The sequence below is a fragment of the Myripristis murdjan genome, chromosome 7 (assembly GCF_902150065.1).
Source record: "Myripristis murdjan chromosome 7, fMyrMur1.1, whole genome shotgun sequence".
In the NCBI taxonomy this organism is placed as follows: domain Eukaryota; kingdom Metazoa; phylum Chordata; class Actinopteri; order Holocentriformes; family Holocentridae; genus Myripristis; species Myripristis murdjan.
In genome coordinates this window covers 7,149,452-7,437,809 of record NC_043986.1, presented here as the reverse complement: position 1 = coordinate 7,437,809, position 288,358 = coordinate 7,149,452, and the positions used below count along the sequence as shown (strand labels likewise).

The 288,358-nt window shown below is 42.4% G+C and overlaps 4 protein-coding genes, 1 long non-coding RNA gene and 5 other non-coding genes across 10 annotated transcripts in view; 6 read left to right on the top strand and 4 right to left on the bottom strand.

The window, feature by feature from the left end:
- The window catches only part of sema3h (sema domain, immunoglobulin domain (Ig), short basic domain, secreted, (semaphorin) 3H), an 83,738-nt gene extending 806 nt beyond the window's left edge, over positions 1-82,932 (bottom strand). Inside the window, exons 1-17 of the mRNA XM_030056204.1 lie at positions 82,650-82,932; positions 51,931-52,085; positions 46,833-46,895; positions 45,461-45,580; positions 41,938-42,031; positions 41,380-41,499; positions 38,961-39,106; positions 36,476-36,590; positions 17,756-17,825; positions 10,403-10,547; positions 9,728-9,817; positions 8,968-9,097; positions 8,386-8,474; positions 6,524-6,565; positions 5,475-5,629; positions 2,384-2,445; positions 1,011-1,153 (exon numbers count right to left, since the gene is read on the bottom strand). Coding sequence (XP_029912064.1) covers positions 1,011-1,153; positions 2,384-2,445; positions 5,475-5,629; positions 6,524-6,565; positions 8,386-8,474; positions 8,968-9,097; positions 9,728-9,817; positions 10,403-10,547; positions 17,756-17,825; positions 36,476-36,590; positions 38,961-39,106; positions 41,380-41,499; positions 41,938-42,031; positions 45,461-45,580; positions 46,833-46,895; positions 51,931-52,085; positions 82,650-82,749 — 1,839 coding nt within the window. The 5' untranslated portion in view covers positions 82,750-82,932. The remainder of the gene's footprint in view (positions 1-1,010; positions 1,154-2,383; positions 2,446-5,474; positions 5,630-6,523; positions 6,566-8,385; positions 8,475-8,967; positions 9,098-9,727; positions 9,818-10,402; positions 10,548-17,755; positions 17,826-36,475; positions 36,591-38,960; positions 39,107-41,379; positions 41,500-41,937; positions 42,032-45,460; positions 45,581-46,832; positions 46,896-51,930; positions 52,086-82,649) is intronic.
- Positions 33,271-33,343, top strand: trnar-ccu (transfer RNA arginine (anticodon CCU)). The gene has a single exon. It is a non-coding gene; the product is annotated as a tRNA-Arg (tRNA).
- Positions 34,224-34,296, top strand: trnar-ccu (transfer RNA arginine (anticodon CCU)). The gene has a single exon. It is a non-coding gene; the product is annotated as a tRNA-Arg (tRNA).
- On the top strand, positions 34,307-34,378 carry trnat-cgu (transfer RNA threonine (anticodon CGU)). Its single transcript has one exon. It is a non-coding gene; the product is annotated as a tRNA-Thr (tRNA).
- trnar-ccu (transfer RNA arginine (anticodon CCU)) lies at positions 35,017-35,089 on the top strand. The gene has a single exon. It is a non-coding gene; the product is annotated as a tRNA-Arg (tRNA).
- On the top strand, positions 35,783-35,855 carry trnar-ccu (transfer RNA arginine (anticodon CCU)). Its single transcript has one exon. It is a non-coding gene; the product is annotated as a tRNA-Arg (tRNA).
- Positions 82,933-98,904: 15,972 nt separating the features above from the next.
- Positions 98,905-116,606, bottom strand: rhoab (ras homolog gene family, member Ab). The gene is made up of 5 exons (XM_030056383.1): positions 116,484-116,606; positions 106,748-106,905; positions 104,431-104,551; positions 102,584-102,714; positions 98,905-101,884 (listed from the first exon to the last, which is right to left on the bottom strand). The coding sequence occupies exons 2-5, from the start codon at positions 106,901-106,903 to the stop codon at positions 101,711-101,713; spliced, it is 582 nt and encodes a 193-aa protein (XP_029912243.1). The 5' UTR covers positions 106,904-106,905; positions 116,484-116,606; the 3' UTR covers positions 98,905-101,710.
- Positions 116,607-120,084: 3,478 nt separating this feature from the next.
- Positions 120,085-135,311, bottom strand: tmem115 (transmembrane protein 115). The gene is made up of 4 exons (XM_030056382.1): positions 134,696-135,311; positions 133,741-134,395; positions 130,325-130,689; positions 120,085-125,630 (listed from the first exon to the last, which is right to left on the bottom strand). Exons 2-4 carry the CDS (start codon positions 134,230-134,232, stop codon positions 125,312-125,314), a joined length of 1,176 nt encoding a protein of 391 aa, XP_029912242.1. The 5' UTR covers positions 134,233-134,395; positions 134,696-135,311; the 3' UTR covers positions 120,085-125,311.
- Positions 135,312-141,677: 6,366 nt separating this feature from the next.
- On the bottom strand, positions 141,678-226,365 carry LOC115362280 (helicase ARIP4-like). Its single transcript, XM_030056138.1, is given in 23 exon segments — positions 141,678-144,655; positions 144,657-145,420; positions 146,198-146,293; positions 146,539-146,628; positions 146,964-147,163; positions 147,527-147,723; positions 147,995-148,170; positions 149,565-149,770; positions 150,588-150,687; positions 151,805-151,929; positions 152,514-152,632; positions 153,597-153,815; positions 154,417-154,594; positions 155,217-155,355; positions 155,944-156,147; positions 156,390-156,586; positions 158,590-158,723; positions 159,286-159,468; positions 160,080-160,303; positions 166,077-166,244; positions 166,689-166,822; positions 169,499-169,742; positions 226,239-226,365. Coding segments are annotated over 23 exon segments (4,587 nt in total). The 5' UTR covers positions 226,351-226,365; the 3' UTR covers positions 141,678-144,277.
- Positions 226,366-274,872: 48,507 nt separating this feature from the next.
- Positions 274,873-281,961, top strand: LOC115362290 (uncharacterized). Its single transcript, XR_003928486.1, has 2 exons — positions 274,873-274,961; positions 281,625-281,961. It is a non-coding gene; the product is annotated as an uncharacterized LOC115362290 (long non-coding RNA).
- Positions 281,962-288,358: the final 6,397 nt, after the last annotated feature.

The following is a 288,358-nucleotide window of genomic DNA, read 5'->3' as shown; positions in this document are numbered from 1 at the left end:
ACCATGAATCACTGCACCGATGACACAGGTCTCATGAAAATGTCATAAAAGAAGCATTATGTCTTCAAATGTAAATAATAATGTGGCCTGTGCACAAAAAAAATGAAAGAAACACACTTTCCTGCTGTGAATATAGGAGCAAACAGAGACCTATCTTCAAATCTAAACTATTTAATACAATAAAATAGATTCTACAGAGAGTGAGTGACTAAAACAGGCCTATTCAATTGGCGGCCCGCGGGCCACATGCGGCCCAGAAGCAATTCCCGAGTGGCCCAGCTCGTGGTTCAACCAAAAAAGCAGAGAAAAACATTCGCGAGAATGAACTCGAAATCCCTGCAGTAGTTCAGAAAGTGAAGGCAACACTCCACGTTGCCTAGCAACACACAACCAACTCACACTGCAGCGCCTTGTTTTGAAAGTTACTGATGCTAGCGGCTCAAAAGTATGTCTTTTTCAACCCTTAAACGAAAAATTGACGATGAAAACCGCCGTTTTAAATGTCTGGAAAATGTCTGGCCCAGCTTAAGGTCTCGGTTAAAAATCTGGCCCAACTGAATTTGTAATTGAATAGCCCTGGACTAAAACATAACGGGCCCTGTGATGGACCAGCGACCTGTCCTGGGTGTTTCCCTGTCTTCCGCTCAACGAGTGCAACCCCCAGCAACCCTTATGAGGATCAGCGGTTGGGAAAATGAATGAATGAATGAATGAAAGAATAAAACACAATGGAAACTTTAACCAAACCTAAAAACTGTTAGCGGCCCGTTTCATGTGGCCGACAAAAGGAAATGGTTGGTCCAATTATGTCCTTTTGTCACATCGTCTGCATGTCAAAGGAAACTGCACATGTGTCTCTGTTTGCTGAAAATATGTGGAATGTGGAATGGAAAACACATTTGTAATTAGCTTGTATTTACTTCATGAACATCACCCTAATCAAAGCTGCAGCATCCGGTTCGCTTATAGTCTTCTTATAGTCGTGTGTGTGTGTGTGTGTGTGTGTGTACCTGGTGCAGTTCGGGGCTGTTCTCTCCGGCCTGTTTGTACCAGGTCACCGCGGCGTGTCTGGAGCGGGGCAGGCACTCCAGGTAGGTGCTGTTGCCCTCGGCGACCATCATCACCCTCTGCTCGGCCTCCACCTGCAGCCCGGCTTCAGCAGACAGAGAGACAAGCAACATGCATCACAGGGCTCATTTCACTGGTTATATCAATAATTCAATTATATTTAACCTTGGTTTTTTTTTTTTTTTTTTGTGCTCATCACTGTCTCTTTCATCTTTGCCTCTTTTTCTCTGCATGTTTTTCATTTTCTCTCCCTCTATCTGTCTCCATCACACGGGCTGTTGCATTTTGTGGAATATTAAACTCAGTACAGTTAAATCCTGTGGTTTAATGGTTCCCAGTTTACCCTGAAGGTAAACGGGCAGATAATTTCCTTTCATTTACTTTTACTTACTAACCGACCTACTTATTTTCACTATAAAGGTATTTGTTTGGGTGTTTTTTTTCTCTTATTCTTCTTTTTATATATACATGCTCCTTTTATTTTATTTTTTTTTGTATGCATGATGTTTATATGCCATAATGATGATGTTGCTGATGATGACTATTATCATAATTGTCATTCTTTCCCCTTTTACACTTATTTTAAAAAACACACTGGAACAATTTGAGAAACTTTTGCTTACAATGTGGAAAAAAGAGTTTTGAATAAAAAGAGGTAATAATAAAAAAGTATATTGATAATTTGGATGGTTTCAGCGATCGGACTCCCCACTCCCTCCATCTGCACTCGTACCAAGGTTATAAACCTCATCTACATGTCGACTAAGAGAGCCGAGCCTTTTTTTTTTTCTCATGCTCTCATTTGCAATGCATATATCTTGATTTTTTCCCCCCACCTTATTTTCACGCTGAATATAAATTTGTGTTTTCATATCATAATCATTTTACATTTTTTTTTTTTTTCTTCACCTCAGCGTGTTTTGCTGCTGAAAAAAGCCACATTTTGCATTGCCTGCATACACGCTGTCATTCATATATTTTACATTTATTTGATATCTCACGGGAATGGGCCCCAAATTGGCATGCGCCCGTATATGTGCGCCATGGAAAATGACACCGTCTACATATTCAAGGGTGTAGACGTCATCTACAGGCCAAAGTGTGTCAAGGGTAAAGACTCCATCTACATTCAAGGGCAAGGATCTGATCTGTATTTGTGCCTAAGGCGATGCATACGTGTAGATAATGAAAATAATATGAACTGTAGCTAAAATATCACGGTCCGTCGCCTGCCAAAGTGATGGAATCTGTCATTTGAAACCAAGCTAGAGTGAATTATGAATGAAGGCGTGTGCAGAGTGAATTAGCTCCTCACCTCCCTGCCGGACGCACTGAGTCAGAGGATCCTCGTCCTCGCCCAGGTGGCGAGCGTTCCTCCTGCAGCGACAAAAACAAAAACTCAGTTACGAAGCAGCAGCTACCTGAGCTCAACTTGTAGAGGCGTTTGCCGGGCCTGCAGTATTTTCTCTGTCGAAGCGTCTGTGTGGATGTTCAAGAAGATAACTGGGAGCTGGGAAATAGCTGATATTTAATAAGAAAGGGGAATTTTTTTTCTTCCTATTTTCGCTCAAAAGTAGGAAGTTTCCCCTTCCGCAGTTGACTTGAACAAACCATCCATCATACACAGCTCCTTCTACAGAGAACATAGATGAATGGTTATGGACAGTAAGGGATTTAGCATAGGCTCCTTCAAGTTCAAGTTCAAGTTTATTACAAGCCTGATATGACTGTTTACAGTCTCCAGGGGCTTTACATGCCCACAAGTTTACCACAAACAGAATGACTAAATCCTCAGGCAAGAAAAAAAAAAAAAAAACTCCCCAAAAAACCCAGAAGCTGTAACAGGGAAAAACTGAAGAAATCTTGAGATGGACACAGCGAGCAAATTACAAACAACACAGTCTCAATGCAAAAGAAAACACACCAACTGAAGCAGCAGTTCATCTCACAGTAATATGTGTAATGAATACAAATTTCTCAACAACACATTACGTGGTGGTGTCACAAAATGGGGAAAAACTACATTTGGCACCATGTAAACAATGCCAGGGCAAAGTCAATTAGGAACCTCAGTCATATTGGACACATGAATTACTGATAATATAAAGAATGGCAAAGTCTGCATGAAGATCAGTCAATCAACCCTAACCCTAACCCCATCCACTCCGAGGTGAGTCCAGTGTTCGTTTCTCATTTCTAACATCAACTATGACCTTTCCCTAACCTCAACCAAGTAGCTTTTAATGCCTCAGCCTTATCAAGGGAGAGTTGAATCGAGGGCAGCTGGACTTGTTTGTAGATTCCTGAAGACGTTTCACTTCTCCTTACTTCTGGGAAGGGATGACGAGACAGTGTTGTATTTTGAACAAGCCAACGACCTGGAGAGCGTCCCACACAGATAAAACACCTGGGACTTTCCGTCAGTGTGTCAGAACTGAGGAAGCTTCTTGGATGGGAAGCAGGGCTGGGTATTGTTAAGAACCTCGCGATTCGATTTGATTTCGATTCTTTGGGTAACAATTCGATTCGATTTCGATTCGATTCGATATTGATTTAAACACTTCGATATCGATTCTGTAATAAGTCGAAATGCACAAATAATTTTTGCTGCTGACTTTAACTTGGAGTGACACACCCCAAGCTGAAATAAAACATCTGCCAGTGAGTTTATTAAAAGATAGATGTTTTTTATGGCGCCGACACTGGAAAGCAGTAGCCTGTATTTAAATATAAGTTGGTTGTAAATTAAAAAAATAAATAAATAAATATATCAGCTGTGTTGGTGAGTCGCTGTCACGGCATCTGTTAGATTAAAAATGACTGAGAAGTTGGCAGAAGTATAACTATCAGTCCATGAAAAAAAAAATTTTCCAGCGGATATTCTAGTTACAACATGATTGAGCTAGCAGAACAGTTTTTTGTTGCTATGTGAGGTATTTATTTAGTTTTGGGAAATCACGATGTCTAGAAAACATGATGCTGCTGCTACTTGCTTTCATGTTGTTGTTGTGTTCAGTGCGGCTTCCGTCCGTACAACGCGAATCACACGGAGGTGTTGCTCACCGCGCCCCCTACTGGTTTTGGAATTGAATCAATTCAGAGGCTTTTGTGAAGCGGTATTGAATTGTGAAAAAAGATATTGCAATGCATTGATGAATCGATATTTTTACCCACCCCTAATGGGAAGTGAAACATCTTCAAGAATCCACAAACAAAGTCCAGCTGCCCTCAATTCAACTCTAGAATAGAATAAAATAGAATAGAAGATACTTTATTCATCCCACAGGGGAAATTCATGGATTTACACGGATCACCAACGACTGAGAACCTCCGCACACGTCTGACCACGCCTTGTTCGTTTCCGCTTATCCTGCTCCTTTGACCCTTTGAGAGGCACATCATTTTTTTCAGAATTGACTTTGCATTTGCATTGATTCACGTTGATTTAGCTTTAAAACCACAGTGGAATTAGGCTCACCGCAGAAGCATTGCAAGTACTTTTTAGAGCTGAATGAAGTTTGCCTCCTATCCTCCATATCCTCCTTAGTGAAAGGTTTAACAGTCGATCAACAGCATCATAGCGGAGTAAAAATAAATAGGAAGTAAATGTCAAAAATCGGATTTGTGTGCGGCTAATGGGGCGTTTTGAGACCATCGGTTCAGGCGCTTGCAGCAAACCGGCAACATGGGAGTTTCATTACTGCTCGCTGCCGTTTTTTACGAGGGTGGTTTCTGGTCGCCGCATTTACGAGAGGAAACAGGAAAACTGCTCATTTGTCCGGTCACCGCTATTCCCTGGCCGGCTCTCCTCCGTGTTTGTTCCTGTTTGTTCTTCTCGTTGCGACACACGATGTCAAATAAATGTGGAGAGTGACATGCGGAGCGAAAAAAAAAACACTTGAAGTTTGCGCCGCGCGGTCAGACCGCACCGCGTTTTTATCAGGGATGCACCGACTCCAACGATGACAGCATGAAACTTTAAGCGCTGCTCGATACCAAGGACCAGGCTGATCCTTTAATCATTTATGGGTCATTGGGCAAAATAACTCATATTAAATCCTTCTGTTTCCGCTTTTTCCGATTTGAGAAATACAAATCTGTGTGCCAAAAATGGAGAAAATCAAGAGTTTGCTTTTATTTCTGAAATGTCACTCAAGTTTTTTTGGTATCAGATACAAGTCTTGGTTAAAATCTCCAATACGGACACACAGTTTCACTGGTATTGTTGCAATCCTAATGTTTCATATGTAATGCGATATGCAGTACGACCAGCAAATGTGGGTTTAATTGGATTTGACAAGATAGATTCCATATGTTGTGTTTCGTATCCAAGTTGTGCTGATATGCTGGAAGGAAAAATCCAATTGGAGTTGCCTGGATAAACCCAGTTGAAGGCGATGTGTTACCTGCGAGCGATGGGCATGTAGGGGCTGCAGGCGTGGCCGTCCCAGGTGCAGTACGGGTCTCTGGCCAGGCAGCACTCGGCGCAGGCCTGGCCGTACAGCTCGCACTGGTACAGGGCCAGCTGGGATACTCCCTCCCTGGAGCCCACAAACAGCCACTGCAGGGGCAAAGCCGGGGGGGGAGGAGGAGGAGGAAGAAAAACACAGAGTGAAAGAGAGAGATTGGGGAAGACAGAGGGGAGGAGCAGGGCGAAGAGAGATGGGAGATGGAGGAGAAGGAGTGAAGTTAAAAGAAGGGAAAACAGAGGTGGACAGTCAGTCAGGGAGGGAAGAGGAGGAAGAGGAGGAGGAGGAGGAGGAGGAGGCAGGGATTGAGGATCGTGATGGGGGGGAGTGATGAAGGAGGGAGGGTGAAAGAAAGGGCCAAAGTAAAGGAGGAGGAGGAAGAGAGCGAGGGAGGCAAGAGGGCATCCAGTTTATTCCAGCAATAAAAACAGGCAGAGATGCAGAGATGTTCACAATCCACCGCAAACCCAGGACTGTCTTCACTCTCTGAGTCACACATCCAACTCATGGCTTAACAATGTGACTGTGTGTGTGTGTGTGTGTGTGTGTGTGTGTGTGTGTGTGTGTGCGTGCGTGCGTGTGTGTGTGGGTGAGCGAGCTCCTTTCCTTTTTATTCATGAGAGACTGTCAGTTTTCACGGTGCTAGGTGTATTTCTGAGGTGTGTGTGCATGCACGTGTGTGTATCTGTGAGTGCACGTGTGTGTGTGTGTGTGTGTGTGTGTGTGTGTGGCATCTCTTCATTATCTCTCGGAGCCAGGGTAACCATAGCAACTGGTGATAAAGCTGTCCTTGGAGATACAAGGTGGAGAGATGAGTGCTAAGTGTGATGTGTGTGTGTCTACATTAAGTGCATGTCTGTGTGTGTGTGTCAGTGTGTGTCAGTGTGTGTGTGTGTGTGTGTGTCTGTGTTTGAGTGCGAGTAGATGTCTATAGGGGACTTGGAAAGTTTTAAAGCGAGTTTTTCCCTCTTGCTCTCGTCTCTTACCTTTTTCTTTGAGAGTGTCATGGCTGTCACCGGTGATTTGTGCTGCGAGGAAAAGAGAAGAAGAAAAACTGAGAAACACATCAAGTTTGAATTCAGACAGCTGGGAGAGGAGCCTGTCTCACTCAATTACACAGAGAGATTAGAGATTTAGGAGGATGAGAGAGAGAGAGAGAGAGAGAGGGAGAGAGAGAGAGACGAGAGCTGAAGGAGCCCAAGAAACATGTTGGATTCATTCAATTTGGAATAAAAAGAACTCCAGTGTGTTTTCAACAGATTCGCGTGAAAAATCTCTGGGTGCGGCCGCGTACCACAACCGGGAGGAAAATATGTTTTTAATGGATGTGGATCTGCAGCACTGAGCCGCTCAAACAGGCGAGACGATGCACAGACTCTCTCTGAAATGTGTCCTCGCCACCAAGCAGCTCCATTTCACACAAAAACACCAACACTTTTCAACGCAAAGAAATAAAAAAAATAAATAAATAAAAAATCATCATTTTGAGGTGTGACGGTGTGAATAGGGAGCTTGATCTTCGCGTTTTGAACGTGCACGTCCGGTGGAATCGAATTGTGCTGAACTAAGAAGAAGACTGTGGCTGCAGGAAACATGCCAGAATTCACACTGAGGTTGCAATTTGCACGCACGACGTGATCACTGAATAGCTCAATGGTTAGGACACATCCTAACTATGCATGCACCCCTGGTAGTGGACAAGTATTCACCAACTGCAGATGCATGTAAAGTACAAAAAACCCCTCCACTATACAGTGGTGGAAAAAAGTTTTCGGACACCCTTAAAATTTTACACAATCTCAAATATTATCATGAAATATTTGTGGAAAAATCTTTTTTGTGTTTCAAAAGGTGTGGCTGCATTAGACAGATACAAACAAATACAAATTATATTTTTTTGTTTATTGTTTACAAGAAAAACTGGACTCATCTGACCACAGAATCTTCTTCCAGTTCCTGGCTGTCCAGTTCTTGTGTGCCTCTGTCTCTCATTGATCAGGGGCTTCTTGATAGCCTTGTAGGACCTTAAGCCATGATCTAAAAGTCGGCCACGTGCAGTGCGGGTGGAACACTGGACACCAGTTTGGTTTGACCACTGCTGCTGAAGCTCCTGTGATGTCATTCGGCGGTTTTGCCTGCACATGCGGATCAGGATGCGGTCATTTCTTGCTGAAGAAACCCTTGGACGCCCAGATCTCAGTTTGTCTTCCAAGCTGTTGGTTCGTCTGTATTTCTGCAGAGTGGATCCAACTGCTGAAGGACTGCATCTGCACTTCCAGGCTATCTGGCGGCAGCTGTACCCTTCCTGGCTGAGAATCTTTATCTTCAGGCGTGTTTCCTGCGTCAGGTTCCTTGTTTTAGCCATTTTTGTGTCTGAAGAACTTTCAGATGTGCTGGCTTTATATAGACACCAAGCTTGGCAACAAAAATTGTGTCTTTTAATAAAAAGAACGACCTTCATCACTGGTACCAAAATGACCCAATACTCAAAATTTCTTATGTATTTTTATGGAACCAATCAATTTGAAGTTTTTAATGGCTTTTTTAGGATTTGTTTAGTATTTTGGCTGTGACTGTACTAAAAGAAATTGCACTTGAAGACCTAAGAGTGATTCTTAATGCAATATTTCACAAATGCATGGGGTGTCCGAAAACTTTTTTCCACCACTGTACACACTGTAGGACTTGCTTATTCTTGAGTAATCCGCAAGCTCTATGCATTTTAAGGCGAGCTCGCATTTTGTTTTTTACGTGGAATAAACCAAAATAGTTGGCAGAAATCCCCTGCATGGAAAAATGGACCTTGCGCGCGGCAAACAATCACAGTTTGTGCTCTTCTCTGCTGTACCTGGAAGACCTGCAGCTGCTCCAGGGTGACCTCCTGGCTCTGCCCGTGCTCTCTGGGCAGATGGATGGACTTCAGCACCAAACCTGAGTCTGAGAGAGATTAAAACACGGGTTAGCTTTAGACACACCTGGAGAAAAATTCCTCACTTTCCAAACTTTCTGACTCGTGTTCAATTAATTATCCACTCTTCTTGAGAAACCCAGTGTTACTCACAAGTAGTCCACTGGAGACAGGTAATACGTTGACATTGATTTATTTGAAGACAAAAAAAAAAAAAAACCCGGGTCCAATACCAGTATAATGCAGTCCAAAGCTGTACGCGCTCACTGCTACACAAGTACATGGTCAAAAACTTGGCAAATTGCTATAAAAGCCCAATTAACTGTCGTAAAGCAACAACAAAATATACTTCACTGCATTTAGCATTAAAACACAAATAAATCTTAAAATAACCATAAACTGTCCATATACTATTATTTAACTGTTGCATGAACTTAAATATAGCCAGGACATATTGCACAAACCACATATCCTAAAAACACTTTATCAAATATTATTTTGTGTGTTAGTGGCTCTCTGTACCTGTGCCGATGAACAGGACGTCGTAGGTGCCGTCCACGGCCTCCACCCTGTCCACCAGCAGCTTGCTGAACTTGTAGTGGACGCCCACTCTGACCAGGAGGGGGCGCTCTCCCAGCGGCAGCACGTTCTCCTAAAACAGTGTAAACCTTCAGTGTTTTGGATGATGCAATAATGCAACCGCAATATACTAAATGCAAAAAATATTGGAGCAAACAGTATCAGAACATTTAGCAACAGGGACAAATAAATTTTATCAATATTGGATTATCAGCCAATCATGTTGCTCTCTGCCAGTATGATGGAGCTTCTTCCCTGATCACATCTTCTTTTATTCATTCATTAAAGACTTTTTTTGTGAATTACTTCATTGTCAGAGATTTTTTCCAATCTGACGAGAGTAAAATTCTGGGTGAAACTGAATACTTGTAATTTAGTTTAAGACACAGAGTACAAAAAATACTGGCAGCAACAGGTTCATTATTAAAAAAAAATAACAGTACTGGCCTTTAAACTCAACTGGTCAAACATTAATAGACCAGTTAAGGTCAGTTCATGGTCTGCCGATGACCTTTAGTTTCATGCAAATACTTTATATTCATATTTTAGCACATATTTTTGATATATTTTTTTACTTTTCATAAAAAGTCACATCAGCACCTGGGTTGAAAAGTGTTCGCTCATTTGATCAAACAATCCCACCTAAAGATTCGGCTCAAAAATTGTGTCTAATTTAACCCGAAACGTGTTTGATGAACCGAACCTGGAGCAGCGGGTGGGTCCTGCTGAAGAAAATGACGTCGTCGGGATACTCTCTGGTCGAACTGTAGCTCCCATACGTACTGCTGGGACACTGAGAGAGAGAGAGAGAGAGAGAGAGAGAGAGAGAGGGAGAGCATGAATATGAATGAATGAGGATGTTATTTATTCACTCAGTTTGAGGTAATAAACTTATTATATAAATTAAGAATGGTAGGTGCAATAGAAACTATGGTGGGCATTATAGGAATGAAGGACTATTAAAATATAAATTATAGAAAAAAATAGAGTGTTTTGTTGGCGTATATCATAAATTAATGCGTTTCAGCCAGTGTGTTTCTTTTCTTTTCTTTTCTTTTCTTTACTGTGGGCTGATCATAGTCAACCACCTCTTGATTTAAAATGTTTTAATCCGCAAACTGGCACGCCAAATGTTGCAAAATGATTGACAGCAGGTCATTAACACACATCAGTATTGTTTTTAAAGGGCAGCAACTAAGTGAAGTCCTTAGTTAAGAAAATTAGAAAACTTTTAAACACCGGAGCCTCATGAATTTATAATTATTGAACAGTGAACGCTACAAAGTCACTGCACAGTCATTTCACGGCGCGGTGAGTTATCAAATGATAAATCGTGAAGGTAATTAATAATCAAATAATAAATAGCTGCCAAACTCACTGTTCCTGGGCGTGGGTAGGGCACCTTGCCCGTAAACTCCGCCCACTTATACTGCGGCCCCTCCTTATGCAGGAAGTTCCCCTTGAAGGCCCGGACCACATCCTCCATCCGGTACACACACACCGCCGAGCCGTTCAGGATATCGCTGAGGGAAGAGCGAGACACGAAATCATCTTCAAACCCAGCGCTGCTCGAGCCGGGGAACCAAACATCAGCCGAGAAGAATCACAGTTTTCTTTGAGCGGCAAATTGAATAAGAAAGTTTGGTACATGTTTAAGTAAAGCTGTGAGTCATTGTGGGCGGCGTGTGTGTGTGTGTGTGTGTGTGTGTGCCAGCCCAAAATCAAGCCGGGATGAATGCTCCATTGACTCTGCATCAATATGCTCCCACAAATTCATCCCTTCCACTGTAGTTACAGTCAAAGCTAAAACCTCTGGCAGTCAGAATGTGTGTGTGTGTGTGTGTGTGCGTGTGTGTGTGAAAGACGTCAACACCCCTTTGCAGGCTCAAACACAGAGATCGCCTGCAAAGAAAAAGCTTGTACGATGCAAAAATCTCTAACTTGACTTATTTCGTCTCATATTCATCATGAAATTCTTGTTTTTCCTTCAAACAAAGTAAAAAAAAAAAAAAAAAAACCTGCCAGCGGGCCGAGAGAATGCCACTGGTTTCCGACACTAATTCACTTTAAGGGTGTGAGAAGGTTTTTAAGTTCTGCTTTGACAACATGGACGAAAACCAACACTCGCATGTACGGCCAGTTTTCCCTTACTGTGATAAAAAAAAAAAAGTGTTATATTGGAGTAAAGTGGCACAAATTATCGGCATTTCATGTGTGATTTTAGTCGGCAAGAAGAGAAAATACGTTTGTTTTGTTTGGCGAGTCATTAGCTAACAACTTAAACTAGTCATCTGTTTAATGAAGGTGACAGTCATTACAAAACAGAACCCTACGAAACAATAGTTTGGGAGAATTTCAGTATATACAAACACATCAACTTATATATTTCACTGATAACCTCAACTAATTATCTATTGTTTATTTTGCAGTGCAGTAACCATGTCCTTTTCTAATTTTCTGAAGTCATGTTACAGCGAAATGTCTCTTTTATTGCCTCTTGCTGTGATCAGTTTACCTCCTTTTTTATTTTTTTTATTCTTTAATTGTAATTTTAATCTCTTATTTTTACAAGAGCCCTTTGTTGCAAATTAGCACACACTACACACACGATGATACTTACACTGAAAGGTGGTTTATGTACATTGTATGAGTCCCTATCAAATAAACCATAAATAAAACAAATATATAAAAATTCTTCAGTCATATAAATATAGAGTGTGTTGAGGCATTGCTTCAGTCTTTTTGCTATGAATAAGCGAAAATAACTGAATGTTTTACGAAGGCTAATTAATTATGCCTTGTGAAGCTTCGTCTTGACAGCACACACACACACACACACACACACACACACACACACACACACACACACACACACACACAGGCTCTGCATCTGTGTGATGGTAATCTGATGAATGGATGAGGTTGTATTTTGTTGTATGTCCGTCACAACATAAACATAAACAGTATTTGCATCAGCGCCGTGTTGGATCTACATCCACGCGGCCTGCAGAGCGTTTTAAAGCCGCGCCTCCACGTTACACCTCATCGATACGAGCTCAGATCTCCGACACGTGAGCCGTCTGGGCTCCTGACTCAGAGACATAACACACTCTCGCAAATGAGTGCGGTGTCGCCGTTATGAATTCATTTTCGAATCTGAACAAATGAGACGTGACGCGGAAAATGACCAACTTTCCAGTCAGTGTCTGAATGAATAAACTGGAAACAAACCGGTGACTCATTTGCTGAAACGGTGGATTTCTCCACATTTCACAACAAATCGGATCACAACACGCGTCGCCCGCGCAAATTAAATGAGCAAACAAGTGAATAACTCGGTGCCACCCTCGGGTTAATGGGTGTCATTTTGAAAAACGACAAAGCGCACACAGATCGTTCCCTGAGGATTTTGCGCCGTGTGGGAGAACAAATGGAACGAGGCCCATCCCTGGCGACCCACAGCAGAGTCTTGATTTCATCCCGGCGTGCAAAAGCTGGTGTGTCTGCAATGTGGAGTGTGTGCCAGGGAAACTTCGATCCAGCAGGAATGAATGACCTGCGTGCCGTGTGCCAGCTCTGCGGCTGGGACCACACCCTGGATGATGCCTCGGGTTTCTGTCCGCTGCCCCGCTGCAGATTCCAGGCTCTCTCCAAAAACCCGGAGACGGGCCGGCTCCCCCGCTCCGCCGCGCCAACTGTTGTCATTCCTGTGCTGCTACCGTACGGGCCTGGCACCCCGCGCCGAAACTGGGTTATTCTCAGAGCATGTGCTGCCGTCAGAGACTTGAGAGAAAATAAGCAACTGCCTGCTTCTCTCTTTGTTACTCACTCACTCATTCTTTCTGGCTTTTTGCTGTATTTTTTTTCCTGTTTTTTTTTTTTTTTTTTTTTTTTTGGTATGTGCCTGTGTCTGTTTTTCAGTATTTCCAAGCAACTGAAGTGTCTGTCTGTCTGAGTGTGTGGTTGTCTTTCTGTTTCATGTGTCTGACTGTCTTTTTGAGCGCCTATTTTTGTATGAACGTCTGTTTCTCTCTTTCTCTCTCTCTCTCTGCCTTCGAGGCTTTCTTGTATTTTGCATTAAATACTTGTTTTTGTTGTTGCTCTTTCGTTTCATGTGAAAAATAGATCTCAGTCTCAGGGAGAATATCTGAATAAATAAACAGATGCAAGACAAATGCCGTGTCCACACAAAAGGAGGGACACATCGGGCACGCTTCTTCAAGTTGTAGCTGGAAAGTGTGTCACTTAACGATTCATTGTTCTGCTGCTCACGTTCATTCATTTATTTTTCTTGCTCTTGTTTTTAACTCCAGACACCACCTTAGGACTTAATCAATGTTTGATTTTTGTCTTCGCAGTCCTGTATCGAGTCCTGGAGCACTAAAACTAAAACCGTGCCTCTGGGCTGTCTCACCAGAGCAAAGTTTTGTCCCCGAGCTCTTTGAAACTCTCACAATGCAAAAACTCAAAATCTTACTCAAACTCAAAGTCTTATTTCTAGTCAAAATATCTCATTACACTTAAAATAAGACATGATCACCTCAGAAATAACTTGTTTTTAGACAATTTTCACTTGTTTCCAGTGAATTTCACTTGTTCCACTGGCAAATTTTGCCAATGAAACAAGCAAATTTTCACTTGTTGTCTAAAAACAAGTTACTTCTGAGGTGATCATGTCTTATCATAAGTGCAATGAGATATTTTGACTAGAAATAAGACACTTTGACTTGAAATAAGACAAATATTCTTGGTAAGATTTTGAGTTTTTGCAGTGGCAGGAAACTCTTCAGATAATGCAAACGGCAGCACAGACTGAAAACGCTGGGGAAAGTCGTCTAACGTGTCCTTCGAATAAGTCTACGCCTCGCATTTTCAGATCGTTTTCCAAAAAGCCGACTTAAACCGACTCAAGACTTGCGCACATTGCAGGGCGTGTTTGAAAACTCCTGTTGTCGGGTGCAAAAATGGGGCTCGGTGTGGGCGGAAGGCCAAAATCGAAGGGAAAAAAAAACATGCATTTTCAAATTCACCCGTCTTACTGTGAACTCGACAACACCCCTGAACAATTGAATTATGCGAACGCCATGCTCGCTTTACTTTACAGTGAACACATGATATGAAATAGAGAAGCCCTGTTTGAATCTGCGAGGCTTCAGTAAAGTGAATTTGCTCTTGAAAGCCTCTTCTTGGGGGGCTTTTCCCGGCTTGGGCGCGTTGCCGACACAGTTCATACTGCTCTCGCTCCTCGGCAGGTTACATGTGCAGTAAATCTGTTCTCTGAGCCGAATGCAGATGAAAAGAAACTGCATAAGAGCCTATAATAAAATATGTGTTTATAGCACCGAGGGTATATATGATGGTTTAACCGCTATTTTACAGAGCTATACTGCTATAGTGTCTCTATCCTGAAAGAGCGGCTTTGTGGCTCCGAGTGAAGAGTTATCTGATGAACTGCTGGAATTTATATCCCCAACACACACACACAGACACACACACACACACAGGCACACACACACGTACCCCTAAACACCCAGTTAGCCTCATGAAATGGTATGAACCCAGCTGTATTTCCATAAATCACCATGCTGAGGCCGGGTGTCACTGTGTGCTGGGAAAATATGATTCCACAGCTCAACCCTTTGCCTTTCCCCTAGTTCACACACACACACACACACACACACACACACACACACACACGCAGGTATATCAACGATACAGCTGGTAACGCGCCAAAAAGACAGACACAACATTAAAAACATCTATAAATCTGCATGTGTGCAGCACAATAGAGCCTCGCTGGTGCTGGCGGCTCATGTAAGCTCTATTTTCTAACGTGGATGAATTTATCTCATGACTCACGATGACAGAAGACTTTGCGGTCATGTGTGAGTCCCGCAACTTGGAAAGGAGACAAACAAGGCAAAAAATAATGCAGCATTTATACTGTCAGGATGATACATTCACGCTCCGCTGCATGTCTGGTTTGTGGTCGTGTGTATTCTGGCAGAGGCTTGAGCTCATATGAGATAATGGGGAACAAACTCCGCCGCGCTGTGTTCGGGAGGAGGAGGAGGAGGAGGAGGGGGAGGGGGGTGTGACTGTGGATATTTCTTATTCATATTTAACACAGAAAGCCTATGGCACCCGGACAATGCCGCGCCACACAGTGCAGCACAATGCAATATGACTTCAAGATGGTGCGCGATCTCATCATCATGTGTGTGTGCAGATGGTCTGCGGCCGTGTGTGTTTTCACCGCAGTGTAACACAGAAGAACACGGTGCTGCACGCACACACTGCAAAAAAGATTATTTGTCTTATTTCAAGTAAAAATGTCTTATTTCTAGTCAAAATATCTCATTACACTTAAAATAAGACATGATCAGCTCAGAAATAACTTGTTTTTAGACAATTTTCACTTGTTTCAAGTGAAAATTAACTTGAAACAAGTTAAAATTTGCTTGAAACAAGAAATAAATTCTGCCAATGGAACAAGCAAATTTTTACTAGTGACACAAGTGAACAAGTGAAAATTTGCTTGTTCCATTGGCAGAATTTGTTTCTTGTTTCAAGTAAATTTTCACTTGAAACAAGTGAAAATTGTCTAAAAACAAGTTATTTCTGAGGTGATCATGTCTTATTTTAAGTGTAATGAGATATTTTGACTAGAAATAAGACATTTTTACTTGAAATAAGACAAATAATCTTGGTAAGATTTGGACTTTTTGCAGTGCACTGACACACGTCACAATAAAGCTCATTACAGGGGCAAAAAACAGTGCTTTTTAAAAATAAATCCCTCATCTGAGCCGTGACAAAGAGCTGAATCAAGAGCGTCATGATTCATTCATGGCATCGATGCATTGATTATAAACTCGATTTGACGTCACCGATAGGCTAAAAGAAATGAATTCGAATAAAATTGCAACTTTTTTGGGTCAATTTTTGTTTTCACGTCATTTTTGTTTCTTTAATGGACACGAAATTCAGGCTCAAAGTTCATTTTTCAACTCGAACTTTGGTTTAAAACTCAAATTAAACTGAAATGTTCAAACAAGGGAGAAATAAAAAGTTCTTGAACTGAATCCTGCATCAAGTAGAAAATATGGCAAAAAAAAAAAAATGAACACTTCTAAATTAATTTTTTGTATGTAAATGAAGCCAAAAGAGCGTTTTTGATCACGCGTCACCTAAACTGGTGATCTGGTCTTTCTGCTTCTTCACGCTTGCTTATTCTCAACAAATCACATTCATTAAAAAAAAAAACAAAACAAAACAAACAAAAAAACAGATACACAGAGTTCAGGGGTTTATTAAGTCAGCGCTTCTTGTCTCGGCCAATCTGCTTCCAGGATTTTTCCAGATTTTTCCAGACAAATCAAACGTGACCCTCCAGGCCCTGACCGAGGCAAACACACACTTGATTATCGGATTCTTCTACTTTAATCTGATCTCCTCTCTCATCCCCTCGATTCCCCTCTCACCTCCATCCTTAAACAAAGAGAGCTCTTTACTCCCCCGTCGCAGAAAATGAGCATAATATGAAATATCTACAGGGAGTTGATAGGGTTATTGATCAATGCCAGCGCCTCAGCCATGACTTCACCAAGAGTAAACTGTGTGTGTGTTGTGGAACAAGAGCTCCACACCCACTGGAAAATTAAAACAATCCAACATATACAAACACACACACACACACACACACATACTTGCACCGCTCGGTGATGGAGAGCCGTGCTCTGAGCGACCGCATCGCGTCACGTTTCATCCCGTCGGCGGCCGAAAACGCCTAAATGTCGGGCCAAAAAAAGCGAACCACAAAGCGGTTGTTGTTGTTGTTCTGGTCTTTTTAGCGCGGTGATGAATGTCGTCTCCACTTTGCTCGCTCACTCATCTCCGTCGTGAGAGTCTGACTTTGTTGTTGAGTCTAAGAGGAGATCTGCTCCACTTAAGTTGTTGCAGCGCCCGCTCGCCACCAGCAGAGGGCAATAAAGGTACTAGTTTATTGAATGCCCCTTTAAAACATGATGACTCCTCCAGTTTCGTTCCTCTAGCTTGAAAGCTGCACTGCATTGTGTGGAGAGCAGCTGATGCTCTCCTCCATTTGCTCTATTTCCCATTGAAACAGGCTGGTGGGCGGGGCTTACGAGTGCAAATCAATGGGAGAGGCCGTTTGTTTTGATTTGAGGTGTGTGACTGTGCAAAAATGTGATATTTTGTTGGTTCAGCATGACATCACCATTTTAGACAGGGGATCTCAACTGTTATTATTATTATTATAACGTCTCAGGGCCCAGAGGGAAAAAAAAAAAATTGGCAAATCTGTTCTTTCATTTGCTGACAGTAATATCATTTTTTTCCCCTTCAAATCAATTATAATAATTACACTATTTTTTTTGTAACAATAAAAAATAAAATAAAAGTCCTTGAAATAAAAATGATAATAAAAAATAAATAATAAACTGTTTTCTTTAACAGTAAACTTCAATAAAATATTTGGCATTTATTATTAAATGTCTGAATATTCTGGTTAATAAGTTTGAAAAAAAAAAAAAAAAAAAAATCAAAGTAAAACACTGGAAAACACCCGGAGGCATTTACCTTCCAGGAGAGCACAAATCATAATTTAGCTCCTTTTAAATTAAAATCCTTTTAAATTAAAATCCAAAAACATGAACAAACAAACCAACAAAATGTCATGCTGTGTTTCGTGCTGCGTTTAGGGTCCTACCTGGAGGTGGTGAACAGGCCATATATGAGAGGGTTTTTCTTGTCTTTGCCGTGGAGGATGAAGATGTCCTCTGGATGGAGTGAACGAGGAGGAGGAGGAGGAGGGGAAAGGAGAGAGAGAGATAAAATAAAATGTTAATAAAAGTAAAAAATCATAACACAGAATTGGAATTATTTTAAAGGAGAACTTGAAATCGCTGTTGTCTAAGTTTGTGTACTTTACGTGTGTGTGTGTGTACCAGTGTGCACAGAGGTGAGTGTGTTGGTGTTTTCAGAGAGGTGTTTAGTATTCAGTGTGTGTGCAAGCAGGCATGCCAGTGTGTGTGTGTGTGTGTGTGTGTGTGTGTGTGCGTCTGGCTGTGTGACTAATAGCGTTGCCCGGGCTGGCAGCATGGCTGACTGGCTCCTCCTAATGAATCTGCAGCCATTAATAAGCAGCCGCAGCGGGAGAGCCGGGCCTGAGTCGGCCACAGGAGAGCGCCACCTGCTGGCACACGCGCAGCGCCGCGCCCGCCCGTTCACGCCTCATCTCAAACGCGACACACCGCAGCATTTCCCAGCTTTCATGCCTGCGGTGTTGCTCTAGCTACCGGCCCCTCCCGCGTCACCAAACCAGGAGGAGAGACGGCGGCCGCGTCCGTCCATCTGTCCGCGCTCAGGCGGACACCGCTGCTCTGCTTTTGATGAAACATCGAGTCATGGTGCATCTTCGCTTTCTCGTCTTGGAAAACATCAAACTGACTGGCTTAAATAAAAACTCAAAGCTGCAGTGACCCCTTTGAACATTAAAAAAAGGTTTATTATCTCACAAGCTCCTTCTGTTCTTTGATTTATTAAAAAAGTGCTGACAGTAATAGCAGTTTTTTCTTTTGAATTGAAATGCAAGTAGGTCAAAAACTGTGATAAACGCCATTAGAAAATCAATTCGAATAATTAAAATCACTAGTTTAGCACAAAGACTTTCTCTGTGATAAGTGTAGGTCCAATAATACACAAAATAAATATTACTTTACTCGCACGGTTAAAAACGGTTTGCCTCCTCCAAGTGTCAGATAAGCCTCTAATTATATGACCTCTGCCTAGCGGACAGCAGCAGTGCTCCCCCTAGTGGTGGCAGGTTTACCAAAACAAACAAATATTATCAAAAAAAAATTCTGGTTACAGAAATGTTGAGCTCAAAGGTGAAATTTGACTCACTGCTTGTCTGGTTTGGTAAAAGTTGGAGAAAAAAAAAGATGCATATTCAGCCTTTGAAAAATTAAAAGGGCGCTATAATTAAAGGTCAGGTTTTTCTTTTTCTTTTTTCTTTTTTTTTTTTTTAACTCAAACAATCTCAGAAGCCACTGGTGCTGTTTTGATGTGGAGCGATGTAGCATTGGCTTCCTAATGGGTTCACTGTAATTAAACTGGAAAAACAATAAAATAAAATGGACGCACATTCCTCCGTGATGTCTGTGACTTTTAATATCAGCAGTGTTTTGGCGACAGAGCCTTCGTCAGGGTGGGGCGTCACTGTAATTAAATACCAACATTTAACTTTTGAAAGTCCAGTAGAGACAAACTCTCCACACTCACCGGGTTTCCTGATTGGCCTGCAAGTAAAGGTCAAAATTTTAAACTCAGATGGAAAACCTGCTGCTCTGATTTCAATGGAAAATCAAGTATTAATGTGTTTTGATGCTTAAAAAAAGAAAACAAATTGATTAGCCGCTTTAATTAAAGGTCACACCCGCGAGCTTTGAAAGGCCAAAGCAGGTAGAGCGCCGCTCTTATTTTGATAAAACATGCAGGTACGATGCACTTGAGCGCCGTGCTGCGGTGTTGCAAACATTGTTCGGCATAATTAAAGGTCAGATTTCAGATTTTGAAAGGCGAGAGCCGGCGAGTCTGATTTGAATGAAAAGTGAGGGGAAGAGGCAGGCTGCTGCTGATTGGCCCAGCCGGTGCTGACATCACTCATGTTTCATCGGCAGACACGGCGAGGACAGTTTGTGTTTTCAACCGCAATAAATCACATTTTCAACACTTTTTGCGCCTGTCTTTCACACTTTGCTCTTGTTATTTTATCATTTATTTACTTTATTATTTTTTCTTAATTTTATGTAACACAAACCTGGAGTGGGTTTTCACTGTTTATTTAAGTCTGAGTGAATCATTTATTTATTCTAGATTTCACAGGAAAGATAAGACTTTCCTTTTCTTTCATCCTCTTTGTTTCCTCTGCTCTTGTTCTTTTCTTTTCTTTCCTTTCCTTCATTTCCTTTCCCTCCTCTTAGTTTCCTCTGCTCTTCTTGTTTTCTTTCATTTCTTTTCCTTTCCTTCCCTTCCCTCTCCTTTCCTACTCATTGTTTCCTCTCCTCTTCTTGACTCCTTTCATTGCCTCTGTTTTCTCTCCTTGTCTTGTTTCCATTCCTTTCATTTCTTTTTTCCTTTCCTCCCCTCTCCTTCTTTCCTCTTTGTCTCCCCTCATCTTCTTGTTTCCTGTCCTTTTCTTTCCCTTCCTTTCCTTTTCTCTTCATTGTTTCCTCCTCCTCTTGATTCCTTTCCTTTCCTTTCCTTTTATTTCCTTTCCTACTCATTGTTTCATCTCCTCTTCTTGATTCCTTTCCTTGCTTCTGTTTTCTCTCCTTGTCTTGTTTCCTTTCCCTCCTCTTAGTTTCCTCTGCTCTTCTTGTTTTCTTTCATTTCTTTTCCTTTCCTTCGCTTTCCTTTCCTACGCATTGTTTCCTCTCCTCTTCTTGATTCCTTTCCTTTCGTTGCCTCTGTTTTCTCTCCTTGTCTTGTTTCCATTCCTTTCATTTCTTTTTTCCTTTCTTCCCCTCTCCTTCTTTCCTTTGTCTCCCCTCATCTTTTTGTTTCCTGTCCTGTCCTTTTCTTTCCCTTCCTTTCCTTTTCTCCTCATTTTTTCTTCTCCTCCTCTTGATTCCTTTCCTTTCCTTTCCTTCATTTCCTTTCCATCCTCTTAGTTTCCTCTGCTCTTCTTGTTTTCTTTTGTTTCTTTTCCTTTCCTTTCCTTTCCTTTCTTTTCCTTTCCTTTCCTACGCATTGTTTCCTCTTCTCTTCTTGATTCATTTCCTTGCTTCTGTTTTCTCTCCTTGTCTTGTTTCCATTCCATTCCTTTCATTTCTTGTTTCCTTTCCTCCTCTCTCCTTCTTTCCTCTTTGTCTCTCCTCATCTTCTTGTTTCCTGTCCTGTCCTTTCCCCTCCTTTCCTTTTCTCTTCATTGTTTCCTCCTCCTCTTGATTCCTTTCATTCCTTTCCTTTCCTTCTCTCCTTTCCCTTCCCTCTCCTCTGTTTTCTCTCCTGCCCTCCTAATTTCATCTCCTCCTTTCTTTTCCTTTCCTTTCCCTTCCCTCTCTCCTCTCCTTTGTCTCCTCTCCTCCTCTCCTTGTCTCCTCTCCTGTCTCCTCTCTCCCGCTGAGGCAGAGATGTTTTTGTCGTGATGGAGACACTGAAGCGTATCTGTGTTCCCACATTCCTGTCGTTCCTGCTGCTTCAGGTGGCCCCCGAGGAACCAGAGCCCTGCAGGAAGTCTAATCTCATCTCATCACACACACACACACACACACACACACACACACACACACACACAGAAACAGGAACGTACATACGCTTGAAAGCACGTAGGGCCACACACACGTGAATGCACACATATTGTGCAAGCAGATACACACACACACACACACTCTTTCTCTCTCTTCTCTCTCTCTCTTACACACACACACACACACACACACACACACACACTGCCGCATTGTAATTTATCCAATCAGCAGGCCCCGGCGCCCAGAGCAGAGAGGAGTATGGGTATTCTGCAGCCCACAGCGCTCCCTCCCTCCATCCCTCCACCCCTTCTTTAATATATCACTCCTTCATTATTAAATTTTCTTTCTCTGTCGCTTTGTTTTTTTTCCTCCCTCCTTCCTCTCTGCTTCTAAATTACGGCGCAGATGTCTCAGTCACCTTGTTACCTCTCCCGTTCGCCGCTCAGATCATCTCGAAAAACGCCGGCTTCCTCCATCCCCGCGTTCATATATTACTCCTTTATCGCCCCTCCGTCGTCTTTTCTCTCCTCCTCTGCTTTGAGTCACACTCCTCGCCTTTCAACTCTCCCGAACGCCGTTCACTCCCTCTTTGACTCACCTCACACATCACGTCCCTTCATCATCCCTCTGTCTCCCTCTCTCTCTCCTCCTCTACTTGTCTTTGCACATCATTTTTATGGGGTTTCTGCTTTATTGCCCGGCGTGATGTACACACTGTTTGCTGGACCCTTTCATCCCGAAGCACCTCTAATTTTTTTTTTTTTTTTTTTAGATAAAAGGATGAGTCAGAGTCAAAAGCAGGCCAGCGGACGATTTACACTCACAAGCAAAGTGAGTTCACTTTTATTGCCACGCGGTCGGGCCAGAGCAGCAGATGAAAGACAGGCCTCCTTTAAGCCCGGTACCAAAATGCTGCGTGGGTGTTCGGACTGTAATCAGATCGATAAAAAAAAAAAAAAAAAAAAAAAAAAAAAAAAAACTCATAAACTGTATAAAAGTTGAGCTGCAATGGAGATCAGATCAGCCAAACAACTTCTAACGGCACCAAAAAGGACCGTACCAGTTCCTCCACATTTTTTGAACATACATGGGAGTGAATTGGATCGGCAGTGTGTGTCCAATCCTCAGATAGAAAAAAAAAAAAAACGTCATTCGTAGTCATGGATGAATAACAAATAGGACTGGCAAATATCAATATCCCACTGATGTTGTCTGGGATTTCAGATATTGTAATATCATGATATGGCATGATATGGATGTCTTTTCTTAGATTTAAAGGCTGCATTACAGTAAATAAATGCAATTTGCTGAATTTATTAGACTGTTCTGGCTGTTTTAGTATTTATCCAACTTGGTCATCATATCAATAATAAACAATATCGATACTGAGGTATTCAGATGGTCAAAGATATCATGATATTTGATTTTGCCCATATTATCCAGCCCTGTAAAGTTTTTTAATGTGTGTGTGTGTGTGTATGATTAAGTGTTTGGGGGAAGGCGCTCAACTAAAGCGACATTAAGTTTAATAGTGAAGTCAAAGAGTTAATTGGGAGTTAATTGGGAATTAGAATATCATACAAAATAAAGTGCACATATCAATGAATACCAGATTTTTTTTTTTTTTTTTTTTTTTTTTTTTTTTTTTTAAATTAGGCCCGGTGCTGTATTTCAGCAAAAAATCAGAAAAAGCAAAAAGTGTTTTTTTTTTTTTTTTTTTACTGGCAGAAAACAGTCAACACAAACCTCCACAAGCCAAATCCACCCCTCTTGGTGCCCGACACGTAACACAGTTAAACTTCGTGTAGGAAGCTGCTGGAACATCTTTTTTTTTTTTTTTTTTTTTGTCTTTTCCAGACTCTGGTGATGAAGAGACCTCGGTGATTTAAAGCGCCGGCTCAGCAAAATATTTCCTCTTATCACAACGGGACAAGTTTAAATCACGCCCGGTTTAACGCTCATCTAACACCTTCCCACTTCTTTGTCTCTCCACTCCTCCTCTGTTTGTTGATGGGCTTGTTTTTTGGGGGGGGTTTTTTTGTTTTGTTTCTGCAGCCGATAACCTGAGCAACATTCACGACGGCCGCCTGCTTAGTCAGCGAAACTAAGTGAACAAGTGAGTCGAGGCAAAAGTTTGGTCATTTTTCACTTTTGAAATGCGGTTCAGACGTGAGGAAGAGGAACGAGGCACATTCAGCCCTGATAATTTGTGCTTGTTAAACTTTTTAATCTCCCTGAACTGCAGATAAACCTCTCCTCTGTCACTCTCTTCATCTTTTCTTTCCTTTACACCACTTTTGTGTCTTCTCTTTCTATCAGACAGTCAGCCACTATCTAATACTCACAGTAAATCCCCTCTTTGCGGTCTTTTCTTTGTCTCTCTCTCTCTCTCTCTCTTTATGCATCTTCTCTCTTTATCTGTTTATCAGACACTCAATCCTCCATCATCCCCTCCTCTCAAATCCACCTGGATTTCCCAGGATCCCTCTGGGTGTCTCTTCTTCTCTTTGTTCCTCACTTTCTCCCTCCCTCTCTCCCGCTATCTCGCCATCCTTCCATCCATCCATCTATCCATCCATCTGTCTGTCTGGCCTATTTTCTCTCTGGAGGATTGTGCTTGTGTCTTCTTCTCTAAACAAAAGAGGCTGTTTCCCCCCGGAGGGGAGATAGCCTTGTCTGGCCCGCAGACCTGCAGCCTCAGCCCCTATCCTCCTCCTCCTCCTCCTCCTCCTCCTCTTTCTCCTCCTCCTCTTCATTGTCTAGCCAAAGCCCCTCAGGCAAATGCCCCTATCCTCTTCATTTTCCCTCTTTCCATTTTCTTAAGTCCCTCTCTTCGCTGCTGTGAATGCCAACATCCTCCTCCTCCTCCTCCTTGTCACCTTCCTGGCCACATTCTCCTGTCTCTTCTCTCTCTCCATCAACCCCTCCACCCCCTCCTCCACCTCTTTTCCTCCATCTCCCTCCTTGTCTGGCCTGCTCGCCTCTGGCTATGATGCCTATAATAACAACAGCGCTGCCTCCATCTCGTCTGGTCTCCTAAACGCCCTCGGCTGTTCCCTCTGCGGCGCCGTCCTCCTCTCCTGCGTGCCACATTTTCATCCTCCAGCTGCTGACATGATCCACATTTTAATCGTTCGTTCAAATTGCATTACGAACTGAGACATCCGTCAATCGGAAATAGAAAATGCACATTCTTCCAGGAGGATGGCATGAAAGTTAAGCACATAATGACTTGCTATTAAAGAGTCATATGGAAACTTTTTATTATGTAATAGCTGAGTTTATTTAAGGATAGAATAACCTGTTGTTTTTTGTTTTTTAACTGAAAATAAAATGTTCAAACAGGAATATTTCCCCCAAGTTGGTTATGTACAGTATGAGCTTCACACAAAATACAGAGTCTGGCCTCGGTTCAAACTGGGGCGACAGCAGCTGACCGGCCATTTGTCTGTCATTAGCTAACCCGTCCAATCAGATAAACGAGCCATGTGACGCGGGACGGGAGCTTCAAAGTGAAACAAACACCGGCAACTGCAGCGGTGAGAGCAGGCGAGCATGTGAGAGCAGGCGAGCATGTAGTGTTACAGCTGGTTTTGCCCGTCGGTGCACAATCGACGTTTTTGAGAGGGAAGTCCAGGCTGTGCTGCAATTCAAACTTCTTAAAGAGCGGCCGTTTTTGTTTCGGTTTTCAGATTCGATGCATCGTCACTTCTCGCTGTCGCCATGTCACCCAAATTATGTTTTTTTTTTTGCAAGTTAAACAAAAGGGATCTGGTGTGCGAGGTCAGATATGCAGCATTTTGGAAGAAACTTCTCTGTTTGATTATAAAAAGTCTGCAGGCGACATTTGTTTAGTAAAGGAATACCTCAAGTAGATTTGTCTAGTAAAAATGTGACTTGTGCTACCTACTACACTGCAAAAACGCAAGATCTTACCAAGATTATTTGTCTTATTTCAAGTCAAAAAATGTCTTATTTCTAGTCAAAATATCTCATTACACTTAAAATAAGACATGATCACCTCAGAAGTAAATTGTTTTTAGACAATTTTCACTTGTTTCAAGTGAAAATTTGCTTGAAACAAGTGAAAATTTGCTTGTTTCATTGGCAAAATTTGCCAGTGGAAAAAAATGAAAATTCACTTGAAATAAGTGAAAATTAGCTAGAAACAAGAAACAAATTTTGCCAATGAAACAGGCTAATTTTCACTTGTTTCCAGCAAATTTTCACTTGAAACAAGTGAAAATTGTCTAAAAACAAGTTACTTCTGAGGTGATCATGTCTTATTTTAAGTGTAATGAGATATTTTGACTAGTAAAACGACATTTTTGACTTGAAATAAGACAAATAATCTTGGTAAGATTTTGAGTTTTTGCAGTGTAGGCCTTTAAACACACCACAGTCTGCTTCGGATTTCGCTGCCGGTCGTTTTGCACAAACGGTCGAACATCTCATCGCGGAATGACAATCTCTATTTCCACTTTTCCATTTTCAGCTCCTGTCCACCTCCTCATGAAGCCCTGCATCTGCTCCTTATCTGTCTGTCTGCCCCCCTCCCTCATCCACCTCAGTGTCCTTTTTCCCTTCGCTCCCTCTCTCCCTCCCGCTCTTCATCCTTCACACCCTTTTAGCTCCACTCCATCACACTCATCCTCTCCGCGGCCTTCGCTGGAGAATGCAATCTGCTCCGGCTACAGTAAATCCTGGCAAACATCCGCCCTGCTCTCCCGCCTCACTTTTCCGCACTCTGATTTTTTTGGATCTCTGCACTAATTAAGCGAACTGACTCGTCTCCACTGTGAAACTGTGACTTCGTTATTTGTGTCGGCTGCAGGCCACCGTAGCCGATCCCACAAAGATCACAGATTAGTTAATAATCCTCTAAGTACCACCCGCAGTCTGTCCCTGTGCCTGCTAAAATATCCCCTTCATTTCTCATGTCTGTCCTCCCAAGCCTCCCAAAACAGGCGCTCTTCTTCTGGTCAATAATTTTCCCGTCTTCTCCTCTTTCTCTATCTCCCCCTCCCCGGCCCCAGTGCCCCCCCGCCCTTCATACCACATTTATTTCCTCCTCCCGCAGCCCCGATCCTCTCTATAATCTTCCCACCCCTCCTTCTTCACCATGTGTGGGCAACACCGCTCTGTGAGCAGCTCATCCGTGTTTTCTCTCCCGTCTTCGTCGTCTGTTCTCTGACCACGGCCCCTGACGCTGCCTTCAGCTCGACACCGGGAGCTGGGAATTTCCAGATTTCCTCATTTCTGAAATGCAACAACTTTAACGTTCACGGTGTCAACAATGCAGGAAAAATGGGTGACGACGAGAGGAGGCGAGGGAAACCAAAAGTGTAGATTCTTACTATAAACAACAGAAAGCTGTGTGTTTTCTGTAGCTTTTAAACTGAAATCAGAGGAACTGGAGCTCGGAAATGAAACCTGAAGATCCAACTTCTAATCCCGAGTTGGATGACCGTCCAGCAGGGCCGGATCCGAGGGCCACGGGGCCCCCGGGGCACGAAGTTCTTGTGGGACCCCCTCCACCATGTTCAACAGGCTCTGTTTATTTGTCCCTAACTCAAAAAACATCCTAAAATCACCCAAATCAGTTTATTCCTCTGTTCCCTCTCCCTCAACTGAAAACTGAAAATGGCGCAAACTTTGATTGACTCTTTTTGGCCAAAATGGAAGTCAGAATTTTGGACTTTCCGCCGTGAAAAATGGATAACAAGCAGACGGAGAAACGCTGCACTTTCCTCCGGGGAAATACCAAAAGTGCGTGCAGCGGTATTATTTATAATGCTGATTCAATTATGAAAGAAAGATGATTTGTTTTCCGTTGTTTTTACATGAGGAGCTTCCAGCTTGTAATTCAAACTGACTGCGAGGAGCGGCCGGCGTTTCTTTCTCAAGTTGGAGCTCGTTTTTTTTTACGAATGAACGCAGCATTTATCTTTCCTCGTCTCGTCCTCCCGTCCTGTCACCTCCGTCTCTCCACGTCCCTCCTAACCCCTGCAGCCGGAGACTCCTCTTCGTCTTCATCCTCCTCCTCGTCAGCTGACCAGCGCATTCTCTTTTCCCGTTCCTCCATCCATCATGTCCAACCTAAATCCCCACTGTTAAAAATCTACCTTCCACTTTCCATCTCTTCTTCCACCTTTACACTCCTCCTCCATCTTCCTTCACCTCCACTTTCTCCTCACCTTTTCCCATCCCATAACCCACAAAGTCCATCCCAGTATTTTCACAAAGACTCCACAGTTGCATCAAAAGTGAGCGACAGATTCCCCTCGAGCGGCTCCCGCTCTCACTTGAAGGGGGAAAATGTTTTTGTCAGCAGGGTAATTACGCAGCGAGTCGAACGGGATTGAGTTTGTCAGATAAATACGATGCGGTTGCACAGTTCGGTTTCATTGCAAAACGGTTCAGAAGTGGCTTTGGGGGCCCCCCTGAAACGTCAGTAAGACGTCCGGGCACCACAGAACATAAATCCTGCTGTCGCTCCCATGAGCTCCTAACCGCTGTGGTCGTATCTCTGTTGTTTTTTTTGAAGTATGAGATTTCCAAAGGCATTTTCTTTGTCTGGGTCTCTGATACTGGAGAACAACAAACAGCTCGCCCACTCCCAATCAATTCTGTTTTTTTTTTTTGTTTTTTTTTTCCTTTAAGTTCTGGCATTTCTAAAGTTTGGGTAAAATATGTTTGGCATTTAGATGGAAACATAATGCTTGTTAGTGAGTTTTTTTTTTCCTCTCTCTGTCTCTCTTTTGATCTTTCCGTCTCACCATCCCTCCGTCCTCCTCTCAGACTGCTGGGCTACAACTTTCTACATTTGATTTATTATAACTTTCTCTGTTTTTTTTTTTACACTTTTGATTTTTAATGATTTCATTTTTAGCTCCAGTTTTTCTGCATTTTGCAGCTTTTTTCTCAGTGTTTCATACATTATTTGATTTTCATCCCAGCGTATTCATTTTATCACATATAAAGTGCATTGCATAACATATTATTGTGCCAAATGAGCTTTGTAAATCAAATTTGATGAGATCCTCCCCGCCCAGTTTTTCTATCTTCTTGATTCTTGCCCTCATCCCTCCCTCTCTTCCTTCACTGTTCTTTCACTTTCTCTTCTGTTTTCTCTCTGTCTGATCCTTCTTCCACCAAGTCCTCGTCTACATGGATTTCTGAAATTCTCTGAAAATTCATCTTTATGTCTGTTTCAACAAGAAAATCTGTCAACACCAGAGCATTCTCCAAAAAAACAAATGAGACAAATGAGAATCCTATGAAAAAAGCCTGATGGTGGAGAGACAACTGCTGTTTTTAAAAAAAATCTGGGGAGTGACCAAAAAATGCTGCTTTTGTGTGCATGAGAAGCCAAAATGTAAAGATTAAGTTACCTTTTCAAAATATCTGTGGCCGTGTTAACGTGATCTGTCCGTCTCTATCCCTCCTCCTCGAGCCTCCATCTTCCTCTCCTTCTACCTGCTGCATTCATTTTACTATTCAAGTAATGGCTCACTTTTTTCAACTAAGCAAGCTGTTACTTTACATTATCATTTATCTTGATTCTTTTGTTGGCGTAAAAACAAATAAAAATGAATTCCCTGACTGTTGTTTTCACATGTAATCCGCAGAGATCTACAGTGGATTCAGCAGCGAATATTAAACTCTCCTGTATAGGCCATTTTTGACCATTTCATGATCAATATTTGTCCTCCTGCTTCTCTTTTGTGATTGGTCGCTTGTGCTCAAACTGATGCTGACGAGCGCTGCGTTGAGAGTTCGTCTTCGGACTCCGCGGCGACCGTCTGCATTAAACGCAACCAGCGAATGCAGCGCTCCACGTTTTAAAAACAGCGAGATGCGACGCGAGGTAAAAACACGTCCGTCTGGCATGTTTACCTTTGGAAATAATTTTAAAAACAGGCATGTTGGCACTGTGGTGTTTCACCGTGTAACACTAAAGCCAGGCTGCAGCGGCCTGGGGTTCAAATCCAACCCTGACCCCTCACTCTACCCTGTCTGTCCCGTCTCTCTCCTCTGTGACTGTCTAATAAAACACAAATACCCAAAAATAATCTAAAAAAACAACACATTGCAAGTCTGACACGTTGAGTGTGTGCACAGCCCCTCAAATCACACATATCTCAGTAGATAAGGGCTTTAATGGCAGTAACACTGTAATGAAACAAGTGGCAACTAAAAGTAACATCTGCTCATCCCTCATGTTGTTCCTGTGAGCTGTAAAAGTATTTATTTCCCTCTCCCTTTCTGCAGAACTGCTTTTTTAGCTTCAGCTGTTACACACACACACACACACACACACACACACACTCAGACATGATCTCCCTCGCTCCCCTCCGTCCTTTCCTGTTTGTCCCTCTGTCTCCATCGCCGCCTCCCTGCCCGCATCACAAGCGGGTGATCCAACGACAAGGATGTGGGTGCTGCCTGTCTCACAACGGGAACACAACCACACACACACACACACACGCACACATGCACACACACACATACTCATTGCAATCAGATGACAGAAAAGCCTGTAAACTCTGCAGGACCTCAGTGTCTCCGGTGTCATGACACTCAGTCCGACCGCAGAGCCGTCTGACTCCACATCCCAAACCTCATAGCATGACTCTCCCTCCGCCGCCGGTGAGGACGACAACAACAACAACAACAACAACAACTGCTGCGGGGACAGAAAATAGCAGCGAGTCCTTCCCCCCTTCTTTTTCGAGTTGTCTCAGTTTGTCCTCTGAGACCCCGACTGTCCTCACCGGCTAAAAACCAGCAGGACGGTAATGAAGCCCTGTTTGTTTGAATCATCGAGGTTTCATGAGGCTCGATTCATATTTCAGCCCGACAAGAAAAGAACAACAGCGGCAGCCGGGCGCAGCAACAATGAGATTCACGACATTTGGACGGGAGTTGGAAAAGGCAATTAAATCTGCGAGCCCAGACTGCACAGCCTCAACAACAATAACAACTGCACCGGGAATTCAAAGCGGTCCTGCCCGATGACTCACGCCTCTGCCGGCTGCTAGAACACACAGAGCCACTGTCAGACCGCGAGCCAACTGTGAGGACACGCCGAAAACTTTCAGACGAGGCAGCGAGTCGGGAAAGCTTGAAAAGAAGCAGAAGTGAGCCGATCAGAACGATGTAAGGCCCGAGAACTAGACCAGCCAGAGCCGCAGTTTGTACAAAAAAAGCTGCAGGGGAAAAGGTCGATGTTTTGTGAGGTCAGAGATGGAACAAGTATTCACACTGAAGTACTTTTACTCAAGTAACAGCAACAACACGGTGAAAAAATACACAAGTCCTGCATTCAGAATCTCATTTAAGTTAAATTACAGAATCAAAATACACTTAAAGTAGCAAAAGTAATGCAGGATCAAGTTACTGGACTATAATTACTGATGCATTAATGTGTTCATCGCTTTAATGTTGTAGCTGGTAAAGGTGGAGCTCATTTTAGTTACTTTATGTACTGCTGGGTAGCTTAACCTGTAAAAATATATCAGAATTTATTAGTTGATTTATAATTTGTTTGGTAACACTTTACAATAAGAGTACAACAATTAACGTTAGTTAATGTTAGTTAATGCCGTAATGGTTAATTAACTGTTAGTTAATGATTATTATGGCATTTACTAATGTTAATAATATCTACAATAACCCTTAAATAACATATAAATTAATACCTTAGCATGAACAGCATTAGTACATGATTCTTAGACACATTAGTTAACGGTTAGTTAACTGTTACTTAATGTTTATTACCTGTTACTTAATGTTTATTACGGCATTAACTAACGTTAATTGTTGTACTCTTATTGTAAAGTGTTACCATTTGTTTTAATAATTTAACCTGCAAAGTAACTAGTAATTGAAGCTGTCACAAAAAACATAGCGGAATAAAAAGTACAATATTTTAATGGTGGAGTACCACTCCAAAATACTCAAGTAAAGTACAAATACCTCAAAATTGTACTTCAGCACAGTACTTGAATAAATACAGTTATACTCCACTTCTGCTTAGGGTAATATTTTTCCTTTTTTTGTGACCTGCAAACTTTTTTAAAAATATTAATGTTGCTTCTTTTATTTTTTCTTTCATTATGGTTCTGTCTGGATTTTTTTTTTTTTTTTTTTTTTTTTTTTTTACAGAAAATACATCAAAAAAGTGATAAGGCAGTGGGGAAAAAGCAGCTTCATCGTCTGGATATGAAGAAGGTTTGGGCTCCATTTTTGAAATTAACATTTTTAATTGCAAGTGACTGAGCCATTTCACCTCAGCATCTTCATGAAGTGGTTAACACTAAAAAAAAAAAGTAATTTAAATAAGGTAATAACTTTCTTAATAACTTTGTAATAAAACGAGTTACTTCATAAGTTAAGTCACAAATTTAATCTGAAATTTAATAATGAACTTTACCCAACAAATCCTCCATTACGTAACCATGGAAACAGCTGCAGGAGGGAAACGCATAAATCAAAAAAAATCAAATTTCAGTGGTTTGGCGATCTTCATCTTCATCTAAATTCGGATTGTATATCAGTAACGCTGATTTATGCCAGTCAGCACCGCATTTCAGAGAAGATGCACCCGCGCTATCCACATTAAAGGGACATTTCACCAGTTCGGCCCGGCAGCTGTGAAAAACAGGATTACTTCTGCCACAGGATGACGCAAACTGTCATCTGGTGGCCGAACGAAACCTTGCAGAGCTACAACGCCTTGTTGCAGAAGCAAGTCGATTCACTGATACAACTTTTTTTTCCATCTTGTAATAGATTCCCAGGCTCTCTACCACAGAAAGAAGGGTGTTTATTGATATTTTTATGTCAGGCTGTGACTTTGTTTTATTGGTGCGGATTCATCCCACATGGAAACTGATCCGTCTCACCTGTAAAAACAGCAACAATGTCAAAACTGACGAGAGCTCAGCCCAAATAATGTTGTTTTGGTCTCTGCCAGCAGCTATAGATTACACACAGGCACACACACCCACATAAACACACACACACACACACACACACAGCTTGATACTCTGGCAAGCGTGAAGTATTTTAAGCACTGGGTTTATTTGACATGTTCCTCCGTTTTTCTTTTTTTTTCATGTCAGTTTTTAACTCTGCGCCGCTGTAAATGATGCTTTCAACCTCCAAATGTTTTCTAACACACACACACACACACACACACACCCCTCCAAGACTCTAACTTGTGCCTCCTGTAAACACACAGAGGCAGACCCCCAGGGGTTTATGGGATTTGTAGTGTTTCTGTGCAGCGGAGCGTGGCGTAAACACAACACCGCCGGCATTCTTCACCTGATGGGTTAATCTGCTCAGTGAGGGCGTGTGGTTTTGTTTTGTGTGTGTGTGTGTGTGTGTGTGTGTGTGTGTGTGTGTGGGGCGCTGAAGTGTACAAAGAAATCTGTATGCGCTGTTATCAGATGTGCAAAACGTGGCCACAGGCATGCTGGGTAGAAATGTTTATGCTCCCGACAAGTCAAAACTGTCTTGTGTACACAGACGAGCGGAGGCTGGAGAAGGTGTGTCGATGCTGGAGAGCTGTGTGTGTGTGTGTGTGTGTGTGTGTGCGTGTGAGAGTATGTGTCTATGTGTGTGTTTGCGTATTCAAATATCTGTCTTATGTGTTATGAATGTGTTCTCTAGGCGTCTGAGAGAGAGTGAGTGTGTGATTTGTCGATGTATATGTTGAAACAAACATTAATTTTGCGTATGTTTGACTGCGTGTATGTGTGTGTGTGTATGTGTGTGTGCGCGCGCTGTGAAAGCAGAGCAGGCAGGTTGTTTACTCTTGAGAGTTTTCTGTTTACAGAGACAGCAGAGATAAGGAACGAGTCCTGTCTGTGCAGCGCTCTGCCTCTTTCTCTTTCTCTCTCCTGTCTCTGCCTCTTTCTGTTTTGAGTTTTTTTTTTTAACTCTTCCAGCAGCCTCTGTAGCCCCAGTGGCCTAATGGATAAGGCACTGGCCTCCTAAGCCAGGGATTGTGGGTTTGAATCCCATCTGGGGTGGCTGACTGTCAGCAGAGTGGCGCAGCGGAAGCGTGCTGGGCCCATAACCCAGAGGTCGATGGATCGAAACCATCCTCTGCTAGCAGCCTTTTAAAGACCTCACCTGTTGTTAGTATAAAGGCCCAGACACACCACCACACCGGCATGAAAGATTCTGCTACCGATTCATCATGAAAAACAGCTGGCAACGGTCCAACTAGTACCAACGGTGCAGGACACACCCCAAAAACTAGAGCCACAGGTCCTGACTGACCACCAGCTTGGTGTGTGGATCAGTAGGTACGTACATGTTACCACTGTAAACTCCTTCAAACCATTCGTTGTTTATATTGGTATTTTCATGTATAATCTCTCTGGTGATCAGACAATCTATTGGCTCAAGTTTAAAATTCAGCAGAGCAGGTCAATAATAACCAAAGCGTTCATAATCAGTCATAATCAAATACAAAAATAGTTATTCAAACAAATCAGAAATCTCTACGATTCATTAAGACAGCTGTGTAAAGATAATTAAAGATAAGTCTGAATCACTGAGCAGCTTTGTGAGGATAACAGACAGCACAGGTACGTCTGATTAAATGAAGCTGAATGAAGAAGAAACTTTTTAATTTTTTAAACACTGAGAACTATTAACACATAAATCAAACCATCGAACATCTCAGCACTGAACAGATCTAAATACAAATTCTATGACTGATGATTTGGTTTGCTGACTTTCACAGGAAAGCTCTGGTTCTAAAACTGGACTAACTAGGACACTTGATGATAACAGCACAAAGTTTAAATGCTTTTAAATGGCACTAAACCTGAGGACTTATCTTCATAAACGGGAATATTGTTCAAATATGAACCATCTCCTTCCACAGATCAGTTGTCTGTAGCCCCAGTGTCCTAATGGATAAGGCACTGGCCTCCTGAGCCAGGGATTGTGGGTTCGAGTCCCATGTGGGGTGGCTGACTGACAGCAGAGTGGCGCAGCGGAAGCGTGCTGGGCCCGTAACCCAGAGGTCGATGGATCGAAACCATCCTCTGCTAGCTCTGTTTTAGGGGCCTGACCTGTTGTTAGTATAAGAAGTCAAAAAAACTCGTGGCGACAAAGGACAATTGATGTGTCGTGTCATGGCGCCCATTCAATGTGATCAAATGGCCAGAAACTGCTGACAGGAGGCCTGACTAGTGCCAGTGTTGTGGGACACACTGCAATAACAAGGCCCAGGACAGGCGGCCTTTGGCTTAACAGGCTTTCTCACTGAGACTGCTCTTGCTTAAAATGACTATGGTACACTACATATGTTATCACTGTAAACATCTTCAGACCGTCTGTCCTCACTGGATTCAAATCGGCCGACTCAGTCTTTATAGTTTCCTTTTCTTAATTTATAGTCTCTGGTGATCAGACAATCTATTGGCTCAAGTTTAAATGCCAGTAGAACATGTTAATAAGCAAAACGTTCACTATCAGTCATAATCAAATGCAAAAACAACAACAAACAAATCTGAACTCTCTTGAGGTTCTAGATCTAAATACAACAGATGATTTGATTTGCCATCTAAACCTGGGTTAACTAGGACACTTGATGATGATAACAATAAAATGGCACTGACGACTTTTAAATGGCACTGAAACCGGGGACTTATTTTTATAAAAATGAACGTGAAATCAAGTTTCTATAGCCCCAGTGGCCTAATGGATAAGGCACTGGCCTCCTAAGCCAGGGATTGTGGGTTCAAGTCCCATCTGGGGTGGCTGACTGTCAGCAGAGTGGCGCAGCGGAAGTGTGCTGGGCCCATAACCCAGAGGTCGATGGATCGAAACCATCCTCTGCTAGAAGTGTTTTAAAGACCTGTGATGTTCTGATCAAAACACTGAAACTGTAGCTGAAGACAGTTGAAAACCATCGTGCTGAAACTCTGAGCTGCGTTATGATCCTTAAATAAACTAAACACTTCAGCACTTTGTAACTCTGAATGAACGACTGATTCTTTCCACAGATGTTGTAGATACATCAAATTATATATACAGAAACAGATGCATCAATACACAGGAAAACATTCATTCATTCATTCATCTTCTAAAGCGCTTATCCTCACAAGGGTCGCAGAGGGTTGCTGGAGCCTATCCCAGCGCTACACAGGAAAACATGTGTGTTCAAATAAATTAAAATGTCTCACAGCTCAAGGGGTTCATAACATCATATCTAGTTTTTCTGATAAAAGAGACATTTTTGACAAATTTAGTTTGTGTTTTTGTGACATTTTGGAAGAAATTCAGTTTGATTTTTTTCCCAAAGACTCTGTCTCGTTGTTCAGTCACACATTTTGATAAGCCATATTGATAAGCCTGAGCATCAATATCATGTTATTCCAGTGTGTTGGACTGATGTGCGTCACTGTGTCTGTCTCTTGTTTTTTTAAGCCTCCATGCCACATTCAAACAGAGCCCCAGTGGCCTAATGGATAAGGCACTGGCCTCCTAAGCCAGGGATTGTGGGTTCGAGTCCCATCTGGGGTGGCTGACTGTCAGCAGAGTGGCGCAGAGGAAGCGTGCTGGGCCCATAACCCAGAGGTCGATGGATCGAAACCATCCTCTCCTAGCAGCCTTTTATTCTGAAAGAGTCTCTCTCTAATCACCAGGCAGCAGAGCAGCAGCAGCGGCTTGTTGCAGAAAAAAGCGACAATATATCTGAGAGAACAGGAAGTTAGGACACGAACTCTCACTCTGTCTCACTCAGAAAACACATTCAAAGACACACACACACACACACACACACAGCCAGTCAAAGGAGCAGACTGGCTCCTTCATATAGTGAATAAATCCACAGCAACGAATGTTGAGGCCAGTTGCCGTGGTTACCAAGGCTGAGGCATGAGGAGGAACCCAAGGTGACCGACAGGGCTGTTGATCACCGTGGTAACAGCAGGACCACTCAGACACAGACAGACACACACACACACACACACACACAGAGGCTGAGGTTGAGTCCTTGTAAGTTTTTCTGTCTCTCATCTGAAAACATCTGACGGGTTTTATTTCAACAGGGAGAGAATTTGTGCATTCATGCATATGTGTGGTGTGTGTGTGTGTAATGTGTGGTGTGTGTGTGTGTAATGTGTGTGTGTGTGTGTACTCACGCAGCTGGTCAAAGTGTGTCTGAATGCCATCCGGTCCGGGGACTGAACAAACCATACGAGCCTTCTGGAAAGTGCTCCACTTGTTCACCAGGCTCCTCTGGCCTCCGATGTCATTCTGCACACACACACACACACACACACACAAACACACACACACGGATTGGAGAGATTACCAATAAAATATAATTCCACGTTACAACTATGATAAATCAGCGCCCCCATACACTGAAATATTCATTCGCAGAAATCCTCTAAAATGGAGCAGGCATGTACACGCATGCAAATTCATGTAAGCAGAAATTAAAATGTATTTTTCATTAGAACACATTTTATTTAACTTATCCCTCTTTATACTGTGGTTGAATACTTATTGTAAATCATTTTATTTTGCGCTGCAGTCTTTCCTTGATCGCTGTGTTTGTGCTGACATTCGGCTTCACTCTGTGTCTCTGTGGTCGCGGGGCTTCAACTTAACGTTTGAAATGAAATGAGACATGCAAACACACAAACACACACACACACACACACCGGCATAGTCAGACATACATGTGCATGCATATCCACATAAGAAGGCATCCAAAACATGCAAACACACACACACATTCTCACACACCAGCATAAACAGATACGCACATTGTTGCATAGTTTCATGAGCAAACACACCGACCAGAGACCTTCCACCCTTTTCATGTTCCAGAGCCCCAAGCTGACTTTCAGAAAACCACAGACCCCGACTCAAAGTGGTTTGGCCCTCAACCATTTAAACACAAGAAATCAGATCCAGCATCACAGAGCTTTTTTTCTAAAGATGTTTTTTTTTTTTCTTCTTTTTAAATGATTGTTCCAGCAATGTTCATTTGCTAATCATGTTTATACCAGCAAATTCAGCTGACTTCTTTCAAAGGCATGAGACAAAGACATTGACTGAATTAGAAAAGAAATGGCCTGGAAAAAAAAAAACAAACAGAATTTGCAACTAAATATTTTGAAAAATGACAAAAACACAAAATTTTTGATGATTAAAATGGTTTATTTGAAGGTCAGATGAGTGACGCTGGGCCTGATTTCTTGTGTTTAAATGCTTGTGAACGGCATTTAAACTATTCCTCATTTCACTGTGGACCCCCTGAGAGACCTGCAAGGGCCCCTGGGGGTCCCCGGACCTCACTTACTTACACTGAAAACCACTGCTGCAGACTAGTCGACTACATGCGGATATACAGAGAAATACACACTTAAACACACACACACAGTGAAACACACAAGTACGCAGGCATGGAGCCACGTATCAACAGGTATAACCACACACACACACACACACACACACACACACACACAGGAGATAGGGCGGTGATATCACGGGGACGGTGATAGTGAGGAACATAAACAGTCCCCTACACACACACACACACACACACACACACACACACACACAGTCGCTCGGCCGTGTCCATACGAGCGTCCAATCACACGTAGCCGCTTTTACGTAAACACACACCGCTGCAGGCTCACACACACTCGCCGGCACGTACACACACCTGCGTCTGTGTAAACTGCATGCTGACGTTGGTATCTCTCCTCAAACACACACACACACACACACACACACACACTTCGCCACGTACGCCAGCTCAGGGCCGTTCGAGGAGCCCGACGTGACTTTGAGAACGAGCGGCTCCGTGGACGTTTGAAAATTTATTTATTCAACTTCACTGTCACGCTCCCTTTGTTTTATTCTTTTATTCTGCTCTTTTACATATTTCAGCGATTTAAGCCTTCCTTTGGTTTTACATATTTTACCGTTTCCGTGTCTTCCTATGTTCTATCTCTATCTATGATACAGTGTGTTGATATTTCTCTTTCTATTTTCTTTCCTTTTTTCTATTTCCTTTTATTTGGCTTTATTGTGCAGTCCTTGCACTTGTTTTAAATATCCTTTTTCATTTTATTCTCTTGTTTTTTCACTTTATTTTAAAGCACTTTGAGCTTTGAGCTATTATTATAATAAGAGCTCATTAGCTTATCATTATTATTATTATTATTATTAGAAACCCTGATTTGAGGCGATTTTGCTCTTAGGAGCCTGGTATAAAAATATATTTTGGTCGGTGTTCTGTAGTAAATTTGTTTAAAGGGCATACCTGAACACAGACTGAGGTTTATTCAGAGAGGTGAGATTAAAAAACATGCTGTTAAGATAATCACTCCGCCACTTTTGCGATTGTAAATTAAATTACAGTGAAATTAAGCTATTCCTCATTTTGCTGGGAGGGACCGTGGAAGGCCGCTAGAGGACCCCTGAAGGTCCCAGGACCGCACTTTGGAGACCACTGCACCACAGCAATAATCCGCACTTGTTTATACAGAAATGTGCATTTAAACAGATCCAGCACACTGTGTTTTACAGCAATGCCTGCAAATGCCCCCCCCCCCCCCCCCCCCCCCCACACACACACACACACACACACACACACACATCCTGTACCTTGCACACACGGGCCACTCGGGAGTAGAGCACCTTCCCAGCAGCCCCCTCGGCCTCCTGAGCGCGCTCGGTGAAGAACACGTAGACCTTATCGTCCTCCGGGTTATCAGTCTCAGACAGCGACGCTACCCGCACAAACTGGGCATCTGCAGAGAGAGAGAGAGAGAGAGAGAGAGAGAGAGAGAGAGAGAGAGAGAGAGAGAGAGAGAGAGAGAGAGAGAGAGAGAGCTTAGGACATGAAGCCAAAGTGACACGATCCACGTAGCGTAAAGAGAAAAGAGGGAGGGAAAAAAAGAAGAAGGGGAGAAAGTGTGTTTGTAGGGGGCGCAAGAAATCACCGGAGAGATAGAGCGGGGTGGGGAAAAAAAAAGGGTGAGGGAGGTACAATTGAGTTTACAAAGAGCCGAGAGAGGCAACATGTATCTTGTTTTTATCGGCGGGCGACATCGACGCCGCCCTGATAAAAGCGCCGAGGGGGCGAGCGGGCCGGAGGTGTTTAGAAACGCTCCTGCTGAGCGAGAGGGAGAAGGAGAGGAGCGCTCCGTTTACAAAGCAGCAGCTCAACAGAGAGAGAGAGAGAGAGAGAGAGAGAGAGAGAGAGAGAGAGAGAGAGAGAGAGAGAGAAGGTGACAAATGCAAAGCAAACGTATCGTCCTTTGTGTCAAAGTCATCCGAGAGAAAATTAGGAAATAAAACCAGATGGAGAGTGGAAGTGAGCGGGACAAGGAGTGACAACACAGCTTATGTCATTTGAGAGATTGAATCCAGTTTCTCAGCTGAAACTGAACTCCAAATCCTGGCAGTGTTTGTGAAATTGAGTCATAAAAGGACAAGAGAAAGACTGAGAAACTGAAAGTTGTGGATTTACATTATCCATACTGATTGTCAAGGTGTTATATGTCCATTTTCTGACCATTAAAAAACGTTTATAGGTGTAAACGGGTGTGTAATCTGTTGGAGAAAACAAGAATTATTTACACTGCGTTCCAACAGTTGACATCAAAACTGCAGCTCTGGGAGGCTATTCAGACATCCAGCAAAGAAATTCAACCAGAAACTGTCCACAAACTGACAAGTTCAACGGATGCAAGAATTGTGCAGGTGATATCTAAGAAGGGCTCTCATGTTAACATGTAATTTGGCCTGTTACGATGTTTTTGACTGAAATAGCTTTTGATGTCCGTCAATATGACCTTCTAATGCTGCAAAGTCAACAAATGACCATTTTCAGTTCTTTACAACCTACAAAATGTTTTGAAAATCTGTTGTGCATAATAGCTTGGAACAGTGTATTTTAGGAGTTTTTTATTTTTAAAAAAAATACTGTTATCATGTTGAGTTTTGTTCAATAAAAATCAAATTATACTCTAACTGTTGGTGACTTGAAAATTATACTGACTGTCATTTTCATTGACTATTTAGGAAAATTGGACAAAAATATCATTTGCATAATAAGTTGGAATGCAGTGTAGACTCCACTGACAAATACGTTGGAGGTGAATTTAATATACCATATTTAATACCAGCGAGTTTAGGTGGCCACAAATTCTGCCATTAAATTATGTTCTTATTCCATATTTTTCGTCAGTCGATTGTAAAATGTCCTCGTCTAAATCGTTATCACCTGGTTTTGATTATTGTCGCTTTAATTCATCCAGGCTGATATTGAGACATTAGCTGGTTCAAATTATTTTGTGAATCCTCATCCAGGCTGACTTGGCTCCTCAGACCCGGAGCAGAGCGGATTGATTTGTCACTCTTCACTGTAATTATGTTGGATCGCTTGTTTTGAAATACAAGCGACACGAGCGGAGCGTGGAAGCCTCGCTGTGCGTGCACACGCCCGCCGCTGCAGAGCCACGGCTGGGAGGAAAAAAAAAAAAAAATCACCTTTTTCATTTTAACGGTGGACGAGCGTGAGTTAATAATTCAGAATCAGAATCAGGAATACTTTATTGATCCCTGAGGGGAAATCGGGTCAGTTGCAGTTGTTCAAATTCTCAAGAGAAGAATATATTATAAGCGAGTATAAGCATAGGCTATGTAAGTATAAGCGTAAGTGAAACAATAAGAAAATAGAAAAATATATGCATTAGAAATGTGTAAAAAAAAAAAAAAAAAAAGTATAAGACAGAGAGTATGAAGTATGTAGAGCAGCTTATCTATAAAATAAATAAATACATAAATAAATAAAAATTGCTAGTGAAATGAATCACTGCCAAAAAGCATGAACAGCAATTTTTATTTTTATTAATTTATTTTTTGTTTATTTATTTTTTTATTATGGGTCTGAAAGTGACTCACACCACCTGCTTGAATTATGATAAAAAAAAAAAAAAAAAAAGTGACAGTGTGCGGAAACTAGTGGAGGTCAGGGGTCAGGGGTCAGAGGTCAGCGTGCGACGGTGCAGTTCCTCACCCTGCAGCCAGGTGGAGTCGTACTGCTCGGTGCGGATGACGTGCCGGCTGCCGAGACTCCGGAAGAAGGCGGAGTCTCGGCTCATGAAGTCGGAGGTGATGCCGGCGTACAGCTCTCCATCTAAACACACACACACACACACACCGTTAAAACATCCTTCGACATGGAATATTTTTGTATTAAGTGATCCAAATGTTTTCCTCCGTTAACGCACTCAGTGTCAGCAAATCCCTTGCAGCCTCAAAACAAACGTACTGCTCTCGCTGACAGTGATACCCCGGTGGAAAACATCGAGTCTGTCCAATAAATCAGCACAGAAACAGGCAGAAACAGCTGCTCTGACAGTGTGTCGCACATTACCGCAACCACAAACTGATCGATTTATGGATCGCCTGATTGAGTGCTCAGGTGAGACCGCGGTGCGTGGTTTGACTCGGCGCCAGGTGATCTGCCTCCAGGCCAAAACCCTCGCAGGAACACCGCGGTTCACCCCTGAGATCATTCACGCGCCGTCACTCCTAATTCATTCCAGTCCTGAACGTATGAGTGTAATCTCACCGATGACAGCGGAGGCCGTCTTCTGGAGGGGGTCGTAGGGACATTTCCCCTTCCCGCACTCCGTCTGGCTGTAGGAGAGAGTCTGGTGCTCCGACTGGCGAAGGAAACAGAGGCGGAGGTCATTGAAGACGGACGAGAGAGCAAAATGAAAGGAGCACAGAAAGGAGATGTAAAAGAGCGGGTCGGGATTGAAAGTGTCAATCAGAAAGACAGACGGCGACTCGTTCTTTCATTAATTCATAAAATTCCTTCATTTATTCGCTAAGTCGGCCACTCCAGCAGACAGACAGGCAGCCATTCAGGCCACACACACACACACACACACACACACAGAGAGAGAGAGAGAGAGAGAGAGAGAGAGAGAGGGTGAGGGGCTAATTTGGGGGGTAATCGGGGCTAAGTGGAGGGATTTCAAATGTGTGAAGTCCTGTGTTAAACCAGTCAGCACCGCCGGCTCCTCTAAGCACCACGTCTGAACGTCAGCTCTGATCTCACAGTGATCGCTGCCTTTCATGGGATTACACACACACACACACACTCACACAGAGAGAGAAAGAGAGAGAGAGAAAGGCATGCATAAGTCCAGTCGGAGTCCAGCACGCAAATGCAGGAATGAAGGTTGAAGCATGCACACACAGTCATGCATGTTTCACACACACACACACACACACACCCTGTGTCTGATCATGGCGGCACTGAATTCTCTCATGAGTTTTGCCTTGCTCTCTCTCTCTTGCACACACTCACACACACACACACACATAAGAGACAGGTTGAGAAGAAGCAAGAGAACTAGGACAAAGGAGACTTTATACCCACTAACCCATATGTGACAGAATGATAACCGTGTCTAAATTAGACATTAGAATAGGGAGGGGGGGAAAAAAAAAACGACACCCCACGGTCCATTTGGCTTCTAAAAGCGCACGTTTGACATGAATATACCCTCTAAAATACCCAGCAGCCCCCAGGAGGAAAGTGCCATTAACAGAAACATACAGTGTATAATGTGGACAGATGGCATAGCACAAGCTGCGCTGGATATATGGGAATAGGGGCAGACACCACACACACACACACACACACACGGTATTTCAGCTGCTGATAGGTGTGCATGGGGGCAGGTACAAGGACTCAGGACACACACACACACACTTCAGTGGGTGTATGGCGTAAAGCAGCCATGTGAACGTCTGTGCTGGTTTGATGAATATGGACGGGGACGGTGAATCCTCTAAATTCAGTTATATCTGAATAGACCGTATGAAAATTTAATGACCCGCATTAGGAAACTGCGTCACGGCAGCAGAAATAGGTAGCGTTCTCATTTCACTTCGACAATTACTAATTTCTTTTCCTCCGGCTGAGCTGCTTGGCAAACAAACTTTCCATAAGCGCAGGCCGAGCACGACCGCATCGCTTCACGCCGCTCTCTGTCAAAAGACAAAGCTCACGCGGACGCTTCACCAGACACACGCCGGGGTCAGCTGTTCATTTTTTCAGGTTAATTTATGGCCCGATATTCAGAGTGAACGTCCGGACTGTATATTCAGGCGAACATCACCTCGTGTTGGCCAATTTGAATCTCACTAACCAATTAGACATGATACACAGCTGGAAACAAAAGGTAGATTAGGAGTCTAAAGTACCCTCAGGTTTCGTGGTTTCATGCTAACTCTTCTTATCTATACAATCATGTATATACTTCAGTTCCATCTGTATATTGTCATATTCATTACCATCTGTATATTTCACATCTCATATCTCTTTTTCTTAGGTTAGCCCTTATTGTATATTTTAGGTTTTAGTCTTTATAGTCTTTATTGTATATATTTAGTTAGTCTTTATAGTTTTTATTGTATATATTTAGCCTTTATTCTTTTTTATTTAACTTTATTATATGTTTCTACTGTTGCTGCTGGAACACCAGAATTTCCCTGGTTGGGATCAATAAAGTATATCTATCTATCTATCTATCTATTGGACCTCAAGGTAATAATATGAACTTTTTTTCAAAGCAAAAAATTTACATCTATGTTTCCAAGCAGTAAAAGGTACATATATCTGCCATTTCCTTCCATTGGCATTAATTACGGTCCTGTGTAAAGTGTCTTTTCAGTGAACCAGCATGAAGAGCAGAAGCCAGGCTCTGTTGGACCAAAGTCAGGGGTGTTGGGTCATGGAGGGCCAAGAGGCTGCAGCCCTGCCTTCCAAATCGCATACTTCTACTTTTTTACTTTTAGTATGTACTGCAGCTGCCCTTACAAAGTATGTGGTGTAGTATGCATCCTATTGGGACACACTACATACATCGTCCCTGACCTCCGACCCTCTCGCTCACTTCCGCCGCCGTCCGTAGCAGCAAATTTGAATGTTGTTGTCAAAATGGCGGTGCTGTTTCATACTGCGCTGTCCTCTGTCATATTTCTGATCTTCTGTCTTCCTGTTGCTGCTGCTGTCACTGAGCAAGTTTTGTGCGAAATGTGTGTTTTGTTGTCGTCCGTATGTGGCCGTGGCCTGTACACGCAACTCAGTCAGTGGCTGGTACTCTTGGCATACTGCGTCTGACATACTATGTATTGGGACATACTCATTCCTTTTTTTTTTTTTTTGCATACTAAATAGTATGGTAGTATGGGTATTGGAACGCAGCGCAGGTTTTCATTCCAACCAAGACCTCCACCAGGTGACTTCACTGATCAGAAAGGAGGAACTGATCAGTGAAGTCACCTGGTGGAGGTCTGCAGCCTCTTGGCCCCCCATGGCACATGATTGGACACCCCTAAGTCCCTAAGTGGAAAAAAAAACCTTATGAATGTCATTAATAACGCCTGTGTTTTCCCAGCTATTTGATGCCAAAATGGTTTGGTTCCTCCCTAAATGAAACTTTGTCAGCAAACATGTTCTCCTCTCAGTGCACAAGGCCGCTCTGCTTTCAGTGTTTTTAGTCTGAAGCGATTTAAAACAACGTCGATAGCAGCGTCTGTAACTTTATCATGCACTTTCTGACTGGACCGAGACGTCACAGTTGGGATTGGGCAACACCAGACCACCACTGATTCACTTGAAACTATTTTTTTCTTTTAAAATGAACCAGGCTAGTTAATTTATTTACACAGCCTTTTGTCTCTAACAGGTCTCAAAGGACTTTACCAAACCATCGAGCCAACTCAGAGTTAACTAGTCAGGAATGAGTCAGAAAACAAAGTGATGAGGCAGAGAGAGAGAGAGAGAGAGCGGGAAACAAACAAGATTTACAGCACATGGTGACACACACAAAAGCAGGGGACATGGCAGTGCCTGTCCGTCCTGCACAGGCCTGCCCCGCTGGCAACACCGAAAACCCCAACAACACACACATAAAAACCTCCCGGGAAAACTGTATGAGGAAAACAAAACAATAAAAAAAAAAAAAAAAGCCTTGGGTGAGACAGAGTGTTCATAGTCAGCTAACGGTCCCAGAAACAGGACAGCAGGCATGTGGATGGCCAGTGTGTGTGTGTGTGTGTGTGTGTGGTGTTACCTGCTGGAAGACACTGGTGGCTATGAAAGCACAGCGGGGGTTGAACGCTCCGGTGCCACACACATACAGATGAGTTTGGTTGAAAGGCTGAAGAACCCGCAGGAAGTTTGCGCACTCCAGCTACAGAGACACACACACACACACACACACACACACACACAATCCTTTACTTCAGCCAAAGCAGCAACACTATAATGAAACATGACCCTATTAAAAAGTTTGTACACTGCAAAAACGCAAAATCTTACCAAGATTATTTGTCTTATTTCAAGTCAAAAATGTCTTATTCCTAGTCAAAATATCTCATTACACTTAAAATAAGACATGATCACCTCAGAAGTAAATTGTTTTTAGACAATTTTCACTTGTTTCAAGTGAAAATTAACTTAAAACAAGTGAAAGCAAATTTTCACTCGAAACAAGAGACAGTTGTCTAAAAACAAGTTACTTCTGAGGTGATCATGTCTTTTTTTAAGTGTAATGAGATATTTTGACTAGGAATAAGACATTTTTGACTTGAAATAAGACAAATGATCTTGGTAAGATTTTGTGTTTTTGCAGTGTATATATGTGAACCTGTAGTGTACTGTATGTATTTTCTTTAAAACTTGAAATCTGAGCATCCATTCTGTGTTTGATCCTCTTCTTTACATCCCAAAGATGCAACGATCCTTTAAAAACAATCCTTTGGCTTTCCAATGCACAAGAATATATGCAGTAGGTGTGCAAATATACTTTAATTTATCACTGTCGTGTCATATCTCCAAAATAGTGGGTAAGAAAAGCCTTGTCTTTTCCTTGACCTCTGCACATTTCTAAGTTTCACAAATGCAAAAGGTTTCATAAACACAAGTGCTCCTTCAAACAAACTGAAAGCATGAAAATCACCAAAACTGGACTTGCAGGATCTGCAGGAGCCCCACCGTTCTGCAGCAGCTGTGCAGAATAGCTGCTGCTGTATCAGCCTGCGTCCCTGCTGCATTATTCATGCGTACAGCGGTAGTCATGAATGTAGAAACACTCCATAATGCATCGGCTGCCATATACACCGTGCTCGCTGTTGTTTTGCATCTCCGACCCTGCAGCTATGACGCTTCGGTGTTGCAGGAATTTCTAATCAATTCCTCCCTGGAGGTGGTGGTGGTGGGGGGGGGCATTGAAAAACGAAAGCAAAGCGGCGACAGGCTGACCCTCGCCGACCGATCTATTTGTGTGCACGTCCAGATCTGGATGTGACAGCAAAATGCCCCAGTAAAACAATTACACGCATCCACTGTAACATAATTACTGTGGTACATGTTGTTATGTTTATGCAGTTATGCGAGTGTGTGTGTGTTTGTGTGTCCCTGTGTGTGTGTGTGTGTTCACTCACCTCTGGATCCTTCCCAGCCATGAGACATTCTTGGACACGGTCTGTGCTGGCCGGCCAGTAGAGCTGCAGACACACACACGCACACACACACACACACACACACACACACACACACAGACACACACACAGAAAAAGATATAAAGACAGATATTTAAAACATTCCTCTCTTGCTCACTCTACATTTCCAATAAGAGTCCTTGGCAGGCGCTTTCAGGGGAAAACAAGGCAAGGGCTGACAGAAAAACATGACTAATCTATGACGAGGGAGGGAGAAGAAGAAGAAGAAGAAGAAGAAGAAGAAGAAGAAGAAGAAGAAGAAGAAGAAGAAGAAGAAGAGATTTTAACACCTCTCCTCAGCAGCAGCGGGACGATTACCCCCGAGAGATACAGAGTGAAAACCAACTGGCGGCGAACCAAAACCCCGATGACAGGCCGGGCTGTCATCCGGGTGACGGCGGCTCCGTGACTAATTAATCCACCAGCCAGCCGTGTCCACTGAGTCACTCGCTGCATTTAAATCTGCACAATAACACCACACGACGGCTGCCAAAACCCCGCACAGCACAATAGGTTCAGATTGAGACATTGACAATGATTTCAGAATAATAATGCCACCGTGTGACGCGAGGCGGCGGGGAGCGTTCAAGGGGGGGAAATGCAGAAACAACTCCAAACAGGCAGCCGGAAGAAACACATCAGGAGAAGGTCAGCTTATGCACGATATTATCTCAGTCACGTTCTAATCACTTTTGTTCGTGTGCAAAAAGGCAGCGAAAATGGCTATCATTCCACCGGGTTCACACGCTTTTTTTTTTCCAGCAGTGGTTTTCAGTGACTTTTCCGTGACTTCTCCGTAAATTTTTATCTTAATTTCCATCATCTGCCACTGAAAAGTTGTTTTAACACAGAGCACGCTGTGTTGTGAAAGCCGGCCTGTGTTTCAGATGCTGTTCATAAATCCCAAATGAGTAACAGACTTACACCTACATCTTTTTTTTTTTTTTTTTCATTTTTAAATTCCACACCGAGATGAAACAACACGATCTGCAACTGATTTGACCACAAAAAAAAAAAAAAAATGTGGAAAGTATTTACTTTGCAGAGATAAAATAAGCTGTTTTCAACTTTTCCTCACCAGACCGAGACAAAGCGATGCGTGAGCGTGCACAGCAAAAATCCTAAACTGCAATGCACTGTTGCAACCTCTGTTTTTTTTTTTATTTTTCAAATTGATCAATCTTTTCCAGAGTTGACCATGTTTTATTCAGATTCCCCAAAACCTCCATAACTTTTCCAGGGCCTGGAAAGTGCACCTTCAGGTTTTCCAGGTTCCTCATGACTGTACGAACCCTGACTCGAGTGAAGCCGAGAGAGGGAATGATAGAGAGAGAGAGAGAGAGAGAGAGAGAGAGAGAGAGAGGGCGATGCGGGCTGAGAGCCGGCGTCTGATGGCGGCTACATGACTAATCTCACCAGCATGTCCAGTAATCGTTGCCTGAGTCAGTCATTCCTGCAGAGATAGGATCAATAAGAGACTATTCCTCTTTATCTCTGAATGCCACAGAAGAAGCTGAATTTCCTGATGCAAATCCGTGACCTTGCTGCCATCTGAGAGCTGCAAAACTCTCCAAACAGCTGATTAATACCTGAAGAATTAAACAAATGAAACCTCCAGGTGGAAAGTAGCATATTTTCAAAAAGGTGTGCATTTTCAGACAATATTCACTGAATTAATAAAACAGCAAATGCAGAAACAGAGATGGAAACCGGTCTGGATGTCCAGTAATTGCACCCTGACTCAGTCGCTGCCTCGGATGCCAAAAGGGGAGATGATCAGATTAGATTAGGCGGCACATTTTCCCTTATCTGCAAACGCCACACACTGACACACAGGAACACCGACCACCACTGGAGGATTCTCACACCCGCTTTATGGAAATGTACCAAAGCAGCAGCACCGGGTGTCAGTTTATGTGAGGCCAGCGGAGACACACTGTGTAGTGAACATAAAAGGGCCAGATTTTGAAATAGAGTGGATGTTTGGGAGCAACGGGAAACTAATTAAACAAGAAAAGAAAGTGCATATTGTCTATCTTGCTGTGCTGGGTGTCTTCACTTTGGTGGTGAGCAGATTTCGTCTGTTTGGGCGAACTCAAAGCCAGTGATAAAAGATTCAACCGAGGAATGTAATTGCTTTTTATAGGCCTGACACAATGTTAACCAAAACCCCATTGTCGAAATATTCCCGATCCAGCTCGCTTGTCTATCCGGTGGAGATCTGTGGGGTTTCCATGTAATCATCCCTGTCAGCGTCTGTGATTTACGCCGGCGTTTAAAACGTTTTCTCGGCACATTTCTCCCTTAAAAAACAAAAAAAAAAACTGACGGGATCCGCTGAATTCTGCTGCCGCTTGTCCGACCGCAAGCATCATTGTGATTACGAAAAACTAACACTGCTGTCTTGCGAGCGGCTTTGCCCATTAAATTTATGGCCAGCGTCATTCCAGCTCGCTGCTGAGCCGTAAAAATGTTTTTCCTCTTTGTTCAAGCACGACAACAAAAGCACTAAGACGAGGAGAATCATCACAGCTCCACGTGATCATCGGTGGCGAGCCGTTAGCAATTTGCTTTTTTAAAACCACACCGTTATCCGATTATTGACAAAAAATAGTGAAAATCCTCCACATCCACATCATTAATTATTTTGAAGAGATTGGGAAAACCTCATTGATTTCTCTCACAGACGATCGCATTTTCTATTTTTAATTCTTGAACGCGCTAACAAATGACGACGTGACGTCCGAGGCCCGTGAACGGGATTTTGTCGTGTTTTTATTCGCTGTAACTTTTTAATGGTTTCATTTCAAGTGACTTCCTGACTGATTAGAGGTTTGTCATTAATGAAAAAATCTTCATGAAAAGCTAGAAGTAGAAATGCATGATTGATATATTTCGGCGTGTCATCAAAGTGAAATATTGGTATCGGCCCGAAACATTTTATTTATTTATTTATTTATTTATTATGCCCAATTGCTCGATGCTCCAGTGAGTGTGTACATTTTGAAAAGCATTTTATTTATTTATTTATTTATTTATTATGCCCAATTGCTCGATGCTCCAGTGAGTGTGTACATTTTGAAAAGCATTTTATTTATTTATTTATTTATTTATTATGTCCAATTGCTTGATGCTCCAGTGAGTGTGTACATTTTGAAAAGCATTTTATTTATTTATTTATTTATTTATTTATTTTATTATGTCTGCATCTGCCATTGGGCCTTCACAATAAGAGTAGCCATAATAAAATGTTAATTCCACTGCAGGAGAGACTTGCTGCTCTGTGCAATAAAGTGCATCTATCAGAATTGGCATCTGCAATCGGCCAAAAGAGCTGGAAAGTATCGGCATATGGCAAAAAAATCCAATATTGTGCATCTTTAGCTGCAAGAAAATGCAGAATGGTTGGACGTGGCTGGAATAAAAAAAAAAAAAAAAAGACAAACACACACAAACAGATGTGGATTTCTGGCTGCAGAGTCACAGAAGAAATGACTTGAGGGTTTGATCAAAGACAAAGCGAAGCAGCTCTGAGCCGAGGCGGTTACACGTCTCTGTGTCAAAAACCACTTTTACTGGCCAAGTTTATTTTACTCCTCACTTTTTTTTTTCTTTTCTTTTTTTTTTCACTTGTTTGTTTTACTTGATTCTTCTTCTCTGCGCTGCACGGTCGCCCTCCCTCCCTCCTCCGGCTTCAGCTATTTCCTCTTTCTTTTTTCATTCGCTTAATTTACATCATGTGTTCTGACTTTTGATTTAGTGTAAACCCAAATGAAATGTCTTTTATGTACCAATGTGCCGGGCAAATAAAGTGTGACCGACTGAGCTTGGCACATACAAGGACATAACAGTTCAGCTGGCTCACCCCACTTATATAGGTCACATTGAACTTAACACAATTTAAAACGATATACGAGCGAGTCTGTGGAGGAAAATCCAGAATATAAATTTAGGAAACACGTCTCCTCTCTATATAAGAAGTGCACCGTCTGTGACTGACAACAGGAAGTGACAGACGGATGTCAGTCGATGGAAAACACTAACAGACGCATATAGACGAGAGAATCCTGGGAATGTCACACACGTGTTTTTTTGGGGGGGAAAGAAAGATGTACATTTTTTGAGCTGAAACGGGACAAACATGCTATAAATAAGAATAAATAAGTATACAGTCTGTGTGTGTGTGTGTGTGTGTGTGTGTCTGCTGGCTGGCTGCCTGGCTGAGTGGGTGGCTCGCTTACCGTCTCTTTTGTTTTGTCTGGTTCCTGTCCGTCCGTCTGTCTGTCTGCCTGCCTACCTGTCTGTCTCTCTGTTGGTCTGTGTGGTTGTGTAGGAGGCTGACTGTCTGTCTGTCTGTGTGTGTGTGTGTGTGTGTGTGTGTGTCCGTCAGAGCGACAGTTTGGTTTGATCATGGGATCGTGGGAGTTATTAGAGGCAGCTCAAGCAGCCTGTCTGTGTGTCTGTCTGTCTGTCCGTCTGTCTGCCATGTTCAGGCCAAAGTGCACGACTTTTTCCCCACACTGAAACAGCAAATGAGATCATATATGACACAGAAACAGACTGGGTTTGTCTGTGACGGTGTGTGTTCACGCCTAAAGAAGACGGAAAGGAAGAAAGAGAAAGAAAGAAAGGAAGAAAGAGAGAAAGAATGAAGACACGGGGCCGCATGGGAGCGTCCATAAAGAGACCGAAGGCAGTGAAAGATTCAGAGGAGAGGATGTTAGTCAGCTGGGCTCGACTTCCTTCTTCCTCACATCATCATCAATTAGTCGTGCAAAAGCCCTGACGCATCAATTATCTATCTGCTGCCATCTTTTGTCATATGAGGAACAGTCTATTTTTGTGAGTGTGTGTGTGTGTGTGTGTTAGGGTTTATGTAACAGTTCAATAAACTCGGTTTATTTTATTGTATTTGGAAAAGTAACTTTTTTCATTCATAAATTTGGAATAACTGCAATAAATCCTCTTTCCAAGACAAAAGTGTGTGAATGGGTGTTTTCTATGTGTGTTAGCTCGTGTGTGTGTGTGTGTGTGTGTGTACCTTGCGTGGGTTCTGCGTTATGTCGTCCAGGCTGGTGGACAGCAGGTTGTCCTTCATGGCCACGTACAGCCGCCGGCCATCCTCATCCGGCAGCATGGAGTGCAGGTCTCCAGCCACTAGGGGCAGCGTGAGCAGACGGCCGTTCTGGATCAGGTCTAACAGGAGAAGAAGGGAAAAAAGAAACGAGGGGGTTTCTTAATTTTCCTGATGGATAGAATGAATGAGAAAATCTAAAAATATAATCCAGAGCCTGATGAGTAAAAACAAATGGAGCCAAAAGGAAAGATGAATTAAGGACGAACACGTGTGTGCAAAATTTCCCTGGATAAATTAAAATAAATCAAAAATGATGCATCCCAAAACATTTTCCAATTTAGCAATCCATTACGCAACACCTTGGTTAGAAAAGGAGCACTGCTTTACTTTCCATTAGCGATGTGTTTATGGCGAATAAAAGAAACCAGATGCATGAAACCAGCAACACGCAGCTCTCCCTGCTTTTACTCACAGGAGCCCATGTGTGGGTTGTTTTGTTTTTTTTTTTCTGTTTTTTTGCTTTTTGATAATTCAACAACTGCAAAAGCATGTCGTGTGAGCATTTTTAAAAACCAAAAATGAAACCATAAAGTATCTGGTTACCTTTTGTTTGTTTTTCTGTGATTTTGGGGGTATTTTTGGGGGAAAATGGTTGATTATTATGAAAAAAAAGGCCATTACAACCTCTTACAATCCCATAAACTAAGTTGTTAAGTTAGCTAATGACTTTATATATTTACTTACTTACTTATTTATTTTAATTCATGATATCTTTATGAAATAATACCAGAAAACAATTTAATATACACGGCAAGTTTTTAATGGTATGTATTGTTTTAATGTATCTGACAATCACATCTAATAAAGCCCCTTTGGCTATAAGAGCCGCAGTAAACCACTTTTTTTTTTTAAATATTAACAAAAGGAACAGGTGATCTGTGTTCTTCTGTGAGGCCGACTGTGATTTACATATTGTAAAGGGACAAACATGAGATGAATGACGGATTAGACACCGACACAAACTTTCCCACACCGCTCCATCACACACTGCCCCGGTTCTTTCTTATCACACTGGACACTCGCGTCAAACAAAGACAAACAAGTGTATCAGCTGTAGATGCAAATACAAACACACACACACACACACAAACACACACGCTGTACTTTGCTACATCTCCAGACAGATTGTGTGATAATAACCGGTTATGAAACTGCAGATAACCCGGCGTGCAGATGAAATGTTTTCAAATGATTACACTGTTTCACTCTGTAAACCATGAGAGTTATGGTGCGGGAGATCAGACGATAAGTCACAAAGACAAGAGGAGTCGCACGTTCATCGGCTCGGGGTTCTTCAGCGGACTTGTCGTTAAACATATGAGCGCGGCTCAAACTTTGGATGAACCAGGAAGCCTTCGGCACGGTCCGCACCGGTCCTTCGTTTAGCCCCCGGCTGAGGTCCCGACCCCAGAAATGTCCAACTGATTAACCGTACACACAAATTCACATAAGATCATTTAATCAAAACTAACTATAACTGACAGTTTCTCTCATTATTATCATGATTTATCTCATTTCTCTATGTAAAAGCATTTTTCTCTGTCCAGCTCTTGCTTTTCTCGCGTCCTCAATCTCATTTTTGACCAGCAGAAAATAATTGTGAACAAACTGATGGCTTTTTAAATCCTCAGAGTTTAGCGTTTTGCTGTTGTCGTGCAGAATGACCAGACAGGAAACACAGACAAGAGCTTAGGGGGACTCACTTTGAGAACTCGGACCCGGTACTTTTGGATGGAAAAGGGGCGTTAGATTCGATCGCAAACAGAGTCTAGAGTGACGAATATCAGAGATCTAATGTGTCATCCTGATGAGCCAATGTGCCTGACCAAATCTGATCTCTGTCATGTCCAGATTGAGTCCAGATTGATTTTTGAGATGTGATTTTTGCAGATCGGATCTAAACCACATTCGGAGGTGGTTTGAGATGCGATTCCAATCAGATTTCTACAGACGCGTCTCAGTCCGGACACTTCTGCATCACCTGCAGCACGTCGAGCCACATCACCCACCGCCGTATCTAATTGCTGACGCCGACCTCGTTACCGCAGCAACCGGCGCAGACAGGTCGGTGATGTCTGGACACACGAATCCCATCTGATCACTTGTGGATACTCGCGAGGACGGTCTGTCTGCAAGATCTGATCTGAGAGAGAGAGAAATCTGATTTGCCCGCAGTCTGAACGAGGCCTACGTGCCGGAGCCGCAGTCGAGGTAGAGTCAAATCCAGCCGAGCTCTGATCCGCGATCCTGATCCAGGTCGCTAATGGGACTCAAAGTCATAACCATGAGCTTGTACATGGTTTCCAAAATGTAAAAAAAAAAAATCTGTCAGTGATCTGTCAGTCAATCCACTCTGCTCTGTTTATTTCACCATCCAGCAAATCAATCCACATGTGCTGACTAATAAATGGACTGTTACATCCACAACACAGGCTCCTACAGGCGAAGTTCATTAAACTGCTGCATTTGGGACCAATTAACCCACACGTCAGTGAAATCACCCAAGTTTTATGTTTTTATTTGCTGTAGGAGGGGATAAAGCAGAGTCGACGTTCGATAGCAGCCGAGTGAAACCAGGCGCGAAGCCAGGGGCAAGTCTGAGACTCAAAACTGAGACCAAGCGGCACGTTCTGACCGCGGTGAGACAACGCAAAGCAAGCTCATACCCGGGTGGTTGTTTTCTGATTTTTAGCCACAACTGCCCAAACACCCCGGCTGTGTCTGGAAACACGCGGTAACTCAGTGAAAAAACTGCAGCCGAGTGAAGCAGATGTGTTTGCTTTCAACTTAAACTGCGGGATCGGACCAAGAAAGCAGCGGATGGTCTTGATTTTTTCTTTTTTTTTTTTTTTCAGCACGCCGCCAAATCTGTTATTCATCGATATAATACAGTCGTACACAAAGAAAGAAAAGATGGCGAGGCTTTTAGATTAGCAAAACGTGTTGAGGAGTGGAGACGGAGGGAGGAAAAAATATAAAGAGGCCGATAGAGAAGTGGGACGTTAAGATGTGGGAGATTGATCCGACTGGCTGAGAAAGAAATGAGACGAGACCGTCGAGAAAGAGACCGTGAAGCGATGACAAACGGGATAAAAACGTGGGGAATGGATGGAAGAGATGGGAAAGCAGGAGGAGGAGGAGGAGGAGGAGGAGGGGGAGGAAGATGGCAATAATGGGGGTGAGAGAGAGCATGAAAGCGCCAGATAAATGGGACAGGCGGTGGAGACGGAGAGGAAGAGGATGGGGTGAGATTTAAAGGTGCGTTCACAGTAAACACATGAAGAGCGGTTTACCTCAACTCTGGAGCACTTACTCCTTTAGTTCATTTCACCATTAAAAAAAAAAGAAAGAAAAAAAAAAACATTTGAACATAGGAAGAACCAACAAAAAAAACCGGAGCAGTTTCCTTCTTCAGTGAAGTTTTGCGACGTGGTAAATTTAAAGGAACAGTTTGCCCAAAACAAAAAAGATATTTTCCCACTTTCCCACCCTGACTGCAGTTTATCAGTGCACATGCTGTCGTTTCTGGTGTGATTTGGTTTGATTATGTTTCCACTCTGTTTGCCTCTACAACAACACACTGAGGTTGGACTGGTGTTGTGCTGTGGAGATCAAACTCAGCGGGGATGAAGAGTTTTGTGAGGAACTATTTCCTGACAAATAACATCGACAAACTGTGTCAAAGTATATATAAAGATATATGTATGAACTGTTCTTTTAATGCTTTTTAAGCCAAATTTTAATGAAATTTAAGACATTTTTTTGGACAAAGTGCATTTTTTTTTCTCAAATCAGCACTACAGGTAGGTATAAAGGTGAGTGCTACTCATTTAGTCCAGGTCAGAGGTCAGTTTTGAGTTTTTTTTTTTTTTTTTACAGGACTCAGGGAGTTTCTTGGCTTTCTCTCTGCAGGTATATACATATGCAGGTATATCTGCAGGTATATACATATTACCATATGTATATTTTCACATGTCATTTCTCTTTTTCTAGGTTAGCCCTTATTGTACATTTTTAGTTTTAGCCTTTATAGTCTTTATTGTATATATTTAGCTTTTATTCTATTTTATTTAACTTTATTATATGTTTCTACTGTTGCTGCTGGGAACACCAGAATTTCCCTGGTTGGGATCAATAAAGTATATCTATCTATCTATCTATCTATGACAGCTTAGTGTAAAGCGAGTCTGGTCATTTTCCCAGCAGGTGAAGTGCAGCAGCTCATTATAAAGACAGCATCAGGCTCAGCAGGCCAGCAGCAGAAAGAACACGCCGGAGAAATGGCCTTATCTTGACTGAAAGAATTAGATGAATCAGTGAAAACAAATCAAATGAAGACCGCATAAATTCAATTTTGAGACGGCTTCATGACCTCGGGGGCCTGATATTTATTGGACCGAATATGAGGCATTTATTAAGGGCCTGCAGACGGCCTGCGTGAGCGCCAGCAGTCAGCTGTTGACATCTGAGAGCCAGCAGTTCCTCATGCCTGGAACGCCGCACATAACAAAGTGAACAAATGAGCCCCTTCCATAAATCTGACAAGTTACCAAAACTCGGCGCAGTAAACAAAGCGACGTGTGTGTCCATGTGACTTTAGTTTACAAGTCCTGGTTCGCTTGTGACTGCAGCGTGAACCTAAACAAGCCCGATACAAAAACAAATGCAGCAAAGTAAATTTTTCCACTGTGGTTCGGACCAAAGAAAACCAACTCAACAGGCAGAGAGGGTGAAGCAGCACAGGTGGATGAAGGAACGAGGGAGAGGAGGAAAAACAAGACGACATCAGGGTGCAAATGGGTTTGATGGATGAAGATGGGAGCGGCCGAGTGGGAGAATGGAAAAATGACAAAACACGACATGATGACAGACAGGATAAAAGGGTAGACAGAGGAGGAGGAGGAGGAGGGAGGCAGAGAGGAAAAGGACAAGACCGGAGTGAGAGAAATCATAATGGGAAGACACAGGCAATATAAAAAAAAAAAAAATAAAAAAAAGACTGATGGATGGTGATGAGGATGTACAGGAGGAGAGTGAAAGATCGGGCTGGAGAGGAGACAAGAGCAGCAGAGGGAGGGAATAAAATCATGATGACAGGGTAAAAAATGACGGACGGATGGGTGGATTGAAAAAGAGGAGGAGGAGGGCGAGAAAGGCCGGAAAAAAAAAAAGAGGCAAAGGGCGAGATGAGAGTGAGAGGAAAAATAATGATGTGATGACAGTGATGGGTGGATGGCGAAGATGAAGGGAGAGCCGGTGGAGAGGAGGAGGAGGAGGAAGGCGACGACGACAAAGACAGAAAGTGCACGAGAGAAACGGAGGAGCCAGATTTCTGCAGAGGAGATGGATGAGCAGGAGGAAAAAGAGGAGAGAGAGAAAGAGAGAGAGAGAGAGAGAGAGAGAGGAGGAAGACATGACTCAGTGGAAATGGCGAAATAATGTGAACCAGGCAGAAAAACAGCCGCAGCGGGAGAGGAAAGTTACACACTCCAGCCGACAGGAGAAGCTTGTAATCAGCCTCAGCGGGGAATCCAGTGGAGCCGGTGGGCAGCTTGTTAGAGCCGGACAAACGGCAGCCCGGTCGGCTGATCTGCTTCCCCTCACGCTCACTCCTTTTTTCTCCATTCATCTCCTGTGAGGAGGAGTCGGGACGCATCGCAAAAGAAACCCAGTCGTGACTTTTTGCAGAAAACTTTCACCTTCAACGCAACCAAAGTCAGGAAATGCATGTTCCTCAAACACATCGCAGATAACCAGTGATGGGAGTAACGGCGTTACAAAGTAACGGCGTTACAAAGAAACAGCGTTACTTTTATCAGTAACGAGTAATCAAAGAAATTACTGTTTCCCCCGTTACAACGCCGTTACCGTTACTGTCAATAAAATGCGCCGTTACTAGCCATTATTTACTACTAATAATTATTATTATTTTATTATCCTATTCAAAAAATGTGCGTCTTGTGGAGAAAAAACGGTGTGTCAAGTTTCAAACTGGCCAGACTTTGCAGTTTTTCGTAACTTAGCAACATGCATGGAGAATGACTGAGCACAAATTAGAAGAAGCACATGTGTTCCCCAACGGCAGAGTGGATAGTATCTCTGCCTGCCACACAGAAGACCGGGGGTTCAATTCCCCATCCTGAACAAGCTGACATCACTACTTTAAACTGTAATGAATTACTTTTTCAAAGTAACGTGGCCAACACTGACAATAATAGATGAGATTTGACAGCAGTGTCCACACTGCAACAGCAATGCAAAAATATGTGCATTAATAAGAGGATTTAAGAAAAGAAAAAAGTAATCATAAAAATTACTTTCCCCAGTAATTGAATTACTCTTCTGCAGCAGTAATTGAGTAGTAATCAAAATTACTTTTTTACAGAAGTAATTAGTAATTGTAACTTATTAGTTTTGTGAGTAATTGGTCCCAACACTGCAGATAACTCCCGCTCAGTCTGGGCCGTCGGTGCACATGAAAACATGGAACAACTGCAAAGAATGACATTAAAATAAATAAATAAATAAATAAATTTTTAAAAATGATATGCTAATTAATGGATATAACCACTTGCTGAGGTGGTCCGGGACGCATTTGACCGCATGTCATTTGTCGTGTAAAGGCTAATGCGTCCTGATGTGTCGCCGCCGACAGGGATGTGGTGATGCAGGCGGTAAGAGAACCCGGACACAACTGGTCTGAGATAGAGTTCTCATATTCTGCCCGAACCCGACCCTACCCGACATTTTTGGGTAGGGTCGGGCCTAAAATGTATGTGAATTGGTCGGGTAGGGTAGGGCTTCGGGTTCTGGTTCTGTGTTTTACTGTCGCCGTTGAAGGACGAAATATAAACGACGCAGGCATGAAGCAGAAGGAGAGAGAGAGAGAGAAGAACAGGGAGAACAGTTTAGTGCTAAATTAAACCATTTTGTGCAGAACTACAGTAACTTTACTAACTTAGCATGTTTTATGAACAACTGAACATGTGAAGCTGCCTTTCGCCAACTATTAGGCGACTATCAACAAACATTTTGATGTCGCCGAGAGGCTGAGACGAGGGAATTTGACCTGCTTGACTCAATAAAGCGATGATCCGATGCTGCATTTCAAACCTTTATTGTTAAAAACTGTGAACCAAACATTTAAAATCATTGGCAATGCAGTCAGCAAAATGTGAGCCTCCCCCGCTCACCCCCTCTCTCCAGCTCATTAAAAAAAAAAAAAAAAACCCGCTCTCAAACAGCTGATTTCACTACTGAGGTGAGTCGGTGACTCCCACACCACGTGACATGTGCTCCCCATTCATGAAGTAACTATCAATAATAAACCTGGCACCAACACCAACTAGTCTATTATGTCCATTCTCTTACTGCTACTCGCATTTGTGCCACCGGTGCTGCTAAATAATGGCGAATTTGGTAATCTTTTTTTCCCCTTCTCCTTTCTTTTTTTCTGGCTTTATCGGGCTGTCGGGCCTAAAGTTCGGCTAATTAGTCGGGTAGGGTCGGGCCTCGGACTGGCCAAGTCGGGCCCAGTTAGGGTAGGGTCTTAATTTTCAGGCCCGATGAGAACTCTAGTCTGAGACACTTTCCAGACGCATGATGAAGACGCACGGTGTGAACAGAGGTGTGTGTCGGCTGCCCACCTGTGTTCACATCACCCAGAACACATGTGAAAACCGGATTTAAACAGGGTCATTTTTCCAATTCTGGACTAAAATCAGAGTCAGAGGCGTGTGACCTCTGTCTGACATCAGCTCTCCGTTTCATTCTTTGGATTTTGCCTCCTTTCTAACTGATTTCCGTGGCGGAGACTCGATTTTTCCCTGATCAATCACTAGAAACCGACGTATCCGCCTGGATCTAACATCATTTTAAGTCGACGCTGATGCGTAGCCATGGCAACATACTGGTTTTGTGTGGGTTATGGAGTGGAGCGAAGTAAAAATTACAATGTTGGATGATATTGAGACACATGTCGGTGTATGATGATCTCTCAAATTCAAGTGACCATTTATTTATTCTTTTTTTTTTTTTTAATGATGATCTCCCATTTATTTATTCTTTTTTTTCCCCCATGTCGCATTTATTTATTCTTTTTTTTTTTTTTTTTTTTCCCCTATGTCATGCGTGTTTGTATTTTTTGTTGTGTGTGCTGCCTTTGTTGCGGAACTAATTGCCCCATTGGGGACAAATAAAGATATATATTGATTGATATTGATATATTGATATTGTATCATAAATGTATTCATCAGGGGAGGTATTTTACATCCATTTTCTCGTGTTAGTTCATCTGCTGTCTGGTCTTCGGTCTCTGGCTCAGCTTGATGACGTCAGCATCGTTTGCCCCGCCCCCCACAACGCTGCTGATTGGCTCGTTGGACGTGAGCGACACCAGACCTGCAGAATCGCGTGAAACTTGACTGTCAACTCAGTCAAAATTCACATTTGAAAGGCAAATTTTGACGCTGAAATTGGGAAAAAACAAAACGTGAGATGTATCGTTTCTGTCGGTCCACGCACACAAATGCCGGTCGGGATCAAAAAGCCGCTGTCGGTTCATGTCGGTGTCGGATACGACGAGTTAAATCCTGTGACGGCTCCGCTTCACGCTGCCTCTGTGCTGTGCGGGTTGATTTCCTCTGAGAGCGAAGAAGACAACACGACGCCGGCTGTCTTCTCTCTCCAACCGGCTGGAGTCACTTCTGATGCTGGCAGCTCGTCCTCAGATTACACAAAACGCAAGATGTCACCAAATTCATGGCGAGGAAATATCCCGAAAAATCACTTTGGACACCGCCAAAGTGCCTGATTGTCTCTCTGTTTTGCAGAATTAACAAAATCTTGACTCTGCCGTCTCGTGTTTGCACAGTTTGCACACACACACCCTCCGACACACACACATTACAACAACTCACGCTGCTCCACACACCGCAGCACTGTGTCATTTGTATAAAGCACCTATAAAAAGTATTAATTGAGTTTCTGTGTTTTCAGACGGCGTCGATGCGCTTTCCTCTCGCCGGCGTTTCGGAGAGACATCTGAATTCAATAAAAAAATTTCGACGGCAGGTCCCGTAAGTGGAACGAGTTGCAAACAAAAACAGCTGTCGGTCGCTGTCAGTTCATATTGGTACCAGATATGTGTTACATCCTGAAAATATGCAGACACGAGCAGCTGCCCGGAAAAAAACGACAGCGACTTGGATTCAACGCGAGCGAAGACGACGCCTCGGGAACTGTAATTGAACCCCTCACCCCTGCAGGAGTTTTTTTTTTTTTTTTTTTCCGCTGAACCATCCGGGATTTCACCTGAATGGGAAGAGTGCGTGCGGCCCGGGCAGCATGACTCGGCTTAATTCGGCGCCGGTGGAGCGACTCGGCGTTAATTGGATGTGAAACTGCGTCTGGAGTCTGTTTCCGCCACGAGATCCAGAATCCACTCACATCCTCACTTTCAGCTTCATTACATCAGCATTATGTGACAGAGAAGTGGCACTCTGTGGGGAAGTGAGAGCAGCTCTGTCACCGCACACACACACACACACACACACACACGGATGCAACCAATGAGTCAGCAGCACATGTCCGATATCGAAGCATCATTTAAACTTAGAAACCTCAACCGTCTCCCTATATTTGTCTGCCAGTCTGTCCATCTGTCTGTCTCTCTCTATCTCTCTCTTTCTGTCACTCCTCCCACACACACACACACACACACACACACACACACACACACACACACACACACACACACACACACACACTCATTTTTTTGGAAATGCACCATCCAAATATCTCGCAAATTGAGCCCACAATGATGAATGCCTCTTATTCAGCATAGCAAAAAAAAAAAATCACATTCCTTTCCCCACCACACACACACACACATACACTCACATAAACTCATGCACACACACACACACACACACCCCTGACTCAGTCCTGAAACACCAGCTGCGCCCACCCCACCCTTACACTTGGGACAGTTGCCTTGACGGCAGCAACCGTGCCGACATAATTTGTGTGTGTGGTGTGTGTGTGTGTGTGTGGAGGGGGTGTAACCTCCTAACCACCCTCCCTTGTCACACACACACACACACACACATACGCACACACACTCAGATGCATGACCTCGCCGACACCTCTCATCAGCACCTCGACTCAAAACACCGAGAGCCGTTTGGAATAATTTGAGCGTTTTTCCAAAACATCAAAGCAGTTTAATTAATGAGGGGATTCAAATATCCTTGACACACACACACACACACACCTGCCGAGACTAAAGTTAATATTCCAAGAACCTCGGTCACAGGGTCAAGTGATGCACCTCGCCGTCTGACATTTAAATGGATATTTGGAAGAGACAGAGAGGCTGTTGTTTGTGGTTTCAGTCGCTTCTTAGCACACACACACACACACACACACACACACACACACACACATAATGGATCATACCAACATTAGTGAGAGCTTTGCCGTTCACCACTGCTTTATCTGCCCCGGCTCATTTGAACTCTCACAGACATTCATGCATATTAAGGAATATAATTTCTAACAATAAAATAAAATATATAAAATCTGTTGTTCTATATCTGGACGGTTTAGCTGGTTTACACAAATCCAGCTGGCAGGCTCAGTGTGGTTTCAGACCGCCGCTGGTTTTCTTTTTTTTTTTTCTTTTTTTTTGTCCAGGTGGGACGCAGCGCTGCGAGGACAGACTCCAGCTTTTGTCTCCAGCAGCATTTTTAAAAAAACGGACATCTCAGCTTTGGAGCGAGCGAACAGAACACACAACGTGAGCGCGGTGAGGGCCACTCGCAGCTCGGTACTGATTTGTCAGCCTCTTTTTGTTTTGTTTTGTTTTGTCCGCTCCTTTTTTTGTGTCTGAAACAAGCACACGAGGTCAGCGGGGGTCTGAGGACTCGTGTCTGGAGGACGAACATGAGAGCTGCATCCTGATCAACCCCAAAGAGCTTCAGCTGTGCAACAAAATCATCTCTGTCCGCACTCCTACACACGTCCTTTATCTAATATCACTGCAAAAGTTATAGAAAAGGAAGTAAAATTATTTGGATGGCAGTTTTATTAAGATGGGACATATTTACTGGTGCGCTGACAGCTCACCCGCCAGGAAAAAAAAAAAAAGTTGTTTCTTTACATTTCTGCAAACCAATATGTTGAAATATCACGTTTTCAGGATTTGTGACGTGGTGTACAGCGAGGAAGGGCTTCTGCAGACGGTTTCCAGCTCACATTAGCTCGCTTGCTAATTAATATTTGTGAAAACTACACAAAGCTATCGTTTTTTAACGTTAACCATGACCTTTTCTTTACTATAACCACGTAGTTTTGGTGGCTAACGAAGCTAACAAAGCAAATGAAGCTGGCTACAGTAGTTAGCGGGCTAATGTTAGCGCCATCACTTTGGCTGGAAGTCCAAATGTTAAATAAATGTGCATGTTAACACATATTTAAACGCTGTGTAAAGATGTTATTGGTAACACTTTACAATAAGAGTACAACAGTTAACAATTAGTTAATTAATGGTTACTTAACTGTTAGTTAATGATTATTATGGCATTTACTAATGTTAATAATATCTACAATAACCCTTAAATAACATATAAATTAATACCTTAGCATGAACAGCATTAGTACATGATTCTTAGACACATTAGTTAACGGTTAGTTAACTGTTACTTAATGTTCATTACGGCATTAACTAACGTTAATTGTTGTACTCTTATTGTAAAATGTTACCAATGTCATTTGCTGAAATGGCCTGCTATACATATGCACCATATTTTTATATTTTTATTTATTTATTTATTTTATATTTTGTGTGACTCAAGAGTGTAATGATTCATTGGTAACACTTTACAATAAGAGTACAACAATTAACGTTAGTTAATGCTGTAATGATTAATTAACTGTTAGTTAATGATTATTATGGCATTTACTAATGTTAATAATATCTACAATAACCCTTAAATAACAGATAAATTAATACCTTAGCATGAACAGCATTAGTACATGATTCTTAGACACATTAGTTAACGGTTAGTTAACTGTTACTTAATGTTTATTACCTGTTACTTAATGTTTCTTATGGCATTAACTAACGTTAATTGTTGTACTCTTATTGTAAAGTGTTACCATGTTATTTGCTGAAATGGCCTGCTATACATATGCACCATATTTTTATATTTTTATTTATTTATTTTATATTTTTTGTGACTCAAGAGTGTAAAGATGTTATTGGTAACACTTTACAATAACAGTACAACAATTAACGTTAGTTAATGCCGTAATGGTTAATTAACTGTTAGTTATTGATTATTATGGCATTTACTAATGTTAATAATATCTACAATAACCTTTAAATAACATTTAAATTAATACCTTAGCATGAACAGCATTAGTACATGATTCTTAGACACATTAGTTAACGGTTAGTTAACTGTTACTTAACGTTTATTACCTGTTACTTAATGTTTATTACGGCATTAACTAACGTTAATTGTTGTACTCTTATTGTAAAGTGTTACCATGTTATTTGCTGAAATGACCTGCTATACATATGCACCATATTTTTGGTTCAGAAATGTTGACATTTAAATGTATTTGTTGCTTTGCAGAAACATAAAATGGCAACACTTTCTTCAGGTTTGGCTGAAGGCACAGCGCCGCCACATATATGACACTGATATATGATTATGATATTTACATGCTAATCTTCAGGCTATGAGGCTTGACAGACCTGCTTGACAGACCGCCTTGGTTTACAGCAGCGAGTGCAGCAGCAAACTGCCGTGATATTTCACTGCCAGACACTTTGGGATTAAACATTTTGACCCAGTTCTCCACGGACGGGAAGAAGGCGCCAGATTGGGTGCTAGAAAAAAGTTGCTGGAGGTCTGAAAAGTTGCCAGATCTTTTTTCCAAAACGGCCAAATTGGCGCCGGGTGCTGCCACACCATCTTTCCTGCAGACTGAGTATCAGTTCTTGTCAGCCGCAGAGGGAAACGGTGAAATCCCAGATCTCAGCTTCAGGGCTGCAGATTTTACAACGAATTTAAAATCTACAGGGAAGTTCGCTCAGACCTAATGACCTCCTCACTGTTCAATATTTCTAAAAATCACCACATCCTTCAGCTAGCCTGTAAGTGAAGATGTTGGTACTGATAATAATCTCGTAATTTTATGTGCAAATATCATTTTTTGTCAAATTGGGACCATCTGTAGAAAATAACATCAACAAAACTTCAGTATTTTAATAATCTAGGAAAATAATTTATCATACAAGGAGCTTAATCCAAGAGTTTTCAGTGAAACCTGGGCTCCTTCCACACACACACACACACACACACACACACAAGCCTGCTGAGTGCAGCCATCCCTATCAGGTTCAAGTTGACAGGAGGGTCAACAGGGGCCGTGACCTTTGACCCCAGCCAATTGGCCTCTGACTCCTGTCGCTCTGAATCAAAGAGGCGAAAAGTGAACAAGTAAAAGAGCAGAGAAGCAAAGACGTAATCCTTCCTGCCGACACCACACTGCACACACACACACACACACACACACACACACACACACACACACACACACACACAGATCACACAGTGTTTACATGGGTGTGTATGGCTTCTATACAATATTTGCCTGTGAATGTTTGTCTGTGTGTGGGTGAGTGTGTTTGCTTTTGTGCATTGTTTCTGTGTGTGTGTGTGTGTACAAGACTATTTATGTGTGACCACCTGTCAATGTGTAAGAATGTGTGTGTGTGTGTGTGTGTGTGTGTGTATTGGCTCTTTTTGTAGTCTCTCAGCATTTCTGTCTGTGTTTCAGTGTATGTGCGTGTCCCTTGGTTTCTGTATATAAATATATATATATGTGTGTGTGTGTGTGTGTGTGTGTGTATTAGCAGTAGGTATTTTTGTCCGTGGTGAACATTAGATTAGAGGCTGCTGGTCATGGGAGCTCTGATGGACCTCGATGTGATTAGAGCAAATGTGTGGCGTGTGATACAGCTAAGAACATTCCTCCATCACCACACACACACACACACACACACACACAATGACATATGGGCGTACATACACACAGCTAAACACATGGACTTTGCACTGCTGAGCGTGTAAATCAATGTGAAAATATGTTTTGTTTTCATTCATATTTTGGGCGGACGGTTCCTTTATACCCCGGCCGGTGGTCGGGCGCACTCGAGCCACACTGTAACCATAGCGATGACTGTCACAGCTATGCATAGCTACACTGTAGCCGCACCGTCACCGTAGCAACATAAGTGAGATTCAGCCTCCGACCGGCGGCCGACAAAGAAAAACCCTTTGAGGCCGAGTGTTTGTTTCCGCGGTAACCAAGAAGAAATGCTTTCTGGCACGAGACGCCGCTCGTTAATTTCCCCGCCGCCGTTTGCCTGAAATTGGATTTCCGATGAAGTCTCGGGACTTTTCTGGGCGTTACAGCGAATCAGAGAAGACCCGCAGAGAAAGAGGTCACACTTTATTTAGACTGTAGATTTGTGTAATTGTCTGACCAATCAGAGCGAGTCTCACATGAGCAGCAGGATGAGCACAGCGTGGAGCGTCTCGTTAGATGTTCCTCCCCTCTGAGCAGGTAAACCAGTGATTTACCTCCAAAATGTGTTTGAAAGAACTGGATGGGCTGTGGTCACACCTGCTGCACAGGTGAGACAGACCCTGGGTTCCAATACTCATACTACCATACTATTTAGTATGCAAAAAAAAGAATGAGTATGTCCCTCATCTGACATACATAGTATGTCAGATGCAGTATGCCAAGAGTACCAGGATGTTCTACTACATCCGGTCAGATTTCACAGTATGCATGTCAGCATGCTGCTCTGGCCATTCTGACCCACAATCCTTTGTGCAGCGGACGTTACATCGCACTGACTGAGCTGCACATACAAGCCACGCCCACATATGGATTACAACACACACACATATCGTACAAAACTCGCTCAGTGACAGCAGCAGCGACAGGAAGACAGCAGATCAGAAATATGACAGACGACAGCGCAGTATGAAACAGCACCGCCATTTTGACAACAACATTCAAATTTGCCGCTACGGACGGCGGACGGAAGTGAGCGAGAGGGTCGGAGTTCAGGGACGATGTATGTAGTGTGTCCCAATAGTATGCATACGCATGCATATTTCATACTAAACTACATACTTTGTAAGGGCAGCTGCAGTACATACTAAAAGTAAAAAGTAGAAGTATTTGCGTATAAGCAATTTGGAACGCAGGGACAGTTTGACTGAGACGGTCCCTTTCTGTACTTCCATCAAAGTACAAAAGTTTATTCGCATTTTAAAGTATTGCATTAGAAAACCCTGATGGAAATGGCAAAATTAAAAATAAAAAAATAAACTCCTCTTCCTCCCCTTCCGCTTGAGGTGCAGTTTTTGCCTTTTTTGAAAAGACTGAAGACGCTAAATAGAAAATGGAAACACTTTATCTGAATAACGATGACGTAACGGGGAGCGTAGTGTCACGTAGTCGATGAAAACATGCTTTCATTTGCGTTCACTTTTGTCAAGTTTCCGAAAATGCACTTAAAATAATATTTAATTGAGTTCATTACACATCACTGAACTGTTTCAGAAAGATTTTGAAAAGGATCAAAGTCATGAAATCAGTGGAGGAGGTGTGACCTTTAGTGTTGCAGAATAGAAACCTGACCTCACATCGGCCTGTCAGCTCACTGTTTAACTGAGTAGCAGGTTTGTATCAGGGTTAGGTCGATACAAGGTGATATGAGGTTTATTATTAATATTTGACTGTCCAAATCAAGTGTTACCAACAGGATGAATATCAAAATGGAGACGGTAACAGCCGAGCGCCTCATCAGCCGGCTCGTCAGCGGGGAGACGAGTCGGTTCGCTGCCTCGAGGTGAGACGACACCTTCTGCAGCTTGAAAAGAAGGAAACAGAGACTGAAGCACAAGAAAACCAGAGAGGATGATGAAAATATCAACTCTCTTTCTCTCTCTCCATCCGTCTGTCAGTCTGTGTGGAATTTTCCTGGTGCTTTGACACACACTCATACAGTAGAAACACACACACACACACACACACACACACACACACACACACATTAATTGGTCTTTCCTCCCATACAGCTGCCACAATTATCATTAATCTACCCCATTATTCTCTTACGGTCGAGATCATCATCTGTGTGTGTGTGTGTGTGTGTGTGTGTGTCTTTGTCTGTCTATCTCTGCCGGTCTGTTACTCTGCTCGTGGAGCCCCGGGGAACTTCAGCTGTCTGGTGCAGCGTTCCCAGGGGGAAGACTTAGATGGCTGCGCTGCCCCAAGAAAAGGAGGGGGGTGGGGGGTTGGGTGGTGGGGTGGGGGGGGACGAGGAAACCGGGGCACATTTCCTGTGGAAATGGGGTTATCACTTCACCAATTACTGCTGCAATTAGAGAGAGAGAGGCCTGCAGGAGGCTGGGAACCCAACCTGTGTGCACGCAGACGGGCATAATATGGGCATTATATGGACACACACACACACACACACACACACACACACTCAGAAACTCACTTCTCACACACCGGGCCTACATACATATAAATTCTCTCACTTTCTCACTCTGTTTTTATCTCTCTCTCTCATACACACACACACACACACACACACACACATATTCTCTGTCAAACACGCTGGCAAAATTGCGTCTACACACACAGACACACACTGCGTCTGGACAGCGTCACACACAGACCAGACCCACGTGGACAGCTTGACCTTTGACCTCAGAGTGTGTGTGATTATTCATCATCATCATGACTGCTCAGCCAGAGTCTCACACACACACACACACACACACACACACACACACACACACACTCCCTCTCTCTCTGTGTTTGTATTTTAGTCTCGTTTATTTTTTGATCTGTATTTATTTGGGGACGGTTTTCAGCACCGCCATGAAAACCTGGGAAGAGCTCTGGGCAGCATGAGTTGATGGTAAAATGCCTTGCTCAAGGGTATGCTGACAGTAGCCTTTGAAGGAGTGCATCAATCATTCACTTTTGCCAATCCATTTTTTTCTCTTTCTGTTTTCAAAGTTTCCCGTCCCCGTTGATACACTCAGTAAGACACAAAACCAACAAAATGCCCTCTGCTGGGCTGCGTTTGACCCCTGACCCTTGACCTTTCCAGCATTTCCATCATATCTGTGTCCGCCTGTTGCATGGAGGGCTTAGCTGAATGCATGAAGCACCAACAGGATCAAAATCAAGAAACAAAATGAACAAAAGCAGTGATTTTGGCTGTTAGCTACCACCTGTGTGCAACCACATGACAATCGAACATAACCTTCTTAGGAAAATCACTATTAAACTAGAAAAGTGCAGTTTGTGGGGAAACTGGAAGAGTGACAGTGCTTGGGAGAGAATTTCCTAAAAGTAGTGGTCAAACAAATGATTTTTCCTCAATGACAGTAAGTCCAAGCAGAAAATAAAATATATCATGAGAAAGGTAAGGCTTTGGGCTTTCAAACTGTGTCAAAATTATTTTCCAACTCCCAAAAATGCCTGCCCTAGAGCGAGTTAAAAAAGTGTGTGTTTCTCCTTCTCTCCCCAGATTTTGGGTTCCAGATATAATGGGAGTCTATGGGGGAGAGAGCTGGCACTCCTGTCTCGTTAAGTGTCACCGTTTAAAAAGTTGAAGCTACTTTGCTTTTGTATTTACATTTTTCAAAGCAAAACTAGTTTTCCTACTACTTTACCCAAATGTATGCATGTGGAGTGAAAATTGTGGCCAGGAGAGCAAGTTAAAGACAAAATTTTTAGATGATTTTCCAGGGCTGCTGCACTCTAGCCGTGATGTCACTCACTCTGGCACTCCGAACATTCCGCCATTAGTGTGTATTGCGTCCAGAATTCCGACTTCAGACTGGAATTGCGGAAAAACAGAAAGTCGGAACGGCTTGAAAATCGACACAACGCTTCTTCTCCACAAGACGCATGTTTTTCGTATTTGGTGCGTGGACGCAGGTCAAAAGCTCTGCGCCCTGGAGCCTTCAGAAGTTTTGGCCATTCATTTCGGATGGCCAAAATTTTCCATAAAACTGGAATTTCAAAAATTCCGTATGTCAAATTCCTTATAAAAGTAATTTCCAAACGTCTCCCAATGGGGCCGCACATTTTCTCAATTCATTATGTGGGCCTAAAACGAAAGCTGTAGGAGGAGTTACGTGCCAAAAAAAAAAAAACGGACGGAATAAGAAAGAAAGAAAGAAAGAGTAGGAAGAACATGACACTAATCACTATCCTGCTATACCACCATATTAAACTGTAGCCTCTTCTGGAGGTGTATGTGAAAATGCCGGCGGTTGAATTCCCCATATTCATGTGGTTAGGCTAAAGCGAGCCTAATAGTTTAGCCAGTTTGGAAGCCAGGCGGCTGCTCTGAGTGAAACGGTTGTTCTACATCCTTCAAAACAATTTTTCAGCTCTGTGTCGCCGCTTAAAATCATTTTTGTATCTGCTTAGTTCATTTTGGAGCAGCTCACTCTTGTTGGTGTGAGTTAAAGGACCAGACTCGGTGCAGGTATCACACTCTGAGACCATCACTTTGTGGTCGTACGTTTCTGATGACCAAAACGACATTCAAAAGACAGAGACAGCAAAATGTAAGGTCACAGACTCCATTGTTTATTGTCTCTCATTTCATTTTTTTTTTTTTTTTTTTTTTTTGAGAGGGGGCATTGAATGGAATGAAAGGAAGGGTTCAAAGAAGAATTCATCCAGACTCATCCATCGATGCTACTTATTCATTTTTATTTTTATTTGTTCTTCTCCTTTATTCCTCTTTATTCTTTATGCCGACTTCACATTTTCACAGCACTGAAATTGGACGCTGCAACATTAATTAAAAGTGCGTAAAGAGAGACAGAACAGGTGAGGGAATCTCCTCACCAGGGACCTCAAAGACGCCTCGTCCTCTGCTGTAAAGGGCGATTTCAAAGCGTCCTCAAATCAAACACACTGTGGAAACCAGCGGCCATCTTCCCCAATCAGAGAGGCATTCAGCTGGTTACCATGGAGATAATAGCTTGTGCCGCAGACATCCTCTAATGCTTCGTCTGAGCATAAAAGCCACAGTGTCATTGGATCCTGCCTGTCGGATGTCTGTCTTATAACCTTACAAAAGCCGGTAATCACAATCCCCTCACTGTAAAGAGACAAAGAAAGATGAAACCAGATTTGAAAGAAAAAAAAAAAAAAAAAAAAAAACTTGGAGGGCGCAAACCTCCAGCAGCAGCCCTCCACTTTGCAGAAACACCCAAAGACCTCATTCCTCAGTTAAACAGATAACCTGATAAATTGATCACTGAAGTTAAAGTGATTTCTCAACCCAGCGACGTGCAAAACACAAACTCGGGGTTTGGACTCGAGTCTGTGACTCCATTAGTTTCATAGTTCTGGCGGAAAAGACAATAATGGTTTGATGGCAGGAAGCCCAGATCTGGATCACCACCAAAATCTAATTAATTGTTTCTTGGCCCGAGGCCTGTCTATAGACCGCATTTCAATAAAACCCATTCACAGGTTGTTGTTTTTTTAGATATCCTGCTGACAGGCGAAAATATCCTCTCTGGCAGAGGTAAAGATGCCCCAACTGTGATAATTCTCCTATTTATTCAAAGTGGTATTTAAACCATTTTTTCCATTTCAGAGTCTAAATTAAATTAGGACAGTTTTGCATAACATGCCGTGCGTCAGTCCTGCTCGTGTCATTCAGCCGCTACCGGTCAGACGAGAGAGAGGCTCTGCACAGTCTGCATGAATCCAACAGAGGTGAAGAGGTCACTTTTACTTTGACGCACCTTTCTGTTAGATGACACCCTCCTCTGTCTGAACCAGTCATCTTTTATAAAAGGTCAAGCAACCACCTGTACCAGCCTGGATGACGCCGGAGACACAAAACGCAGTGAAACTCTCTCATCCTCGGAGTAAAACTACCACCTTCCCTCAGAGATCAGTGAGGATTTTCCCAGAGCTACACAGCCAAACTGTTCGTATTAAATTAAAGCCGAAGTCCGTCATTTTTCTGCATGTTGTCAGTCGTGAACCACAGCAAAGACCGGGTCGCCATTTCATACAGGAATATGTTGCTGAAATTCGACAGTAACACAGCGTGGGCTGATGTGAATGAGTTGGTGTGTTTCACTCAGTTTGTCTAAAGATTATTTTCCATGCAGCAGCAGCAGCTAATCTATCTGTATTGATCTGATTTATGCTGTAAAGGTTCTTTTATGCTCCCTTTACGTACTAAAAGAAATACATCCTTCTCAAACGATGTCATCGCCACTCCCCGTGTACTTTTCATCCTTCATGTTGGCGGTTGAGCGATGAAATGTGACGGAGTAAATCCACTAGAAGGCAGCTCAGAGTCAGAGGAGAATTCTTTTCTCTAATATTCTCATTTTAAAAAAAATGTCTTCCTCACGTCTCGTTCACAGATTGGTCTCTCTTGAGCCGTCGGCTGCATGATTTCCGGCGGCGCTGCTGCTCTGTTTGGTCTGTATCCGTACGCTTCATGAAAAGCCGCACAGCTACGGAGAAAATGAACAAAACCACCGTCTGTATCCGGATTTAAAGATGAGCACAAATAACGACTTTACTGGCACTGTCCCGACGAGCCAACAGACACTTTCAGCATTTCTCAGCAGCAGAAGACGGAGAGAGTCTCAAGCCACAACAAAAGTCTCTATAAACACGGATATCATAACCATAAATTATTTCAACAAATTCATAATCTAACCATAAAAAAACAGATTTTGCAGATTTCAGCTTAACTGAGTGTAAAAACCATCACTATACGAGCATTAAGTCTTCCTCACCCATCAGAGTTAATACAGCACTTTAATACTTTTGGTGTCTCATATCAGCCCCATCAGCACGATGACTGGAGATATAACTCGCTGATCGATATTTGTCACCTCCAATTAACTGACATGTAAAAATCCATATTTGTTAACAGTGGAAATTTTGCTGCGTCGGATTCCTTTATCTGTGGTTTTCATATTCTGGCTCAACCACATTTTACCGCACGTGCAGACAAACGTGATGAGTGATATGATTTCAAAGTTTATGATGATAAATTTGATGTTTTGTGTTGAATCACTGAACACTGTGAGTTGCAGGTTTAAAGCCCCGGGCAGAGTGAAAACACCCCCCGCCTCGGACGCCGTGCCTCCTCTCTCCTCTCTCTAACGCGCTGATAAAAATCCTCGGCTATATTTAAGCCGGAACAGGAAGTCTGACTTCCAACCTTCTGCGGCGCTGTCTTGTCTGATCTTCCCACGACTGACAGAACAGGGAGAATCAGATTCTTGTGGTTTCTCCTTGTTTACGCAGTCATGGGAACGTCCCATCAGCGCCGCCGTGGGTTGAAGATCAGATCTTTGGTGTCGGCTCCTGTTTCCTTTAATGCACCGGTTCAGTACTGATACACTCCTGGAGCTTCAGTACGTGGGTTTTCTTTTGCTGTGGCGGTGAAAGGCCACACGGTGGACCGCTGGTTAGAGACACTTCTGTTCAATCAGGGCACACAAAGTTCAGACGCAGCACAGAAAGCATCATGAAGAGTCCTCGAGCGAAGCGATGAGCCGCCTCCTGCCCGGGAGCCTCTCACCACAGGGATCAAAACACACTTTTTACAGATGGCTGTAAAGTGTCTTCTCAGTGTTTTTTTTTTTTCTGTACTGGATTTCACTTATTAACTGCCTTTCTTATTGGCCTTTTCATTTGCTTTCATGTAATTTTATTTGGTTTAATTTACAAGCACTTTCCAGTTTTATTGTGAAGCGCACTACATAAATGAAGTTGTTAGTATCATTATTTATTGGTTTGAACCCAGATTTTCCAGGTGATGAGGATTCTCCCTGCTCACTATGTTGAAATGCTGCTAAACACGGATTTTCTTCAGAATTCAAAAACCAGAACAATTGTGCATGAAGACTTTCAGCCCAACATGCTTTACATCCATCCAGCTCGAAATTCATCATTCTCAAAGATGACAATGCTTGGATTTCATTTTCACTGCCAAAAATACAGATGAGCAGAAATGAATCAGACTTTAACATTATGTGCTTAGTCTAAATGGTCAAAACTCACTTAAATTTTCATTTAAATTGTCCTCAGGTATTTTGATTACTACAGCAATGCACCAATATGTGTAACTTTCATGCAAGCCATCGCTGCGTTGTGCAGATGGCGGACATTTCAGTTCCCAGCCAAACTCCACCTGGTCACTCTGCATTTCCACATTCGATGGCACCGGTCTGCCCTAATCTGCCGTTAATGAGGTAAACCGGTGGTTACCGGTGGCTCTTAACACCGTTGATCCCATCTAACTTCTGGCTCCCAGCTGGCCAGCGAGTCAAGTGTGCCTTTGTGGATTAAATTCCCTCATGGAGCTAAAAGGGAAAGGAATGCTGTGCGAAACCCAGAGGTAGGACTTCTGCACAAAGCTGAGAAAACAACCCCAAGAGCTCCAGATAAGGCTTTCTCAACGGTTTTCAGTCAAGATGATGGAAATATAGACTTAAAAAAAAAACTCATTACCGACATCACAGGCAAGCGCTCATTAAAAGGTGCAAGCCACAAAGTCCAGGTAACACAAATCTAAAAGCTTTTCCAGTGTCCGTTTAATGGTTTTAATGATAGAAAAAATGCTGGGTAAAGATATAAGAGCGACAGAGGAAAGGTGAGAGAGTCGGCTCTAAATCTTTTAAGGCAGGGCGTAATGGAGGAAATCAATACTTTAGGGAAATGGATGAAATGTGAAGCCTGTGCTTTTTGCCTAATTACAGGCTCGATGCTAAAGATAGCCTCTGATATTAGCCGCAGAAACCCCGCGAGGTTAAATTTACAGCGTGTCCACTGTTGTCATGGGGCGTTGTTGCCAAAGCAGGGATGTAATTAGACTCCCTGTCCCTGTCCACCCGAGGAGAAAACCCTAAAACACAGACCACCTTCATCAGTGGTTTTTAATGGATTGTTAAGGCCCTGAAGTTTGGTTGCGGGAGCATTAAATCAGGCCCTAAAAATATTCCTGCGAAATTGATCTCAACCAGCGGAGAAAACGTCTCATTTTAATGAGGCTACTAGGGAAGCTGTGTTATTCTAATTTAATTTACGAAAGTTTCAAGACTCTGCAACTTGAGCCGCGCTGAATATAAAGCGGTGGGCCAACTGGAAAAAGTGTAATAACTGTTTATAGTGCCTGAAATGAGTTTAAATTTTGGCAGATTAGCATACATGCAGCGTGCAAAAATCAGATATTCTTTTGGAAGCGGAGAAAACGTCTGCCCTACATGAGACGTTCCCAGTGTTTTATGTTTTTTTTTTTCGGGGGCAAAAGCAAAAAAAAAAAAAAAAATGCCTTTTGACTTGAACAGTGACAAGCAAGTGGTGCACCGCCACCTTCGGGGACGGCTTCCATTAAAATTAATAATAGAGAATAGCCTGATTCTGTGCCAGATAAGCGTCCCAGTGAAAGGCACATCTCAGCAACATCCCCAGCCCTGAGCCTGGAAAGCTCTGGCCTACATAGCGACAGATCTGAAAGAATAAATGAATAATGAAATATCGCTCGGTTTTTTTTAATATGTCGCTTTGAAGGCTTTATTGGACGGGACACGGAAGGCAGAGGAAAGGTGAGGTCAGGGAAAGAAAAACATCGTGCATGACGAGGAGCCGGGTTTCTCTTCTCGCCCTGCAACCTGAACTGAGCGAGGAGACGCCGACCCCGTCGCCTCACACCACCTCGAAAAATAAAAGCTGCAGGCGGCCACACAAAGCAGATTTTACAAAAAGGATTTCACTCAGAGGGTTCGTTTACTGACTGGTCTGTTTGTGCTGGCGATATTCTCTGCACCTCCAAATATTACAGGCATAAAATAAAAAAAACAAAACGCCGTGAATCCTTTTAAAAGGAGACCAAAGACCTGTGTTTTTCATCTGGCTTTTAATTTGGAGGGACGTAATAGCCTTAGTTTTCAGTTTGATCATTGTTTTCCATATTAACTTTTAACCTTGTGTTTATTTAATTGTATTTTGATTGTATATTAATGACTTTTATTGACATTTTAGAGTTTTTATTGCTGTAAATTTTAGTCTAGCGTAGGTTTTATTGTATTTTTTTGCCTGTGTTGTTTTAATGAAGCACTTTGTTTGTATTGAAGCTGAGATCATTAATTAGACCGAATGTGCTAATGCTGCCTTCACCTCACAGGGAGAGGAAGGTAGAGATTGGAAAGATTCCCTTCAATCAATCAATACGACTCGCATGTGTGTCGAGTCCATATCAAAAGGATATTAATTAAACCATTAATTTAGCAAAATATACCGTTTTATGCCATGCAGAGTTGGTTTGTTGGTTTAAAAGCGGGCGTGAAAAAGTAAAAAGTTGCATTGAGGTTGCATGTAAGCATTACAGTAAATTATTATGCATGAATGCCACGGATTTGTAACGCTAATATCCTATGATAACTTACCAGCTCTTGTCAAATTTCATTGATTTACTGTAGCATCAACCATCGCCTGGGAAAATAAATTCCCATGGGACTTATGGGATTTCTTCCCTGGACTCCTGCACACACACACACACACACACACACACACACACACCACGGCTGTAATCACAGCCTGCCGCCTGGGAATTTTCTTAAATTCAGTGGTTTAAGATTTTGGTCGCTGAAGTTGCTGCATGAAGCCACAACAGCGGAAAAAAAAAAAAAAAAAAAAAAATGCAGAAAATCAAAGGAACCCAAAAGCAAAGTGGGCGAGCGAGAGGAGCTGATCTCATCGTCCTGAATGAGTTCAGGAGGACAAAACCTTTTTTTTTTTTTTTTTTTTTAAACCTCCAGTCCGGTCTTCTCATTTGTAGGATGCGCTCCTTTTTTGGGGGGAACAAGTGTGTGTGTGTCACTCCAAACACCTCCAGATTGGCTTCAGCGTCCCGGGACAGCTCGACTGGTTTTCTCCACAACGTCTCTCTCCATCCCAGAGAAGAAAACTCTGCCATATTTCATTTTTTTTTAGTTTAAGTCCAGTCGCTTTTAACGGCTCCTTATGTCTCTTAAGTTGTGTGTTTCCAGCTGTGGAAGATTATTGTGGGATTTTTTTTTTTTTTTTTTTTTTTTATAGAAACTGCTTATTATATAAAGCATGACAGAAGGATGAAGTGTAATTCAATAAGAGGTAACTTGGTTTTTTTGTATGAAGGGAAATGACAGGTGTTTGATCCAGCCGGCCGCTGATGAGCTAATCTCTATTCTAACCGAGTCGTTTACATGCTAATCCGGGGAAATGACTCATTAGGTTTACACCGCACTTTACACAATCAGCCGCCGTCCCGGGTGGCTCGCGTTTACGGGAACGGTGGGGTTTGGCTCCGGTGCCTCGACCGCAGCTGCTGCAAAACCAACCAGCCAGCCAGCCGCGAGGAGGTCAAAGGTCAGAGCATGTGGACGCACACCGCCCAGACGCCGCTCATAGCAGACGGTCTCTCGTGATTGAATCTAAACGGCGAACATTAAACGTCTCCGGTGTAAGTGACGTGTGTGTGTGTGTGTGTGTGTGTGTGTGTGTGTGTGTGTGTGTGTGTGTGTGTGTGAATAAAACATGAGTCCCGCTGCTCGTCGGGGGAATCAGACCCACCAAAACTTAATAAGCCGACTAAAGCGTCTGAATCATTTATGAAGTGAAGCTGCGGACTGCAAAAGATGCTTCTTCATACTCTAACGCAGCGTTTATGAAGCAGCCACAGCGGCGTTATACTGTAGTGTGTGTGTGAGTGTGTGTGTGTGTGTATGTGTGTGTGTAGCTTCCGTTCGGCTCACACGTTTCAGTCAATGTAATTATTTCATTAGTCCTTTGTGCACAATAACGTACATTTCACCTGGTCGTTGGCGGTGAAATGTCCCCTTTGTGTGTGTGTGTGAATATGTGTGTGTGTGTGTGTGTGTGTGGTACTGAGACCAAATCTGTATCTGCCATCTAGCAAATCACAATCATCAAGAAAATCACACTACCGCTCACTGAATAGCAGGGATAATGGACTCATTAGTGTGTGTGTGTGTGTGTGTGTGTGTATGTGAGTTTATTAGGTGCTGCACTTGGGTCCGCTGCATGTGGGCGATGAAGTTTGAGTGAATGACTGGGATAATTTAGTCATTAGGAAAGAGAGAGAGAGAGTGTGTGAGTGTGTGCATATGTGTGTGTGTGTGTGTGTGTGTGTGTGTGTGTGCGGGGGGAGCGAGGTTTGGAGGTAATCAGGCGTGCTCTTAAGTATTTAAAGCTGTTTTCTGAGACACATGAAGCCGTCTGCTCAGTCAGTCTGATTGCACCTCACCAATCACAGTGAACCTCTCTCTCTCTCTCTCTCTCTCTCTCTCTCTCTCTCTCTCTCTCTCTCTCTCTCTCTCTCTCTCTCTCTCCCTCGGACGCTCAGCTGACAGATTTGAGCGCGGCCTGCCGTGTTTCCTCTGGCGCGAGGCGACAGACTGAGGCTCTGCGGCCAAAGAGCCTGCGGGCCGGGAGGATCTCCATCTGACGACGAGCTGCTTGCTTCCAGTTGGCAGCTCGACTCCGTCCCGCCCGGTTCCCTTTGAGCCGCAGCCCAAACGGCAAAGAAACCTCCACGTTGATCCGTCGTTTACTCTCAGATCCACTGTTTTTTCGTTTTCCTTCAACGAGGTAAAGGTAAAGAGATAATCCCACTTGGTCCCAACACTAATAAACGTTTTTCCAGGATTTTTTTTTAATTAAGTGTCATTTTCTCAATCCAAGTGGGCTGATTTGCCTCATTCTGCCCCGTTTCAACAGATTTATACTGAAACTGCATTGGAAACAAGTGGGATTATCTCATCCCTCGACTCCGAATGGTGTGTTAATGGCGGTGTGAGATTTTTTTTTTGGACAGATTTTATGAGACATGACAAGTTTCATGCCATTATGTGATATGGGCATGGCACCACTTATAGAAACTGACATAATAGTGTGAAAAAATGAGGTCAGAACAAGCAGCTACACTGCAAAAAGTCAAAATCTTACCAAGATTATTTGTCTTATTTCAAGTCAAAATGTCTTATTTCTAGTCAAAATAGTCAAAATATAGTCAAAAATATATCAAATTTTTACTTGTTCACTTGTGTCACAAGTAAAAATGTGCTTGTTCCATTGGCAAAATTTGTTTCTTGTTTCAAGCTAATTTTGAAAATTGTCTAAAAACAAGTTACTTCTGAGGTGATCATGTCTTATTTTAAGTGTAATGAGATATTTTGACTAGAAATAAGACATTTTTACTTGAAATAAGACAAATAATCTTGGTAAGATTTTGACTTTTGCAGTGTAGTAATACATTTACAAGTGAGAAAAACACATTTGCTTTTTAAAAGTATATTTCTGAAATATTGGCTTGATTCTGCCGCTGTAATTTCAGATTGTTTTTCCTTATATGTGCAATTTTTTATCTGTTTATTTACTATTGTTAGTTTTTGAGTTGAACTCCACAGATTGAGGGTCATTCAAAGCCTCAGTACGGTGTCTCGGAAGTGCCAAAATTCCTCAAAGTCAGTTGTAACGAGTGGAGCTTAATTCCTGCTGTAATTATAAGAATCACCAAACCAAAAAAAAAAAAAAAAAAAAAAAAAAAAAAACTGCCCTGTCTAGTTGAGAAAAAAAAATCGCCGTGGTGATGGGAAGGGAAATGACCACAGAATGGAGCTCCCATAGAGGGGTGCACACACACACACACACACACACACACACACTTGCAAACATTGGACACGTCTCTTTTAAGATCTCTGCACACGTCACACGTCTCACCCTTTTTGTTCCAAGACAAGCACGTTTTCCTCTGCAGAATACCAAGTTAGACTGAACACACACACACACACACACACACACACACACACACACACACACACACACACACACACAGCTCCTTGATCACTTTGCTTCGAGATCACACACATTCGGCTCAGTAGAAAACACAACAAAGACAGAACTGGCACAGCTGTTTAATTACACACACACACACACACATACTGTACACAAACACACACACAAGCAGGCCTACACACACAAACTCACAATGAAGCACATGTGGACCCATACACACACACACATACACACACACACACACACACACACATACACACTAAAACACATGCACCTATACTCAAGGACATGCAGGGACACACACACACACACACACACACACACACAATAAGGCATATGTGGATCATGGACATGCTCTCACACACACACATCTAACTAAACACAGTCAGACACACACACACACACACACACACACATCTGGGTACTACAGCAGCTATTAAGATTCAGATTTCATTTGAGTCAAATTCCCACCTGGGAGACTCTCTCTCTCTCTCTCTCTCTCTCTCTCTCTCTCTCTCTCTCTCTCTCTCTCTCTCTCTCCCTCTCTCTCCCTCCCTCTCTCTCTCTCTCTCTCTCTCTCTCTCTTTTCTAGGTCAGGTCCGGATGGCTCCACTCTTATCATTTGTTCTCGTGTGTTTGGCTTATGTAAGAACGTGTAATCAGTCGGTTTTCTTGCCCCACGGTGTCTCGGGTCCGACGTGATTAGAGGGACCAGAGTTTATCTCCGCTGTAACTACAGGGGCCCGGCCGCGCCGAACCGAACCGCCTTTTAATTTGAAGGTGAATCCACAGGAAAAAAAAAAAAAAAAGCCGTGTGGCCAAGCTGCGAGGGCAAAAGATCAAATCGTGAGCGTTTGATCTCCGCCTCCCGCCCTCCATCGCTCGCTCAGGCCTCAGAGCTGCGAACTGGACGTCCCGGGAAAACAAACGACAGCAACATCCTGATACTTGCATGAGGCAAACTCCACCCCTCTGCCACGCCAGGGTGCTCAAAACAAACGGCGAGGAGGATGGGCACACACCGCCGCCGCCACCGCCACAGAGGACACGGCGGAGCTTTTCAACATGACAGGTGTTGATTCAACAACGAAAGAGAGAGAGAGAGAGAGAGAGAGAGAGAGAGAGAGAGCACGAAAACACCTGCAAACAGCGCGAGAGCTCGATGTCGCCGCCGCATTTCACTCTTTCACATCTTTAGCTGCAAAGGAGGCGCATTTCTCATTTTCAGCCAACAGGAGGGATTCCCTTTCTCCTTCTCTTTCTCATTTTCTTTCTTTCTTTTCTTTTTTTTTTTTTTTTTACCCCTTGCCAGCGACTTACTTGCCAACCTCGCCAGTCCAAAGAAGGGAGAGCTTTTCCCAACGGGGGGGAAACGGGGGAGAGTTCATCTCCCAGACGCCTGCGACCGACCCAAGCCTGCACTTCTGTGTTTTTTTGTCGGGTATTTTGTCAAGAAACAGCAGCAGCATTAGCAGTTTTTTATGTGTAACAAATACAAAAGATGGACCGAAATATGGGAGGAAATTGGGGCGAAATCTGGGAGAACAGAGTCTCCTCAAGCTTATTTTATCGCCCTCGCTCGTTTATCTTCCTGCAAAGTTTTCTAAAAGCTCATGAAGGCGTTTCCATGGAATTTGCTGGAGCCGGTCGCCTTCGGGGGCCGAGGCACGAACGATTCGATTATGATGGGGATCTGGATCTTAGATTTCCACCATGAGACCATAATCACTTTGACTTAAATATAAATATGAAACTAACAGCGATGGAGATGGAGACTCGAGTCCAAACCCGATGCGTTCATGTTCGCAGGGTAAACAAATCCATGACGTTAATTTGCAGGAATGATGTGTTTGGGCGTCGCGGCGAGCGGGAGCGTTGCGACAGCGCGGGGCGGAGGTTCATCCTCTGCCGAGCGCCTTCTGCTTCAGACATCAGTCAGTCATTCCTGTCAGCTAACTCAAAAAAAAAAAAAAAATCCATCTCTCTCCAACATGGCCTCCCCATCAGGACTTCTCTCTCTCTCTTTTTGGAAAAACACAAATACCTGACAAATACCTTTAATCCTGCGCTGATGCTGCGAGCCAAATGATGATTTACACCACCGAGAGCAGCCCCATAATGCACCGCACCTTCTGCCAGTAATCATTTTCCAAGAAAAGATGCCTTTTTTTTTTTTTTTTTTTTTTTTTCTCCAAATGATGGAAGTCTCATTTGGGAAGGAAAGTGACAGACGGAGCCGATCTGAACGGCGTCTCCGCTTGACGAGATGACATGCGGAGATGTAAGGAGCACTTTCTCATGTCAAAAACAGACAGCAGGGGCCAAGACAAATTCAATTTAGCTGATTATAGAGAGGGTGGATGTGGGAATGTGTGTGTGTGAGAGAGAGAGAGAAGGAAATAGAGAGAGTTACAGGAAAAGCAGGGAAAACAGAGAAACCGGCAGGTAAAGACATAAAAGTGAAGGTGCAAGTGACATTTTTCATGTTTTAAAACAGAATGAGAGCAAGAAAAGTCAACGAGGGGGGGAAAATGTGCATCGTTTCTTCGATTTGGAAAGAAACAGACAGAAACGAAGCGGAAAGACAGAGGAAAGAGACGGAAGAGCAAGAAGAGAGCGAGGAGAAGTCGCTCCGTCCTCCTCACCTGAGTGTGTGAACTGCAGTCTGGGCTGCGACGCTCTCCACGCCCCCGTCACGCTGCTGCCCAGGTGGGCTAGCAGGACGGCTGCCGCTAGCCAACACATCCTCCTTGTCACACACACACACTCACTCACACACACACTGAGTCACAACACACACACTCAGTCCAAATCTAAGTCCAAGGCGACTCTCTCTCTCTCTCTCTTCCCGGTCCAAGTGCTGCACTGGTAAAAGCACAGTTTCAATCCTGGGTGCAAGTCCAAAGCAGAGAGTGTTGAATCCTCACACACACACACTTAACACATTCAACACACTCACACACACACACTCTCACACACACTCGTAAGTCCAAGTGCTGAATCCTGAGTCCAAATCGCAGCGATGCACAAACTTCTTCTGTCTCTTTTTGTGTCCAAGTTGCACGCTGAGACTTTGTGGATCCAGGTGTGTGCGATCAATCAGTGATCAGAATTCACACACACACACATGCACTTGTCAGTTTATGTGTGTGTGTGTTTGTGTATGTGTGTGTGTGTGTGTCTGTCAGGGGGCTTCAGATGTATTCCAAGAGAAAAGTAAGAGATGTGGCGGCGCCTGACAGCCAAACACACGATGAGCCTCGTCTGCTCTCTCTCTCTCTCTCTCTCTGCATGTGACTGCTGTCTGGCACCCACTCTGCTATGTATCTGCCTCGCTCGCCCTCCCTCTCTCTCTCTCTCTCTCTCTCTCTTTCTCTCTCTTGCTCTCTCTGGCAGCTCCGTTGTGGGAGGCGGAGGGAGCAAGATCCCAAATCATCACGCCCGCCCTATACACACACACACTCACACACACACACACACACACACACACACACACACACACACACACACACACACACACACATGCCTATTCAGTGCTCCAGGAAAGCCTCCTTAAAGTGGAAATCAGACAGTTGCAATTCAGCTTTCATCTTATTTTGCTCTCTCTCTCTCTCTCTCTCTCTCTCTCTCTCAATCCCCCCTTTCTCCATTTTCCCCTCTCTGTTTCTTTCTTTTTCTTTTTCTATCTCTTTCTCTCCCCCTTTTCTCTCTCCATTTCTCCCTCACCCAGTCACTCCCCCTTTTTCTCTCACCCTCACTAACTCATTATTTTCTCCGTTTCTCCACTCTTAACCTAAATGCAATCATTAAATATTGCTCTCTCTCTCTCTCCCTCTCTCTCTCTCTCTCTCTCTCTCTCGCTCTCTCTCTCTCCCTCTCTTCATTAGCTAGCAGCTCATTGTAGTTTGGAAGCGCCGGCTGAATTTTTCACCAGCTCAAGTTCAATCACAGGCTAGCAGGGACGATTTATTCATTCGCTGGGATAAATAATGAATTTAGGTTGCTTGCAAATGAACAAGTGGAATTCTCTCTCCGAGGACTTTTGATTCTTCGGCGGTGAATTATTCATTCCCCACACTTGTTTGCCATTGTATAATTACCGCCTATATGTTTCTTTAATGCGATGCATCGGTTCGTTTAATTGCATCGTTACATATCATGCAGCTCGGTGTTTATATAAACTAATGTGGCTTTTCACTGGTTGAGGGCAAAGCCTGCCGCTGGATCTGGGTCACCTCAGTAGAAATCAGCTGTCCACCACCAGCCAACAGTGTGTGTGTGTGTGTGTGTGTGTGTGTGTGTGTGTGTACAGATTAGGTAATTACAAACAAAGTTGAGAATGCAGTTTAGTTACATGAGAATGTTTTTCCTTAAGATTATTTTGGGGCTTTTCTGCTTTATTTGACAGTGACAGGAAAGGCAGGACAGGGGGGATCAGGACTCAGCCTTGACAAGCGGTACGCGCTCTACCAGGTGAGCCACCGGGACGTCCCATGAGAAAACTGTTTTTAGGAGACAGGGTTGGAAATGAAGCTCTCTGCATCTGAGGATGATGCAAGATAATCTGTAAAAAACGTCTATAGGTTCCACACTTTCTAGCAAACTTGTCCTTTAAAGTAGGTTTACTTTAATGTGGATACCCAACCTGAGTTTGGGCCGGGTTTGGACAAATATTTAGAAATTATGGTGACACTTTACAATAAGAGTACAACAATTAACGTTAGTTTACGTTAGTTAATGCCGTAATGGTTAATTCACTGTTAGTTAATGATTATTATGGCATTTACTAATGTTAATAATATCTACATTAACCCTTAAATAACATATAAATTAATACCTTAGCATGAACAGCATTAGTACATGATTCTTAGACACATTAGTTAACGGTTAGTTAACTGTTACTTAATGTTTATTACGGCATTAACTAATGTTAATTGTTGTACTCTTATTGTAAAGTGTACCGAAATTATGTTCGGGTTCAAGTCCAGTTCGGTCACTTCGGCGTTATTTCAATGAAAAATGTTTTAGGCAACTTCCAGTTCAGTACTGGAGTTTACATGACGACACTGAAGGCAACACGTAGGCTACTTCAGGCGGTAAATGTCAGACAAAAATATGTGGTCTGATCCGCACTCTACCATAAGAGTCAGTATTTATCAATTTCATTTTTGCAGTAGTTCTAATAATCAATCTCAGACGGCATACATGCACTCATTTCAAACAACATTGTGTTTTGCATGAAAAATAGTTGGAAATACAGAAAAATAAAGAAATTCCTCTGTTACAGCACATTCAGTTTCTCATCACAAACTTTAAATGTATTGTTGAATGCTGATGGCAGACATTTTTGCATGACCACTACTAGTAAATAGACCCACTGCCTCTTTATGGGTGATATTAGGCAAGTCCTATGGTGAAGTCACACACAACCTACACACACAGCCTTAATGACTCTGGGCCTATAAAAAAAACCCTCTTTGATGGGCCAGGAGGAGTCAGCAACCAGCCGTGCATAAATGTGGGTGCATCATATGCGAGCAGTCAGCTGTTTGCACATGCGGTGCTCAGTCATCCTCTGGTCGGTCACACCGTGTTCTCTGCGGAGCTTCTGCTGGACTGAGAAACTTTTCATGACTCAGCCTCTTTGACGAACGAGAGCCGGTAAAACAGAATAATTTGCACCGTGACCCGCTCTCACCCGGCCGGGACGGTTAATTCATTAGGAGCCACAACATCCAAACGAGCTTACGTAACAAGCCTGTGATCTCTGATCTGCTGCAGCCGCCGTCCACTTGTTCCTCTGTGTCTTTAGATGAGCATAAATGCAACAGTTAAAGATGAATTATTTATTTTTAAGACGTGATTATGGGTCTTTCTTCACTGGAGTGTTAAATTTAGAACAAATTTGCATCATGCATTTCATTATCCTGCTCTCCATTGCTATTAATCCGCAGTAAAAGCTGTCAAAGTCATATGAAGATATGGTCTTTTATGAAAAAAAAAACAAGCATAACTTAATTTCTTCAACTCTGTAATGACAGGGTTTGTCAATGCAAATGCACGTTGCTTTGTTCAAACCCACTGAACTTTATTTTAAAATCTACCAGAGAGCCCAAGGTCCCCAAAGATACCAAATTGTGGCATCTAACCTGTGATTTGTGCTGAATTACAGGCAAATTTGGTAATAAAATTATATGCAAGACATATTTTCTATCTGATATAATGCTACAGCCACAAAACAATGGATCTTGGATTTAAATATTTCACTCAGTATAAGTGAAGTGAAGCATCAATGAAGCTGCAACCAGGATTTATTTGTTACAGAATTTATGTGACATTGTCTTAAACTTTTAAGGAAATGTCGTACATGAGGGGAAGGGAATTGAGGGGAAATCAGAGTTTAAGAGGTTGAGGCTTTTCTGAAAATAAAATGTTTTGTTGACAGGTCTGTTGGTGGCTCTTTTGTCTTTTAACGATCGTGGACTGGAGGTTATAATTCATGCTGCTTTACATCTGCGTCACCGGTTCAGGAGGAGAGGTGGAGGCAGCGATAAGGTCCTTCATTAATTCATCCATTAATCATAAGTTCTTCATAAGCAGTTAACCAGGGACCATAATATTGGGATTCATTAGTGTGGTTTCCTCTCAGTGATGAATGGCAAGACGGAGCCTTCCTCCACAAAGAGGGACAAAAACTACTCAAACCATTTGCAGCTTCAAAATTCAAAAATATTTCAAAACTATAATTAAATGCACAAAGATGGTCGCAATACTGTCTCATGTCACATAATATTTCCTTAAATATGAAATATGAAGACAGTGAGGCAAGTGGACAGTAGGGAAGTGACGGAGGACTTTCTCCTTTGATCCGAGGCTTTGCTCTCCCCTCCTTTCCAGTTTTTTCATATCCGGCGACAGAGGTCATCTCAGCTGTAGTTCACACAAAGTTTATCACACCGTTAGTGCTCTGTGCTCCTGTGAACTGAGGTCAAACAGTCAGTCTAACTGTCAGGTGCAGCTCACACACTCCCCAGGTGTGTTTGGTGGCTGCAGGAATCCCTCACGGCTGGGACTGTGCTGCCATCTCCTGGTCACTCGTGCAGAGTGGCCTTTTCTCACAGTGACTTAGCCCAAAAAATTAATGGCCTACACCTGATTTAGGAAAAATCCCAGAGAAACTTGGAGAAAGGAAGAGACAGAGATTTATTTTAGTGAGGAGGAAGTTAACCCCATCGTTTGGTAGGTTAGGCTTTCTGTTAAAAGGTGCAAATGAAAAAGGGCAGTGAAATCAATATTATACTACATTATATATCTTTTAAGATCGCTATTTTAAGTAATGAACGTTTCTTTGGAATAAATAATTTTCAAGCCATAGGTCTACTTTAAAGGTAGTTGTTATGTATGTATTTGCTTGCCATGGTAAGCAAATACATACAATTTTAATACTTTAATTCATCCTTCATCTATTCATACTTCATTCATACTTCATCTATTTGATTTTAATGGGGGGAAATGTGCGTCCCATCAGTTGTAATCTTTCTTCTTTTTTTTTTTTCTTTTTTTTTTAATATAAACCAATAAATAAAACAGCAATAATAGATAAATAGGAAACTCAGCTTGGCAATGTCAACAAAGTTAGCAATAATAAGGGAAAAATAGATGACGAGAAAGAAAGGAAAGAGGAAAAGAAAGAAAAGAAAAACAAAAAAGGAAACAGAAAAGAACATAACAGAGAAAGAGGGAGAGGTGTGTGTTATATTAATATAATAAAACATTTTTCTTTAAGGTAGATCTTGTTTATTTATGCATGTTGTCTCTAATTGTGTATGTTAATTTTTCTGCATCTACAATTTGTTCCATTGTTGCGATGTATACGATAATAATAAAACTTCAGCATGCACACTTGCCCAGATACTGAACAGCGCTGGTGTCCTGGGACAAAACAAACAAACAAAAAACTTGTGTCATGATTCGTCCCCTTTTTTAAACAGAGCTTTGTCTTCATTTATAACGTGTTCAAAAAGTTCCCTGACACAGAAATGGAAAATGTCATCAAAGAGGAGTTTGGTTTTTTTTTATGCTGAAAATTCTTTATCAAACTGTGCATGTTGTAATGACAGCTCTTTTCCTGTAGAGGGCAGTGTGAACAAAGACATGGAGCCCAGTTACAGAAGATATAAACAAGTACTGCACGTTTCAAAGTAAACTGGAAAACTGGACACAATGGATGTAGTATGTAAGTATGTATACAGTATTAATCAAAAATAATCAAAAATCTATCTATATGTCTATATCCCTGTCCATCTAATCCAACTCAGAGCTTTCTAATACATTTCTCAAGTTTTCATAACAATTTGTCTTGGGACCGTACACTTGTTTTGGCACATAGAAAAAAAAATATTGGCTCAGAGCTAGATAAACAAACAAACAAAACACTACTTTGGATTCCAGTTTCTCCTGAATTAATTTTTGGATCCAGTTTTACTCTCCATGTGACCCACTTTCAGCTTCACATCACACAGACCCACACCACACCGAGGATGAGAGCAGCTCGGCTCCTTTACAGGCTGAGGTTTATTCATTATGTCCTAATGGGCCACTTTATGTCAGATTTAATACACTCTAGTACACAAATACTGGCCTCCGCAGCACATAGCATATTCCCTCAGATTAAGAGATTAATTCCCAAATGAGATATGGATCATCCATCATTTGAAAAGATGACAACATGACCACAGCAATACAAGTAAAGCACATTATGGCACCGTTTTTTCACTTAATAATTAGCCGAAGCTATTGATTTTTTGGAGGAAATTAAAGAAATATCCCCCAAACGACAATATTATTATAATAGTTCAAGTATTTCTATAAAAATTAATAGTGTCTGTAGTTCTGAACAGTGACTTTATGATGGGCTTATTGTGTTTTAATGCGCTCCCTAAGGCGTGGTTATTATATTATCATAACATTCCTATAGAGTATCGTCTTTTTATGCTGTGATTTTTGTATTGTGCCCTGTGAAGATTAATTATCGGATTACTAATGGATCTCCTTCACATGTTTAGCATTATTATTATTATTATTATTAGCATTATTATTATTAGCATTTTGAAAGACAGACCAAATTATTTCAGATTTTTTTCCATAGACTTTTTTTGTTGTCTTATTATTATTTTTTTTTTTTTAAAGCAACATAGATATTTTCCCCCCTCTAACGCCGCTGTAGGTGCGCAAGATATTTTCATCTTTTTTGCCAAACTTTTTTTTTTTTTTTTCATCAGTTCCTTTGAAGTGATATTAAACAGATGTGATGTACTGGTGTGAGCCTGTTGTGAGTCAAGGTATTCGGGAGGGAGGGAGTGGATTTATATGCCATGCGCGCACCCGTCACGATGTGGATGGTGGAAACCCGGGGGTGCGGGGGCGCGCGACTGACGGATGCGCGCCCCCGAGAGCGAAAGGCGAGCCTGCACTTTGTAGACGCACAGAAAATGAGAAAATGTTGCAACAACTGTGAAACATCAGCACAGAGGTGGAGCGACATCAGTTAGGCCGATAAGTTAAATTACAGGGAGTCTGGAGGGGAAATAAGACGAGGAAACCAGAGGAGTGTGTCATCAAGGAAGACTCAACTCCTGTCTAGTGTGAGTGTGTGTGTGTGTGAGAGAGAGAGAGAGAGAGAGAGAGAGAGAGAGAGAGAGAGAGAGAGAGAGAGAGAGAGAGAGAGAGAGAGAGAGAGAGAGAGATTGCAGGGCGTGGTGTTTCGGTGCAGGACCAAAAATAAAACTTTGGGAAACAACAGAAAAGGTGGGTGTCTGGATGACTCACAATCATGGGGCAATCCCTGTCACGGCGTTTAGGAAAAGTCATAACACACACACACACACACACACACACACACACACACACACACACACACACACACACACACACACACACACACACACCTCGGACTGAGAGAGAGCAGCAGACACAAAACCCTACCAGTCCAAAGTCATCACCGAAGATCGTCTATTGAGTAGATGACTCACTCCATAGTTTAACAAAAACATAAAATACAATAAATTAAAATACAATAAACAAAAAAAACAAAAAAAAAAAAACAGGATTGGTAAAAACACTGTTCGTCAAAAGAAATCCTCATCTCAAAACGAAGAGGAAGATAATGAAGAAGATAATGATGGTGAAGAAGTATTCTAAAGGAGCAGTTCACCACAAAAACTCTGCCATGATCTACTCACCTTCATGGCGTTCAGGTTCATACGACCACTAAATATAGAGTTAGTCATCTCAGCTAGCAGTCATATGTCAGAAAGTTTATGGGGTCTTGTATTTCAGAGTAAAAGAGGAATTAAATGACCATCACATTTTTTTATAAACAGCTCCAGAAACATAACCAAAGTTTGTTTTTTAGCTGAATAATTTCACTGGAAGTCTGAAAACCTTTACCCCACATCGCAGCCCTGCAAGCTGCAGCTCTGCTAGAAGACGAGGCTGCACTTCCTACTGGCTGGCAGCTCGTTTGCAGCATCAGGCCCATTTCCTCGTTTCAGCGGCAAAACTACACAAGAGGAAGTCACACTGCAGTCTGTTGAGAATAATGCCACATAAACATAAACCACACAGGCTGTTTGGCTAAATTTGGTCATCATTTAATGCCCCTTTGAAACTCAAAGGAACCAGACCCTGTTTACGTCAGCTGTTCTCTCAGACGCGACAACATTTTATGGCTCTAATAAGAGGCTCTGAGTGCCACCAGGGAATTCAAATACTTTTATTTATCTTTAAAGTTAGCACTGACTTTTTTGCTTTTGAATATTCCTCTGTAATGCATGTCTGAATTTCTAAAGTGTATTCTGATGGGTTCAGATCGCACATTTTGTGGCTTTAATACAAAAGGACAACACAACACATGCAACGTGGTTGTTGCCAAAGTCAGTAATGCATTAAAAACATGTATTATAATCTCACATACAGAAACATGGCAGCCAACCGGCTGTGTGTTTGCTGGGTCTTATGCACAGTCGTGTTTCAAGTGACATGCAGTGAGTGGGCTAGGTAGATAAGGACATATATTTTCATTTTTGGGGGGGATACAGTATTTATGCAACAAATAAATAAAATATTGTACCTCCCAAGGTTCCATTATTGCCAGTACATGAAAACCATTTCTTTTCAATCTATGTTTATTTATGTATTTGTTTTGTCCATTCATTTTGTCCATTCTTGTCTTTTTTTTTTTTTTTTTTTTTTTTTTTTTGCTTGTGTTAAATTTTTGTGCACCCGGAAACCTGCGCAGAGTGAGACCTCTCTCTCCTCTCCCCATCTCTCTCTCTCTCTCTCCGTTCCACTGCAGATAATGGATTCTTGTGTAACCCGCCCCCCGCGCTCAGATCCCGCTCTCCCATTGGACGGCTCCCCGCTCTCCTCCTCACCTGATTGGCCGGCCGCCGCGGGCGATGAGCTCATATTGGTTAAAAATAGTTGGGCTCGAGAGGCTCTAAAAATAGACCGGTATATAAAGCCGGCAGCTCGAGCTGAGCCGCGCGCTACTCTCCCTCCAGCAGCGGCGGCGCTCGCGGAGGAGCTGAGAGAGAGAGAGAGAGAGAGAGAGAGAGAGAGAGAGAGAGAGAGAGAGAGAGAGAGAGAGAGAGAGACTGCAAACAACACCTTATACATTGTAACTACATACATGTAATTATTAGTTATTTTGTTTGTTTGTTTGTTTGTTTTCAGGATATTAATATGTGCCGATTTCTTATATGTCCTCTATGTGTTTATGTCCTATTTGTCATAGCAATAAAGCACTTTTGAATTTGAATTTGAGAGAGAGAATGGGAATGAAGTGGTGTGTGTGTGTGTGTGTGTGTGTGTGTGTGTGTGTGTGTGTGTGTGTGTGTGTGTGTGTGTTTCTCCCTTTTCACCTCAGCATGTGTGTTGGCTGCCCTCTCTCTTAGTTTCTCAGTGTTCTCTCTTTCTCACTCTGTGTGTGTGTGTGTGTGTGCATGTGTGTGTGTGTGAGATTTTTCCAGCCCCTGTGTATCCATCATCATCATCACCATCATCATCATCTTCATCCCTCCAGTTGCCTCGTGTTCAATGTTGCAGCAGAGAGAGGGAGAGAGAGAGAGAGAGAGAGGCGAGGGCTGTGTGCGGTTTGCACGACGCTCGGCCGTCAAACTTCAGGGTGGAGGAGGCAGTGACGAACTTCCTTCCTTCCTCTCTCTCTCTCTCTCTCTCTCTCTCTCTCTCCCTCCCTCCATTAGTCATCGCCCTCAGCGGCCCATTAAAGGTGCGATGTGCAGCGTTTCTACACATCCCTGTATCCGTGCGTGTAATTAAAGGTGATAACTGGCTGCCGTTCTGAAATGAGACGGCGGTCAGGCCGGTCGCTCTGCTGGTTCTGTTCTGCCGCGTTTATGAGACAATCTAAAGGAGATAGCAGAGGTTCAGCCGGTCAAACTGTCGGGGGAAACATGACACCGTGTAGATTTGCAGGCTGACGATGAACACAAATGTGAGTTGACACAGAAGCTGATGTGTTGTCTGGGAGTGAGTGATAAGTATATTTACTGTGCCCTGTTTTGTCCGTATTCAGCCCAGTTGTCAGGGGAAAACGTTGGTATTTTATTCCTGCAAACCAAGGCTACATTAATGTGTTCAAGTCTAAAGCGAAGGAAAACACTGTTACAAGGTAAGTGGAGTGAGTCGCTGCCTCAAGTGGAGGAGTTGTGGGCATCTCAGGGTCTTGTTCGAGAGTGAGGGGGGAAAGGAGCGGGAGATCGACGGGCTGATCGGGGCGGTGGCAGCAGGGCGGTGGTCGCTGAACCAGACCATTGTAATGAAGAAGGAGATGAGCCAGAGGGCGAGGCTCTCCATGTACCGGTCGATCTTTGCTCCAATCCTCACCTGTGGTCCTGAACTCTGGACTGAAAGAACGAGGTCGCAGATTCAAGCGGCGGAAATGTGTTTCCTCCGCAGGGTGGCCGGACGCACCCTGAGGGAGAGGCTGAGGAGCTCGGAGGAGAGCCGGGACGCCTCCTGGTCGCTTCGCGGTGGAGGTGTACCAGACACGTCCACCTGGGAGGAGACCCCGAGGCAGACCCAGGACTCACTGAGGGGGACTGTGTCTCCCGGCTGGTCTGGGAACACCTCGGGAGCCCCAGGAGGAGCTGGTGGATGTGGCCTCCTCAGCCTGCTGCCACCGCGACCCGGTTCTAGATAACCGGCTGAAAGTGGATGGATGGATGGATGGATGGATGGAGTGGTGGAGGGAACAATCAACAGGATCTACATCTGCAGACTGGGGTTTGAATCCTGAGTCAAACAAGAAGCGTTTGATTTATCCGACATGAGCTGCGGAACGTTTGGTAACATAAACCGTGACCTTACCCTAACCGTAACCATGACGACAAACCTGAGGAAATGAGTAAATGTTGATATGCAACATACACTTGCAGAGACGAAAAACGGCACCATTTTATTCTTTTATTCACCTTATTACAACATCGTGTGAATTTTTTCCTGTACATCTTTAGCTCATATTAACTTATATATCTGTCTAATTTTTAATAGCTAATAATTCCCTCTTCATGCTTTCATCTCTTCTCTCCCCTTGTTTCATCTCACTTTTTTCAGAGAGTTTCACCTTTTAGGTCTATTGTTATTATCAGTTTAAGCTAATAAACTGATAATAACAGTTCAGTTAGGCAGTTACTTCCTGTACATACAAAAATACAGTTAAGCATTTCTTTTCGCTCCACCTCCTGCCTTCGTTTCCTCGCCGGCTCCACAATCCACATATTCATGATGGATCTGAGCTATCTGACCGAGCCTGCATTAAATTTGATTTGATTAGATTTCCGTCGGTATTTCACTCTTTACACTATTTGCTGTTGAAAACATCAGCTTAGTTTGAGCTGGTAAAAAAGCGTCCGCGTCTTGTTTTGTGCCGTATAGCGATCCAGCAGATTTCCGTCCAGATCGATCTCAATTGGTTGCAAATTACAGCGCGGAGGCTCGTCTGTTTGGTGATGATTTATTGAGGCTGAAATTCTGGATGTACCACCTTTAGGGAGTTATGTAAAGAGCTCTGCGTCTCCTCTTCTTTTTTTATTACTTTTTGCGGGGAGTCATTTTGACTCATAGCAACGCGAGCTGATTTCTTGCTCCCCCCCCTGCACCCACCCACTCCTCCGCCTCTTGTAATTCATCACTGCAGGACGTCCCACACGGGTTTACAAGAGCCTCTGAAGGATGCTCTGGGCTGCAGCGGGCCCTCTCCGAGCTGAGCAGAGACCGGACTCAGCCCTGCGATCGGCACCGAGGGAAGATGGAAGGCGGGCTGTGCGGAAGACAAAACCTCGCTCCCGTTCAGATTTTTATTTGGACTGCGGCGGCACATCGTCCTCCTGCTGCTGCTGGCTGTTCATTTTTCCAGCCTCTCAGCGCAAAAAGATGCTCTCCACTGTTTCCACTGTATAATAACCGGCCTCAGTGCCATTTCACATGGGGATTCATAAGTGCATTAACTCACCGACACACAAATTTGCTATAATTTCATCTGGCGTGTTCAGATTTGGTGCTCCACCTGTAACAATTAACATAAAAAAATTAAGATTTAGCATAGTGACAGCAGTTTTTGTTTGCATTTATCACCTTTATGCTTGTATTTTGAAGATGAAAGGTACTTTTAATTTGAAAATAACTTCAATCAGGAACACAAACGCCAGTCAAGTTTTACCAGTTTGCGTTCCTCTCTTGCTTGTCCTCCATGTTCAAGTCAGAATGAAACCGCCTCCTTGATTTGATGGACTTCCTGTTGAAACAGGAAGCTGAGGGCGTGTCTCACCACTGAAAGTCATGGGGAAATCAGCTCAGTTCTGTTCAAAACCGTCACATTTTTACCGGTTTAAATTTTTGTCCTTCGTCTATCGGTTCAGCAAGACATCATCGGTGAAAGTGCACTGCTTTCCGGGACGTAGAAACCAAGGGAAATTTATTTAAGAATACCAAAAAAAGAGCATTTATTGTTAAATGAATATTCTAGTATGGAGAATTAGCAGACAAGCTGAAAAAGACATTGTTGATTCCATTGTGTGGATACCAATTTCAGTGATTTCATTGTGTAAAAATCAAAAAATAAATAAATGAAAGTCAGTGAATTCACTGGCCTTTATTGTTTGATGAAAATTCTGGCATGGAAAATCAGCAGGTAAGTTGAAGAAGATGCTTTTCTGCACCAAGTAAAACAGGTAGGATCGACTTATTACTATGGAAACACTGAAAAACTGACTTAAGCACTGAAATCCAGTTCAGTACAAATCCGGTTCAGTTCAAGTTTGGATCGCAGACAAAAAAACGTGACACGATGCAGCCGAGAAAACAGCAAACGTGTCGAACGGGAGAGGAAAGCGCTTTCTGTGTCGACTTTTCAGCTCCTCTGCATGAGAGCGTTTATTCATAGAGTTTAGTGCTGGGTACTCAGCTGCTGCCCGCTCTCCACACACACTCACAGCTTCTTGATGTCACTCCACAACATCCAGCATCGTCCCACACACACACACACACACACACACACACACACACTGCAGCGGCCTCACCTCGGCCTCCCACACACTCCGCCCCCGAGAAACGCCGCCGGCGCTCCTCATGCTGGCATGCTGCAGCTTTCTGCTCTCCACCAGCAGCCCAGCAGCCCATAAGCCTGCACTGTGCATGAAAAAGTTGCAGAAAAAGACCATTTCCACTGGATAAAGTCAGATTTTATGTTTAATTCTGACAAAATGAGAAATACTGATATTAAAGTAGAGCTGGTTAGCAGGCAGCCGGTCAGCCTCTGTCCGGCCTCATGATGTAAAGTCGTTGGTAATGCGCCGGCAGACGACAGCAGCGTGATTTAAACGCCGTCCTCTGTCCTGGTACATGTTGCACCCTGCGTGCTGCGAGCGCCTGTCAGCTGTCGGTGTGTTTTAGCGCCGGCGTCACCGAGACAAACGGCCGCAAAGCCGTTGCACACGGCGACGAGAGGCGATTCCGATAACGTCCCGTGATTTGTGTCGCGTTCACAGAGCCACATGCCAGCAGCTTCAAGTTAAAACACACGATTTATCTGACGAGGAGCTGCAGAGAACACACGGCAGAGATTTATCTGCGAGATGCTTTTGTTAATAAGATGAATCGCTGGCAGCCGCGGACGCAGGGATCCATCACCTCACCGCAGCGCTGCCGTTTCACAAGACAAGATGAAATGTTAATAAATTTTGGGCTTAAAATTTGACAGTAATGATAAAAAATCTCCAAACTGGATGGTGTTCATGTGGTGTTCGCTGACCAGGCTGTGTGTGGGACTCTCCTGTGATCAATACTGTTGATTTCTCTGCCCTGCTGAGCCGTGGCACCAGAGGCCGCGGCTGCAGCCGGGGGGGGTCGCCTGATGGACTGTTTGTGTTCGTCGCTATCTGCTGCCATCGACTCACTGCTGTGTATTAACCTAAGCTAAACTAAAATTAAACTAAACTTAAATTAAACTAGACTAAACGTAACTATCACTCATAACATCACTAAACGCAACAGAACCACACTAAACTAATTAAACGTAACTAAATTTAACTAAACACAAAACTAAACAAAAAATGTAACTGAACTAAACTAATCTAATCTTAACTAAACTAAGATAAGCTAAACCAAACTAAACTAAACTTAACGAAGCTAAGCTAAGCTAAGCTAAGCTCAGCAAAACTAAAGTAAATGTAACTGAACTAAAACTAAACTGAATGAAGCTAAACTAAATAAATGTAACTACACTAAATGAATCTAAATGTAACTGAATTTAACTAAACATAACTGATCAAAACGAAATATAACCAAAGTAGCAAATGAAATGTAACTAAACTAAGCTAAGCTATGCTAAAGTCAACTAAACTAAGCCACAAATTAAACTAAACTGAACTAAACTACATTAAACTAAACTCCAACTAAAATCTCCAGGCAGACCAGGGTAAATGCAGGAATCTTGAAGTTAATTTTAATACCTTTTTAAGACATTTTCAAGACCTTCTCAATATTTTTTAATACCTCACCGCCACTTCAAGCTGTAACCATTTACATCAGTGATATTTTTAACTTAACAGTTTTAGTTTGTGATAAAGACTAAAGACCAGCCTTCTCTTACGTTTTCGTGGGGCTTCATGTAACATTTCGGTGCGTTCGTAATATGCACTGGGAGCGCCAGAGCGTACTTTGTGCTTCTGAATTTCCACCGGCCCGCCCGCTCGCTCTGGCGCTCGCAGAGACAATTTACGAACACACCCACAATAACCTAGTTTTTTATGTACCTGTTCATCTTTGTTTTTTAATAAAAATGAATAAATTCACACACTTTTATGATGTTTTTGGGACTCAAACTCTTGGACAGCTAATTCAGAAAAAATACTTTCAAAATTTAAGACTTTAGAAAGTTGTGATAAGACTTTTTAATAATTTTTAAGGGTCTTAATTTTCCCAAAATTGATTTATCACCTTTTAATACTTTTCAAGACCCCACGGATACCCTGCAGACGTGTTGGCAGCTCGGGCTGACCTCTCCTCCTTCACTCCCCCCCAGCTCGCTCCTCAGCTCCTCAGCTCCGGCCTCGGCTCCCAGGTGGTGCACCGTGTCACCTCAGCAGCTCCTCCCTCTCTTCAGGTGTCGTGGTGTCTGTCTGTCTGTCTGTCTGTCTGTCTGTCTGTCTGTCTGTCTGGCAGGCGGGCGGTGTCTGTCTCCTGCCTCCTGTCTCCAGTGCAGGATCCTCTTCCCATGTGTTGCTGTATTCTCATCAGGAGGCTCAGGAGCAGGAGGAAGCTGCAGGTTGAGCAGCATGAAGCCAGCCCTCCACCAGCCGACCAGGAGGGCCTCCTTCATCACAGATCGATGGGTAGAGCAGGTTTCAGACCAGCAGCGCAACTCTTACTGTCCTATCAGAGCTGCTGGTTATTTTACTTTTCTGGTTCTGAACTCGTCATTCAGTCTGGTCGGTGGTTTTCCACCTTGACACGGTTGTAGGGTGTAAACTGGGCCAAAGAGAAATAGATTAATTTAACCAACTTGTGTGATTTTCTGGAGGTTAAAACAGGATTTGTAAAAATGGCCGTTCCAGTGATCCTAGGTCCATCATAATAAGACTGTATTGATTTTTTTCAATCTTCATACCTAAAAATGCTGGACTGCTCAGGACAGCATCCTCTCTAATGGGGGTTACCTGGTCAAGAGAGTATTTTGGGGGTCCTCGACATGAAACTAATTGATAAACGAACCATTTCCACTCTACAGCAGCAAATGATGTGCTGTACTCCCTTTAAATACCTAAAATCATCTCATATTCTGCTTTCTTACATAAATAAAATCAAATTTTTCCTCTAAACTCAAAGTTTTCCACAGCAGAGATTTTCAAACGCTTTCATGTTTCAGATCTTCGGTTTCATTTGAAGTGACGCTGCTGATATGAAAACATAATGTGGTTTAAGAATTTAATTGTCTAGATGTCACTGACAGATTGAGAGTGGCGCGATTACAGCATTCATCATTTGTGCTTTGTGTTGTAACATTTTCTAATGAATTAAATTACAGTGAAAAGCTATTTCTCGTCTGGCCCGGCCCTCCCCCGGGGTCCCCAAGCTGCACTTTGAAGACGACGCTTACACAGCCAATGATTTGTTACTTAAACTTTTCATTTTATGTGTTCATTGACTGCGTTTTATGTGCAGTCGGTCCCCGAGGAAGTATTACGAGCTGCGGATGCTGTGAAACTAAGACAGTTCAGACAAAACCACCACAGATCATTACTGCGCTCATAATTCATGTGTATTGATTGAAGCAGGAGATCTTCCTGTCCCCCCGGACCACAATGAATAGGAGCTGGGTGTTATAGAAAGTAATTTATTACACAAACCAAAGCTAGTTTACAAATACAGTTTCCAGTCCTGTGCGTGTGTATATTCTAGTATGAACAAACCCACATTTCATATTTACAGACTTTGCATACAGCTTGGTTTTCCTGTTCCTTTGTTTACAAACATTTATCTCATTGTTTCAGCAACCAAAAATTAGGATTTAAAAATACAATAAAAACTAGAAATAAAAATGATTTGTACATAATGAGGAGGCTTAAGTTTCTTCTTGCGTCTTTTCAGCCCAGTTTGTGTGTTCAAAACAAACAAACAGAAAAAGAACAGTCAGCACACGTGGCCCAAGCAAAGTTCTAGACAGGCAGCCGAGAGGCCAGCCTTTCTCCTGACTGCCTAATAACAGCATTTGGCAGGGATGATTGACGGGTGGTGACGACCAATTATACATCATCTGAAAAAAATTTAAAAAAGGTAAAGCATACCAAAAAAAAAAAAACTAAAGCAACAACAAATAAGCAGTCCCCCAGTCTTCCACCTCCTATTTTAAATACTGATAGACAACATATTTATGACTTTTTAAAAGAGGGAAATAAAAGTATAAAAACAACAACACAAAACTAGGTTTCTGGAACAGTCTCCTCCCAGAAGACTAGGAAGAAGAACAGGAGGGTACAATGACGTCAAAGGAACCTGAATTTTTTGGGGGGTAGAAACGCAGCACGGTGGGGAAACAACATTTCTGCGTGTGGGCCACAGAGGCAGTGAAATCTACCGAACCCAGCAATGAAGATTTCCCCAACATCCGGCTGGTTCTGATTTCTCATCCTGCTCGTCAGTGCGATGTGGAAATACCAGCACTGCATGTGTTGTGTTGTACCTCTAAACCTGCCTGGCCCCCCCCAGTGCTGACAAACTGGAGCACTTACATGCACAGCACTCTGGGTAAAAGCTCGTGCCATGGTTAAGGTGTATTTCTAAGCTTAACTGTTTACGCAGACGGCAGGTACCAAATGAAAAACGTCTCAATCTTCTAGATAATTTTATATGCGAGGTATCTTATCTGGGTTTCTCCAACTTGGGATTAAGAACTGGTTCTGGTCATTATGCACAGAATCACAAAGCTGTCATTGTTTTCCCCAAATCAGGAGATTACTGGTGTGCATGTAAACACAATCGTCTCCTCTCCTTGTTCTTCGTCCTGGTCTGAAGCCAGGGGAAGGTGAGCACCAGCAGTCAGGTATGTGGAACTGGAAGGGATGGGAGCCAAGCCATTGGCGCAGTTTGGCCAGGTTGTACTATGCAGGGCAGGAAGCTACCGTTGTCACCCCAGTGGTCGATGGATTCCATAATTCACCAGCCACTTTCACCCATTCAGTCATTTTTTTTTTTTTTTTATTAGCTGACAGGCAGTGGCTGGTTCTTCCCAAAAAAACAACAACAAATGGGTCACACTTATAATTCACCAGGTATGATGTGGCTTGTATTAATGTTGCTGCCACTCCTTTAGAGCCAACCAGTAAATATATTACATTACCCTGCGCAACACTGCCATGATGAGATGCCAATTACCTAACAGAAGCCAATTTATTACCACTGAAGGGTGGTGCTGGATCCAACATGGCCGTCACTGACAACTGTGATGTCCAAACATGTTTTAATTGACTAGGAGGGGAGTTTTAGGGGGGAGGAGTCTATTTTTTCCCATGCTAGACACAGCTCAGCCCTTAGTTGGTGTACAGACCAGCTGCTGGCAGACAGTACAGCAGTACTGAAAATTTATACTGGGGTCGATTCCCTTTCAATTCAAAATGTTCGCTCCAACTGAGTTCATTTGCTAATAACAGAACATTCAAACTCAGTTATTAGGTGCTCAGGAAGGTGCATCTCAATTAAGAGGCAGGACAAATATTTCTCAATATTTGCTTTGGAAAGAAAATCCTCTTCCTGTAAGGAGCTGAAAGTGAATCGTCTCTAACCCTGTTTATAGCACAGATCTGAGGGAAGTGTGCTTGATAAATACAAATTATTGATCTGTGTACTGTTCAACTAGCCTGCCAAGATAATACTAGCATACCACAAGTACTCAAAATTGTGCAAAACCATGTTCAAATCTCAAGTTTTTGCCGTGGTTTGGTGTATACAGTCTTCTTGTGGCTTTTAGCAGCAGCAAACGTGTGCTGTGCTGCTGTTTTCGTTCCCTCCCTCCACCCCCTCAACAGTCCCCCCGTCGCCCCGCCCACCCTGTCCCTGATAACCTGGGGACTGACTGTCCAATGGTGGCTGTTTGCAGTGGTAGTCAGTGGTAGTAGTGGTGTTGCTCTCTGCTGACCCCCATCCGTTTGTCAAGTCATCCAGGGCAGGAAACTAACTTTGTGAACATCCCACAATTCACCAGCATCTTTTCGGTTTTACCAGTCAGCTAAATTTTAAGAATACACTAGGATCTCCAAATGATCGTTGTCTAAGTGGCTGGTTGAGAAGACAACATGGACCAGCGTTCTGCTGGTATTAATTTCCCACCTTGATGGTAAACCACAGGCAAACTGTCCAATGGTTTACATCGGTGCTCACACACTGTGCTCCCTCCTCCCCAAAACCAACCAACCACCTATCCATCCTTCCATCCACCCCTCCCTCTGTCCCTCCCCAACCCCAGTCCCAGGGTAAATGGAGTCCAACAAACTGCCATTTTACAGCGGTAGTCATTTACTGCACTCTTTTCTTCCCCTCCCTCCCTCTCCCATCTATGTCATCCCTCCGTCCCACCCGAGCCCCTGGTAGAGCAACCCAGGGTGAAAACAGTCCAATGATGTCGGTCATTTTACAGCAGTACACATTTACTGCCCTTCTTGCCGCGGCGGGCCTGCAGTGCTGCCCTAGTGGCCATCTCGAACACCTCCCGCACGCCGTCCTTTGTCTTGGCGGAGCACTCCATGTAGCCGAATGCCGCGATCCGATTGGCCATGTCCCGGCCTTCCTCTGGTTTCACCGGCTCCTGTTGGATGGAAAGAAAAAACAAACATGAAAAGCTGGTTAAGGACTAGGCTCAACACACACCTGGGATTTTTCCTTTTTTTTTTTAAATATTGAGAACAAATGCTCGGTATTAAAATGGTGATTCACAGTGTAGGCTATGATCTTTAAATCACTTCAGTCGTTAGTCATGAAGGGCAGATGTAGATGAGGGGGAGGAGACAGACTGGAGAGGAATTTTTAAGCCTGAAGACATGAACTCTGCATAAGTGGGTGGTGGCAGGCAGGTGGTCTTAATATTTTTTGCACGTCTCTGTTTGAGACACAGACTGATGCACTTAATTTTAGTCATTTCAGGTTCACACTACTGAGATACAAGCAAATCAGCGCTTCTATACAATCCAGATGGACACACAAAAAGCACTTGTGCTGGACAGTTTTGGTGACATGTCATCCCACAAGGTCAGAGATTTTTGCTGTCTGGTGAAGTTGAAACAAATCCCAATCCAGGCTGTATGACTTTAGCCAAGCAGGACAGACTTGTCTCTGCTCTTTGCTGGATTTGACCTTCTCTGATATCCATACAAGTTAAAAAAAAAAAACATGAAGGGAGCAGCAGTAAAATACTTTAAGCGTTAATAGCTTTCAACAACAAAAAAAAAAAAACAAAGGCGAATCTCTGTCAAAACAGTCATTTGGCCGAGGTTTGAGGAAAACGTACCTGCTTCATCTTGGCCAGCTCTCGGCGTGTGTGTTCATCATTTCGCAGATCTTTTTTGTTGCCCACCAGGATGATGGGAACGTTGGGACAGAAGTGTTTGACCTCCGGGGTCCACTTCTCTGGAATGTTCTCTGTGAAGGAAGGGGAAGAGATTAGAGGTTAGACTGATCCAACACACAAATCCTGCTAAAACGAGATAAAACAACTCACTTTTTTTTTTTTTTCATATTTTAATACAACTGAAGACTTAATTTATGGACAGAATAAGTTTCTTGAACTTAGGACCCATTCAGAACCAATGGTAAGATTAAAAAAATTACAAGGATGTCAATTTGAAACAATGTTATTTCATTCCTGAAGTTGGTTTAATGATAGTAATGAGAATTAAATTGTTATTTTTGGGGGTCATGCTGCAGTTAGAATGAGGAAGGCTGTGAGAGGCTGACCAGGTAATTGAATTTCAATTTTTCCTGTTGCAGAGAGGCACTACAGCTAAATAAAGACAAGGGAAACGCTGATAATAATATACTGAGTGTTTTTGTGTGTGATGTATTTTCCTGTCATGACACTCAACCTGCCTCTACAAATAATCTGAGGGCTTATGTCCGGTGATAGTGCCGTGGTTAAGCTCCTTTGTGCCCCTCTCTGCACTCCTGCTGTAAGTCTGATAAAAAACACATGCTAAGGGGATGACATAGTCTTCTTAAAAATACCTAAATAAGCCTAAGAACCTGTAGCAAACACTGATGCAATGCTCCGCCACTAAATAAGACTCTTGTCCTTGCTGCCAGTTGAAAACCACAGAAACTCGACAATGCGCCGCTCGCACAAAGCTATTTGATGACACAGCAACAACTATGCTTATCTTTAAATTAGTCAGCTCAGGCGACGCCACTTCTTTAGACTAACATTTACAGAGACGTTTCAAACGTGTCAGTTGGTGTAAAGATAAATTTTCTCCTGAACGTGAAAAACGCATTTCAGTATTCAGCATTATTATGTGTTCAGAATTTCATGGTCAGCAATAAAATGTTATCAGTGCAACGACATCTACACACACATGCAAATATTTTTTCGGCTACAAGCTGGGAATGTGATGTCTAAACAATTACCACTAATTAGTGGCCTGATTTTTACGATTTCACTTTAATGTCTTGTTTCATGGACTGTACTATATTGTCTCTACTTGTCTTTGTTTCAGTTGCTGTTTTTATTCTTTGATGCACTTGACTGGTGCGTAGTCATTTTGCCTTCTTATTCTATCTTATTGTTTGACTCTGTGTGCAAGATTTTTAAGATACACAAGTTCACTGATTTATTTTATCATATTAAACAGAATGGACATGAAGCAGTACAAAGACAAACTTTTGTATGGTCATAGCACAACATATTTATTTTAACCCTGTTTTAAGTGTGCATTTTATCCTGATTTAAGCTTTTTTGATTCCTGTCAGGCTTTTTAATTATCTATGCAGCTTTTATTCATTATTAATTCTTTCTCATAAGTGCTGTTTATAATTACTACGTGTTAGCAGGGGGAAGCGCATGACTTGCTGTTCTATAGTGTAAATGCATACCATTGCATAATAAAGGATTGGTCCTAATGTGTGTGCAAATGTATGCATTTCCTCTACAAACGACAGAGGTGTCACAACAGGATGAACATCCAATGTAATAGAAATAAGTTGTGCCAAGAAAGATGGGTGGAGTGAGTATGTGTGACTAAGTGTGTCCATGTGTATGAGACAGAAAAAAGTGTTTTTTATGTCACAGAACATCAAGTTAGTGCCCATGTGTATTGTGTGTGTGTGTGTGTGTGTGTGTGTGTGTGTGTGTTTTGTGCTCACCCAAGCTGTCAGGGCTGTCTATGGAGAAACACATGAGGATGACGTCAGTGTCTGGATAGGAGAGAGGTCTCAGCCTGTCATAGTCCTCCTGACCCGCAGTATCCCAGAGAGCCAGCTCCACCTGACACACACACACACACACACACAGAGAAAGAGATAGAGCGAGCGAGCGAGAGAGAGAGAGAGGAAACAGAAGGGGGAACAAGACGGGAAGAGGGGCGGTGTAGAGAGAAAAGAGAACAAGATAAGAGGAGGACACAAAGAGAAGTTAATCCACAACGTTCATCCTGTTCAACACAACTTTCACCTCAAAACCAGCTCACTGAGAACTGATGAATGAGGTTTGTACGGCAAACTTATCTGGGACCACACCAGACTGCCGGCTGACAAGAACAGATGTAAGATCAGATGAACTGTGTGGACCCTGAGGGCAAACTGGGCCATTATAACCACAAAAAATAGGGAAGTGCATTGAAGTGTAAAGAGTTAAAAAAAAAAAAAAAAAGTAATACATCCTATGAATAAAAGCAAATTCATTTTGCACAATGCTGGTAGATGTTTAAGATTTTGGCCTTGTGTCTATGTCTTTGGTTTGACTTGGTTTGAGCAGGTAATTTGATATTAATGCACTGTCAGAAATTAAGGCTTTTAAGTATTTTCAGACTAAAAGCAAGCCAATTTCTATTTGGATGGAAATCTATTCATCTATCAACTGTAACACTGTTCATTGTTGCTGAAGAATTTGCAATACAATATCTGTCCTCTAAGTTCCTCCACAAATCACTGCAGTGAACTAACAAATTCTCCCAACCCATTTACTGAAATTTAATTTAAATTGCTTAAAACATTTGATGTCTCTCCATGTCTTAAAATGAAAATAAAAGCATGAAAATAAATATGCAGAATCACTGAGACTGAAAAATAATGTAGTTTCAGGAATCATATTGGATGTTTTTTGCTCTTTTGTTCTCACATCCAATCCAATAAACACAATATTAAATCCTACTTTCATTGGCAAAATATGATAAAGAACATTATTCCTATCTGGAACCATTTTTGAAATCTGAAAGCAATCCATATTTTTTAAACAAAATCATGGAAAAATACAGAAAAATAAAATACAGAACCTTTGAAAATGGTAGGATACTGGTGATTCACATTTTGCATATATCTGCTCATTTCTGGAGGGTTTCCATCCAGCAAACTTACTGCTTTCATTTGCATATCAAGTACATAAAGTGACAGCGGCATATATAAATCTCTCTCTAATAGAGCCGCATTACTAAATAGGGAAAGGAAACCAGATCAAGACATTTGAAAAGTGTGACAGCCGATATGAAGTAGCCCGATTCCTCGTCGGCAGCGGAGTGGGTTAGAGAGCAGCCAGCCAATAAAAACGCGACGTCCCAGATTCCCATTAACCCATAATGAGGTCAGGGCATGTGGGTTTATGGCAGATGAGTTGGGGTGGGCACTGCAGTCTTCCAGCGCTGCAAACACACAATAAACCAACTTGGAGGTCACATGGAGGAGGCTGACTTGAAAAGGAGCCTTTAGGCTTCTTGCTTGGCTAAGAGGTGTCTGGTCTCTGATGAGAACATGCCTGAGGTCTAATTCTAACCGCATAGTCTGGATAGCATTTGTTTGTATATTTCTGAGCCATAAACAACGTAATAAATGTGCCCAAAACATTACAATGCCAAATTTCTGACTAGTTCTCTGGTTAGTAAAGCAACTGATAGTGTATTACTGTGTCTGCAACTAATTTAACTCGACAGAACCTATGTATTGTGTAGGACCAGGGATTTCCAGATTTGCTCTGCAATGGACTGCTGCCTTGCTGAAGAAAAAGTGAAAAGAAACAGTACATTTTTATCAAATCTAACTGTGAACCACTTAATGGTAGAACTAATGTGTTCCTCATGATTATGTGTCTGGAAAAAAAAGGACAATTTTAGCCCCAAAGCCTGCACGAAAACCACCACTGGGACTAAACGAGGGAGGGATGTGGAAGCACGACTGACGTTAAGCGGGTAGAGGCTATGATTTACAGCATTTTAGCAGACATACTGCAAAAAGACAACAGGATGGTGTAATTAAAAAAAGCACAAATGTGTGTAATTTTTAAAAAAAATTTAATAATGAAAAGCTACTTGTTTTCTAGGCTATACAAGTAAAGGTAGTGTAGAAGTTTTACTGTCACTGATGCGCATTTATTGGTATTTTACGGCTTTGAATGCGACTCGGCCAACGGATTATTGGATTCACTTTTAAGAAGAAAGACTGATCATATCATGCACCATTAAGGTTTACTAACCTGTTTGCCATCCACCTCTATATCTGCCACGTAGTTCTCGAATACGGTGGGGACGTAGACTTCAGGGAACTGGTCCTTGCTGAAGACGATGAGCAGGCAGGTCTTCCCACAAGCTCCATCCCCCACTATCACCAGCTTCTTACGGATGGCTGCCATCCCTGTTCAGGAGGAGGAGGGGGGACATGGTTACTATCAGAAAGCCACAAGGAAACAAAGACGTAACGGAGAAAGAGCAGGAAAAGTGGAACAGCACGGCCATCAGGACAGAGCATGACTCTCCAACGTCATCTGCAGCATGGTTAATGGCTGAAATGAATGGGTAATTTAATTTGTGTGTAAATAAATCAGTTTTTACCAGGACATAAGCGAGTAATTTTTGCAATAAAAGATGTTCTTTCGAAAAATAGCAAATGCTTGCGGGCATCACTACTTGCAGGCTTATTCCATAATTTAACAACTAGCCTGAAACCAGATTCCCACTCATATCTAAAATTCCCTGACTATTCCACGCCTAAAATGACACATTTCTGTGACATATCAATGTAATATGGCATTTTTTTCCTTTGACCAAAATTTTTACAAATAAAAGTGAACGCTTTTCAAGTTGAGTTTTATTTCAGTGTGTTTTACCCCATAGGGGAAGTGAACATAAAGTGAACACAACTGAAATAAATATTTTGTGAATAAATTGTTACTAATTCTTTATATTGAGGCTACACACTATTCCACAACTCGTCCCAAGAACTTTCATAAAATTTCCAGACCTTACTTGTGTGGAATATAGCAATTAAAAATCATCTGGTGTCAATGTATACAAACAGGTATTTCTTGGGGATTTTGTGAGCGGACAGGGCCGATAACCACCACTGTAAAGGAAAGTATGCGTAAATGGAAACTCTAAACATCCTTTAGCTACAGGTTCCTGTCCTGCCTGTACACAGCACCATATAGACGTCGTTGAGCCTCAGGGTATCTATGTGTGACCCATCAGGAAGTGAAATTTATGTTCCAGTAATGTGTATGGCTGTAAAAGGCCAAACCGATGTGCGAGTGTGGGTGTGAAAGAGATTGCCCAACTGAAATAGGGGAAGTAACTTCAGACAGTGCTAGTATGGGAATGAATGGTCTGGTTACACTGGCTGGGAGTAGCCTAGATCAATATCACTCCATATTGGGAAATGATCCAAATAGAAAGGCACACACACAAAAAGTGGAAAAACTGAGGTGTCAGAAAACTGGATATGATGTGTTTGTTTCTGGTGACATAATCTAATAATGAGGAAGTTGTTTGGGGTTGAAGGCGAGTGTGTCACTGTAAAAATGAAGTGGGCTTCTCCAGTCAAGGACATGTCATTGAAAATAGACCCACTACATCTCCAGGAGTCATAACAGGAAGTTGCTGCATCCCTGGGCCACCGCCGCCTCCACACCTGCTAAAGATTGAGCGTGGGCAATTTTCTCATGCCCAGGAAAATAATTCAGAGAATAAAACATGCACAGTTGCTAGTCTTGGTAGCGCTGATGCAGAGACAACTTTTACAGAGACGCAGTGCATCCTGACACACTGTTCAAGGACAAGAGGACCCCATACAGAGAATCTAATAAGCCGCATCCCTGCTACAAGCCTCTCCCTGATCCAAGAAGGCACAGCACCGACCAGTGTCAAACACCTCCACCTCACTTTCTTCATCACAACCAGCTGCTGGAGGTGTGGTGCAGTGCTCACCCCCTACCTGCCTCCTGTCTCCTCTGAATCCAGAGCCTGAGCTGCAGTTTTGGTCTGCAGCAGCACTTCTGTGCTTAAAAGATGACATTAACTAGGAGTGGGAATCACCAGAGGCCCCACGATACGATATTATCACGACATGTGATAATTGTATAATAGTATACGAGTACTATGATAACATGTAGTGCAATATACTGCAATTACCTTTTTTCAAATGCAAATTATGTTCAAGGAAAATCTTTGTCAACATCTAATGAGAACGTTTTTTCCTTTCAGTTTATCTCACTTCAATCATTTTTATGTGGAAAAATGGGGTTGTCAAGCAGATAGACTGACCAACGCTGCCGTAAATGCTGCTTTGATTCTTGCCGATACAATATCGATACTTGGCATCTGTGTATCGATATAATATTGCTGCACAAAATATCGGCGTGCTATGCTGTATTTAATTCTCTTGCTCCACTCCTAGCATTAGCCCTGCTCAGATAATTTGTTGAATTCCCTGTGTAATAAGGGGCTTGATCAGCACTGGGACTATCTCAAACCATACATCAATATGTGTGCTCCAGGGTTGGAAATGAAATATTTTGTGAAGGGATTTTTTTTTGTCCCCTTGTGCTAATATTCAGGGGCATTAGGGTGGTTTTTAGGGGTTACTTTAAGGCTATATGTACTTCAGCATAGCAGAATGGCAAATAAACACTAAATTTGAGCCACTAAAATTTGCTTTAACTTCTTTTTCGTTGCTTGAAACTCACAAGAGTCCTTATAGGAGAAGGTGGTGCCATTTCCTCCACTCTACAGTCACATCCAGTCCATCTTCCACCCCTTGAGATTTAACAATATTGGCTGTTTTATATTTTGTTGACGCAGTGGTTTGTATGGAGTTGGCGTTTTTTGTTTTTTTTTGGACCGCTGGCTGCATCATGCCAATATTTTCTTCTGCCTCAGGCTATGTGCTTGTTGAGTTACTGATCAAAAACTGCTCCATTTTTGGCCCAGAATGTACAGGAACAAAACCCTGGTAAGGACTCCCACAAATCACCTCCAATGGCCCTCGGGGGACAGCAGTCACATTCATATGTGCATATATGACAACTCAGTTCATAAAATGTGAACAGGATGAGAATCAGAAATCAGCCGTCTGAATTACTGGTGGCATTTTGTGCCTCCTCATTTTTAATTTATAGGAATTTTATGAACATTCAAGGGCATCTCTGAACCAAGCCCCCATCAATATCTGATCCTAGCTTGTGCCAGCGATACTGTGAAGGGTTCTGGGGGAATAAGCATCATACAAATGGTGAATTAATGCACTAAAAAGGAGGATTGCAGGGCAGTGTCTTGTCAAAAGAGATACAACCATTCTCTCCTTGGCTTAAAGAAAAAGGCAAGACAAAAAACAGGGTCAGTGGTAGCCTAGAGGTTATAGAAGTGGGTGTATAGTCACTGGTTTGAATCCCCTGACCAGCAGGGAAAGTGAATAAACTAAGACTGTGCCTTCCTTCAAGAAATGCCACCGAGGAGCTTAAGTGAGCTATTTAACACCTACTTGCTCTAGCAGAACCAAAGGTATAGTTGTTTCCAAGTTATTCAAAAGATGTTGGGTAGTGGAGCATGACTTCCTAGAACTAAGCATGTGAACCTTTTCATTGCAGTACAATGCATAACAACACTCAGGCAAATACTTAGCAGGGATGTAATCAAGACAAAACACAGGATATGATGCAGTTTGTTTTTTTTAGAAAATGGACAACAGGAAAATTTCCATTAGCAATGCAGAGCAGTGTTGTGTCTCAAAGCCTGAATTCTTTAAAAGATAAGTCTAGACAAAGCAGGATAATGTACAGTCGTGGTCACACTGCACATACATTAATGTGAATTTAATGCTGGTGAAACTGCAATTAGTGAGCGGGGTGACCGTGCAGCAGCCCATAATTCACCACCACGCCTTTTGGACCAAGCCAGCTGAGCTGGGTTTGACTCGTGTTGATTCACTACTCCTGGCCGGCCAAGTGGCTGCAGTGACTGGTGTATCCAAAATGTATAGAAGTCAATGACACAACGGACAAAGACACCACAGAAACACAGCTGCAATAACAGCAGAGCAGTGACCACAACTGCCTTTGTGTTGAACAGCAGGAATTAACACTTCTTCTATTTCTTAAATCAGTCAGTAAAGGCAGAATATGCTCTCATGCCATAATTTTATTTGTTTATTGAGTTGAGTATCTTCCCCAAGGATATTTTGGCAGACATGGCTGCACAGAGAATTTAAATTTGCACAAATGCTTTGTAGCTTTGTACCCCAGTCACCACAGATGTTTACCATCAGTGTCAAGTTTATCTTTGGGAGGGGCACCTCTGTCTGGGCATGAGCTTTAATACAGAATCCGACCCATATATATGTCCTAATTGTCAGAGCTTATCAGCCAGGCAGATTTAGGTCCACTACATATGTGTTTTGCAAGAATTCTACATCTCACCAATAGACAGGGTGGGAAATTACCAACCAGCCCCATGCTACTAAATCTCTGGCTGTGGCTGATAAGTTTGCCTCCTCTACCAGACATGTTGGCAGATAGCCAGCCCAGATTTCAAAAAGTCATACTCTAAAAATTTAATAGGCCTGTCAAACAGTGGTAGTGGTGTACTCTGAGATGCACCAGCAACTGTGGCCTGCAGACAAAAATGCAGTTTGATTGGTGTCCAAACAGCCTTTTGGAGCAAACTGATTGAAGTGTGGCGATGGGGAGGGATTCCTTTCACAAGCTAAGCTGATGACAACAGAACGACAAAGTGTGTGCACGTGGCGGCTGCTCTCCTCTCCGCTGATGCATTATAATCCTGGTAGATAAGAAGGAGCAGGCTGCATGTGCAAATCTCCACCCCACCTGCATGTCAACCAACACTAAGTGATGAAATTAACAGAGACAGACAAACAGTGGATAAGAAGAGAGAGATGGGGGAAAACCCTGCAGGATCAAATTAACAGAGATAGTGTGTGTGTGTGAGAGAGAGAGAGAGAACTTGTGACACACACTATGGATGAAATTAACAGAGATGGAGAGTGGGGGACGGCCTTTCTGTCAATTTGGTGATTGGATGCTTTATTCAGCACAATACACACAACATAATGTCAATGTAAGGATGAAAGGACAGCCTGAAACTTGGCAGTGAGCGCTGGGGAGGGACGGCAAACCAGCACCTTGTTTGAGGGAGAAAGGACAATTACGGTGACAGCGTTGCTAATCTCTCCGTCAAATGTCTTTCCCAACAGGAATGTTTGATTTATGCTCCGGGCATCAACCAAACAAGCACTGATTGCATTTCTTTTACAAAATTGACACTTATTAAATCTGCAATTCTCCTTTAACTGCCCCTCTAACCAGATGTAGTAGATAACTAAACAAGCCTCATGTTTAGACAGTTTTAAAAACAAAAACAGCATGCTTGGTTTGTTCTATCTTTCAGGTGATCTCTTCTATTTTCTGTGCATCTTTTTCCTACATTATACATCAAGCAAACCTTTACTAGCTGTTTATTTGACATTATACTCTTGGACAGCCGATATTCTGACACTAGACCTGGCAAATCTTACATGTTCATATTGGTCTACCTGAAAACACCAGAAATTAGGGTTGGGTATTGTTCACATTTGAACCCATAATGGTAACCAAAGGTGCCTTTTGTCAAAAAAAATATTAATTCAGTTGGAAAAAAAGTCTAAATCTCTCAATGTCAACATTGATATTTATTTAGAATAATTTTGCTGTAACATGCCACACAAAATAAAATCCATGCCTCCCTGCCTCTCCCCTCCAAACCCACCCCTACAACCTCCAGCCTATATTTATTTGAATTCACAACCTGCACTCAAAGTACCAAAATCTGGCACTTATTGACATAACATAAACCGGTGCACAAGCCTACCAGAAATGTGGAGGTTTCACCAGCTACTAGACTTTAAGACACTGTTTTCTCAAATTAGGTGCAAATGTGCCAAGTGAAATGCAGTATGTATTTCCCTTGTATGACATAGGCTTAAGTGAACTGTTTAACATTTACACTGTGCGTTGGGTGAATTTTCAGCATCCTATTCTGTTCTCATACAAACCCCACCACACTGCAACATTTGCATACAAGCTTGTTTCTCTAGAAGCCAGGAAATACCCCACACGGTCGTCAGGGAGGAAAATTAACACTTGCCTAATGACAGTTAACGCCGGCTGATGACTGATCAATACTCCAATTCTGACAGCGACTTGGCAGGTGGTTGTGAAATCATCTGGCGGGTCTTTTGTATTCAAAAATGTATTTCACTTGCTGATGAAATTTTGAATCCATCCATCACCGTGGTAGGCACTGAAATATTTACTTTCCCACCCGGTGCAACACATACATCAGCCTGCAGACTGAACTACATGATGATGAATGTGTTTCTAATGGAGAAGAATTCAGAGAAACAGGATTATTTGTTACGTTTAGTGTCTGCGTGCTATGAATTTAACCCGCACAATCCCATGCAAACAGCACTGGTACAGAATTTTAAGCTTACTGCTACTGTTGTAGACATTACGAGACATGCTGCCTCCATGGAAAAATGTCTGTGCTAGCATAAATGTTGTACACCAGGCCTGTTCAAAACGTTTTATGTTCTGGGCCCCCAAGTTGGCTAATTAAGCGCTGGACACTCACTTTAAATTATTTTGCCCTCAGGACGCTGATATGAAAAGCTATATTGCTTTGTGTTAAGTATGGACTTGTCTAGGTGTGATAAGTACCAAATAAATTCAAAGTGGTGAGATTAACATACAACACTTATATATATTTTTGTGTTGTAGCGATGTCTACTGAATTGATCCTTTGAAAACCAAGCAAATTCATCTGATCTCTTTCATAACCATGTGAAAAAGGTAATGAGCAAACTAGCAAAAAAAAAAAAAACTAGGGGGAAAAAATCACAAGAAAATTACCAGAACATCAGCTAAACAAACACCACGAGAGAGAAAAAAAAATTGAAAATTGGCAAAAATAAACAAATAATACAAAATGTACAGGAAAACTCTTTATGATTATTAAAATGACATATTTAAACATCAGATCAGTGATCCTGAATCAAAGTCAGATTTCTCTGTGTTCAAATGAGGCTGTGTTCAGGCACCTTTCATAGTCATGTAAAGTGAAATCACACTACTGTTCATTTTGCTGAGGACCCCCTGGAAGACCGTCAAGGACCCCTGGGGGTTCCTGGACCCCACTTTGAACACCCCAGCTGTAGACAACAGGTAAAATGAAGCTCTAAAGTGGCCCTGCACAGTTCAATGGATAACAATGTGTGCATTCAAGATAACCCGAGACACCTTGAATTAGTGAGTCGGACGGATTGATCATTTAGGTGAGCGAAGCCCTGAATCCATTGACCTGAGCCACACTGCGGCAAAATCCATTAACATCACCAATGAAATCAACGGCGTCAGCCTCAACTTCCAAACCCTTATAAACAGATCCTGGTTATCAGTAAGAGTATGCACAATCATTCAGTGGCACACGCTTGTTTCAGAAGAGAGTCCTTAAAAACAAACAAACAAACAAAAGACTAAACTAGCTCGGATAAAACATGTATGACATCACAAGGAGACCGCCAACGTGAGTGACTACTGTGCAGGAGAACAGTGCTGTGCCCTTTTAATAGACTGCTGCTCAAACAACCTGCCTGGGCTCAAAAGAAATAAGACAACAGAGGGCTTCTGGGATGCACATAAATTAAAATATCATAGTGGTGACTGGAAGGTGCTCTGTGATGATGGGAGTCTTTAAAAATGTTCAAGGTCAAGTAGAACAAGACCAGATTAATAAAAGGCATTTAAATTATTGGGTTTAATGACTCTTGAGCTCTGTGTCTTGACAAGAGACAATAAGCAGCTCTTTCGCGCAACCCCAGAAAGAAAAGCTCGGCATGGGTTAGGAAAATACTTTACATGCAGGGTGGGAATTACCACCAACCACCAGACAAACGCTGGTAAATCTTCAATAAGGCTGGGGGGATTATCTACACTATCAGCCTCTTTGGGAAGCAACCCAACTAGCATGTGGAAAAGGGTTAGATCGAAACGTCGATTTGCAGATACTGGCCATTTAATGAGAACCAGTTATTGACCAGCCAATTTTGTCCTCCCAAAAACCAGCATGATGGAGGAGGTGAGATTACGCTTCTACTAAACAGCTTCAGGAGTGGAAGTCTGTAAAACCTGCAATGAAACCTGCCTCACCCCTGCCTCAAGGAGCTGCAAATGGAGTTACAGAGTCCCATGACACACCAAATGCCGTCTCAGGCTTTTCTGGCGTGTAAAGCATTCTGGAAAAACACCAAATGCATGTGTTTTTTTTTTTGTTGTTTTTTTTTTGGCATTACAATAGTAAAATGGAAATATCATCTGCTTGTAACTTCAATTCAGGAATATTAGCATTTCAGTCAAGCCCTGATTTATGAGTTACATTACATAGGGGTGAACGATACACCATGATCGTTATCTAGATATGAACAATATTAACATCTCAAAATGCAACAATTAGCCTAAGTCAATGATCTGGTGGTCTGCTCTGATCAATAAAATACTTTGAAGTAACTGCATTTTCTACATCCATTCGGTATTGTTATGAAATTTTTTTTTTCTTTTTTGGGGAGAATTTTCACTGCGGTTACACATAAAATACTGTGGAATCATTGTGTCGAAGCAAAGGGTGCAGAAAATTTTTTTATTTTAATTTTTTCATATATAGATTTTAATACAGCCTAAGACAGTGACTGGTCTGTTCTGATCAATAAAATACTTTGTGAAGTAACTGCATTTTCTTTGTGCAACTGGTATTGTTATACTGTTTTTCATAAAGAATGCCTAATTTTTGCTGTAGCTACACTTAAAATTTCAAGTAAGTGTGAACCCATAGTCATAGCATCGTACCACTATCAAGATATTTGGCATAAATGCTCAAGTATGAAATTCGGTCCCTAATATTACAGAGCAAGGTGAAACGTTACAACTGGCTGGTGCATTTTGTGATTTACCAGTCACTGTGGCTGGTGGACTTTAAATTAAAATTCAAAAATAAAGTTCAGTGTGCAGCTTGTGAAGAGCTGCCACTGTTTGGTCCAACAGTGTTTTTAACCAGCAAGCCACTGGGTGGGTCACCAGAAAGATGGCGTCATCACAGAGGCAACAGATGGCTAGTGTGTCCGCAGTGAAAGAATGGGTGGGTGGCCCCGCTCCAAACTACACAGCCAGCTACACTGACACATAATGTACATCTGATTTTTTTCTTCTTTTTCATTTTTGGTCATCAACCTCTCACACAACACAGCAAACAACTTAAAAAAAAAATCCCCCCTCCACTAGCCAGAGACTGTGTGGTGTCTTTTGTCGTCCTCAAACCTATCCAAATTCAGCCAAATTGCCACTTTTGGAGCTGAAAAGCCACAGCCCGGTGTGTGTTCATTTGGCATGATCATTATCCACTCGGTTATCCACACAGTAACACACACCATTAGCTGCTATTCGGCATCATAAAGTAAAGCTGGTCAGCCGAGGCAAGTCAGGAAAAGAGCCTCATTGTTTGACTACGGCTGGTAACGCCAATCTAGGCCAATCTTTGCGGTTTACTTTAAGTGTATTACTCAACTTTTTTAATTGATTAACAACCTATAAAGGCGCTTAAAGGGGTGATTCATCCAGGGAATGCACACAGGAGCCCGTATAGTCACGACACGGCAGTTATCTTGCCAAACTAAAGTGTGTAGCAAGTGCGGAAGCGGCGTTGAAATTGAGGTCGGTTAGGAAAAAAGCTAACTTAGCAATGCTAGCTAACCGCGCTAGCTTTTTTAGCTCGGCGAGGATGGCCGCTTAGCGCTGTGTGGACAACTTTAAAATGACTCCCGTTCGGCTTTAAACTAAACCAGGGTGTGTGCGGTAACGTGGAATGGCTAATGAGTATTTCAAAAAAGTAGTTTACCTGCAGTTTGTGTGGCTAGCGGTCGTTTTTTGTCTTCCCGGAGCTGAGTTGCTGTTGCCGATCGGTCGGGTCGCGGCTCCCTCCCGTCTCAATCCGATACAATGAATTATTTCACGGGAGCGCGCCGGCTGGGCTCGTAGCAGGGGGGGAGGGGTGACGTGGACGAGCCTGGGCCACACCTGCGCGGGCACGTCGCCGTAGCCGAGTTGAGTTTCTTTGGGCTGTATGGAAATCTGAATTACACTGCAGCTGAACGTCGAGTCATAAACACCGACTATATTTAGACGTGGCATTTTACTGTATCGCCACAAGGCCTTTTCTTTTATTTTTTTAATTTAAACTTTAACCCTCCTGTTATGTTTGGGGTCAATTTGACCCCATTCAGTTTTTAACGTCTCTAAATACATACTTAACATCATTTTTTTTGCTTCATATTTTATGACTTTTCCTAATTTAGTGGATACTACCGGGTAAGCATGAAATTCACATGATGATATGTTTTCAGTGTCCTGTACACACTTTGTACGCATCGGTGGTGTTTGGGGTCAATTTGACCCCAGGCTGTTTTAGCTGTATAAAACACCGTTTTACACAATTTTTTTTTGGTTGTTTTGGATGAAAATGAGGTCACTATAACATGCAATGTGATAATCTTCAAAAAACTTCCCTCTGCTTTAGGGCCCTAACCTAACATAACCATACCTGAAGTAGTACGGGAACCACTGACATGGGTGGATATGGGGGGAGATATTGGGGAGGGGAAAACATAATACCTACAAGAACTTCGATATTTCCCGCGCTGTGAGGGTGGGAAATATGGTTCCCACAAGGACATTGATAGTTCCCACTACATGGGGGAGGAGCAAACATATAAAAGCTTGCACAGCAGCCTTCCAAATCATTTCTCTTGTTGCGCTGTGTACTCTCACTTTATGCTCTCTCTCAGTTGAATATGAACGCAAAGCAAAGGTTTTCTGCCACTGAGGTTTTGTCAAAGCTCTTTGACAGTGAAAGTGACACAGAGGAGAATGTGTCTGAGACAGAGGATCATGTTGAGGAGGACCCTGGTTATGAGGCATCCTCTGATGAGAATGAAACCCACAGTTCTGACCCTCCTGTTGTCTCTCAACCACCAGCAGACACGTTACCTTCCAAAAATGGAGAGGTATCATGGTCCCTCTCCCCACATGAACAACAGGGTAGACTCAGTACTGCTAATGTCATCAAAATGGTTCCAGGCTCCAGCAGATAAGCTGTCAGCCATGTCCAAGACATAAAATCAGCATTTGAGCTCTTTGTAACACCATCAGGTGGGGATATACTTGTCATGACAAACTTAGAGGGGAGGTGTGTGTATGGGGACAGCTGGAAAGACTTGGATGTGACCCATTTGCAGGCCTACATTGGGTTACTCACTCAGAAGTTGTGTTTCTTTTTCCTGGGGTCAAATTGACCCCGAACATAAGACATGTTACTATCCTTGATAATAGAAATTGATTTTCTTTCCAAATGTTATAAATAACAAAAATCTGTTCTTAGAAATAATAGATAGCCATTAAAACACCAAAAAGATATTTCTTTCCAATTTTAGGTCAATCAGTGAGATTTTATGGTGATTTGCATATTTTTCCATAGTCGCGTAATAGGAATACTGGATGTATAAGTGGGGGTGGGGGGGAGTTATGTTTTATTTAAAGGACTATTTAGGTAGTCAACAAAGAAACATAAAGTACCTGACACATAAACTTTGGTAACAATTTTGATTATAATAATTTTGTTGAGGTTTAAACTGCTGGGGTCAAATTGACCCCAAACATAAGGGATGTTAGTAAAATTTGAACATAACAGGAGGGTTAAGGTTAAAGTGTACTAACGTCTTATAGGAGCCCGCAAAGATGCAATTTAACCCGGAAAGCCCTGCACTAGTTATAGTTATAATTAATAAAAGTCTGTTTCTGTAACCCTCCAATTATCTGAGGGGTCACTTTGACGCCATTCAGTCCTTAACATACCCGATTAACATTTCATAATGACTTCCTAATTTAATGGGGGTGAACATGAAATTAACAATGTATTTTCAATGTGCTGTACACATTTTGTGCGCAGTGTTTCTTTGGGGTCCATTTGATTTGACTCCAGGCTGTTTGAACTGTATAAAACATACAAGAAATAACATTTTACACACATTTGTTTTGGATGACACTGAGGAACTAGAACATGCTATTTATAATCTTCAAAAAACTCACCAAACATAACCTTACCTGTGGTATAGTTATAGTTCATGACAATTTGGGAGGGAAAAACACAATTCCCACATGAACTTTGATGTATAATGGGGTGAACAAAGTTTTATTTAAATACCTATTTAAGCAGTCAACAAGAAACATAAAGTACCTGACACATAAACTTGGGTAACATTTTTTGATTAAAATCATTTTGTGGAGGTCAAGTTGATCCTAATTGAGCAAGAAAGAAAAAGTCAGTACATTTGAAGGAATAGGAGGGTTAAACCACGGACTGGCATTCAAATTGAGTCACTGGCCTCTTTATGGTGTGCTTCCCTCATTTAACTTAAGTACTGCTGGTGTGTTTTCATAAGCCTGGGACTCAGGGGAACACCTCATTTACTACAAGTGAGTCCCTGGCTGAAATGGAGAGCAGCTGATAAAATGTAGAGTTGCTGTTTGGGAACCTCCCCTTGCTCCTGTAGAAAATAAATGCTGTAATTATATGTTTCTTATAGATAAATAACTTTAATCCACTTGTATTATTCCTGTGGTGTGAGTTAACTGCGCCCATTAGAGCTTTGCCGGCAGACACTGGTGTTTTTCTCCTTTTATTTTCCTATGATGAACCATTTGTCTGTGCATATTGCCCCATCTGGCGGTCAGTTTAGGTATTACACCAACAGCGTCACCTCTCAAGTTAAAGGCCCAGTTTCAAGAAAATTAATGAGGTAAAAGGTGACCTGAGAGACTGAAAAAGAGTAGAAATACCTCTCCTGTTGTAAAAAGATTTTCAAAACAATAATAGATTGAATAATAGAATAATTAGGAGTTTTGTTTCTTGGCATATCTCTTAGAAAAATATCAGAATCAGAAATCCTTCACTCCCCAAGGTGGAAATTGGGTCAGTTGCAGTTGCTTAAATTCTGAAGGGAAGAATTAAATTATGAGAAACAGAAAAAGAAATAAAAAAAAATATAAAAAAAATATGTGCCTGAGAAATTTGTAAAAAAAAAAAAAAAAAAAAAAAAAAAAAAGTATAAATATATGCATTAATCCTACTTGAGCATTAATTGTAGTTGTAAAACAAGTATGTGCATTATGTCTAAGTATGTGTATTCATCCTAGAAAATATTACAACACATAAATAAGATTTTTTTTTTTTTTTTAAGTATACCTATATACACCATATACATGCAGGGATATTGCACTGTTGAATTGTCACCCTTAAACATAAACTTGTACCAAATATTACACCAAAAATTTACTTTACACATTTACTGACCTACTAGTCATACGGCATGTCAAATCTGACCTCAAAGACTCAGGTCAACATAGGTCTGAGAGAATCAGCAATGATTCAAAGACTCGGTCACTTTCATACAATCATTTTTTATTTCATAGAGATAAAGAAATATATCTGAAAACTAAAACAGAAGAGTCTGTGCAACAGCCACAGTACAGAGAGAAAAAGACTCATTAGTGTGAACAAGATTTGTTGGTGCAAAAGGAGGGAAAGAGGAGAAATAGTAGTGAAAACTATTTTTAAAAAAAATGAATTGCCACGTTTGCCAACAGGAAGAACAGAGCAGTTATCATCTGTTACCCATCATTCATCATCAAGCCAGGAAACCAACTCTCTGCACAGCCGGTGCTTCTCCTACACAGTCTATTAACCAGACGGGTTTTTTAAGGTAAACTTTTACCTTCAAAGTGGATGCTCACTTGCACATCTAGCGACTAACTAACAATCAAATCAGCAGGAAAAACAAAAAAACAAACGGTGAAACCACTAGCACGTTGGCTCCCTGCCCTGCGGTGAATCCTAAATAATGACCAGTTATTGGCTCACAGGTAAACACAGGTATGAATTGCGTATGCAGATTTGACTGATCTGAGCTTATCCACTGACTAAAACAGTTTGGCCCCTGTAGCTTTAGGCCACTGCAGTATTATAATAATTATAACTGTTGCCCCCCCCCAACAGCATTGCACTGACATCATTCATTATCCGTGCCTGCAGCTTTTCTAGTTTGTCCACATGAACATGAACAATACATTGGCATTAATTCAAAATAAATACAGTGAGGTTTTTTTTTTTTTGTAAAGAGTGCATTTCTTTCTTTTCTTTGACAGACAGGAGACAGCAAGGAGAGCCGAGCGAGGACAGCCGTGATGGAGGGCAGACGCAGAGAGACAGACAGGCCGGGCTGTAAATCTGAAACCTCACACCGCCTACTACGATGTTCCTGTGCATTTCTACCGATCAAATTCCACAACTTCACCCAGACAGACGAAATGTCCAAGAACAATATTTGTATGTCTATGTCACAGCTCTGTTTTTTTTTTTGTTTGTTTGTTTGTTTTTTTTGCCGCACAGCTGACCTAAATGCACAATGCAAGCCGACTTGGGCCAGCAGCCAAGCTTGACATTAAACAGCTCAAATTTCAATGGAAATCAAGTGAAATGTCATGCTGTTCCCGTGCTATTGCAACAGCATGGCACGTAAAAACATTCAACTTGCATGATGCACCACACAGCTGCTATTACATTGCTGTTGCAGAGCATTATTTACATGCACATACACACAGACAGGTTTTGCTACGTCCTATTTCTAAAATGAACTCGTTCATTGTAGTACGCAGTTTGAGATTTCAGATATCTGACTACACGCCAGCTGTCTGGGCTTACAAGGTGGATTTTACAAGAACTTTTTTTGTTTTTTGTTTTTTTTAACTGCGCAGAATAGTTTGAAACCCATTCCAGAGATCCAGAACGGGCCCACTCATCCACATAAGACCTCTGCTTGCCCAACAACAGCACAAAGAAATGAGCGGAGTGAAGAAGGAGCGCGAGGACAGGTTAGGACACACACAGCAGACACCGTTTCATTAATATGGCTATCATTTCCCATATCTGACACACTTTCCACAAGGTGAAAACAGTCTCAGTGTTCACACTCAACAGCTACAAATCTCAGTTGCACCTCGAGACAAGAACGATGGAGACATTTTTCCTCTGTTATAGTGACTTTTCCCCAGGGAGCACGAGCTGCCGGATTAAATTATTACAGAGAATGGGATGGAAACTGAAGAGGATGACGTGTAGATTGAAAATAAGCCGTTTTGTGTTTGAATGTCAACTCGGGAGGCGTCATCGTGTTTGAATCTCACAGGCAGGATGCGTGTATTTCTAAAAGCATATTCGGTGATGGCTTACGAGGCCGGGACAATGTGCAGGATCATGTTCCTGCTTTTACACATCACATAGCACAATCTGTGCCCAATATTTGCCAGAGAGCAATAAACCCAGCGCTGACTGGATATGACAAGCATCTCCTCTTTGCTTTTCCACCGAGTGCTGGACTATGAAATCTGTCAGGCCGGTGGAGGAGCGCTCAGTGTGTAAAACTCCAGACATTTGGACTGAGCCTGTTTCCACATTTTCTCAGAAAAAAAAAAAAAAAAAAAAAAACTGCAGATCAAGAATCAATGTTGAACATTTACTGGCACCTCTATCCATTTTTTTCCATTTGAAAGGGTTAAAGGGGTTCTACTAAAAGATTGTCACTGCCTTTAATCATCAAATAGCCACATTATCATCTGCAGGGAGCTGATAGAGTGGTCAATAACCACCAGTGACTCAACAAATTCTTTACCAGATGCAGAGATTTCTGGCTTTTTAACACAGTTTCCAGTCTGTTCTCTGTTTTGGAACAAAAATTACATGCCTATTGGAATTTGCAGACACTCCCACCCCGAAAGTAAAAAAAAAAATCTGTTCAAGCTGTTTAGACCTGACTGGTTAAATAAAAATATAAATAAAATTCAACAGCATTATCATTATTACAGTATTCTGTATTATGATACACTACCTCATTTCAGGTAAGACATTTCTGCTGGAAATCTGCTCTTATTACTGTGAGTCTATTAATTAACAGGTAAGAGATAAAGGGCGATAAAGGTCACAAATTACTTGAATAACCCTTAAAATTCTGGATTATGATTTGAAGAATTTTGTTTTAAAGCGTACAGTGGGGGAGATTATTCTTCACGGTAAGAGATAATCTCATTATGCAAAATCACAAAGGATGCACACTTGTGTCAAATGTGTAGTTAATATACACTGCGGCTGATAAAACTGATTTCCACGCTTATCCAAACGTTTTGTTCAGTTCCCAAGCTTTTCAAAACAACAGACAAGATCAAATTCATTTTCCAAGCATCTCCAGACTTGCACAGGGACTCTGTTACTGTTTATGTAATGAAAAATCATGGTCAGAGCAGATCAAAGCAGAAACCGCAGCGTTTTTGAGCCTCTTGAGATGCTTTGTGAATTCAAGGCCGTGTCTGCCCGCACAGTCACAACAGCTCGTGTTCAAATGGCAACTAGTTTAACCAGGCTGCCTTTTTCCAGACAGATTCTCACAGCGGGAGGGGGATTTAAAGGGATGATGAAACAGGGCGACATGCCTCCTTCAAACGTCAAATTATGCGTTTTAGCCCGCTTGTTCAACAAGTGTAACCAAAGTGAATTTGTTCAAAATGTTAATATTTGGAGAAGCTTGCTGAAGTTGTATCCGTCTTCCATCTTTAATCAGCTTATTTGGCGGCAGTTATAAGTGAAATAATCTTGTTAGTTCGCTCCCCCACTGTGATTACAACACCAGAAATGGCTTTCGACAAACAATGAACGGTTGGAAATAAGAATTCAGCGATTTTACATGACAGACTGCCAAACCTCGATGGGTGAAGCAGTGACTTTCTGCTCGGCACAGAATTAACAGAAAATCAAAAGTAAAAACTATTTGCATCTCCAAAACCCTCCTTATTAAACACGACCCGATCACCCCTCGGTTACAACTACGATTTCTCAAATGGAACAAAAGACGCTGCAAGTGCAAAGCATTCGACTGGGAAGCCTGAACCAATTGATTTATGATACTTCAAAAGGCATCGTCTCTGTAGAATGATTTCTCCTCAGGCTGCAGTCGGCGTGTGAAATGCGCCAACACTCGCCAGGTTACATCGAACCCACCTGATCTGCACCTCATCTATTCAACTGCATTTCTGATCTTTTGATCCTGCAAATACCTAGATGGAGACTGTGTATGTCCAACATTATTTTCTATTCTTCACCATAGAGTGAGCAGCCAACAGCTTGCACTGGTGTTTGGGGCTCTCTGCTATTATTTTTCAGTACAAACATTCACATAATTTAATAGCTATTTCTGCTTCTCACATTAGTCCATTTCCTGTTAGGGGGAAGTGAACAAGCAAGCAGGATAAGGCTGCAGCATTAGCCTTGGGATTCATCTCCGAAATACCCTTCTTAAAACAAAAAAAAAGTCAGCACTTATGAAACAAGAAAAGAAAAAAACCCACCATCACCACCACTATCATCAACATCATCATCATCATCATCCCCCATAGATCTGTGAGAGTGTAACACAGGAACACAGTCCTAATGGAAACGTTAGTGCACTCAACACTTATACCAACACCCAGAGAGTTGTTTTTCTCTGTTCAGTGATGGAGACAGAGCAGGAGAAAAAAGAAAGTAGAACATCTTGTTCTTGACAACCATGTTCTCCACTGAACAATAATGTGGAGATAAAAAAAAAAAAAAAGGAAAAAAAAAAAAATCACCGGGTACAGGAACCATTTCTCTGCCTGGTTTAAGACCGTTCATAACAACAGGCGGCAAGCAAATCTGGTCGAGTACAACCGGAGCCGGTCCAGCATCTTCTTTCCGCCACTTTTGCACTCGGTCAAATCGTCAAGTTGTGTCTCTCAGTCTATTAGATGTGGGAGGCCGGACAGACGGACACCAGCTTCTGTCCTCGAGCCCGGCACTCGGTTCTGTGAGGGCGCTTTCATACTCGCTCAGTTACACACACGGTCACTTATTCAGAACCACTGAGCCAAATGCTAATCTCGCTCGCAGCCTCCCCTCTCTCTGCACCGCGCTTCGCTCTGATTCAGAACCAAACCCCGAGCGCTTCGACGTTGGCCTTTCATTTTTCTGTGAGTTTGGTGGATCGAGAACGCTCGGGACAAGAACTACATGGGAGTCTCTTTCATGGCAGGCAATCAGGAGACGTTTATGGCTGAGCCTGAAAAGATTTACAAAAAGAATATCGTACACCCATTTTGTCATTTATTTAGAGTGAGAGAGAGAGAGAGAGAGAGAGAGACACATGAAGCAGCGGACAGAAATCTGTAAGTTGGTACACTGAGGTTAAGCCCGGACGAGACAGGATTTCTGGTTGACTTTCGGTTGTACATGAGAAGGAGAAGAAGACTGAAGTGTCCGTGATGTCCAACTACACCGAGCTTTTACAACCAAGAAGATTGAACTGAAAGCACTGAGCCCGTTAGAGATAAAACAGTTTCTACCCCTGTGGGCTTCATCATGAGACTGATAGTAAGAGTGTGTGAGTGCACTGCTGTGTATGAACTGGTCGAAGATGTCGTTTGTGTTCGCGTGTGTCCCCGTAAGTGATAACAAGTGTATGCCAATCACTGCCACTGAATATATTAGTATACTAGCCAGTGACACTTAACACACTAGTATGCTTCTGTACACGTGTGTTTTCTGTGTTACGATCGAGACGGCGCGTCCTCGAAGCTGATGATGCTGGACTCGGGGTGCTGCGCTCCTCCCGAGGAGGGCGCTCCGCCGCTCTGCGACACCGAGGACGAGGAGGTGGAGGAAAGGGAGGCGCTTGCGGCCCCTCCCGCTGGCTTCGCCGTGGAGGAGGAGGAGGAGGAGGACGGGTCCCGGCCCCCGGGGAGCAGCGGCTGAGTGTCCGTCCTGACTTCGTCGTCGTCGTCGTCTTCCTCGTCGTCCATGCTGGGCCAGGCCGACTGGTCCTCCACGCGTTTCAGACGCTCGTTCAGCGCCTTGAGGGCCAGTTGTCTGCGAGGGAGAAGGAAGAGGGAGGAGGAGAGAGATGAGATGAGAAAACAAGATGTACTTCATACCAGAGCTCTAACTTAGTGTCCTCAATGTCAACATCTGTGACAGGAAGCTGACATTAACTCAACTGTCATGAAAGAGAAAATCATTACATCCCTGGACAAAAGTGTGGACAAAATGGCACAAAGTGTGGTGGGACTGAACATCTTGATAATTGGCTCTCACACCACAGAGCTGCTGCAGTGGACTGTCCTGCTCCTGAGCTGCTGATGCATATTCAAAATAGAATACATACTGGAATATTCAGAATCATGATATTTATAAGCAATGTAAATACTTTATTCACGACATGCCCTTATTTGGACTATCCATCACATTTGTAATGTTGCACATCTAAATGCAGTCACTGATGTAAAATTCCACAACTTCCTATGACTAAATGGGAGTATTTTTGTGACTGGAAAAAATGTTATTTTTTGCTCAGTGTGATTATTTTATACCTCTGCACAGAAAAATCTTCGAGGGACTAACACTCTAGTTTCCACTATGTTTAGCCTTTCTATGGAGAAAATCAGCTGACAATGACCATCTAACACAAACGGATGTGTGAAACAAGTTTTCTGTAAAACAACCATTTGTAAAATTCCATGGTATTTCTCAGGCTTCCCTGAAATTCCTTGATATAACAGAAAGTCTAGCTGAGTTCCGATCCACAGTGCACTGCGACAGAGCTCCCTACTCCCTGCACAGGTAACGTCGGCTTAGGGAACTTCACTTCACGAATTTACTCCAATCGGAACACCCTGCAACGTCACAGCTGTTTCCGGCCGAGTTTCCAAAACACACCCAGGTGAAATGTCTTGTGAAATGTTATTTCATTCATTCACATTACCGATGTACGGTTGTCATTCCTAAATAACCGTCATGTCTCGTGCACCCCGTTGTTGTCAGCGTAATCAACTTCGCGTAACAAGCAAAAACTTATAAATAAATGTGATTTCATTGCAAGATGTACAGTGTCATTCCTGAAGAGATTCGTATCACATCATTTACAAATTGTGTGTCATATTATATGTTGATCACTGACAGATTATTTCTGTTGATCTTGAGCACCCGGTTGTTGTTGCCATAAACAACGTGAGTTAACCGTTGGTTCGACTCGCCGGCGCGCAATGACTGATGGGTAATATCCGTTGGCAAACTGGGCAAAGTGAGGAGCCGTTGTTCACTTGTTCCCTGCACAGTTCACAGGACCCTTCAAACTGCTCCCTGTGGTTTGGAATCACACTGAACATGGCGGCACACCCTGTGTAGTCCACTGCGCAGGGAACTACAGGGCGATCAGAACGCACCCTCTATTTTCAGTGGGACGCCTGTGAGGCTCTGTTCCCTTCAAGCTGGATGACAGGATTGAAGTGGCCACTTAACAGTGGAAAACATCGACCACTTTGGCCGATGGATGAGAGGTCAGTTTCGTGTTTTTTTTTTTTAAACATCCAGAATAAAAACAACCTTAACAATGTGTATGTGTAAATGCATTCATTGCTTCCAACCAGACTGCAATGAAGGCGTCCAATAAAATTTAATTCCCTGGGATAATAGCTTGTGAGATCGTTTCAATATCTATTCAAGTGTGTGCCTGCATGGAGATTAAGCTCTCTGAGTTTGACAGAAAACCTGAAAACAAACACAAAGGCATAAGCAGGGATGTAATCAGTACCATGACACAAAGCAGAACACAGTGCAGGAAAATTACGACAGAAAATTGGATACTGAGAGCCGCCTGTGTCCTCAAACAACCTTTATGAAAAGCCTCTTAAAGCGCACTCAAAACTTTGATAGTAACCCACGATATGCGCTGGTTTTACAACGTCTATTTTGTTAAGACAAAGCTTCAATTTATCAAATAGCAGATTGCTCATTTTGGAATGAAACCGTTCATTTGCTGATTAGTTTCCAACTTTACAGTTCCCTCCAAATTTCTGACTGAATTACTACTTATCCTTGTGGCACTCTAATTAGAGGGCTTGGGTGTTGTGCATTTTAATGAACACCATGGAGGTTAATTACCCACCGAGAGAAAACAAACCTCCTGATCACATGCCTCCGGGCTAATCAGAATCACAACATTCAGCAGAGCCCTTCGTTTTCAGCCATATTTGATTTGCATCACACTGAAAGTGGGAAATACGAGCCAGAAGAGAGTGAACGCACATCAAAACTGAGGCAAACATCTACTGTTGGATTACCAAAAAAAGAACTTATAGATAAATGAAAGGCTACAGCAACTGCAGTGAGTCATACACACAATACTATTTTAGCTACTGCTTGCACTAAGCTGCTTCATGTTGCTAATGTTATTTGTCTACACCAAACAGGTCAAATTCTCATTAATTGTCTGCAGTGGCTTAATTTTATCTTTATAATTATGCATCATGTTCTTAGTGGCACTTCTTTGAAAGTTAAATCATTTATTAGCTATGTTAGTTATTAAATAGCATTAGGAAGTGTTAATTTGTCCAAAACTGAAGCTGCATTTTCCAGCCTAACACACCATGCTCCACCAGTGTGTGTAACCAACAGGAATGCAACAAGTTATGGCCCATTCCTCAGGGGTTATCAAAAGACATTAAGGGAAATGTAGGCAACTACCAACTGAAACACAAATTAACAAGGTAATATGAGAGAAAGGTGGATGAACCACAAAGTATTATGCATTTCTGGTTTATTTAAGTCACAGTGGAGAGAGAGACAGGAAAGAGAGAGGGGACCACATGCAGCAAAGGGCCTGAGGTCGGATTCAAATCTGGGAGCCTGTGATCAGGACTAAGCCGTGGTACATGGTACGTGCTCTTATCTGGTGAGCCACCGGGGTGCTGCCCTTTGTATGATATTAAGATTAAGACTGAATTCAGAATGAGACAAATCCCAACACATAAGGCTGAACATGTCCAAATGTCAGCATAATTACGTGCATTTGAATTAGGGCTGAATGATGGTTAAAAAAATAATAATTTTACAATACATTTTACAGATATTAAGTTTGTGAGTCATGATTTTAGTTGGAATGATGATTTTTGCATCATATTAATAATTTTTACTTGAACAAACTGTCAGAAGCATAATGGTGTGATTTTTGTTGGGGTCCAGGTCAAACAGCCATGTTCTCTCAGCTTCTTCAGAACTAAGCTTTGTCTTCCTCTTTTCATTGGGAAAATGCGTCTGGTGTGAATAAGCAGCAGGATTCGGTTTCATATTGTTTCTGTCTTCGACAAAGAGAGCTTGAGGATAAAAGATCCTCAACCTGTTACATCACTTTTCTCTGCCCCAGTTCAAAACCCTGTTACTTTTACAGGAATGAAGAAGAATGACCCTGTTTCTGAAATGACAATGCCGGCGTTCTGAATGGAGTTTTAAAGCCCCGGGGGCAGGACACTTACTCAGCCCGAAAAACAATAACACAAACTTTCAAATTGTTTGTCACACCACTTCACTTCAGAGGGCCAGTTTATGCTCTTTCTTGACTGAGTTTCCAGTTAGCATTATAAAACTTTGTTTCTGGGGATTGCATAGCACTTATGAAACACACGGACATCCACAAAGGGTCTCTGTGTCCGTTTAAAACTGTTACAGCCCCTATCCAATTGCAGGATTTGTGTGTGTGTGTGTGTGTGTGTGTGTGTGTGTGGGAGCGAGAGATAGAGTGAAAGATATCTATTTTGTAACCAAATCTGTATGACAGCTTGGCAGTGTGTGAAGACAATGGAAGATGAGGGGAAATATATCCCTGACAACATAAAGGTAGGTGTGTTTGCGTGTGTATTTGAACAGAAGAAGACTGCGGTTGCACTGAGCAGCTCCCAAGTGTGTGTGTGTGTGTGTCTGAATGGGAGGCACTGCGCCTCAAACGCAAACCTCCCTGAGTAAATAAAATGAACTCCTAATTCATCAGTGCATTAGTTCACTACATGGGTGTTGTGTCTGAGGCGTTTGTGTATGTAAATTTATCTTTCCCTTCTGATGCGTGTACTTGCTGCTGGTATCTGGTGTTTCATATTAACATTTATTATCTTTAAATTTGATTATTTTTATACCAGAGAACTTCTACATGTTCAGTGTTTTGTTGAGAATTGTATTCTCGCCTGCGTTCAAAAGCCTCTAAAACAGCATTTGGACCACTGTGTGAGGCTGAAGCTCTCCACTGACATCCAGCCTTATTAAATTCTTCTTGGGTATGTAGGGGGTTCACGTCAATCACAGCTAATCAACAGCAGCAAACTCTAGGATATATTACTTCCATTGAATTAATAAATAATTGAGAGACATCACTGAACAATTACTGGATTTAAAGAAAGAAAAAATTCTACCCTTAATGCGGAGATTGTATTAAACTAGGCATTTTATGAATATAAAGCAGCTGTAGGCCAGAAATCAATCATGGTACCTGAAAACTCTCAGCCTTGCAGATCAAAATTTAAAAAAGCAAAGAAAATAACATCTCATCACAGCTTTTACAGACTGGTTTTATTTAGCTGCAGTCAGGGGAAGAGCCTCTGTCACAATATTGACTGGCTGGTATTTAATTAAAAGGCCACTACAGCCAAATCAATTTATCGGTCTAACTCCAGAATGTGTATTAGTGTATTTGTGTACATGTATATGCATGTGTAAATGTTTTCCTGCATGCTCCTCACCTCCTCCTCTCTGCGTCCTGTGGATCGGTCCCTGGCAGGCTGATGGTGATGGAGGAGGGTGCGCCAACATCGTACCTTTTCACCATCTTCCTGCACACCTTCATCTTCACGAGGGCAGAGTGAACCAGGCCGGCCAGCAGCCCCACGGCCGGCTGCAGAGCCTCGGGGAAGAAGCTGGCGAAGGCGAAGTGGTCCGACATGTCGCCGCGGCCCCGGCTGTGCCGCTGGTAGAAGCGCAGGTAGACCCAGCCGGACAGGGCGCCATAGCTGTAGGCGGCCAGAGGGGCGGCGCTCTCCAGCAGCCCAGACAGACGCAGTAAGGCCAACAGGAGGAGGACCAGAGCCGGCGCCGCTTTTAGTCTCACCTGGGACGGGAGGAGGAGAAATATTTTAGTACCTGCAATCCGAACTGATCCGACTGAAAAAGACCAGAGGCTTCAGCTGCAAGTTCAGGAAACTACCGCTTTGTCCACAGGCCAAGATGGCTGCCAATTCCCACAATTCACCAACCAGTTTCAGTGGTTTATCAGCCACCCAGATTTTAAGAATGTGACTTTAAACAATGGCTGGTTACCTGCCAGGACGGCTGGTGGCAGCAACAGTAAAAATTTACAAACATTTGGCCTTTGTTTAGGTCCTATGCTGCTGAGCTGAGATTAGGGAAAGTACAGAGATGTTACCAGGTTTTCTGTGGATTCAAGACAAAACACAAACAGGAAAAACAATGAGTGGCCTCATGGTAAAAAAAAGACTTCAGTGGTCATAAATTAAAGGCCTGGAAAAGCCAATGTGTCTTTTGATATGAGAAAGTCAGCGCAGGAGAGGACCTACATCACTAAAACAGGGAAGTGAGACCAAGCAGAACAGATGCTGATTGGTTAAGTAAATACACCTGTGCATCACTGGCATGGGATGGGCAATATGGCCAAAAGCTGTTAGCATGGTGATGGCATTTCAAAATAAAACATACAGTACATGACTCCAACCAATGAGTTACTAAAGGCTTCACCTCTGGTTATTTCAAATCATTAACTGTGAACTAGATGCACAGGAAAACAACATTAAAAAATCCCCATAGAGCACTACTGCAAAAAATACATGGCTCTGTGTTGATTTATACTGGCCTACTTTAAAAAGGTGTCCTGCAGGAATTTAATCACTTTTGAACAGTTGACACCGTCCCTTTCACATTTCATCAACCTGGGATAACATCTTTCCCACACTACTGAAAAAGCATTGTAAAATAGTAAACATATATAGGTTTCGAGTGGAAAATGAAGCTGTTTTTCTCCATTCCTACAAGGTTGACTTTGAGGACATGCAGGTTTTCTACAGGCTAATGTGAATGTGGAATGTGTGTGATGGACACATCTGTACAGCAGGGCTCACCAGGCCCACAGCGGCATTTGCCAGCAGAACACGCTGCACTTTTTGAGTTTTGTAGAAAAACATCTGTCCAACCTTGGACGGCTAAAGGGTCCGTTCAACAATGCATCTCAGACGTTGTGCTTTCTGCCTCAGGAATAATTTCTTTATTTCATAATGTCTGTAATTTGTTCAGGCATTTCTTTCTACTCGGGATAACTGCATTATTTTAAACTGGTACACTCGATGTCTTTTGCAGCTGCGGCCATGTTGCTAGGATACAGAGACACTCAAATTGTTTTATGAATGAACGATATGGACAGTGTACGTCAATGTTGTTGTCGTTTTCCTGACTGTGTGTGTGGAAACTGAAATTTAAAATTGTCCTTGTTTCTTTCCACCTTAAAGAACATTCATTGTAGTTTGCAAACATGCTAGCTCTCATTCTCTGGTCCCACCTGTAGCATCCTGTAAAGCAATGCTCTTTTAACAGTTTAACGGTTCAAAATCAAAGGGATAACATGTTTGAACTCAGGATGGTAAATTACCATCAGCCGTTATCCACAGCTTGGCAAAATCAGACTGCAGCTGCTATGTTCATTTCTTCTTCAGGGGCAACTAATTAAAGTCCCCATGAAAAGACTCCACATGACTTCTTCCTCCTGTAAAACAGAATCTCTTTCATGGTGACTGCATGCTCTACCGGGGAGCATAATTCAAAATTTCAACCAACAAAACCTTTACAAATTTTCAAACAATCTCTTGTGTATCTTTTGCCAACTGACATCCAAAGGTTTGCAGTTATGAATGATCCCTCCCTGCTTCACGTCCTGCCCCAACATCTCATTTAAAACAGGAAATACATAAAATTAAGGAAGAGTGTCATTTTGGATCCTATGAAATGGACTCTTACTTTCTGGATTTCATATATTTTCCTGTTGAAACAGGATGTTGGGGCAGGACTTAGCGTAGGGAGGGATCATTCATAAGTGTAAATCAATAAGACATCAGTTTGGGAGAAAACCAATTTTATTTTAAACTATAAGGTGGATGAGAGAGGATGTTTAAAGATTTGTAAAGGTTTTATTGGTTGAAAATTTAATGTACACCCACTAGAGCAAGATTAGCAAGATTAGCAAGTTACTATTTGAGATACTCCATTTAAAGGAAGTAGAAGTCATCTGAGGTCATTTAAGACTTTAGACTTTAACCATCAACTGGAAGATCTTGTCCATTCTGAAAATCTTGTTAGTTGGTAAACTGACTTCAACAATGGGCTCTTTAACTTCCTCGTGAAGGTGGAGTCTTTCTTTAACTATGCTTTCCACTTCAGTCTGTTATTAGGTCCTGTCTCAGTTTACAACAGCCTGCTCCCTGCCTACTGGAGTCTCTCTGCAGGCCTGAAATTACTGCTGGGTAATATGCTTATCTCCTGATTCAGTACTACCATGATAATTGGCTGCTGATTCGATATGTATTGTGATTCTACAAGTATTGCAATTCGATATTATGATTTAAAATGTGGCTCATGGAATCCACAAGAGTCTCAGCTTTCAGGGCAAACCCAATTCATGCAACTTCAACACTGTTTAGGCCCCAGTCTGCAGAAATTCCCCATTTCAAAATAGGCCAAAATAACACATTGGTACTGCATGCAAAGACCTGCATGGTTTGTGCCCTAAACTGCATGGGATTACATTGATGTGGGCATGTGTGCCAAGGGGAGATCCATGGGTGCCCATAGAATCCATTTTCATTAGAGATCTTGAGGTCAGAGGTCAGAGAACCCCTTTGAAAATGCCAGTTTTATCCTTCGCTGAAGTTGGAGCAACATATATTCCCCTTTTTGACAACCTAGCATGACATGCTTAGACCAATGGATTCCCTTGCTCATCTAGTTTCATTTGATACTAATATCTTTACTGTAAATCAATGCAGTAATAAAAAATCTATTTTAAAAAATCATAATTAAAAGAATTTCTATACTTAAGTGAATTGATTTTTTTCCCCACCCCTTCCTGAGATCTCTTCCCTCTCTCTCTCAGCCTCACCTGTGGCACTCTGAGCACTGTGGTGTCCCCCATGGTCTGCTTCAGCGCCACCAGGACCCCTCCCAGGAAGCCGGCGGCTCCGTGGACACGCACAGCGAACAGGAAGTCCAGGTCGAAGGTGGCCACATAGGTGAGGAGGTAGGAGAGGCCAGCCAGGAGGCCTGCGGACACATTAACCACTGCAAAGAAGATGAGGAGCTCGAGAGCGCCCCACAGAGGTTCTAGCAGGCGCCCGCAGGCCATAACCGTGCCCACGTTGGCCGCCACGCCCCACACGTGCTGCTCCACCACCCCCTGGGTCACTAGTGTCCACACCCAGAAGTTAGGGGGAAAGAGGTAGCCCGGGGTCACACCCAGGGCGTATGGAGTGTCGACCGCCCACGACAGCAGGTAGAGCAGGAGGACCACAGCACTGATGGACTTGACCACCACGCTGGTGCTGGCCAGGGCAGCCAGGAAGTGCTGCCGAGCCACCGGCAGGTAGCGGTTCATTGTGGCGTGTCTTTAGGAGGATCTCTGTAGAGCTACAGGGGGTCGCAGCAGGGTGCAGCTTGTTGGGATGTGATCAACAATGTTAAGCAGAGCAGGTGAAACCCGTGACTCCTGGCAGCATCAAAACACACTCTCTTCTGCAGGCCGTCATCTGGACACTGTCCTATCAACAGGTCAGACACAAGCTTTCAGTCAGGGCTTGACCCCTCTGTCCAAACTCTTCAGCAGACGATTTCACAACTTTCACAACGTCACTATCTTTTTGTAATATGGATCCAGCGAGCCAAAAAACCAAGCCACTAGCTTGATTCCTACCATCCAAGTTAGCAAGATAACACAGTGAGCAACAGGAAGATAAGCTGAAAGCAGTGATAACCTTTGATAGGAGGCATTTTAATCAAACAGGCTAGCTTTACGACCTTCAAGTCAATGTAAGCACAGTTTATATCACATATGGAGTTACCTGACAAGTCACCACCGCCTCACCTGGCAGGTGGTGACAGGAGAATACGCAAATCCCCGCTGGGACAAATTCACAAAAAAATTCAGCACAGCCAACTTCTCCAGCGGCTCTCGGGCTGGATTAGCCTGTAAACATGAGCTAGCTGCTGTTAGCTAGCCGACCAGCTGGGAGCCTCCGCCGACAGTTCCGCTGTTTTGTGTCCGCCATTAAAAGATCACGGGAGGTTACGCCTTCGTCTGGTTGTTTCTGGACAGACGAGCAAGACCTGATCGACAAAGCCCGGCCGACAGCACTCCTGTCCGGGTCCTCTGCGCTCCGTCGGCCCCAACTCCGCCGGGCTAGCCCGAGGATTTCCCGTAGCTAGCAACAGGCCTGTGAGACGGTGTTACCGAGGGCTGGAACCCGAAGCACCGCCCGCTCGCACGGAGCCGCCGCCGTCTCTCCAGCTCACCTAAACCCTAAACCTCCGTCGGTTGACTTTTCGGTTCTTCCGCCTTTTAAAAAGCAGCTTAGCGGAGAAACAGCAGCTCCGGGAGGCTCCGCCGCTCTCACTGACACTCAGCAGCAACTGACCTGCGCTGTCTGTGTCTGCCTCCACCGTCATCACCAGGCGGTCACACACACACAGACGCACGCACACACACACACATACACACACAAACACACACACATACACAAAAACGTCAAGTCACGCAACGTTGCCGCAGCGAGGAATGATGGGAAATTGAGTTCTCGATGAGTGACGTGAGGGAGTTACCACAGTATCCAAGCGGAAACTTAAAAATAAAATAAAATAAAATAAAATAAAATAAAATAAAATAAAATAAAATAAAATAAAATAAAATAAAATAAAATAAAATAAAATAACATAACATAACATAACATAACATAACATAACATAACATAACATAAAATAAAATAAAATAAAATAAAAATTGAATTCTACATTATTGGGAAAATATCCAGTTAATATAAAATTAATATCTAGTAATTTTTATTTATTCCTTAAATTCAGAAATTAGGAGTAATTAAATTTATTTTAATTTACCCTGTCTTTTCAATAAAGATTAAAATAATAATTATACAAATAAATAAACAAATAAATAAAATACCCCCGCAGACGCGCACACGGACAGCTGCAGACCAGCCATGCTGTGGACACAGCGCCTGATAACTTTAGTTGTATTAGCTTTTTTTTTTTTTTTTCTGGTTGTCTGCTTTTTTAAATCTTTACTGAAAATAAATTCAAATATAGGCCACATATTTTTCAGACACGTGTTAAACATAATGCTGCATAGAGAAACAAGTGTGAATTTAAAAAAGTAAAAAAAAAAAAAAAAAAAGCTTAAAATAAAAGCATTAAAACAAATTCTTATGAAAACATTAATATAAAATCATTCATGGAATAAGAATACAACACAGCGCTTATTCCTCTTTAAAAAGTTTGACAGTTCTATTATTATTATTATTATTATTATTATTATCATCATCATCATCATCATCAGTAGTATTATTGTTATTAGTAGTACTATTAATATTAGTATTAGTATTACAGTGTTTCTAGGTTTGCCAGTCGATGATGCTCTCCACGCATGCGCAGTAGCTCATCAGTTTGTAAGTTCCTGTTTGATTGACAGTCTTCTCTGTGTGTTTTCAGAAGATTTGGGCCAAAAGACTCTACAGACAGATCAGCTGTCACTTCATTTAGACCCTAATATAATAAAACAGTAATAACAGAAAATACAGATACAGTTAGTTTCTTTATCCTAAATTTCCTTTGGTATTACTATAATATTCATATAGGATATTATATTATTTTATGTCATTTTCCTGCTGTTTTATTGTGATAGGGCAACTTGTAAGTCCTTTTAAAATGAATTATAGCGTCACTACAGTTCACTTTTCTCAAAGTGTTGTGTTTTCTCGACAGAATCCCTCCACAGCAGTGCAGTGAGGACACACAGAGGAGCACAGACACATTTATTTTATTCTAAACATGACATATTTCACAATCACACCGAAACCACACCCAAAAAAAAAAAAAAAAGACAAAACATGTACAAATACTCTGACAAGGAAACATCAAGCGGGCAGCACAGCGTTAGAAAAGCTACTTTATAGGCTGAAAGCTGGAAAAAAAAAAAAAAACATGTTGGCTGCTGATAGATAATGCAGGCAGCCATTCAGAGGAGAGGAAGAAAAAAAAATCAAAAATCAAAATAAACATGGGAAGTTTATTTGTGCCTCGTGGTAACATCTCTGTGCGCCTGATGACTCAGATGAGTGTGTAACACACAGGCGGCTCTGCTTGTCAGGTCTGGAAATTACTCGGCACATTTTTGTGCTGGGTGTCTAATCTGTGAGACACCTGGGCAGGTATCCAACACTGGAGACACAAATGTTTTCTAAAATAAATCTCAGCTGTCTGGTAAAACAGTACAAGTGGCAGGTGGGTGGATGAAATAGTTACCTGGGTCTCTATAAAATACTAGAGACACGTTTAAATCACATTGACGGGGTGAATCCTGGCAAAAGTCCCAATTCCTCATTAATTTCTCTTTTTTAAATCTACACTAATCACAAAGGAGAGGCAGATAAAGAGAAGCAAATGAGTTAAAGAAGGGCTTCGCACACTTTGAGACCAGTGAGATGCAGATTGTTGACTCAATATCACTAAAAATGCACCGGGTGGTTTGTACATTCACTGTGTTTCATGGCATTTAACAGAGTTTTTAACCCAAAAATAGCAGGTGATGGTGTTTAAATGGCACGACAGTACCAAAAAAACCTGTCAGTTCACTGGGTCACACGATCCTTGTGTCCCATTTTACATTTTCCCAGCCAAATCCAAGCTGAACGTGACCTGCGTCTGTGTGCAGGCGCTGCAGGAGACCAACCAGAGATGCAGCGTTTTCCCACTTATTATTCAGACATGAAACGCCTCCTCTGTCCCCTGGGCAGCCTCACATTACCTGGCACAGCGTGGTTACTGTCTACATGGGGGAATACAAATTACACCGACCTCTCTCCTCAGGAATAAAACAGCCAGAACCGGCTGGAGGAAACAGGGTCAGGAGAGTCAAATGTCACCGTGATGCATTTAATGTCTCATCTCTCAGCCACTGTGATGGATAAACAGCCGTCATTTGGAGGCGTTATATTCTCAAAATTGATGGCTTGTGTCAAGTGAATTTTAGTATTTATGAGCCAGAAATCAAACAAATGATGTGGATTTTCTGCCATAAATGAGATTAATAACCACTCATTTGCATTGGGTGTACTGAACTCACATAGTTCCTCTGTGCCCTTTCAGTTTGAGGGTTTCTGCATTTTATTTCTGAACCTGGGCTGCCTAAATAATCATGTGCATATGTTAAATTTCCTGCAAAATGATTTATTTGGTTGAGTATTTTATCAGAAACATCCCTTCATTGTGCTCAGCTACACTTTAAAATTTGGTTAAGCGATGCAGTCTCCACGTTTAGGGAAAAGAAACATGTTTGAAACAGTGAATGACACGTTGAATTATGATTCATCTGACTGAAATTTAATGTTGAATTCTGCTCAATGAGAGAGGAAACACAGGACCACGCCTCGACACACACACACACACGCACGCCCTCCATCCTCTCCCTGTGCAACACATTCACACAATCAAAACAAATTCCTGGTGAAACCGATCGGATTAATTTCGGTGAAATCCAGAACGTACCAGTCATGGGCGGAAATGTGCCAGCCGTTTTTTCACCCACCGGCTTATTTTGTCACCAGCTGCCCTGCGCTCACACTCCACTCAGCCGCACGGGACGTTTCACACAAATATTTACAACTGGCTGGACCTTTCTGAGGTCTGGCATTTTCAAAACTGCTATTGTTTGACCACATTTATCATTTATTATTATTATTATTATTATTTTCCTGGCACCCTCTCTGCTTTGGCAGGTAATTGTCCATCATTTGGAGGTCAAATGCAGTTTTTAAAAATGTAGTTGTTGGGTGAAATAGTGCAGGAGGCTGACACCGTAGCTCCTGGCCTGATTCTCTTTTTTGGGATTCAATTTTGTGCCTACATGTCCAGCAGCATGAACAACAGCTTCCCTATGGAGTACGAGCACACACACACACACACACCTGCTATCACCCTGTCAGTGACCATGCATTTAACTAGGACATGGAAACCAGGACGATGCAGCCCAAACCCAGATTTCTCCCTCCAAGTTAGTTTCCATAAAAACTGACCAGGACACGCCACTGAAGCAGCTGAGACGTACAGTAAAGAGAGGGTAATATTTTTTTTTTTTTTTTTTTTTTTTGGCTTGTGTCATTGCTGTAAAATGGAAACCAGCATCAAAAACCGTCTGTTCACACACCCAAGAGGCGTTCACAGGCTGACACGAGCGTAGGATAAAAACCAAGCAGGTAAATGCAGGAAAAAGAGTTAGATCCTGCACCCTGTCTCCACCTGAGAAGACTATTTATGGTCTCTAAACACCTTTGCAACCAAAATTTAAATGCAATCGAATACGTTACAATAAAGTGTCAGCCTCTAAAATATGAGTGATTTATTTTGTAAGTGGGCACTAAGATTACTGATCTCTTAAGAAAGTATGATCATTTCTTAATTACCTCGATCACAGCATGTTTCAGATGCTGAACGTATGATTTTAACGTTTCACTTGCACTTTGGACTTTGCAGCTTCCTACACACACAAATGAACAGCCAGCAGTTTGGATTCATCATGGATTTCATTGCTCGTGACACATAAAAGCACAGCACAAAGGGGCAAAATACAAATTCAACATCATTTCCAAACATCGTACAGACTCGAGAGATGTGCTTGATTCCAATAGGCACCGCCTCACCTCTTCTTTTTTTTGTTTTCTAAATAAAAGCCGCTGTCTGACAGTTTCACATCTAATCCATGACACACACACAAACGTATCGGTAGCAAAACTTGACGGAAGTAGAAAGACATTAATCAATGCACAGCAGTGTGAGCTCCATGTGATACCCGGCCTTCACAAACAGTTTGTAAAACCGAGGAACAGCAACAACGGAGACGCAACAAAACCTCGTTTGCAGCGATGGAGTGAGCACAGCTTGCATAGCTAAACACAAAATGTCTAAGGTTTCCAAGATTAAAGGAAAAATCCCCTCAGATTGATGATGCATAAATATCAGAGATGTTCAAAGCAGCTGTTTTGTGATAAAAAAATATTGCAGCTTGTTTTTTTTTTTTTGTTTTTTTTGGTTTACACACTTTCCTTTTACAAGCCTCATTTTCTTCATAAAATTTCCCACAATTTCCAGAATGCCTTTGAATTTGCTGCATTTAGCTTTTGGTTACATATGTAGTTCTGATAGTAAGATCATGATCACAAGGTCACATTGGGTCACATCCCATACTCCACACACACAGCCGCATTGCATTCTGGTCTGCTGAGGTGGAGAAACCGGTCTCTGTCTTCTTCTATGGTGGATTTCTCCTGGTATGTCGGAGCAAAAGAAGCCCACGGCTCTTTGATTGACAGGGACCGACACCCAAACGTGACATTTATCGCCGATGTGTGTTAGATTACCGATAAACTTTCTATCAAAATCACTTGCGGTTGTGCTTCAAAGTTGCATCACCACAAGCAGTTTCTTAGCAGTGTTTAAAGTGGGTTGTTCCTTTAATCTCAGCCCTCATGATTTTCCCTACCTGCTTCAGAAGAGGCGTTGGCCTGGATTTGATTTATACGCTGACTGATTGTATAGACATGCAATGTGCAACAGGTTCACGACACAAGATAAATTTGCCCACTTTTGCATAAAAACAAAGGGAAACACACGATAACTTGTTGGTTCTGTTCTGTTCCTTCTTCATGTGGACTGACATTCCAGTCCGTTCTCATGACACTGATGAAATAGAAAAGTCGCTCAGTTTCATGGGAGCAGTGCAAAATTGGTCTAAACTGAAAGCTGAAAAGGACATCAAATGTACTCGGCTGCCTGTGTGTGTGTGAGAGAGAGAGTGTGTGTGTGTGTGTGTGTGTGTGTGTGTGTGAGAGAGAGAGAGAGAGAGAGAGAGAGAGAGAGGGAAGGGGGCAGGTATTGTATTTGCACTACGAGCAAGGCTACTACCATAAAGAAAATGGGAAAAGTACCATTCAGAACATGTTTCTTTTTATTTACAAACTTCAAAAAGAAAAAAAAAAAAAAAAAGGATCTAAAAGTCAACCAATGTCATACACATTATCCATTTGATAAACTACACAAAAACAGGCTTTCACTAGAGCCAGTCCTCAAAGACAGCAGCTTCAATCTTACTCGGCTAAAATGGAATTCAAACAGCCGCTCGGCGTTCCCGACTGAATCGATTCGTATAGATAAATAAATATGTAAATTCAAGTAGAAAGCTGTGAAAGCAACAGAACGGCCGCCGCCGCCACCGCCGCTAAACTGACAACCAAAGAAGTTCAACACAGGAAAGTCGCTGTCGTTTCGTCTGCTTTGCCATCAGAGGGATGAAAAAGATGGACATTTCGGATGATATGGACATGAACCAGGATGAAACAGAAAAGCGCTGGATGACATAAAAAAAAAAAAAAAGTCTTGGCCTCGGCGGTTCGGATCGCCGCGGCGTCTGACCCACGACTTGTGATCGTCATCGTTTGGAGCCTACATGCGCACGATGATCGCTCATTGGCTTGAGACGCTCAGATTCAAGAATATCTAACGTATACAGATACATGTGTGAACATTCTGAATATTTCCATGAAATTTGAACCAACAGAAAAACAGCACAGGGTTCACACACTCACACACACACATTTCGATATCGCGGTTAATATCGCGGTGGAACCCTGGTGTCTTCTTTACCTTTCTAATGAGAAACCGTCTAATAAATGCTGCGTTTATGTTTGTATTTTGGATATTAACTGTGCATAGACATGCACCGATTGGTTGGTCCACATGCAAAGTCAACACAAGCTCACATGCTTTGGGTCAGACGGCAGATCTTCACTTTTTTGTGTTTTTTTTTTTTTTTTTTTTAATCACTGAAGACAAGAAACCGAAGCGCTCCCAACTGTCATAACAACAACAAAAAACAACAACAACAATAATAATAATGACCATAAAAATCTTACAAACAAGAGAAAAGAAAAAAAAAAGAAATAGTACAAAAATAAAAATACAAATGAATAAATATGCACCATCATAAATAAATTAATTTGGTAAATTCAAACATCGTAAAAAGAGGGAAAACAAAAAAAAAAAAACGAGAAAAACAATAATAAGTAAACTAGCGAGTTCAGTATCAAAGTATGAAATATGAATGAACGAATGCGTGGAAGAAAAGAAGAGGAAATGTTTCGTCTTTGCCCTAAGATGTCTGACGATGAGCTTTTTCTGTAATTATTTGGGAACGGATTTTTTTTTCCTTTTTTTTTTTTTCTCCATACAGGTACGAGGTGTGTGTGTGAGGAGGTGTGCAGTGCGCCTACGGGGGAACAGCAGAAAAAAAAAATGTGTTATGGTTGATCTGATCTTGCAATGGAGCTTTTCCATCAGCCGATCAGCCTGCAAACCCAAACTCTGACTTTTCAAACGTGTGTCTGGTTTCCAGTTTCCAGAGTGACTGTGAGGTCGTGCGGAGAAAACGGGACATGGATTTCTTAATTGCGGCTGTGAGGATGTTGTACACAGAGAGAGAGAGAGAGAGAGAGAGAGAGAGAGAGAGAGAGAGAGAGCTTTACTTCTTTTTGAAAATCTCCTGTTAAGCTGCTGACAGGGTTATTTGGTCTCTTAAGACACAATCCTCAGTGATCGAGGTTGTACGATGTGCTTGTGCAGATTTTTTTATTTTTCCTTCTTCTTCTTTTTTTTTTTTTTTTTGGCAAAGCTGCACCTTCTCTCCGAATCGGTTTGGTTTCACAATTGACCTCTTGTCACAAAACGAGATGAGAAGGAGAAAAAAAAAAAAAAATCCAAAATGATCTGTGCTGTCAATCAGAGCGTCAGAGTCACCAAACCGAAGTTACACACCCCAAGTTTTTTTTTGTTTTTTGTTTTTTTTTGTTTCCCAAAAATTCTTGAGAGAGCCTCTTTGAGGACACGACACACAGATAAACAGGAAAAACGTCACGGCGGGAGCAAAAACTCTCAGAGCTGCAAGTTCAGTGGCTCTGGGGGTGTGTGTGTATGTGTGTGTGTGTGTGTGTGTGTGTGTGTGTGTATAGCATGTAGGCTTGTGTGTTTTGCATCATTTTCACTAGGCTACAGTAAGACTGCGGGCGAGATTCAGAGAGCCTCGATGACTGTCCGTCTCTCTTCACCCCTCCTCTCTCACAGTTAACATTCAGAAAGATGGAGGCGAGAAAAAAAAGGCATTTTCTGTTGGTTGTTTTCTCCGCTACAAGGAGGCCGCCTCACCAGAGCACAGTTTTTTTTTTTACTCAGTGTTGCCTGGCTGTTATTAGGCAATGATATCTTTTTTTTTTTTTTTTTTTTTTTTTTTGGAAAACAAAAATGTAATAGAGATTACATAAATATAAAATATCAAAAAAGAAAAAAACAAAACAAAAAACAAATCAGATCTTCCCAAGTCTGATGCCTAAACAGAAGCTGTCCTTTCAAAAAGGCCTGGTTTTAAAAGGCGTTTTAAATAAGCATACATTCTGTTATTAGAGTTTTTTTAAGGTTTCAGTAATTGTCTTTAAACCTTCGCAATGAGTCTCAACCACGTCTCTTTGCATGAATAGTCTTCAGTATTTCAAGATGATCCCATTTTTTTCCATCAGCAAAGAACAAAAACACACAATCCTCCTGTCCTGGCAGTGAATTCATAAGTTCAATAGATATCATTAAAAAAAAAAAAAAAAAAAAAAAAAAAAAAAAGGACCTGTCTCTCTACCATTTGAGAAATATTCAGTAGCAATATTTGACAGTCAACAAACAATACCATTTAAGTTACTGATATTTAACAGGCTTTACTACCAGCTAACTTAATTGTCAAACAGTTGTTGTGTTTTTTTTTAATATCAACTCTAGCCTACCATCAGTTTTTTTTAATTAGCTGGAAAAAAAGCAAAAGATTCTTGACGATTAGCGAAGCTGCAGAGCTAGAATCTCCTAAAGTCGACAGTACAACTAGTGGCCGTCTGTGGTCACGGCAGGTCCACACTCAGCAGTATCAGTCCAGTGATTAGTATTTAAATGCCAGTATCGGACAGAAACTTGGAAGCCCAAAGTCCTTTGATTTTGTTTTCTTCTTTTTTTCTTCTTCTTGGAGTTCAACCTTTTCCCTCAGGCTTCCTCTTCTTTAAAGTGAGATATTCAGCATAAGGATTTGTCGCTCTGTGTCCAGTCCGGGTTCAATGCCCCATGCAGACACTCGTTCTCCAAGGCAGGTGAGCTGAACAGAGGAAACACTTTATATATAGCAGGGGCTCAGCTGTCTCTCTTTTATTAATCCCTATAGGTTTCCCTCACGGCCTTGGCCGCAGACTTTACGAAGCCTGGATCTTGGCCAACAGGATATCATCCTGTTCTGATGACGCCTAAATTGAACTGAACAACCACCGAGCATCATTCAGCCTTCACTGTCCCATCACCTCAATGACATCGTCGTCGTCGTCCGAGCTGCCGGTGCCGCTGATATTCCCGCCGTTCTCGACCAGCACGGAGCCACGGTGGCTCTCGGAGCGGGTGGAGGGGGAGGAGGAGGCGGGGGAGGATGAGGAGGAGCTGGAGACAGCAGTGGGCGGGTAGTGGGAGAGGTAGCTGGCTCCGGCCGGGCCAGGGGTGGCCGCTGAGCCCGGCAGACCCCCAGGGAGCATCGATCCGGCATAGAGGCTGGCCAGCGACTGGCTGTAAGAGAGGGGGAAGCCTGGGGGGAGCATCCCGGCCATGCCAGCCATGCTGGGGCTCAGCATGAACGGCGGCAGGGCGCCTGACACCGAACTGGCGGCTTTTGACCGATACTGAAGATGCTGCAGAGGATGATGAGTTGGCGGCGGTGGTGGTTGTGGTCAGTAAGGAGGAGGAGGATGAGGCTGGGACTGTGCCGGCTCCGCCTAAGCCAAACGGGTCAGGGTACATCAGGCAGGGGTCGCCCAGTTGACCATGGGGAGGCTGGAAATAAGGCGAGCCCGCTCCCATGAAGAGCTGGTGCCCCAGCGACCCGCCAATTGACCCCAACATGGCCGGGCTGAGGCCCAGAGGAGGCAGGCCGTAGCCCCCGGAGAAGGGGAAGGCCTGTGAGGCCAGAGCGGCTGAGGAGTGCTTGCCGGTGGCCGGCTGCTTGTTGGTGCGTTCGTCCATGGATGGGGTGGAGGCTTTGCGCTTGGAGCCTGTTCTCAGGTCCTGGGCGGCAGTGGCGTCCATGCTAGGCTGCACTGTGTTAGCCACGGACACGTCGTGATGGCTCTTAAGCATACTGATGTTTCCACTGGCAAAACTACCGCTGCCGCCGTTGGACTGACCCAGTTTGGTGGGAGCCATGTTGTTCATGTTGACACCAGCACTGGTGATGCTCTCTGGCGCCCTCTCCTGTTGGCCTGTGGCTGGCTTTTGAGCGCCAGCTCCTGCGCCAACGGTGTAGCGCTGCAGCTCGTTGATGATCTCAGGGCTGTCGGGTGAAATGGGGCGGGTCACGCTCTCAGGAGGCACCTGCTGCTTCCTGTCAGGTGACACGCAGCCGTTGCTACCATTGGTTGACAGGTCTTGTGGCTTCTGGGAGTCTGAGAAAAGGAAAGAAGGATTAGAAGTTGGTCTTATAGGAATACTTCACCAAAAAACTACATATTTTGTAACATTTTTAGTTGACAGTGTGCTGACTCAAGTGTCAATATAGCCGATGAAAAAGTAGGACTCCTGGCCAATGAACAAGCCTGAGGCGGTTTTTTAGTTCAGTGAACACGCAGGTCAGCTGTGCACAGCTCCTTGTGCATGAGGCGTTTTCTGGAAATGGTGTATTTAGCAAATTTTTAGCTGAGATTTCTTGACAGTTTGAAAAGGATATTTTCATCTCCTTTTTGCTGTTGTTTGTCAAAGTTGCTGATCAGTTTTTGAAATCCTTTGGCCTCTGTCAGACATGCAATTAAAGACTTTTTTCGTCTGACATTCAAGACAACTAAGGGTGGCTAAATGATACAATAATTTTTGGAGGGTGAAGTATTCCTTTAATCAATGGGCTTTTCAACTGCAAGTGTTACAATTAATGGCAATTTGCCTGTGGACAAGGCTTTCATCTCTGACAGCAGACAAGAGTCCACTGAAGATAAAATTTGACATGGACTGCATTTGCTTTAATTTGCATAATTAACATACCACACATTTTAAAACTGGGATAGCTTCTGAAAGACGAGCTAATCCAACTTCTACTGAGTTCAAATGCAAATGTTTTCTGCCAACATTTTTTTCCTATGCCGAGCAGATATTGTCTTTAAATGACATGTCAGTGCATTTAGGTGTAACTGCCTCTGTGACCAAGGCTCCTCTGTGCTGCACAAGCATACCTTTAGGTGGCGCTGTAGAGCTCTCCTCTCCTGTCTTGGCCTTGTTAGCAGCTCTGATGGCGAAGATGCGTCCATCACACGTCCTGATGTAAGTCCCTGCCAAAGAGAAAGTGAAAAGTAATGATCAATAACCATGAAATCAATTATTTAAACAGCCAAGCAAATAAAAGATTTTTTCCCCTAATCTGATCTAAAAATTCAAGTGTTTGTAATTTAATGTGTGCCATTCAAAAGATGCTTTTAAAGGACAGCTGCTACATCTTGGACATCACTGTAACTTGCACATGTAATGTAAAACACAGAGGCTTATAATATATTTTCATATGAAATTATGCAGCTACCTTTGGTGCCTCTGATAACATGGATGCTCTCTCCGGCGCTGATCCTGGCCTGGACGTCTGTCGAGCTGTTGGTGCCTGGAATCACAATATCTGAAAAAAAAAAAAAAAAAAAGACAAGGATCACATGTTAAAGAGTCATTTTGCACCCAGTTTGAGCTCCTCTCAAGTTTAATGTAGTAACAACACAGAGAGAGAAGGGTATTGGCTTCAACTGAGATTTTGGTTTGCTGACATATATATTGATCGATATTGGCCTTCATATAAAATTCTGACACTGATCAATCAGTGATTCCCACTTGCAACATCAAAAAATATTTCATGGTTGACAAAAACAGCCACTACCAACTTTAACCATATTTTATTTGTTTATAATGGACCAGAATCAAAATGAATGAAATGAAGACATGAGTCTACAGTCTGCCTACCAGTGGTGGTGACTATCTTCTGTACAAACACGCCGGCCTTCTGCAGGTAGTTGACAGGGAAACCCCCGAGGCTGGAGCTTGACGATGTGTTGCTAGGGGCGGAGCCTGAAGACGCCTGGCGGGGCATCATGGGAATCGGAGTTGACTGGACCGGCCGGACGCTGGCCACCGGCTTCTCCTCCACGCGAGGAGGAGGCCGCCTGAGGAGGAAAGCAAGGTTTGAGACCTGATTCATAAGAGTCAGCTGTCATTATTCATTTTTATTTCAGTCAATCAAACCAAGGTGCAGCAATAAGTCAGTCTTGAACTCATACATTATTTAGGCTCATTTGGTGTTCTTATCTGAATTTGTGCCTTTTTTTGGAAGCACAAAGAAATGGTGTTGAATTGATCAGTTTAATTTAATTGCTCTATTCTTTACGTCTCAGGTGTTTTTAACAGTTTTAGATATTGCTAGTATATGTTACTGAGACTGTTTGAATGTGGATAAAAACTATTAACTATTCAAAACTAAAAATCTATATTTTTATTTCATTAGTTAGTTTGTTGCTTGCAGCACACACCAGTTTCTCTGGCTGAAGGCGGGGATGTTGGTGAGGCTCTGGTCGCTGGCGGGGTAGTAGTGGGCGTAGGATGGGCGGGTGTAGGGCACCGACGCCCTCTTCTCCTCCTCGTAGCCCTTCTTGGCCGCTTTCTTCTCCGCGTTGCTCAGCTTCAGCTCCCTGCGGTCCATCAGCAGGGACTCGTGGGGGAACGGTTGCTGGAAAGGAGAAAAAAACGTGAGTCAAGGTTTTGCTGATTTTGCTTTCATGAGCAGAACCGACTGTATTTGTGTGTATGTAGGTGATCATTTAGACTGGGAGATAATTAGTCCTGCAAAAATTCTCACTTGTCCTACTATTTATCACCACTAGGGGGTGAACGTGAACAGTTTTTCCCCAGTTGGCAGCTCATACAGTAAATCCACTATGAGCTGAGTATGACACCCTCTGTCGGAGTGTGTGTGACCTTATCATCCTCTGTACATCTACCTTGGTGATCAGGTGAGGGTAGAGGTTCAGCGCCTTCCTCAGGACGCCCTCCATGCCGTCCTGGGCCTGCAGCTGCACCTGCGAGGGGTCGGGCTCCTCCTCCACGAAGTGAAGCAGAGTCTCCACCTCCCGCCGGGTGAAAGTCAGCACGGGGTTCAGATCATCCACCACCCGGTCTGATGGGAAAGGGGAGGGATGGAGGAGAGGGAGGATTTAAGGGAAAGGGAGAAAGATGAAGAGGAGGGACATGATTGATGATGGAAGGAGGGATGGAGGTAGAAAGAAAGAGAAATGAAAAGGCAGGATAAGTCAAATATTCAAAACCACCACATAAATACCTGACAAAACAATTCAATTTGAAAATGAAGTTTTGTACAAAACCTGATGTTGTCAGTTTTCAAAAGCATTGTGTGTAAAAAAAAAAAAAAAACAGAGTAGACCTGATAAATTTGCAGACGATATCAGCTGATATCAGCTTTAAAAAGCAATACTGGAACCACTCCAGTATTATTTTTACTGCCAATTTTTGGATTATGGTGAAATTAGTAGTTTTTTTCTTAGGACCTTGTCACTTAATACAATTGTTAAATTATAAGTCAATGAATAAAACAACTTTTACAACTACCTTTTTGTTTGTTTAAAAAAAGGCAGGTCTGTCTGAAAACTTGTTGCCTGTTTTGTACCAGCATTTTTACTATGATCCTTACAAAAATGCATATTGGCATTTTACTGGACACTGATACTGGGTATCAGTGTCAGCATCAAAAAAACACCCCAAAAGCATCGCTAATAAAAAATGAATACTTGTCTAATGCTCTGACACCAGACATGATCTGAATAGTTTCAATGCACAAACATCTTCATCCCAGTGTGGCAAACTGCTTTGGAAACATAAGAACAGATAAAAGGCTACACTTGACAAAACACTGACTAAAAAAATGGCTCAGCTGAGTTGCGGCAGCTCTATGAAAACATCCGTGGCCTCAATGTGTCTGTCTCACCAGTCAGAGCTTACAGTGAAACACTTGAGACAGTTTACTCTGTTAGACAAGAGCCTCTTGGCAGGAGAGCTCTGCTTTAACACAAAGCTGATTATTTGGTGGTGGGTCTGTCTGCAGCCCTGCGGGGAACAGGAGTGGATGGATGTTCCCACAGAGAAGCTGTATGGTGTTTTTTAATGCGTCAGATACCAGACTGATTGTCTGACAGACTCTGCAGCTGCAGGTAGTGAGCGGATTTTAAATGTGTGTCTTTGATGTGTTAGCACAGAATTACAAAACATTTTTAAAAGTACACATTGTTTGTATACTTTGTGAATTTTTACAGGTGAAAAAATATGTCTGTTACTGAAGTGGACAGTGGAAAATTTCTTTGTACATATGCATGTCATATAAAAGGCTATGCACTGGTGCTTACAGCAAAGACTGGAGCAGGCTAGTTGTGCTGAGCAAACCTCCATCTACAAGCAAAACACCTTGAGACTGAAAACTACAGCCGTTAGATAAATGTGGTGTCATGATGTTTGATTATCATAACCAGCCGTGCTTCTTCATGCTTTCCTCCAGCTCACCTGACATGCCCTGTTTGGAGATCTGACGGTCGTAGATCTTCTTCTCCAGGGTGAAATCACACACCAGCCGGTAGATGTGACACGGCTTCCTCTGGCCGTAGCGGTAGACGCGGCACACCGCCTGGGCGTCGTGACACGGGTTCCAGGAGGCGTCGAACACCACCACGCGGTTCGCACCGATCAGGTTCACGCCCAGACAGCCAGCCCTGAGGGCCAGAGAGGTGTGACATCAAGTTATGTTTACTTAAAGATGCTAAATGTGACATTTCAATAAATCACTGCCATGTTCATTTTGAGTGTCTGTTGTCACGCTCCTTCAAGGTACTTTCACACATTTTATTACCATAAATTAAACATCCTCTAAGCTGTATTTTAACAGACATTTGTGTGTCAGCAGGTGAATATGGTGGGAAACTTGCTAGATTGCTTTATAACACAAAACAGGAAGAGGGCGCTATTCTTCCAGAACTGAAGCTTTCAGGACCTCAATGACAAACAGTGAAAGATGTGAGAGGCCAGTGAAAAAAAAATCCCACTAAATTATCGGTTCTTATCTTCATATTTCTTATCTGCAACAGAAACGAATGGGAAATGTGTTTTTAATTTTGAAAACACTAGTACTTACCACATCAGGATTAAGATCATTTCCAATTAATTATAATTAAATTATATTTATTTAACAATGATACTGTAAGACCTGAAAACATGTAAAGTACATTGGTACCATATACTTTACAGACAAAAACAATGTAGAGATTGCAGAATTTGTGTATTTGTGTGTGTTTGTGAGACTAACAGCCAGCCCTTTGAACACATGAATGTCAGAATAAAAAATAAATAATAAAGTCAGAGTTTTGATCCACGGGAGATGTACAGTATATTACTTTCATTCCTAATCCGCCTCAGAGCGAGACATCAAAGTGTGAGGATCAGAGCGATGTGGGTCAAGTGTAAATAGGCCTGTACGAGTGTGTGTGTGTGTGTGTGTGTGTGTGAATAGGTGTGGAAGCGTGGATGCATTACCTGGTCGACAGCAGGAAGACCCATGCTGAGGTGTTGGAGGGATCGTTAAACTGGTTGATGAGCCTCTCTCTCTCCGACGCAGTTGTGCTCCCATCCAGTCCTTAAACGCATCACACAATCAGCGTGGTGTTAGACGAGGCATTCGAGGCTTGCGTGGTTATTTTACACATCATTCTAACACACTCCTCTTTCTCCAATCCTTCCTTTAACTCTCTCTCACTTCTGTTTCTCTCTCTCACTTCTGTTTCTCCTGTATATGAGGTGTGATCTAGTGGTTGCAGACGCTGTCCAGCAATCAAAAGATCGCAGGTTCAGTCTTTGCAAGAGCCGGTGTGTCTCCCACAACAGTAACATGTGGGGCTGAAGTGTCATTAAACAAGCTGTTGACCCTCTCTCTGCTGTCAAACTATAAGCACTAAATCAAGGAGAGTGTATTATTGTAGCATATTGTGTTTTTTTCTGTGACACTGTAGGTTTGGTTCAGGTTCCCAACATACTGGATTAATAATAAAGCAGGGATTTATATACAAGGGCAGAAAAATTCCAAATTAAGAGTCTCAGTCCAATATGAAAGTCAGCAATTCAATTAAGTCAAACTTACTCTTTTTTCTTAGCTGATAAAACATAATTTTATAAACTGTACAACATCAAGATATTGGCTGATCAGCCTAAAGTCATAATATAAGTTTTCTCCTTCTTACATGTATAGATGCCATGCTTTTTATATCAAGTGAGAACCATAAACCTCCAAAATACTTGGGCTGTTATCAAGGATCACCAGCAGGTGGCAGTAGTCAATGTAAGTCAATGAGAAGAACGCAGCAATACAAACATCACTGACACATAGGATACAGTTTGTTAATGATTGCTGTGAATTTTCAGCATGTAGGAGACTTACTGAAATCAGGATGTTAGTTAACGAGGTGGGCAGATCAATTAAGGTTTCATGTCAGCCTGCACTGAACATCCAGACTATGCTGATGGTGAATAATAACTCCTGCTGTGCAGTTCATGTCAGCTTCCCAGTGCTTAAAATGTTTTGTCAACCTGTCACTTCCCCTTCAGCTACATCTCCCCTTTGTGACTGAAGTGGATGTAACATGTGAAGCCAAAGAAGGTCAGTCGTGGAAAGAGCAGGTTCCTCAAGATATTTTGGGCACTTAAGTGATTTTGCAAAAACCAAAAACACTGAAAGGCTCCTTCAGAACAGCACTTACTGTAGTAATTGAGGTTGCGGACCCAGTTCTGGCCGGGTCGGTCTTGGCTGGAGGTTTTGGGTGAGGGAGGCACCGGTCTCTTCGCCAGAAACTCCTCAATCACCGTCAGCGTCGACAAACTCTGACTGCAGCACAGAAACAGAAGTGGAGATCAATTCAGCTGCATACGCTAAAACTTACTGAAGCAGAATAAAAAGAAGTGAACAAATAAAACAGAGGTAATAATTTCACTGATTTATGCATAATTATTCCTGTTTTAACAAGTAAGTAATAAAAGCAGCGCTGTGTAAAAAGAGTTGATTAAAGGGACCAGAAACAATAAAACCTGTTTAGTAAGATGTTCAGTGATATCTAGGTGTTGTTTGAGATAGAAGACAGACATATTAGCTGTTTCCTCCACATATGAATACATATGTTGATCTCCTGGGAGCTAAATTAACAATTCCTTTTTTTCAAAGGGTTAAAAAACAAAAGCATGTGAATATCACTGGATGTTTTATAGTGTTGCATAGCTCACCTTTACGTAATCAAATCAATATGACAGCCTGACCCCCCCCCCCCCCCTCTCCACACAATGTATTGCAGTTTTCATATCTTCCTATTTATGTATTTTCTCCTATTTCTGTTTTTCCCTTATGGTAGCATTTTTCATTAAATATAATAACCTGAAGTTACTCATTTTAATGTTTTTGTGTTTTCCAGCGCCTACCTAAAGACAAGCAGCTTGTCGCCCTTCCTGACGCTCTCCTCTATCAGGTGGAACAGCAGAACCATCTTCGCTGAGTTCTCCAGGATGCCGGCCTTGTAGTCACACATGATGTCCTTCGCCTGGCCAAGGGGAGGAGAGAGAGGGTCAGCGCCGATTGTCAATTACAGGACAGAAGCCTCGCTTCATCTCACATTACATTTATATATGAAGCACATTCCTACCATATTTGGAGTGACAGAGCAGGAGTACAAAAGGATAAGGTCAAATTTAAAGATGCTTTTCTCAAGATAAACATATTACACTCTGCAATACAGAGTCCAAGATTTGATACAACCACAAAACGAAGTTCAGTGAGAAAAAAAGCACGGCTCACTAGGTTGTAAATGACATGCGACATGTGACATCAAAAGTCACATTTTTGCATTCCATTAAATTCAACTTCAATACATTTTCCAGTCCCTCATTAAATGCCTAGGTTGCAAATCTTACAAGCGACGAGCAGCAAAGCCATGAAAAGTTTTTTGAAATCCTCATTTAATCAGAAAAAAGTTAACCATTTTCTGCAGCACCCTGCTTCCTTTTCATTCACTTCACCACATTTTTCCATTTAACATTCTAGCTGTTAAGTGGAAAATGTGTTAGCACAGGCAAAAGGTTGCCCTCAGACGATGTGCTCACTAAAATGCAATGCGGCGAAGACCATAGTAATCATTTCTATGGTGAAGCCTTGAACAGCCTACCGCAGGACGTCTTAACAAGCACAGCATGTGGTATTGAGCATGCCCAGAGCTGTCCATCTATATATATATATATATATATATAAATAAAGAGACTGAAAACTCTCAAGTCTTCATAGTCCTCCACTGCTTCTTGACAGAAAGCCCGGGCTGCCAGGTAACGCATGTAATTTCAGTCCATTAAGCAGAATTTTGTCGAGGATTGCTTAGCAACGAAATTAAAGCTGCACTAGGCAACTTTGCACTTAATTAGATTATCAGTTCTAATGCAGCTTTAAGTTACATGAATCTCAAATAAAATCAAAAAGTTCTGTGTTTCATTTTGTACGCAGGACTTTCCACGTACCCATTCGTAGGTGATGACCTGATTGGCTTTCTCCTGCAGCTGGTTGAGACTCAGTCCACCAATGGGGTTTGGATTCTCCAGGGGCTTGGACTTTTGATTGGGTGCCGTGGGACAGCGGGCGGGCCCCGTGGCGGTGATGTCGTCCAGGTCCAAGTCCTGCTCATTGGCCAGGTTTTCCTTCTGTAAGGCCTCGTAGAGCACGTCTGGGTGGTTCCAAATCTGCAGAACGACCGAGGAAATAAACAGCTGAGCCAAGTTCAAACACTTTCTCGGAGTGAAAATCACTTTGTTTGTCGAATACAGCAGCTGCATAGGAGTTTGCCAGGGTGATACTCATGCTGATTAAAATAGTAACTAACATAATAACAGTATAAGGACAGCAGGACCTCACATACCATGTCAAGAAGACAGACAGGAGATATTCTCAACTCTCAGCTCAAGTTTGCAGCTCATTGTGTGTATGCATGAAAAATGCATTCTCTTTTTACTGTGACTGTCTTCATTTCAAAACCTTGCCTGATTTGCACGGCACAAACAAGAGACTCTTTGACAACATCAATTCATGTTGTTTACTTCAATACTTTGGACACCCATTTTTTCTTCATCTCCATTCAGACTCGACCAAATTTCAAAAAATACTACAGAAAATGCTGCAGCCTTACAAACATAACATAATCGCAAATGAGACGACTCAACAGCACATCATATCATTTGTTTACATTGCAGCAAGCCAATGCTATAGCGTAACATGTGAAAATAGGACATGGAGACCATATCTCATTTTGAATCATGCTGTGAGATAAATGCCCGCCCTGCTCACCTTGCAGCAGACGCAGAAAGCCTTCAGCGGGTTGAGGCTCAGCCAGCCGGTGTTTCCCGCCTCCCTGAAGCGGTTCATGAACTCGGTGTAGAGCGCCCTCTGCCGTGGAGACAGACGCACCAGGATCACATGCTCCTCCTTGGAGGGCAGCTGGTCCTTGAGGACATCGTGGCCTCGCCTGGAAGAAACACACGGGACGAACTCGGGTTTGTAAATGTGACATATCACTTTCAACGGGTACCTTGGTTTTTCTCTGTCATTTTGCAGCCCTCCTTCTCAGTGGTCTGGTTTTATAAAAATGGAGACGTAAAATGTCATGAGTGGAGGCAACAGACACAGCAATGAGCCTCCGTTTCTGACACGGGCACACAGAGGTGCTGACCAAGCTCGGCACAAACACTACATGACACAAACCTTTGCACTTTGGTATTACATCTTAGCATGTCTGAGGAAATAAAGTCTGACTTGAAACGTCACATTGTAATGTCGGTAAAACAATATTCACGACGGGAACACTCCAGCCCAAAAGGAAAGTTCTGTTCATTGAAATTCATACGATGGTCCAAACACAGCAGGTTAGAATGAACTTTTGGACTCATGGGTTAGTTTTTTGGCTACGAAACACCTTATGCTGGATTATGCTGCATGACTTGTTAAAGAGAGATCTGAGAGAAATCTATGTCCTTTTTGGAGCTTGACACAGCCAGACCCCATTCATTTTAAGAGTTTGTTTAGAGGGGTGAGCTAACTCGCTGTGTATTTAGCTTGAAGAGTTTTTCAGAGGTGTCTTTGTGTCTCACCTCTGTACAAACCCCTCCAGCAGGCTGTGCAGGACGTGGCTCCTGTACCGCATCAGCTGGACGTCCTGCGGCGTGCTGTCCACACACTGCCCGTTCAGGATGGGACGCTCAAACATGTTACTGAACTCCTGACGCGTACCTGAAATACATACGATGCACAAGTTAGGAGAATGGTTAGGAGAATGACAAAATAGTTAAATCAATAGATAACAGCACATGTTCTTGTTTTTCCCCATTTGTTTGTTATTTAATCAGATAGTCTTATGGAGGTCCAGCTCATTTTTTCCCAAGAGAGAACCGAGAACATTAAACCGACATGCATTATAAACGTTTATTACAAAAACACTAACTAATGTGAGATATCACTGCTTTAAAACCACAGAGGAGAACGAAAAGCCTTTCTGTTCTTTTCCATTTATAAGGTGCACAGCAGCAGAACAGCTTTGCTGAGTGCACAGTTTCATCAGTCATTTAAAATGTCAGCTTTTCAGGAGCTGAAATAACAGCCTTGTCTTGAGACTCACCACCACGCATTTTTGAGTTTGTCCATCTGGTTTTGAAAAGGTTGCATAAGTCAAACGGGATAGTAGAATTTTCTCAACCCACAGACATAAACATAACCCAATGCTTTTCCCCTGTTGTTTTAAAAGGAGACCTGCCAATTTTTTCATTCAAGACAGTGACAGTGGAACTAATCTGAAAATCAAACGCTGATGCTGCCTCGTACCGAGGAAGTCGGGTCGGACGAAGTCCACCATGCACCAGTACTCGATGAGGTTGTTCTGGAGCGGGTAGCCGGTCAGGACGACGCGGCGGCGGGTGCAGATGTTCTTCAGGGCCTGGGACGTGCTGGCGTGGCAGTTCTTGATGCGATGGCCCTCGTCGCAGATCACCACGTCCGGACCAGGCCGGGCCAGCGCCCTCTCGATACCTGCAGCATGACAGCCGAAAAGTTCGAGGTGTTAGCGTCATTTCCCAGTTTCTCCCTCAGTGATCAATAAAATTAATCTATTCTATCTATCTAATCAATTTCATATTTTGTTTGTTTCCATGGAGAAGTCTGGTGCAGTGGTTTTTAAAGTGCCATCTTGGACTTCCAGAAAGTCTTGAAGAAGAATTTGAGAATTTCACTATAATTGAAACTTTAGTCTTCTGTTCCTTCTCCCCTCTAACCTTGGAGCAGTTCCTGCTGCCTGTCCTCCTCGTCCAGGTCGATGACGACGGGTCCCGTTGTCTTTTTGCTCTTCTTCTTCCTCCCGGCCACAAAGTTCTTCTTCAGGGACAGGAGGCGGTACATCTCGTATCCCATCAGCAACACTCCTCCATCCCGCGCCCAGTCCTCCACCACCTTGGCCCTGGTCGCCGTGGTCCTGCAGAGGGAAGGGACGATGTGAAGTAAGATGAAACTTTTCATTTACAACTGATCTACGAATATTTTTTCAATTAATTGGTTAATCATTTTGCCTATCAAATCAAATGTCCAATGATAAATGTAATCACAAGTTACCGGAGCCCAAATAATACCTTTCATTTCAGGTTTTTCATTTTATATTTTATAATGATATGCAATAGTGAGCAAATTTTATCATCTATGAGGCTGTAATCTGTATATTTACTTCATAAACTATTAAAGAGATTACGTCATTATCAAAATCATAATCAACCAACCAGCACTAGATGGAACTGTAAGCTGACAGTATTGACAACCATACTGAACATCCTGAACATGCTACGTGATAAAACAAGCATCAGTATGCCATTATCAAACTAACGGTGACACTTGGGTATAATTTCCATAAACAAATGGGACCATGGTAGAGATGACTGGTAGCCTCTCTCTCACACCGGTGGTACTGTAAGTGCTTTGAGTGTTTCTCAAAGCTATGACCGCATTTCCCATTTAGCTTCCTGCCTCCTGTCATAAAAAAGATCTAAGATTTTTTTTTTTTTAATGTGCATTTATGAGGATGAACGTGTCGGAAGTGTGTCATCCATCATCCCTCAGTGGTTCACTCCTTCCACCATCTGCCAGAAAGCTTCAGCTCCGATTGCACTCAAAGAACAGCACCCACTTCCTGTTCAGTGCCATAAAGCAACCCAGCAGATCTGACCCAGCTAAAAAATGACATGGCGCCGATTTACTAATGTTAAAATGTGATGAGTAACACCTTAAAGTAGACGTGTGAAAAACAAACTAACAAAGAGTGTGTGTGTGAGAGAGGGAAGAGTTGATAGTGTATTTGTGAGGCCAGCTTGTCAGATTGTCTCATACTAAAGAGGAAAAGAAGAAGCAAACAAACCATGATAAACAGCCCCGTCTATAAATTAAGTGAACTGAATTAAAACTGAGCTGCTGTCAAATAACTCCATCCATCAAAACTTCTGTAATCAACTTACCAGCCGTTGTTGGTTATTACAAAACGAGCGGCTTCAGTCACGTCTAAGTATTGTTTTAGTGCTGCTTTGGCAATGTTGTTAATCTTTTAACAGGCGTGCCAATGAGGCGTTTCTCAACAGCACGGAGAGGAGAGACAGAATGAGGTCAGTGTGTCACTTTATGACGAGGCTGCCATATGGAATAAAAACATGCACAGCTTTTTCTCTCTCTCTCTCTCTCTCTTTTCTTGCTCCATTCCTTCCTTCCTCTCCCTAATCCCAGCCGCACACATATGCAACACAGAAAATCTTGCCAAAGACGGATAGACAGCTGTCAAGACAGAGGACGACAGAGGGAGGAGAGGAAGAGACAGATGGGGATAAAGTGCAGCGGCTGGTCAGAAGGTTAGCGCCAGCCTTTTTTTTTTTTTTTTAATAAAGAGATCGAGTAGAAAAATCTCTTTACTGCTAAGAGGGAGGGCTGTGTGTGTGTGTGTGTGTGAATTCATCTTATCTAGCAGATGAAATAAGACATCTCCTTCTACTCAACTATGTCTACAGATTTTGCTGCTCAAGTTAAAATCGAGAATTGTTTGGTCGTATAAACAAACAGCTACAGTGGGTCCTCACTCCTTATTTTGGAGTTTATACCTGGAATATAAACTTTTGTTCAACTTTCACAGCCACTTGTGTGTCAAACCGCTGGTCTATTGACAGCTTTACGTGTGGCGTTCCCAGCTTTCCCAAACTCTATCATGCACGACTGCAAATGAATGATGACAGGAAGTGAATTAACATGGCTTGGCACAGTGTCACTTCCTCTATTTTCACAGTCGCACACAAAACAGATCCTATATTACATCCATCTGTTTCATCTGTTTCTGTCTCGCTGCCCCCCTGTGTTAAGATATCAATCCAAAAATGTAAAAAGCATTGGGGGTGACAGATTTTGACCGTTACAAGTTTGGAAAAAAAGGTTCTTGTCCCCGTCACTCACTTGTGCTCATCGTTGAGGATGTGGACCTTGAAGGTGCGAGGCGTCACCAGGCTGGGGTCGGTGTCTGGAGGTAACGCCTCCGGGGGCGGGACCCACATGTTGAACTCCGACAGCCAGTTCTGTAATGTGTTCACCTGCATGGGAGGGGAGGGAGGGATGGAAAGAAAGAGGAAGGACGTGTAAATATGTGGGTGGAAAACAAAACTACAAAACAAAACTGCACAGACTGGCCCAGACAAATTTTAACGTAACCTTCAGCAACTTGAACCCATTTTTAATTTGTCCCCACTCTTTTGATTTCTACTACCTTAATCATTCATCCATCAACTCATTCATTCATCAAGTAAAAATTCCAAAGATTTGATTTCAGGTTTACTGAGATCCCCAAGTTTGTCTTACTTTTTTCTGCTAAAAATGAAAGAAAACTGTTTTGGTTAGTCTGCTACAGTTCAGTTTCCTATGAGACATCATTATTTATGACAATTAGACTATAAGTGATTAATTGAAGATATAACAGAGCAACTGACGAGGCAAATAATAAGTGGCAGCCCTGCTTGACTCACTCATTCACTTGTTGTTTCATGTATCAGATCGTTGATTATCCATTAATAATTTGTCCGTTCATGTGTTCATTCTCTTTGAGCCTATTAGTCGCCAAATTAAATATTCCTTCATCCTCTTTCTCCAAGAACTTACGGGCACGATGGCGAGCACGGTGTGCGCCTGAGTGTGTCTGAGCAGGACGTCGATGAAGGAGATGACCTGCAGTGTCTTGCCCAGGCCCATGCTGTGGGCCAGGATGCAGCCGAAGCCGCTGCTGCTGCCGAACCGCTCCAGAGACTCCACCAGGTTGTCGTACAGGAAACGGATCCCGCCAATCTGAGAGAGAGGAGATGGGGGAGATGGGCAAGAGATGACGAGAAAGAAAAAGGGAGGAAAGAAACGGGAGAAAGGTGGAAAGAGTGATGCAAAGAAATAAAGTGGGAAACGGCAAAGATGAAAAAGATGACGGCAGGGCGAGAGGAAAAACAGAGTGAAAAGGTCAAAAGCGACAAGGATAAAAGAAAGGGGTGGAAATGAGGATGGAAGAGGAAGGTAAAGCCGAGGAAAAGGTTGAACAGAGAGAGAGAGACAGCACAAAAGAGGAAAGGTGGGTGGTGAAAAAGCAGAGGTGATATATCTCATTATTTTCAGAAATGTGCTCTTACCCAGCAGGCGTTTGATGGAGGACACAAGTTTTCACATGACATTATGAAATGGTAAAAAGAAAACTGGAATAAAAACGGTTTTGTACCAATACTCTATCAGAACATTGTTTTATTTTTTTATCTTGATCATGTTTTCCCAGATACTGAGGTCCTAGTTACTGACATAATGCAGCAAACACTGTCTAAACGTTTATTTCACAGGTTTTCAGCAGCTTGTTGTATCAAAATCCTTCCAGTGTCAAAATGTCTGCGAATCGTTGAGTCTGGTCTGAGCAGCGGTACCTGGTGAGGTTTGACGGCTCGAGCCAGCTGAGGCAGCAGGAAGATGTCGCCTTCCGCGGCCGGATGATTCAAGTTGACCAGAACCCGGCCCTGAGCGTCCGGCTGGTTGAGAGCGTCGTTGACGTGCGCGCCGCTCGGCTCGCTCTGCTCCTCCTCGGCGGTGGACTCGTGGCTGCTGATGTGGACGATGCCTTCGTCGTCGCCCGAGCTCAGATCGATCACATCTGGAGGGAGAAGGGAGGGTCAAAGAGACATATTAGATAAACATTTTGCCTAACCTTTACTTCTTCAGACTTACTTTCCAGAAAAATATGCTTAAATTAACCTGTAATATAGTTTCAATTTTGAGTGTTTGATAGTTTTTCAAAAGGTGGATGTGTTATTTTGGGTTCAAAGTCTTGTTATGCATCTTTTTTCAAATATATGCTTAACATACTATGCCTTTTATGCACTTTAAAATTCTAAAAGTCGACTCGTTTCCATAAAACTTAAATAAAAAGGTTTTCCAGATTTTTTTGGAGCAGTGGTCAGGGAGGAACCTCTGCATCAGAGGCAGACGACATTGAAACACTAAAATCTGAAATTTTCTAAAGGTCTGATGAAAAACTTATGACTGTAATAAAAGGATCTGAACAGCTGAAAAACACTCAGTAGACAAGACAACATGTAAACTTTAATCTCAAGTTAAAATATAGTGATGGTGAAACTAAGAGGCTGTATAAGAAAAGTGCATTCTCAGATGTTATGCTTTTAGTTTATATTATTAGCACTATTGTTGTGGATCATTCACACTGTTTTACTGTTTTTGTTTATTTCTTTTGTAACACACTTTCTTTCTTATCGCTTAAATGGTGCTAGAAAACATTCATCATTCATCATTTATCATTTCATCTCAAATGACCAAAACATAACAAAATACACCTGGTGTTGTGGACAGTAACTACCATGATGTGTTCACCGGCCTTGGCACACGCTCAGCTCACGCCACGTTTGTTCTCTTTCACAGTAAACACTCAACTTTATCGCCGGCGCGGCTCGCCCGACGTCACGCCGCGTGGAGACGTCAGAGCGCCGCAAGAATCCATATCTTAACAAAAGGAGCCGGTGTCACCGGCATCAAGTGATAAAAAAAAAAAAAAAAAAAAAGTTATACAAGCGTGGTTTTGTGAGGGTACGGAGAGAGAGAGAGTGAGAGAGAGAGAGAGAGAGACAGAGAGAGACACAGAGAGAGAGAGAGAGAGAGAGAGAGAGAGAGAGAGAGAGAGAGAGAGAGAGAGAGAGAGAGAGAGAGAGAGAGAGAGAGAGAGAGAGCTTATGTAACTGTAGTGAATGGCTGGTTATACAAGTAGGATTAGAGTGGAGGGGGAGACTGGTTATGCAACCCCAACTAGAAATGTCACTGTGCCACTGTGTGGTGTGTGTGTGTGTGTGTGTGTGTGTGTGTGTGTGTGTGTGTGTGCGCGTGTGTGTCCTGGCTCATAACCAGGATTAGCCAGCTTTATTGCTCCATAGCCCCACTTTGATCTGGCCCACAGACACACACACACACACACACACACACACACACACACTCTCTCTCTCTCTCTCTTTGTCTCTCTTTCCTTTCATCTCTCATCCCTCCATTTGTTTTCTCTACCTCACTTCTTTCTCTCCCGGCTCACTGATCTCCATATTTCACTTTGTTCCACCTCTGTCATACATTCTCTCTTCTGTGTGTGTGTGTGTGTGTGTATGTGTGTGTGTGTGTGTGTGTGTGTGTGTGTGTGTGTGTGTGTGTATGCTGCAGGTGCATCTCTGATTTGCCTCCATCTCCCTCCTCAGTGTAGGAGTATGCGTGTTTCTCCTTGACTGTGTGTGTGTGTTTGTTTATCCTTGACTGATCGAGTGACTGCCTCTGTGTGTGTGTGTGTGTGTGTGTGTGTGTCTGTATGAGTGAGTGTGTGTGTGTGTTTGTGTCAGAGAGAGAGAGAGAGTGAGAGAGAGAGGGAGTGTGTGTGGTTAATAAGGGAACGGTACATGATGTACTCTGTAGAGGTTTTAAATATTCTGATGCCGATGCCAGCTAATCTACCACAACTCCCTCCACTGTTAGACAGCCCCACACACACACACACACACACGCACACACACACACACACACGCACACGCCCACAACTTGACAGAAACTAAAGGGATTTTTATATTTGTTGTTCAGCGGGGCGACTTAATTGGGTCTGAAATCTTCCAAAATGCTTCAGCGTCCGTTCACCCACCAAGGAATTAACTTTTCATCAGTTTGAGAAGAAAAAAAAAAAATCTGCAGGCCCTGATTATCTTCATCACTTTGTCTGTAACTCAGGGCCAAGTTTTTATTTGAAACGGAGCTGACAGTCAGCATCTTGTAAATGTTCTTCACTGTGATAGCAGGAAGCCTGAGAGCGATGGAGAACCAGGGGAAACCACCAGAGTGGAGCAGGAGTGAGCGCACTGTGAAAAATATCAATCTGGGATGAGATAATCCCACTTGTTTCCAGAACTTTCTTGAATTAAGTGTCATTTGCTTGACCCGAGTGGGTTCATCTGCCTTATTCTGCCTTGTTTCGACATAATTATACTTTTTCACAGATAAAATCTTGAAATACACAAAACTGCACTGGAAACGTGGGATTATCTCATCCTACTGGCGGATTTTTTTTTTTTTTTTTTTTTTAAATCTTGTTTTAAGGAAAATTTAAGATTTTACGACTCAGTGAGACTGAATGACTTTGTTAAGATGGGAGATTTTTTGCGGTGTATGTGCATCTAGAAGCTGGGGTCCACTGGAAAAAATATGCACCTGAGCAAGTCTCAAGATTATCTCATCTCTCAAAAACAGCTGCCAAAACATCTGCCAGTGAGATGAGATAATCCCACTTGTTTCCACTGCTGTTTCACCTACATCTTTCTTCCCTGGGAGCAAGAACACGTGTATTAAATTAGTATCAAAATGACACAATCCAAGAAAATTCTCGAAACAAGTTGATTAGCATCGGAAACAAATGGGCTTATCTCATCCTGCTGGCTGATTTTTTTTTTCCTTTAAAGAAAAACAACCTCTCTGAAAACCGTCATGAAGACACCGATGTCAGCTTATGAGTGAAATAAAAAATTTTTGGTGTTTTTCTTCTTCTGTGTTTCCTGGAAATGTAAGCTGATGTGGTCTTTTAATGCGCCGTGCAAATTTCCAGACCCTTGGGCTCGGGGAAAAGCGATTTGAAACGGAGTGTATAATTTAATAAATGCATGGCTGTCATGAGGCTATTAAGGCTGTTTTGCTTCATTTCTGAAAAGTGATATTTTAAAGATGCGAGGCTATACCAGCAAAGTGGTGGAACTGCACGCTACACTGATATCTCCCTTTCTCTCTTTTTTTTTTTTTTTCAGTAACATTCACTCGCTGACTGGCAGAGGTGCCCTTGGGCAAGGTATGTAACCTCAAATTCACAGCTTACAGTAGAAGCCTGTGGTTTTGCTGGGCGGCTCCAAGGTCTCAGCAGCCGCATGAATGTTGAGCAAGGTGGTGCTGAAACTGATCTTTTGTCCTCTCTAAACCTTTACAAGACAAACAAAAAGGTTGAAAAAAATGAGCCTCTAAGCCATCAGCTCTAAAAAGTGAAAGTAAAGATTGGAGCTTGATGCTGGAAATGATCTTCAGTCTCTTCCTCTACATATGTAAAAGGTGAAAATGAAGCAAAATGAAGGTGAAGATTTGTTCCACAGCCAGCTAATGTCTGAGGATGAACGTGTACAGACTTTATTTTCACCGCTCATTCATTCTGTGATCCTTTACTTGTAAAACAGGAAGATCTTGTCTTCCCAATCTCGATTCTGTTTGTTTACTTTAAACAGCACAGCATAGTACTCTAGGATATTTTCTAGGAATTCATTTTCTAAGATTCATTTTTTTTTTTTTTTTTGTTTTTGTTTTTTTGGAATAGACGTCACTTTTTCCGAAATATTCCACATCAAAAGCAGAGCAAACATTTCTCCACGTCGCCTCAGGACTCACATGAGGCTCTTTAAAGCTTCTGAAGGATCGGGAACTAAAAGTGAGCCTTGGCCTGTGATGACAATATACAACCGGATGCCGCACTCATAAATAACCTTTACAGCTTCAGGATCACCACACTGCAAAAAAAAAAAAAAAAAAAAAAAAAAAATCTCTTAACAAGTAATTTAGTCTGACATTCAGTCTTAAAATCTTGTGGAAAAAAAAAGTCTGCCAGTGGGATGAGATACCCCCTCTTGTTTGCTGTGTGGTTTCACTTGTTTCAGGAATTTCACTGCACAAATTAAGTATTAAATTAAATTAAACTATTAAATTAAATTAAATTAAGTATAAATATGATGAAACAAGGCAGAATAAGGCAGAGCAGCCCACTAGGATCAAGAAAAAACACATGATGGAAAAAAAACTGTGGAAACAAACTGATTATCATTGGAGACAAGTGGATTTACCTCATTTTTGATCTTGTTCGAAGAAAAATATAATTTTAAGACTGAACATGAGATGCGATGAATTGTTAAGATGTATTCTGTTTTTTTGCAGTGTATCCCCTTACACGACCCCGCCGCTGTGCTCTGACCCACTGGCCCACTTACGCAACCAAAATGTCAAAGGTCACCTGGGCCCGGAGCCAATAGGCGAGCGGCATCAATCACAACGTCAGGGACTCGTGAACCTGTCCCTCATCGTGAATTTCAGAATAAAGCTCAACTGTCACGGGAACACTGAGCCTAAAAAGGGGCCCGTATCGTTCTTTTTCTTGTTAGTTTTTGAGGCCGTTTGATTTTTTCCCTCTCACTTTCACGCTTTCTCTCGACTGTGCAGTTTAGTATTTCTGTCCTTTTCCTCTCCCTGCGGTGTTTCTATTAAAAACCTGAACCTGAACCGAGCCAAAAGGGCATATTCTATTGGAAGGGAACGCGGGGCCATTTCGAGATGCATGACTAAAGTCCGTGCTGAAGGTCAAAGGGCATCAGGCTGAGGAGTCGAGAGGCTTTCTGCTGCTCTGGAGCGACGATCGGTTCTTTACTCCAAACCTTCCTGTCACAGCAACACGGCCTCATCGGGTCGTAACGTGTTTCAATGAGGCACTTCATCCATTTTCACCCTTCAGATGTTCTTACAAAGGCAAACAAAAACTGCAAGACAAGTGAAACTTGTTTACCGTGTTTTCTCCTTGTTTCAAGGATTAAATTGCAAAACACGGGTAAGCCGGATCGCTGCTCCCGTTTCAAGGTGAAGCCACTTGACGCTGAACAAATCTTGAAAGCAGCGCACAAAAGGAAAAATCTCTCTCTCTGCTTGTAACTGTTTTTCTGCTGTTTTTTTTTTTTTTTTTTCTTAAAGAAAAAATCAACAGAACACCAAGACGGAATAAAAGATTCAACAACTTAAGATGGCCATTGTTTTCTGCACTGTGTGATATCTAATATGTGCTTGTAGTGTTTCTATTGTAATCTATGTTGTGGTCTGGTTCACTCGCACTGCCACAAATAACCAGGTCACGCACTGTACGCTTGAAAATGTGAAGAAATAACTGCAACTAATGATTACTTTCAGCTGATAAATCTATGGATCATTGTTTTGATTAAGAGATCAATAATTTAGTCGAAACAAAACAAAACAAAAAAAAAATATATTAATGTTATAATGATATGAACGGAGCAAATTTGTGCATCTTAGTTAAGCTGAAATCAGCATTTCTACTTAATAAATAATTAGAACAATCTATTATTACAATTATAATCTATTAATCCACTGATGGATTATATCCATTAGTGGATTAATAATCCGTTAATGGATAATCCACATAATCCATTTTCTGTTGATCGACTAATAACTTAATTGACTACCAGTAGTAGAATAAAGGAGTGATTGTACAAATGCAAAGAGTTTATAGCATCTCTACTGTGTGTGTGCGTCTCACCTGTTTTGTGCGTGTGCGTGTGTGTGTGTGTGTCTGTGCGTCTCACCTGTTTTTTGTGTGTGTGCTACAGTTGCGCAGGCGGGCGCTTTAGTCTTGCTGTCGTCCTCGCTGACGCTGCTGGAGTCCAGGCGGATCACTTCCTGTCGGGACGAGGCCACTTCCTGTTGCGAAGCTGTTGACGCCGTTGACGACGACACATGCTGGGCCACGTCCCCTGAAGGAAGAGAGGAAACGAAGAAAGAAAGAAAGAGAGAGATGCGGAGAGAGAAAGGAAAGCAGAGCAAGGAAAACAGGGAAAAAGTTCGGAAAAGTGAGAAACTGTGTTGATTTAACAATATTACGACTTGTAGCATCTATCAATGATAAATAATCAACGTTGCTGCATATTTTCCTTTATGCGGGATTACTTACTTATTAATTACTATTAAATAATAAAATATGAAGTCAGGATCCTGTAGCTGGAAAGCAAAACTTCTCCTAACACTGTAACGTTACAGTTTTAACAGCTTATTTAGGCTTTTCTCGATCCTGACTTCTGTTTCCTTCCGTGCATTTCTTTAATCTTGTGTCACAGCAGCATCTGGGGATTAGGATTAGGAGCCTCGGTTGGGGTGCAGGTGTGTTTGAGTACCGGTTGTGTTTGCGTGTATTTGAGTACCGGTTGTGTATTCAGGCAGCAGCGGTACGGGGAAATCCTGTTTTCTCTGCTGCTCCAGGCGCTGCCTCCTCTCCAGCTCCTCCTGCTGGGCGGCTTTGGTACCTGCCTCCAGCTGGTGCTCCCTCAGTAACTTCCTGCAAATACACAGAAAAAAAAACACCATGAATTACCGAGGATTAGCTGTGTTTTGTCTCTGCTCCCCAATAATCCCCCGCAGAAACAGACAGATCCGACACAACAGTTTATGCAGCACGATTTAGTCGTTTGAGAGAGAAAGAGAGGGAAAATGACAAGGGAAAAAATGGATTAATGATTAATTGTTGTGATTCCTCGATAATTATATTTTTCACCGCAGTCAGATCTCCAAATGTGAACCATTCTGGAGCAAAGGCAGCCAGTTTGTTGTTTTAGCTTGTTGGCTGTGCATTTGTTTGTATGTTTTTTTTTTTTTGTAAACAAGGTAGAAAATGGGTTGTTTCCAATGAGAGTCAACTTTACTCCAGGATTATCTTGAATCAAGTATCACTTTCTCAATACCAGTGGGCTCATCTGCCTTACTCTGCCTTGTTTCGACATATTTATACAGGAGGGATTATCTCATCCCACAGGCAGATTTCTTTCCACTTATTTTAAGAAAAACAAGACTTAACGCTGAAGGCTGCAGGTTGTGGTCCAAAAACAACTAACCGCTGAGTGCAAAATCCTTCAATATAAGTTGCAGCGTGAAAAATCATTGTGATGATACAGGACACTTTCTATAAGCGTTTATAACCGCAATGTACAAATCTGCATGTTGTATTTCTCTGATGGCATCTGATGGTTTGTTTTAACTTGTTCACTCTGTTCCAATCATCTGTTATATTGAAATGCTTAAATCAGAAACGTAACCCAGATGTTTTCACGTTCAAATTATTGCAATTACTGCATTAGATATTATTGTAAAAATCTTGGAAGTGACATGTAAAAGCAATAACGCCCTCGGGCTTTATTGTGGTTTGTTACTGGCGGCCGCAGGAGCGAGGCAGCACGGGCCAAGCGCTCTCTGCCTCCCATATGTTATTGATTAAATATAATCACTGACAGATATCATTAGTAATGCGCTTTGATTCGTTGAAATCAGAGGGGGATCAGAGGATCAGAGAGGGGAGAGGAGGAAGGGAAAGGAGGCGTGGCAGCGAGGAGGTTAAGCTTCGGGATCTTCTGTTGCTCAGCCAACAAGAACCTATGGCCACGTCGATTTTATTACTAATACTGTAGGTGTTAGATGGCTCTGTGTGTGTGTGTGTGTGTGTGTGTTTGAGCGTTAGTTTGCTCTCCACCTCAGTAGTAATATACTCGGGGGATTTTGATAATCCTTTTCATCTCAAGGCTGACTGGCACTGTTTGCCAAGCAATGAGTCAGAATCAACCTCCAGCCCTGTATGTGACAAGTATGTAGCCGCCTGTGTGTGTGTGTGTGTGTGTGTGTGTGTGCGCACACTGAGAGCCTGCATATGGTTTGTTTTTGTACTCAGGAGCTTATAACGTGTGGGTATCCATGTGTGGTATGTATGCGTGTAGGGATTGGGATTTTGTGTTTAAACTTTAAGCATCAGTGGTAAATCCTCTGTCAGCAAAATCATAGCTCCTGGCAGCGAGAAACAAAATAAAGTTATTAAAGACGAAATTCATCCCTTTTCCGCACGCTGCAGCTCCGTGGAGGCGAGCTACAGCAAGGACAAAGGAGCATCTCATGTCTAGCAAAGTGAAAATGTCATCGACTGAGCAGGTAACGCACATAAATAAATACTTTACCGAAGCATTCAAATGTGAAAGTGAAACAGCAACAGATTATGTAAACTCAGTTCTGACTGGTTAATTAAGGTATTCTGTGGTTATTTCTTAATAGGAGTGTGTTGTCAAGATCAAGGTGTGGGTCCTCATGACTGTATCGGTTCAGTTCCAAATGAATACAAAACAGACTTGACTGGCACTGTCAGTCAGGACAGGTGTAACCCAACAAGCCGACAAGCAGAATGTGGAGTCTCCATTAACAAACATTACAGATTTCAGCCGGCAGCAGCAAGACTTTGGGCGGCTGTTTGGCTTAACACAAAAGCTTTTTTCAGAGGTTCAAACTCTAATTGTGAAACTATCAGTTCATTAACATACGAGGAGTTCGAGTCCGAAACTGTACACAAAATTCATTGGTCACTAATTACAAAAAATGCTGATAATCCTATCCTATATTATTATATTTTACAACTATTTCATAAGCCAAAGTGTTCAGGTGATTCGTAACTTTAACGGTACGGAAAAGAGAGATGTGACACCTTCTACCAATATTAAAACCCAGCTTTTATTATTAAAAGCTCCAAATTTCAGACTGACCTTCATCACATCAGTCGACTGAAACGGTATAATGGAGTTTTGTAGCTTTTAGCAATAAACGTTATTTTTTCTGACGTCTTTTTACATTTAAGCTGCACCTCTCATCGTTGTTGCGAGGCACAGATTTTTTTTTTTCCTTTTACTGACCTTACTGTAACCCATAATATGCTTTTACTTTAATGACAACAAAACCTTTAGTCAGAGTAGAAGTCAGCTTTTTCCAAATAGCAGATGAAACTCTTCATATAAGTGTATAAACTGTGAGAAGCGATGGCTGCTGCGTTGCGCCTTTAAATCGTCCTGGTTTACATGGTTGTGTCCTCACGCTGTCTACAGAGTAAACACTTTTAGAATCCAAGTGGGCGCACGCGTCTGAACTCCAGACTATTTTTCAAGTTTATTAATAAACCGATACTAAGTCGGGACACGGAGTCCTGTACCTGATGTTGCGTCTCATGTGGGCCGGTTTGGAGGTCCTCTTCTTGGTGCCTGTCAGGGAGGAGGGAGGGGAGGGGCTTTGGCTGGCCGGCCTGGAGGGGGGTCTGGACGCGGGCTGGGAAGGGGGAGGGTGGGCCGCCGTCTCCCCCGAGGGCGAGGTAGATGGGGGAGGGGTGCACTGCCACCCGGCCGGGTCGCCTCCCTGAGCCTCATTCTCGGAGCTGAAGGAGGCACTGTGAGACTGGTCTGCATGGAGGACAGAGGAGAAAACAAGGAGGACAAATTCTGGTTATTTCAAAGGGCAATAAAAGCTGAAACACGGTTAAACAGTCGTGTTTTGTTTCCAAACTCCAAGGCCGTTTCATCACCATCAAAGGTAACAAAACACAGAAACTCTGCACAGACTTTCTTGTTGCAAAGGCTCAAATGTCTCTCTTGCTTGGAGCAATTCACTTTACCAGGTACAGCAAAAAAAAAAAGACAAACATTGTGTCACACTGTGTCTTTGCTAATGCAGACTCCAGTCATAAGACAGGAAACAGTCAGCCAACATGAGGTCGGAGTGAATCAGCACTTTTTTGGCTGTAAACATAGCTCCTTATCCTGTGTTCAGTTTGCATGTTTTTGGTATGAAGTCCTGCAATCCTCCTCCTCTAAGTGCAGAAACGGATGCCAGCCCAGAGCAAAGAGTTAAATAATGGCTGCTAAATAATGTTAAATAATGCGTTTACCTCTGGCATCCCAGTGCCCTCGGCCCCCTCCCTGTATCTAACTCTCAGCGCTGATCACACCTCTAGCCTGCCACCTTTTAATTACAACAGCAGGTTCCGCGCAAGAAACAAGGGACTAAGCGACAGTGATGAACAGTGATGTCGGCTGAGCAGATACGGGAGAAGAGCAGGTTTACACAGCAGGTTATCCGCTTCATTAGTGCATCACACAATATCCACGAGTGTGTTTTGGGTTGTGTGTGCTGGCGGGCACTGTCCCACATTCAGATGGTGCTGCTGTGAAGCCGGGACACCACACCACAGCACAGTGAAGGCCCATTAAGGTACAGCACAGTGTACCTGTCTGTGTGGTGGAACAAATATATCTATACTCAAAATATGAAAACTGACACATGCCGGGGCGTCCCGGTGACTTGACTGGCAGAGCGTGTGTGATTTAGGCGCAGCAGCTCAGGTTTAGGTCTTTGCAGCATGTCAGCCCCTCTCTGTCCTGTCCCTCCTGTCTCTCTCTGCTGTGACGGTCTGACAAAACACAAACTCTCCCCCGAAAATAATCAAAATGGACACGATTGCTCTGTGACCGTGGGTTATTTCTGATGGCAAGGTTTGAGTTCCTCAGCTCTTGGGCAACAATAAATCCAATATATCTAAATACTGTGAGTGAAAACGTTGAGAATGCCTGTCTATGAACAGGAGGGTAGTGTTAATAGGGCTGGTAGTTGTATTAGTTAGACACTTAACATTGCCAAAAACTGACTTTTAGTTTTATTTAGGCTATGCTGGCTCTCTACTTCAAGACATTTTTCACTTACATTTCATTTACTGAACTCCACTAAATCCACATTGCAAAAATGTTATTTTTGTTCGGGTCTCTGTAGCTCGGCTGTAATATATTTAGCTGCTGTTTATGCACAATAAATTCTCTAATGCACCTTCCATGATAGAGTCAGACGTGGTTGCAGGGAGATTTGTGATTCAACTGCAAAATCTATAGTGGAAAAAATAGGAAAAAATAAAACGACGAAAAAAGCTACAGACTGGTTTATCGTTTCACTACTTGTCTTTTCCCTCTCTGCTGTTTAGCTGTATGATTCTTTAATAAAATACTGTTCTAATCTTCTTTTTTTTTGTTTTGAGTGCTTACATGTTGAGTTAGCCAAATGCATTTCCAAAAATCCAATGTTCCTTTTTTTTTTTTTTTAACAGTTCGGCAGTTAGGCAGTTTCAGACGAACTCCAGTAAACGCATCACGGCTGGACTCGGTCCTGATTGGCTCCCTCACTGAAGAATAACTGAAATCCGTCCAATCGGGTCAGTTGTGCAGCGTTTTGACCTGGAAAGCCTCCAAACTCAGAGGAGCCGGTGTTTTGTCGGCCAATCAGGGTCCAGATCCGCGGCGTGGACGGTCCCGCAGGTGTTCTGTTCGACGCGGGGAGAGGATCGCCGTCCCGAGCCAAAGTTCGACGGAGAACAAAACCATGACAACTGAATTCTTTCTCTTCTCTTGGAGACACACTGAACTAGATCTGGGGCTTATGTAAGAGCTGGATCATAAATGGACAGCTTACGAAACACAGACAGGACACAAACACTGACACACACACACACACATTCCGGAGGACACAAATTCACACATGAATACACAAAAACATGGACAGACACCTACACAAACACACACACATGCAAGCAAGCACGTAGACCCCCCACCCCGCACACTCTCTCTCCCTCTCTCTCTCTCTCTCACACACACACACACACACACACACACACACACACACACGCACAACAACAACAACAACAGGCCAGTAAAGCCAAGGATCTGTCTAGGATGGCTAGATAAACAAGGACACACTGTCAACACACATGCTTGCACACATACGGTTTCAATACATAAACACACACACACACACAAACACATGCACTCACACCCACAGCCACGTCATGTTCGCTGCATGACACCTGGCAAACTGACTTAAAGTCTTCCAAAACATAAGCATACAAGCGTGCGCACACACACACACACACACACACACATTTATTTTACATAATGGTGCATGGAGGCTGGTGATGAGCTCACTGTGAGTTGAAAAACAACTTACATAAAACGCCCCTTCAGCCCATCTAGATGATAAGTAACTTCTTTATCTGCCTGCTAATGACACTGCATTCTCAGCCTGTCTTAGAGTCTGTGTGTGTGTGTGTGTGTGTGTGTGTGTGTGTGTGCGCTTTGCATATGCAGAAGAGGGACAAATTACCATTTCAAGACAATCCATTTGCAATCTGGTGGCATCAAATGAATTGCTGCACCAGCAGAGGGATGGATAAACAAATGGACGAATAAATCTGTCACAACACAAACAAATAAACGACTACGCTGCTTGTTAGGTGAGAACCAGGTGAGACTAAACATCCTGTTCACCGCGCGGCATCCCCATACAGAAACAACCACAACACAGGCTCCAGGAGAGGAGTTCACACAGCACTGCGAATGTAAAATAATCCGAATTTTGAGCGGTAATTTACGAGATCCTTACTTTTTTTCCCGCTTTGTCTCCATCTTTGTTGCCAAGTGCTCGTCACCTGTCAATCAAACAGTGTGGGCGGGCTAAATACCTGGTCCTTTTTCTTCTGTTTATTCCAATCAGACCGGGTAATGTGAAACGCATCACTTCCTGTGCAGCAGGAAAGAGGCCGCGGACCTCGAGTGTTTAAGCAGAGAAAATGGAAAAGCTAAATATAGGTTGGATCACTGCTGTGTTAATCGCCTAGTCGCTGATAGAGAGCAGCAAAACAGGCATTATTTGCAAGGAAAGGTCAGGTTATTACTCAAAATTACGTTAAAGAAGAGTTATATAACAATTCCTGAAATGCATAGCGCCTTATCACCACACACACACACACACACATGCGCGCAAAGTGGGCACTCAAAAGCAGACTGAGGGGGCAGACAGGAAGAGAGAGAGGAGGGGGGATGGGAGAAAGATGAAAGCGAGGTCATCATTCAAAGACAGATATGCACTGTAGAGTGAGAGGGGGTGGAAACACACACACACACACACACACATACACACACACCCCACACGCACACACACTCTCACGCAAGCAAACACACACAGACGTGGATTCTGGGAAGCAAGACTGTTTCTTCCTCTCAGGTCAAAAGGACAGCGTGTCCCAAAATTATTCACCAGAGAGAGAGAGAGAGAGGAAAAAGAGCGAGAGACACTGACGGCGTGCTGTGTGAATAACATTATACTAAAAAATCTATTATGAATTTCCAGTCGTTACAGCATAGCCTGCATTCACATGGCCGCCCCTTCATATCCGCTTACCTTTTCCCCACATAAGTATTTATAAACGGTAATGGTAAGCACCAAAAGGCTGATTAAATATTTATACACAGCACTTAGGAACAACAGCACTTATGAACCGTATTCAAAAAAATGTCTATTAATGTTAAAAATATCCTTATACCACGATGTCACTCTGTGTTTGTTGAGTGTTATAAGCATTTTGGTTTTCAGAGGGGAAACAAGAAAGAGCAGACCGTCCGTTTTAACAGCCACTTTAGCCACTTGTAACGTCTGACCTTTACGTTTTTATTTATTCATTTGTTTGCTCCCAAAAAAAAAAAAGATGAGTACCTCTGAGTGACGGTCAGGAGCTGAGGGAGCAGACAAACTCGAACATCAGGCTTTCCTCAGTGGATCTGAATTTGAATACTCTGGACCGTACACATGTCATGTGTGTAATTACCACACCCTGCGACGCTGACGAGGAGGCGTCTTTGCTTTTCAAGTTTTGACTTTTTATATAAGAGCGCGGGCAACCCAGAATCGGTATGTGTGTCAGCGGTTTATGTAACAGTTGAGGTCTGTCTTTTTTACTAGCCACTTTGGCAGAACGCCAGCTTGTATTCAATCACTTTTTTCTTTTCTTTTCTTTTCTTTTCTTTAAACCGAAAGAAAAAACAAAAACTCCTTCAAGGAACTACCTTAAGGGAATATACTCATAAATACTAACCTGTCTTTTTATTCCAGATTTACCTGGGTATAAAACAGAGCTGTACAGTGAGGAAAACCAAGAAAGAAAGAGATGTTGAGGCATGCAGTAACAGGGATCCCACTCTTTCCATGATTAAATGTTGAATTTTCATGACCTATATAGATGCAGCATGACCTTTTTTCCCCTTGATCAAAATTTTTACATTGATTTGTCACCAGAATATATTTAATTCCTTGATTTTCCCTGTGTAGAATAGATTTCTCAGACTTTTTTCATAGACTTTCATGGATTTTTCAGACTTTTCTTGTACCCTGACTGTATGTTATTAATGAATAGATGCCTTCACACACACACGCAAACAGGCAGCCATACACACACACACTCTGAGGAGAGCCACGCTAAGGTCTGACAAGACAGTGGGGACAGATTATACAACACACACATACACACGCTTTGCAAATGTGTTATATAACTAATGAAAAGCGTCCCATACTCCCTACTGAGGGCCCGGGAAACTGAAAACCACTCTTGAATTGTGCCACACAAATCAAACACACACACACACACACACACACACACTTGTTTCAGGCACAGAGGAAACCATACGTCAACACACACACGGCAGCCTTCCAATCAAAATAGCCACTCTGATAAAAAGGGGAGCTGTTGGCCGTGTGACACAACACACACACACTCACACTCACACACGCACACACACGCGTGCCTTGCAGTCATTATATAATGCAATGTGGATCACAATACAGGGATTAGGGTTAAAATGAATCCCCCCCACAACTTCCCCAAACACCCCCCGTGTCACTCGTCGACCCAGTCCCACCAGCTCGCCGGCGCCTCCTCCCGTCGCCCCTGGCTCAAATTCCTCACATCCATCTCTCATGACCGTCAACAGCGCCGGCAACGCCACCAATCATCACGCCCGTCACTAACGAGCAGGAATGAGCCCACTGGCATTTACATGATATCTCACAGGACGGCGAGGCTCGGCCGGCCTGGGACAGCGTCTGTGTCTCCAGGGACCTACGTTCCCTAAATGGGTTATTTTTTTTTTTTTTCATACACCATTTTCAAACATGACATACTTCACACTTGTTATTTACATGACATGGTACTATCAGATTCTGTGTTTTTGTTAACACGGCCAACCGGAGGGCTTTATTCTATTTGTAATTTGAAGGAACATGGGATTTGTGTTTGCTGCCATTTCTAAAAACGTTGTATTTGAATAAGAGAGTATATCTTTGGAAGCAACTTGACCATAAAACACCATTTCAGATATTATTTACTTAACACATACAATACCTTTACTTAACACATACAATTTGGCATTTTTGTTTAATATAATTATCCTATTTATGTTGAGGGACTATATGACTGAGGGATCATGGCGCAGTTTTTAATTTCTCATTGACCTTCATTCATTCTGTACAGCCTTAATATTAGCCATAAGCAATGTACTTCTAACCTTAACTTTAACCAATAAGCCAAAATGACCACCTAAAATGTAAAAAAAAAAAAAAAAAAAAAAAACAGTATTGCTGTGCTAGGAAATGCTAATTAGCGGCCTATTATACATATGCATCTGCTTCTATGTTAGGCTAAGTTATCTATTAGAAGCTAGTGGACTCGCATAGTAACATTAGCTTTGGCTGCTACATTAGCCTGCTGTCTAGTTAGCAGGCTAGCCAACAGTTTGTTCTGCCTCTCCTACAAGATAAGAGTTAGTGTTTTGTGGTATGAACTAAAGCTAAAGGCAAGACAATTTACTGTGTCACAGTGACCTACATTTGATAACAAATTTCTGTTATCAGAGTGCTCACTTTGAATTTTCACCGAACTGACCGACATCCACACCACAACATAGAAGTTAGCCGTTATTTACAGAAAGCTAATTCACCTTCATTCGTTCGTACTTTAGTGTCGACGTGAGGAAGCGTAGAGGCTACTTTGGTAGTGACTAATGGGTAAATAAATAAACAAATGAAGGCAGTAATGTTACAGTATATTACCTTCAAATTAGGCGGCGTCATTCATTCCTAGCATCTGATTCTTCTCCAGTTAGCATAGGTTTTATTTAGCTCGTGCTCAACTGAAACGCGAACGCCTTCAAGCCCCTGGCCGAGGCTGTTACCATGGCAACATATTCACACAGCTCGAAAGCTAAAAATTTATCTATGTATTTTTTTTTTTTTTTTTTAATTTGTTTAGTTGTTTGTTTGTTTGTTTGTTTGTTTGTTTGTTTGTTTAGCACATGGACAACACTTAGCTTTTGGAAAATCTGTCTCATGCTGCCCTGAAGATATTTCCTCTGAGTTTCTCACCTTCTGCCATCGATGTCAATAGAGTCCATATTCAATAGAGTCCACGTCTTCATTTTCCTCTTTTAATCTGTAATTATGTTAATGTGGCTGGTGTCAAACGATGTAAACTCGGATTCGGAGGCCGCCCCTCCCGGTCAAGGTGTGAGAGTCTGTCTTCTCTCGGCGGCCGGTCGTTGCCAGGCAACCAAATCAAAGTCACACACCGACCCCGGCTTCACAACAGTCACACAGCACAGGTGAGACAAGTGATGAGAGCAAATGACTTAAGACATGAGGATGAATACAAGTGTAACCCAGACGTCCATCTAAGCACGCGCACACACGCACGCACGCACACACACACACACACACACACACACACACAGTGGCTTTGTGAAATGCTGAATCATAAGCAGTCAATACGTGTCACACAGTAGATGAACACTGTGCAGCTTTTTGCCATTTTTCTACACCATTGATTTGTTCTGGTGACCACCCCCGGCTGGGCGTACGACACACACACACACACACACACACTCTCTCACACAGCCGGAATAGAACACCAAGCATGCCTTTAGCCATGCTGTTCCTCTCAAAAACAACACAACATGTACTTGAGAAATATGGAGCTCAGACACTGCAGGGCCATCAACAACCAAACGATGGTGTGTGTGTGTGTGTGTGTGTGTATGTATGTGTGTGTGTGTGTGTGTTAGCGTGCATGTGTGCTTTGGGGAAGGGTTCAGTGGAGAAATGCCTTCTGCAACCACAAGGTTGTATAACCAGATCTACGTATGGTAAGAGTTTATATAACTCCTCTTTACCCTTAAACACTGCTACCACTGGCCTCCAATGGTAGAAACTCTGAGTGTGTGTGTGTGTGTGTGTGTGTGTGTGTGTGTGTGTGTGTGTGTGTGTGTGGCACAAGGGGTGGCATGGCCCTCCAGTGTGCCAATGTGATGAAGAATGAAAGAGCAAAGAGGGGAAAAAGAGAGAAAGTAAAACTAAAGCCTCTGGGCAGAGAGAGAGAATAGAGAGAGAGAGAGAGAGAGAGAGAGAGAGAGAGAGAGAGATTAAGAAAGACAAAAGGACAGTGAGAGACAGTAAACCACTCGCACAAAGAGAGAAACTGAACATCTCGTCCTGATGGCATCAAATCAGCACATATTACATGTTCCTGCGTCCTCAAAACCTCATAATTGCAATTTTTGCCAATTTTCGCATTTTCACCTTAACCGAATCACCGCATGAGAGTTTTGCACGGCTGAGACAATCACAGAAGCTTCGATGTGACGTGAAATCCTTTCCAGCTCTGGTGAATAAACTCAATAAGGCATCCTGGTCAAGCTGAGACCAGCCTCTCTGTGTTGGCGCCTACGGAGTAAAAAAAAAAAAAAGTTTGGAGATACAAGGTTTTCATCCGAAAGTGACAAAGAAGTGGCCAGAAATCATTAAGGGTTTTTTGTTTGTTTGGTTGATTTTTTTTTTTTTTTTTGGTGAGATATCAGTGGTTGCACTTTAGGATAAAAACTGTCTGTCAAACGGATTAGTGCGGATGAAAAAACAGCCTGACCTCCAGCGTGAAACATGAGACGAGATGGTAATCTGTAACGTCATCAAGTAACATTTCCCGGAGCCGCTCCATTAATAATGAACGGCGAGTCGCAACCGAGACTCGCGCCTGAAAACCTGCCGCCTCAAACTGTAAACATCACAAAGTCTCATCAAGCTCGGTCCAATTATTAGAGCAATCCCCCCTCATGATTAAAACAACGAATACACCTTTAAAATATTTCTCATATTTCCTATAGATATTGCCGGCGGTGGAAAGAGTACTACAAACTGATGCGCAAGTATTGTTAGATGTACCATCTGTATATTTCATACACTGCAAAAACGCAAAATCTTACCAAGATTATTTGTCTTATTTCAAGTCAAAAATGTCTTATTTCTAGTCAAAATATCTCATTACGCTTAAAATAAGACATGATCACCTCAGAAGTAACTTGTTTTTAGACAATTTTCACTTTCAAGTGAAAATTCACTTGAAACAAGTGAAAATTTGCTTGTTTCATTGGCAAAATTTGCCAGTGGAAAAAGTGAAAATTCACTTGAAATAAGTGAAAATTAGCTAGAAACAAAAAACAAATTTTGCCAATGAAACAAGCAAATTTTCACTTGTTTCAAGCAAATTTTCACTTGAAACAAGAGACAACTGTCTAAAAACAAGTTACTTCTGAGGTGATCATGTGTTATTTTAAGTGTAATGAGATATTTTGACTAGAAATAAGACATTTTTGACTTGAAATAAGACAAATAATCTTGGTAAGATTTTGAGTTTTTGCAGTGTATTGTTAGATGTATTTATTTTTTGTATTTTTTATTGTATTTTTTACTGTATATAGTCTGTATATAGTGTTTATTGTGTATATATTTTTGCATTTATTCTATTTAAATTTTATTTTATGTTTCCATTGCTGCTGTAACACAAGAATTTCCCAGTTTGGGATTAAGAAAGTGCACCTATCTATCTATCTATCTATCTATAAGTAGAAGTACTGTCACTCTGCTGGTATTTGACTGCAGTAGAAGTCGAAGTAGTTTCACTTGTTTAGTGTAAATCTGTTGAAGCAGTGAAAGGCAGCAGGATCAAGAAAATGACACTTGATTCAAGAAAATTCAAAACAACTTGAATTTTCTCATCCTACCGCCAGATTTTTTTTTTTTTTTTGTATTTTTTTCAAAACTGCTTTAAGGAAAAAAAAAAAAAAGATTTTAACTCTGAATATGAGACTGAACGACTCCTTATGATGGAGATTTTTTTTTTTATTTTTTTTTTATCAGATATCCAACACCAGCATTCATAAATGATAAATCTGGAGAGCTGAGAGGCCGAGCTGAGAGAGAAATCAATACATGTTTCATGCTCACACACACACACGCACGCACACACACACACACACACACACACACAAACACACACACACAGGAAATGTGAGGTCCTTGGCACTTGACCTACATACCAAGTCTAGTGTTGTTACATACCCACATTCAGAGTGGCACACACACACACACACAGAGTTTTGGTGTTACATACCAGACCACTGACACTCTGCTCTGTGACCACTCCTGTTACACAACCTGAACTGAAGCGCCACTGTTTGTGCATTCAGGCGTGTGTGTGTGTGTGTGTGTGTGTGTGTTTGTGTTTCTTGCCACTTTCTAAAGTAAGCCACTTTCTTAACGTCGCTCAGTGACAGTCATTTAATGGTTTTAGCCGCTTTTCGAGTAAAAATCCTAAACATTTGTCGACTGCAGCTTCACTAAGATGTCAAACATGCTCACACCGTCTGCCTTTTCTCCGTTCATATCATTATAAAATTAATAACCTACTTTATTTTTCTTGGTTTTGCCGGTCAAACTAAGGAAGCAGTTTGGAGACATATTTCTTTTGTCCTCTGCTAACTTCCAGTGTGCATTTCTCATCGCTTTGGCAATTCACAGACCAAATGATTAAATCAATAAATTAAAAAAAAAAAAAAGACCAGTAAATTATGTAACTATGAAAATAATCATTAGTTGGACAGCTACACTTCTTCCCCTGCTCCTCCCCTTTTCCCTTTGAGTCACTGGCTGACTCTCTCTCTCTCTCTTTCTCTGTTTCTCTCTCTCGCTCGCCCCTGACCACTGCCTACATAAGCAGATTATAGATTACGCTCGATGTGTGTATTTACTACACGCCTCGGAGAATCCTCGTCACACACATACGCAAAACAAAAACACAGGACAAGCTGTCTTTATCCATCTGGGACGGTGTGGTTGTGTGTGTGTGTGTGTGTGTGTGTGTGTGTGTGTGTGTGTATGAGAGGGGGGAGATTCCAGGAAGTGGACAGGAAATGGAGGGACACAGAATTCACTGTAATGGAGCTCCAAATTGATTTATCTAATCATTTTCAGCCCCAAAAACCAGATGCTGGCCGACCGCCGTGGCTGGATGAGTCATTTCAGAGACGGCGGAGGGTGAATAAATTTTTATTCGCTGCGTATACAGAAGCGCAAAACAGAAATCTGCTCCGTCCTAACGCACAGATCCATGACGGCACGGCTGGCGAGATTTATAGGAGGACGCTGAAATGTGGATGAGTCATGTTTTTGCGCCAAAAAATGACGTCATCCTGATCAATAACGCTATTAACCCATCACTTGTGCATTATTGTCTCTGTGTGTGTGTGTGTGTGTGTGTGTGCGCTATGGGAAATGAAAGGCCTCATTGAAATTGCTTCTTGCAAACTCCTCGCTCCTCGCCATCCCTTTCTGCGCTTCTCATTTTCTCACCTCTCACCTTTCTGTCTCAGCCGTTTCCCCGCGCTCTCATCTCCCGTCTCCTCCTCGCCGCTTTCTCATCTAACCTCTCCCCTGCTTCCTCTCCTCCTCCTCCACCTCCTCCCCCCTTGATCTGCCTCCTTATCTTTCGCCTCTCCGTCTGATACACTTCCTCTCCTCGTCTTCGTTCCTCCTCCTCCTTGTCATCTTCCCCGTCCGACTTTTCTGTGCTCATCACTCCCACATTTTCATCTTGCCAGTTTCCTCTTCCCTCTCTGTCCGCCTCTTTGCAGATGTACCCTTCATTTGTAGCTTCCTGCGCTCTCTCTCTCTCTCACCTTTCTTCCCCGTCCCTCTTCTTTCTCACTTCCCACTCGTCCTCATTCTTCTCCTCATTTCTCCCTGACACCTCCTTCTTCGTCTTCTTCCTCTTCCTCCTGCTCCTCTTCTCACCTGTGGCTAATAACCTTGCTTTCTCCTTCCTCTCGTCTCCCACCTCGCCTCTCTTTCCCCTCTTTCTGTCATCCAGGTAGACGTCTGAGCGTGCTCATTAGGCCACAGAGTCACTCGTGTTACATAATCGCCTTCCACTGAAGTACGATTATAAAACACAGCTCAATGCCTCATGGGCGCTCAAGGCATTAGCTGCATTTACACGGAGCCCTTTCATTCCTCTAATAGGAACAGCAGACCACAGAAAAGTCCCACAAAGAAGAGAAGAGGCAGCAACTACCCAGAACCCACTGCAACAAGTTAACTGCAAAACTACCAACCGTGTCTAAAACACAGTGAGGCCGCTTATTTAGAAATTTTTAGGTTAAGCGACTGTCTCATTCAGGTAAAACACACAGAAAGCCTCCTTTTCCCCCTTACTTTAGACCCGTTTTAGTGAGGAGGGCAGGGGGTTTTGAGGGGGAAATAAAAGCTCAACAGTAGAAGCCAAATAGAAATGGTGAGCATGATCTGAAAGCTGGGCATCTAAAGATTGATTTGAGATGCAGCTCAGCACTCTGTGTCCAGATATTCCCGTCATAAATCTGTATTTTTCATTAGGCGCTTATCTATTTTTTATTTATACCGAGTGTATAATTAGAACATGATGATGGGTGCATGTGGTAGCCATTCCCATGCTCAGTTATGTGTCAGAGCTTGTTGCAGCAAGGGGTTGAAACCATTTGTTGCACAGATTCGGTACAAAATTTAAACAGTTTTTACCGCTCGAGAATAAATAAAAAATGTTCATAATCCCTCCAGAATACCATATTAGGTCACCAAGACCTTGAGGAACACCACAGAAAAAAAATCACGTTTTGATTTGGTGTTGAATTTGGTGTCAAATGTCACTTTTGACATTTGGAGATTTCTGTAAGAATTGTATTTTTCTGGAAAGTTGTTTCAAATGTGCTTTTACCATCTGGACAGGCACCCTGCAGCGGCGATATGCAGATAACACACTGCATGACGTTTTGCATGAGAAATATACTCCATGCAACCACATCAGTCAAAAATAGTTCTAGACTGAAATTAAACACTTTATAATACTAAATTATTAGCATATTACACATTCGACAGTCAATAATGAGTCATTTCAAAGTTAATTTTGGTCACTTTCGTTGGCGGGATTATCTATTCCCTTTCTTTACATGTTCACCCATTGGAGGCAAGTCAAGTTCGGGACATTTACCAGTTTTCCAGAGAATCTGAATCATGTTCCAACAAAATTTGTCAACATTACAATAGGCTATTTGATGATTAAACGGCATTTTGCACGTCAGAAACTAGAAGCATGTAAACACACAACTTATGCATTTTCTTCTTTCAAAATCTGACATGTAAATTTTTGCGTGGGATGTATTGATATGATGATTGAATAATAATGATCTGCTGAGGTGTGTGTGTGGGAGGGGTATAGATCTTATATAGGTCAGACTGATCACTTCCCTTGTGTGCATATGAACCTGATGAAGCGATGAAAAATGCATTTTTTCCATACCTGCCACCATGTAAATAAATGCATTATTTCATAAGTAAGCCTATCCATCAGTACCTTTATATTTGGACACTGTGCAGCTCCTTCCTGTGTGTTTATGGGGAGATGGAGTCTCATAAGCGTATTAATTTCCCCTCCACCTTCCACTCTGAATGTGCACGGATGTCCTATTAAACCTGAGTGAGAATCTTCAGTGGGAATAATTGCATTAAGAGAGAAATATATGGCTCATGTAACCGCAGTAAATGTAGCTGTACGTCTGAGCTTCGCAAATTACAGCCGACTGACACGCGAGTTTGTGCTGAAGCGATCGCAGCTGTCCGAATGAATGACACGACAGAAGATTTACTCTGCAAGCTCCTTTAACACCCTGAAGAACACACTCATATCTACAATTAGAGGAGCATTCGTACAGCAGAAAGCGCTGCACAATATTGGCAAATAAATCCAATATTTCTTTCTCCAAGCAAGCACAGCAACACTGCTATGATTCTGCAAAACATCTGACCAGAGCTCTTTTTTCTGCAAAAGACAAGAAGCAAAAGTGAGATACCACGAGTGTTTACATTGTGCTGAAGGGTTTTCTCATCTCCAACACACAGAAGCATGGCAATATTACTGAGCAAATAGTATTTCCCATGAGAGACGTGTTTGGCTTTTCTTCTATTTGGCCGCACCTCACCACACCCAAAAGGCAAACCTCTACCAAGATTGTCATCACTCTCATCAACTAAATTTCAAGTTAAACTGATTTTTTGGACCCTGGAAGAGCAAACAAACAAGTCTCTGATAGTCTCATAGTTATGGCGAAAAAGCGTTTAATATCAGGAAGCCTAAATCACCTTCAAAATCTGATCAATCCCTGGCCCGAGGCCGATCAGTCTGCCAAACTTAATGGAAATCCATTTAGCAGATTCTGCGACGTCCTGCTGTCTGACAAACAATCTAACACGGCGGAAAAAAACACTAAAATTTCCCCCGCGGGGGATCGACAATCTAATCGAAAAACACAAACAGCACAGACAGTCGGGAAAAAAAAAAAAAAACGGGCAAACCTGATTTTATCTGCTGGTAACGAGCCGTATCCATTTCAACAAGGCGTATTAGTTTATTAGCTTATTAGGATCCTCATTAGCTGTTACCCAGGTAACGCCTATTCCTCCTGGAGTCCGCAGAGAGCAAAACAGACGGAACGATTATTAGAAGACACAAGTTCAACAACAACCCACAAGCTTCACCTAAACAGTAAGAAAATGTTAACAAAAGGTGCAGAAATTAAAAACATGAGCGGTGAATAACCAAGCAGATTATTCTTTTGCACAGTGAATGGGATCGATCGGATCAAATTAGCAGCACAAAGTCTAAAAGGGATCGCTGTTCTTAATTTCCTTAACTAACCTTGAAGATGGTCTCGGTTAAAGATAATGGCTCCATTCAGACATCGTTTTATGGCGTTTTCTTTAAACGGCTGCTAAGATGAAATGTTATTTTACTTTAACATGTTCTTGCTGTGATCACTGGTGGCAGAAAACATCACGAACTGGAACCATCCGAGGTCCTTCCTGTGCAGACGGAGGACAACCAGCACTTTCAGCACGTGGCTATTAAAAGTTACAAGAGCAGAGCGATCCGATCAGAGTAGGACCTCGGTTTTTAACTCCTGTTTGATCGACCCTTGACCTTCACCTGTTACCCTCCACGAGTCGCACATGCCTGCAGCTTCAGGACGGCATCTCTGAGACCGCAAGTGATGTGGACCATGTCCTTTTTCCAGTTTTGATGCATGAACCTAACTTTTCCCTACCCTTAACTAAGTGGTTGTTGATGCTAAAGACCCACATCCTTGGACTGCGGTCCTGAAACTGCAGCCTCTGGTCCTGCAGACACGTGTCAGTAACAGTAACAGTGCAGCACACCGATTTTGTCTTCTTGCTAGAAATCCATCATTTCAACCCAGGATTATTTTACCAAGTTTATCGTTCTATCAGGGCCAGCGAAACACTTCAGTCTGATATGCGGCTTTAGCCATCGACGGCGTGTCACGGACATCAACTCGACAAAATGTTTTTATCGAGTGAGCTCTACAGCAATGTTGTCGAGGAAGACATGAGCTCGCGTACAGCTGCAGCTTGGGCATTGTGTCTCCCTAGTGTCGCTATCAATTAAGCAAAAATGCCCCAAAAAATAATCTTAAAGAAAAGAAAACATATCATTGCTGCCATAGATCTTTAAGTTGCAAGAAAAAAAAGCAGGATATTTTCACTTTTGGTTGGTCCTCAGGGTCCAGACCGTGGAGTTAAAGCCCACCCAGCCCTGCTGCAGTGTATTAGGCTGCTGTAGAAACCTTGGTGCATGAAGACAATACTCAAGAATTATACTTCCCCATTTTAAACTGGGTTTGCCAGCCCTTTAATGCATCAGACGCTGGTGCTGTAAAGCTAAAGCGTCCCATAAATGCATGTCTGGTGGTCAACAGTGGATACAAGTGTGCTGCTTTTCTAAAGGCAGACGTGATTTTATTTGTGCGTGACGGTCACCGGGAGAGCAGATCAAGTGACAGCGTGATAAAAAGTGGGTCGGGCCAGGCCGAGTCGTGCCGGGCCGGGTCAGGTCGGGTCGGGTCGGGACGGGGCGGGGCGGGGCGGTGTGAAGAGGCTGGAGGTGTGAACGGGGTCAGTAGGTTGAGCTGATTTCCTCTCTGTCGCTGCACGTCTTCGTCTCTGTCTCGCACCACCTTAAGAGGCTGCTGCACACAATAAGATGGGCTGCTTTTGTGGTGAGTCCCATTATCCCCCCCCTCCTCACCCACCCACTCCCCCCCTCCACTGGCACACACTCAAACACACACACACACACACACAGCTTCTCCCACAGACAGAAAGTTGCTCTCTAACAGACAGACAGGCCACCGGCGCTGAAGCTGGTCGGACGAGAGGGGACGCTTATGTAACCGCCGCCTCTGGCTGTTACACAACCCGCATGTTCGCAAGAACCTCACGTCCTGTACGCACACACACGCGCACACAAACACACACACACACACACACACACACACGCACCAAACAAGCATGAACAGACCAAGACGCAAACACACGCACGCACAAACTGCGCACACTCGGAGACGGAGAGCACAGAGAAAACACACCTCGAAATTAGACAGACCTTGGAGTGACATCAGCAACATTCACACACGCTTCACACACACACACACACACACACACCTGTTGCTTATGTGTGTCTGTGTGGTTACAAGTTGTTTTTATGTGTGTGTCTCTTTGTGTGCTTCTTCAGGTGCACAGTATCTGCGTGTGTGTGTGTGTCTGTGCCTTTGTGAGTGTAGTTCCTGCTGTGCGTGTGTGTGTGTGTGTGTGTGTGTGTGTGTGCAGATCAGTTTGTACTGTTCTGTTAGTGTCACGACTGTTCTTCCAATTGCTCAGACAGGAAGTGACTGACATGATTTCAGATCAGACAGACAGATCAGACAGACAGATAGAAGACGAAGTAGAAGAAGAAGAAGACTGATAAGAAGTCAGACTGAGTCTCACAGCTCACAGCCAGAGAGACGTGTTGATCAATGGGCTGATCGATACATCAATAAACCATGGCTGATCTCAGGTTAGGATTAAAAAATATAGATCCATTTTTATAGTAGGACCTCCAAACTCCTCAGGCATGAAGGTATTTGGGATAGCTGATATTTCGGATGATTTGAGCATGCATAAAAACGCGCCAAACCTTTTGGGAAATAAAAGAAAACTCTATTTTACGACAAACCGCAAATCACTGACATGTTTCCGAACACCTGTGGTGCAAATAACCTTTGACAAATATGTAGGTCAGCCAGTAAATGAGTCCACAAACATTTAAGGACAACAGCAGCAGCAAAGATATCACTTACTGTGGCTACAACACACACACACACACACGCACACACACACACATTAAGACAAGAGAAACTCAAAGCCAGGTCCCGCCCATGCTGTTTGATTGACAGGTGGCCTCTGGGAGGTGCAGGTGCTTCGCAACTAAGATGGAGACGAAATTAAAAGAAATCTGCTCATGATCAAAAATCATCCCACAGCGGCCGCTTTACCTGAGTTTTGTTTTATTTGACTTTTATTTTCATTTCTACTCTCTTGTTCCTTGATAGATAGATAGATAGATAGATATACTTTATTGATCCCAACCAGGGAAATTCTTGTACGTTTTTATCTGTTCTCCGGCTCTCTTCCTTAACCCCCTGAACCCCAAACCCTCCGGCGGGATAGAAAGACATGTATTTTTTTTAAAAATCGCCAAAATTCAATCGTTTATCATAGCTGGAAGCTTTAAAAACCTATTTTTTCATCGGAATATGAATTTTTCGATGGTTCCTGAATGCAACATGTCCGACTTCCTTTAAGCGGTAGAAAAAAGGACGAAACTAAGCCTAAAAAAGTGATTTTTCATTCGAATCATTTTATTATACATGCTTCATTCAACAGTTCGCCAAAAAAATAGTCGTTTACTCAATCCAGATCATTCAAAAAACAGAAAATTCTGCGGTCTTCAGCGGATCTGAGACATCTTGATTGATACAGGTGAGCCCAACAGTCGCGTGACAAAAATTCACTGAATTTCAGTGTGTAGGCAGCAGTAGCAACATGGAAGGGTGCAAGGCAGTAAAAACACCTAAGTTTATACAGGTTGGAAAAATGTTAATATTTCAGGAAATAAATCATGTGAAGCCCTACTTTTTTTTTTTCCTGGATCAGTGACACTTGTGGGCACCTGAAAAAATGTTCTGTACATTTATTCCAATGTTTCTCGATTTTTGTAAAATAAATTATCAAAAAAAAAATCAGTTTGCCATTTTTATTTTTTTATTATTTATGGCACTATAACACTTTAATACTGTGTGAAAGACATTATTGAATGGCTTCAGGTGATATAGATTTGTTTCCATAGAGGTGCAGCACTTGTAATTGCAGTCAAAAACAAGCTCACAGTGAGCCAAAATGTGAGGGGAGCAGAAAACACCCAAAAACTGCTTGGGGCTCAGAGGGTTAAGAGGCCGTGATTACTTGATGATGTCTCTGTGTCTGACTGTGAAACTGAATTTGTTTTTCTTTTTTTTTTCCTGCTTTCTCTTTATGAACAGCACAGTAGCTGCTGCACGTTCGTTTTCATTCTGACTGAAGATTTTCGGTCAGCTGTCGAGACGGGACGCCATCCAAAAACGCTCCCGTGTTTACATTCGCCGACGCCTTTAATCCCAACAGCTGTGTGACGTGCGCACGAGCGATTAACACACCGCACACACTCTTCTTCTTCTTCCTCGTCTTCTTCTTCTTCTACGGCCACCTTGGAGCACCGGCCCGTTCGGCGAAATCCCTCTGGCACGTGTCTGATCGGCTCCCTGAAGATGGATGCTGTTCGTCTGCTGTTGCTTTTAAATGGAGCGACAGCTTGATAGGAACACATGCTCAACTCCTACTGGAAGCGGCAAAGGGGGAGACGGCGAGCGCACGGCGGCCGGCGTGGCCTTCCTGCCCCCGCCTCCTCAGAGGACCAGGAATCGGCGGATGAGAAAGCTGAGACTTGCATCGAGACGGAGGGCACGTGCACAAAGTCATCACGTTTACTGTTTTCCTTTTAATCGGTTTATGAAAAGGTTTGAACCGCCCATCTGCAACCGACTGAAATTTCAATCGGTTTGGGCACGTTGACTCAGATTATGCTGCTGATTAGCTACTGAGCGGCACGTGCATCAAAAGCAGTGCCTAAATGGAGTCTGACTGTTTGACTGAAACTAAATTCAATTCAATTCAATTCAATTCAATTACGCTTTTTCATCTCTCTGTTCATTGTATCTGCAAAGGCTAACTGGGGATAACAAAGGAAAGTTCAGACGGAGACACGAAACTTGGGTGGAAAAGGCAAAAATCAATGAGAAAACACACACACACACACACACACACATGCATACACACACACACACACACACAAATCAGGAAAAGAAAGAAGGGAAAGGTTTGGTGTCCTACTCAAGACAACAAAGACCGGGTTGCATAACTAGCCTTGAGGAGGACGAAAATCTGAAAACTAATGGAATTCTCAATAATGCTTTGCATGATAACACACAAACACACACACACACACACACACATGCGCGCACACACACAGACACACAGCCACACGCACACCTCTCTTACATAACACGCTTCCCTAGAAGAGTTATTAAAGCTGCTTTATTAGAGCAATGCAGGTGAGTTACGAAACGCTCCCTCTGGGTGCGCATCTACGTGTGTGTGTGTGTGTGTGTGTGTGTGCGTGTGCTTGTGAGAGACAAAAGGAAAAAAGTGAGTGTGTTTGAGACAAAGAGAGACGGGACAACGAGAGAGAAAAACACAGCAAAGAATGAAGAGAGACAAGAGCGAACGAGAGAGGGACGAGGTCGAGAGACATTGTGAGAGAGGCAGAGGGAGAGAGAGAGAGAGAGAGAGAGAGGGAGGGTGAAGTGAGGTACAGCACAGTCTGTTTCTAGGCCAGTGTGTCACCGCCGCTGAAACGCTTACAGATGAGTGGAGGCAGAGAAAAGGAGGAGGAGGATGAAAAGAAGGGGGAGGAGAGAGGGAGGGCGGCTGATGATGAGGAAGAATAAGAGGAGGAGGAAGAAGAGGAGGTGAAGGGAGAAGGCCAGGAGGGGCAGAAGGAGAGGAAAAAGGACAGAGGCACGCGGGGCAGAAGTTTCCATTATCCGTCCGCTCGCCTCGCCGAGGCCGCTTACATAAACGCTCCTCTGGCAGCGGCCGCGGCTCTGCCTGCACTTTTAGCCTCTGAACCACCTCTGACAAGTCACACCTACACAAACACCAAAACACTAGAAACTCCACACCTACACAGCAAAACCACACTGAGCTATACCAACACCATACATCGAGCGTCTTCACATCACACACTGAACCGCTCGCAAGACTCAGACTGGCTTCATTTGTCGAGCGCACAATCAAAACAAACCACTTCATCTCCAATTCAGAGTCCAAATCTTGTTTTTCCTCCAACGAGGTAAAACTCAATCTGCCAGGAGACAGACCGGAGGTGTTGATGACCGTTTTCGGATAGGTGACATCTTGCAAATGAGCTGCTCAAACGCCGAACAAAAGTCGCTTACACACGGCATTCATCCCATAAATAAAAGCAACTGCAAAAACAAAACAAAAAATATTCATAGTGGCACATTAATGAAGAGCTTTGCTTCATTTTAAGAGACCCCTGATTGACCAAAACTGGCTATTACTCATAGGAGAATAAGGCGCTTTCTGCAGTGGACAGGGATTTGTCTCGGTCCACGGGTGCAGAATCACGTTCACAGTTTGCTGCCTGTTACGTTTGAACCTGCATTAAATACAACAGGTAGTTTAAAACAAGCAGTCAGTCAGAGGGAGGACAGATGTATGACCATCACTGCAAAAAAATCACCGTCTTTATCAGTCAATTGGTCTCATCTGCAGCCTTAAATCTTGTTTTTCCTCCGACAAAGTACAAAAACATGCCGGCGGGATGAGATAATCCCATTTGTTTCCGATGCAGTTTCACTTGTTTTGGAACATTTTTCAGCGTAAATCTGCTGAAACGAGGCGGAAGAAGGCGGATCAGCCCACTAGGATCAAGGAAATGACACTTGAGTCAAGAAAATTGTGGAAAAAAAGTTGATCAGCGGTTGATTATTCCACCCGACGGGGGAGATTTTTTTTTACCTTGTTTGAAGAAAAATACGATTTCAAGACTGAATGAATTTTTTGCAGTGTAGGCAGGTTTGTCATAGCAAAAAAAAATAATAATTCTGAGGCTTACAGGTGCTGGATGTAATGGCACATATCTGGTTGCAATGTGTAATAATGTGATTGGAACTGGTTACAAGACTGCTGTAATATTACACTATATAGCATTAAAGAGAGAGAGAGAGAGAGAGAGAGTTTTTTCCCTCTGCAATCACACTGGAGTGCAGCACAGCGAAGGAACAAAAGAAGAACGGAGGGGATGAAAAGTACAGTAAAGGAGGATGAAACAGCTGTAAAACTGACAGGAAGAGAGGAGCGAGAGGGGAGGGATGGAGGAAGGGAAGGGGAGCAGACAAAGTGAAAGGGCTTTGTGCGGCGGCGAGATGGAAAAAAAAAAAAAAAAACAGAAAAGTTAAAAGGAGGAAATTTACACTAAAGGGAACAAAGGAAACGGCTGGAAGATTTGACACGGGGGAGCGAGATGAAAAGGACAATACGTCACGCGACAAAGAGGAACCCGGCGACGCGCGGGGAGGTGGGAATGAAAGCCATGTGGCCGGCGAAGCCTACATCCTGCTTCGACGGCATTATGAAAGCAGCCTCGCCGCACGTGCTGCCGGCGCCGGCTCGAAACCACCGAGCCCGAAACCACCGAGCCCGCCTTCCAAAGCGGGACGGGTTCGTAACCCAGACCCACACTCAACTGAGCGAACGCCACGGGGCTCCTCCTCCCCTCCTGTTAAAATGTCACAGTTATTCTGCGTGCAAAGCTCTCGACAGTAAGCAATTAGTCACTGATGCACTGATTGTACACACTGGAAGACACACACACACACACACACACACCGAGGCGCGCACACTCTGAAAACTACAGGGTAGATGTGAGAGAGAACACGGTGTTCTTTTTACGCTTTATCGCGATTGGGCAGGAAATCCCATATTTGGAGAGATGACAAGGCGTGTAGTGTCACTTTCACACCGAGCCAAATACCCACAGCAGTCGCAGGCAGTAGGAGCATGTAGAGATTCATTATCTTGACAACGGATGCATCTCGAGTGCCTCTTTTTTTTTTTCTCCCAAATTCACAGTGAAACAGCAGCAGAGCGGAGCAGCGAGCACACAACTAAAATCATGTCACGTTCAAGGATAATCGGTGAAATACTCTTAGTTAATTACTGTTATTGTGGACATGCTGTATGATCGCCTTCAGGCTGTCGACTCGGGACGGGGTACATCTTGAGATTCAGCTCTTTACATTTCACTAAAGTCCCTTACACTGCCATTTAGCTCAAAGGTAACCAAGTATTTACAAGAGCAAATAATATGAAAAGTTTTACTTGAAGCTAAACGGACGCCGTATAGATGCTCAAGACGATGGAAGACCGAGGAGCGACGCCGATGAAGGCCAAGAGCCCAAGCGTTTGTCTTCTCCCGTCCTTGAATGTTTCATGAAAGAACACAAAGAGTTTATCCACCTTTTGAGGCTTTTGAGCGACATGAACAGTGTTAATTCATGATGCCCATCGTCGCAAGCAGAGTCAAACTTATGTTATATTAGATACAGAAGAGAAAGAAAGACATTTTGGGTCAAATTGGTGGCGCTTGTAGACTGGATGTCTTTATTTACCCCTTTCCATTTAGCACATCATCACTGATTTGAGTTAAAAATGAGTTTCTTAGTGCCATACTTTGTGGATTTATAAGCAAATGTCAATGAGACCCGGCTAAATAAAGGATAAATAAGGTAAATATATGCACACAAGATTATTTCAGGCATCGTGTCCTCATGTAATCGCACTGTCATCGTTCCTCTGTAAACTGAGACAGCGCTTGTTCCCTCCTCCTCCTCCTCCTCCTCCTCTTCCTCCTCCTCCTCCCTCCCCACACGTTTCCCCCGCTAACCCACTGGTCTGATGAACCATATGTTTTCCCCGCGTCCACATGCTCCGCGGTACAGACCCACACTCCAGGCATGGTCCGATCCCACCCCGATCCACCAATCACGCGCCGGCATTGGTTTAGGTAACCGTAGAAACAGCGAATGGGAGCGGGAGGCTGGGAGGAAAACACGAGAGAGGCTGCCGGGCCGAGGGAGAGCACGAGTGGGAGAGACCGGCCGAGAGATGGAAGCCGGGTGGACAAAAAAAAGAAAAAAAAAAAAGCACACCATGAAAAAAAAGCAAACACAGCAGGGGATGAAACAGCGTGAATAACAAAAAAAAGGACAAAATGATGAGGAGAAAGGTAGAAAGAGAAAAAGAGAGACAAATGAACAGGATAGACGGGTGCATGCATAAACAGGTACTGGATCCAGCGTTACACAACAATGTTAAGTAACTTAACAAGCGACTACCGCGGTGCATTCTAGACTTTTCTGAGACTTCGACTTGTCTCGTGTGACACCCCGGCTGCATTTTCTTTTAAAAAAAAATTTGGCAGACATCCTGTCCTATTTCAGCCCTCTTTCTTTCCATTTTCTCCCCCCTCCATCTCTCGCTTTCCTCCACGCCGGCTCTTTCTGTGTCAAATTGAGGATGCAGCTGTAGGAAAAGCCACAACCACCGTGACCACCGTGCAGCCAGGGAGCAGCTTTCACTGTTAAAACTGATAAACCAATGAGAATCAGCAGCTTTTTTAAAAAAACAAACAAAAAAAAACAGGATCTTGCAACGGCGAAATTCCCTGCAGCTCACAAAGCATCAGCCCACGTCTGAACCTCAGCGCTCCCCCACTTTCTGTCGACCCACATGAGTTCCTCCCCGTCTTTGTGCACCCCTTTCCAAATCCCTTCTCCTGGGGGTCAAAGGTGACCCCGAGGGTCAGGGTGATGATGTCACCTACCTGCAAAGGACTCTGATTCGTCCAGGAGCAGCATGGTTACCGAGTAGAGAAGAGCTGGTGTCTCCTGCGTCCCTTCTCCCTCTCCTCTACCTCTCCCACGTCTCTACCTCTCTCTCTAGATATATTTTTTTTTTGCTTTTTTGTTTGCTTGTTTCTTTAATTCTCACTCTTTCCTCTGTTGCTTTCAAACTCTATGAGCCGAGCTCCTCTTCAGGGTTAAAAAATAAAGCTAGAAAGAGCCTCAAACAATGGGAAAAATGAGAAAACAAGGAGGCAAAAGTGTGCGCCTCTCCCTGTCTTGCTGCGTTTTGTTGCTTTCTGGGTTTTATTCTACTGCCTCAGTAACTGACTGACTCACTGACTGGCTGGCTGGCTGCTGGCTGGCTGGCCGGTGCGCTCCGCTCTAGTCAATAACAATGTGAATGTGAGGCAGAGGCAGGCAGGAGGGTTGGCAGCTGAAAAACTTACATAACCCCTCACGCTGGAGCCGGGGCCCGCCGAGGGGGGACTGCTACAGCCAACAAGGGCCTCCAGATCCAACCCCCGGCGTAAGAAAACCCTCCTTCCATAATCTCACACACACACACACACACACGCTCACTTACCCAAGCGAAGAAATACATGCAAGTATGCAAACAAACACCCACACACAGGCATCCAGAGTCTGTGTGTGTTTGTTGTTCGGCAGAAAAACCACAAAGAACTTACAAAAAAAAAAAAAAAGTAAAGTAAAGTAAAAAAAAGTGTTGTGGAAATGTATTTAACTTCATGCCTTCATGCACACACACATAGACACAGCTAGGCTACACAGGCACAGAAACACACACACTGTTTATATGTCATTTCTTGCACTGCCTGGAGAACTCTAACAGTGAAATGACTTAACACACACACGCACGCACACACACACACACACACACACACAGTAAACACATACATACAAATACAGACACGGAAGGCTTCCAAATCCATGTAAACATACACACACACCCACACACACACACACGCTCGCTGTCTGTTTATGTCACCCATCCACTTGGAGAATGTTAAAAGTGTTTTGTGATGAAATTTGACTTCACACACACACACACACACACACACACACACACACACGCACACAAACACTGCAAAATAATATTGTTTGAATTTAGTTTCACTTCAAATAAGTGGAAAAAAAAATCTGGCAGTGGGATGAGACAGTCTCGCTCGTTTCCAATGCAGGTTCATTTGTTTGTAGTATATTTAAGTACATTTATAGCATAATTAAGAAGAAATATGATGAAAAAAGGCAGAAAAAGGCCCTTTCAGGTCAGGAAAATGACACTTGACTCCAAAACAAAATCTAGAAACAAGTTGATTAGCAATGGAAATAAGTGTGATTATTTCATCCCTTTTTTTTTTTTTTTTTTTTTCTTGTTTCAAGAAAAAAAACTGAATATGAAACATGATGACTTGTTAAGATGACGATTTTTTTTTGCAGTGTATACCTACAGCGTGCAACTATACACACCCAAGCACACACTTTTTATATGCCATTTGTCGCTCTGATAAAACCACTTGCAGAATGCTAAATGCCCTCTGTGAAGAAATTTGAGCCACACACATACACACACACACACACACACACACACATATAGAGAAATACATTAACACACACACACACACAATCTGTTTGTAGGTCATCTGTTGCTCAATAAAAAAAAAAAAATCACTTGAGGAATGCTGAAAGGGCTTTGTACAGGAATTTGACTTCACACACACACACACACACACACACACACGTGTTTATATATATATATATATATATATATATATTTATATATATACACATGTATATAGACAATGGGACTGAAAAACACTTGGCACCAAGTGAAGAGTGTGTGAACGGGGCAACAGTCCAAAGTGGAGGTCGGGACACCCCAGAGGGTCATGAAATAATGTCTGTGGGTCATGAGATGAGTTTTTTGTTTTGTTTTGTTTTTTTGACTAAACAAAATGACTATCATGTTCATTTTCTGTATTTATGTTTAACTTGGTCATCATTCATCAATCTCAAGGCCTCCTCGGCTCACTCAGGAGGTGAAACGCTCTGAGGTCCAGGACTCAGTGTGCAGCGTGAGACAGGAAGTCGGGACTCGCGAGCAGCCAGAAAGTTTGCAGCGGGGTGAAGGAGAGCGGAGGGCAGAGAGCGGCGGCAGAGATGTGGGTCAGCGACATGTGGGCCTCCAAAACACACAGAGGCCGAGTCCAAACACGGCAGCTCCTCGCGGCTCCTCGCGCCTCGAGAAGTCACATGAAACGAGAGAAAATCCCTACGTGACCTGACACCGGTGAGACCCGGAATTTCACAATGGATTTTATGGTGCGTTTACACGGGAATATGAATAAAACATTAACCAAGAGTCACACATTTAAGGAAAGGCACGTGGTGTGGGAGACTTTTTTTTTTTTAAAAAAACATGTTTATGTAAGCAGGTAAGTCCCACTGAGGTTAAAAATCTGTTTTCTTCCTTTTCCTCAGACATGCAACACAGACACAGGAAACTATTTTAGGAACAGTTAAAACCTGCTTTTCTAACTCCTACACCATTTTTACAACACAATTACCCTTAGTGTCTGCCCTCTGGAAGGGTAACAAAATAAAATAAAATAATAAAATAAAACAAAAGAGGCCTCAGTTCTCAGTTTAAAGAACGCTTAACTTTGACACATATCTTTTCTTAACGTGAAAATGAATAAATGAATAATTAAAAGCGATAACACCTTTAAAAAAGCATCACAAACGCATGTTGTTCTGTTAAAAGCGGATGGTGCGCAGTGAAAACTACACACTTTACAAACTTGTCCAGCAGCGAATTTGTGTAATTTGTACGGCTAATTAATCCAATTGACCACAGTTTGTCGCGGAGCTGTTATGAAAACTGCAGGGAGCTCTTAACCCAGGGTTAAATGGCACTTAGAGGCAGGAATGAAAGACACTTTTATTTGCAAAGTTGAAAAAAAAAAAAAAGAAAAAAAAAATCAAAATTCAATAATTAACCATTACTTCAAAGTTGATCTTCAGGCCTGCTGAGCTTTTTATGCGAGTGTGTAGACAAAAGGAAGAGGAGGAAATGAAAAATACAAACTACAAACTGCGAGAGGCGCCGATTATCAACGTTTATGAAATAAAAATGAAAAAAAAAAAAAAAAATCCCTCACGAATTGAACGAGCGAGACTTTTTTTTTTAGGAACAAGGGCAACTCCTGCATCCATTTCATAACACGCCTTATGAAACCTCTGTGCCTCCACTGTGCCTAAGTGCCCCGGCCAGAGCCTTGGCACTGACTCACATATAGGTCAGCATGATAGAAATCCCCCGTCTGCTCACACACACACACATAAACACACACACACACTCACACACACAGAAACACAAACTGATAAGCAGACACACTACTTGACAGACAAAAAAACAGAAGTGACGGTTTGTAAGGCAGACACACACACACAGAACAGGACAGCCGTATCTCTCTCACACACACACCAAAATTTCAGCGACTCACCCATGTCATGTGATTTCTTTTTTTTTTTGGGTCTCCCTACTCGGGTGAGCTCCCCATGCCTCCTCTCTTGCTCTTTTCAGTCTTTCAAACTTACTCCATCTGCCTCCAAAGCTGGTATATGTGCCTCCTCCACACTGCTGACACACTCCCAAACTGTCCCGCCGGCGTGTGTGTGTGTGTGTGTGAGTGTGTGAGCCCTGTCTTGCAGCTTTACTGGCCTACAAAGAGGGACAGAAGGCCATTGGGACAATTACAAAACAATGAGTCGTTGAAAGCTGCCCCGGCCGGCCGCGTGTAGGAGAACCCCCCTGCTGTCTCCCTCCCTCCCTGTCTACCTCCTCCCCCTCCTTCACCGTCCCCACCTCCTCCTCCTCGGTGACCGGCCAACTGACACCCGAGTGTGTGTGATGTCACCAGGCCACGCCCACTCCGGAGAGGCTGCCTTAGGTAACAGGGGTAATGGGGTTCAACCAGGGGAGATGGAGAGAGGAGAAGAAGAAGAAGAGATGGGAGGAAGAGGGGGAGCGAGGAGGAGGAGGAAATGAGGGGAAATGGAGTAGAGGAGCGGAGGAAGAGGAGGATATGGAGATGGGGTGAGAGAGAGGGCAGGGACGGAGAGTTCGGGGTCATGATTGTGAACCGCACAGCAGAAAAATGCAACTTACCTCAACGCCCATTTTCATCATTTTAATCTGAAATATACAATCTAATTAAAATTCATCAATGGTGTCAATGGGCATGCATAAAAGAAATTTTTTTTAAATTATTTTAACAGGTACTGAGGCATTGATATAATTCACTATTGTATATGGATATCCAAATGAAAAGCACAGTTGGTGTTTTTAAAAGGAAACTCTCTTTAACACCTATATTTTTAATCTGGCTTTTATTTTGAAGTAATGTTACAGCCTTTGTTGTGCTGTTTAATCATTGGTTTTCATTTTCATTTTTTATTTTATAGACTTTATTTTAGTGATTTTATTGAGATATTTGTTTTTAACACTTTACAGGTTTTATTGTTGTATTTTTTTAGTCTAAGTATACTTTTTATTGTTTGTTGTATCTATTGTTTTTATTTTATTTATTTTTGTGGTGTTTTAATCTTGCAATGTGAAGCGCTGCATCTGGGCTGCATGGTGCTGTGTGAATAAAGCTGAGTCAAGTTGAATTATAGTGGAATGGTAATTTTTGTGTTACAATTTTCACAGTTTTCACTGAAAAACCTATTGAAATGATGATGATGATGATAATGATGATGATGAGAGTGGTATTTGCTGGGGTTCGCCAAACAAACCTGATTTCTCACAACCAGGGGGATAAAATTTGCCATTCAGGAAATCACTGCAGAAGTATTTAGTCACATTTCACCTCTATCAAAATATATATATATAATATTTAGGGGAGGATACTGTATTTGGCCATAAATGTCGTATATCATGATTTTATGTTTCCACTCATGCAGTTCAGTCATGTTGAAGAAGGGCTGGGCGATAAAAATGAAAACTCACACCAATCTGTATATTAACTAATCAGATTCATGTTCATCCAACTGAACCAAATGGTAATGTAAAGCGATGTGATGTCAAACAAAAGTCTAAAAACTTTAAATAGCATTCTATAAAAATGTTCACACCGACTTTATAAGTAAATATAGGCTTATTCTTAACAGTTAAGACAACAGACAGCATCCCATAATGCCCCGTCATCACCATGCGACTCTACTCAAAGACAATAGACAATGATGATGATGATGACGCTGCATGATCAGTGTTAATACATTCAACTTTGTGTGGTATACAAAGGTAGAAATGACTTATTCTGAGCTTTTTTTTAAACATAACATAAAAGTAAAAAGACATTCTAGCTGCAGATGAAAATGCAATGTGAATATTCTGTGGTCAAAATTACTAATTGCAATTATTAATCCTAAACCGAGGCACAAAATCCTCTGCCATTTGACTCTCTTACATCAACATTTTGGCTATTTTTCAACAAATAAGTGAAATGATATGTTGCCATTTGCCAGTATCCCACACTTTACAAGAATAAGGAAATTAGAGGATGAAAGAGCGGAAAAGAGGAAATGGAGTACAGAGAGAGAAGAGGATGTCACGGAGAAAAAAAAAAAAACAGGAATGCAGTCAGTTATGTATAAAGGGCTGGAGAAATACAGCCTAAAGCATATTACCAACACAAATTTGAATTAAAACCTGCACTTTGGGCGTCTTATATCAACATTCTGGCTTTTTTTTTTTTTTTTTTGGATCGGCTGTGAAATGCCAGCGATGCTGATTACATGCCATAATGTATGTTGTTAATGATTATTGATTGATTATTTGATTAAACGCGACACGATGTTTGTGCAGGCCTGAGCACGGCTGTGCCTGCAGGAAGGAGGACATTATGAAGTGACAGAAAGAAGGGATGAAAAGAGGGAGAGGAGGATGTGGGAGACGGAGACGGAGAGGAAAGAGAAAGACGAGTGGAGATAAATAAAGGAATAAAGTGGTGAAACATCTTTCTGGTCAGCACACTGTAAACACTGCAAATTCACCGTTAACAGCATAATTAACACGCGCATTAAACACATGACGAGGTAAAAGGATGAGTGGGTTTTATTCTGAAGGTCACAAAAAAAAAGCAGGGGTGAAAGAAAGCAGGACGGAGGGAGAAATAAAATAAAAGAAAAGTTAAATTAAGTGAAATTAAAGGAGAAGTTGGGTGGAGAGAATGAAAAAGAAAGATAGAGGACAGAAGAAAATGAAGACAGAAAGGGAGGGGAAGTTGATGAGAGCAGGGCATATCAAAATAAGAGCACGTACTCATACCACTGTATATTTGTTTGTCATACTTTGTTCAAAATGATTTAAAACGACTTGGTGCTACTTGAGGGCTAATGTGGCTCTTTTATCGCTATTTTTTATCCTATCCATATTCACATCATTGTCCTTGTGAGAGTCTAACAAACTTTATAAATCCACCACTTCCATTTCTAGAGGGACATCCAGGGCCAGCTCTGGGCATAGGCAGTATAGGCAGTTGCCTAGGGCGCCATGTGCTGGAGGGACGCTGCTAGCGGCCGGAGGGGCACCAGCAGCGGTTGTTACCGTCGGGGAAAATTTTGTTGCCGTACGGGGTGGGGTGAGATAGTAGCATGAAAGGGCGCAAAGGAGTCATTTCGCCTAGGGTGCCAACATAGGTAGAGCCGGCACTGATACCAACACCAACATTCTAGGAGCTTTCTATTGTTACATGTTAACAACATTCTAAAACCTTTGTGTTGTCAGAATACCAACACCAACATTTTAGAGCGTTTGTATTTTCACCTGTTGAAAGCCTTTGTATTGTCACATATGAAGAATATTGGTCAAACCTTTATGTTGTCACAATACCAACACCAACATTCTAGAACCTTCGTATTGTCAAATGTTAACATTGTAAAACCGTTGTGTTGTTACAATACCAACACCAACATTCTAGAAATTTTGTTTCGTCACATGTTAATAACATTCTAAAACGATTGTGTTGTCACAATACCAACACCAACATTTTAGAAGGCTTGTATTGTCACCTTTTAAAAACCTTTTATATCGTCACGTTTACAACATTCTAGAACCTTTCAATTGTTGCATGTTAACAACATTATAATATTTTGTGTTGTCGGGGGTAGTAGCATGGAAGGGCGCAAGGGAGTAATTTCGCCTAGGGCGCCAACATAGGCAGAGCTGGGACTGGGGACATCAGACCTAATTTCAAGATATATAACAGCAAATTCAGTCATCTATTAGCTTATTAGCTAGGCTACCGTTAGCTAATCGAAACAATAGCAAATATTAAAATTCATGATATTATACTGTTAGCAAACGCAATACAACAGCAAATACTATAATTCATGTTACGATACTGTTAAGTAATGGAAGACATAAAATTCATGATGTGACACAAGTAGCTAACATGAGACAACTGCAAATTATGTTATGACACCGTTAGCTAATGTAAGATGACAGAAAATATTACAAGTCACGATATCACAGCATGAGCTAGCATAAGACAATATCAAATTTTAGCCTATAATTCTTGTTATGATACCGTTAGCTAATGTAAAACGATAGCAACTATTACAATTCATGATACAATACTGTTAGCTAATGTAAGACAATAGAAAATATTAGCCTACAATTCAAGTTATGATACCATTAGTTAATTAGTTAGTTAATTTCATAATTCATCACATCCTATATTGTGTATATGAAGTAATACAGGAAAGGCAAAATCAAAGTAACATTAGCTAAAACCTCTGAGGAGAGATGAAGTTGACGGTTAGCTGTTTGCAAGCTAGTTAAAGTTAGCTGTTTTACTTTTGGGATTTAGCAAAACTTTAAAAACTGAAAGTGTTCATTGATATTTCACATTTAAATAACTATTATACGTTAGTTTGGATGCAGTTGGATGCTAACAAGGTAACAGCTACGCATGGCTAATTTTGTGCTCACTCTTGTTTTGTTTCTGCTTTTATTGATTTAAAACTTTTCTTGCTCTTGCTCTGTTTCTACTGTTTTCAAAATGTTCTTACTGATTTTTAACTTTTCATGTTTTCTCCCTGCTTTATTTCTTGATGTGTTTCTGTGAAGCACTTTGAACTGCTTTGTCTGGCCTGATAGATTTTCATTATTAATCATTTTCTGTTGTTTTAGTTTTGGTGGAGGGTCGATAAAATTGTATTTTGTCAGAATTTGTGAGAGTTGCGACCCGGGTCACGGCAGTATGACACTTTCATTGATTTCCACCCCCGGGCTACTTGAATCACACAGTTTGTGTTTGCTTGTTGAGTTTTATGGAAAGTTTCTGAATAAGAAGAGTGTTTTTCTCTGTGGTATCAAACCAAGAATTGCTAATCGTACTGACTGGTGGAGAGAGAGAGAGAGAGAGAGAGAGAGAGAGAGAGAGAGAGAGAGAGAGAGGAAGGTCAGGAGTTGATAAATTAAAAGTGAAACAGGACAAGAGCAGGAAAGACGGGGAAAAAAAATCAACTAAAAAGGGGAAGGGGCCCGTTTCAAAACAACGCCGTGAACCTGAGGACCCTTTTAAACCCACACTGGTGGCAGGATTATCCTTCACACATCACTTAGGTCTGCACACACACACACACACACACACACACACACACACACACACACACAACAGTGGAGTCTCACATGGCTGCACACACTAACCCACATTTCTACACTGCCGCTGGGGGGAGGGGCAGCCGAGCGAGAAATAGGGAGGTGAGGGGGAGAGGAGGAGGAGGAGGAGGAGACAACCTTGTGAAGCAAAGGACTGCCTAGCAACACACACACACACACACACACACACACACACACACACACACAGAGAGAGAGAGAGAGAGAGAGAGAGAGAGAAAGAGGCATTCACCTTTGCCACACTACCACAGTTCTGGTTTCCAGCCACGCCTCCTGTGAGGAAGGAAAGCTCACATTTCATTGTTTACATAACCTCGATTGACCAATAGAGAGAGAGAGAGAGAGTGAGAGAGAGAAAGAGAGAGGGGGACATGAGGCTCTGTGTATTTTCTCTCTGATAAGTCACAGATATCGAGTTAAAGTGAGAGAGATCCTCAGATTTTGATTCAACTGTAGAGATTCTGGGTTTATACTTGGATTCAATGTTTAACGCCTCTACAGACATGACTAACATCATATTTAGTGACTTTCTCTAATTTAATGGGTAAACATAATATTAACGTGATGATATGTTTTCAATGTCCTGCACACACTTGGTATGCATCTGTGTTTGTCTGGGTTCAGTTTGACCCCAGGCTTTTTTTTTTTTTTTTTTAGTCATACAAAACACATAAGAAATACCAACATGCTACACAGACTTGTTTAGTTGTTTTGGACACTGCAGAACTGTAACATGTCATTTCTAATCCCTGAAAAACTTCCCTCTGCTTTATGGCCGTCACCAAACACAACCACACCTGATAGTTAATGGGTCATTCCGTATAAAATCAACCAATTCATGAAAAATTTACCACTTGACCCCCTGCAGCTGATTTTTTCCCTACATTATCTTTTGCATATTTAATGAAGTTGTGCACATCTTTACATTTGTACTATGAATATTTTCTGAGTTATAGCTCCTCAAAGTTCATACAGCTATGTTTTTTATTCTTGTTGTTTTTCTTCTCACATTTTTGAGCCTCATAACTTCATTCCTGATAGAAAGGAGCCTCATAAAAATTTCAAGGCTGAAAAACACAGCTGAGCTCTGTTCAAAACCACAACCATGTCGGTTTTTCCTTCAATCCCAGGTGTCACAATCCTCAGCCAAAATCTGTTGTTTTTTTTTTCTCAACACAGCCAAAATCGTAACTGAAAATAAAATGAGATTCATGGTGCAGATCTAGTATTGCATTCAAAAAACTGCTTTCAAAAACATTTCTCATTCAAGTGTCAACAAATTACATGACTGAGAGTTGTACCGCATAAAGAAGTGGTTGTTGTACTTTTTTTTTTTTTTTTTTTTTTTGTACTGACTTCTGATTTTTCAAAATATAAGTGTCTGAATAAGAAGGTGGATCAGGTGATACGGAAAACCAGGAATGTAAATCCAGTTAAAATCCCCATGAAATGTCCTCACATGACTTATACCTCTTCTAAAACACCATCCTGCACTAGAGGAAAAAATTTCAATTCCTAAAACTCATAAAACCTTCAAACCTCATCCACCTTATCCCTTCAAATCTAATTATTTCTCTCCCAAACTGATATCCTGCTGGTTTGCACTTGTTAATGATCCCTCCCTACACACTGTCCCACCCAAAACATCCTGTTTCAACAGGAAATGCATCAAATCGAGGAAGTAAAAGTCCATTTTATTGGATCTTTAACTTGTTTCAACTATTTTAGAGCGCCGCTTTCTGAGAGATTTTTCTCACAAAAAAAGGTAAGTAGCAGCTGGAAAATAAAGTGGATAATTTATTGTCATGGCCTTTTTAAAGGAATCTGTAGATTTTTGGACAAAGAATAACTTTTAAAAAGGTTTTTGAAAATGAATATTTGCCCTTGAAAGTTTTTGAATTCAGCCGAGTGTTCAAGTTCATCAACCTCACCACACTAAGGCTTTGCATCCTCAGGATTTGTGTGATTTCCCCACGACTGACAATATCACAGTTTTTAAAAAATGAGGCCTTAATAGTGTCTAAATTTGATTCTTCTAGCAAAGTCCTTGAAAGTTTTTGAAAAGTCCTTGAAATTTTTAAAAAACTGGGTGGGAGGCCTTCTGAGTCAGCATGACACTGCTCTGTGACAGCCACATGACTTTATAGTATCACTTCTTCAAATGTGCCCACGTTAAACTTAGGTCACCGACCACAGCTGGCAGATGAGTCAAAATATATCTGCACGCACACACACACACACACACACACACACACACACACACAGAAAACAGAGGGTGAGCAGGTGTATTCGATGATGAGTTATTCTTGCTCAGGAGCAGTTTGACATCGAGTCACACTGCTACCTGATCTAAATTCTGTTTTGTTCACCCACACACACCACAAACCTCATCTGTTTGTCACACACACACACACACACACACACATGCACAGTCTGAGTGTGTGACCTGGCAGTCTGGTGTGTCAGTATGTAGACCAGCTGGTGTTACTCTTACACCTCCTACACTTCACTCTGTTCAGCCTTTAATCAGGTCATACACACACACACACACACACACACACACACACACGATCAACTGGGAAATGGTATTTCTGCATGCTGTCACTTTACATCACCTCTGCCACTAAACAAACCGGCCTGTGAATCACTGACAGCGCTTATGCACTCGTGTGTCCTGCTTATAATCGATTTTTTTGGGTGTCCCATTTTTTTGCACATGTAAACATCTTATCCTGCTCTCAGAAACCTGGATGGTTTCGAGAAACCCGGTTATGCAAGCTGGAGTTCTCCGAAAGACACCGGGATCCTGCTGCAGGTACGCATCTTATCCCTGTTTCTGAAATCCTAATCCTGGTGGTGGCAGCAGCGACAGCCTGACAGCGTTCAATATTCCCTGTCGCTCTCTTCTCCCATTACTGTCAATAAGGTGGATCAGCCAAATCTGCGACCAGATGTTGGCATATAACAGTGCTGAGCCTGCTATAAGTCAAATTAATTTAAGGTTAGCGGTTACAGAGGAATATCAGATGAACGATTTCAAAGCTCAAAGGTTTGTGCTGTGAAAATCATCATTCCCAATATGATCAAAAGCAGGATAAGCCTCATAACTAATGTACATGCAGTCTCTCATTTTGGATTCGGTATTGACTCAATGGTAGGACCGGGCCTAAAAATAAAATCTTGATTTATGATGTGAATTGATTATGCAGTTTGTCGAAGTGGAATAAAATGAGACCCTCTCCAGCTCTCTAGCAGTCTTTTTACGTGTGCACTTGTACAGACGAGGCGGGGCAGCTTCACTGTAATACCTGTGGCTTGGTAGCACACACCTGGGCCTGGAAGCCGGAAGCATGTGGATGAATCCCGGCTCTTCCGCTGTGGATATGGGGCGCCATATCTTCAGCAACATGAAACACAACTGCATCCGTCATAGCTTTCCACTTTTCTTGTCATACAGGATTCAATGGGAAATTGATTTTGGTTAATGTTGGCTGCTTTTTAGCCGGTGTCTGCTCAACAAGACTCCTCCCACTAAACCTCATGCCTCTGTTTAAGGGCATTTTCACACCTGAAAGTCTGAACCAAGGTCCGAACCAAACTCCGTAATTCTGTTACATTGTAACACATTTGGTCCGGTTGGTTTGGTTTCACACTGCAAATAGAGTAACGGACTTTACAAGACAAACATACAGGGGAAATTTATTCTTCTCATTAGAGGACGCATCAACTCCCCATGCACTTCCGCGGCTCATTTTGCTTTGGTTACGCTGAGTTGTTGGGCTGGCCGGCATCTGACATCAGTATTACTTCCTGTTTACAGAAAATGAATGGAGCTGTTGGAGGGGCGCCACTAGCGGCCGGAGGGGCGCCGGCAGCGGTTGTTTACCGGAGGGATACCCGCAGGATTTTATCGGCGTCATAGGTAGAGTCGTCGGCGACATAGGTAAAGCCGGCACTGGAGCGAGCCATCTTTTTCCCGTTCTAATATTTTTGTCGGTATATTGCTACCAGCAGCATCAAGTTAATGAGCAATACATCAGAGTAACTGCTATTCGCAAGATGAGGCTCCTCATCATGCGAAAACGTTATCGAGAGGAGGAGAAAACGGCATACAGTCCTGCGAGTTATGGCAATGTGTATTCCGGAGAGAAGGTGAGTGTGGGAATATTTTTTAAAAAGATGAGCTGTCAGTAGTGATGTATTAACTTGTCTTTATAGTGCTATACATTTTACCGTGCGACACTTTTCATTCAGCATAATAACGGACACGAGTCGACTAACGTTGCGCCTTGCGTGTCAAAGCAACATTTAACGTTAGCAGCTAAAGTTAGCATGCCGTCAGAGATGCATAACCATGGTAACCAGCTGGTTAGCGTGACGTAACTTCCAAAAACTTCCTGTCATTGATACGAAGGTCCGAACCATACAAACAGTTGTTTTCACACTGCAGAAGGTCCGAACCATGGTTCGTTTGGTCCGGACCGAGACCACCTCTTTTGGTCGGACCAAATTTTGGTCCTTTGGTTCGGACTGTGGTCCGCGGCAGTTTTCACACCTGTAATTTAGGTTCGGATCAAACTGAAAAGTCCGAAAGTCCGGACCAAACGAGACAGGTGTGAAAACGCCCAAAGGCACTGGAATAATTCGGTCTTGCTGCTGCCTTTAGCTGCCACGGCCTTTGAGCAAGCTTTCGTTTTACGCCCACACAATGAATTGGAAAAATGTGCGGCCCAATTGAGAGAAGTGTGCTATTACTTTTATGAGCAATCCGACTTCTGAAATGTTCGCAATTCCGATTTTACGGAAAATTTGGGCCATCCGAAATGAATAGCCAAAACTTCCCAAGGCCCTGGGGTGCAGAGCTTTTGACCTGCGTCCACGCGGCAAATACGAAAAACGTGCGTCTTGTGGAGAAGAAGCGTTGCGTCGATTTTCAAGGCGCTCCGACTTTCCGTTTTTCCGCAATTCCAGTTTGAAGCCGAAATTTGGACGCAATACACACTAATGGCGGAATGTTCGGAGAGCCAGAGTGAGTGACATCACGGCTAGAGTGCAGCAGCCCTGGAAAATCGTCTAAAAATTTTGTCTTATACTTGCTCTCCTGGCCACAATTTTCACTCCACATGCATAAATTCGGGCAAAGTAGTAGGAAAACTAGTTTTGCTTTGAAAAATGTAAATACAAAAGCAAAGTAGCTTCAACTTTTTAAACGGTGACACTTCACGAGGCAGGAGTGCCAGCTCTCTCCCCCATAGACTCCCATTATATCTGGAACCCAAAATCTGGGGAGAGGAGGAGAAACACACACTTTTTTAACTCGCTCTAGGGCAGGGATTTTTGGGAGTTGAAAAATAATTTTTACACAGTCTGAAAGCCCAAAGCCTTGCCTTTCTCATGATACATTTTATTTTCTGCTCGGACTTACTGTCGTTAAGAAAAAAGCATTTGTTTGACCACTACTTTAAGGAGATTCTCTGCCAAGCACCACTGTCACTCTTCCAGTTTGCCCACGCAGTTTCCCCACAAACTGCACTTTTCTAGTTAGTCACATTTTAGCAGATAAACCAGTGGTTAACTTGCAAGACCCGTTTGAGATCACTAAGCGGTGAACATACACCTGCAGCACAGGTGAGACTCATTCTGACTGGCAGAGGCGATCATCCATCACTGAGGTGTCTGAGGAGGAGTTTAGAAAATAACTGAGGTTATAAAATCACAGGAAGGGGGTGGAGCTTCAATTAAACTTCTTTTTGTTGTTGTTTTTTTTTTTACTCAAACATCTCAGACCCGACTGCCGCTGGTCCCATCACGATAGGGAAATGGTGCATCTTGTTGCTGATTGGCCGAACACGTGCTTACATCACTCAAAAGGGGACGGCGTGTTTACTTGTTTCTTCTTGTGTTTTAACTTGAGCAGAGAGTGTACTCTGCACGCTCACACCTCCACACAGCCAAGGGAGCAACAGGCTGATTAACAGACTATTACCCTCCTGCTCTCTGTGCTGTGTCAGTGTGTGTGTGTGTGTGTGTGTGTGTGTGTTGTCTGTTATGAAAGATGTGACTAAATATTACGAAAGCTTCATCTGAGCTGTTGAGAGCAAGCAACATAGAGTACACAGCCCTCAATCTGTTGTCACACACACACAAAAACACACACACACACACACACACAAACACACACATGGTGCACACAGACTCACAGTCACCCACACATTCATGGCCATGGAGTCTCCATAGGCACAAACACTACAAACCCAGAGGCACACAAAGAGAAGGTGCACACACACACCACACACACACACACACACACCTGACCTAGAACAGGCATCCCAGCAGCGCTGTGTTGCTGAAGAGTGTTATTTTATTTTCGGCAGCCAGTCCCTCCTCCCCCAGTCCATTTCTCAACGCCACTTTTTGACTAATGGCCTGGCTTCTTCCATGCACCATTACTGTATGTGACACACACACAGAGCTCCTGGTTTTCCTGGGGTGTGTGTGTGTGTGTGTGTGTGTGCGCATACACACTCGTCCTCTGTGATTTTCTGGGTCTGCTTGTCTCTGTCCCAACAGCTTAGACAGTTTAAAACAACATTTTTCCCTGGGTTGGCAGTGACTTCCACGGGGACGGGAGCCGCCAACTCAGCCAGTAATTTACTCCGACTTGATTTGAGAAAAAGAGAAATATGTGATCAAAAGAAATAATGTAATTTTGACCCCAGCGGATGGCACAACAAAGTGTTATTAGCAGGAGAGTTGGAGCAGTTTTCAGTCACAGAATTGAAATATCTCCGATTTGAATATTTCCCTTCACAAACGGGCGCCGTCACCGTCACACCTGCCTGGTTTAATCTGCTTGAATCGAACTCTGGTGCATTCACAGCCTTGGTGAGATTTATTTGTCCTGAATGTGAAAGCAGCAATCGCCCTCGCTGTTGAGACCCTGTGGAGGAAGCTCTCTCTCTCTCTCTCTTTCTCCCATGAAGCACCTGAGATCCCACCCAGCTATGTGTTTTGGGCTGAAGCAGCTGCTGTAGTGAAGCTCTGCTGTGCTTTTGGACGCCCTAAGAACTTGTCGGTGTTTCACCTGGATGGGATGTGGTTTTGCAGGACGTAGCAGCGCATGCTTCGGCTTCCTGTGTGCACCTTTGCAGATCAAAAATCCTGAATTGCAGTTTGACGAAAATGAGAAGCTGAACTGTGTGGCAAAGTATGAGCTAGTTTTATTTCTAAAGCTTGGAAAATGAGGCAAACTTTTCTCTTTTGGGTCTCGAGCTGAAAAGATTTGAGAACACCTGGACTAAATGATTAGTTGATAGCTCAAAAAGTATTTGATTAACCAACAGTAAAAATACTAATTTACAGCCCTAAAGACAGATAGATAGAAACTATATGGACACAAGTCATGCTGGGACAGAGAAGGGGGCCAAGGCCGAGCCCAGAAACACCAGCTCACAGTGTTATCCCTCCTGCACAGTCGCCACAATGCAGTCAGGCAGGGAACGTTCTCCTGGCGTTCCCCAAACCCAGACTCGTCCATCAGACCGCCACATAGAGAAGCCTGATTGGTCGCTCCACAGAACACGTTTCCGCCGCTTCAGAGTCCGGCGGCGGCGTGCTTTACGCCGCTCCGTCCGCCGCTCGGCGTCATGCTCGGCGATGTGAGGCTGGCGTGCGGCCGCTCAGCCATGAAGCTCCCGGTGCTCAGTTTCTGTGCTGATGTTGATGCCAGAGGAGCAGACAATTGAACGAGTCACCCCGATCCGAGTCCCAAGCGAGTCTCAAGTCATTCCTGTTGTGGGCAAGCAAGTCGAGTCGAGTCACAAGGTTATGTCGAGTCAAGTCGAGTCGAGTAACAAGTTTGTCAAGTCAAGTCAAGTCATAAGTTATGTCAAGTCGAGTGAGCCACAGGCTGTCAGGTCAAGTCGAGTCACAGGTTATTTGATTTCATTTGTCCATTACAACATTACAGGTCTGATCATTTAGATCATTTAGATTTAGATTAGATCTTATTGATTTGGTTAGTTTTATTAAAAAGCATTTTGAGCTGTTACTGAATTACATGCCTGTCTAGTTATGCAACACATTAATACTTGTATTATATTGTGTCATTTGACAACAAATTAATATAGGTATTGATAATTAAAATGGCTGTAAGACTGGCAAAAATGGCTAGGACCACCTTCTGTAGCCCAGAGGAGATATGATGCTCAAACACTCAGTATGTAGTGTTAGAGTATGTTTATAAGTTGTAGAACATAATAAATTATCTTGCAGGAGTAGATGTTTACCAGTAAGTGTGAGTCAAATAATTTAACAATATGTTAAATTATTATTTGTTTTAAAAATGTAAATTACCTATCAAACAGACCTAACAATTCAACTACAAATGAATGAGCCGTAGTATGCATGTGATAACATAGATAAGAAAAAAAAAAAAAAAAAACTATCCAAAGTGATACCTCTTCTTTGAATAGACAATCTATGTCAGTGCGCTGCTGTAGCTGGAAATTTTCTTTGCCTTTTGGACTCGTACGGTGCCGGTGCAGGTGTTGTAATGTTTTTTTCCTGGTGGTGCAGGTGCAGGTGAAACAACTTAATTTTTTTAACCTTGCTGACGCCTGATTATGTCTTATGAAAAGTTGCGATGTGAGAAAGTGATGGAAGACGAGGGCTTGCTGTTACCATGGTGGATATAATTTATACAGTCACAGTGGCTACATCAGCGATCGCGACAGTGGTGAGTGACACAGCTTGTGCTACGCATCCATATAGAATCCCCACACACATGCACACGCACACACATGCACACTGAGCGTTTCTGCGTTGCCGTTTTCCATCAGATTGGAAGTTTTTATAAGCAAACTGGATTACTTTGGAAACTAAAGAACTGCCTGCAGTTTCCATGATTCCAAATAACAGCAGCACGGCTGTGTCTCTGGCTCCCCCACTGATCATCAGAGTGCGTGCGCTGTGCGTACATGCATGCAGTGCCTCTCTGCTACATGCGGAAAAAACTAAAGGGAGTAGGCTGTCTCCAATCAATCAGTCAATGGTCTGAACCTGCACTGCTCTATACTAATATGATATTCATGTGGAAAAAAAAGACAAACTTATGCTACAAGTTGTCCGAGCCAGCCTGTCTCAAGTCGAGTCGAGTCAGGAGTCATTGTCTGCGAGTCAGAGTCAAGTCAAGTCTTTTTACCCTCAAGTCCGAGTCGAGTCGCAAGTCGTCAAATTTGTGACTCGAGTTGACTCGAGTCGAGTCACTATGACTCGAGTCCAATTGTCTGCAGAGGAGGTTTGGAGCTCTGCAGGTACTGAGGCGGCAGAGCGTCGGACACTTTTACGCACTATGAGCCTCAGCGCTCGGCGACCCCGCTCTGTAACTTTACGTGGTGCCACCCCCAGGTGGCCGAGTCGCTGTGGTTCCTAAACGCTTCCACTTTGCAATACAGCGGTCCCTCGTTAATCACGGGAGTTACGTTCTAAAAATAACCCGCAATGGGCAAAATCCATGAAGTAGTCAGCTTTATTTTTTACAATTATTCTAGATGTTTTAAGGCTGTAAAACCCCTCACTACACACTTTATACACTTTTCTCAGACAGGCATTAACATTTTCTCACTTTTCTCTCTTGTTTAAACACTCTCAAAGTTCAAACCTTCGTAGAAAAATAAGTCCAGTAAAAAAAAAAAAAAGCATGCAAAATTGCACTAAAAAAAATCCGCGAAACTGCGAGGCCGCGAAAGGTGAACCACGTTATAGCGAGAGACAACTGTCATCCCACTTCCAGCTGATGGTGGAATATCTAGGAGGGAGGAAACTTCAGCAGTTGGCTTGTTGCAGCGGTGGCTTCCTGTTCCATCACTATTACAGCAGCACGCTGGAACTCAGTGAGCTCTTTAGAACCAGACGTTCTTTCACTGATGTTGGTAAAGGCAGACTGCATGGCTAGCTGCTGGAGTTTAAACACCTGTGGTGATGGGACTGAATCAAACACCTGAATTCAGTGACTAAGAGGTGTGACCCAGTACTTTTGTCCATATAGTGCATCAAAGATTAAGCAAATTCTGTGAAATCATCTGATAGACGTGCAAGCAGCCGGGCGCTGTTTGTTATTAATGTTTTTGACATTTGGTTTATTCTCCCTCTCTCTCTCCTTATTGTTGTGATCAGTGATAAATGAATAATTCCTCTTATAAAAGCACTACAGCCTTGCAGTAGGCCTGCTGTGCTTCCTGATTGTGCTGGATGCATTTATTTTCCTGCTCAGTGGCATTTTGTTATTTATTTTACCAAAGCCACAGAGGCTGATCAAGTTTATTAATTGATTCATTTCCTCCCAGCCGTGTTAAAAGTGTTTTTTTCAGTATTTCCTTTCACCCAGCCTGCGTGATGTGCACTGTTTATCCTGAACATGATGAAGGCTGGTAAATGTTATCTTGACTCTTGATTAAGGAAATTCAGCCGCCCATACTTAAGTACATGCACATTTAATGATTTGTTAATGTTATCCTGGCACATTATTTAGCTCAAAGCTTCATTACCCCTTATATGTATTTCTACTTCAGCAATCATATGTAAATGTGTATATACAACATATACAAATATATACGTGTATATACACAACATTCATCTGTCTTTCTACTTTTGTCTGCAACAACTCCACTGAACAACCTGAAGAAAAATGAAAGTATAAAAGATAAAAATTAACCCTTAGATGCATAAGTGGGTGGGATCCAAGTGGTGGTTGTTGTTGTTGTTTTGCATTAGCTTTGCAATGTAAATATTTCACCTTTTCATATTCTCAGTATTCCTCAAAAATCTTGTTTTTGATACCGTCCCATTCCATTTTTTTTTTTTTTTTTGCTTTTTGTACTTTTTAAGAAAACAGATGGTTTGTATAACAACCCGAAGTTTCCCTAAGTCAGTCAAAAATCACCTGAATGCATTTCCTATGGAATCTTGAGATTTATATCGATATTTTTTCCAAGATCTAAATAAAGCTCAGCAACAAGGATGAACATAATCAGCTTAAATTATTGAAAAATACATTGACTCTAATCACTTCTGCGTCCACGAATTAAACCGGTAAGTCGATCGGCACATTTGGCGGAAAATCAGTTGATTTTGATTTCAATACTCAAGTAATCGTTTTAAGTTTTTCTTTAAGGAAAAATCCATAACGCTGCCTGTTTCCTGCTTCACTGAGATCACTGCCATTGTCTTTTCATAAAATCAATACTTTGGGTTTTTCTGGCTGTTGAAGGACGTAATCTTGAGACATCACTTTGGACTTCTCATGAACTTTTTACATTATTTTTCACACTTTACTTCCTCAATAATGGATCTATTAGTTGAAGAAAAATAACCAGAAGATTAATCAGCTGTGAAAATAATCACAAGTTTCACTCCTACTTCACTTCTCGGTTGGTTGTTCTACACGGCTTCATGCACGCAGGTGCCCTAGTGCCTTGCTCATGGCCTCTCTCTGACCAACATGGGGAATTGAACCCCTAACTCCAGCAGCGTGTGTGAACTTCCACAGATCCCTGCGGCAGAAATTCACTTTTCACATCCTCCCACCACACGGAGGTCAGAGGTCACGCAGCAGCCCGGCTCCTCGGGCCGTTGACCTGCACGGGGTCAGTTTCTGTCTGCCGTTTCCTTCTGTCTCACAGCCTGTCTGTCTGTCTGCCTGTCTCACAGCCTGTCTGTCTGTCTGTCTGTCTCAGCCTGTCTCACAGCCTGTCTGTCTGTCTGTCTGTCTCAGCCTGTCTGTCTGTCTGTCTCAGCCTGTCTGTCTGTCTGTCTGTCTCAGCCTGTCTGTCTGTCTGTCTCAGCCTGTCTGTCTCACAGCCTGTCTGTCTGTCTGCCTGTCTCACAGCCTGTCTGTCTGTCTGCCTGTCTCACAGCCTGTCTGTCTGTCTGTCTCAGCCTGTCTGTCTCACAGCGTGTCTGTCTGTCTGTCTCAGCCTGTCTGTCTGTCTGTCTGTCTCAGCCTGTCTGTCTGTCTGTCTCAGCCTGTCTGTCTGTCTGTCTCAGCCTGTCTGTCTCACAGCCTGTCTGTCTGTCTGCCTGTCTCACAGCCTGTCTGTCTGTCTGTCTGTCTCAGCCTGTCTGTCTCACAGCCTGTCTGCCTGTCCAAACTGTCTCTGCCAGCGTCTCTCTCTCTCTCTCCCCGTCTGTCTCTCTGACTTTGTTATGGAAGCGTCCTGTTGACCTTCCCTGCTGGAGGACCAGTACATTTCCACTGCATCGTTTTGCGTGTGTGCGTGTGTGTGTGTGTGTGTGTGTGTGATCTAAACTAGGGAAAAGGAGAGCAGAGTGGAAAACAGTGACCCTGAAACATAAAACACACACACACACATTTCTAACTGCAGGCATATAAACCTAACCTTTCTGAAAAAACAGTAACTTACATACCCAGTGTGTGTGTGTGTGTGTGTGTGTGTGTGTGTGTGTGTGTGCGATGCCTGACTGATGAACTTCACCTAACAACGCTTTTCTGAAAATAGCTGCAGAGTTGTGGAGAGAAACTGATGGACTGCACCATGTTTATGCCGAGTCGCCTGCAAAGCGCACGTACAACGGTCGATACTGACACACAAACATGCATGCAAAACACACACACACACACACACACTTGCCATAAAGTGCACTGACCCCATTTTAAATAACATTTCATGAGGATGTTAACCATCGAGACCTGACCCTCTTTACATCCAAACATTAATTTCAGTGTTCAGTGTGGATGTGTGTGTGTGTGTGTGTGTGTGTGTGTGTGTGTGTGTGTGTGTGTGTGTGTGTGTGTGTGTGCGTGTGTGTGTGTATGCCTGGCAATTAACCCTTTAACAAAGCAGTTAGTTAAGGACAAAGCAGTGTCAGCAGGAGGAATAAGAGGGAAGGAAGCAGCGAGACAGAGCTATAAAAAGCAGAGATGAAAAAAACAACATATTACTGATATAATGTACAATTTATAAAGTTTCTTATGACTTAGTTCAGTTCTTCTTCTGTTTTTTTGTCCAAATAAAGAAACGGTGTTTATTGTATTTGTATGTAAACGTTCCATAAAACACGTTGAATCGTCTCTGTGTATGAAATGTGCTGTGTAAATAAAGCCGCTTGGACTTTCTGCATGCCCAAACACTCAAACCACACTGCTTCGCACATTTTCATTCATACATTTCCAACTTAACATGTTCTAAAGCTGACACTGTGAGGCTCATTATTGTTCAATTAACCTCCATTCACTTTCTTCTCTTTCTTCTACTTTCCTTTGTCATTTGCCTGCTCCTGAAATGCCTGTTTTTCCCCGCTGGATTCATTAAAGTTTCATCTCGTCTAATTCGCCGTCTATTCCTAAAATGTATTTGGGAACATGTGGGTGTCAAGCCGACATCTGCAGCGCATGGAGAGAGAGAGAGAGAGAGAGAGAGGGGGAGAGAGAGAGAGAGAGAGAACAATAGAGGAAGGGACACGTGAGGACAGAGGAAGACAAAGAATAATGAAGAGAATAGATGAAAGGAGAGAGATAATAGTTTTTATTTATGACGCAATGACACAAAGGCAGAACGTACAGAGTGCTTGACAGGAACGCCTGAGAACAACAATAGTAAAATATATAATGAAGATACCAATCAGGCACAATTAAAAGAAAATAAAACGTAACATGAATGTGATCAAAGAGCTCAGGAGGAGGACAAGAGAGAGGAGAGAAAAGGAGAGGGAAGAGGAAAGAGGCGGAGATGAGTAAAAAGAACATCAGAAAAAAGAGGGGTAAGGGAAAACAGAGTGAGAGAGAGAGAGGCAGAGGGATGGAGGGGGGAACTGTCACGACTCAGGAGTGAAGACGGCGTCCTGGAGACCGCTGCCATGGCAACCGTGGGACAGATGCAGGCGATGGCGGGTGGTGATGATGTCACGGGAGAGGGGGAGAGAGAGGATTCTCAAGAGGATCAACATGTTGGAGGTGATTTTTCACTCCTTCCACCATCTGCCAGAAGCCGCTAGAAACTCTGAACGCTGCAGCTCCGTTTGCCCCGTCGAGCCGACCCGAGCCGACCTGAGCCGAGCGGACCGCTAAAGCACCGTTTTCAGGGAGGGGAATCGAGAACCGGTCCCAGCTGGTTTGATCCGTCGACATCATTTGCATTTAACCTTAACAATTCCCTAATCGATGCCTTGCTTCTGTGTGCCTGGAAAAACTCGGTTTCGCAAGAGGCAGTCGGCGCCGGCGAGGACAGAGAAGTCGAGGCAGTAAAGTAAACATGGCCGCCAATCACATGAGACAAAAGCGGTCGAAAGTGTGGCTTAATTTCTCAAAAGAAATGACGCCGACAGTGCAACATCTGTCGAACTGTGATTTCGTGCGAGGGTGGAAACACGAGCAACACGCCGAAGCATCTGTCGACAGGGCGCGGGAATAAATATCAGGAATCTTTTAGCATATTCTCTTCCCATACACTTATTGTTGTTTAATATTGTTAGTTATCAAAACGGTTTGTTCTAGCCAGTAATTGAAGTGTGCCTATCACTGACTCTCACTGCAGGTGGCGTACATCCTCTTCAGTGTTCAGAGACTCGATAAAATTTGTGCTGTTGACAGTGAAAACCTATATATTCTACTTTTCCCACAAAGAAAAAATTCACAGGAAGGAATCGATAATGGCATTGATATCAAAAAAGTCTTATCAATTCCCATCCCTAACCTTGCTGAAGAAAATCTCAGATGGAGGTTAGAAAAGGAAGGATGCAGTATTCATTTTCACAGCTGGTTTGGGAACTGACTGGACCCTCACATTAAAAAACCTGCTTGTTGAAGCTTTAGGCTTCTCGACAAAATAAAAGCCCTGACTGTCTCGTAAAGTCTGCACCTGGGAGGCGGGGCCACGTGTCTCCGCTTGTCCGTCAGCTACTGCCGTCCAATAAGGAGCAAGATCACAAACAACCTGCTACAAAGCACAAAAGCACATTAGGCTGCAGGTCTGTGGTCCTCACATTTCAATTCTGAAGCTGCCACAAGACATTTACCTTTATTAAAGCAGACTATCCCTTTAAACAGCAGCGGCATGCTCCTGGAAACTTAAAAAAAAGAGTTTTGCATGGACACATGGGAACTGCCAAAAAAATAACACATTTGAAAAGCAGGTATTCTATTTCATTCGATTTTATTTTCACTGATTTTAATCATTTTATTTCTTTTTTTCATCTCTATTTCATCTTTGAGGGTTTTTCTTCCATCTCCCATGTAAAGCACGTGACATTTTAAAAGCTTTATCAATAAAATGTCACTGATCTACTGCTACCTCACTCAAAGCAATTCATTCAGCTGGCGCTATCATTCATTGCAACAGTTATCAAGCATTTTCCTGCCCACATTAACGTCATAAAACATCAAAGCTTCTGAATTCCTTTAGCTTTGCATCAAAGTTCAATTGTTACCCTGAAGAAAACCTTTAGAAAAATACAGTTGTGTCGACTCAGGTCCGCGTGTTAATTTTGTTCATGTAAAAATAAAACCGCGTGTACAACTAGAGACATTACCATAATGCAGGTTAACTTTTTAAAAGCTTGAAAGCTAATCCAGGGCAATTTAGTTATGGTGTAATTAATTAACCAATTATTCGACTAATCCTTTCAATCGATGTTGTAATTGAAGCCCTACAGAGAACCAGCTTTTGATCTGGGCATATCATCCTTTAAATGTGACAAACGTCTTGGATCAGCATCCGGAAGCCCAGGCACAATGTTCATGTTCGTATCCGGAGTTGGAGGCGGACAAGAGGGATTTTGCCGGCAGATTGAAGCGAAGCGGACCAGCATGCTTGGTTTTGTGGTCAGGTGATGCTAATAACTCTACGGGTTGACAGGCAGGTGTAGAAGAAACACCTTTCCTCGAGTTTTTTTTACAGAGTTTGTGCATTGCATTCAGACACAAAGTAATAAACACAAAGCGGACAGACAATGTGCGGCTGTCACATTCATTTCTGCTCTTTCCTTTGTGTTTCGTTTTAATAGATCTTTATTCTCTCACTGATCTTAAAGGCAGGTGGTCAGTCAGCAACAATCACACCTGAGCACGATCCTCTCCAGCTGCTCCTGCCCGGATCTCGGATACCGGATCCCTGCTAGCTGGCTGGCAGTAATATTTAGAGAAAACACATGATCCGTAACAGATTGTCGGATTTGGCGATGACACAATTCGCCCCTAATTAAAGCACCCAAACTGGTGCGCTTCTACACGGCAGTGCAACTGAACATTTTCTGAATTACGCACATCCAAAAAAATGGGACAAGTTGGCGACAACAGATGTTTTCCTTCCCAGTCAATACTGTAACTGCTAATTCAAACACTGAGAAAATATGACAGACTATGCAAAGCAAAATGTCCTAAAACGCTCAGATCATCGTAATCATAAATATAATGGAATTGGAATTGACCAGTAAAATCATGCAATTATTCTCAAACCTCTTTCTTTGAATTCTGCAACACATGAGATGACGTGAAACAAGTTTTAAACAGTTTATGATGTTTTACTCTGCACTTCTATAATCTTTCTCTATAAAAAGAAAGTCGTGGATACAGTTTTTCATCTCAGTCCTGAGTTTGAACAGTGTTAACTGATTTCAGGCCTGTTTTTCCTGAATTAGCTGAGATCTGCTCAACAGCTGAGAAGTCATCTGCCAGTCACTGATGAAACGCAGAATAATTACATTACAAAAAAATAAAGAATCATGGCAAAAAATAAACACAACACTAATTATGACAACAATTACAAGGACAATAATATTTTCCTCCATAAAAATCCTTTTGACATTTCGCTCACCCACATAACGCAATACAGAATAGAAACAAAGCTGTGATTTGCATATAAATAGCATCTGAGAATGTTTTTCCATTGTCAAGAAACAGACACACACACACACACACACACACACACACACACACACACACACAGAATTCAATTGACAAAACCAGACAAACAGCACAATAGCGAGACAGAAAAAGAGAAGTAAATGTAAGGAGATAAGAAAGAGGCTGAGCAAGATAGACAAAGACAGAGCGAGTGACACAGAAAGATTAATGAAGTACTGTGTGTGTGTGTGTGTGTGTGTGTGTGTGTGTGTGTGTGTATGTGTGTGTGTGTGTGTGTGTGAGATTAATTGACTGATTGATTTTCTTTTATTTCCGTGTCATGCACACAAAGTGCACAACCCTCATGGATTTATAAGACACCAAAAGTACAGCTGCAGCAGTCAAACATTTCATTTCATTGCAGAATTACAGGTTATTATAGAGCTTGGCCTTAAACAAGATATTCTGCCTTTTCTCCCAAGTTTGGCAAATAAAGTCTGCCGCAAAATAAAGGTTCCTTTCCTGAAGTGCGACTCAGGTTTTTCATAATCACCCAGCCAAAAGAAAACAGCATAAACTGTGGAGAATTTACTAAAAGGTACATCCCTTAAAACCTCGCAGACAGGATGCTAAATTTCACCTACAGCACCGACAGCAAGCAGAGTCAGTCCTCGTCTGGAGCCTGTCTGTACGGCTGATGGTAATATTCCTGAATTTTGTTTAAATCATACTTCAAGTACGGTTCTACACTGTAGTTATGAGACCATATGTTTGTAATTTTGCTTACCCGATATATCAACAGAAGATTTTTCTTTTCCTAATATCCTGAATATCACAAAGTAGCGTGCTCTGGAACATTAAGGGAAATATTTCAAATGAAATAAGGTTGTCAACTCATTTTCCCAGGGATTTCCATGAGAAATGTCCCAATTTATTTTTAGTGTGTCTGGTCAGTTCATATTTCCACTAACGGCCAAAAATAAAGTAAATTTATGAACTCCCACAGAACGACTGAATTGCTGTTGTGATACAGAGCGTTGCAACTTGGGTGTTCACGGAAACGCCAAAAACAAAAGAGTCATAGTCAGACACAGGGCACACACACATGCATTATGGAATGGTGTGTAAGTATGGGATCCCAAGTTACTACATAGTTAAACTTTGTTCAGTTCAGATCCCAGTGACTGACAGCTTCTTTAAATGTCATGCGCCCGCCCAGCGTTCAGCCAAGATATTTCCACTGATCAGATTATGACAGCACTGCTGAACCAAAATTAAAAACAACCAGGCTTCTCTCCAATTATGTTTTTGTCTGAAATGTACTATTTTTATTTTGTCTTGATTTTAACAAAAATAATGTTCAGCGTGATCTGCAGAGGTTTTTCATGTCCAGCGAATAAGACTGTGTCATCTGCATATAATATTATCCTCGCAATGTCATCCTCAACTTTAACTCCCAAGCTAGAGGCTTTAACTTGAAGAGGTCAATCATTAACATAAATGGAGAACAATGTTGGAGACAAAACATCTCCTGGCATCACACCAAATTGTTGGGTAAACCATCCAGTTATGTATTCATTAACCAGAACACAGGCAACAGCTGCTGGGTAAAGAGACTTAATGGCACAACAAAACTCCCCATTCATCGCAGAATTTAACAACCTACATTATGAAAAGTCCAGATTAACCCAGTCAAATGCCTTCCTGAGTTCAATACAACAAACAAATGCAGACCCATCCTCCTTAATTCTTGCACGTACAATGGAAGTGATTGATAGATATGATCAGTTTATACTCTAGCTTTTCTAAGTCAATTTTGCTTATCGGCAAGCAAACCTGTGCTCCTGAGGTCGTCTACAAGTCTGCAATTTAAAAGTGTGGAATACAATTTAAACACACAACTGATAAGACTCATGCTCTTATAGCTTAGTGGTGGCTTGGGCTTTTTTTTTTTTTTTTTTTTTTTTTGAAGATTTAGGGATAGGTTCAATAACGCTCTTGTACCACTGTGCAGAAATAATGCCACTGTGCCAAAACAAAACTGGGAAAAACTCATCATACATTTAACAACCTCACCAACTTCAAAACTTCACCTTCAACCTGAACTAAATTCATCATTTTCTGGTTGTATCTCCATGGGTGTTTATTTCCCCAGACTTTCCGGAATCCAATCTGCTAATTTCATTCCAGAATGATTGGGGATTATGAGTTTCTGAGTAATCAATATGCAATGAAAGACTTCTATCAAAATTACATTTCATAGCATTTGGTTTCCCTATTCTTAAATTCAATCTTCAGCCCTTATCTCAGGTTTTTGTTTTTACATGTTTTTTTTTTTGTTGTTTGTTTTGTTTTGTTTTTGTTCTCGCTCTGTTCTTAGATTGTCCCAAAAAGTCTGCAAATCTCCATTCCAGTAGGATTTGTTAATATTTTTCTCAAACCTTTATGGTTCTTACGTTTCCTCTTTGCACATTTATTCAATGCTGTGTAGAGAAAGCCATGTAATCTATCACAGCGAGCATCCAAATCCCTTTGGCTATTTTTAATGCATCCCAATTGCTCAATTAAGTCCAGCAATATGGTGTTACATTGGCTTAGAGGACAGACATGAATAAGAGAGTCGCCTTTTGTTTTTTTTGTTTGTTTGTTTGTTTGTTTTTGTTTTGTTTTGTTTTTTTGGAAATATGAACCCTCTTTAACAAAGTAAGGTCTTACCTGGACCTTTAAGACCAGTAAAGAATGGCCAGGTGACTTACATCTACCACCCTGTAAAGAGAAGCCCTTGCCTATTGATGCCTCAATTAACTTGCTTGTGTGTGTGTGTGTGTGTGTGTGTGTGTGTGTGTGTGTGTGTGTGCGTGTGTGATAAAGTTAAGGCTGGCGGAGGGAGGGGGTTTCTTTCATAATATGCTTGTGTAACCTCTCACTGTGTCAGACTGACACCCAAAAACAGACTGGCATGGGTGAATGTCATTCTCTCTCTCTCTAACACGCACACACACACACACACACACACACACACACACACACACACACACACACCATGTCTGAGTGGAGGAAAGAAAGTGACAGAAAATAGACCGAAGAAGAAAAACGCTACTTATCACACTCTTCCTCAAATCTCTCTCTCATTGTCCGGCTTCTCTCCTGTCAGTTAAATAACTCCAAGTCATTTATGCCGTTTATGTAACTGGATGTCTTCAAAATAACACTGAAAAAAGTACATGCATAGGAGAAATGTAACCGTGTTAAATTCATGTTAAAGTCCACCTTAAAACACACTAAGACCATTTTGTTTTTGTTTTTGTTGCTGTATTGTTGTTTAATGCTGTATTTTTTTCACCGCAGCTACAATGTTGTTTATGAAGGAGGAGGTGGGATCATTGATCCAAACAAAATCATTAGCCGTCAGCTTTAAATGTCAACCTCTGAAAGGAAAAGAGCAGGGCTTTTTGTAGAGTCAGCCATGTTGAACATACAGAGAAATCCTGCATAGAAAATGGAGATCTCATGTTTTGCTATGAGCTCCACCTTAGCTGCATCCGCTCTCCATGTGCACCAAGTCAGGTGAGTTTTCCAACAAAAACACAGACCACCACAGCACCACAATGTCCTGATCAACGTTCTGTATACAGTGTAACACAACTATGCATCATGAATGCATTAAAGGAGTACTCCAGTTTTTTGGGCAAAAAAAAAAAAAAAATATATATATATATATATATATATATTTTTCTGACTTACCCAGACTGAGACAAGATGTTCGATACCATTTTCACCTCTACGTCCAGCGGTTTGGTTCACATTGGTAGCGTTTCTAGTTAGCTTAGCATAAAGACTTGAGGTCTATGGGAGTCATTAGCCTAGCCCCGTGTATTTCAACATGATTCATGGTGTAAACAAGACAGCTTTAGAGGATTATATTTCACTTTGACGGAGCTAGGCGAACAACTCCCATACGCTTCAAGTCTTTTTCACCTCTGTACGTCCAGTGCTTATGTTCCTATGGGTATTCCATGTGTAGCAGATCTAGGCTAACAACTCCCATAGTCAGAAAAGTCAGAAAAAGTAAGTAAAATCAACAAAGTTTACTTACATTTTTCTCTCCTAAACCAAGTTTTCTACCTACTTTTGCAGAATCTTTTGGCACACCATGTAAAAAGGGTTGTAGAAGGTAGTTATATTGATCGATGTTTGATCAGGTGTACTGTAGCCGATCCTGGAAACTTAACAAAGCCAGGATCAGGTCCTGAGACTGATCTGTCATGTCACCAATGCCTGTTTTTTTTTTTTTTTTTGTAATCGATGTCAGTGTGTTTAAGGGTGGACTTCTTTAGGTTTATGTAACACAAGACGATATGGAATCAGGCTAACGAGTTGCTTTCTGATTGAGCTGCCCATGCTCTCTCCCTCCCTCCCTCCCTCGCTCTCTCTCTCTTTCGATTTCTCTCTCTCTGTTTTCATTCCAAAAACTGCAAATACTAAAAACCCCAGGCTCTTCTCTCTCCATAATAAAGTCAAAGTCATCCAAACACTGGTGCCATTAAAGTTATCCAACTAAAGTTTAAATTTTACCTCCTACACACTGTGAGAGAGAGAGAGAGAGAAACACACACACGCACGCACGCACACAACTCAGCATCTAACAGAACTAATAGATGATTCATTGGGTTACATAACACATACTGGCAACAGAAGAAATGAGAGGAGCAAAGACGAGGAGAGTTTTGAGGAGTTTGTTTCCTGAGGGAAGACTGAAGGCCAAAGGCTGCTGTGCAGAGCCGCTCTGCTCCCATATGTGTAAAACACACACTGCACGCTTGATCTGTTGTAAATGGCAACATTTTAGAGAAACCCACCCACTTTCTGAAGTTACAATGTCATTCGCCAAGAAGATTAGAAGACAAAGAAATTACAAAATGTGGTTCTTGCTGGAAAACTGAGGTGCACAGGACAGATGGTGTTTTTTTTTTTTTTTTTTGACAAAAGCAAAGATGTCACAAAAGTCATGAGCCATAAATGATTTTACACTTCTCTAAAGATAATGCTCAGATGTTGCCAGACAAAAACAACACGACTGGATTTCTCATGTAGGCCTGAATCTATACCTGCCTGATCTGGTTTGGACGTGTCTAGTTTGGCCATCGCATCCATAACCGCACCCTGTGGAGCGCCAAGGAGACTGCTGGCCGTGTCACTTCATATCCCAACAATAATAATAATAAAAAAAAAAAAAGGATGAGCCAAGTGACTCAAAAATGAGCACCAAGAGCCAAGAAACACAAAGCACAGAAATCAACTGCAACAAAATCTGCAGTCATCTCTTAACAGGCTTAAATATGCTCCAAACCCTGCCGGTTCACATATTTTAAGGTGTGATCACACCTTCGGTTTGTTTTCTCCGGTCTGAACCAAAGTGGAAGCGTTTTCTGTGTTGTATTTTTGCATTTGGTTCGTTTTGGTTCACACTGTCTGATTCGCAGCCCCGCTTCACTTGTAACTAGAGTTTGAATAACCTGCCTGCAGACGCTCTAGCTTCATCTAAGCTGGATGGAGCTGCTGTTTACCTTCTCAGGTGTAAGCGCACATGAGCCAGCAGCTGAATATGTGTGGCTCATACTCAGCACCTTTTTGTGGTTCTGGGGCCGGATTCTCTAAAGGCTCTTACTATTAAATTTCCTCTTAAGTTCCACTTTTTTCTTATATTTGGGTTTAAGAAGAATCTTAAGATATTTTGAATGAAAGAACCCAAACAAAAAATCTTAAGAAAGCTCGCAACTTTATTCTTATGCTTTTTCTTAAGAATAAATGGGATTCTTGAAATAAATTCTGACTATTTTTCTTGAATAGTATCGTAACTTTAAGACAGGTAAAGGTCGTCTTAATTAACAACATGCTGTGTGAAGGTAAGCTATTTTTCAAACATCGTTGATTAATTTAGAGCCAAATTTGATTATATAACATAGATTAATGTAGTAATACTTTAATAATTTTACATTGTATAACTTAACATAGAGATAATCGTTATCTAAACTGTAATTCAGCCTAAAATCTAAACCAGTATTTAGACACATATAGGCTATTGTTTCTGAGTCTATATGAGGACATTTTGTTTAGCCACCAATCACCACTCAAGTGTCAATTATATATAGATTCTATTAACTAATAGGCTAGTAATATCGTCGCTGTCCAATACAAAGTATGTATCTCAATTTTTGAGAAAACACTTTTATAACATCAAATCAAAGTTGAAACGATAATGGATATTGTTTTGTTGTATTTTAGATGGAACTGCTGTGGGTTGCAGCTAGAGAGGGCAATCGCACGCGAGGCCGTTTGTTTACATAAAGGTAGATCGTTGCGAAGTTCGCAAGTGGAAAAAATCAAGAAGTTCGCAAGATAATGTGTAGTTCTTAAGAAAATAATGGGGAATAGCACTTGAGAACATTCTTATGAACTTCAGATTTTTTCCTCTTACGAAACGTCTTAAGATTATTAGTAAGAACTTTTTAGAGAATCCGGCCCCTGGTTTCCAGGCATGAGGGACAGCAAGCTGTCACATGTCAACATCTATCTCCATGCACCGGTAAAACATCAGGCTGCATTCTCCTGGTGTATGGAGCCGGCTTTTCTTTGTATTGCTGCTTCAGATTAAACGCTCACTGTTATTGAGTCACACTGCAGGTTTCTTGTTGGAGGACTCAAGACATTTTCCTGTGTCTCGCTGCACTCGTTTGGTGCCACCTGAGCTCAAGCGGCAGTGCTCTCACCTGGCCAAACCGACTCAACAAACAAAATCAGATTTTTTTTTTTTTTTTTAACATAATAAACTGCTCCGCTCATGTTTGATGTGAAGACACTCTAAATCCCACGTACACTGTTTTGTTTTGTATTGCAATTAAACTCAGGGAGACGTCCACTATATTTACTGTGTCAATCAGGCAAAAACTGCTGTAACTATTTCCTCCTTTTTCACCATTTCAACAGCAGACACCTTTTCCCATTTCACAGATTAAACTGCACACCAAGTACTGATGCATTTCTATGGTGACGCCGGCTTGAAAACCCTTTTCAACTCCAATTACACGACGAAAAGTGTCAACATATGTGCAGGGATGTTAATTCCATCTACTTTGGTAACTTAAAATCGCTCGGGGCTTCAGAAACCGTAGCTCGGACTTACCGGGTCCCCACTCATCTTCATCGTCTCCATCGTTCCCCTCTTCATCGCTGAGGTAGAAGATCTCTGCCTCCCTCTTCCTCCCCTCCCGCTGCTCCTCCTCTTCATCAGACATGCTCTCCTGCAGGCCGATGCTACCTCAGCATGGTCCCACCACACACACCTGCGATACACAAACAAACGCACACACATAGTCAAGGCATGGATGGACATGTAGGTTGTGCATACACTCACACACAAACACACTCACACACATCAGCAGGTTAAAATGAATTCATAAATAAATGGCAACACAAACATACATTTCCATTACCAAACTTCTAACCTCAACCCAACTTTAATGCTAATATTAACCTGAAAAATAGCCTCTGGAGGATTTTCCTCATTTTATATCCTTATGAGGACTTTGGTCTCCATAAATGTAGAAATGCGTTAGCACACACAAAATTTTCAAAAATCACTCAAACAAATAAAAAGAATCGGTGAAAATGGACAGACACACGACCACACCTTGCAGTTTTAACTGATAACAATTATAATAATAGTTTTATCAAGAAAAAAATGCCAAAAAATTGCTGCTTCTTCATTATAACATACATGTTACAAAATATCATTATAAATATTGTTACAAAAGGAGTATTTTGGATTTTTTGGGCCGCTGGTGGGACCAAAGAAAGCAATTTGGCGATATCACGTTGGCTTATTCTAACTTTGCATGACACACTGTCGTTACACTTTATGCAGTAATGATTATTCAGAAAAATAATCAATAGGCAAATCGACCATCACTAGTTGTGACCCTGCTGCCAATATTGTCTGTCTGTGTAGTGACCATGTAGTGTATGTATGTGTGCGTGCATTCACTTTCACTTGTTTACACACTATGTGCATTCACAGTTGTTAGTTGGTGCACGTGCTGAGTTTTCCATGTGCACCGAATATATACAGAATTTTGTGCCGCAGAACAATATAGGGAACAAAAAAAAATCCATATTGAAAATGCAAAATACAACAAAGAGCAAGAATGACGCTGTAAAAAAAAAAAAGAAATAAATTAATTAAAAATCATGGAGATGAAAGACATGGACATGTCAAGGTCTGATGCTCAAAAGAGACTGTACTTAAGTTGAAATAATAAATGTGGGCAGGCAGCTGTGGAAAGTGGAGGTTTTCCAACATCATGTCATATAGGTTGTAAGCTGCACGCTCACACACACACACGACACTTGAACACACACCTTTCGCTGGTGTGTTGCTCACGAGGACGGTTGGTCCAAACAACGCGGAGCGCTGAGACAGAACTCAGTTTAACGGTGAGCGCTTCAAAACAGGAATTCAGCAGGACTGGCACTTCCTGTCTTTGTGTTCGCACTCAGCTCCTGTCTTTTCTGTAAACAAGCCCAAAACCATTTCTTAGACAGAGCTGCACTGTTGTTCAGAAGGGGTATATGTCTGCCCACACACACACACACACAGAGAAGGAAGAGAAGGAGCCCCCCACACACACAGTCCATCCCTCTTAAAGTCAGTAGACATAAACAATAACAGGCAACAGTGTAATTCCACTGTTGGAGAGGAAACAGGAATCCTCTGCTAAAGCTCAACACCTCTGACAAGACAGACGAAAAAAAAAAAGAAATAAAATAAATAAAACAGCTCTTATGGCCAACACACACACATGTAAATTAATTACTGAACCGTCTATAAGACATTCAGGAATATCATCCTTTTTAAATCCTTTTGGGGAGAAACACCAGGGCCAAGAAAGATAGAAAATATACAAGCAGGAATCTCATTGAGTGGATATTTACTGGCGCTGGATACAGAGCAGCAACATGAGAAAAGCCCTGAGAAGCTACAAAGGACAAGTGTGTGATATCCACTGTGATGTACATAAGTGGATTTTGAAATCATAAAAAAGCCTCATCCAATACAGAAACATCAAACTCAAAAGGGGCAGATCACCGTTTTTCTGGAAAACTAATTTCTTTTTTTGTTTGTTTGTTTGTGATGTATTTCTTCTCAGATGGACGCATGGGCTGCCAGCTGTAGACATCAGCGTGTTGCTGCGTGAGCGAGCGAGCGAGGGAGTGAGCGAGCAGGTGATCAAAGTTACACGACTGGTCGGGCAACCAATCATGTGACGCATGCTGGATAGCACTGGTCGGTCGCAAATCTGTACTCTGCAGCTCGTTCCACAGAAATCAAACACACAGCTGAGAGAGACACACTGAAAGGTCTCAAGTTATCAATGCACTTTTTTTTAAAATCAAGCTTTAATGAAGTTTCGAACCCGGGCCTTTCAGGGCACAGGAGCCACCAGGCCCCATCGCCTCCATTTAATTCTGCATTTACTGGAACTGCAAGTCTGAACGCAACCTTTTCAAAACCTGTTGAGGAAATTTCATCTGGAAGAGCGGCTCTGATGCGATGGCAAACACACAAGAGGCTGATGTGAAAATACTCACTCAAAAGTTCATTTTCAGGGACGCCCCGGTGGCTCTCTGTGCAGATACTAATGATAATGTAATAATTATGATATGATACCAGGCCTGGGTTTGAATCCAAATCAGATAGATAGATAGATAGATAGATAGATAGATAGATCTTTATTGTCATTGCACAGTCATATACGGTATAATAATGCAACGAAATTAGGGCTCAGTACTTTCGGTGCAGGGCAGAATAGAAAACATAAATAGAAATAGATACAGAAATAAATAGAAATAGAAAGCATCAGACCCCCCCTTGTTGCATGTCGTCCCCTCTCTCTGCCACAGTGACCAGCAAACAAAAGCAGAAATGCTCAAAAAACAATCCTAAATAATTATAATAATTTTCACTGGTGAATTCCACTTTGAGTGTCCAGAAATAGAAAATCTATGACAAAGTCCATCATTTGCCTTCCTGCACAGGCACCACTGGACAAAAACATCCCCTCAAACCTACAAGGTCACAGCGGCGAGTCCCTGTGCCAAACTGATTAGTCGATTCGTTGAGTGACAGGGAGTTAATTAATGAATCCATTATAATTTTGATGACTGATTAATCGGCTGTCATGCATCGAGCAGAGACGGCAAATATTTGCTGGTTCCAGCTTCACTAAGAGGCTCAGATTGTCTTCCTTTTCTCCATTCGTATCATTACAGAGTGGAATACTTTTCATTTTAGTTGTCCGACTGAGGAGGGAATCAGTTTTGGTTTGGACTAATTGATTAATCAAAAAAATAAATAAATAAATAGATTCATCAACAATGAAGGTAATGATTAGTTGCAGCTCTAAAGCATCATACAAAATTTGAATGGATTCTCTCAGCTGCCACAGGGTTCAAAGATGATTTCAGCAGCAAAACTGATCCAGGGTCTATTTTTCACATCCATCCGGTCTGTGTGAACTTCCGAGGGAGGCTAAAGCAGCCGATTGTTTGATCTGCTGTTTCTCTGGCACACAATAACGTGGTGAAGATTTCCTCCGAGGCTTACAGCGGGTCACATTTGGAAACAAGATGCAAGGAAATGCAAATGAGAGCGAGCAACTTTCCGCGGCCTTTTAAGGCGAGATGAGGTGAGCGAGGGACGGAAAAGCGTGGCAGGCGGATAAAACACGGGGCCTCAGACCGGATGCATCAGAGAGGTGAAGAGCTCTCCAGAGTGTTCGGGATGCTTTTAAAGCGCCGTCTCTCAGCGGCGTTGAAATTACACTCGCATTACTCACATGCTTGTTCTCTGTGCCAGAACAAAACAATCATAAACTCAAACCGCAAACAACAGCGAGGCCCTTCATTAGCTGTGATGCTTTGGTAAAAGCAAAGTTTTGTTCCCGATTATTTTCCAGCACTATAATTTTGTTAAAACAATAATAATCTTTGCACTGCACTTTTTCCACACTTGCAAAGGAGTAATGAGAACAAACAAGATGATTTATTATTAGCACCGTTTCTGTCATCATTAGCAGCTGCATGTGGACTGTAAAAATCAGCTCTCACACCTCCAAAAACACTGGGCAATTAAAAAATACCCACTTTTCCCAATTATCTTTTTGCATTATTGTCCTGAAACAATATTCGCCAGCAGCTCAGTTGCCTTGGTTTTTACCGTGCAGCTCCGAGTCTGGGAGCAAAACCTTCCCTCGACCTGCATCTGCCGCTGTAAACAAGAGCTCTCCGCTGACTCACGTGGTTAAAAATAAAGGTTTTAAATAATACGCACTCCTACTCAGATAAGCCCAGACTTACAGTAAAATCTAGCCAAGCCTTACTCTTGACTGCCTGCCAGTTTACCTTGCATAACGTTACACATCAGATTATACAACAGGTAGCTCCAGCCAAGCTACCCAGTTGGTCCGACAGGCTTTGTGGTCCTGCTTTTACGAGCCCCATAAATCAGGCCGAGCTGTGTTTCACAGACGGCCCGCTGCGCTGAACACCAATAACCAAACAGCTGGTAAAACACTGCTTTTTTTGAGTGTGTGTATGTGTGTGAGGACTTTCCAGACTTTTCATATCAAAGAGCCAATAAATAAATCCACATTAGACCGTGAACCACATTTAATATGATTTAGGATTCTGGCCTGTGGAGCCGAGCATCGAGATTTGATTTTCAACATCGATAACCGAGCCCGAAACTTTAAATATCGAGTGAAGCGGAGAACTGAGCCTGCTGCTGTAAACATGTACAACAGAACGGGCTACAACCATGTGGTCACTGGGAAAAATACCTGACGTAAAATCCTCTTCTTTACTACATTCCCACCAGTTTGAACTCATGTTGTTTGACCCTTTTTATCTGTTGTTTGTCTTAAAACTTCTTTCCGTTTGTGTCTCTGAACTTGTCTTCACTTGTTTTGTAATCACTTTAAAGCACAATAATTATATTAAAAGAATGACATTGTGTGGTGTTCAATTTCTGCAGTAGTAAAGCCATTTCAGAGCGATAGGAGTGTTTTATTTATTTTTTTATTTTTTTTTATGTCAGGAGTCCAGTGCTCCTCCCTCTTTACACTTGCTGTGCATATGGCCCTCCATTGTCACACCCTTTTATGGAGATGGGTGGTGCATTTACTTATGCTAATTAGGAACGGCTGGCACATGCGCAGGACAATGGGACAATCCCACGTTTAACAGAATACTCCAACGATTTGGGCAAAATCCCCCTTTTCCAATTTACCCAGACTGAGACAAGATGTGGGACACCATTTTCACCTCTGTACGTCCAGTGGTTCAGTTCCTATGGGTGTCCAATGGGAGATAGGCTAACGACTCCTATAGACTTCAAGTCTTTATGCTAAGCTAAAACGAAATGCTACCGATAAGAACTGAACCGCTAGACATACAGAGGTGAAAATGGTGTCCAACATCTTGTCTCAGTCTGGGTAAGTTGGAAAATTGGATTTTGCCCATGATTTTTTTGATGTAGACTTTTCTGCAAACTTTTCTTAAGAAGACTTTTAAAAAAAACTATTTGTGGATTAGGTCCAGTTCGTTGTTTTTTTTTTTCAGAGCATCAGACTTTTTTTTCTTTTTTAACCATAGTTACCTTTTTTGACTTATATGGAAATATCAAATGTGCCTTTTCTCAGTTCATTTAACAGAAAATCAGTTCACTTCAGACCTTTATCGTCCCAAGAAGGGAAGCATGATGAAGTTCTTTTTCATCCTACATCCTCATTTTGCTGAAGTCTCCCATTCTTGGACATCTGCCAGAATATTTTGCAACAGCTGCCTTTATACAGCGTCTAGGTGGCGTTACCTGCAGCTAATCACAAATGCTCAGGCACACAAGTTCACGAAAAGAACATTTGGTGAGCTTAGAGGTGACTTCTTATTTTTTCTCTCTCTTATCAGAAAAATAACAGAAAATATAACAGAAATTTAAGAGAACACTGCTGCATGTTTTCCAGTGGCTTGTTAAGATGCAGAGTTTTGGTTTGTAACTTAACGGTTAGTCACCAGATGCCATAATCTTTTGGGAAGTTTACTCTGTACCACTTAAAAGTTGATTCCTTCTATGATTCCTCGTTAGCCGAATGTGTTCATTATCAAGTCAGATCTGGAGGCACAGTCGGCACTATCATGTGTTTTCTCCCGCCTTTTCTCCTGTTTCTGGTTAATTGGGAGGATTAGAATTTATTTCGATTACTTTGTTGTTGGGCAGTTTTGTTTTGTTTTTTTATGATTTTGACTTTGTTTCATCCCGAAGTTGCTGTGAATAAAGCCTCCTCATATCCACAATAAACTGAGTTTTTCCTCTTCGTGTCTCCTCCTTGTTTCCTCTGGACTATTTTAAGGTGGTAACACGACACTGGCCCAGTACCGTATTGGTGCATCAGCAGCAGTACTGACATGTAGGCTGTGCAGGTGAGGAGACATCAGCAGAGTTCAACCTGTGAGCAACATACCCATCCTTACACTGTACATGCTCTTTGAGTGCCAATTTACACGGAGCGAAGTAAAAATACACTTCAATTATCACTCAAGTTCCCCCACTTTACAAACCACGGCTCTATTGATGCCCAGCAGGAGTCGACTCTCTTTTTCCATCTATAGGAGGGTGTAAATTTGGGGCCTGCTCAGCGATGCAGAGGTAAATATAAACTCCAGTCAGCGATCATTACAACCACCTGTAGAAGCAAAAATCAATTGTGTTTTCAAAAAGGCATTCATTTATGCTCTCTGCCCTTTAAAAAGCCCTATCCTCATCATTTCCATCTGTTTAATGGCATTATGATGTGTACTATCAATTTAGATCAGATTAACATCAGTCTAATAAAAAGTTGAGTTACTCTCTGCTGCAGCTCTGGCTCGGCAGGGAAGGACTCGATGTCTTTGTAATCTAAATTTTGCACTTGAAATTAATCCATCCCCAAAATATTCAAAGCACAGATACATGCACATGAGTGGAGATAGGCACAAGAAACCCCACATTTCTATGGCCATTTTCAACTGCAACAACGTCCTGAGGCACCGTTACAGGTTATAAAAAGTATCAGAGGCTGAGAAAATCTGTCGACAATCAGGGATTAAAACAGGATGTGGTTTTAAAAGGGATGCACGAAAATATGGGCATGATATGTGAAATCGGTCAAATCTGCCCTGGTTGTGGCCTTTGTCAGAATCTTCTCCGGGACAGCAACATCCAAGCCTGTTTCACTAGGATGAATCTTACAGTTTTGAGAGAAATTGCTGTATAAAAATGAGTATGGCATGTTTTACATAACCCAAGTTGAAGTAATTTTCTTATTTCGCCCAGAGGAATGTGTAAATTTTCAAAACCGCTCTATTTATGTCTGGATCTGCCAGTAACCACAATAAAATGTTTATTTCACTACAGGAGAGACTTTAGGTTCTCTGCAATTAAGTGCAGAAAAAAAAAGAAAAAAAAAAAACGAGTTGGAAAATATCGGCCTATCTGATATTGACAAACACTCCAATATCATGGATCCCTAGTTTTTAACTGACTTTTACTGTATTCAGCAGGAGCTTGACTGTTAGAAACACTGATCTATGATTACAAAATAATTATACTAAATATAGATCTGATAATAAAATATTAAAGCACAGTTAAAAATGAAATAAAAGAAACTAAAAAATTCACTGCATTTGGGAAAGCTGTGCATTCGGCATGCAGCCAGACGGAGGGGAAACCTAAAGTAAGACTAGAGAAAAGCTCCTCACGCCTGGTTCTCCAGGCACTGGAAAAGGAAACAAGAGGCGGCTCCAGAACTTCATGGGTTCTGGCAAGTCGCAGGTTAAGGAAAGTTCCAGGTTCACCCCTGACAATCGAAAAGGGCCAGTAATCACAGGAAAAGCTCAACAGGGGTGTTAACACTCATCGCAGCCACAGCAACGGGCCACTGTGTACTTGGCTCTTTGGCTATCTGACTGCAGTAGAAGTAGAAGTACTGTTCCTTTGACTCCAGTAGAAGTAGAAGTACTGTTCCTCTGCTGGTATCTGACTGCAGTAGAAGTAGAAGTACTGTTCCTCTGCTGGTATCTGACTGCAGTAGAAGTAGAAGTACTGTTCCTCTGCTGGTATCTGACTGCAGTAGAAGTAGAAGTAGTGCAGTAAAAATGTCCTGCAGTAAAAGTCCAAAGTGTCTCATTTCAAATGTCCTGGCAGGAAAAGTGACTGAGCTCCTTTTTCCAAACAGTAACTGTGTTCGCTGGGATCTTTTCCATGCAGTTAGAAAAGGAGGAGAGAACACGCTGCACACTACATGCTTTTAAAGGGGCATTACACTCAACTGAAGTGAGGACCCTGTAGACTCAACTGCTAAATAATGGAATAAGCACAGGTGGTTGAGTCTACATTGTTCTCATCATCAGGCCAGCCCACTGATGTCATTCCCCATCTTTTCACACTTATTCCACTTATTTTTGCCAACAAAGACTCAACAAAGCAGAAGCAGATACCTCTTCTCATCTGTGCTGGCCCGAGCTTTTATTGTGAAAGGTTCCGCAATCTGTCACTGATCATTTGTTCTCTGTAAAGGATGTGATTTAAAATGTAATGAAGGACAAAACTCGGACTGGAAAAGCACTGACTTCCGAGCGCGACCTCTTCTTGGAGAGATCTCAGGGCCGGAGCTGAGTGCAGATGTGAGCTGGGAGTGTATCAGCTCAGAAAGAAAAAAAAAAAAAAACTATTTGTCAAAAAAGCCAGCTGCATCACACACACCGTGCTGCAGACAGAGTCCATGTCTCATAGATGGTAAATGGTGTTTTTGCACCCTGTGTCTGCCTATTTTCTTCTCCCCGCTCCTCGTTGCTCATCAAAAGTGTAAAATATTTGCTTAATGGGCATCTGCCTGTGAAAATGCTGCTTTCCCTTTGCACCGCACACAGAGACATAAATGACTGTAAAATGAAATCAAATGAACTTAAATGAAACATTACTGACCTGCGTTAAGTGCATACGTGCTGTGCTGCCACTCAAAAGCCAATGAGCGGCGAGCGGCGGAGTAATTACACTAACAAAACGTGACCTCGGAGTGAGCCGTAAATCATTTCATAGCATTTTACAGATTTCATTTTAGCATTTATTATATGAAATCTAAAACCGGAGTCGCGACCTTCTAAAAGCACAAGTAGTTATTTTGCCGCTTGCTATTGTGGGACGGGTACATTGCCATACAATTTACACCGAACCACAGATTGCTTAGTTGAAAGAGAGAACGTGGGCGCCGTGCAGCACGTTGTGAAGAACCCATTTAGTTTAAACAGAACTTTGTGAGGAACTTTAATTTGACCTCCAGTTTTGCTCACCCACAGTCCAAAGTGAGTTACACAAAACTCCTGCAGCCATACAGCAGGTTTGCATCCATATCCTGCATAACTTAAAGAGTCACATCTAGCCAAGATCCATTTGATTCCCTGCCATCTAACTTTTTTTTTTTTTTTTTTTTTTTTTTTTACATAACTTTATATACCAGGGAAAAACCAAACATTTCTGCATGCTGTGCCCGAGGCTGTAATATAACTGTTACATAACATAAATGTTTGCTATTTTGGGCCGCTCTGGATTAGTTTGGCTTGTAGGCGAGACATTTGTTTCTGTGTCATCTTAACTTTACACAGTCTTATCACTCTAAAGTAACGGTGACATTTGCTCTTGCTGCACTTTTTTTTTTTTTATTCCCCTTTTACTTTTTTCTCCTCACCATATTACCACAGGAACATCTAGTCCAAGCCTTTTCATTTCAAAAGGGTTTTTCATTCCAAAATTCATGCCTGGAAAAAATTACTGCAATGTTTGCTCGCAAAACACATCAAATACACAAATGACTCAAAAATAAAATCACATATATTCTGTAATAAAACATCATAAGGTGACTCACAACTTTAATAGCGGCCCATTACATGCTTTCATGCCAGTAATAATTGTGCAAAAGGGATCGAACTGTGCTGGTGCACTGAGGCACAGGGCATGCTCTTTGCAACATCGCCGGCTCAAATCTGAATTCCAATTTCCTGCCCCGGCCCCACAAATGCGCTTCCTAACTATGCGGGGAAGTGCCTTGAAAAGTAATTAAAAATAAATTAATTGTGCCGAAGCCTTTGTTACAAATTGTCGTGAGTGTTAAAGTGTCCTGTTTCGACCCCGCCGCCCCTCCGTGTCTCTCTCGTAACCTCACACACAGCGGGCCAGGGAGGTCTTCCAAGGACATTTTGATTCAGCCAGCAAAGCACTCTGGAGCACAGCATTACTTTGAGACGGGCCGGGCGGCGCGAGAGAGGCAATTTAAATTCAATGTATATGGAAAATGGATTGCTGATGAGGGCGAAAATATAAAAAGAAAGGCGCAGAGAGGCGAGTAAAAATACGAAAAGGGGACGGGGACGGTGTGAAGGAGCATTAAGGAGATGGACAGGACATAAAGCAGGTGGTGGTGGTGGTGGAAGGAGAGAGAGAGAGATAAGAGGCACTGCGGCGACACGAGGTGGGGAGGGCGAGCCACAGAGTGAGGAAGGGGAGGGGTGTGTGTCTGTCTGTCTGTCTCGTGTCCTAAAAACACCCCTCATGTCCAAAGGGGGGAAGGGGTGAAGCAGCCTAAATATCCCCGGTAAAAATAGGGCAACCAGAGAGTCGGCGTGCCAGCATCAGGGCAAAGCTACTGGCCTCCGTTCACCATATACATAATGAAGAGTTTCCTCATAAAACAATATAAAAAAAAATGTAAGGTACATTTTAGTGCAAATACAAAGAAAATTAAGGATAGCGGGGAACTTAAAAGTGCCCAAAATGAGAAATTTCACAGACTGTTCAGACTCAAATGAGAAAAAAAAAAACGTAAAAGCGCAGAATAAACGTGTGATGTTACGGTTGAATTTTCACCGTCGGCCCACTGCGCTCAGAAATGGCGCGCTTATTTTTTTGTCAATCGAGGATAAACCGTGCTCGTTTTTGCAGCTTCAATTTTCAGTGCCTTCACTCACAGGAAGTGACGCGTCAAAACCTAAGAGTCAAAATACAAACCTGCTAAGATTTTTTTTTTCTTCTGCACCCTCTCCACCAAACCAGACACTAAAACAAAATAAAGATCCAACAGTGTTCACTGTGCAACACCGGCCGATGAAATCCTTCAAACTTTTGTAAAGTCAAAGTTTCAGAGTTCTTCACTTTTCAGTATTTTATGAGACGAGCAACAAAAAACGTCACGTAATGATTTTTGAACCTTAAAATGGTTGGATACAAATCTAAAAATTCTTCATATACACAATATCTGCATTTTGGTGATGACTCTGCTGCCTTTATGTGATGTTGAATATTGTAACTCTGCTTTTTTTTTTTACATTTATCCTGATATAAATGCATTTACCTGTAAAACTGAATGGTTGAACAATGGAAATCAAACAATCTGTTAACGTTTATTGCTAATTTGGCAGTACTGACGTCTCCTAATGTTCAAAACCCATGGTCTGGCGTTATGCATTGAATTGTACCATGATATATCATATTATAATGAGGTAATATTTTGGAAATAGTACAGAGTAACAGAGAAAAAGTGAAACCTGGCGAGAGACAAACTTCTTGCTAAACTCGTAACCCTGTAGGAGAGGTCAAATACTTTAGCATGTTTTTGCAAAAATTCAAAATCCTGCTCATCCTCTCTCGGTTATTTCCAACGCACCGCAGCCACTCGCTCTTCTTCATTCACAGCATACTCGGAATCGAATAAATCTCAGCCTCTGCTCCTCGGAGGCCAGATAGGTGAAGTTAAGTGCACGAGGAAGCTCCTGCGCCTGGGTAAAAGCCAAAAGCCGTCAATAAAACAAAACGGCGTCCTGAACGAACTGAACTTGAAAAACTCCCCCTGCCTTCCTGGGGCCAGCCCGGCCCATCTGGCACTTGAAACTCGTTAAAATGAAACGGCGATCCCTGCCAACGCTGTGGGACTGCGGTTTGGTTCCTGTCATGCTAATCAGCGTCGACTTGTTCAGCTGTTTCCAGTTTTTGGTGGCCGCTCTGAACGAAAAGAACACGAGCCGAAAAATGAACGAGCCCGCCAGGTTGATATCCCCCCGGGGGGATTTAAGAAGGAGGTAGAGAAAGGTGTGGGAACAGAGGTGGAATTTGTTCAGAGTTCCCAGTGAGATATCCACCCTTTGACAGAGACGAACGCCGGCGCTGACAAAATAGTTCTTGGCACCAAATCACAGCATATTATGGGTTACTAGCAGAGCTGTGAGTCATCCAGGACCTTTGCTTACACAACAGTAATGTTTTTAAAGATGGAGTCATCTGTGCTTTGGAGCGGCTGATGGATGAATCCCAGGTAGGAACCGTTTTACGATGCAAATACACAGAGCCAATATCGGCTTTTTTTTTTTTTTTTTACTGAACATCAGACATTCATGTGGTCCGGTGCCAGAGTGATGGAGGTTTTTCCCTTCACCACAGCTACATAAGACAAGTCTGTACAACCTGTAATTTTTTTTTTACTTTGTCTCTCCGTGTAATTGCAATAATTCTGTTCTGTATTTTACAGATGCTTTCATTTACAAAGGCGGCGAGTGAGTTTTAGCGGACACTGAAGAGATGATGGGAGTTATTTTTGTGTCCGAGGATGATCAAAATTATTTTCCAGCAGCTTTTCCACCCTGACAAGAACAATTTTAAAAACATATAACATATTAAAACATATTGAATATAGCATACATAAGTATATAATATGATCAGAAATATATAAATTTACCATTTCTTCCCAGCATTTGCTCAGAACTTTTAACTTTGATTTTTGTGTTTTTGGGTGAAAATGTTATAAAACATAGGAGTAAAAGCACTCCTACATATTCAGAGATGTTTAATGAAGCCAGTTTGGAGCTGCTGAAAAATTTGTATTTTTGCAAGCAGCTTCAGACGAGCCTCACTCAATTCACTGCCACTGAATTTGCACCACTCTTGTTCACTGACACAGTGTTTTAACTGTTTTGCATCAGATAAATTTCTTTTAAGAAGTACTCGCGGAACAAAAAACAATAAAACATATTGAATATCAGCACAAAGTCAAAGTTGGCCTTTAAAAACCGACATCATTTGAGCCTTATGTCATGAAATTTTAGCTTTATCCTCTCTTGATCTGAGTAAAGGTCAGAGGTCGGGTACACGAGAGCGTGTCCTCGCAGACGGAGGGGACTGAGCGCGTTGCTCAAGGACACTTCAGCAGGGTAAACATGGGGCTTGAACTGAAGGCTGGGTTAACCCCGAGTGACGGGGGCAGGTAAAGATTTGAGCTTCTGGAGGTGTGAAGGACTTCGTTAACACAGCTGAGGAAGCCACTACCTCACTGCTCGGACCGAGGTTTCCTTCTCTCGGGTGGTGAAGGAGGAGGCAGCAGCGGCGCCAAATCCCGTTGTTTTCAATGGTTTGGGAACAGCGAGGCCGAGCTGAGAGCAGCACGTTGCTTCCACGACGCTTCGATCTGACCTAGGGCTGCACGATGCGGACAAAATTCACCCCTCGACATTTATGCCAAATATCTCGACAGAAGTGTAGCAACGGTGAAAATGAAGCCTTCTCCAAAGCACAGCGTAATGATATCAGATGGATTTAGCAAATGCAGTTACTTCACAAAGGATTTTATTGATCCAAACAGACCAATCACTGTCTTGGGCTGCATTCAAATAAATTTGTGTGTCTGTCCTTTGGACCAGAACCAGAGCTTTATGGCACTTGATGTCGTTGTTCTCTCCTGAATTGATTTTTGTTTGTTGGTGTATAAAAACCTCATATGTACTTTGGATAAATGCATCTGCCAAATGTGAATTGTAATTGTAAATAAAATTAGCTGCGAAATCTGCTTTGACACAATGTTTTGACGACACTTTACATGACATTTGAGCGTTCTTTAGAAAATGCAGTTACTTCACAATATGCTTTTTTGATCAGAGCGGACTGATCACTGTCTTAGGTTAGCCCTAACCCTGAATCGTCCATATCGCTGCATTTGGAGATATTAATATCACACCTGTTCACGTCTAGGTAACGACATGATAGCGACATATCGTTCAGGCCCAGTGTCACTCCATCCTAACCTGACCAATCAGACGTGTCAGGCTCTAACGAGGTGGGACTGACGGACGTTAGCAGCATCTACTGCAGCCTGACCGCTCGGCTGCCAGTTCACAACTCACTGGTTACCTAGCAACCACACGCTGCACCCGCTGCACCCGCCTGTCCGAGCGCAGCGGGACGCTTCGCCGCGTACACTTTCATAATTGCGGCGTGATCATCACCTCGGCGTGCGCTCTGATGGAGGTTGGAGAGTTCAGCTTCCTCTGTGCAGAAATGATCGCTCGCACAAACTTTTGAAATTGCACTTCCTGAGCGCCGGGATGTTTTTTCTGCCGCCTTTACCAACACCAGAGATGACATTTTGAGCGAATCCAGTGGATCTACAGCCTCGCACTCAACGCAGATGGGGCCTCTCGGTGATTTAGGTTGATGAGACGGGCGCGGGTTTTGAATTAAAAGCGTTGCCTTGAGCGACTTTAACGGAGAAAACACACACAGGAGTTATGATTTGGATCCATACGTTCCTCAATAAAAGTGCAGCCAGTTCACACATGCACTCACAGACGCTATATAATTACCTCCTGAAAGCCCATGAGAGAGAGGGAGATGGATGCGAAAAAGTGAGAGAGAGGAAGGGGTGAGTGTCAGCGAGAGAGAGAGAGAGAGAGAGAGAACGAGTCAAGTGCGGCAGAGGAAAAGAGAAAAAAAAAACGAATGATAAAGGAGGGGGGCAGTGAGAAGACAGCTGCTTGCATAAGCTGCCTTACATAAGATCTGGCTAATAGTGCCACTGTTCGGCTTACTAGAAAAAAGTTACACAAGATGTATGCCAAGACACAAGGAGGCTGTGCAAACACACACTCACACACACACACACACACATGCACACACACACAGTATTTATATATAGTGAGTTCTTATCAGGTGCAAAATCCCTTTTTTATCTCAGACTCGCTGTTCTCCCTCTAACTCTCTGTCTCTCTCTCTCTCACACATAAAACCTGAAAATTACACACTTTCTTACTCTGTTAACCCTCCCGCTCCACCCCCCACCCACCCACACACACACACACACACACACACACACACACACACACACACACACACAGTAGCCTCATACCCCCAGAACATACGTCAGCAGCGTTGAACAGTGTGTACCGGGGCCTCATTATAAACCCTGCAGGAGCTCAAGGCAGATCAAAACTAGTGAAAAGAGAGAGGAGAGAGAGAGGGGAAAAAATAGGATCGTAACATGGAACACGGGAAAAAAAAAAAAAAAAAGAAAGAAAAGAAAGTCAGTAGGAAACGCGCGTGAAGGTCAGATCCGCCAGAAACGACAGAAGTGGGCGTTCTTCCAAAAATCATTCGGGTCGATTCAAGTTTTAATTCAGCCGACTCAAAGAGTGGCATTTTTTTTTTTGAAACTGTAAAAGCTGTTTTTTTTTTTTTTTTTTTTTTGTGGATTCAAGGACATTTTACAGAGAAAGAGACAACAAAGAAAGCAAGATGAGGATGGAGGCTTGGTCATGATTACACGACCTGTGGCTTCAGTTTACACTTCAAATCAAAAAGCTGAAGGAGGGGAACAGACGCCGAGCGTGAAGGCGGCTGGAGTCAGCGAGCGCTCTGAAGCCTTACATCAGAGAGCGAAAAAAAAACAAAAAAACAAAAAACCCAAAAACGCCTGACATGCCGACACTCGCCGACTTCCCCGGGCATTTCCATGATTTTTAACAACCAGTCTGGAATTCCTTTCAAGCGCCTTTACATCGGTATAGACAAAACATAAAAGGAAATGTCAAACAACATGTTTAAGAGTAAACAAAACAAAACTTCAGGGGGCAAAAACATGACAAAACACACACATCTATAATTCAGTCCACTGATTAGGAACTGATTCCAAACGGAGATGATTCGAGTCTAATTAGGCTGTAAAACTTCATTTAATTTTTAATTGAACTCCCTGACAGCAGATCCACTTTTGCCTCGTCGCCTTTGAAAACATGTCCAACACGGCTCTTATTGTCTTTCCCCTAAGTAGCTCAAAAATAAATAAATAAATAAATAAATAAAAGTGGCAGCTTGTTTTAAAATGTGGCTGCAAAATCTGTTAAATTAAGTTTATTCGTTTGCCTCATTCCACTGATCACCACAACACTTATTATTGCTTTACAAAATTATCATCTTTCAAAAAAAAATGTATTAAAAAAAAAAATCATACAAAGTCAGACTTGTCAATAGCCAACAGTACATAATGACCACCTATCTAAATGGCGGTTTTAATGAAATAAACATAATAGATTCATGTGGTGGCACCTACCATCACGGCAAGAACATAAATATTCGTCCATAAATAAGAGAAAGGAGCCCAACGCTTCATAAGTCATGATTATACTTGTATAAATCACATTTTTAGCACTAGAACTTTAATTTAGACCCAAATAGTGAGAAGATGTGCTGTGAAAACTTGAAATAAGAACCAAAACACCACAACCTGATAACATTACAGGGGAAAACACAGTGACAACGTTGTGTTTTTGGAAACCTGAGCGCAGAATGAGCTTATTTTATGGAGTTTTGGGCTTCCTTTTTGGAAACGGGGTCACGCTGATTTGGCCTGTGTGAGCTGGCGGCCGACGCTCTGGTGTCACGCAGGTCATTCGCGTAAAGTAATCAACCGGCGTCTACTTTTCAATCTATGGTTCCCAGATTGGATATTGAATAACAGCTTCCTTTTGTTATTGGAAAGGCTTATGGATTTAGATCGACGTCACGCCCAGTCGCTTGTGTAACGAAACTGCATCATGACGGAGCCTGGCATGGGCGGAGGAGAAAAAAACAACAACAACAAAAAAACACACACACACTGACACACAATAAAGTCATGTTGCTTTCATTCTCAGCTAAAATAACGTGCAGTTCAAAGGTGCAGCGGCTTGCAAAAATCCTCTTGTGAGTGTACGGCGTGTCAGTGTGCGCCGTGCGTCTTTGTAGGCTATTAATACGTCGGCACCGGGGCCACAAAGTTGAATTCCTGTGAGTTTACTGTACTTGTCAGGAGGAATCAAAGCGCTACCAGCTGATTCACCGGGGTTGTGCTCAGCCTGTTTGTGTGACGCAAATGAAACAACATGTCAAAGCGTTTATCCAAATGTGCTGCTACTTGTGGCCAAAGCAAGTGATCTGCATAATAATTCTTCTAATTCAGATAAAAATAAAAAAAAACAAAACAAAAGAGAGATCCTTAAAATAACAGCAGCCTGGCGTTTCTAATTTGGATCAAACCCCGCTGAGACGTACGGGACGTGCAGGTTTAGTGTAGTATTTCTAATTCCGGCGTGAACCTTTAAATACCTGCAACACGTACCCGTTCATTCAACCCAGGATTAGCCTGCACTTCACAGAGGGGCCTAAAGGTTATGCATGCTCTCTCTCACACACACACACACACGCAGGTTAGTGACCTAGTTCAAGAAACAATGCTGACCCGCAAACAAACACACACACACACCATTCAGAGGATATTTTTAGGCAGATAAGCCCTCCGGCCAACCCCACCTTGGCACCACATCTAATCCCCACCCACCTCACCTCAGCCTATGGTGTCTGAGCAAAATATTAAAAAGATAAATAAAATAAAAATCTAAATAAAAAAAAAAGTAATTAATTAAAAACAACTTGCTGCATTAAGTATTAGTGAAATAGTAAAAACAGCACACCAAAATTAATAAAATAAATTTAAAAAATAATTATAAAATAAAATAAGAAAAAATAAAATAAAGAAATAAAATTTTAAAAATAAATCAAATTTAATTTAAAAAATAATTTTAAGAAATAGAACTCAATGGTGAAAGTGAAAAATTACTTTCAAAAAAAGAAAAACCGGTTAAATATATGTAAATTGATTAAATCAGTTATTATCAAGTCGATGTATGGTGTTAATGATGTTGTGATGTCTCGGCAGCTTCCTGTGACTCGGTGCTAATGGCTCAGGCGCTCACACTCTAATTCAATACTTTCTCCATGGAGTGTGTGTGTGTGTGTGTGTATGTGTGTGTGTGTGGGTGTGTGTGTGTGTGTGTGTGTGTGTTCAGCGAGTTCAAAGTGAAGAGGCGCTGCTGAGGGGGAGAGACGGGGAAGGAGGGGGAGGGGAGGAGAGGGGGGATCAGAGATCAGAGGGCCAAGGTGATCTCCCATTGGACGCCGCTGGCTCATCTCCAGCCAATCAGCTTGGGCCGGCGGGTTCACCGGGGTCCTTCAGGGTTCAGGCGGGGACACGGAGGGGAAGGGTCTCCTCCACTCACCTAGCAGGACTCGGCTTAACACGCCGGCTCGCGTTTAAAAGACCACAGGAAAACAAGCCAAAGCTCCAATGTGAGGACAGAGGGCTGACACCGAGGACGTGTGAAGAAATGACAAATGAATGAGGGTTTTACAATTTTAAAAAACAAAAATGTGACGGATTTTTTTGTTTGTTTGCTTTGTTTTGTGCCATAAAAACAAAAATGAGCACTTTTCCAATCTAAGTCCTCCCTGTTTGAAAGATACTGAAAGTAATAAAATAATAATAATAATAATAATAATAATAATAGACAATGATTTTCTTTCTGGTATATGGCATTTTGTCCGGATCCAGACTTCATTAATAGCCTCAGTCATTTTAATAGCTGCGTTTTCAAAGGCTTTTAGAGGGCTAAAACTTGGTTCAAGGTTTCCATGTGACCGGGAAAGTACTGTCCATTAACCCTGCATTTTGAATAATGACTGGGAACCTGAAAACTCCAGTGCTTATGTTCCAAACTCTCAGAAAACACTGAAATCATCCGGCAGCTCTGCTTCCTTTTTGATCCGAAAGTAAAAAGTGGAAACAGTCATTTTGCATCGTGGGAGTTCACTTATTTTGCACACTTTTCCCATCTTTGACAAAAATGAGTGAGCACTTATCTGTGGTAGAAAAAATAACTCGATTGAATTTAAAATTTGTGCAATTTCCAACCATTCCACTTTTTTTTTTTTTTGTTCAGGTCCTTGTGACTTGTGCAGGGAACATCACAGAGAGGCAAAACGCTTCTCTGTCAAAACGAGCCTCTCGTCGTCCATCTCTACTCTTCCAATAAAAGCGACACAAAGTTCGATAGAGTTTCCAGCCAACATGCTACCTGGTGTTTCAAGCTGCCCCTCCTTTTGCATCACGTTCAGTTATAACAGGTGTTAGACGGAAGTTAATAACTAATATTGTCCAAATGTGACAAATTTCATGGGAAAAAAGGACAAGGATTTCGGTGATGTTGAGAAATTTGTTTTGTTGTTTACTTTCTTGTTTAAAAGGCATTTCATTCTTTTGTAAAAAAAAAAAAAAAAAAAAAAAAAAAAAAACATCATTAAACAACTGAAGCTGCAAAAATCAAAAGTGAAAATTTGCAATAGCCGTGACCACGTGCATGCATTAATCCACACGTGCATGCTTTCACACACACACACACACACACACACACACACACACACTTCATAAACACTGCAACTCCATGGCAAATTGCAGTTGCGGCTGCACAGCAAGTCCGCTGATACCTCCAAGCGAGGCTCTGTGACCAGCGGCTCATGAATTATGAAAGGGGGCGTGACTAAATGGTGGGTATGTACTTTTTTGCCATAGGCCACTCCTACTGCCACGCCCCCATTTTAGCCAGCTGGCATGAGCACATGTCAGCCTCCTGCAGCGATATGGCCCATGTGTGTCGACTCAGCACAAAGAACGGTGAAGCCCGGCTCATTTTGCACCGAGTGAAAGATGCTCGCTACTCCTCAAGTTAAAAATGAGTGTGGGAGGGCTGAGGTGGCCGCTGGGTTTCACCGGTGTTGGTGCTCGTGGTGATTAAAGAGCTCGTTTGCTCGACAGCGGTTGTGATTGTGATGGTTTGTTCTGTATGGATCAGATTTTGGTGTGCTGTGTGTTAAAAGGCAAATGCTGCTGCAGCTGCTGAGCCACGTTTGTTTAGGTTTTTGCCCACATGCTCTTTCCTCCTGCAGTCTGCTCGAGTATATGTGTGTGTGTGTGTGTGTGTGTGTGTGTGTGTGTGTGTGTGTGTGTGTGTGTGTGTGTGATTGTGCACTGATGCTCTTCACTGCCCCCCACCCCCTCTTCTCTCTCTGTGGGCTCCGTCCCCCGTGAGAGCGACTTTGTTGCATTGCACATAAAATGATCCCAGTCTCTTGCACGCAGACACACCGAGGCACCAAGCTTGTTAATTAAACACCGATATCCGATCAATACTCGGTATCAGAATCGGTATCAGGACTGACAGAGTCGGATCGGCGCGTCCCTGTCTAGCAGTATCAGCTAGGGCTGGGCGAAATGTCTTTGACCAAATACTTTGAGCCGGTTGAGGCAGATGATAAAAAAACAGCTACAACAGTCGGATAAACCCAGAAAACTGCATTTCTGCACAGTGTTGCAGCCTCTGAAGCCAGGAAACGCCACGTCATGGTATCACGATGTCGGAAATCCCAGATGATCCCTGGTTTGACATCACAGAATCGATCGATGAGGTATTGATACGTGGCCCAGCCCTGGAATCAGCTGATCGATACGACAGTCTGTGTGTGTGGAGCCACAGACACACACCTGAGAAAAAGGCCTATACACACTTTGGACCAGAGAGGGTCTAAAGAGCTAAAACTAGGGACCATTACATGAAAACAAACACAAGCACTGTGATCCAAACACACACACACACACACACACACACACAAACATTAACTTTGAATAGAGGCAAGCCAAGATTAAGTTACTGACCGAACAAATGAGCTGCAACCAGAGAAACAACATGGACAGATGCACACACACACACACACACACACACACACACACACACACACACACAGATACAGAGATAAACAAGAGGACAGACGTCTAAAAGGTCTACGTTACCGGTCAACCAATGACTAATGTCAACAATAACAGGTGCATCAAGATAATCAAGCGAGTGTGATTGCGTGCACGCGCACACACACACACACACACACACACACACACACACACACACACACACACATATTATGGGCTTTATGCATGTGGGAGGAGGGGAGAGAGCCTATCTAAGGTTTCTGCTCAACAAATGAGCGACCTCAACAATAACAACTGCTGTAATGTAGACAGGCAAATGTACACAATCACTCTCTCTCTCTCTCACACACACACACACACACACACACACACACACACACACAGTGAATGTGAGATGTCTCCCGGAATCCAGGATATTCAGGTATTCAGTTCCCACAGTAGCAACATAAACACACACATTGAAGAAAGCGAGATGACCTGGGATGCACTGACACACACACACACACTCACACACACACACACCAGACCAGTTATGCAACCTTCAGACAGACAGATCTGCTCCATATCCAATATCCCATGCTTCTAAACAGCCGGTAGGCTAAATGCCAAATACACACAAACACACCTATACCCACATCAACAGACACACACACACAAAAACGCAGGCCCACACATGAAGGCCTAGAGGAACACACACACACACACACACACACCATCTCAGTGAGCTGTAAGGCTAAATCTGACAAATCTAAACAGGCCGGTGTCCATCAATAAAGCAGAAGCTCCTGAGAGAGAGAGAGAGAGAGAGAGAGAGAGAGAGAGAGAGAGAGAGAGAGAGAGAGGTGGGGGGGCGGAAAAATGGGAAGAAAGACAAAGAACAATAGAAAGACAAAGAAAGAGGCAAGGAGACAGAAAAAGATGCAGAAAGAAACAAAGACAAAAAGAGAAAGACAAGAAAGACGAAAAGGACAAGAAAAAATAGACAGTGAAATAAAGACAAAGAAAGAAAAAGAAAGGCAGGAAGTAAGAGAGAAAAGAAAGAAAGAAAGAAAGACAGAAAGAAAGAGTCAGACAGAAACGGGAAGAACGACATACAGAAAGAAAGACAGGCAGAAGGAACGACAGACAGATAGAAAGATGCTGAAAAGAGAAAAAACAAACAGACAGAAAGAAAGAAAGATGAAAGAAACAAACAATAGACAGAAACAAAGAAAAAGAAAGACAAAGACAGAGTACGAAAGACAAAGAAAGTGACAGAAAAACAGAAAAACAAAGAAAGAACAATAGACAGAAAAAGAAAGTAGTAAGAAAGAATTTTTTCTTTCTTACTTCTTTCTTTTTCTGTCTATAGGGTTAGAAACAACAAGAAAAAAATATAGACAGGCAAATAGACATAAAGACTAAGAAAGAAAAAGAAAGACAAAGTAAGACTGTAAGAAAGACAAAAAGGAAAGAAAGAAGGGAAAAAAGAAAGACAGAAAGACAAAAAGAAAGAGAGAGAGAGACATGTTTGTTGAAGTTTTCCATTAAAGGCAAACGGTCATGAGGCAAGAGAGAACCATATGCTCAGCCATTTACCTGGGCAAAACAAGCAGCCCACACACACACACACACACACACACACACACAACATCCCCTGAGGGACTCTCTGTTTAACAGTGATCCGGTGTGTGTGTGTGTGTGTGTGTGTGTGTGTGTGGATGGTGGGGGGTTACAGGGGGATACAGGAGGCTACAGGCGAAGAGAAACATCCAAGAGCAGAGAAGATGAAAAAGGGAGAGAAAAAGGAAAACAAGTGAGTTTGGGCTGCGACAGCTGGCCCTCCCTCCCGTGGCCCTCGTCCTCACAAACGCCTTTTTACATCACGACCCTTAACAACGACGACGCCCGCGGCTCTAATGACACTCTCAATGCGAGGTCGGACGAGAGACGCCGCAGCGCTCGAGAAATCCACGATCAAAGCGGCGGCTGTTGTTGTTTTTGTTCGGGGACGAAACACAGGAAACACACTTGGCCCGACCTCACATGACCTTTTCACCGTCGGGTTTTGCGGTGACAAATAAAGGATCTGTGTCGTTAAAAAAACGCTGGGATATGAACTGTTAGGGATTCCCCATTTGTAATTAAGAACTGACTACTGGCCTCATCCTAAATAACACACTGTTCCAATTAAACAAATTACTTGGTTTGCTTGAAGCACAGTTTCAATTATCTTCCTGTTTACTACAGCTCTGCCATATATCAATATATAACCATATGAGGATTTTGGGCATCATAACGTCAGGATATGTTTTATATTTGCCATATTTTCCTGGTTTTATAGGCTGTGTTAACTCCTCTAGCAGTTCTGTTATTTGCATCTATCAGATTATCTTTCACAGGTGTAGGCATGTCTGTAATGCTCAGCTTTTCTTGTTGTCACAGTAATAGAGGTGTTCATTCACTTCTGTGTTTGGCATTGAGCTCATAGTTAGTGCTGCTGTTGGACTGGACAGCATTTTATTGAGATGTGTTTCTGCTATTTTGTCCCCCTCATTGTATATAAATATGGAGGGACAAAAAATTGGAAACAACTCTCAGTATAATGCAGTCCAGTACAAGACCTCTGCAAACTACAACCTCAATAATAAACACAGAATTAAATTTACACATTCTCCACAATGTCAACACAAACTGAACATTATAAACTTTGTTAAAAAGGTAGAATTTAGCTTTTGCATTGAACTGCATTCGATTGTACAGGTGGTACTGATAAAGTGGACACTGAGTATTCGTATTTTTTCACCCACAAAGCATTCACAAGATTTAACTATGCATGGCAAAGTTTCACAGAGCAGATTTCTGTCTTATTCTGATCTTGTTTTGTTCAACTTTTGGCTTTCTTTGATTAGACTTAAACCATTTATTTTAATTGATTAGTACTAATTAGGGATGCACTGATCTCAGCGCCGATATCAACATTTTACCTGGATCAGGTATCTGTAAAACCAGCCGCTCCGTAAGACCGATCCTTCCCCTTTAAATCTTTGCGACACGGGCTATGACGTACGGAACGTGTGCAACGAGAGTTGATTAAGTTGAGTTGCAAACACAAGCAACATGGAGCGAACGAAAGAGTCTGCGATGTGGAGGCATTTCACCATTAGCACGCCAACTAGCTCGACGGCAGTTTGCAATGTATGTAACATGAATGTTGCCGGGGGTGGTGGTGGCACTGCCAGATATAATACCACAAATTTAATCAAGCAACTCCAGAAACACCACTAACCCTAACCCTAACAACAAACCCTAACCCTAACGACAAACCCTAACCCTAACCTAGGGGTGGGCAATCATGTGCCATGGAGGGCCGAGAGGCTGCAGGTTTTCTTTCCAACCAAAAACTCCACCAGGTGATTTCACTGATTACCTCACCTTCAAGCAGAGGGCAGGGACTAATCAGTGAAATCAGCTGGTGTGGTTTTTGGTTGGAAAGAAAACCTGCAGCCTCTCGGCCCTCCATGGCACATGATTGCCCACCCCTGCCCTAACCCAACCCTAACAACAAACCCTAACCCTAACCCTAAGGAGCACGAGGAATCCCAGCAGCTGAACAGATCAAAGGGAGCCGCCGCTGCTGTTGAGGTTTGTAGCTTCTTAAATCAACAATGATATTGGATCGGTATCTGGTATTGACCGATCTGTAAGGCCCCAGCATTGGTATCGGCATCGGAATTGAAAAAGTCGGATCGGTGCATCCCTAGTACTAGTAATTGCTCGTTCGGCACCCGTCACTCTCCTGGCCGGGCTTGGCTTCCCTCCTCCTGAGATCCGTCATCCATTTTTCTCCTACTTTGGATTTGGATTTAGCTCATTAGTCTGTTTTCTATCAACTATGGGCCTGCAAAGCCCTTTAAAACTGTATTTGTTGAGAACAGCTCTAAATAAACTTGAACCACACATTTTTGGAACATGAACGGGAGCGAACTGGGGTGAGTAAGCCTTGACCTCTAAAAGGTAGGCAATCAAAATATTCTGGGCACATTTACTCATGCTAGGGGTGTAAATCTCAAGTTTCATCTGAATATATTATATCGATTCTTTGGACAGCGATACGATGATGCTGATATCACAAAGTCAGGCACAACGTGATTCTGATTTGATTCCATTCCGTGGCCGACGATCGATATGAGACACTCGGTGACATTACAACGCCGTGTTCACATGCTTGGCGAGGTCCGTCATATTTTTTCTCATACTGGAATTGTTTGCATTTGGCAGGAGATTCATCCGTTGACTTGTCTTTTCTGTGGAATCCAAAATATTTCCACACTGCTGATTTATTTCTAAGAAGGTGGTAAATGTCATTATTGTCTTTTTCTTGGCTGCTGGCTGTGGCTGCTGTTATCTGTCTGGTGCTGGCTCTGTTTGAGCATTTATGAAGGCTCGGACGGGAATTATGACATGCCATGGGAATTTCAAAATAAGATGACACTATTTTCACTTTGTATCGATAGATTGTTACACCCCTAATGCATACTGATATTATCTGAAGGACATAAAATAAATGCTGGCGAGAAGTCAAAATAGCACCGGCATGGTCGTTTAAGGCAGAAAATTGCTGTTTACATGGACATTTGTTACTTCAAGTCTTGTCTTAATTGTGTTCATATTGAAATATTACAGCTCAGTAAGTGTCTTGGCCACTTCAGCAGGGTGGACGCCTGCTGACGAGGGAGCATTGCGATGCCACCGTGTACTAAGACCTCTTCCAGCAAACACCAAGCTGGGAGAACAAGCTACCTACAGCTCTGCATCGCTATCAGCACAACCAGCTTTGTAGTGCAGGAGCAACCTGCCGTGAACAATTTTACTAAGCAGCTAAAGGCACCAGGAGTCACCAGGAGTGTTAACATCCTGGCAGTGACTGAACATGAGGAGCAGTGCATGTCAGACATGCAGTTTTCTCTCCATCCCTCCTGTGTTGTTTACTAAAAGATGAGGGGCGGGTCAGACACACAGCCGCCCTACATTCCTCCAGCCGTCCCTCCCCTCCTCTTTCTGCCTTCGTGATTTAAACTCATCGAACACGAGGGGCAGAGTGAGCTTTAAACCCACTTATTAAATCTCTACTCCCATCTATTAATGCCTTCTGTGTTTTAGCAGCAGCTGAACATGACGGGCGCAGATCGGACAACATGCCTCGCTCTCCGCCTTGCTGTCGCGACACAGCGCCTCCATCCTTCCCTTGGCGTTTTAGGATTCACCAAACACGAGCAGCAGATTGTAGGTCAGAAGGTCCATCCCTTCCTCCCTTATCAAACGGTCTCGGTCCATCCCTTCACTCGTGGAAGGGCTGTGCGTTTAAGTACAGTTTCATGTTTTTCCGTGTTGTATTTCTCAAAGCAGCGGCAGCGAGAATGCATTTTCGCTTTTGCTGCCTTACTTACAAGTTGTAGTCCTCCGTTGCAAAACTCAAATAAATAATTTGTACTTATTAATCTGGGGCGCAGCTACAACCCCGAGGCAAACACTGTGCACTATCTGTTCTTATTTGTCATCTGGTTTAACACCAAAGTATCTCCAGATGACAGACTAAAATGCTCAGGAGGCTCAAGAGAGCAATTTTCCTCTCTAATATTGGGTTGATCCACTTTTTTTGCCACTTTGCTCATTGTGTTTTTCCCCAGAGATGTTTGATCTGAGGTTTCTCTGCTCCTCATCGAACTTTATTTTTGTTTTGGGTCACATTTCGGCTCATCCGAAAGTTGTGTCGGTCCCTGTAAATGGAAGCACTTAGTTATCACCAAAATGCATGATGACTAATGAATGCAGCCCGACGTAACAGTCTGCAGATAAAGCACAGCCATTTCACTTCCCTTCAGTTTATAAAAAGTTGTCGCTGGTTTCACTTGATGCGTCTCTGAGGTCAACCATCAGATTTAAGGCTCTTTTACGGTTCAGTGTTGCTGTCGTTGTCTGTGCCACGTCTGCGGTGCCGGTGAACCCTGCAGGAACCACGACCACCGCCACAGCGAAACGAAAAATGTCACTTTACCTTTTATCTGTGCTTCGTTACCATGTGAGTAGTAATACCTTGCAATAATAAAATGCCATCTGATATGCACCAAAACACGAATGCAAAGCGATAAAAAGCCTCCACCACTGCAGACGCCGCACGAAAGCTACAGTGTCATTTGGTTGCAGAACTGAGTTTCAGGCTTCAGCTCTCGGTTTACTATTTGCTTTCTGTGCTACAGTCTCAGTTAAAGTTTCCACCTTTAAAATAGATGACATACACTCTGTTTTGTGTATCTGCAGTGTAAAACACTTTGATTGGCAGCTGTCATTTTAAATCATCATGTGTGACCATTCTGTATTTTATCATTTTATTCATCATTCCGTCTACAAAATGCAATCTTGATATTGCGCTTGCAGCCTACATACTTGGTTAGCCTTCCAGCAACATCACACAACGGGAAGTACAACAGTTTCTGCCACCTTCTTCCATCTTTTGTTGGTTGAGAGCTTCACAAGCTGACAGAGAAGGGTCGTATAAATTTGAGAAATCCTGACACGGCTGCCATAATTCTGTCTTTCTTCCATTCGAAGACAAAGCAAAACATTAGGTGGTAAAAAGAAGTCGGATGAAATCTGAGAACTGGACTGCTGCCTGATGTAACCGAGCTGTGACAGTCGTACTCATTTGCATGATATGAAGCTTGTTGAACTTTTGCACATCGCGTCGCCGGCCTGCCTCACGTCACCACCTATCCCCGCATCTAGCGCGCATGATGGAGCGCGTGCAGCTTCGCTCCCTCCCTCGCTCCATCCCTCCATCACTCCTGTGCCGTTTAGAGCGCTCTGTCCCTTGTGCTCGGTCCCCCACTGAGCTTGTTAGCAGGAACAGACTGAAGGAGTGATGTAAGGACGGATGGGGGGGATGAAAGCAGAGATTTGGTGTCACAGAACCACCCCCGGATCTTCTCAAAATTAAACTGAGAAACTGGGTCTAAGCAGAGAGTGGATGCACGCAGACGGGACCCGAATCAGCTAAACAAATCTGGTCTTTTCGTCAGGGCTGAGCTCCGCCACCTACCGAGGCCGCGTCTACAACTGTTCAGTGGCTTCATCACAATTTTAATTGGATATGAAAAAGGACATAGGGAAAAAAATATTGGATATAGCTGCTACGCCTAGTGCCAAATGACACACAATGCCACTAAAAACTGGAGAAAATCAAATTAACTTGTTGAGCCTGGCATCAAAATGATCTAATTTTAAAAAAACAGCTTCGGCTCGGGGCTGTGTGTTTGGTCCTGAGGGGATTTTGAGTGAATGCTGATTGACGCTGGTTCTTATTTAAATCTTGTAACCAGACTCATATGTGCGGTCCCTCTCTTAAGGAACACTGTTTCCAGTAACGCCGACATTACAGAAACTCAGAACATCCAACCAGTCTGATGGTGAAGTGTGTGTGTGTGTGTGTGTGTGTGCAATTCTTAAGCTGAGCCACACTGAGAATCAAAATCAAATTCGATCCTGGTGCAACCGGTAACGATTACAATCAATCAATTAATCGATTATTCCAAAATGGCACCACACTTAGTGATGTTGCAGTAGCTCCAGTCAACTTTGTGTTTTTTTGTATTTGTTTTTTTATACTGTGCTTTTTTCTGTATAACACTATACAATAGGATTTTTGTCCTTACTCTGCAGCTAAGTGGATTTCTGCTGATCATCCTGCCGTTTTTAACTTTCCTGGTGTTGGGTTGCTATACCTTCACTACTGCTGGGCGCCAGACGCCAAATCCCCAACGAGCTGAGGAGGAGAAGTCGGGGGAAGCGGGGCTGGTGCCAAACGGAGAACAAGGAGGAGGAAATCTAAACCTTTTCTTCCCTCGGCTGTGAGGGGGAATGTCAAGTCCCTGGCGAGCAAAAGATGGACGAGCTCGGGGCGCTACTCAGGACACAGTGGGAATATGAGGAATGCGGTGTTATGTGTTTGACTGAGACATGGCCACAGGAACTTACTGCACACTCTCAACGCCAGTGTCCCCGGCGTTCAGACTGTACGGTCCAACAGAGATTGCAAACAGAGCGGTGAGAAGAAAGGAGGCGGGGGCTGCAGTGTTTGTGAACAACAGATGGCGTAACCTCGGTCGGCGTCAATGTAACCCGGACATCGAACCATTTGACGTTGCACCGTCTCTGTTGCTGTTTACACCCCACCGTCAGCTGTTTCTGACGCGTCATCCATTCAGTCGCTGCCTAACTCTACAAACACGACACCTGAACGGATTCGTAGCAATTTCTGGAGACTTTAACCATGTTTCTCGCTCAGCACCACTTCAAACTTTTCAACAATTTGTCCACTGCCCCACCAGGGAAAATAAAACCCTGGAATTGCTTTATGCAAATGTGAGGCATGCAAACAGCTCTGCATCAGATATCCAGTATACACACCCCATTATTCAGCAGCAACCTGTGACCTAAAGGACTGTGCAGAGGTGGTCACAGGAAGCAACTGAGACTTTTGAGGGGTGTTTTGAGGCCACAGACTGGATTGAAGCCTATGAGCCGCCTAGAGATGAGTACAGCACCCTCTGTGTGGGTAACATCATCTCCACCAGGACAGTGTGATGCTTCCTCAACAATAACCCCTGGATCACCAGCGAGAGCCTTCAGGGATGTGGACGTGGGATTACTGAGGAGCGTGCAGAGGGAGATGAACGTGAGGAATGAAAGAGATTACGGGCTTCAAGGTAAAGGAGGCCTGGACAGAGGCCAAGAGTTGAACATGTTCTTCCACAGGTTCAGCGCTGGAGCCTCAGCTGCCTCCTCCTCCTTCTCCTTCTCCACCCTCCCTTCCCCCATAGCTGCTTCTCTCTAACACCTCCCCTAGCCTCACCCACCAACCCCCACCATACACTTCAGCACAGCCCCATCAACACCTCCCCCCACGTCTAGGAGCACTGAGCCTCCCTCTCCCTCCCCCACTTGGCTGTTTGTGGAGAGGCAGCTGGAACGAGGCTGCAGGTCCGGACGGTATCAGCCCCGGGGTCCTGAAGGCCGGCACCAACCAAACGGTGGGACTCTACAGCACCTCCTTACCCTTAAGTCTAAACAAAGAGCAGGTTTCAGTGCTGTGGAAGACATCCTGCTGTGACTTATAGACCGGTTGCCCTAACATTGCACATCATGAAAGCCCTGGAGGCAGATGTCTAAACGCACAAAAAACATGCATACGCCATTTCCCGTGCATAAACTTTATTTATAACAACAGGAATGTGTGGTGAGAATGTGCACACTTCACAGATTCTTTGTACACGTTTTTCTAGAGCCATCTGAGGGTGATGTGATGAGGTGGAGATGAAATATAAAAGGTGAGGGACAGAGTTTGTCATTCTTAATTACATGAAGTCAGAGTCAAGATTTTATTACATTTAGATAATATTCTTTTTATTTTATCCTTAGCTGATGGACCTTATATGGACCTTATAAACGAGCCCCACAGCCGTGCATAGTGGTGTGGTTGTTGGAGAACACAACACAATCAGTGAAACGGCATTTTTGATTCCATGTTTGATTCATTTACAGGTGTTAAGACTGGCGGAGAACTGATATGAGAGCGGCTGGTTGCAGGTGCGTCTTCATACATTTATGAATAACAGTGGGAGCGGATAAGAAGCTTGTTCACTAGAGTGCAGATCAGGCCGCGTACTTTTGTCCGAACCCAAGCCGTGACAGGAGCATAGTAACCAAACCCGACAGGACATTCTTGTTTTTGTGTCCGAACACGCCCCGAGTCCGAGATTTAGCTCGTCCTCCATCTCTAGGTTACATTTACCGCCTGAAGAAGCCTGCATGTTGCCTTCAGTGTCACGTAAACTCCAGCACTGTACAGGAAGTGGCCAAAAAGAGACAGTAGGTCCAACATTTTTATTTATTTATCTAAATTTATCTACATTTTTGTCCAAACCCAGCCCAACGGGTCCCGATGGGCTCGGGTCGGGTATCTACACTCTATTGTGCAAGTACGCCCAGTTCTTCAATGACTGAGATTCAAAAAAAAAAAAAAAAAAAAAAAAAAAAAACAGATATTGTCCCATGTCAGACGTCAGGTGAGCACCTCTCTGGACCCACTGCAGTTCACCTCCTGGGTTACTGACTTCCTAATGGACATGATACAGTTTGTGTGGCTGTGAGGAAGCAAGTCGGAGCAGCACAGGAAAATATAAAGCAAGTAAAAATGCCAAACATTTGCCGATTCCAGCTTTCAAGATCATTAAGATGCGAAGGCTGTCTTACTTTTGTCCGTTCATATCATTATAAAATTATCACTTTAGGTTTTTGGGGGGTTTATTTTGGCTGCTGGTCAGACTAAGGAAGCAATTTGAATTTGATCAGTTTGGGCTCTAATCACGTCCCAGGAGCATTTGTCATTATTTTAGTTAATTCAGACACTAAATGATTAACCGAAAAAGTAATCAATTGTTCAATCAAGAATGAAAATAATCATTAGTTGCAGCCCTAGGTGGGAAATTAATTAATTTAAGCCCATAATAATGAACAGGCTTCACACAATGAAGAAAAAAAAAACACTCCTTACTTCTCTGCCTCTCTTCTCTGAAAGACGCCTGAAAGAGTGAAGCAAGGTGAGAAAGAGAAGGATGTGGAGAAAAATAAAAATGAAAATGGAGTATATTCCATCAGCTCAGGTTGCGTCTGGCTGAAGTGGTTCATCGGATATCTGATCCAAGGTCAGATTAAGTGAACAAAGTCCGTGAATCAGCGCTGACAGCAGCGGCAGACAGAGAGGCCTGAGAATCAGACTATTAGAACATAATCTTCCTGCCACGGGTCTTTTACCGGCCGTGGTTTGGAGCCCAAATCCCGGCTGTTCACCGTGTTACGACAAAACCCGGCCTACAAAAGCGAGAGCTGGATTATGAGATGGGTTTACCACATGACAGGCAGCAATTAAAAGACAAATCCACACTAAAATACAGTTAAAAAGCAGCATTTCTAGGTGCAAGTCGTTGTTTAGTGGTGAAATCTTCTTATTTATAGGGCTACCGTGCAGATGATGAGATTTCCTGTGCGGTTTAAGAGCAGAAAAAGATTCCAACTTCCTAAAATACCGGCAACCACCAACCATTACAGAAACAAGTCCGCTGGAAAAGAGGTCGATACCAATTCCTCCGCTAGCAGCAGCCTCAACAGAACCAGGATGCATTGCAGCTTTGGGAACAGGTGCACAACTCTCACCTGCCGTTTCTCGACGGGAAACACACTCGCTCTTACTATCGGTCACTGTCGGCGCTGCTCGGTCCAGCCACAGATCAAAGCAACAAGTTCACAAATGTTCACTCATTCTGGGAAACGTAGGAAATCACTAACTGGTCGATCTTATGCACTGGTCGGTCTTAAATCCGTAAAGAAACGTGGATTTATCTGTGGATTGTTTGGATCTGTATGGAGGGAGGACAGCATTAATGGGCCGGGCGGTGCAGGTTAACACTCGACATCGCAGATCTAAGAGTTTCTCACTACGCCAGCACCTTCATGTGCAGTAGGAAGTTTCCTATCGCCTCCAAAAAAATGGCATCTGCTTGAGAGCCCCGTGCATTTCTACTGAAAAAGGAAACTACAAACACCTGTGTGTCTGTTTTTAGGCTGGTGGGTTGCACAGACTCTCCTGGAGGGACAGGATGTGTGTGTGTGTGTGTGTGTGTGTGTGTGGATATAAAAAGACTAATCCTCACATCACTGAAGTAAAAGATGAAGTGAAAGTACATAAAACAAGCAAATTAGGGTTAGATTAATGTTTCATCAGACATACACTGGACAACACTGACAAAATCGAACAGTATAAGAAGAATTTCTCCTTTAATGTGACTCTGCTTTGATTTCACTGAGCTTTCCAGGACTTGGCTTGTCTCTCATCACCTCTCCTGCAGGTAAATGCTGACTCCACTGTCTGCACCAACACTGAGAACCTGTATAAACGCAGTACACCGTGGTGCAAAAATTAAAGTTAAAGCACGCCGAAGCTGAAAGTTGGATTATTTAGTGAAACTGGAAGCAAAATATCCGTTTTGAACAAACGGAAAACAGATTCTCAAGCTGTTTAAATCAGAAACAGAATCAGAAATGCTTCATTGATCCTCGAGGGGAAATTGGGTCAGTTGCTCAAATTCTCAAGAGAAGAATTAAATAATAAGAAATAGAAAGAAAGAAATAGAAAAATGTGCCTTACAGTTTTTTGAAAAAGTATGTGCGTAATGTGTAAACTTGTATCAAACGAATCTGCATTAAGTCTCAATATGCACATTAATCCTACAAAATATTACAAGAAATACAGAAATAAGAAATTGAGCATATGTTAAAAAAAATAAAAAGTCTACCTATACACACCATACACACACAGACCAAATATGTGGGGCCACAGTAAAGTTTAGGGCTCCAAGACTGACAGAAGTTAATATCTTGAATAATTTGAGAATATCAGTTAATATTTTATTGTACTTTCTGCATGTTTCCCCACAGCCTGCCTACCTCCAGGTGCTGTGAACGTCACGAGCTGCTGCAATGTTCTCAGATTCTGCAGAAGCTGATTATTACGGAAATGAAAACGGTGTGTGATTCATTGTGAATCACTGAGACGTGCAATCTCATCCAGGCCACTTGACCTGAGACTCAGCCGGTTGATTACATGGACACACACACACTCACTCACACACACTCACTCACACACACACGACTTCCCCTGAACCTTTACTTCAATACCAACCCGCTCTCCATCACAAAGGTTGGGGCCGTACGTTGACATAATGTGGACATCTTGACATGAGACTTGATGTTATATGGGATTTTGGATATTATAACATCTTTATGTGGCATAACTCTCGTCTTTTCCTGGTTTTAAAGCTGCATTTCAATATGAGATCCAGTTTTCTGAACTTATTAGACTGTTCTGTTATTTGCCTCTATCTGCTTGGTCATCATATCCACATGACTAATGATGATTTTTAAATGCTGAAAATGTAAAATATAACCGAGTCATTCCTTGAAAACTGTTGAGTTTGGGTTCCAACATTTAAAAAAGGGAAAAAACAAGGCACTATAAAAAGAGTCAGTATTTGTTTTCAGTGGCTGAATACACTGATTCAAGTGTGCTTATTAGCATGAAGTAAAATATAATTAAGTTATACAATTACAATTTTTATATTTTAGCTGTTTTCTGTTAAACTATAGTAATTTCTCATTTCTCTTCTGACCATTTCTCGCATGCTTGTGTGGTAACACTCTTTGTGGGAAAAGTGTTAATCAAAAAAACATATTTTGCTTAAAATGGCATGATTTATGTCTGTCATGTCATTATGTAGGTCATTTTTGTGTGTGTTCATGTTCCACCTCATCACACCAGCAAATTTGTGCACCAAAATGCTGTGCTGCTCCTTTAAGTGACATCACCAAGAGGAAGTGACATCATCATTTAAGAGTTTGAAGCAGACAAATTCAAACGCTGCTGACCTCTGAATTTCCTCTAGAACATTTTTGGTACATTTTTCTTTCCAAGACCTTCTCCGTCAAGCATATCCACCACATCACACCAGAAAACATGGGGAAAACCAGTTTTCAGTGAAATTTCCAGAATGTATTTGAATAAAGCAAAAGTTTTTTCCATTTATCACATAGCTGCAGGCTAAGTGGGGAGTTCACTTTGACCACAGACAGAAATAAGAGAAATATCACTTTGAATCTTGTAGTTGTAGTTTACTTGTAGCCTAGTTTTTAGCAAAGAAAAAGTAAAAAGTGACCACAAGCACCTTGGATTTATTTAATAACATCACAAAGTTAACAACAAATTGAGAACATGATTAATTTGAGGGGTAAAAAGACTCTCCTCAAGTAGAATACACATTTGTTTATGTCTGAACGGCCACCAAACTGGTTGACCTGTTGTCCTGCAGCAGAGTGGAACAAACCAGCTCTGATATCTGGACTGAACAGGTAAAAAACTATAAAAAGGTTAAATGCCCGAGCTTGCAAAATGTGTCCTATTGCAGGTCCAACAATTTTCTTTCTGCTATGAAATTGAAAAGTTGAGATTTTGGTTGTGAACTGAACTCTTCAAAAATCTGAAGGTCCAGGGTGAGCAGTTTCCATGGACTGACTGAGGTAACACACTGAAGCACACCGACTGACTGACCCAACTCAAACACACAGACTGACCAAGGTAACAACACACTGAAACACACCAACCGACCGTCCCGGCTCAAACACACTGAAACACACCGACTGTCCCGTCTCACACTGAGCAGCAAACCTCCCTGCGGCTCCTCGGCTGTTCTCTGCCCTCTCGTCGTTCCTCCAGCCCTCAGGGGTTCATGCGACTCTCTGGCCTGAACAAAGAGTCGACTGACTCTCACAGACAAAGTTCAGGCTTCAGAAAAACTTGAGGGTTTCAAATCCAAGTTGTCCACAGCAGAGATGCAACTGATAAAGTGGAAAATCACATTTAAAAAAAAAAAAAAAAAAAAAAAAAAGCTTGAGAATGTGTGTGTGTTGGGGAGTAGGGGGGTTACTAACTTGCCGTTTAAGCCACAATTTACATAACTTAGCCTCTTTACATAAGCCACATCCTTCTCTGTTTGCTCTTAACAGCCTAACTGGCTGTTAGGTAACACTGCCACAAGTTAGGAGCACATTCAATTCAGCCAGGCTACTTTAATCCTTCATATGAGTCTGCTCCATCATAACACACACACACACACATACATACACACTGCTGTTCATGCACCCCGCTGACTTCATCCCTGCCATGCCCATGCCTTCTTCTGAGGCTTGTTATGAAAATGCACAGAGGAGCAGGCAGCATGCTCGCCTGTTTCATAACACGGAGGGAGGCTGCAACAGCGATGCGGGCAGACGGACGGACGCGGAGGTGCAGGAGTGCAGCCCGGCTCTCCTCCCCCCTCCCCACCCTGCCATTGTCTGGAGCCTAATTGACGCCGCTCACTCGCAGCAAAAAGATGCAAACACACTGCGAGAAGGAAACAGGGATTATTTCACACAGGAACACAGGACACTTGCAAGCGCACCGGGGGGGAAACACAGCATCTCTCACCTTTTTTTGTGCCCGTTTCAGCGTCAAAGTCCCTCCAAGTGAGCAGTTTGTGTGCCGCTGAAGTGCTAATGACCTGCAGCCGCGGCCGCTTTTATTCATTCATCAGTTTCTTGCTGAAGAGGAAGGTCGGTCCCTGTTGGTCCCTGCGCTCAGCACAAAAAAAAAAAAAAAAAACATTACGAAAGTTCCGGAAGTGCACAAGCATCCACACACACACACACACACACACACACACACACACACACACACACACACACACACACACACACGCACTGTTGTAGGATTTGCCTCTTTCACTGGAACCACGAAAGCTGGAAAACAAAGTGAATACGAGGTAAAAACTCTCACAGCAGGGATTTATTTCATAAGTAGGCGATCTCACACAGCTGTATTCTTTTCTTTTCTTTATTTCAATTTTGATTTAATAATTTGTTTGCTTGTTAATTCATGAATTAACCAATCAGTTCGTTTACTTCCATGCTTTTACACGATCACATTAAAGACTTAATTTTGACCTTTTTGGGTTCAAACTTTGACCTTCACTGGTGGTTGTGCAACACTTTACACCAGCTTTTATTGTGTTTTTTATGTTGTTTGTGAAATAATAGTGTGGGTTTGTCTATCATTTGCTTTCATAACGATGCTGGCTTGCAAAATTCATATTTGTCTTAGCTTATTCGTAAACTGTCATCTAAAGTTGATGTATGACTCTTTCCACCAGTCAAAGTGAGTTTCAGCGGAGTGACAGAGGAAGAAAAGGGAGGAGGAGCTGACCTGAGTGCACTGCAACAGGCAGGAAACAGCTGTCAGAAGTAAAAATAAATAAATAAATAAATAAATAAATACATAAATACATAAATCTACATCATTCTGCAATGAAACGTGTCAGCCTGAACATGCTGAGCAAATTTCTGGGGGGAAGCAGAGCAGATCACTGACTAGACTGGCAATCAGGATTTGGACTGTTTAGTCAATGCACTTCCCAGTTTTTTTTTTTTTTTTTTTTTTTTTAAAAGAAGTTAGCAGAAATTTGGCCTCTGACGTGTTTCATATTAAGACGTCAATACATTAATGTGGCTTTTTGCTTGCTGTCTGTCTTGTAATGATAAAAACTCCAAAAATCAAATGTAAACTGCAGTACACCTGTGATTTCAAACTGTTGATGTCTGAGGATTTTTACCACTCTGAGAAAATCACGGATCATTTGCGGCACAGATTCAGTTTTTAATGCAAATACAGGTCGGCTTCTGAAACCTCACGGCGACAGATGCAGGTGTCCTACGCCTTACAAAATGACAAATAACCAAAATAGAACAAGAAACTCCAGTACTTTTACGAGAATACCTGCTATGCTGAATCCTGGGGTGACAAAATTATAGTTTCTTAGCAGTAAAGAGCAGACTAGATGCTTTTTAATCAAGAAATCTGGGAGCACAGACGACCCCAGTGCCACTATCCACATCACTCTACATTTACGTATGAAACAATAGGTTATTAAAGGGTTTTGAGCGTGTTAAAAATTGCTGAAATATTAGGTTATTTGGCCAAACACTTGAGAACATCAGGCAGTATTAGATGTGTATGATTTTTGGCTTGGAGGCACTGGTGCAGGGACATAAATTAAGAGTTTCCCACAGATGAAAGGACCTCACATACAGTTTAGAGGCGGACAGAATGAGCACCAGCGCTCTTGATGTTCGCAGAGAAAAGATGAATAAGAGCCCATTTCAAATCCAATTCTGTTTAGTTCAGGCTTGGCTGGAGGGGCAGATTTATCTCTGTCGTGCACGGCGCCCACAATAGATTGTTTGTAGCTGTTAGTTCATGTCCTCTGCTGCGGGGATGAATGCATTACATTCGGTACGGCACAAATTATTCCAACAGTAGATTCTGTTCAGTCGACTCTTGTCCTCACACCGGCCCAAAGAGCTGAACAGTGCATGAGGAAAGTGCCACCGTACAACAACTAAATCCCCAAATCAGCTCGTATTTTTATAGTTTTTATCTCCGTTCTGGATGTTGATTGAAACCTGACCCACTAAAATCAGATTATTAACCAGCAGGTAGGGCTGCAACACACCTGTCTCACTTCCTTCCTGGACACAATGTTCCTTACCCTGCACGCTTGTACTGTACTCTGCCTGGTGTTTGTCTTATGCTTACAGTGCCACCTATTGGCCGTATGCGCACAGTGCTCTGCATCACACGGCGATTATGCAACCTGTGCAATGAGATGCAGACTATTTAGGACTGCATCTTAACATATTATTTGATTTATTTGAGATACATGACCACACATCTGCTCCAACAACACCTTTAAAGTATTAACAATGTTTATTTCTGAAATATGATGACTAAAAATGTTGAATATTAGTGGTACCTGCATATAAAAGCAACTTCTTATTGCTCATTGCAGTTATAGAAGTCATGCATGTTGTTTCTATAATCCAAGGGGCGGTTCAGTCAGTGTTTGTGGCCATGAGTGCCTTCCTCCCAAAGTTAGAAACCAGAAATTTAAGCCTCATCTTTGACGTGTCTCCAGGAGTTGCACATTTCAAGCGGATGCCATGTGTCAAAAAGTGACAGCGGGTTGCATAAGTTGCTCGCCCGCAGCTGCACGTCACCTTGAGCACCACTTTTAGCAAAAAAAAAAAAAAAAAAAGGACGGCTTAACGGCGAAGCCGGAGGGTTAAATGTTTGGTGTTTTGTCTGAGAGGTGTGCACTCAGGTGAAACTGTCAATGAAATGTGAAGAATGTGAGGAATTATCAGCCGGAGTCAGAATGAAGGAGAACCCGTCTGGAGGATGTGGCTGGAGACAAGCGGCACAGGGAAAGCGAGGGGAATCATCAAAGTGTTGGTCTGTGAAACGGACATGACAGCAGGCCGTGTCGAGGGGGGATCGGTGCAGACGGATTGGCACCTTTCCCCTCCCTCTCAGACACATTGATCAGCTCTCGCTCTCTCTCCCTCTCTCTCTCTCTCTCTCAGTCTGGGGAGAGTTACACAACACTGCTGTGGAAATTTCCATAAACACAAACTCCGACCTGGAAGCAGCAGCGGCTTCTCTCATCACCTCTTCTTCACCCTTTCATTCTCCTCGGCTTCACTTCCTCTTTCTTTCCTGTATTCCTTCCTCTGTTCTCTCCTTTATCTTCCTTCCTCTTTCCCCCTCTCTTCCTCCTTTTTTTCACCCAGTCATCCATTCCCTCATCTCCTCACTGTTTTCTTCCTCCTTTCTTTTTTAATCTTAATCTCTTCTACACTTTTCTTCCCTTATCTCTTTTTTTTTTGCGAGTGCTTTCAAATCTCCTCTCTCTCTCCTCCCCTGCTCTCATCTCTCCTCACATCACCCTCCTATTTCTTTTCTTATCCATTTTCCTCTCTCTTTTTCCCCTTTGTGCCCTTCATCTTTCTTTTTCTTCAGCAGCAAAGACAAATAAACTTTTCGTGAGCATTTTCATTTATTCATTTATTTGTTACCCTGGGTTTTTCCTTTGAGAAAGTGAGCAAGGATCATCACACATCACATAGACAAGCAAAACAGTAAAATAAGTTATTAAACTAAAATTAAAGCACTTTTGGCTTCAAATTTCCATGTCAAGTTAGTTGGTTTTAGTTAGTTTTACTTTTGCACAGTTTAAAAATGCATAAAAATGAAAGCGAGTAAATAATACACAGTGCAGCGAGAGGCAGAAAACCCGGCGGGCTTATACACATGCACACACACATTAAAGAATAGCCATTACACACCAGTGAGATCGATTGGAAACACTGTGGTAAAACCCTCACACTGCACTGGATAATGGTGCTTATGTTTCTCCCCCTGCAGAACAGCCTCTTCACATGACGAACACAATATAAAGACATAATACACGTATACATGCTGTAGTGCCATAAACTGAAACCGCGTGAAAAAGTGGATGAACCACAGAGAACAGTAAAATAATTTCCACATTCTCAACAATATAAACTAATGGGAAAAAAAAAACAGTTTGTACTTAAAGAAAGAAATTATATGTATTGTGCGTCAGCGTCCCGTGAGGCCAGAGACTCTCGTCAACATCACAGGCAGGAGGGAAACACTTGTGAGCTTTTTCCACCCCTCAACTGTAATAATCACTGATTCAGCTCCATTCACTTCACTGTCACAGCGCCCCCGTCTGGCGGTGATGCTGAACACGACGCGCCCTGCATCCCTGACGTTTTAAAACCAAAAAATGACGCAGTAAACTCAGCATCGATGTGACCCTCACTGTTTTTAGCCCGAGGATGTTTTTACCTTCTTCACCGAATCAACCCAGTCATCCACCCATCTCGGTGAACGAGAGATGCAGGACCACCGAGCGAACAAGTGAGTGAACGAGTGAGTGAATCAGTGAACGAATCATTTCAGAGAGTCGTTTCGAAAATGAACAGATTCAAAGAAACAGATTCAAATGAAAGATGATTCCCACTCTGGTGAGAGCAGCCAAACAGATACCGTCAGAGTGTGTGTGTGTGTGTGTGTGTGTGTGTGTGTGTGTGTGTGTGTGTGTGTGTGTGTGTGTGTGTGTGTTGGGGGTCATTGATGAATGTAGACTGTAAATTGTGAGTCAGACAGAGCTGCTCTGTCATTTTATTTGTTTAATGTGCAGCTCATATATGAATATAACCCGAATTTTAATCATAAAACATCAAACCCGAATTTAACATTACGATTTGTCAAAAAACAAACAAACAAACAAAAAAAAAACAGCTTTTATTTTATTTATTAGATGATGCCATACCAATACAAAACAGCCAGTTCAGTGTATATTCTGTATGATATTAGTGCTGGGCTAACATTTGGCCATCTTGTGGTGTTATTCACTAACATACTCACCTTTCTGCTGTTTGTATGTTGACTGTCTTGTTGTACTGTCTCTGTTGAGTTGTTGTTCTCTTTTGTCCTCTCTGTTAGCTCCTCACGGACGCAGGGAGGTCCCCAGACCCCACTTTGGGCTATATGGCATGTACTCTTCAGGGATTTATATGTAGAGCAAATCGGGGGGTCGGCCTGGGATGAAATAAACCTGACTTGGTTGAGAAAAAAAAGTCACAGCGAATGATTACCGTCTCTAAATTCAATCAACTTTTATTTAAGTCGAAGAATTTCACACTGCAGCCAAGGAAACATCGACCTCTTCGTCAGTGCCGCTTCCACAGGTGGATTCATCATCGCTGTGCGGCCGAGCTTTGTTCAAACCCACACAACTTTATTATAACTTCTAGTTTCCAAAGATCCCAAACATGTCCCGCTGAGTTACAGGGGAATTTTGACGAACATGAGGCACAAGACGCGTGCTGCAGCCGTAAATCAGTAGCATCTTGAATATTTAACTCTATAAGCTTGAATGAAGCTGAAACCAGCAGATACACAACATGAACGGGACACTGTCACACATAAAAATTAACTTCCGGAGTCCATGCAGTGTGGAATAAAAGCCAGTTTTTCCATTCTAGTGATGTAATATAAATATCTGTAATGTGCTTTTTCTGCTTGAACCTGATCCTTTTCCTGTTGTCGCTCTCATTTGCTTTCCATCCTCTCCTCTCCTCCTCTCCATTTCATATCATTTCATCTCATCTTTTTCATGTCCCCTCTCCTCTCCTCCCCTCTCTTCTCCTCTGCTTGGCACTGCTGTCATTTCCTCGTTCTTTTCACCTTCCTCTCCTCTCCTCTCCTCTCCTCGATTACATTTCCATCAAGTTCTCGCCTTCCAGTCTCTAATTTCCCACAGCGGCCCCTCCTCTCTTCCTCTCTTCCTCTCTCCAACCCCTCCACCCTCCGTCTTCCCACCACACCATTACCTGAACCAGAAGTGTGTGTCTGCGGAGCAAAGTGTTCAGAAATTGAAGAGCAGAAAATAGCATAAATGTCAGTGCAGCAAGGGTAGCTGAGGCAATGTGTGTGTGTTTGTGTGTGTGTGTGTGTGTGTGTGTGTGTGTGTGTGATTGATGTTAGATATCTTTGGAGTGGCAGGAGAGATGGACGCCACCGGCTGCTCGGGAAATTGGAACAAGTTTTGAAGCTCTGAGGTTTTTTTCCCCCTTTTCCTCTCTCTTTCTCTCTCTCTCTCTCTCTCTCTCTCTCTCTCTCTCTCTCCCTCTTTCATGAGTGTATCTGAGTTTCAGCCAACCTTTCTCCACTCATGAGACTTTAAGACGTCGCAAGCTGAATCTAAACTGGCCCCACATAAGCCGCTAAAGACGGGAATAAACCTCTGAAGCGAAAATCTAAAAGGACGAACGGGCAGTAAAAATGACGGACACACTCCGGATTCATTTACCGCCACGTCGCTCTGCTAAAAGAAAATACACAGAATGAGTCATTCTCACCCCGGCCTGAATCGATAAGAAATGCTTTGAATCCATTTGTTCATGATTCTGCAGAAAAAAATACATTCTGTTGTTGTGATCCTCCAGAACACCATGAATCACAGTGTTTTTGTCAATAATGTTTTCTAACAGGCAAAAAAAAATCCTTCCTAGCGAGTTGTTTAGCCTCATATTCAGTGTTCAAATTTTGTTTTTCTTCAAATAAAGTAAAAAAAAAAAAATCGACCATGCAGTGGAAGGAGATACTTTGTTGAATCAAGTGTCATTTCTTGATCGTAGTGAGCTGATCTGCCTTGTTTCCACAGATTTATACTTGTTTCCAGAAAAATCCTTAAAATCCTTAAAGGAAAACTCCAACATTTTGGGTAAAGTCACCTTTTTCCAATTTACCCCAACTAAGACAAGATTTTCCACACCATTTTCACCTCTGTACGTCCAGTGGATCGGTTCCTCTGGGTAGCATTTCGTGTTAGCTTAGCATAAAGACTTGAAGTCAATAGGAGACGTTAGCCTGGCTCTGTCAAAGTGAAAAAAAAAAAAAAAAACTAACAGCAACTCCAAATCTGTCTTATTTACACAGTGTGTCATGTGGATTTGAATAAATTTGGAGCTGCTGTGAGGTTTATTTTTCTTTACTTTGATGGAGTCAGGCTAACGACTCCCATAGACTTCAGGTTTTTATGCTAAGCTAACATGAAATGCTACCCATAGCAACCAAACCAAGACAATTTTCCTGCACGGACAATAAAGTTTATTTGATTTGATTTGATTGAAGAGGAAGGATCATCTAACATTATTGCATTTGTTTCGTTTGTGGATATAAACTTTTACCAAGTACTGCACTGGATCATTGACTCAATACCAGTCACATGGTTTACAAACTCAGATTGAATTGTATTTTTAAAAAGGTAAAAATTAAATTCAGTCTGTGTAAAGCCAAAGACTCACACCTCCACCTTAAACTGTAAAGCAGCTCGACAGTCGGCAGGATTCACACCGGTCACGAAACATCTGGAAAAATGTCGGAGGAATTCAGCGTCTCTCTGGGAAAACTGCAAAAAGGGCCACATTTAAGCAGAACGCCGTGCCAGGATGAATTTTCCAATTTGTTTTGCACATTTGTTGCATTAGATGGTGGTTTGTAACTGTTTTCCCCTGCAGGACGCCAAACCACTGCGGAGACCAGACTTCTTCTTCTTCTTTTTTTGTCCCTTTAGAAGTTTATTATGCTGACCAAACAACACTGAACAACATTTTTTTTTTTTTTTTTTTGATGTGTGCTGACATAATCGCTGAAAATCATGGACAGACATGTAATTTCATCAGTGCCACAGTGGGAGCCATGAGCAGCCAGACTGTGTTTTACATGGCTATCCAACTGAGCTTCACTGCATGAATATGAAGAATCACAGTCATTTTATTCGGCATGCACAATGACATGTAGGAATTTGGTAGTTTATTAAGAACAAATAATAAAAAAGTCAAAGCCAAATATAAATAGTTGGCATAACAGATCCAGATCATCTGTATTATTCTCCAGTTCTCCAAATATATATATATATATATATATATACACTATATTACCAAAAGTATTCGCTCACCCATTCAAATGATCAGAATCAGGTGTCCTAATCACTTGGCCTGGCCACAGGTGTATAAAATCAAGCACTCAGGCATGCAGACTGTGAAACAAGACATTTGTGAAAGAATGGGCCGCTCTCAGGAGCTCAGTGAATTCCAGCGTGGAACTGTCATAGGATGCCACCTGTGCAACAAATCCAGTCGTGAAATTTCCTCGCTCCTAAATATTCCACAGTCAACTGTCAGCTCTATTATAACAAAATGGAAGCGTTTGGGAACAACAGCAACTCAGCCACAAAGTGGTAGGCCACGTAAAGTGACGGAGAGGGGTCAGCGGATGCTGAAGCGCATAGTGCAAAGAGGTCGCCGACTTTCTGCACAGTCAATTGCTACAGAGCTACAAACTTCATGTGACCTTCAGATTAGCCCAAGTACAGTACGCAGAGAGCTTCAGGGAATGGGTTTCCATGGCCGAGCAGCTGCAGCCAAGCCACACATCACCAAGTGCAATGCAAAGCGTCGGATGCAATGGTGTAAAGCACGCCGCCACTGGCCTCTAGAGCAGTGGAGACGCGTTCTCTGGAGTGATGAATCACGCTTTTCCATCTGGCAATCTGATGGACGAGTCTGGGTTTGGAGGTTGCCAGGAGAACGGTACATTTCAGACTGCATTGTGCCGACTGTGAAATTTGGTGGAGGAGGAATTATGGTGTGGGGTTGTTTTTCAGGAGCTGGGCTTGGCCCCTTAGTTCCAGTGAAAGGAACTTTGAATGCTTCAGGATACCAAAACATTTTGGACAATTCCATGCTCCCAACCTTGTGGGAACAGTTTGGAGCGGGCCCCTTCCTCTTCCAACATGACTGTGCACCAGTGCACAAAGCAAGGTCCATAAAGACATGGATGACAGAGTCTGGTGTGGATGAACTTGACTGGCCTGCACAGAGTCCTGACCTGAACCCGATAGAACACCTTTGGGATGAATTAGAGCGGAGACTGAGAGCCAGGCCTTCTCGACCAACATCAGTGTGTGACCTCACCAATGCGCTTTTGGAAGAATGGTCAAAAATTCCTATAAACACTCTCCTCAACCTTGTGGACAGTCTTCCCAGAAGAGTTGAAGCTGTAATAGCTGCAAAAGGTGGACCGACATCATATTGAACTCTGTGGGTTAGGAATGGGATGGCACTTCAGTTCATAGTATGAGTAAAGGCAGGTGAGCGAATACTTTTGGTAATATAGTGTATATACATATATATATATATATATAGATATATATATAGATATATATATATATTAAAAAAAAAAAAAAAAAAAAAAAACAAGATCCACAGTAAACAGTAAACAAAATTGTTGTCTTTCACTATTCAAGTCACTTACAAGCTTTCAGTTCAGGTTGAAAGCAACATCAAGACATTTTAAAAACACAAACAACGCACAAACACAATGAAGTAAGACAAACTGTGATTTTATAGTTGCTCTTATTTTTTATATTTTGGTGTTGGTCAGGTACAGGGGTGTCTGCCAGTTTGGTTTGCCCTTGTTTTCTCATGTTTTTATTAGTTAGGGAGGCCAGCTATTGTCATTAGGTTTCTTTGGTTTTGTTTGGTTGTACTGGTTTATTCCCAGATAGATGTGTTTTGTTTGTTTAGGTTGTCTACATCACTCTGCTATTATTATTTTCACTTTGGAAACACATTTACTGTCGTTATATTGAGCACATTTGTCTTTGTGCTGCTTGGGACTTGGGGAAGACGGGGCTTTTTCATGTTGCGTCTCCATCCTGAGACGGGACATAACATTGACTGGGGGTTCATCCGGGATCTACCCACGGGATGTCCAGGACTAGTTATTATAGTATAATAAATAGATAACTCCTTATATAAAATAGGCTATAATAGTATATGCATCTATTCATATCATACAGTAGCTACATAAACACATATATACATACACACATTTACATACATAACATTCAAAATAATAGTAAAATATACTTTCATGAGCTATGGTGCATTAAGTTAATTCAGAATAACATGTTTGTTAGCTGTTCACCTGTTTATCAGGGTGATGCTGAAAGAAGGAAGCATATCAGTGAATTTCTGCAGAAATAAAAGCCTAAACAAACAATTATGTTTTCATTAAAGGACAGCAAAGCCCAAATTTTATGACCCTTTGAGGTTTAAAGAAAAAAAATTAGATTGATTGATTTCATCCACATTTCTCAGCTAATAGTACAAATGATAAAACAGATTGAACACACGTTTGTTTAAATATTATTTTGACTGCCACAGAAACGATGAGCTAAAATCATCTGAGGGGGTTCAACTGTTAACGTTGAACAAATTAATATGCAGTTTCATTGTTGCAGTTCAACGGAAAATGGTCATTTAGATCCTAATAGTCACATTTGACATGCACTGGAATTATGAGCACATTTCTATTCATCCACGGGATTTACTTTTATTCTACTTGCATCAAATTTCACCAGTTAATCCTTTCATTTAGGTTAGCATCACTTAATCCAATTTAAGAGCATTTCTGTGACTCCTGCCGTTTATAGTTTGCGTGATGACTGGAAAGTCAAATAGCAAAGCAACTTTACCTGTGAAACTTAAGCAACATCACAGTCAATGAAGGTTTACGGTCAGTCTGTATGTGTATTTTATCAGGTTACTTTAGTGTATATGTTTACAAGTTTTATTATTCCACAGCAGCGTTAGTCCAATGGATTAATCTGAATATTAACCTGTGGGGAAAAAAAAGATGTAAAGACTCAATAACACTGGATTAGCACCTCAAACTTGTCTCAGTTATATTTAGTGGCCTTTCAGAGATGAAGCTACACACTGTAAACACACGTAGTATGCAGACACACAGATATTAAATAGTAGGAACGTGCAGGTGCACTTAATTACAGTTCATTTCCCAGTACATTAAGTTATGGAAAGATATTGCAAGTATACATTCATATTCTGCAAGTGCTTCATGAAACAACACAATGCAAGGAAAAATAGATTTTTTTTTTTTTTTTTTTTTAGAGACCTTTTATTATCTTGCCTTTAATTCTTTATTTTAACTGTTTTATTATTATTATCTGAATATATTCTAAGGGATTATTTATAATATTGGTGTATCTCTTCCCTCTTGTGATTTACTTCTTTTTAAAGTGGCTTCTTTTTAAAGTACAATAGAAATAAGTAAACCTAGACATAAATAATGATACTTTGCAGGCTAAGAGTTTGATGAATAACACAAAAGGCATGTATGAACACAATGCAAGCACAAAATGTAAAGTTGCAAGAGTGAAAAACAGATATAAAAGCAGGCAGGCAGACGAACAGGCAGCGTTTGTTGACCTTTTAATTGCACTGACATCTCATGAGCACTAGATGGAGCAACTCACCGTTTAAATTTGCCTGATCCTCTCCACTGCTTTTGTCTTAGTGCCGTCTCTCCTGTTAAAATTCATGTCAAAAATGTTTGATTACTAGGTTTGCAAAAGCTTATTCCACAATGTAATCAAAATTGCAATCATCAATCCCAGTCAGACAGTGAAATTACTTTTTGGTGTTACTTTGGGCTCCAAACCTGCAGAATGAGAGGGCAAGTGGACGATTAATTCAAATCTATTTCAGTTGGATTATTTATCAGTATTTCACAATGTTTTCTGGCTATGAAAAATGGTGTAATTTTGGCATTTTTTTTTTTTTTTTTTTTAGAAAATGCCTTTCAACCTCCCTGGCAGGCTATGGTTTCAGAGGTTTAATTCAAATTTAAAAGCTGGATTTGAATTCTGTGTTTAACATGTAATCTTTAGTATCATCCTTTATTTCTGGATGTAGACTCAGCTTTCTCCTCTTTTCTCCTCTCTCTGACTGTGTAGGGCTGTGTGTGTGTGTGTGTGTGTGTGTGTGTGTGGTGCTGCAGAGAGAGGAAATCACGTGTCGTTGCTCACTTATCAGCCCTGCCATATGCTGTTTTATGTAAAAACAGAGTCTTGTTGAGAGGCCTTATGTCATGTCCAATGCAAGAATTTGACTGTAAAATGTACGGCAAATTACTTTCCAATATGAATCTTCTGTTCTGAACGGCGTCAGCCTTTTAACTTCGTCATGATGGATGGACGAATTGTGCATGAATGTCAACATTATTGCACGTTCGACTGCAGGATGTCAACTTGAACATAAAAAAAAAAAAAAATCGACCTTGCTTCTTAAATGTTATTTCTAAGGTTCCTCTTTTGCGGTGCTGCTCTGCGGTCACAGGAGCATCATCAGGCCCTGCACTCTTTAATATTGCCTCGCTGTAATGTTGCTGATCTGGGAGCTGAGGCTTACCGTACTCCCTCGCTCGCTGTGAGTGACTTTGGATAAATGGCTTGGCTAAATGCCTGAGATGTAAAACGTAAATGTCAGTTTAAGTTGATGTAGAGTCCAGCCTCCCGGTGCTGGCGAGTGTCCATCCTGCTGAAGCAGCTCGGAGCAGGGTGCACTCAATACCTCCTGGCCTCTAGGGGGCACTGTCCTGCAGCTGAGCCTGACCTCTGACCTCACTGTGGAGGACCCAGCACCTACCCTGCGTTCCAATACCCATACTACCATACTATTTAGTAGGGAAAAAAAGAATTAGTATGTCCCAATACATACTAAACTACATACTTTGTAAGGGCAGCTGCAGTACATACTAAAAGTAAAAAGTATAAGTATGCGATTTGGAACGCAGGGCTAATATTGAAGAAATCAGGGTCCCAATCCCAGTGTCCCCTTCTAAGGTCCAAGCCCTGGACCCTCACAGACTCCACTGATGTCACTTGGTAAGTGACTGATATTAAACAGGAATGGGAAAGCATGTTGTGACCTATCACGTTACCATTTTGCATTTTGGACTTTCTCCACAGCCTCTCTTGCCTTACAGAGTGGACGAGTGCTCAGTGTCAAATAATCAATTCCCTCTTTCTTGTCAAAAACACATCGTTAAGCAAAAAAGAAAAGAAACAGGTGCTGAATAAACTAGGTAAAGCATGTGCTTGCATTCCTCTGATTTCATGTGTATTTATTTAGCATCTTAAATTGTTAATGTAGTGTTTCTTTGTAAATTTAGGCGTGCATGAGAGCTTGTTTTTTCTTGTAGCTTTAACGTTAGGGTTGGTTGCTCCTTCCATGCTTTTTATGCCTCTGCTCCTCCCCTGGTAGCCCCGTGTTTCACGTCACACCGTTATGAACTGAGGGTAATTCCCTCAGGCAAAGTCTGCAGACATGTGGACTTACGGAAAATGTGCATGAGGGGCTCAAAATGTCTGCTAGAGAGAGACGATTTGACAGCGGGACGGCCCTAAGCCCTCACAGATTTAGCGAGAAGGCGCCTCAAAGTCAGTGAGTCTGTGAGTGTGGATGTTGGGACTGGGCCAGGCAGCTTGATGTTTCTTTTTTGTTTTGTTTTGTTTTGTTTTTTTTCAGCGGTGATGATGCTGCATTCAGAAACTCTTCTCTTCACACAGCTACCTCAGCAATACTAACACTACTACTTTCACTATTGTTGAGTTGAGTTTTTATTTGGCACAAAGGAAGTGATAAAAATAGCCGAACATAAAACACACACGCACACACACACACACACACACAAACAGGGATGCTGCAGGAGAAGAAACCCCACAGGGTAAAACTAAGAGTAAAACTTTCCCACTGGGATTTCCAATTCATCCTATACTTTGCATAATTGTTACCTAAACAGGAAGATAAATAAGGAAAAACAGGCAAACAATAATGTGAAAAAACAGTAACAATAATATATGAAACTGATGTAAAACACATAAGACATGAACCCACATTCTGAACACATAAAGGCACAGGTGCTTTTTCAAGTTCATTACCGGCAGTGATGGACAGGTTCACTAAATGGCAGTTTAACTTAATATTTATCTACGTTTTGCAGTCGCTTTCAAGTAGTTAAACTAAACTCATGTTTGCATAGTAGTATGCAAACATGCAACAACTTCAGCCAGTTTGGGGTTTTGGTCACCACACTGACCGTCCCAGTAGCCAATGAGTGAGTAGGACTCCTGGCCAGGTTTATGTCAGCAACATAAACCATCTGAGGATTCGACTGTTTTTTGACATGCAACACACACATAGTAGTTTGCATAGTAGTAAAATAGTAGTAAATTACTCTTTGGCCATTTGTCGGTGTATTTAACTAATGCAGGTAGAAGAAACTTTGTTGCGTGCTGTTTTTACTCGACTGACTGAGTCTTCCTGTTCGCTGCAGTATCGTCTTATGGACTCTCATTTTTAAAAGGCTTGTGTCTCAACGATGGACATAACATAAGGAATAACGATAATATAGTTTTTGCCAATATGCCACTATTTTCCAACTTTACCATTACCGATACCGATATATATTCATGCTGTTTCCCACCTAATTGCATAAAAGTCCCTCCCTTTGGATTTGATGTTCATATATTTTTATGGCTACTCTTATTGTGAAGGCCCACTGGCAGAAAATACAATGCAACAACTTCAGCTTAGATTATATAAAAAACATATATATATATATATGTATATATATATATATATATATAATTTATATAATATCTATTTTCATACATTTTCTCTCAGACAAAACTGTGAGACTCATCCTGCTGAAACAGACACAACCAGGGCAAATCTGTTTCACATATCGGCACGTGACATTTTTCATTTCAAGTGGATACCGATATTTTGTTTTAAAACACAGATGTTGTGCTGATGTTATCGTACATCTCAAATTTATTTATTTATGCATTTAAACCTGCAGGCAGAATGTTTTAGTGAACAAATGTGCACTTTTCACTGTAAACTCACTTGAGTGGCACATTTTGATGGTATTTGTCTTCATTTTGCGTGATATTTTACTTGAATTTTGTGTGATTTTGTTGCTTTGATCATGTTTTTTTGCAAAGTAGTCTGAACTGATGGTTCTAAGTAGCTTTAGTTAACCAGTCTACACAGTATTTATCCTTCAGGTACTGTCCTCAACACTGACAGGGACTTTTTTTTGGAGAGCCTATGCTAAGTGCCAATGGGTTCTGATTCCATGCAAACCCTCTCTGTCTTTACCTGTGGTGAGTCCGGTGTGGTGATTTGCCAGCCTGTCATGATGTTAGCCGTGCCAACTTTCACACAGCTGATTGTCACTGCTGTTAAAAAGACGGCGATGAAATGGCAAGAATGCTCCCAGGCATTACAAATGTTGGTGAAAATGTCACCGAGCTGGCCGGGGCCCCACCAGCACACAGATGGCCGGTATGCATTTACATTTGCACTTTAGGCATCTTCTCCAAAGCAACGTTTTAGTGTCTCACTGAGGGAAACTTACCGCCGACTTCAGTGAATCCACTGGCTGGAGACTCGGCTGCAATTTCTGATGCTAATTTGAGCTTTGATGAGCAGGTTAAGAGAGCTGTTTCCATCTTGTCTCTTTCAAATGAGGAACGTTTGCTAAATTAAGCAGCTGTCTTGTCTCGGTTATGTCTGTCATCCCGTCTTGTACAAAGCACAGCAGCTTTGATTCTTCCTGGAACAACAAGACAAGGTGATATCACACGGATTTTATTAGCATCGTTATTTTAGTGACTCAAACCTTTAAACTTAACATGAACTTGTAAAGTACAAATGATGTGATTAATGTGCAGAAACAGAATCAATACTTGCACCACAGATTCCTCCCCATGAAATGGACTCTTACTTTCTTGATTTGATTTGATTTCCTGCTGAAACAGGAAATGGTTCAAAGCCTGGTGCAAAGAAGGATCATTCATAAGTGCAAACCAACAGGATCGCAGTTTTATCTGAAGGGATCACTGAGAGAGATGAGAGAGGATGTTTCAAGATTTGTGAAGGTTTCTAATTTGCAGCCACTAGTGCACGCCGAAGTCACTATTTAAGATGCAGTCTTTTACAGGAAGTAGAGGTCATGTGAGGTCGTTTCATGGGGACTTTAAGGCCCGGACGCACCAAACCGACATTAAAGGGCTTGAGATGACTGTTGCATCACCTCAGGTTGCCTGTGTCAGGGCCAAAAAGTTGCACTTGAACACACCGCTAAGACTACAGCTGACGGCCAACTAGCATGTATGCCTCCATACCAGCAGGTGGCGGTAGTCTGTATTTGTCATTCAATAGGAGAAACCATGAGACCCAGGAATGCAGATATACAAACAGCAAAGCACAGCAGAGTTTTCGCACGACTCTTGCTCACTACAGATGTTTTTTGTAATATTAGCTGCTCCTAATCCAGATTATGTCTGATATGACTTAAATGAAATGGCACTGGTGTCGTCAGCCCTTTGTCTTTTGGTTGTGTACTAATTTGGTAAGCTGGACAGCCGATACCTCTCGCCGACAGGCTTCAACATGCTCACTTGGCCAAAAAACTGCTGAAAATGTCCGACTGGTGCCAACTGTGCAGAATAAAAAAATTAGGGCCACAGACTTCGGTTTGGTGTGTTACAGCCTTTAGCCTGTGGAGAACTTTGGTACCTTCATTTTTACAATAATGAGGAATAACCAGTTTTGGGTTTTGGTCACCACACTGACCGTCCCAGTAGCCAATGAGTGAGTAGGACTCCTGGCCAATGAACAAGCCTAGAACAGGTTTTCAGTTCAGATGGAGTGTCAGCCGGGGTTATGACGAGTTTTGAACGCTGCAGATAAATGCATCCGTCCCTGTTCACTCTAACCTTAACCTGAGGAAACGCCGGTGCAAAATTAACGAAATTCATGAGGAGACATTTTTCAAACTGCTGGGGTTTCAGAGTGATGAACCTTCATACTGGTGGGCAGTCTCCTTACTTCTGCAGCGCTCCAGCTCCTTTTGCTTTGTAACTGTGTTTTTGGAAGGTGCACATATCTATTGATGGACATGCTGGTGAACACAGGGCTCAAACCCGTGACCCTCCGGTTACAGGACAGTCCCGTGTTCAGCAGGAGGCGGCGGTGCCCTCTGTTAGCTGCAGCTCTGCCGTCACCGAGCGGCACTGCGAGCTGAGACTGTGGGCAGACTGCCGGGATGTCATTATTACTGCTGCTGCTGTTGTTGTTGTTTTTGTACACCGTGAGTGTGTGTGTGTGTGTGTGTGTGTGTGTGTGTGCGCTGTCTGTCTGCAGCTCTGTTTGGCAGGCCGGGCTGGCTCGGCTCAGCTCAGCGAGCTGCAGCAGGTTACAGTTTGCCAAGTGCAGCCTTGTTTTCCCCCGCCGTCATTTCTCCCTGTGTAATCACCCTGTTCTATTGTATTCTACTGAGTTCTACTCCTCTCTGTTCTACGACAATATCCCACCCTGCTCTATTGTTTTTATACATTCTATTTTATACTTACACCTCTACACTGTTTTTGTTATATTCTTTTAATCCCTTCTCATCCTTATTCTGCTCTTTTTCATTCTGTTGTTGTTGTTCTATTTTATTCTACTATACTGATAAACTGATAAATGTCTATCGTGTTTTATTCTACTCTATTCTATTAAATTCTACTCTTGTCTATTCCAGTCTTGTCTTTTCAGTTTTAAAATCTATGCCATCATTTTCTGCTATCATTTTCTCTTTTCTGTGTCCTGACATTCTGTTTTGTTCCTCTCTTCCATCGTATACCTCTGCTGGTATTTCTTTCTCGATTCTATTCTATTCTTTTCTATTCTATTCTATTCTATTCAGTTCTATTCTTTCCTTCCTCCCTTGGCAAGTGTCTTGGCCATCTGTCTCCCCTCTTCCTCTCTCAAGCATCTCTCTCTCTCTCAGTTAGGATTGCATTGATAAGGGACTCTCCCTGTCCTGTCCCGTCCTGTCCTGGCCCGGCTCAGCCCAGCCCGGCTCTGTGTGGCCCGGTCCAGCTCGGTCCGTCCCGGCCCGGTCTGGTCCGGCTCGGTCCAGCCCAGATCATCACAGCTCGTTTGACTGAGTCTTGTTCAGCTGCTGCTGAGCGGGACGCTCCAGCTCCCTGCGCTCCTTTGAAACCCACAGTCGGGTTCAGCCACGCTGCTTGGATCTGCTCTGGAAACCAGCAGCACAACACACATGGTCTGTCTCAAATCGCGCACTTCCGTTAGTGCACTGTCTGTAAGCACACTTAACTGACAGTACACTTACTGGCACAGTGCGCGAATTTGGACAGTGAAGGGTGTCTCAATTGGCGCACTTCCCGTTGTGCACTTACCGGAAATGACGATCGCCACAGCTGATGCCGACCGGTGCTGTGGCCGGCGCCCCTGATGCCGACCGGTGCCGCGGCTGGCTTTGGTTTACGGTGGTAAAGTTATCCAGAAGTAGACGTTCACAGTATGTTTTAGTTGCTGCACAAAATTTACATTTTTATCACTGAAGCTCCACAAAGTTGATGTCGCCCTAAGAGGGAATTCTTTGGAAAACAACGAACTTTAAAGAAAAACCTTCAGCTCTCGTCCAGGGATTCTGTTTCCTCCCCTTACAGCCCGTTTCCTGACCCTGTTTCCTCACCTTACAGCCTGTTTCCTCACCTTACAGCCTGTTCCCCGTGCAGCTTTTTGTTTTGTTATCGAGGTCAAACAGTTTTAAGAGGATTAAGATAATTTATGGCATTGCCAAAAATGCATAACTCAACTGATACTGTTTTTTTGTTGTTGTTTTTTTTTTGTTTGTTTGTTTGTTTTCAGCGCTCATGCCAGGATTTTGGCACTGCAGTTATTTTGCACCAGTATTTACAATATTTACTTTTCCCATTGAAACTAACAAACAACAAAGTTATGCCATCATACCAACCTGAAACTGTCCCCAGACTGACGAAATGACTCTTTAGGTCAGACTGATAGCTCAGTTTCAGTGGCAGTGTGGATGAAACCTGGGGATATATCACTTTAAATTAAATATTAATGAAATAAACCACTGAACAATTATGAAAGATTAATATGCAGAAAAAAAGCTTTAAAGGGTGTTTTTCTACTGCAATCTGGGAGCAGCCTCTGTCATATTGGCAGTAAACAACAACTGATATCTGATATTTATTAAAAACCCAGTATAGTGGTCTAACATTTGCACAAGGACTTTTGGCTGGAAATTTGCTGCACGATTCTGGGCTCCGGTGTATTTTTGCACGCAGACTAAATTTAGCCGTTTCCCTGTGAAGCCGCAATCTCTCCAGTTTTGCTGATTTTCTTGATCTAACCTCAGTTGGGAGATTACATGGTAGTTAAACAGCAAATGAAAGGCTGTCAAGCTGAAGACGAGGCTGTGTGTCTGACTTCCTGACAGAACAACACTGACAGCTTGGATGTGCCAGGTTTTTTCACCCTCAATGCAAATGACAGGTTTTCATTCCAAAAGCGTATTTACGAATGACCAGGGATTAATCATAAACGGTTTCATACAGTAGGCAAACATGTTGGACTGAACCTAAACCAGCAGTCGATGTGCTGTGCTTTGATGTCAGCGGTTTATGTGCAGCAGATGTCTTTTTTTTTCCACATGGTAGAGATCTCACTGTGGGAGGAAGCTCACATCATCAGGAAGCTCGGTGAAGCTTGGGAACGTCAGGAGCGATGCACTGGATTTCTCTCTGGCACGCCGCCGCCGTCTTCATATTAAACATCCAAACCGTCCAGCTGGCTGCGCGCTTTCCCGGGGAAGCCGGCCAACGGAAAAGAAGCTGACTGAGAGGAAACCAAGAGTTCACTTCCATCAATTACAAAAAATATACCTAAATATATATGAGAGCTTCTGCATTCAGCATCTCTCAGATAGAAATGATCCTCCCTGTCATATCATCATCATGTTGTCATCCTTTAACAATCCTTTTCTTCCACTTTATGCTGAACATATTTTCAGTTGAAGGCAGATTGGAGGGAAAATGATCCACAAGTAACAGTAACAGGAGCGTTTTAGATGAGAATGTAAGACTTAGAAGATGCAGGAGTGTGCACAGAAAGGTTGAGTCTCTCATGTAACTTTGGTTTGATTTTCTTGTGAACCAAAAAGACAGACGTGTTTTGGACTGGAAAGATGTTTAACTGAGATTTAACTGTTGTGTGCGGCTCCCTCATCGTCTGAATCGAACTTTGGGAAACTGCAGCACCGTCCTGAGCACAGGCTGATGCACTGATATTACAGCTTTTTCTGATTGTTCTGATGTTTGCAAAACTTTACACACTAACCACAAAACCTCACACCAGACCAGCAAAACATTGAACATCTCTTGCAAAACTCTTCAAACTCTTTTAAAAACGTGTGTTTTTGCATTAATACTTGACACACACACACACCATTGTTTGAATAAGCACATGAAACACACTGATAGTAGAGATGAAAAACACTTGTGGCTTTTGCTTTTTCTGTATACAGGGCAGCAGGTTACACACACACACACACACACACACACACAGGTATCCAAATGTGTAAAGTACGGATGTGTATTCTGAATATAACACACTATCAGTACAAATCAGGGGATTTTTATTCACTCTTCAAAAAAACAACAAAATAACAGTTGAAGAAAACAAAAAACACTTGTGTTAGAAAAAGAAAAGACCAAAAAAAAAATCTCGCCTTTTTTTTTAATCTTGCCGTAAGACTTCATCTCACTTCTTCACCTCCTCTTCATCCTCCTCCTCCTCCTCCTCCTCTCTGTCCAACACTGACCTCCATTCTTGTCCAAACCAGATGTTTCTGTGTGGCTCCAGCTCTGGTTTGCAAGTGAACTCATTATTTATATAAAAATCTTTTCACGTGTCTAAATGTAAAAAAAAGGCGACTGGCAAAATAATGTAGCAAAGTAGACGAGGGTTTACTCTTTTACAAAAAAAAAGTGTAATAAAAAGACAAACTGTGAGTGTGAAGCAGAGAATGTGTGTTCAGTTTGACTCGCTTGGTAAAAGCATCGCCTGCAAGTGTTCATGGTTTCAGTGCTAATGCTTCAAGAACCACGGTTGGCATTTAAGCATTCAGAAAAAAACTGTAAAATTTCAGGCAAACTAGGTACAACTTCAGTCCAGCAGTCAGGAATTTTTTTAAAGCAGCGGCAGTCAAACACAACGCACTGAAAAGTCTTCTTTATTACAGTTTTTCTCAATTGCTAAAACACTAAACCCTGTTGTCTGAACCAAATGCTCCATTGCCTGAACCCACTGATTGAATCAGTCACTCTTTTGACAAAACCATAAGCACGTTTCACCTGTTTAGACACAACTTACCAACACATTTTCATTGTGATGCACCTGTGCTGCATAATGGTGAGCACTGGTGGCAAAAGTCAAACACAAGTAAAGCACTGGTGTCACTGGTTAAACACAACAACTCAAAATTGATCACACTTGTGGCTAAAGATGTGAGGGAACATATATAAGCCAGTTCAGAGAGCACTGCTTTGTGAGGCCCTACAATGGATAGAAATCTGAGAGGAGGAGTTTGTGTGAGAGGAGGTCGAGGTGGTAGAGGTGGTTGAGGAGGTCGACCCAGTACGGAGAAATGATGCTGTGGCTGAGTAATGCACTTCTCATCTGTATATTTTTGTACTTTATTTTTACGTAGGCTTACTGTATACAAGTGCTAAATGCACAAGATTTCTGTTCGTTTTTGTACTGTGCAAGTGCCATGTGTAAATGCACAAGATTTCTGTTTTTTGTACTTTTTTTTTTTTTTTTACAAGTGCTAAATGCACAGGTTTTTTGTTTTGCAACATGCATTTAGCCTACAGTGAACAATAAACATTTATTTCTACAGCTTCATGTCCTGAGCATTGTGTTTTCTATTTTTCTATGTAGTGTTTAGTGACTGCTCAGTAGTGTTTTTAATTTTGATTGACTCGGGGCACATTTTGACAACACAGTTCAGTTTTGAGCACGGATTGAACTGTTTTGAGGTGAAAGTTTGGTTTTGCAAGAGGAGTCTGAGGTTTTGTGAATGTAGCTTGAAAATTGGGTTTTGTGTTCACAGGTTAGAGAAAAGGAGAGCAACTTTCGAGAAACGTGTCTTAGCAATAGAGAAAAACTGTAACCCAAGGGTGTGTTGCTCAAGAGCACGGTGTGTGTCGGCAGGACAGGTTTGCAGGAGTATTCGGCGCTGGCTCTCTTCGCTTTGGTTCTGCTTCTGGCTCCAAGCACCATATCTCCCGTCTTTATCTTGACAACGTTCCTCTTATCTGTTACACGTTTTAACAAAAATACGCCTCCGATGCCAACCTCCAGTGTCATCGCTGCAGATTCCCAGCCGGTCCCTCCTGGCTGCAGGTTATGCTGGGACGCTGCCCAAAACACAGAGAATGCTGACAGCCACCAAATATCTGCCGTCAAACACATTTCGGTAATTAACTCTGCATTCAGTGGAAGGAGAAGTGCCGCAGCTCTCTGTGCTCTGCCTTATAGATAGATAAAAAAAACGAAGAGAAAAGGGAGAAGACATGAAGAAAAATCACAAAAAAAAGACTTTATTCTTTCTTGAACCCAGGACCAAATCTAGAAACTCGCTTTTTCTGCTGCATGAACTCAAATATCTAACTTAATTAACTGATTCCATATTTGACTTTGTATTAGGAGATGTGAAAAGCTGCTCTGATTTCTCTTTTCATCCTGACTTCTGTGCAAAAAAAAAAAAAAAAAAAAGACTGAGAAGAGAGAAGAAAATGACGAGAGGAAAGAAAGCAGTTTCTCCTCTGTTGTTCCCTTTTTGGTGTTGATTGAACCAAAGTTTTGGGGTGAAGGACAGAAGAGAGTCTGTCTCCTAACGAGCTTCACTCGCACGGTGCACAAGGACAAACATCAAAACCCAAAGTAGAAGCCATTAGTGTTGTTTGATTAAATTCAAATTCAAATTGCATTTGTCACATACGCAGTCATACAAGGTACAATGTGCGGTGAAATGCTTTGTGCACCAGCTCCAGCAATACATCCAATTTACCATAATAAAAACAGTTTACAATAAAACAATACTTTTTTATTATTATTATTTTAGATAATTGCTTTATTTTGGTTAGATTTTGATCATATCTTTTTCTTTTGTGTATTATTTGTTTAGTTTATGTTTTGTTGTTTTTGTTTGGCATATTTACTTTGGCAAAATTAGTTTTGTGTATTTTGGGTTTGTTTACACTGGGCACCCAGGCTCTATAGGGCAGGGCAGGTGTAGGACCAGCATGCACCAGGGTGGGCGTCTGCTTTTTTAGCAGGGAAAGAGCGGGATTCCTCTGTTCTCTGTTTGTTTGCTTGCCTTTGTGAAATAAACCGTTTAAAAAACTGGAAACTCAAAATCAACCCCAGACTCTTTTGCCTGCGTGAATCATTCCCATGGTGCACCAGTGGCCCTTTATTTGTAAGTTTGATTTAAGTTTTGTTTTTGAGAAATCTTTGACACATAGCCAAATAACCAAATTTGACCAAAATGTTCACTTGGCCCAGACAACAAGTTCAATAAATATCTCCTGGGGATGTGATTACTTTATTTTTAATTTTTATTTATTTATCTTTCGTGCAATCTAATAACTGGTTGCCGAGACTCAATCTAAAACCTTACTATATACAAAATGTAAGTGGAGAAAGATGAAATCCATTGTATAGCAAATTTACAAAGGAATATTTCAGTGATCTGCTCTTGATTAGCTCAATAAACATTTGAGAGCATAACACTTCTAATATATATAATCAGAAATGCAAGGATTCTTTTTTACTGTTTTTTTCCCCCTCATTTACATATGTATTTGTAATTCTTGTCTTTTCTTTTATTAGTTGAGCTTTACTCTAAGTCCTCATTCATTTAAAATTCATATCCATCATCTGAAGGATTTGACATCTGGAATTGACTGAGTTATTATGGTCATTAAAGTCAAACTCATTAATCGATATCACCGAGGTAAATAGGCGTGTTGAGCCCTGTGTTTATCGAACAGTTGCTTTTCAGAGGATGAATTAGATGCTTTATTTTAAAAGCTACTGAGCAGGGCATTACAGGTGAGGAGGAAAAAATAAATCTAAAGGCTTTTTGGAGCAGAAGCCTTCATACATTTCTCTGTTTGTAAGAATTAGGATGACATGAACGGAAGAAAGAAAGACAAAAACCCAACTCCTCCCTCCCCAAAAAACAAACACACCAAGGTCTCATCTGCAATCTGACACATTCCCTGATCAATATGCCACCTGAAAGGCAAACCCCCTTTAATTAATTATCACTACAAATTGAGAACAAAAGGCTTTAAGCAGTTTTAACATGGTATTTTCTGTCATTCCTGTCATTTTACAATTTTTTTTATTTTTATTTTGAGATGCTCTCCAAGTGCCTCTCGACTGGCGGCAGACGATCCAGAGACGTGCCGCCTTCCTCTTCCCAGCTTCAATAGAAAAGCCAGCGTGGTGTTGCATGTGTTGGTGTGTGGAAGGTAAACAACGCTTGGTGCCACTTGTCACAGCTGGAGACCGTCTCAGCTTTCTGCAGCCAACACAGGCAAAAAATACAAAAAAAACTAAAATGGTGTTGTTCTCTTCGGTACAATCACACCAACAAAGTTTTTTTTTTTCTTACCTTTCTCAAGCTGGAAAAACATGCATGGAGAAATGTGATTCTATAGTCAGAAGAACAGGACAAACTGATGCAAAAACAACGGCTAAATCTACATTTTTCAGTCAGAAAAAGAAAAAAAAAAATATATATATATATCTTCTTTGGAGTGAGAGGAAGGAAAGGAATAAGGAAGGAAAGACATAACACTCCTCTGTCCTTGCCGCCATTTCCCAGAACCACACAAGCGGACCGAATAAAAACAAATCTACAAACCGTTCTCATTAACAGTTTCATTTTAATTAATTTCACAGCCGCAGACTGAAGGGAAAGGCTATCTCTGCCTCGGCTTTGCTTTAAATTAAGTTCTCACTGAGGGGGGGCGAGACGTGGCTCTCTCTTTGTAGCTCGGCTTCTTTTGAAACAAAGTGAAAGTGAAGGGCGCTGAAGACGGAGAGAGGAAGAAAACATAGCCTTTTTTTTTTTTCATTTGCAGCATCACCTGAACGTCTGATGTGAATAAAGAGAGAGATCAGCCTCGTTCTGGTCGGACTCTGCTGGGGACGAGTGAACGGGAGGCGGACAGGTAGCTTGATGCCGTGATGCCACCTCGCTGGAAATGGTTGACTTCTCAGGTGGATACATGCAAACCTGAAACTAGTTTTGAAAGGTGGAAATCATCATATATCCATTTTTGGTGGGCGGCAGCAGCCCAAAGGTCAGAGAAGAGGGTTTTCCTGGGAAGTCCTACCTGTGCAGAGCAGACTGGGGTGGGGAGAATAAATAAGAAATCCTCTTTCCACCCTTGAGCAAGGCATTTAACACTCTCAGTCGACTCAGTAGACAAAGCAAAACATGGAAGTCTGTGTTTGTATTTCAGCTGATGGCAGAGTCCAACAAGTGCTGAGAAAGAGCATTGTTCTGTTATTTCCAGAAAACACATAAAACAAATATACAGTCTTTAAAATCTTGGCAACCTCTCGTATGCATTTCACAAAACACATGATGACATCGCAGTTTTCACCACATTTCAGTAGATTTCATTTTGCCAGCTCATTTGCTTCACCCTTTACTATAAAGAAGACTTACACAAGGCTATAAACAAAAATGCATTAGTGTTTTGGTATGCTGACAAGCCAACTAAGAATTTACAAGAGAATGTCGGGATTGAAAGAGACGAGCATTTTCAAAAAATCTGAGAAAGTTGCACATCCTCAAATTTTCAAGTCAAGGACAAAATACGAACATTTGACCTGTTTATTTGGCTGCTGAAAGATTGCCCAACTGTTAATGGCTGTGTATTGATTTATGTGTTATTGGTGAGTATTTTGTCTTTCTTGACTTGATTATTTGGGATGCACCAATTTTCACATTTTTGGAATATAACTATTGAATTTAGAAACGCAGCGAGAAAAATCAGTGTTATGGTGTGACTGAGAAAAAAATAAAGAAGGCGGAGGAGGAATGCAGCAAGGAGGTGAAGAAGTACGATGAAGTCTTATGGCCAGACCCACAAAGAAAATGATATTTTTCTGTTGGTTTTTCTTAGCGCTCGTTTTGTTTTCCTCTGCTGTGCTTTTGTTAGTTGCATGAATGCTGCAGTGGAACATTTTGAGGAAAAAAAAACCTGTATGTGTGTGTGTGTGTGTGTGTGTGTGTTTACTACATGTCTGACAAACTACTGCCCTGCAGAAAAAGCAAAAGCCACAAGTGTTTTTCACCTCTACC

What these genes read in the sequence shown, in the direction of transcription:
- rhoab (XM_030056383.1), bottom strand. Translation starts at nt 106,903, where the DNA reads ATGGCAGCCATCCGTAAGAAGCTGGTGATAGTGGGGGATGGAGCTTGT. An exon ending in AGACAGCCCTGACAGCTTGG is followed by an intron (nt 102,715 to 104,430) that starts GTGAGCACAAAA and finishes CTTCCTTCACAG; the next exon opens with AGAACATTCCAGAGAAGTGG. An exon ending in AGCTGGCCAAGATGAAGCAG is followed by an intron (nt 101,885 to 102,583) that starts GTACGTTTTCCT and finishes TCCATCCAACAG; the next exon opens with GAGCCGGTGAAACCAGAGGA.
- tmem115 (XM_030056382.1), bottom strand. Translation starts at nt 134,232, where the DNA reads ATGAACCGCTACCTGCCGGTGGCTCGGCAGCACTTCCTGGCTGCCCTG. An exon ending in CAGTGCTCAGAGTGCCACAG is followed by an intron (nt 130,690 to 133,740) that starts GTGAGGCTGAGA and finishes CTCCCGTCCCAG; the next exon opens with GTGAGACTAAAAGCGGCGCC. An exon ending in CAGGACGCAGAGAGGAGGAG is followed by an intron (nt 125,631 to 130,324) that starts GTGAGGAGCATG and finishes TCTCCCTCGCAG; the next exon opens with ACAACTGGCCCTCAAGGCGC.